This window comes from Bactrocera neohumeralis, chromosome 5 (assembly GCF_024586455.1).
Source record: "Bactrocera neohumeralis isolate Rockhampton chromosome 5, APGP_CSIRO_Bneo_wtdbg2-racon-allhic-juicebox.fasta_v2, whole genome shotgun sequence".
NCBI lineage: Eukaryota > Metazoa > Arthropoda > Insecta > Diptera > Tephritidae > Bactrocera > Bactrocera neohumeralis.
The window spans coordinates 49997727-50286084 of record NC_065922.1 but is presented as its reverse complement, the minus strand read 5'-3'; the positions used below and the strand labels follow the sequence as shown (position 1 = coordinate 50286084).

General features: G+C 35.9%; 4 protein-coding genes, 2 long non-coding RNA genes and 2 other non-coding genes across 11 annotated transcripts in view; 5 read left to right on the top strand and 3 right to left on the bottom strand.

Annotated features, from left to right (window-relative positions):
* Nucleotides 1-1499, top strand: part of LOC126759599 (zwei Ig domain protein zig-8) — a 596656-nt gene extending 595157 nt beyond the window's left edge. For all 3 annotated transcript variants that reach the window (XM_050474475.1, XM_050474473.1, XM_050474474.1), the window contains 2 exons: nt 1-1067; nt 1104-1499. The exon at nt 1-1067 is cut by the window's left edge and continues 598 nt beyond it. The gene's annotated coding sequence lies outside the window, so the exon portion shown is untranslated. The remainder of the gene's footprint in view (nt 1068-1103) is intronic.
* Nucleotides 1500-65957: 64458 nt separating this feature from the next.
* On the top strand, nt 65958-66383 carry LOC126759601 (uncharacterized). Its single transcript, XM_050474478.1, has one exon. It carries the CDS (start codon nt 66030-66032, stop codon nt 66381-66383), a length of 354 nt encoding a protein of 117 aa, XP_050330435.1. The 5' UTR covers nt 65958-66029.
* Nucleotides 66384-72991: 6608 nt separating this feature from the next.
* Nucleotides 72992-213311, bottom strand: LOC126759605 (uncharacterized). The gene is made up of 3 exons (XR_007667030.1): nt 212456-213311; nt 149436-149477; nt 72992-73078 (listed from the first exon to the last, which is right to left on the bottom strand). It is a non-coding gene; the product is annotated as an uncharacterized LOC126759605 (long non-coding RNA).
* Nucleotides 90328-90399, bottom strand: Trnah-gug (transfer RNA histidin (anticodon GUG)). Its single transcript has one exon. It is a non-coding gene; the product is annotated as a tRNA-His (tRNA).
* Nucleotides 96520-97155, top strand: LOC126759600 (uncharacterized). Its single transcript, XM_050474477.1, has 3 exons — nt 96520-96628; nt 96702-96935; nt 97043-97155. Exons 1-3 carry the CDS (start codon nt 96520-96522, stop codon nt 97153-97155), a joined length of 456 nt encoding a protein of 151 aa, XP_050330434.1.
* On the top strand, nt 173918-209796 carry LOC126759597 (uncharacterized). Of its 2 annotated transcripts, XM_050474472.1 has the most exons (4): nt 173918-174438; nt 205989-207155; nt 207216-207926; nt 208098-209796. In XM_050474472.1, exons 1-4 carry the CDS (start codon nt 174436-174438, stop codon nt 209241-209243), a joined length of 3027 nt encoding a protein of 1008 aa, XP_050330429.1. In that variant the 5' UTR covers nt 173918-174435; the 3' UTR covers nt 209244-209796. The 2 variants fall into 2 exon arrangements, with proteins under 2 accessions (XP_050330429.1, XP_050330428.1); XM_050474471.1 differs by having other exon boundaries at nt 207216-209796.
* A 34322-nt stretch (nt 213312-247633) lies between the features above and the next one.
* On the top strand, nt 247634-249142 carry LOC126759604 (uncharacterized). The gene is made up of 2 exons (XR_007667029.1): nt 247634-248644; nt 248683-249142. It is a non-coding gene; the product is annotated as an uncharacterized LOC126759604 (long non-coding RNA).
* A 180-nt stretch (nt 249143-249322) lies between these two features.
* Trnah-gug (transfer RNA histidin (anticodon GUG)) lies at nt 249323-249394 on the bottom strand. Its single transcript has one exon. It is a non-coding gene; the product is annotated as a tRNA-His (tRNA).
* Between the last annotated feature and the right edge of the window lie 38964 nt (nt 249395-288358).

Below are 288358 nucleotides of genomic sequence, written 5' to 3'. Positions count from 1 at the left end.
CTGTAAGAGCAACGGTGTGGCTGCGTTTATGAGCGTACTTGTTAGGATAAACCATGATTTAGAGTAAATACAGTTATTATCAATAGGAAGGTAAGGGATTACCATAAAATATAGATTAGCATGAAATTGACAATTACTTAGAGAGCAAGAGTGAAAGAACTTATAAATAGAGAGTATGGCAAAAACAGAGAGATTAACATGACAAATATTGTATGCAAGAACTTTTTTAAGGTTCTCGCAATAAATGACTGGTACGGTGAGAGTAAGTCTAAACAAACTACCAGCTCTATTAGTATGTTACAAGAATTTCACAAAACTCTGATTATATGTATGTAGATTAAAGTGTAAATTATGGTTGGCGGTGAAAAAACTTTTAGTAAAATCTAAAGATTATTTGTGGAATAAAATGCACACAGAAAATATCAAATATATATAGACTTTTTAAACTTAAAGTAGGCTTCTCAACACGAGAACAGCGTAAACATATTCATTCTTTTAGTATTTGGACAAGCAAAGAAGCATACTTTTAGGAACGGTACTCTTAACAAAAACTAACTGTCACAAACTATATCCAATTAGCCACAGCATTTCTAAATTTCATAAAAATTAACTTCGAAAATCTTAATTTGCCAACCACTAAGTACAACAACATTCTCTACACCCCACGCAATTTTCACATTTCAAAAAAGCTACGACTGTCTGTATGTATTTCACACGTCACCATTGAACGCATTTAATCAATATTTAATATATTTAATAAACGTATCGACATTAAGCGTAAAAGTTCACACAAAATTTAATGTAAACACTTTTGTATATGTAAATTAATTTAGATAGTGAAAGCGAAACAAAAACAAAAACTTTGTGTAACTATTCTCAATGTACACACGACTAAAACAGCATTTAAAAACAATAGTTAAATTAATTGTGGTAAGAATGTTGAAAAATAGATATAAAAGAGCAATTAAAATAAAAGAAATTAAAAATAATGGTAAAATAGAAGGCGAGTCTACAAACACATAATTATAATAAAAATAAATAAAAAAATCATAATAAAAAAAACTAGAGTAAAATAATAAAATATAATATAATTAAATCCGTAGCTTAAAACTATAAAATATGTCTAACAAAATAGTTACAATTAATTTGTATTTATAGTTTTAGTAAGGAATATTTTTTGTTATAAAATACTGTAAATAATTGATCATAGTTTTAAACAGCTGGAATGTATTGCTCTAAAATCCCATTTGTATAAGTTTGGTTTTGATAAAAACAGCAAACATTCGGTAGGTTAAAGCAATAAGAGGGCATTACAGCGGAAATATATAAAGAACTTACTTTAGAAGCAAATACAAAGAAAAAATAAAAAAAAAATACAAAAGAAAACAATAAAAAAATAAAAACGTTAGAGTATAATAAAATACAATTTAAACAATAAATGTTACTTTACGGTAACAACAAATTCATGCTAACTTAAAGAGGAAATGAAATCCAGAAACCGATTACTTAACCCAAACTCATTAATGTAATTTTCCTACAGCTTTCTTCGATTCGACAAGCAAGTTGTCAATTGAACGTGCGTTACAACTACGCTAGCTTGTTCTCTGATGCAAGCACAATTGTGCCACTATTTTTTTCTGTAAAATTTTGAAAAGTGTTGTTAAGTTTATTTTACAACAAAGGAGAGAGAGAGCGTTCAATGGACCGCCGATATCAATTTAAGCGATCGTCTCTCTGAGACACTTCGAAAAATTATTGATTTTTGCGATTCCTTTTTTTTGGTCTAAAACAAAAATTTCGAAAAGTTTATTAATGGTAGTTTTCAAAACGGTTTCCACTCTCAATGCAAGAGTTTTCAAGGTATCTAGTAAATTTGGAGAGAACATTTTTAATGACATCCGCTATCGCGTTATGAAAGCTGCTTTTTGTTTTTGTTTTTTTTTAGAAATTTGACAAAATGGCGAGGGTTTGAACAAAAATATCAAATTTGGTACTTTTTTTCAACAGTTTTTCGTAGAAAAAAATAGGAAGATTTCAAAAAAAAAAATAAAAGTTTCCATAGCGTGATAGCGGGCGACATTAAAAATGTTCTCTTCAAATTTACTTGATACCTTTGAGACCTTATTTCAAGAGTGGAAACCGTTTTGAAAAACACCATACTGAGAAAAACATGTTTAAATATTGGAGTTGCAGTGTTCGCTGCTCTGTTCCTTTCTACAAGAAATGTTGTAGCGAATGTAATATTTTGAATTTCGATTTTGATTTCAAAATTATTTAAAATGTTTATTATAGTGTATACTGTCCGATAATGCAATTAATCATCAAAAATCGATTATCGGTCTTTCTATGAACATTCCAGAAAAGCTTATCTTAAGACAGTCTATCTAACACAGTCTCAAAACAAGAAAAAACGTTAACTTCGGCTGCACCGAAGCTAATATACCCTTCACAGGTGCATTTCTTTTAGTAACTATGTGTTCAGTTTGTATGGAACCTATATGATATAGTAATCCGATCTGAACAATTTTTTCGGAGATTATATTATTACCTTAAACAGTAATCCATGTCAAATTTCGTGAAGATACCACTTCAAATGCGAAAGTTTTCCATACAAGCACTTGATTCCGATCGTTCCGTTTGTATGCCAGCTATTGTTATAGTAATCCGATCTGAACAATTTTTTCTGATATTACATTGTTGCTTTAAAAAATAATCTGTGCCAACTTTTGCGAAAATACATCGTGAAATGTGAAAGTTTTCCATACAAGAACTTGATTCCGATCGTTCAGTTTGTATGGCAGCTATATGTTATAGTTGTCCGATATCGGCAGTTCCGAGCTTCTTGAAGAGAAAATGGGGTTTGCAAAATTTCAAAACGATATCTTAAAAACTGAAGGACTAGTTCGTATATATACAGACAGACAGACAGACAGACGGACAGACGGACAGGGCTAAATCGACTCAGCTCAACATACTGATCATTTATTTATACACTTTGTAGGGTCTCCGCTTGCTCCTTCTGGGTGTTACAAACTTCGTAACAAACTTAATATACCCTGTTCAGGGTATAATTATACAAGTGATTGTAAAGAGTGTTATATTTTAACTATGAAGTACCTTAAAATATGACATATTATTATCCAATAACCTGAATAATAAATATTATGACTATGAGCAAAAAATAGGAAGTTTTGCTTCATAATTTATAATTCTTAATTTATTCTTTAAAGTCCCTCTCAAAATAATCCCCTTTGGATCAAAACACATGTGCTAACGTTTTTCCAATTTTCTTAAAAGTTCTTAACGTAAATTTCCGGAATAATCTTCAATGCACGATGAGGAGATCCATGTTTAATGTTTTCAATTGACTCAAAACGGTTTCCCGTAGCGGTCGTTTGAGTTTGCTGATAGCCAAAAGACAAACGGAGCCAAAAGAGTTATTTTGGTTGGATTGAGATTTAAGCATAGCTTCTGTAATCAGAGTAAGAGAATGACATGAGAGTTTTCATTTTAACTATTCAAAGATTTTCAAACTACCGTTTTTTATCTCTCAATATTTCTTAGTTGTCGCATCTCCCAATTTTTACTACATTAAAGTTGAATTACGCGTTAAGTTTTATATTTTTTTAACCCCACACAGATCGTCTTAAAACATAACTACAACCCAATTATTCATAACAGCAACTACTTGTAAATAAACCGAAAATCTATGAAAATTGATAAACTACAAAACATGAATTAAATGTTAAGAAAAATTTGAAAAAATCTCAAATGCAAATCTCACCAATTCTAGTCCTAAGCTTCATGAACACATATGAAGCGAAGTCAATGTTAGTAAAATTAAATGAAAAAGTTATGGCAACACAAACGAAACAACAAATAAATTTGTATCACACTTAACTACATGCCTACATATTCCACGCAAAAGCATGTACAACAATAACATGTGTATCTTGTACACTTATGTGTGTATATTTATTTTTTTTAGTAAATTAGTTATATTTCGTTTATTAATTTCAAGCTTTTTTTATTTTCAAGAAGAGGAAATTTAGTTTTATAAATGAAATCAATAGCTAAAACAAGAGCAAAAAATATAACTTATTTTTTTTTACCCAAGCCATGTCATCAATTTAGTAATGCATCGCAATAGCTGTAAATTTTTTACGCAATTAATGTTAACACAAAAGAAAGTCAAACAACTAAAACAAAATCTAATAAAAACATTAAACACATGAATTGTTAGCAGAAATTGAATTCAAACCGAATATTTAATGAAACTCAATGCTGCTGGTCAAACTAACAACAACATAAATTTAATATAAACATAAGTGATTACATAACTAAGCTAAGCACCAATTTATTAATAATAATAATAATATCAGTAAAAGGTTGAGCCGAAAATTAGTGTGTACTAATTAATTAAATTATTAATTATTATTTTAATTAATGAAAGCAAATATGAGTGTAGCAAAAAATGTTTTGTAATAAAAAATAAGTTGAAAATACTAGTAAATTACATATTAATTAAATAAAAATTAAGTGAAAATAAATGAATGAACAATTGCCATGTTACAAATGGAGTTAAATTTAAAATATACAAATGTAATGAAATTAGAAATAAAATGCCAATGTATAAATGATTACGAAATTTTTGAGCTTCTTTCCTCAGTTGTGAGCGTAAGTATTGATATGTCAGCAGTTTATGAGACGCCAAGTGCTGGATAACAGCGAAACAAACTTTTTTTTTAAAGAAAGAGTACAGAAATTTCAAATTTAATGGGGAGTAATCATTATCGTTCGAAATAACATTATTTGGCTTTTTTTTTTTTGAAGATTATCTCTTTGAAATGTTGGTCGCGGCTGCGTCACAGATGCTCCATCCGTTGAGAACAAAAAAAGCAGCGAGGGCCAATGGATTGCCGACCGAGCTATTCAAACACGGCGGCGAAGAACTGATAAGAAGCATGTATCAGCTTCTTTGTAAAATATGGTCGGACGAAAACATATCCGAAGATTGGAATTTAAGTGTGCTATGCCCAATCCATAAAAAGGAGACCCCACAATCTGCGCCAACTACCGTGGGATTAGCCTCCCCAACATCGCGTATAAGGTTCTATCGAGCGTATTATGTGAAAGATCAAGACCCACCGTCAGCAAACTGATTGGATCTTATCAGTGTGGATTTAGGCGCGGAAAATCAACAACTGACCAGATGTTCACCATGCGCCAAATCTTGGAAAAGATCCGTGAAAAGAGGATCGAGACACACCACCTTTTCGTCGATTTCAAAGCTGCTTTCGACGGCACGAAAAGGTGCTGCCTTTATGCCGCGATGTCTGAATTTGGTATCCCCGCAAAACTAATACGGCTGTGTAAACTGACGTTGAGTAACACCAAAAGCTCCGTCAGGATCGGCAGGAACCTCTCCCAGCCGTTCGATACCAAACGAGGTTTCAGGCAAGGAGACTTCCTATCGTGCGACTGCCTCAATCAACTGCTGGAGAAAATAATTCGAGCTGCAGAACTTAATCGAGCAGGTACAATCTTTTATAAAAGTGTATAGCTGCTGGCGTATGCGTATGCCGATGATATGATTCTCACGTCACTGTTGATAGCCATATCTTCGAAGTTGGAAATAATTTCGTTTATTTTGGAACCAGTGTAAACACCACCAACAATATCAGCCTGGAAATCCAACGCAGAATAACTCTTGCCAATAGGTGCTACCTCGGACTGAGTAGGCAATTGAAAAGTAAAGTCCTCTCTCGACGAACAAAAGCCAAACTCTATAAGTCGCTCATAATTCCCGTCCTGCTATATGGTGCAGAGGCATGGTCGATGACAAGATCTGATGTGTCGACGTTACGAGTTTTCGAGAGAAAGGTTCTGCGAAAAATTTATGGTCATTTGCAGGTTGGCCACGGCGGATATCGCATTCGATGGAAGGATGAGTTGTATGAGGTATACGACGACATTGACATAGTTCAGCGAATTAAAAGACAGCGGCTACGCTGGCTATGTCGTGTTGTTCGAATGGACGAAAACACTCCAGCTCTGAAGGTATTCGACGCATTACCCGCCGGGGGAAGCAGAGAAGGAGGAAGACCTCCACATCGTTGGAATGACCAGGTGGAGAACGACCTGGCTTCGCTTGGAATCTCCAAATAACGCCACGTAGCGAAAGAAAAAACGACTGGGCGTTAAAAGTATATACATACGTCAGTCGATATCTTAGAAAACGCCAAGTCAAGCACTTAGACTAAGGAAATTTATCCTTTTTATCAACTGTAATAAAGGATATTCGAAAGCTTATAGAATTGAAATTAAATTCGATTCCCATTATTGCTCTCCCTTCCAAAGAAGAGTGGAGAAGAGGCGAGATGGATAGATGTACAGGAATCTTTACGGACGAGTCAAAAGTAGATAATTGAAACTAAAGTGATATTTTTTTTTAGCAAAATTAGATACCGGATTCGCCTTCCGACTACAATACCTCTAAAGAAATCACAAAAATTAAAGAAAACCTTCTTCTTCTGATAAAGAGTCTGCCCAAAGCAAGGAAAATACATATTCCAAATCACAAAATTTTTTCGATAAACAGTGTCGCGTTAACGTCTGTGTAGAAACGCTTCCCGACTAACAGGATGTCATGAAACGTATTATTATTGGCGATGAGTCTTGGTTCTATGTTTATGACCTGTGGCGAAGGTGAACCCAAGCCGAAAAAACCACGGCAAAGTCGAAAAACAAGGTTATGTTGACAGTTTTTTTTTTTTTGATCATCGAGGTATGGAGAACTCCAAATTCCTTCCAACCGTGAGTGTTATGCGTCGTGCGAAGCTATGCCTAAAAAGGAGGCTGAATTATGGGCAGACAAATCTTGGACTTTGCACCACGGTAATGCTTCCTCGCATACTGCGTTGATTCTTCATGAGTTTTTCGCCAAATTTTTAACTAATATCGTGCCGCAACCATCGCATTCGCCTGATTTATCACCGTATGACTTTTGGCTATTCAACAAACTCACACGATCGCTCCGTAGAAACCGTTTTGAGTCATTTGAAGACATTAAACGTGAATCGCTAGCAAGAGGACTAACAGATCACTGGCTAATTACCAGACAAGCCAGCAGACTATGAACACCATATAATAACTATTGCAGAAGCTGTCAAGAGGTGGAAGAAAAGGAAACTATAAAATATGTTCTAAGGGAATGCAAAAACTTTGCATAGGAAAGGAAATGCAACTATCAGACAAAGTTTTCTTGAATATGCTATGAATGTTGCACAGGTAAAACATTTTGCATTGATGAACTTCATCAGAAGCACGGGGTGGTTGAGATACCTGTAGGAGACAATAGAGTGAAGTGATTTTAGTCCCAGGGGTTTTACAATTGGCCTTGCGACGTCAGACATCCACTGTACCTACCTACCAAATCTTTTAGAAAATAATATACTCAATCTAACATCTATGAAACAATATTTCATGCAAAATTGCATGTTGTTCAAAACCAACAACAATAATGACGAATTAATTTTCAATTAATAATAACAGAACATCATCGGACTATACAGTTACAATTTACCTACAACCAAAATCATAATAATTAAACACAGTACAGTTTTGCGCCATATACCGTTATTCTAAAAACACAGCAATTGAAGGATTAACAGCCTGTTAAGTTTAGCTACTAAGCTCTTTTATTGGTTGACTACACGCCAAATGCATCGTAAATAAAATGGAATTTTCAAGTATTAATGAAAGTATAATCACTGTTCGTTAGAGCCGCAAATCCCCGTTTCCATATTTGCTCTCAATTGTTTATTGTTTTATTTGCGCAGCATGTAATTGTAATGGAATATTTGCGCGCTCACGTACACACACAGGTACACATCAACGCATATGAGGTGAGCCGGCGTCGCATAATATCGAGATCAGGCATTATTTGGCCAATTTATTGTTATCAAGTTTTTTTAAATGAGCACTGCGGCAGCTAAACAACAACACAATAAAGCTGCTATACAGCAAATTACAAAAACAACATTACAACAAAATATGTAGTGCGCACAGTAGTTTAATCACTTACTGCCAGACAAAACTATATGTAGATGTGTATGTAGGTATGTATACGTGTGTTGGCGCAGAACAATTGCGTTTATACCAAGTGACCGTTATATCGGCGTTTTATCGCAATTAGCAAAATACATGCCGTTATTGTTAGTATTCAGCACACACAAAGCGTGCCATAGGACACGTGTATGTGTGCCTTTGTACACACATAAACACACAAATGAAAGCGCTTGTTAGGACATGATTGCATTCGCACAGCCGTGAGCATTGCGACTTCACATTTTCGTGCATAAATTAAATTTCAAATTATTGCGAATTAGCGAGAGATGGGAAATCGAAAGTTGCGCAGCGGCATTGCGACTAGATTGGAACCAGTTTTTTGGATGTAAAATTGGAGTTTTTATTTTAAATGCCCAGCAGTGAAATCAATTAGTTATTAACTATCATGAAACTATTTTGTATTGCAAACCCAGCTGGTAATTCAGGTGACTCTCTTTAAATGGAATGAAATTGAAAAAAGAAAAGAAAAAACTCCTTCATACTAATTCAAAATAGATAACAAAAATTCAGATTTAGTTCAATGTTGGAAATCCAGAAATTTCGTGATTGAAGAAAACTGTATGAGATGCGTTAAACATAAATTAAAGTGAGTCAGCAGGATAGGGCATCAACGGGATAACCCAACCTCTGTTGCTCTATCAGACCATACGCTACAAAAGTAGAACGATAGGGACAGTAACCGACATCTCAAGAGTTGTCCATCTCTGTGACGTCGTTATGGCGAATTTTGCGAAAAGATATTGGCCTACATTCTTACAAGATCAAATTGACGCGAAAACTGAAGCCGCTTGACCACAAAAAATCTCGTCTGTTTACAAATTGGGCTGAGCAACAACTTGAAAATGATCCGGATTTTCATCGAAAAATCATCTTCAGCGATGAGACTCATTTCTGGCAGACTTGGACAATATGTGACTTCAACAGGACGTCCCCACAACGTACACAGCGAATGTCACAATCGATATACTTGTATGTACTTATTGAAAACCAAGTTTGGTGAAAGTGTTATCTCACGAAATGGCCAAGTCAATTGGCCCCTCGGTCATGCGATTTGACGCCGTTAGACTATTTTCTGTGGAACTATGTCATGTCTATGGTCTATGCCAACAAGCCAGCGACTTCGTGAAATTGCAACAATATTAGCCGATTTATTCTTGAAAACCATTGAATATTAGGTTTAGCGGCTGGACTTTTGCAAGCGTGCCCGTGGTGGCCATGCAAAAAAAATCGATCTACATATATAATGGTATGAAATGTACTTTCGCAGGAGTAAAGAATTTCATTGATATCTCAAACAGTTTTTGTTTTATTTAAAAAAACTTGTGTTGCGCTCTTATTGAAAAATCCGATAGTAATTTCTATGAGAAAAATATATATGAGGCATTTACCAAACAATGGAACATTAGATCTCAGATACATTGTGAAAATGGTAAAACACGGTCACTATCACCATCAATTTTGCTAAGATATCCTACATACATATTGAACGATACATACCGTATGAAGGCAACCAGAAGTTTGATACATAGTCTCATATTAGGTATATTGGAAATAAAAGTATTGTCGACCGAAGTTAATCTAGTTATTATTAACCGAAAAAGATGCTCTCTACCAAAATATTAGGATTAAATTCAGGTTGATCTTTGAAAGTCTTTATTTTCATCCTCTGTTATTAATTTTAGGCACCAAGATATACTCTTATGAGGAAAAGACGATATCTCTTTTTTATTAAGGTAACTCACATATTAACCGATATATTACGTAATACTCTTAAGGTTCAACCAAATGTTCGAAAAACATTATTTTAGGTATGTGGGACTAAAGAAAATATTTATCTGATTCCAACCAATTACGGCATACAGGCATAATAGTATCAAAAAAGAATTTTCTCCGAATATCTGTAATATATCTCCCAGATTGACCGATGTTTTCGGTAAAAAGTTAACCACATTCCATTTCTGGAGCCTTAAACCATTTTCGTCCGATTTTTTCAATCATAATTATTATACTTGAGATACGATTGCGATGCACTATTTTTTGCAAAGTTTTATCCCGATATACAAGGTCTGTCGCAAAAAAACAGAACTTTTTAAATATAACTGTTTCTGGTAGCGCCACCTATTGGTGGGTATATGAAATAAAAAGTTTGATCTCTTGTTGACATTTCGTAAAAATTTTAAGACAATTGGATAACTACAATCGATGTTATCGATCAAAAAGTGTCAGCAGCTTTTGGTCATCGGTCGTAAAATGCATTTTGAACAAAGACCAAATATAAAATTTTGTTTTAAACTCGGGAGAACGTTTACTGAAACATTTCAAATTATGAAAAAATTTTATAGTGATCAGTTCATATTCCGTAGTAATGTGCATGAGTGGTTTAAGCGATTCCAAGAAGGTCGTGAGGACCTCTGTGATGATCAGAAGTCGGGCCGGCCAAAATCAGTGATTACCCAAAACAATATTGAAAAAGTGCAGGAATTTTTTAAGAATGAGCCGATATCTTCTTTGTGTTACATGGAAATGGAGTTAAATATCACCAAAGACTCCATTCATCGCATTTTGATAGATAAATTGCGTCTACGGAAGGTGTGCTCCAAGTTAGTTCCGCACAAATTGACTGACGACCAAAAATTGCTCTTATCGATCGACGCTTGTTACTGATTTTTTGACAAAAAACTCCATATTAACCATTAATCACTCACCCTGCTCACCTGATCTGGCACCCTGTGATTTTTACCTATTTGGAAAACTTAATTTGCCCATGAAAGGACACTGGTTTCAGGACATTTCAGCTATCCAAAAGGCGACGACTGATATTCTCAAGAGCTTTCCGAAAAATGACCTTAAATACTCATGTGAAATGATAATTGACCGGGCTAAACGCTGTATCGAAGCACAAAGAAACTACTTTGAATAAAAAAATATCTATAACTTTTGAAAAATATTTATTTTTTTTAACAGTCCTGATTCTTTTGCGACAGACCTTGTATATTGCACATTCAGCAAATAATTTTGCTGCCTCTCTTTAAATGGAATGGAATTGCTCCCCTTCATACTAATTAAAAATAGATAACAAAAATTTAAATCTAATTTATGGACTAACTAAAAAAAAAAACAGGAAAAAACGTTAACTTCTGCTGCACTGAAGCTAATATACCCTTCACAGGTCGTGTCTTGAATAGTTTTTGGATGGCAGCGTTCTCAAGAGCGAACGCTCGGAGTTACAATCATTTATAAGTGAAACTTTAAACGCATTTTTATCGAAACGACATTTTTCAAAATTGCTGACTATGATAACTCAACGAGAAATTGACCGATCGACTTGAAATTAAAACTGAGAATTTTTGAATACATTTACGATACAATGAATTTTTGATATTTTTCAAAGATCGTAAGTCATTGTATAGAAAATATCCTTAAATTTAATAAACTTTTCAAAATTTTTTGTTTCAGCTACTCATTCGGCCGGAATCACGCCAGCAGTTGAGGCACTTTTTTTTTGGCACCTCCGAAGACAGCCCATAACTCCGTTACTTTTCAAGAGTTTTGTAAAAAACAAATCTGAAAATATAGCTGTAGGTATACCGTATTACATTCAAAGAAGCTCGAAATATTCAAGAGCGTACTTTCTCTAAAAAAAATTCACGAAAATCGTCTAATTTTTCATACGTCACACTTGTATAGCCCCTTAAGTACCAAGTTTGGACTTTATGGTGTACAACTCCAGCCATGTTTTGAGAGCTCAAGTCTATGTGTAAGAGCTAGCATTGCCGCGGTGTAGAGTGTTTCGTCATCGGCGGTTGATTTCTTGAAAGACAACAGGCAAAAATGTTTGTATACCCCTCAGAATTTACTGCTCAGCGTTGTTCCATTTGGTATGGCTACTACATATCCACTTTTTCAAAAAAAACAGGTAATTATTTGCTTGGAAACGCTTCGTGTGCAAACAACTTTTGTTTGATTTAGCTCATCTTGAAACACCCACCTAATATATAACCACGTTTCATGTCACGAATCTCAGTTAAGTTAGTTAGTTAATTTTTACCAGTGCACCAATACAGAAATTAAAATATCGTCGCTGGTATAGCACTAGGTAAGCGATACTTGGGAATCAGTTAGTGTTCGACCAACTTATCGGTATCGGCCAAGAAAATAGGAATCGGCATCGGCATAGGCTATTTTTGGCAGATCCTTAGTCGATCCTTTGTAATTTTTTCGGATGGCATTCCATGTTTTTTGATTATTTTTATAAGAGAGTCCATCCCATGTGATGGACTAAACGAGTATATTTTATTTTTTTTTCATCAATTTATTTCTTAAAATGTCTACAATAAGGTAGAGAAGCGACTTTTTTAAAATTCGAAGTCGTCTTAAAGCAGTAGATACAGAAGAACGCTGAGTAGCGGACTTGAAAACTTAAACGCTTTCTTCTCAAATTAACCCGATTCAAACCATGTTTGGCATGACGGTATAAAAATGGGATTTTCTCCAAATGTGTGTAATAAATGTCCTAGATTGACTGAGAGTATCGGCAAAAAGTTTGCGACAGGCACTAGGGTTCACATATTCGGTTTCTGGAGGCTTAAACCATTTTGGTCTGATTTTGCAATTAGCAATTTTTGGTCGTCAGTCAGTTTGTGTGGAACACACCTTTTGTAAGCCCAAATGTTCGGTCAAAATGCGATAAATCTATGTTTTGGAGATGTTCAATTTCATTTCCATGAATTTCAATGATGATTTCGGGATTTTTGAAGAATTCACGCACAGTTTCGATGGAATTTCCGGTGATCACGGATTTTGATTAGCCCGCATGTTGATCGTCATTTATGTCCTCACGATCACTTTGGAAACGTTGAAACCACTCGTGCACTATGCTACGGGATAGGCAAAGATCGCCATAAACTTGTTTCATCAATTGAAGCGTTTCGGTAAAAGTTTTACCAATTTTAAAACAAAATTGAATGTTGGCTCTTTGTTCGAAGCTCATTGTCGCACCGATAATACAAACATACTGACACTTAAAACGCAATAACTTCACTTCCAATACATGAAATGTCATGAAATTCTCACTGGACAATCGATAAGGATAGCAGATTCTAACGGCCTAGTCGACATAGTGATGGTAGCGCTAGATTCAAAAAGTCCTGTTTACTTTAGAATTCTCCTTGTAATTATTTGACTTGAGATTCATTATATCAAATATAACATTTGTATCTTAAAGTACAGTTTCGTTATGGATTTTTATAGGTTTTCGATTAACAGTTTTTGGCTTATCTGTAATCTGATTAAGTCATCATCATTATCATTCATATACACATAACTCCATATCTATCTCGATTAGTTATAGGTGATACTATCAACCGTTAGGAGATCCAAACTACTACATAGTATACTCTGTAGCAACATGTTGCGAGAGTATAAAAAACCAAAACAACCACATAGATTAGTTATATCATAATCCTAAAGAATTATATTCAATCCAAAGTTTCCGACGTGATGCAGTAAATTACATTAGGCTTGACTTACATTAGGGTCATTGCATACTTTTGTGTGTCTAATGCAAATATATTATACTTGTATGTCATTCAAGTGCTCCTCATGAGAACAAATAATGTGTTATAGTGCAGCACATTAATGGCAACAAAGTGCTACAAATGAACTGTTAACAAGTCAAGAGTGCCGGATATATGCAGAAACAGAAGTAAACTTCACAATTCAGGTTGGAAGAGTATCTCCCTCACAGAGTGGTCACTCATAAATGGTTTACATTTCAATTTACATAAGTGCAATAAGACAAAGAGTAGGAGATCACAGGTGGCAACAGCAATCGATAAGTGCCGGGTGGCAGCCACAAACCGAAAGAAAAAGCGAAATTGTAGTATAAAGCATGTGACGACGACATTAACAGAAAAGTGAAGCTAATACTAACGGTTTATACCAGTATAGTAACTTTATATATTCATTAAGGTGGCAAGTGAAATAGAGAAGCAGTTAGCATTTCTTTTAGCCATTCTATTACGAATTCAAAGCATATGTAGACAAGCACATGCAAAGATAAGAGAGAGGAACACTTCTGCATTCTTTACATATGTATGAGTGTGCGTATGTCAACGTGTGCGCGTAAACAACATTAGACAGCGCTCCATAGAGTAGCAGGGTTAGGTAATAACAATAATTTTAACAAGTTTTATTGCCAACTTACAGCCGAGGCACACCGTCTTGCCACAGCGCTTACATATGCGCCTCAGGCATCTAATGGCAGCATATTGCTTTGTTGTTACCCCTTCCCATTGCTTATAACGGCAGCTGTTGCTGGCATACACTTTCAACACTATTAGCTCAAGTGTCATTTGCAAGCCACTGAAGAGAGCACTCAAAGCACACACACACACTTGCAAGTACATATGTATGTATGGGAGTAGAGGCGCTTAAGAGGCTGAATGTCCCATTGCGGCACTTGTGCTTATGCGCACGACTGCACAAATACACAACCGTTAGGCGGCAAAGCTATACCCAAACACGTATGCACAAACATACACACGTATACATGCATAGCCAGCAAGCGCTAAGGCATAGACGTAGGCGCTGAGGCGCTTACCTAAGTGACGACAGAAGATTTATGCGCGACAGACTTGAAATTAGAGCGAGGCACATATACACACACTCGCTAACTAACTAAGTGGTATGCAACACGATGAACATGCCACTCTAGCTGATAACGGTTGACGGCGGCACTAAAATTTCAATCGTAAACAACAAAACAAAGGCACCTTTGGCGGCGCTGACTTATCGGCACATTTCCTCTAAGTCACGGCTGTCATTTGAATGAATAACTAGTTGAAGGTGACGCCGTGTGAGTGAAGTAGCCAACCAACCAGTTTTTGTGTCTCTTTATTGCGCTCACTTTCTTGTAACGGCATTGATAATGTGATACCCAGGTGTACACAGGTAACTCATACGTCATGTTGTACACGGTGTCATGTGTGGGTCAAAGAAGCGAATTTGAAAAAGTGCGAGAAATTGTGTAATCCGACCCAAATATTTGAAGAAAGCATTTTTTGTGGGAGGCCTTAAAATTGTAAAGGCATTTTTGGGAATTAAAAAATTCTGCATTGTTTTAAAATGTTAAGGAAAATGTATGCTTACTTTAAGAACACATATCAAAGTTTCTGAAGAAAAAACATAAATAATTCTCTTACAGAATTCAACATTCTTTGTTCAGCGAAACTTTAAACGAATTACAATCAAATTTTAGGTTAGTTTTTTTACAACTATCAGCGAAAAGTCGTCCTCATATAGACAGAGGAACGGAATTCATTATATTAGGGATATGAGAGTTGGTCCAAGGTCACTAACAAAAATTGGTATATGGTTTGTTAGAATAACCATTTTCGGCACTAAGCTATTGTTTATATATACATACCAATCCAATACTAATTTCATTATCTTAGATTTGCGATATAAAGTCAGACGAGCGTTTTGAATTCCTAATATTATTCATTTTATGCACAAAGCTAAGGAAAGTATTGATGTTTTATGCATACAGACTTACTATTATCAGGAAAAGATTCTCTCTGAATTTCAGATTTATATACATTGGCCGATATTTTCGGTAAAAAGTCAACGATAGGCACTAGGGTCCACTTATTCAGCATCTAGGGACTTCAACAATGTTGGTTCGATTTGGAAAATTTTTGGTTATATACTTTAAAGGGTCAATAATCAGATATTATGTTATATGAATTGTCTCTTGATTTGTATAATGGAAGTGAAATAATCAGATGGAATTTAAAATTGTGCTATACGGAAAGTATTGGTGGCTGTATTCGATTTTTGCTGAATGTAATGCACCAAACTTGATCGAAATCGGTCGGTGCCAAGCCCATTGTCCAGTTTTGTTCTCGACTGCTAGAAATCCATCTCATACCATGTCGAAGGTAAAATTTTACGTCTGTGGCGTCTTTACTTATTCATTAATCGAGCTTGTAGTAGTTTTGCCAGTACCATTTCCTATTATACTCCTATTTCATTCATTTTTGCAGGAAGAAATGTAATACGAATTAGAAAATCTATATCAAGTGAATTTATTTCAAATAAAAACAAACGTTAACTTCGGTTACAAATTCAAAAGATTGTTTACAAAAAATTAATTTTGATCGGTCATTATGTATAGCCGCTATATGCTGATCCCATCTGAATGCTTTCTCCAGAGATTTCACCATTACCTTCGACAACAACCTATGCCAAATGTGGTGAATATATGTGGTTAAATGAAAAAGTCAACCATACAAATACTTGATTCCGCTCGTTCAGTTTATATGACAACTATATGCTATAATGGTGCGATATCGGCCTCTCCGCCAAATGAACATCTTCTTGAAGAGAAAGGAAGGTATACAAATTTCCGATATCTCAAGAACTGAGGAACTAGTTCGCGTCTATACTGCTAAACTGACTCAACTCGTCACGCTGATTAATTATATATATACTTTATACTTGTAAGGTTCGGCGACTTTCCTTTTGGCTGTTACAAATATCTTTATCAACTGAACGTTATGCAAAGCTGAAGAAAACAACGAAAGAGTTTGTACATAATAGCTCTTAACGATTAAGGTTTATGGAAGAAATTATAAGAACAAATAAATTAAGCAAATATAAATAAAAACTATCATCCTAAGCAAATACAGAATAATAGAAAGCAGAGGCTGACCAAGACTAAAATAGATTTAAATATGGAGTGGATCAAGACGCTGATGGGCTTAAACTACAACGCTAGTGAAGTCAAGCAAGAGGCGAAATTAATTGCAGAACTAAATTTCAGCAAGTGAAGATCTACAGCGGGTTGTGAAGCTGATGATGTTAAATTATGGAAATATAACCCACTTACTTTGGGAGTAAGACCAATTAAATCGAATTTAATTTCTTTCAGGCTTTATTGAACGTGTGGCATATTTGAGTGTGCAAATAAATTTCATACAAAATGAGTAAATTTTTTATATAACCTCTTTCAAGAGTGACTTTATGAACGACTGTTATAGGTACTAAGAACTCACGTTCTTCGAGAAAAAGCAAAAAAAAACGTATTTTATTCTACGAAAGCCTTTGAGACAAAATTTGTATGCTTTTATCATTATGTACATACAGCGGCTTGGATAGAAACTTCGTGTACTATTCTACTAATCTAGTAAAATATACTTCAGAGTACTTAAGGTGTTATACATGTATGATAAAAATTTATTTTTTTACTTATAGATCGAATGTACACATATTCTTCGAAAATTTGAAATTGATTCCGTAAATAGTTTCGAACGTACTTGGAAGAGTTGTTTTATCTTAGTGAAAGCAGTTCCCAAAACTTCAAGAAACGAAACGAAACATCTGGATCAAATGCCTGCAACTTAATACACGGCTCCCTTTCACGCATATATAGTATGTACATATATGTCAAGAGTAAGACCTCTTATAATATTATTGCTTGTCTTAACCCTCTCTTTTTTCACCAAAAACGACTTTGTTTTGTGAAACTGCTATTTTGCCAAAGATCATAATTTTAACTACTATTCCGTGGATTCATTTATTTTAATAGCAAGCCTTTTTAATTTTTGATTTGCGATAAATATAAGCAGAAAAATCTTCTTCAACGCCAGAGGTTTCCTTTCGAAGATCGGCTACGGGATCAAAAGAATTCAAAGCTTTTCAAGATTACCGATTATTAAAATATATTGAATTCTTTAATGTACATTATTTTAATTTAGTTTGAAGATAAAATGCCTTTTCATAAAAAAAACTGGAAAAAAGTAAAAAATTCTCTTTCGACTTGCAAGTCTATATAACCACTTAATTAATTTACGCCGCTCGCAGTTTGCTGTTTTTAAAACTGAAGTCTAGTTTAAGCCGTTTATTGCCATTATTTTAGATGCAAGATATTCGAATTTTCCAATATTAAAATTTAGGTTTTTCACTTTTGCCCTTAAAGCTTTAGACGAGGACTATTACTTTCCTCTCTGCCCGGTTTTGTTGCGTTGAACGGTATTAAAGTCAGCTACACCACCAACCAATCGAACACTAACCAGCTGTTATACATATATACTAACACTACAAAAAGCAATAAAAACTAAATGTTCTCGTGTTCAATACTGCAAAGTGCCACTAAAGTAAATTGGAATTAAGAGTTACACATAACTTCAATTAGATGTTAACCCAACGGTGAAAATATGTGTGCTAATAATCTCAAACATTCGGTTATTGTTGTTTTTGCTATGTGTTTAAAAGCAAAACTGTGTTATTGTCCATTTATGGGAATGAAGTTAAAAATGCAACTGAAATGTTTTCAAATTATATCAATTAAAATTAAATTAGCTTGATTAGTGAGATTAATGTCAAAGTCCTGTGGTTAGCGGCATACGCCATTTTGCGGAATAATAGCATGCATATCGTAAGTACATAGTTAATTCGCACGCACATATGTAGGCATATATAATATACGTACAGTATTGTGTAAAATAAATGCAAGTGGTTTGGTTAGTGCTTATTAATATCATCGATGTGACTATGTTTGAAAATGTGACAGAAGGAGCCTAAAGCGCGTCAATATTTAACTAGATGGCGCTGTTACCAGACTTTGGCTACTAAAATATGGAGTAAAAAAGTTTTGTTTTTATAGCTCGAAATGCTGTTTCGTTAGAATGCTTTGAAAAAGCTTGACTATTGTTACCTTTTTCAAAACTGTCATAATTATTTTTAATTGCATGTGCTTTACCCAACACTGTAATTACGTAAAACAACGCATACGACCATAAAGTGAGCAATTTTAAATTATCCATTATTTATACATTTTTGCGCACAGCAATTAAATTAAGTGCAGTAAACTTAAATATATGCGTCTATTGCGGAAATATGTTATGAGTATTAATGAAATAGTAATTTACATTTCCGCAGCAATTAAAATGTGGCTGATGCGATTTGAATTAGATTTGAATTAAATCGGTAAAAAGATTTGTTAAAACAAAGCCGTATCGTAAACAAATATTATTAACAAATATATGTATATTAGTATACACTTAAGGAAACTTAGTGGGAAATTTCGAAAAAAATTTGTGTTTTCATTTTTTCAGATTTTGGTGGTCTATATTAAAGAAAATTTCAAATATCCTTTTAGTTACAACCTCTTACAATTTAGTTGTATCTCGAATACGAAGGATAGCCATAAGATTTTTGCGCTAGTTTATATAAGTATATTTCATTGCACCTTGACTCTCCAGCTTTTTAATTGTAAGTATAATTTTGTCGGACCAAAAATTATTTAATTTTTGAGCAAGATTCGACTTTTTAAATAGGTTACCATCATGCTAAATTGCAACGTTTTTTAACAATTGTAGATCATTGTAAACGATGGACGAGGTTGGACTCATGTGTGGCAAAAAAAATAAAAAGGAAACAACGGCCTCGAAAAAGTGACCCCCCCTTTGATGACGACCACTGCAAACGTATTAAGAATAACGAGTTAAGGGCATGTACTGGAATGCCCGCTCTCTTAATTGGGAAGGTTTCGCTGCCCAGCTGGTTGGTGTCCTTGTTAGAGTGAAGGCGGACAAGGACTGAGACGAGTAGATCCATGAGGCATTTACTACAGTGGTCATTTTAAGGAGCACAAGTTTGGTGTGGGATTCATGGTGGGAGAAAGACTCCATCGCCGTCGCCACATCAAAACGAAGTTCTTCAACGTATCGCTCATTAGCGCTCACGTCCCCACGGAAGAGAAGGCGGATGTGACCAAAAATGCCTTCTATGAGCGCTTGAAGTGCACCTATGACAGCTGACCTGCTGAGCTGCGACTAGGCTCGGACTGTTAACAGTCATAACTTTGAAGTCGTAGATAATTTCGTCTATATTGAAATCAAAATTAACAGCAACGACAACATCAACTTCGAAATCAAACGTGCCAACAGGGGATTTTTCAGACTGAGCAGGTAGTTGAAAAGTAAAGTCGTCTCTCGACGAGCAAAGTCCAAGCCCTATCATCCCAGTCCTGCTATATGGTCCAGAGTCATGGAAGATGACAATAGACGCTGCATCGGCATTAAAGGAATATAAGGCAGATTATAAAAATCTGAAATATCCTCTTCAATTTCGTCTGTTGTCGTAGTTATAGAAAATATTTCTAAAAATTCTGCGAATTCTGCCAAGGTGATACTTCTTGGCTGGACACTTTCCGATCAGATGGCGTCACTTGCTCTTACAAGTGTCCTTTTGGCTAAATCATTAAGTATGTTTTAAAAGCTCACCTGAATAGCTACGCTCATAAAAAGTCATATTAAATCAGTTGCCCAGCTTGACTGCTGAATAGGTCGGAGATTCTTAAACATCAAGCAAAATAATTTTCAACCCTGAATTGCATAAAAATTTTAGTAAATTTATTATTTTATTAAAAACAAAATGTTTGAGTTATTGAAATTAAACACTTCCTACCTTGTCGTAGTAAAAATCAAAGATCCAGCGAACAAATAGCTGCATATATGTATGTATACTTTCTTTTGTAAAGTAAAATATAATAGCTGTCCAATTTACCCACTAATATTCCAGTATTATGACATTTTCCTATAAACAATTGTTACGGACATGTCCAGCAATAAAATCAAGTGAGTGCGTTTGAAATTCAGATATACACACTTACACACATTCACGTATGAAAAGCAATCAAGTAAAGAGTCACATCAAAGAAAATAAATAGCAGAAAGCAAAACTAAGCTAACTACCATATGATTTCATGAATATGCATGTATCACTCCCAAACACTCACATGAACAAACACATGCAAAGCATTATAGTTATATATTCATATTACGTTTGCAAATATTGTTGCGTTTTGGACTTTTTCAGCTTTAAGTTTACAGCACATATCTGCATAAGCCACTGTCATGGACAGAAGATATGGTACTCAGACATGCAAGAGCGTTGGCAGCCCATCAACAATGACAAACATAAAACAACAACAAGCATGTATATTTCATAGAATAATAACAGAAGTGACAACAGCGACATAATTTGCCAATGTCTAGGGGAAAATGGCTGTAGATTAAAAGTTCTGCTTGCACATGTCCAAGTGTAGTGAAATGGAACTGTGTGGGAGCAGCTGAAGTGCTCGCCTGTTTATGCGTCTGTATGTGCACAACTATAAAATATTGCATGTCCATGCGCTAGAAATATAGAATTTTTTGTTGTTGGTGATGAGCACAATCGTAAATACATAGAGCTACTCACATAAATTGGAGTCTATTTTCATCTAAGCAAAACGTATCCATTAGTGCTTAATAAAATGGCCTGTCGACATGTGTTTTCATAAACAATATGTACATCATGTTGTTTATGTAACTAAATACTAACAGAGACTGATTAGAAACGGCTTACGCAATGAAAGAAGAGAAATGTATTGTTCCGAGTGTTTTGTCATTTCCAGTCTACTGCTTTGGAGTTGTCCATTATGCGTTTGTTCACGCTTACAAATACCAATTTATTAATGGCAGAGTGAAATTGTAAGAACGGGAAAGCGTGGGAAAAGCGTTCTGTTGGGAATAGTGTGATTAAATTACTTTATGCTTGCGTTTCTTCATATACTACAATGCTTCTTTTGCTCTGTTTGGTCGCATATTCCATAACTTTTATTTGACAAAATGTCCTAACTATGACATAAATCAGAATTATTTTCTAAGATTTTCGAAGAAATAAAATCCCCTTTCATATTAGAAAAAAATTAAACGAGCGTGCCCTTAATTTCGTTATGAGATAAAGTTAAAGAGGAATTATATAGCATCTGACAACAACAACAACCATTGACAGTGAACAACAACCACATACCTCTATGCGTCCTTTAAAAGGTTACATGGGTTTCTTCGCGTAAAAATTAGCCCTTTTTCTAAAATTTGTTTCTCTTATAAAAAATTGAATTCTTTATTACAATTTTTTATTGTTACAAACAAAATTCTGAAATTTTTGGAAAAAAAATATTTTAAGCTCGGGCACTGCGACGTCATTTCCGGCGGCCCTTCGGAAAAAACATGCGCCCGCGTTGGCAGGCTAACACCTTAGAGAATCAGCTAAACTGAAAAAACACGTGTTTTAGTTAACCCCTTAACTTGGAACTTAAACGAAAGAGAAAACTGAAAACTTCATTTTTGACAGACATTTTTACAAAAAAATGAAAATTTCGCGACATTATTTTTTTAAATAGTGGTAATCGAGAAAAAAATCCTTCAACCGAGTCTTTAAGAATTGTATCTGAAAGACCTGTGTAAAATTCATGAAGATCGATTGTGTAATTGTCGAGAAATCTTGTCAACCGACTTTAAAAACACAGTTTCAAGAAAAACGAGCTTAAAGGCGGCATACTTAGCTTAGCTAGCCTCGAGCACACAAGTTCTCAAGGCTGTATCTCCGAAACAATTACTCGCATCACCTTGAAAATTTAGGACAATATTCTAGAAATGTTGTAGAATTTAATAAGGCAATAAAAAAAATGATTTTTTGAAACCCGTAAACCCATGTAACCCCTTAACAACTTATTCACGCATAAAGCAAGCATTGAGATCAAAATTATATTAAAAAAAGCGAATACCCAGAGCACCCAGAGAGAAAAGGTTCGACAACACATCATTAAAAATTGCTTAACTCTAGAACTGATAATAGACTCAAAATCATCCAAATACATCGGTCTTTAGTAAAAAAATACATAAATTATCAGTTATAAAAGCAGTGAAATACTTAGTAAAGCTTCTTAGTTAGTCACTACGAAGAGTAAAACAAAGTAATTATTTTATTCAGCCAAACAACTATCCCGATATAACCATTGAAGGTTGTATACTTATATATTTCCACTTGGGCCTACTTTCTTACTCACAACAGCGCAAAATCGTTGAACCTACTGTACAGCCAACATTACAACCGCACTTATTTTTAGAAACACTAAAATATATTGCATAAAAACCCGACTAATAAATCTTATTTTCAGTTAAAAAATAATAAATTAACTCAGGTTAGTAAATAATGTATTAAAAAGACAATTAAATAATGTTTAAATAAAGTATTTTTTATAATTTTAGCCGTAAAAATTTTAACTAAAAAAATTTCTTATAGTTTGGATCAGACGGGAAAATTAAAAATTAAAACTTTCTAAAATCAAAATTTTTCAAAATAAAAATTTTAATTCTAAGTACCGTGAGACGTGATAAAAAGAAATTGAAGTTTATAATTAAATATTAAAAAATCGTGTTTCTGAATTTTAAGTTATTTCGCGCTTAAGTATTTCCTGTTCTATCATTTTGGTTATTTTTGTAAAAGGAAAGTCGGTCATATGTAATAAAACTTCAACATAACATAATTACTTTTAATTTTAATGTTTCAAATAGAAATATGTAAACCTCTCCTCTATTATCTCTTACTTAGCATTAAAAAATTACTAATTAGTTAAAATTTTAATATTTTAATTAAAAAATATATTATAATTTTTAATACGGATTATGTGGTTAAAATTTAAATATACAATTTTTAATTCCATTTTGTTAATTTATACTTTGAAATTAATTACTTAATTCTTACTTCGAGAAAATTTGCTAGTTAACCGTCATTAAATATTGCCAAATAATGAATTATTAAATGTTAAACAATTATTCAAATCCTCTTCTATTGGTTCCAAAGGGTTCTTAAATTTGCTTTTTCTTTACTTCCCTGCACTAAGAGAAATACAACCTTTTTCAGTAACCCGTTCACATCTCTATAGTATTCTCTAAATACGTCGCTTAAACATAACCGAAATATATGTATGTATGTAGACATACCTTAAAATTTCAAGTTCGTTGAAAAAATAACGAATTCCTTAATATTGCTAATTGGAAACATAGTAATTGAAATGTACATATGTACATAAAAATTGTTGGTCAAATAGTAATCAGAATTAAAAAACAAAATAAATTTAATTATGTTCACATAAACAGAATGAAATAAAAGTGAAAATTAAAATTAAATCATATTAATTTCATGTCATTCTACAAAAAATAGAATTTATTTGTTGTTTATATACATACATATCTACACATGTGCAGGCACCAAACTAAAAATTTTCAATTCTTTGCTCGCCAATAGACTAACATTTGTACATGTATTTATGTCTCCCTATAGTTATTCACTTACCTTATTAAAATTTACAAAAGCAAGTCCCTGTTTATTTGTAAGCATACAAAATTGCGTAAAGAGTTGTATTTTTTCATTCAATTAATCACCACTTTGCACTTTACACTTATTTTTTCACTTTACTTTTTTTCACAACTCACTTTTTATCACCTTTCACTTCTTCGCACTTTATTTTCTTTTATTTCGGAGCTTTATCAAACTTATATTTAAGATATTTCAATATTTTAACTATTTATTCAGCTTTAATTGCACATGCAGTCCAATATTGAGGCGTCGTTTGTCACAATAAAGTTTGCTTATGCAAACACAACACAAATAACGGCGCGCACTCAATGCAAAGCAAATGCATAACTCTCTGCTGAGAGTAGCTATCATACCCATACGTGCTTTGTTGTATAAAGGCAATTTCTTTTGTTTTTATTTTCGCTATTATTACAAGGAAAATACTGTATGATTTCGCTCTACTGAACACTACTGTTGTGCAAATAAAGAGTATTAATGTATCAAAGGGAAAGCAATTGCATACATTATTATTATTATAACATTTTTATTGTATATTAAATATAAAATAATTGCTGAGTAATTTGAAGTACCTGATTTCGAATTTCTATATTTTCTTTAATATTACATCTTGTTCGATAATGGTGTAGTTAAAAAAAATAAATAAATTATCATCTTTTTATTCTAACTAAATGGGTTAAAGACTAATTTGCAAGGATCAAATTTAACATTATTATGATAAGTATTATATGCATAGTTATTAAAAGTATATCAAAATTTAAACTAATTCTTAAGAAAAATTTAACAAACAGAGTTGAAGTAATTAAAATAATGCAATGAAAAATAATTGAGTGAAGACTTTTTTAAATTTTTAAATTTGCAATCCCGAAAATCTAACTTAAAAATAATAAAAATTGCTAATCTAAAGTTTATAATTATGAATTAAAAGTACGTGTTTTTGAATTACTAAGACCTTGCGTGCTTTCTGTTCTATCATTATGGTTATCTTTTGAGGAGGAAAGTTTATTATTAATAAAATATATTAATGTAGTTTCGCTCGTTTTACCTTACTTTTTATCTTTAATTTCTAATAAGTAATTCCTAATTATATAAGAATATAATTGCTTTTAACTTGGAAAATATTTTTTTTTTAATTTTAAAATTAAAAATATTTTCTAAATTTTTATTTAAAATATTTTCTAAATTTTTAATTTCAACCGTTTTGAAACTTAATTCAATTTTCATATTTGAATATTAATTTAAAAATATTATTTTCAATTTATAATCCCACAATCAGAATTAAATTGAAAATTTTATTTTAAACTCCTCGTGACTACTGAAAATTATTTTAATAAATTATAAGTGCGTATAAATTAATTAATTATTATTTCCATTTAAGCAATGCTTTACAGTCTTACTACAGTAACAGCTCGCTCTTTATGTCACTAAGAGGTTATTGAAATGATCTATTCCTATTCATTACTCTTCCTCTCAGTAACAGAGCAGCTCGATTACTTTGTATCATATTTTCTTTCTACTTTTGGCTTTACTGAGAGGAATGTTCATTTATTCCTTTTTCAAACTACGCTCTCCAGTTTTCATTTACCGCTTGAATAATTTCTCACAAGGTCAAATTCCTAAAATGTTATAGCCGCAGCAAAAGACAAAAACTAAATAGGGATTATTTCTCATAAAGTCAGCAGAAAGCAAACAAATACATAACAGACACATCAAACTCAGGCTGCTATCTTCTGTAGGCAATTTACTATACCACTTAATTCAAACCAAAAAATCAATGGATTTGTATGGTCAATGGGAGAAAGATTTAAAAATCAATTTCATCAAGCGAGTGTCTCATAAAAACTAAACTGTCTAACTTTACAAATTATATCCGTAATATTTAGTACTAATAGTAATTAAATTTTAATATACATATATAAATAAGCTGTATTGATAAATTGGATTTCTTACCTGCATTTCACTAAAAAGCTCGCTTTACTTTTAATTAAAACACTTAATTTTGCGCACTTTCATTTCTTCACTTTTTCTTAATTTATTTTTATTATTGCTTTTCGAGAACTCTTTCTTCCACTTCGCACTGCACTAAACATGCACATATACTAAGTGCGTAATAAATTTTACTCTTCCACCAATTTGATCAACTCTATGTTCATCACTTATTTTTCCACCACCTCGCACTTTATTTTCTTACAACGTGGGTTTTTCTTACACTTTTAATTAAGATTTTTTGCACTATTTTGAGTTTATATTCATCTCTAAAATACTTAATTGCTATTGCCGTCCAATATTGGAGTCTCGTTTTTCACAATGAAGCTGGTTAATGCGTGCACAGCGCAGGTAACGGCGCCCACTCAATGCAAGGCAAATACATAGCTCTCTGCTGAGAGTGCTACTTTTTGTTGCATTTTCAATAACGTTTTGTTTTTTATTTGTGCCTGTATATAAAAAAAGATGTTGTTTAATTTTACTTCACTGGCATTTGTTATGCAAATAAAGAGAAGGAGGATATCAAAGGAGCATAAATTGCATTTGTTATTTATGAAGTTATTACCATATTGTTATGGATATTACAACTTATATATTTGGGATAAATTAATTTCGCTGTTATTTTAATTATTATACACTGAACAGGATATACTTATTAAGTTTGGCACGAAGTTTGTAACACCCAGAAGGAAGGTTCGGAGACCATATAAACTGTATATAAATGATCAGTATGTCGAGCTGAGTCGATTTAGCTATGTCCGTCTGTCTGTATATATACGAACTAGTCCCTCAGTTTTTAAGATATCGTTTTGAAATTCTGCAAACGTCATTTTCTCGTCAAGAAGCTGCTCATTTGTCAGAACTGCCGATATCGGATCACTATAACATATAGCTGTCATACAAACTGAACGATCGGAATCAAGTTCTTGTATAGAAAACTCTCACATTTGACAAGATATATTCACGAAATTTGGCATATATATACTGCTTAAGGTAACAATACGTATTAGCTCCACAAAAATTGTTCAGAACGGATTAATATAGTATATAGCTTCCACACAAACTGAACACATAGTTACTAACAGAAATGCACCTGTGAAGGGTATTTAGCATGGGTGCAACCGAAGTTAACGTTTATTCTTGTTATAGTTATTATTTTTTTTTATTTAAATAAACCATATTTTAAGAAAACTGGTAATTTTATCAAGGAAAAACTAAATTAATATTTTAATAATAATTTATGTAAAAACAATAATACATAATATTAATAATTAAATTATTATTTATATAATAAAAAGTTCGATCTTTTCGAAAGTAACTTTATTAACTAACATCAATTTCAAATCCTTAAAGCTGAGCTGTTAACATATATGAGCTTAAAAGTAATGAGTGCAAATTTTTATTGCTGTTGTTATTATTATTTAAAATAAAGAGAGATTTTAGTATAAGGAAATATCAATTACTAAGTATGAATATTATGCAATGAGAAAAAAAGATATGAGAGGATAATTATAACAGGTCAAAAAGAATGCATAGAAAAGCATACATATATTGTTGGTAGTGGAAGTACTAGTACATAAGTATATAAATAATCATAAATTTTCATAGGAATTTTATTATACTTAAAACCATTAAATTAATATTTTTTGTTCGTGATCTTTTAATGGTAAATAGCAGTGACATTCATAACCACATATGTATACATATTCTATGGAATAATTCGAAATTCCTTGTATTTACTTCAATTGATTTCTAACGAAAACATTAATACGTATTTTTTTCCAAATCAATACCTTTGCAAGGAATTAATATTAAAACAAGTTTGAAAGGGCTAAGGTCAGGTGCAACCGAACATTTTATACTCTTTAAACTTGCAAGAACCAAAGCTAGGAAATACCTTAAGATGTAAAATGACCAGAGGAACGGAATCTAAACAATTTTATATATTTCTATATACGTCATACACTGACCGACAAATTCGGCACAAGCTTTGTTAGAAAAACGAATATCATTTATATGTAGTGTATGGGAGCTAGGGTAGATCAATTTTATCTATTAAGTATTATCATTCCACATACTAAAAAATGTTTCATGGGTTTCACTAAGGTACCGAATATACAATAACCAAACATATGGAGCAAAATCAGCTGAATGTTCCAAAATCCTGATATTAGTTATATGGGGAGTATGTCAGGCTTTCTCCCAATTGTATGTAGTTCAGGCAAAAAGACATACTGTTATGAGTAAAACACACTTCGTAATTGTCACTGAGATAACTCAAATATTGGGCGATATATACGGTATGTCGTCACCTGGAAGTTCGAAAATCTTTATATTAAGTGTGTGGGGGCTCAGGAAAGTATTGACTCAATTCAACCCATTTTTAATATACAGATTTTTCAATCTATCTAGAAATAAATAATTAATATCCCAAACCGTTTTCGTTTCATTTAAAAAAAAACTTTTGTAGCGCTCTTATTGAAAAACCCGTTATTATACTCTGTAGCAAAAGGATGCAAGATAATAACAATATAAGAGTTATATGAAGTCTAAGCAAAAGGCGATTCTTTGAGAATTTAAAGCACAAAACAAAATAGCTGCTGTTTTTAAATGTTACGGGTAAATTTACGCATATATATTTTAAGAATACACAGTAAAAGTTTTGCAGAAAAAAATTCGGGAGTCCATATAATTATGTAAAATGTAAAACAGAAAGTTCATGTTAAATAAGATGCTTTGACAACGTTATCAAGTATATATCCTCAACATGATTATGTAACCAATCCATCGGATGTTACCCGCATCAACACGGAGAGAAGAAACTTAATTTTAGGGAATTGCGACTTTAGATCACAAAGTCAATAGTGTTGAGAGCTCAACTCGCAATGTATCAAATGTTACGTATACGCACTGTTGCAATTTGACTTTAACTGCATTCAACGGCACTTGAACAAAGCCATCACCACATACTTGTCCACTTGTCAGAGAGAGTAAGAACAGTAAGTGGCCACATCACTCAGCGTTTGAGCACAACAGGTGGCAGATTTGCGTCAATTAAAGTTGATGTACATACATACATACATATATAACACATATACTTCGTTAGTATAGTACAAACATACAAAGTATACGCTGAAGTGGTCATAGAGATTTCTGCGCAATTTGGCATTGACGAAACCCCAGTTTTCCGCCAACTTGCATTCAACCATAATTGAAGCACTACTTCAGGATGCGCAACAAATGTTGCAACCACACAATTGAGCGGTGGATTTTTTTCGGCACCCCACCACGACGAAGCTTCAAGTGCATGCATGTTTGTGTGATATATGCGAGTACATATGTCTGAATTTGTGTATTTGTATACAACATGTTGCCAACTGACTGGCATGATCATTAATTTCGGTTGTTTCTTTGTAAAAGTGAGCAACATAGTAGCTGCAATGAAGTATTATGTACAAACTGTTCATCTGTTGCAGCTTATTTGTAATGGTTATTAGGATGGATCATTTTTTGAGGAAAATCTTAAAAAAAAAATATTTTAAAAAATTGTTTGTTAATAAAAGAAAGTTTTAAAATATTTTTATTCCAAGAGTTGTTGAAAAAACTATACCGAGAAGCTTTACCTAACAGTGTTGCCATCACAATCTAAAAAAAATTTAGAAAAATTTAAATATTCTTTCGAGGTGTTACAAACTTCGTGGCAAGCTTAATATACCCTATTAAGGGTATAGAACAAAAAATGGCTGAGACCTACGAGTGCTATAATTATTAACTCTATAAAGTATAAAATAAGTATTTCGAAATTAAAAAAAAAAAATAATAATGGCACCAAATATTACAAAAACAAAGATTTTAGAGAGTACAAGTCGTCTTCATTATTAAACCTAAAAATGGATTTTTTCCATTAAAAATTAAAACAATAAAATATTTCATTAAGCAATAAGATAATTCTACAGCAACTAATGGTAACAAAATGCACTACGCACTGTAATATCAATAAATAAATATGAAATATAAGAGCAAAATATTTCACAAATAAATAAGAAAGCAAATAAAAAGCTTCTCAAACTAAATTAATAATAATAACAATAATTCAATGAAGAACACATGAAATAAATGAAAAAACTAATGCATTTCAGAAAAATAAATGCCACATAATTTCCGAATAAATAATAATCTAATTTTATTCATAAGTTATATTATTTTCACGATCTGGTCATATACTACTTTCATAAACAACATCACCATCCACGAAACCATAAACTCAAAGTCAAAGCCAAAGTCATCAACATCAGTTAAGAATTGCAGGTTTTACGAATAGACACTGTTTTCTTTATTTTTTCCAATTTTCGAAAACTGCCTTCAAATATCTTTAATTTGACACCAAAATCATCAAAATCGGTTAAGATTTGCCGATTTTACGAAGAATCTCTATTTTATCCATTTTTTCAATTTTCCACAACTCCTTTTCAATCCCATCAATTTGATATCAAAATCGGTTAAGGTTTGCCGAAACTATGAAAAAAGTGCCATTTTTCTTCGTTTCTTTCAATTTTCCAAAACTCCTCTTAAGTCCTTTTAATTTGAGACCAAAATCATTAAAATCAGTTAAGAACGGCCGAAATTACGAAGAATCGCTTTTTCTTCATTTCATCCACTTTTCCAAAGCTCCTCTCAAATCCCTTTAGGTGTGAAAAACACCTATGATCAGCATATATATGTACATATATAAAACTGTTTATGCATTAAGGGGTTACATGGGTTTCCTGGGGTACCACAACAATCTTTTATCAACAATTTTTTCTCATTTTAAAAATTTCAATATTTTATTAGAATGTTTTTAAGAACGAAATTCTTAAAATTTTTGAAAAAAAATATATTAAACTCATCCATTGCATTATATAAATATATATTTATATTTAAAAATTACGGAAAGTTTAGGGTAAAACTTTAAAAAATATTGTAGGTATCCTAAGACAGCGTTAATATGAAGCTTTACTAAGAATTTAATTTTTATAGAGTTGTCACATTTTAATAATTAGATCATTATAGGATTTTTTAAATAAAAAATAAGTTTAAAAAAATATTATTAAAAATATTTATATAAAGTTGAAAAACATCATTTTTAAAGCTTCTTATTAAACTATAGACTTGCCATCGGATAAAAAAATACAATTATATTCCTACATAAAAAACTTTCAATATTTTTAAGATTTACACTAAATTCTATCAGCAGTAAAAAAGAAATTATGACAATATGTAAAAACAATAAAATTTTCAAGATTTTTTTTAACAATATTTGATAGTTTCAATTTTTTTAAGTTGTGTCGGTTTTCTGTAAAATTCTATTGGAATATCTGGAAATTGTCTCTCTTCTAAGAACGGCAAATGTTATTAGATATCTAAAACTATCATAAACTCATATAACCCACCCTTATACTGTAAGCACATTCATCACGCACTGATACTCCCTCTCTCAAACAATAGTTGTATAACCATATACCGTATACTCGTACACAGATTTCAGGCGCTTATGCGAGCGCAAACCCTGCGCTTAAACGCTACTCTACTTACGGCAATGATAAACGCCGCGTTTTGACCATTCGCTTGAACTCAAATGGCGATAGACGCACTTTTACAACAAGCACAGTGTACGTATACTAGCAATAACAACAGCAACAACAACTCAACTACGACACATTAAATGCGTGCTTAAGTGCCACATTAAGTGTGTAATTTACAGCTACAGTAGTCATCTCAGCCTATCAGCCGCAAGGAACTCACCATAACCACCAACGGCCCGGCCGCCGCTGTGGCACATGTGCAACGGCGCAGCATTTTATAACCTTCCGCCTATTAGTGGCGCGCGGCCAGCGTTTGCTGGCGTTAGCTGTAAAACTTTGGGGCGCGTATTTATGAGCGATAAATTAACGTCAGGTCGCCGAAATTGTCGTCGCGGTCTTTTGTAAACGCACAAACAAAGCGTGAGATATGAACAGCGCAGTTCGAAGGTCAGCCGCTGCCAAATTCCTTTTGATCGCCAGGCTTTTAATAATTTCCTCATCATTACCTGGCACAATTGCGCTTACCAGGCGTTAATTAGGTCGCTTTAAACATTTGTTATTGCATTGTTTTAATTGTTATTGTGGTCTTAAGCGTTGACAATACCTTAAACATACTTATGTTTCATTTAAGGTCGACAGCATTGTATTTGGTTGCTTTTATGCACAAATAATAAAAATGGTGCGATGTTTGTCGCTGAAAAGCACAACTGCTTAACTGCTCCTTTATAAATACTGAGAACACTCATTCCAACTAATTATTTCGATATATTGTGTTTGTCCGTTACTCCGCTCTTCTGAAGCCCAAGCAAAAATTCGGATTTTCATCCGAATTACTTGATCATTCCCTACAAATGCATTATATTGCGCAATAAGTGGAATTTACAGTAATGTGTGTTTGTAGCTTTAGTAACTCATTCCAAAAATGTTGTGACTGCGTCAGTATACTTCACACGTACTAATACTTAGATATATATATTTTTTTCAGTGTAATTTTGAATCATAAATAATGAAAATATTAAACTAATCAGTTATAAGAAAATACAAATTCGATTTTCCATCTCAACAATTCAACAAAAGGTTTGATTCATAGTAAACGTAACTGTCTTGATAGTTGGCCGTGCTGTCATTTAGTGGTAGGAAATTGAAAACCAACTCATGTTCAGTAGCGGAAATGTGAATATCTAGTCCCTACCATATTCACTCAAATTCCAAGGCAAGTTCTGGGTTTTAATATGTCGAAATTCAAATGAACGAAAATATAAATTGATACTTAAAATCTCCTAAAGTATGTGGAATAAGACCTAATAAGACCATATAATGGGTTGACAAAAAAGTCTTGCGGTATTTTTATTGAATTTTTTTTTTTTTTATTGAAATTGAAATGAATTTTTGATGACTCATGCCCAGCTCTTGACCGATGCTACGGCTGCTACTATGCCGGTCTCTTTCGACCAATTCAGCGATTTTATCGCAATTTTCGACGACAGGCCTTCCGGAGCGTGGCGTATCTTCGACCACCTCTAAACCAGAACGAAAACGTTGAAACCATCGTTGTGCGGTGGAAATGGAAACTGTATTGGGTCCAAAAACTGCACAAATTTTATTGGCGGCTTGAGATGCATTTTTACCTTTATCGTAGTAGTACTGTAAAATGTGCCGTATTTTCTCTTTATTTTGCTCCATGTTTGCGACGCTATGACTCACGAACGACTTAAAAAAAACCGACAATCAATCAAACAAATGTTAGCGCGTGAAATGAGCTTTCCAAAAAGGTATAGCATGACCCGATGCAACGAATAAAACTAGAACTACGCGCTTTCAGCGCCAACTAGCGAAAATACTGCAAGACTTTTTTGACAACCTATTATATGCAAGTTGTTGGCAAAAAAAAAGGATTTGTAAAAACAACGTCTCGTTTACGTCTTTGTCACAAAATGTATTTTTACTGGCGATAAGTCTTCGATCTATGCTTACGACCCATAAACAGACGATCAGTCGACCGAATATCGTGGCAAAAGTGAGCCGAAGCAGAAAAAACCACGTCGAAGCAATCAAAAATTCCAGGTTCTGTCGACAGTTTTCTTCGATTATCGAAGTGAGGTACACTTCAAATTCCTTCCGAGCGGCCAAACTGTCGACAAGGAATACGAGTGTTATGCGCCGTTTGTGCGAAGCTATTCGTAAAAAGAGGCCGAAATTATGGGCCGACAACTCTTGGTTTTTGCACCACGATAATGCACCGTCGCATACTGCATTGATTCTTCGTGAGTTTTTCGCCAAGTTTTCAACCAATATCGTGCCGCAACCACCATGTTCGCCTGATTTGGTTCCGTGTGACTTCTGACTATTCAGCTAACTCTATCGGTCGCTCCGGGGAAACGGTTTTGAGTCAATTGTAGACGTTAAACGTGAATCGCTACGCGCATTGAAGGCCGAAAATCGACCTAAACAACTTTAACAAATCTTTCGAGGATTGGAGAAATCATTGGCACAAGTGTATTGTGCCAAGGGGGATTACTTGGAGGGACCCGACATAGATTTTGAAGAATAAATTATAAGCAAGGTTTTACTATCTTTTGTATTAAGCGTTAAGTACAGATACAGTGAAAGTTATACATGATTTTATAAAAATTAAACTTAAAATCCCAATATGTTTTGGGATTTATTGGGTGGTCGAAGAAGTCGTATTTTGTCGACAGATGTCGTTGCAGTCGTATATCTCTAGTACTACCAGTCACTACATGTGTGATACCATACAGTGTTGGAAAGGCGAGATTTTAAGCTTCATTTAACCAAGAAAAATTAAATTCGGGGAAGTTGGAAAAAAGTTACAGCTGTTCAAAAATTAATGAAAATAATGAATGCCATTTTTTGAAATTTTTGTATAAAAAAAGGAAGAATGCCACGCAAGCTAACAATTAAATTTGCGAAGTTTACGGAGACAAGGCTGTATCAGTTCGTGTAGCACTACAATGTTTCGCTCGCTTCCGTTCTGGAAATTTCGAGAGTTCGATTTACACTGATGAAAACATTATACTGATGGAATAATGTCTCTGGCAAAAATGTGGCAAAAAGTGGTCTACCAAAATTATTCATATTTGTTTATTTATTTATTAGTATAAATATAAAAAAATAAGTTTAAATTTGATTAGAAATATGGAAAGAATTTTTCGACTACCCAAAATAATCCCAAATTCATATATCGGAAAGGAAACTAAATCTACATGACACACATAAAGCATTTTCCTTCAAAAACCGGACAAAAATGAAAATTACAAACTTCAGCGATGCTACTCAAAATTGATTTTTTTAGTACCTAAGTAATCGTTCTACAATGAACCGATTAAATGAACGACCTTCAGCCCGCTATATGGCCACACAAGTAGTCGGAACTTAGATTTCGTTCAGAACGCACGTGCTTATTCGCGAAACTCTCTAGTGTTCTCGAAATTGCAAGTGGTTTTTTGAGTTACGTGAAGTGAGTTCAGGAAAATATGTTTTATGGATTCTGGACATATTAATGATATAAAGATTAATTTAGTTGTTATTGTTATTATTTTGTTTTTTTCGGGAAAGCAATTAATCATTAAAAAAACTAAAATTGTTTTTTTTTTTTAATTTTTTAGAAATTAGTGTTTTCGTCATAGTGTCGGGCGAGATAGAGCTATGAATTATTTTTCTTAGTAAACTAGAGGATTTCTACTTAACATACAAGCTTAAACATTTTTCCCGTCTTTCCCCCCTTTAAAAAAAAGCGCGTTGAATTAGGTTGGTCACTTGCATAAAATCAGTACTGCTTTATATATTTTTTTTAATTAAATACTGAAATCCTGCTAAATTATTCTATACGGGTGGTATATAGATGGTATAAGGGGGCTCTATCGGGGCCGGTGTGAAAATTGGACAATGGGCGTGGCACCGCCCACTTTTGGTGAAATTCCATATCTCGGGACCGGACTGACCGATTTCGACAAAACTTGGAACGTAACATTCCTTTCATATTCCTATATTACTCTGTGAAAATTAGCGAAATCGGACTACAACCACGCCTACTTCCCATATAACACAATTTAAAATAGCATTTGATTCTTTCACTTTCCAGTACACAAATAATGAATTAATTTATATAACGGAGTGAAATTTTGCGGTAATAATTCCCTTAAAGTAAGCCATCTTTTGACCAATAATTGTCCAAGTCCTACCAAAACTGTTCACGCCCCTAGGAATATGTGGACCCGATAACAATAGTTGACTTGTTGACTTGCTCAATGTGTGATATATGAAATTAAAATTCACACAGAATCCTTTTCTGGCAATAGTATTTCATTGTATCAAAAATGGGTTGAATCAGGTCAATACTTTCCTGAGCCCCCATATACCTAATATAAAGATTTTAGAACTTCTAGGTCACTTTATGCTGGATATATCCGCCAATATTTGAGTCATCTCAATCAAAGTTGCAGAACATGTTTTATTCATAACACTGTATCTTTGCGTCTAAAATAGATACAATTTCGAGAAAAATGTACCCTTCCAACACAACCCCTCTGGTACTGAAACCGAGGGAAAATTTTTAAAGAAAAGGGCTATTTTTAGGGGTTTTACGGCAATTATTCGAAATTTTCTTGCCGTAAAAATCATCCTTGAACCTCCACGAACATTTAGAAAAGATAATTGGCCAAATTGGTCCTGGCGTTGTTAAGTTATACGCGTAGCAACACATTTTTTTTTTGTTTTTCTATTTTCTCGCTTTCCTGTTGAAATTTTTCCTGAATTTTCTTTGCTATAAACCTCACGGAGCTCGAGAGCTTTCTAACGAATGCAAAACCGTGGAAATCGGTTCATGCGTTCTGGAGTTATAGCGTCAGGAAGGAAAACCCGCCTTATTTTTATATATTAGAGTCAACTTTTATATGGGAAAATGGAATTGTCGTCTTACTCTATCTTACTCGCAGTTTTTCCTTATTTGCTCACCGTTTAGACCTACCCTGGACTACGAGAAACATTTTAAAACCAAAATCAGCTCAATCGGCCCAGCCGTTCTCGAATTTTAATCAGACTAACTAACAACAATTCATTTTTATTTATATAGATAAAATCTTCGGTTCCACCCGAACTTTGTCCTTCCTTACTTGTTTTAATTTATTATATTGCATTATTCATTTTCATTCATAAAATCACTTTAAATAATTTGACATGACTTTCGAGGACAAAAAAAAAATCACAAACCAGAGACGTTTCAGCGCTCTAAAACTGACCTTCTCAATATGGCAGATCATTTGCCAGTAAATTGTGGTATATATATATATACCTTGCGTTCGATGCACATCACTTGCGCAGCAAAAAACGTAAAAACGTGATATGTTCGGGCGGCAATACACCATTTTGTTTCGAAAGCTTTGCACCTTTTAACAAATTAAAGAAATGAACTTGTTATTACAATCAAGAAATAAATAAATATTACTGATAAATTCAACTAAAATGCCTTTCAGCTACTGATCTTCAGATTCTTCAAAATGACATTTAGACTTATTGGGATTAGATTTCATAACATAACTATAAGAATAATCTATTGCGTATGAAAACCCCGTTCTGAGTATTTTCAAAAGTTAAGCACACAGAGGAGAATTTAAGGGATCCCGGTGGTCTAGAATCGATTTTATTTTTTTGATAGTTCGAAAGTATAGTCCGTTCAGAATATACTGTAAAATTTTTGAAAGGATACTCATATTACTTTAGCTTCTACAGCCGTTTCAGCAGGTAGCGCGCAATCTCTAAAATATAGACACTCTAAACTTTAGACTTATTTATCTCAAAACTACTTTTTTCGGCGTGCCGTTGATGAAAAAAAAACTATCTATCCGAATCACTTGAAATTTTAATATGGTGTTTATAAGATCAATATCTATCGCTGGGACTACGCTCAAATTTTAATTTTAAGAACTTCGATTTTTTTCGATCTAAAACTGGTCCAAAAATAGCTGTTTTCAGAATCTGAACTTCAAAAGCGCGAAATTTTTTTAGTTTAAAATTTTTTTTGGTTGTAGTCCCAGCGATAGCTGCACTCCTACTGATTATTAATTTATTTGGTTTTTATGTTTCAGATGTTCAGAAGAGTCAAAATCAAAAACGGCACCGGGAGTCATCTTTTTTTGGACTCCATTTTTAATATTGTTAAAAATTTTTTTTATTTAACAAAAAAATATTTTTGAACTTTTCATAAGTGTATAAATAAACTGTAAAAATTTTAAATTGATTGCCCTTTTTTTAAACCTTAAAAAAATCCTGAAAACGCCCTTAATTTGAGGGTTCTAGACCACCGGGACCCCTTAACCATCCACAACATATACCCTGCTTATAATTCAAAATCGCTTAACACTTATTTCAACCTCTGCAAAACCATACATTTCTAGGCTTAATCGGCTACTCACAAAAAATTTTGTTTTTATGGTGGCTCAGAGTAGAATCACCTCTTAATATCTACCAGATAAATATTTCGTGTGAATCTTATACATACATACATATGTATATAAAAATTAATCGCTAAATGTGTTGCCAAGCGCATAACTCAACAACGCCGGGACCAATTTCAGGACCAATTATTTTTTTTAACGTTCGCTGAGGCTCAAAGATGGTTTTTACGGCGAATAAAATTTGAATAATTGCCGGAAAACCCCTAAAAACAGCCCCTTTTCTTTTTCCCATACAAACGAATGAGTGTTTGCTTGTTAGTAACGGCTCGAGAACGGCTTAACCAATCTTGATGACATTTTCAGAGGTTGTTCGCTGTGGGTCGCGGAAGGTTTAGAAATAAAAAAAAGTAACTGTTTTTCATACCAAATTTTTTTTTAAATTTTTTTGTTTTGGTTTTTAATTATTTGAATCGTCAAAATTTGCCGTTTGCTTTCTTTATTCCTGCTATTCAAAAAAAAAATTATTGAAAATTATTCAGTGAAAACTTTATTTGTGTGTCACACAAAGTGATCAATTACAGATTGAAATTTGTTACGATGCCACAAAGAGATCGCTCTAATATCGTTCGACGTTCTTTTTGGCATCAACGTATGGAAACCCAAGGCAAGGAAAGGCAAGAAGTATTCCCAAAATGCGATGACATAATTATAAAAGAATTATGGATCGCGGTCAATCAGCAAGCGATCGTCACGATGTCACAGCACGACTTTACAAACAACAGTTACGATCCAGAATTATACGAAGTGGCGAAAACCAATATGGTTCATGGACCTTGCGGACACCACAATCCCACTTAGGTTAGTATGTCTGACAATAAATGCACGAAACACTATCCATATGCTTTTCTTTCGGAAACACAAACTGAAAATGATGGATATCAACCCTATCGGCGTCGCTCACCAGACGACAATGGCAGAGCATTCAGCATTCAATTTAGAAGAGTGAATATTGAAGTTGACAACACATAGATCGTATCATATTCGCCATTATTGTGTAATTCACATTCAAAACTCATATCAATGTTGAGTATTGAAGTTTAGTGTAATCGATAAAATACGTTTGTAATTACGTCACCAAAGGAAGCAACATGGCGGCTATTGGTCTTGGTCGATACGTGAACTGCAATGAAGCGCTTTGTAGGTTATTTACTTTTGCAATTCGTGAACGTTTTCCGACTATTATGCGTCTCGCAGTTAATTTGAAGAATGCTCAAAGACTCTATTTCAACCCAGAGAATACAGTACAGCCAGGGGAAACACCGCCAGCAACAAAATTAACAAAATTTGCGAGACATTGCTCTATTCGGAAATGCCTTGATATTATACATGGAATGCATCGTCGAAAAATAGTTACGCAGAAAGCAAGGCCAACCAGTAGATGGACAACTAATGCATTAGGACGAATTTACACAATCCATCCGAAAAAACAACGTTTGTTTCTGCCTTCGATTGCTATTGATTAATGTACGCGGTTAAACTTTATTTGAGTCATTGCGTATTGTGAATGGTACGGTGTGTGCAAGTTTTGGAAAAGTAAGACAGCAATTACAATTACTGGAACATGATAATTACTGGCATCAAACGATAGATAATGCGATAGCTACTTCGAATGCAAATGAAGGTCGCACACTTTTCGTGATGATCATTTTGACATATCAGCCTTTAAACCCGACTCAATTAAGCAATACCAACAAAAATGGCATTGCCGAAAACATTTTATATCATATTCGCAAAGAATTGGAAATTGGTCTATACCGGTTGATACTTCCGGTGGTTTGATATCAATTCCATGTTCCGTTTATCAATTCACGAAAAATGAACTCAGCACGAATGTTCGGACATTGGACAAATTATCGTAACTACGATTCCTTAAAAAAATGCCGATGCTGTTGACTTAAACTGGAAGATTCAAAGTCAAATTCCAAAATCGAAATCGATCGATCGTCTTGACAATGACGCCGTGAATTATCCAGTGGAATTTCTAAATTCTTTGAAGAGGCTTGGTATGCCACCGCATCATTTGCGCCTCAAAGTTGGACCTGTCGTTATTATGTTTCGCAAACTTCATGCGCCGAAACTGTGTAATGGAACCCGACTGATTGTGACGCACCTATCAAATACAAAGGGGGCAGAATGCTTGATTCGACGAATTCCTTTGAGTTCTAACGATTTACCATTTCAGTTCCAACGTATTCCGTTTCCAGTGAAAATTGCATTTGAGATGACAATCAACAAGACACAAGGATAGTCGCATAGTGTGTGGCATAAATTTGGAAACGCTATGTGTTTCACATGGCCAGATATAGTACGTGCCGTGGTCACAAGTTGGAAAACCATCTTTTTTGTACACCGGAACAGAAACCAAAAAATGTTGTTTATCAAGCTGCGTTACATTGAAAAAAAGGAATGTTAAATTGAACTTTGTTTTCTTTTCAAAACACATAATTTCACGCAGGACAATGGCTGCGGGGTCAGCTAGTTTTTAATAAAAATAAAATCCTTGACTTCGGTTGCACAAAAATTATAAAACCAAAGAAATCAAGAAATTCGATCTGTTTTACCGTACTCCAATAAAAAAAAACCCCTAAATTAGTCCTTTTTAAGACCCTAGACTGGCCTAAACTTTGAAACTTTCACTTATTACCTAAGCTCACCTCGATAAAAGTGTGTTGCAATCCAATAATGAAAGACTGGTTTATGCTACTTTTTCAAGCGTTCTTAAATATTTTGACACTCCGTCACACTTGTTTATATAAAATACCACGTAGCACGGTTCCAACTCAATATTTCAAATCTTTTTCGCATTTATGACCGTGATTAATCAGCAACTCTGCATTTACTACATTCACTATATATTTTCGCATTTTTTTGCACGCCTGAATCGCGCCATCATTAACGCTGTCCATTACAGCCGCGGCAGCCACATTTGTTTTACGCGCCTTGCAACACTCTACGCCGCACTCGCACACTTTATAGCCACTCAGGCAGGTGTTTATTTATGGCAATTAACGGTTTTTTTCATTTACCCCCATTAAACGGACCTTTCTGCATTGTTGCTGCCATGGCGACCACGTTCACCCACACACCACACACTCACACAAGTACACTAATTTATGTTGTATTATGTGCATTACTATTTCACCTGCAACAATGTTCCACCGACATCCTTGACATAAAAGCACAATTATATACAAATAAAAAATAATTAAAAACAAAAAAACAACAACAAGATAAATAAAGAGAAAAAATGAGAAGCCATAAGGTAGTAAGCGTTTAACACTTTAGAAATATTTTATCTGATTTTCTTTTTGTTGCAATTAAATTCGCTGCTGTGGCAACATAAAAATGGTGAATGGCAATTGGTGGCGCCAAGGATTAGTGGGTGAAAAGTTGATGGCACTCAGGTGTTATTAAGTTCACCAACGGCTTGGCGGTTTGTTGGGCTTGCTGGTTAAATAGGTCGAGAAGACATGGAATTTAAGAGGCTTTTGTGATTATAAAGTCGCTTTGGCTGCTGCTGTTGGTTTTGTTATTGTTTTGGGTTATTCAAATGGGACTTTTTGTCTTCGCTGTTTCTCTTATAATTTGACATTTTAATTGGTAGGAGATAAGACAAGCTTTCGAGGTTTCTTAAAAATGCTTTGAGGATTTCCATAATTATAAAAATTCCAATTCAAATTATTTCGGCATAGGATGGAAACCCACGATGTACTCCACACATTATAATAGCTTCAAAAGTTATTATTTATTCAATACACCTTGCATTAGACGCAGTACGGTGTTTGGATGAACAAGCGCATGCATAGAGTGAATATGTCATTTATAGGAATGTTCTTCAGCATCTCGGTTGTGGCTGCTTGATTGGGTGAGATACATCATAAAATACTTCGTTCATATTGGTTTTCAATTTCGGATAAAAAAAATTGTCACATGGTGATGTATCGGGCAAATCCGGAGGTTTATTGATGAGTGAAATCCGCTTTTTCATCAAAACCGCCTTTACTTTTTTGGTACTCATTCAATTCATGTGGAGCAAAACAATATTTCCTTTACCCAAATCTTCAGTTAAAGTTCTTCAAATCATGTTTTCACTCGCATTTAACCCTCAGCCTACATTCTCATAGTAAAATCTGCATCTATAACAAAAATTTCATGTATTTTTCCCGCCAATTCCACGTTTATGGTACTAGCTTCTGACGATCGTTATTCAACCTTTACGACCATTTTTTAAATCATGTAAATCTGGTAAAAGTTAGGTTAGGTAAGTCGTTCATGGACCATGATAACTACTCTTTCTTCAGGATTAGACAACGCTCAAGTATGCCCACACCGCTTCTTGTATGTGAACACTCAAATGTTTGAATTGTTACCTTGTTACTTTTGCAGTTTTGCATCACGATAGATCATTCCATCGAATTTTAAACTTTCTTGTACAAATAGTTGTAAAAACAATGCATGGTTTTACCATCGCATGACGCCGTACACCACTATTGGCAATCTCTTACACTGTTTCAATGCCAGCGATGCTTTTGTGTCCGAGTACAGAGTAGAAGTGAAGTCTTTTGTTCCCGGCGGCACCCTCCACTACTGGCTTCGTCCTCAAGACTAAAAAATTATTGATTGATCTCTAAGACTATTCAACTTTAGACTTCAATTAGCTATTCGCCGATATTATCGCTTTCAAAAAGGCTCATGGCAGGGGTTAGATTATTCTCAGACCATTAAAAATACATTCTTTGAACAAATATAAATCGAATTTCCTTTCATTATTAAACCTGAGTGTATCAAAAATGTATATCGACATTTTGACACAAAATATACAAAGTGTTACATACAATTTTTGGAATCACATTTTTCAAGAGAGTCCTTAGACGCTCGACAGTGATTCTAGAAACTTGAACTATCCCAAACAGAATAAAATACAGATTGGATGGAAAACATCTTCTCTTATCTACCACTGAATATTTTTAGATCTCTAAAATTTACTTTCAGCAAACAAATCTTTTTTTTTAATCCTGGGCGTATTCCCTTATATCTAAGCTCCATTACAACTTCTTTCAATGAATGAGTTATAATAAATAATGATCTCATTAACTCTTATGATTCACAAACTCTAGTTTTTTTGATAGGGTATAGTTGAGATCCTTTTATACCGTACCAATAAGAACAAAGAACTCAAAATATACAAAAATTTCCCCGAATAACTTTCTCTGCATAAGTCTATATTCGGTTCGTAGGCGCTAGAACTGAGAGAGCTTGTTAAGAAGCTAATTTCTGTTTATACATTCGCAAGTTCTTGACAAACCTTTAGAAAAAGTCCAAAACATATCCAATTACTCTCACCATCACTCTGCACTTCAGTTAGATTATTTTCAGTTTACAGTGGTTTTTTGACTTACCTCAAATATTTGGTTCAAATTCGCATATGTTGATGTAAGTTAAGTAGTTTAGGTGAAATTATTTGAATACTTATGGTTCCATAGTTATCATAGAGACGTTACTATTCCCGGCATGCCCGGTCTTGTGAAGTATGTATAACTTCTAATAGCATTCGTCATGATGTTGAAAAACTTTCGAGAATATTTTCACCTTGGAAAGGTTTATCATAAAATATTCTAATAATTCCGAGTCGGCTTAACATTCTGATGAGTTGTAAGCGCTTCTAAAAAAACTTGCAGCTCTCTCCAGTCAAGGAAACATTATAAAAAAATACCAAGAAAATTATAAAAACTTCCAATCAGTCACATAACCGTTAAATGCTTTTACTGACCTACTGCCTGCGCATCAACATTAATTCACACTTCTTTATTTTGCTCAATTAGTTAATTGGCTTTTTGTTAATTTAGAGAGGTATTTTCTCCCTAGAATGTCAGTTGTTTATAAAGCTGCGACACTTGAGCAGATGTGGGTCATAAAGTGAAAGTAAAAGGTGAGCTAAAAAAGTTTAATGAAATTGAATTCAGGGCAGCCCTGTCATTTCACTTCGTCCAGCTACTTGTTCTGTATTGTTGTAAAACATTTGCAAAAATGCACCACCTGGGCCGACATGGATTCTTATAAAATACAAAAACCCTTTTCAGAGTTGGCAGAGAGAGCGAATAAGTGTAATCTTGTGAAAGGAATTAAAGGCAAATAATTAAGTGCGGCTGAGACCAGCTTGGGGTTGACCTTTTTAGTTGCAAATACTTATTTTTGGCCATAAACAAAGACAAATTATGAGCGGGATATTAAAAGACATTTGTAGTCTGTTCTTGTCTGAAAGTATTTGTACTTGAATTTATGTATATGCCAACCAGCTTTTCTACTTAATTATTAGTCCACTATAAGCTTTGGTCGAGATTTAGTTTGCATGTATGACTTCATCTTATTACAATTGCAATATATTCTACGACGATAGGGAGATTTTGCAATGTCTCCGAGCAACTAGGACTATTGTAGTCAGATGCCGATTTTATAAATACATATCTTAAATATTTTTTCGACCAGTTTATATGAATTTTCACAAAGTCAGTAGGAAAAACTAAGATAGAGAAAATTTGGACACTTTCGAAAGGTGAGTTGTTAGAATTAAAATGTGTTGCGAATTCGTTTATGTAAGCATTGTGCTATAGTTTAGAATAATTTAGTTTAGACTTAAGTAGATGGCAAAAATCATTACAATAAGTAAGTGGAATTTAACCTTGGGACCAATTGCATCTACTCCAAATAGTTACTGATATATTTAACCGGACAAACGAAAATCCTCATATTCGGTATTTATGTATGCGCAAAAGGATCACAATTGTAAGTACTGAAACTAGTTGATAGGCGCTATATAGAACTATTTGCTGGGAAAGAAAACTTTTTGGAAAGGAATTTTGAAAATGAACTATATACCATATAAATATATGATGATCGAAATGAAAATGGCATTTTAAGAGGAGTATGCCTAATTGTGAGCTGATATTGTCTATTTCTTAACTTATGCTATGAAGATGTATTGAAAAATTTTTTAACAGAAGCTGAGAAAAGAAACCGCGCCATTATTCTCTTAGTTTATTCAAACACATTCGTTTCAAGTGAACTGAACCGGAAGAGAACAATTCAAGTTATTCCAAATCTTGTCCCTAATTTATCCCTCGAACAGACAGTCATCTAAAAATCAATTGATCTCGCAATCTATTGTATGTTGTTATGTAAAACTCTATCTTGGTCACTTATGTAAGAGAAGAAAAATGCAACGCTTTACACAATATTTTACAGAAACTAAGAATGAAATTCGACAAGGTCCTGAACAAGGACCCAATAAAATTACAAACAAAACATTTTCCACGATTAAACCCTTGGTACAAGTGAACCCAAAATTTACTTATTTAACAACTGAACTTACTTTTTGCTTCTAATAAAAAAAATAATTCGAAAAAAAAAACATTTTTTTTATATTTCGATAGTTTATGCTTTCAAAAATGACATACTAAAATTTTAAATGAATTTTTGAACTCTTAAGTTAGAGCTACTAATAAACTAATAAGTATACCTCGTTTTCCTCAAACTATATTTTTTAAATTTGTTGGAACTTGAAGACAAATCTCTTTCTATTTAAGGGTTACATGGGTTTCTCGAGCAATACAAGGCATATTTCAATTTTTTTTTTTATATGGAATAATTAATATTTTATTCAAACTTTTTACTATTCAAAATTTACTTTTTTTACAAAGATTTCGCGAAGTTTTCAAAGGAAATATTCAATACTCGGCCACTACGACATACGTGTTTTAATTAACCACCATAAACTAGGTATTGGACGAATGAAAAAAGGGGAAAATTGCATTTTTGGTAGACGTTTTTATATTTTTGATGAACATTTTTCGATTTTTTGTTTATAGTTATTATTGAAAAACAAGATTCTAAATTGAAGACCGGAGCATACTCTTGTAGAACCGCCAAAGGTGATCTAGTGACCGATGCTCAGAGCATACTTAAATTATGGAGGGAACACTTCTTCAGCCGGCAAAATGGCAGTGAACGCACAACGCCAGGAGAAGGCGAACCCGATTCCCCAATCGATGACGATGGAGCAGACGTTCCATTGCCCGACCATGAAGAAGTTCGAATAGCAATCGCCCGCCTGAAGAAAAACAAAGCGGCAGGGGCCGAGAGATTGCCGGCCGAGCTATTCAAACACGGCGGCGAAGAACTGATAAGGAGCATGCATCAGCTTCTTTTTAAAATATGGTCGGACGAAAGTCGGAATTTACGTGTGCTATGCCCAATCCATAAAAAAGGAGACCCCACAATCTGCGCCAACTACCGTTGGATTAGCCTCCTCAACATCGCATATAAGGTTCTATCGAGCGTATTGTGTGAAAGATTAAAGCCCACCGTCAACAAAATGATTGGACCTTATCAGTGTGGCTTCAGACCTGGAAAATCAACAACCGACCAGATATTCACCATGCGCCAAATCTTGGAAAATAGCCGTGAAAGAAGAATCGACACACACCACCTCTTCGTCGATTTCTGAATTTGGTATCCCCGCAAAACTAATACGGCTGTGTAAACTGACGTTGAGTAACACCAAAAGCTCCGTCAGGATCGGGAAGGTCCTCTCCGAGCCGTTCGATACCAAACGAGGTTCCAGACAAGGCGACTCCCTATCGTGCGACTTCTTCAACCTGCTTCTGGAGGAAATAGTTCGAGCCGCAGAACTAAATAGCGAAGGTACCATCTTCTATAAGATTGTACAGCTGCTGGCGCATGCCTATGATATTGATATCAAGTTCGAATAGATATTGATATCATCGGCCTCAACACCCGCGCCGTTATTTCTGCTTTCTCCAGGCTGGACAAGGAAGCACAGAAAATGGGTCTAGCAGTGAACGAGGGCAAAACGGAATATCTCCTGTCATCAAACAAACAGTCGACTTGGCTCTCACGTCACTGTTGACAGTTATAACTTTGAAGTTGTAGATAATTTCGTCTATTTAGGAACAAGCATTAACATCACCAACAATGCCAGCCTGGAAATCCTACGCAGGATTGCTCTGGTGCTACTTCGGACTGAGTAGGCAATTGAAAAGTAAAGTCCTCTCGCGACGAACAAAAGCCAAACTCTATAAGTCGCTCATAATTCCCGTCCTGCTATATGGTGCAGAGGCTTGGGCGATGACAACAACCGATGAGTCGACGTTACGAGTTTTCGAGAGAAAAATTCTGTGAAAGATTTATGGTCCTTTGCGCATTGGCCACGGCGAATATCGCATTCGATGGAATGATGAGCTGTACGAGATATACGACGACATTGACATAGCTCAGCGAATTAAAAGACAGCGGCTACGCTGGGATAAAAACACTCCAGATCTGAAAGTATTCGACGCAGTATACGCCGAGGGAAGCAGAGGAAGAGGAAGGGCCAGGTGGAGAAGGACCTGGCTTCGCTTGGAATATCCAATTGGCGCCACGTAGCGAAAAGAAGAAACGACTGGCGCGCTGTTGTTAACTCGGCTATAATCGCGTAAGCGGTGTCTACGCCAATTAAGAAGAAGAAATTGAAGACCTGTGTAAAATTTTACTAAAATCAGTCAGTAGTTCACGATAAATCTTAACAACCTTTTATAAAAGCCCAGTTTCGAAAAAACATATTTAAATGACTATATAGGGGCAATCTTTCAAGGCTGTATCTCCAAAACTAATATTCAGATCACTTTGAGCATACAAGACAATAATTATGAAATACAAGTATTACAGAATTAAGACAGAATAAGACAACAAAAAATCGATATATTGAATCCGTAAAAATTTTGTCACTAACGCATATAGCTGTCGTACAAACTGACCGATCAAAATCAAGTTCTTATAAGGAATATTTCGTATTTCTGAAGGGTCTGAAGTCAACGGTTTTCCTTGGACGTTTTTATTTTTTTTTGTTGTTAACCAGGTGTGGGCCACAATCATTACAGTAATGGAGGATTTTCGAGTAACTTGGGAAATAGCGAATAACTCGCTAAATTTTCGTTTTTTTGTTGAAAATTTTAAAAAATATATTTAAAAATTATGTATAAATATATTTTCAAAAATTCAAAATATTTAATGAAGATTTTTCCAAAAAAAATCCAAACATCACCTTTACTTTAAGCGATCACAGTAGCTATGTCCTTAAAGAGTAAGTATGATTGATTTGCCTTTCTTTCAATGAAATCGCTCCAACATTTCGTAATACGGACAAATAAATATTTTCAAAAGGACACCTATAGATATTTGTGTACACGTACTTAAATAATCATCAGTGCGTGGGTACATATGGACGCACCAGTATAATATATACTCATGTGTACAGATCCTTTAAACAGAAGCGTACGCAAGCTGAATACCCATAAATTATGTGTGCCATCGGCCGCAATCTCGCACACAACCACATTCAAGCAAACAGACAGCGCAACACACATACACAAGCACTTGTATTTGCTCATGTCATTCAAAAACAATCACTTCATCTCAATGGTTGCCGGTTGCTGGATGCTGCGAGGGCGCCAATAAACCGACAGCGCCGCGCTCTCGGTTCAACACTTTAGCACCATAGTTACGAGCGAATTTGCAGCGTTTTCCCACATAATTTTAATATTATTCCGATTTTATTTATTCTTTTGCACTTTATTTAAATTGTTTGCGAAATTGTCGCTGCCGGCCCAACATGGACATACAACCACTTGCCATACGGCTGTGATGTGTGCGGGAAATCCACAATAAGTTAATAGCTCGCAAATAATAATGCGGAATAAATACTACACTTCTTGCGCATTAATTCTTTTAATCGACCTTTTCTCTTTTTTTTGTATTTGTTGAAATTATTTGTCTGCTTTTGTTGGTTGTGCTGATTTGTGGGAGCGCATGTAGATTTGTACAGGGTGTAGCGATCAGAAATTTAATTAAACACAAATTTTAATTACGGAATATTACAGAAATTTGATTTTAGTCTGGATGCTCTTCGAATTTTATTATTATACTCTCGCAACAAAGTTGCTAAAGAGAGTATTATAGTTTTGTTCACATAACGTTTGTTTGTAAGTCCTAAATCTAAAAGAGTCAGATATAGGGTTATATGTACCAAAGTGATCAGAGTGACGAGTAGAGTTGAAATCCGGATGTCTGTCTGTCCGTCCGTCCGTCCGTGCAAGCTGTAACTTGAGTAAAAATTGAGATATCATGATGAAACTTGCTACACGTATTTCTTAGCTCCATAAGAAGGTTAAATTCGTAGATGGGCAAAATCGGCCCACTGCCACGCCCACAAAATGGCGGAAACCGAAAACATATAAAGTGTCATAACTAAGCCATAAATAAAGAAATTAAAGTGAAATTTGGCACAAAGGATCGCATTAGGGAGGGGCATATTTGGACGTAATTTTTTTGGAAAAGTAGGCGTGGCCCCGCCTCCTTATACGTTTTTTGTACATATCTCGGAAACTACTATAGCTAAGTATGTCAATCAAACTCTATAGAGTCGTTTCCTTCAAGCACTTCCATATGCAAATCAAAAATGGAAGAAATCGGATAATAACCACGCCCACCTCCCATACAAAGGTTATGTTGAAAATCACTAAAAGTGCGTTAACCGACTAACAAAAAACGTCAGAAACACTAAATTTTACGGAAGAAGTGGCAGAAGGAAGTTGCACCCAGGCTTTTTTTAAAAATTGAAAATGGGAGTGGCGTCGCCCACTTATGGACCAAAAACCATATCTCAGGAACTACTCTACCGATTACAATGAAATTCGGTACATAATATTTCCTTAACACCCTGATGACATGTACGAAATATGGGTGAAATCGGTTCACAAGCACGCCTTCTTCCAATATAACGCTATTTTGAATTCCATCTGATGCCTTCTCTGTACATTAGGAAATGAAAATACAATTCAATACTCAAAGTACACAGATTGATCTAATCTAATTAATTTTACAGCAAAATAAAAAAATATGTAAATTATTATCACTTTATCATGCGAGAGTATAAAATGTTCAGTGACACCTGAACTTAGCCCATCCTTACTTGTTTTTATATATTTTTTTTTAACGAGTATGTTTCATATAGGAAGGAAATCTAGCGAACAATATTAAAAGCTGAGAATTACTCAGCAATTATCGGCTCTAATTAAGGTTTACAGCTCAACGATATACCAATCCACATTTTGACATCACAAAGACGAGGACGACCTCAAACCAACTTAGAACCTATCGCAAGAGGAACTTACTACCACCTGGTATGTCGTAGACGATTTCAGCCGAAGAGGCCTCGATATTTTGGATTGACCGCGTGTGGAAGACTCTTCTTTACTAGAAAACAAGGAACAGGCTCCAAGGAAGGCAAAAAGTATTCTGTCAGCATATTTTCCTTGTGTCACAAGTAATAATCTACATAAATTGATTGCTGTAAGAAGGGATAAAAGTATATAAGATTCTATTATGCTAAATTACTAAACAGAAAAAACGACCTCTTTTGGCAATGAAAGCTGTGCTATAGCAACGCGGCGAATCTCTCACGAGTGTGACGAGTTAGGGTAGAAACCGCAAATCCTATCACAGTATTCTTCAAATTTTGCCCTGCGTGACTCCATTTTGTTTCCAAATTTGAAAACTCACCCGCCTGGCAGATATTTCATTCGAGTGAGGTGGTAAACGAAAAGGCCTCCTTTGAGAACTTGTGAGTTAAAAAATTGATAATGAGAAATAAATTGTTAAAGTTATATAATTTTACTTTTGTAGAACTACCCTCTTATACGATGATGAGCAGAAAGGAATTAATTCCGCTAAGGAATGCAATACCAGATCTGAAATACATCTCAGTGTAGTTGAATAAATAGTCACGAAGAAAGTATTGAGATTATTCCACCTCGTAATCTTCCGACGGTTTACTTTTTTTTGTAAGAACAGAATGAGACATGAAGAAATTTAAATACATCTTAATGCTAAAGAACTATGCCATTAATTTTTTCACGAAAAAGTTCCTCTGGGATGAATCTTACGTATTTTGGTTAACGATGAAACTACAAGAAACAATTATGTGTCCGGACCAAGGAGAAAAAATTCTGTTAAAGTCGTAAGATCAACATGAAAACTTTGCATATATGGATGGTCCATTTGCCTCTTATGGAAAAAAATTTCGAAAAGTTTGACAAAAATGTTCTTAAAAATTAAAGGATTAGCATTAAAAATATAGCAAATGCTCTTAAAATCTCTTATGCAATGACTCACAATTTGTTTGAAGTTTGGGAAATATGTCCCAAAGAAAGAAGTCAAGTAAAGCTAACAAAATATGGCACATACTCTTCAAAGGACCATAAACACAAACCTTAGCGCAAATATCTTATATGCAAGATATGGCTCTCTTTGAGCTCTCAGTGACTGGTCCCATACTTGAAACTTAAAAAACAATTTGAAGAGAGCGGCATAAGTTTAAAGAGCGTACAAAAACGAAATCCTTATAAGAACTATACGCTTTCCCAAACGAAATTTATGACAAAAATAAGCTTTTTTGAACTCAGAGTCACATTCAAGTCAACAAAAATAGAAATATAACTTTAAATAAGAAAATATTTGCTAATAGTCTGACTAAAAAATATTAAAACTACCAGTCCGAACAATTTCGGACCAACAAATGGAGCAAGCGATTCACTGCTACGCACCAAGAACAACAACCAGATGTTCCACAAAATTTGATGTGACTATCCTAAGCTAATTTCTTTAAAAGACAACTTTTGTGACAGTCTAAAAAATAAATTTTTCACTTGTATACATATTTCTTTACATATAGCCCTCTTCGCTGAAAAGCGCGCAGCAAAATCAGCGGGACGACTACTGGCTGCAGTAGAATTTACAGATAGAACCTGAGTAATAGCGGTTGGGCTAACACCGACTTCATGATCCCACTTTTAAACTGGGAAAGAAGGTTCAAAGTAAACATAGGAAAAGATGGCTGGCGTAAAAGTATGTTAGCTACGCGTAACACTCTAAACATCTATACTGATGGCTTGAAACTAGCTACGCTCAACACACTAAACATCTATACTGATGGCTTGAAAATGGACGATTGAGTTGGTGCGGGAATATACTGTGCAGAAGGAGGCTTAAGACAACCTTCTAAGTTGCCGGACGACTGCAGTATATTTCAAGCTGAGGTCTTTGGAAAGAGGAACTAGCCTCTAATACACCTACACTCAATTCCAGAGTCAACATCTACGTAGACAGCTAAGCAGCAATCAAGGCAATACCTCGTATCACATATCAGCCAGAAGTGCCTTGGGAAGCACGGCAGTAGTGAAAAGTCTTGCCAAAAGTAAGAAAATTCACTTCTACTGGATGCCAGGCCACAAAGGCATAGAGGGCAATGAAATAGTGGACGAGATTGCCAAGAATGGTGTACGGCTAACATCTGAAAACGTGATAAACATTAGGAAACCCATGCATTGTCTATACGACGATCTCGACAGTAAAAGTAAAAGTAATGAGCAAAACGGTAGATCAGAATTACACTAAATTCCTTTGGCACTCGATAGAAGAGACTGTAGGAACATTATCGGAATACTAACTGCTTACTGCCTAGTGACGCCACAAGCTCGCAGAATTGGACCGACAAATCGAGAAGACCGTAGGAAATGCTTAGAACAGGCCATCAGGGAAACACTGGAGCATTTTTTGTGCACTTGTCCCGCATTGGGAAGACTACACTGTAAGCGTCTGGGCTCCACACGGTATGATACACTGGAGAAGGTATCGATAGTGAGGCCGCAGAGTCTGTTAAAATTCGCGTCAAGCGCAGGCATCCTAAAGGATGACTACTTCTCTTGGACCTAGGAACTGAACTCCATCTGGTATCGCAAAGGACCAAAACTGGTCTATGCTTGGCTTATTGGCCTACCACTTTAACCTTACCTAACCTTATACATATTTTAAGGACACACAATTTTTGAAAAAAAATTTAAATATTTTTCGTGTTTCGCGCGAACTTCAACACTGGTAAAAAAGGGACCTCTACTGCTGCAGTGACTCGGCCCTTTCACTTGGAAGAATAAAACTCAAAAGCGATTTTGTTTTTACCTCTTACTTATCTTACGTAACACCCTGTGTAGGTGCGTGTTTGCGAATCACTCACACGTCCCTTCTGACCTCAGGTCGTTTAATACCAGAAATTAAGGATTTATGAGTGGTCAGTGTGCCGATGTGTATATCTGCATATTAATTATGCACATACGCAATGCGCGCGCGGACGCCCGTCGTGCACCACCACCAACAAAAGCAATAATAACTACAGCATTTATAGAACTGCAATACAAAATGGTTAATGAATAACTACAAAATGAAATGGGAAAAAAGTAAAAACGAAAAAAGAAAAAATGAGATAAATCAGGGAAACGCGAGAAAAATTATTGTGTGCGAGATTGAAAGCAATAATAATTACAATTTCATTTTGCGGTTGCAACGTTTTACAGCGTAATTGAAAAGCACTTGTCCCACGGCAACGTGGCAGCAGCCACGCAAGTGCGCCACATCTGTGTGCCACAGCGAGTGCCAAACACTTGCAGCGACTTGTGCGCTGCCTTTGGCAACAAATAATGCCCGATTTGTATTGTCAGTAGTTTAAACAAATTACTGATAGCGTATTATCTTTAAATGTCTTTCACGTTTTTTTTTGTTTTTGTGATTTATTTATTATTACAATTTTTCCCCATCGCAAGTACACTCGAGCGCTTGTGCGATTTCTTTGCCGCTGTGTGTGTATTTGTTTGTTGGTATTGTTGTTATTTTCTGATAATACTATTTAAATGTCGCGTTTATGCTGTGGCAATTAATATGTCACATTCACTGATAAATTACCAGTAATTGCTTGATGGCTCACGGAGTTCTGAGTGAAAAGATTCTGTCGCCTCACACACACTCACTCGTGAGTTACTGTTCCATTTTTAATTTGCAAACGATTCATTGTGTAACTCACTCATAAATCAATTGTTATATAATGAGTTTATGATTTTTCCCCCCTTTATTTATGCCGATTTTGATTAAATGTTCGTTTAATGAATGGACACTTAAACAGCAGTTTGCGTAATTAATTTCTTTAATATAAACGAGTACCTATCAATCAGGGATGAAATTGTAATCAAATATGCGCTCTGTGACAATTCAGAATATGGTATGAAAGTAAGGCGAGGTGGCGCTGCTGTTAGAAGCACTAAACATTGGTTAATGAAAAATTTCTATTAAAATGTTAAGCGGTTATTAAAGAGGGTGGATTATTTCTGAATTTGATTAAGATTACTTACATCCAATAGACGCAGTAAAAATTCAATAAGAACATTTCCATTCCATTTCGAACATTTTCATATTTCTTATATGAGACCTAAGGAAAGTATTGAAACGAGTTTATTCAAGGGCATGCCGCCATCGCAAACATATTCTCCCTTAGTTTCAATACTAGACCTCACTGATTGACCGATATCTTCGGTGAAAAATTAGCCATATTTACTGTCTTGTGCATTTTTTTTCTGATAACTACTTTGATGTTTTAATTGCAATTGGTCGCGTAGTTTCTGAAGTGTAGGATTTAAAGATGGGCGGTGCCACGTCTCTTATTCAATTTTAACACCTGCTCCTATTTAGTGTTTCTCTACCATCGTGATTATGAAACTTAATGACATATGAAGAAGTACTAAAAGACTTCTTCCCAGCAAATTTGGTCGAGTTAAATTCAGCGGTTTGGAAGATACATATGTACTTTAAGCAATTTTGTAGTGCGATATCAAAGAAATTCTTAGATTTATATCTCCGATTCAAACGCCATAATCTCAGAAACTGGCCTCCTTATTCCATCCGGGACCTCAATGCTATTTGTGATTAGCTGTGTGAAGAAAACTTGTTAGCTTGACTCCTCTGAAACCCTAAGGGGCTACAAGGTCATCAAGTGCGCGGACCAGGCCACTTTAGATTTCCTAATAGGTAGCGTTGCTAAAATTAGCAACGCCTTTGTAGGCCTCCAACTGAGGCTTATACCCGCCAAGGATATCCCAAAGAGACCTCGTGCTAGCATTTAACTACCCCCTCTAGAGAGCCGGCAAAACAAAACTATACCTGGTATAGTTAAGTGGCAGCTGATTAAGGAGGAGAAACCTAACAAAGCAATTAGACCAATTCTGCTGGCCATTTGCGATGAGTCCATAGAGGCTCTTACGATGGCTGACTGCAAAATCAGCTTCGGCATTCGCAAGGCCAGGTTGAAAATCTTCCAAGGCGACACAGCGGCTGACGGAGACGTCCAGAACCACCGGCTAACGCAGCTGATTAACTAGCCCTCATAGTAGACAAAAGTAAGATCAAATACGCCATAAATTGTTTCTAACCATTTAAAGCGGCAGATCCAGAAGGAATTTTGCCCATAATGCTACAAAAGCTGGAAGAACCAATGATTCTAAGGCTTGAAAATATTTACAAAGCAAGCATTCAACTGTCTTACATCCTAAGAAGTTGGAAAAGAACTAAAGTGGTAACCCTACCAAAACCAGGCGGAAAAACACACGATAATGCCAAGAATTTTAGACCTACAAGCCTCACATCCTTTATGCTGAAGGTACTAGAATGGCTAATGGACTTACATACAAAAATAACCATGGCGTATAAGTTATCGAAGTCCCAACATGCATACAAGTATATAAAGGGCCGATCACCCGTAACTGGCCTTCACGATGTGATAAGTGTAATTAAGAAATGACTCCACTACAAACACTACATCATGGCGGCATTTCTTGATAAAGAGAGAGCCTTTAATAATATAGAAGTAAGCACTATCATTAATTCTCTGACACATGGCGGCTTAGACGACATGGTGTGCAGATGGATACAAGTGATGCTTAAGAATAGGAAGATTATAGTATAAAACAGCGCTGCAACACAAACAAGTCATGTGAGTAGAGGGGCTCCTCAAGGAGAGGTCCTCTCCCCACTTCTAAGGGTTGTAGCGCTGAACAAAATACTACTCCAAATAAACAGTGGAGGAGTGAAAGCAGTAGCATATGCACCCGACATAGTGTTGTGTTCCGTTCAACAATCAGTGAAATTATGGAAAGAGCACTACGCAGGTTAAACCTATGGTCTAAGAACATTGGACTAGGTGTTAATCCTAATAAACAGAAATAATGCTATTCACAAGCAGAACCAAAATCCCCCAGTTTCAACTTCCCGTACTAAACGGTACAACACTCTCTTTATCCGCTCAGCTAAATACTTGGGGGTGGAGATTCACACCAAACTTTACCGAAAAATAGAAAAAAGAATAAATAAAGCATATATGGCCTACCACACTTACAAGGGAATCGTCAGCAAGAGTTGGGGCCTTAAACCTAGTATAATCATATATATGTATACGGCTGTCATAAGACCTATACTTACATATGGAGCTCTGGTATGGGGGCCAGCGCTGAAGAAACAATACAACATTAGGAAATTAAATGGAATACAATGAGCGGCATGTGCAGGTGTTACTGGTGCAATCAAGTCATATCCGACTGACGGGCTCTTTATTCACAAAATAGCAGCATGCTCTGCGAAAAGAATAGAAGAATTGGGTGGTTGAAATCTGCAGAACTATGAACATAGTGATATTATGGCCAACATATGACAGTAAAAGAACTAACGACTTATTAAACAGGTCCAGAAAAAGAATCTATAGAGTAACTGCTACAATAAGAGGGCATTGGCCATTTGGAGAACATGTGTACAAAAAGGGTATGCCCTACAACAACATCTGCCGAGGCTGCGAAATAGTAGGGAACAAGGAAATAATTTTCCACTTTCTCTGTGAATGCTCAGTTCCATCACAGATCCGATACAGAACACTTGGAATCCATCAAGCACCAAACCTTGAATGGATGTCTGCAAAAAGCATATCGGACATTAGTAGCTTCATCAAAACCTCAAAATGGTTTGAAAGAGAATGTGAAACGTGATAGCATATATACAACGTCTAGTGCAACAAAATGGCACAGCCAGTGCTAATTGAGCCCGAAAGACAACAGGGTTGCACTCCTACCTACCAACCTAGCTTACATCATTATTAATTTTTCAAAATTCTGAGATCGTATTTTTTCTCTTTTGCTGCCCAATTCTCTTGGCAATATATTCGAATGAAGCGGTGAGATAAATAATGGCATGCTAAATATGTGGTGAGTCCATCATAAACAAAATCTTGCCCAAAGAAAGACTTGAAACTGTGAAAAAATATATCAGTCTTCTATTCGCAAAGCGTTGGTGAGTAGCGGATCAAACAAACTTTACGGCCGCAGTTTTTTAAAAGAGAGCAGCCTGAAAAGACAGCGAGCAAAGAAATAGCGAATCGGGAACATCTCATATCACTATTGCTCCGTTCAGTCGCTTTATAAAAGTATTCTAGTCAACAAAGAGTTTATTGAGGGAATTAAGAGATGATAGAAAATTTAAGACATTAGATTATGACATTTTGATAAATGAGTGACAGAGGATTCCAAAAGACTGATTCGATGTTATCGATTTAACATAAAAATCCACGGTGTTCACATAATGCATAGTGATTCTTTTCAGAAAGTTCTCTTAAAGTTTTCGATTTCGATTCAGCTGAATGCTAAGAAGCCTTTGAGATATTCTAAAAACATTCTCTCAACTGAGAGAACACGCAATGAATTCAGTAAAAAATCATTTCAACTATGAATAAAAAAATATATTTAGCTCTTTACCACCGAATAGCCTTCTAAACCATGTGCTTCGTTGAAAATTATTATTATTATTTATTTTTTTTTTCATATAACACAATATTGGAATTCATGCAGCATTACGAACATCAACTAACAAGTTGCATAGCTGCAACTTTCAACACGCTTACCACAATTCCCTCAAATACTTTTTATGAAAATGCCTCTAAACAACTATTCAAAACTTGAGACCGCTAAGCGATTGTGGCATCAAAAGCTCTTTTACCTAGGAAGTTGCGAAAGCGTAACGTGCAACAAGGCAGTTGTGAGCACGCGCCAGCCAAGTGACCACAAACGCCAAATACACACGTAAATACGAGGTAACAGCGGCCACACTACGCTCGTGGCTTCAAAGTTGCTGCACATAGCCACCAAGGTATGACTGCGGCAAGGATAGTGAATAGTTGGAAAGCAGAAGCAGAAGCATGGAGAATGCAGTAAGCGAGGAAAGAAGGGTACGGAATGCAGCGGTAATGAAATGACGGTAATACAAAGTGATTTTCAGCATTGTGGACTACGGCAAGTGCTGCATGCCACACTGGTATAACGTTTAATTCATATTTTATATATGACTATTAAGGTGGTCTTTAAAAATGTTAAATTTCAAAAGCTTTTCGGAGAGGACATATTTCTTGAACAGAGTATACCAATTTTGCCATGAAGTTCATAACACCCAGACGTCTAAGGCACACGTAAGGGACACTATAAAATATATACTTATGTAAATGATCTACAAGGCGAGCAGAGTTGATTTAACCAAATTCGTGTGTCCGTCTGCATATAAGTGAACTAATCGCTCAGTTTTTCAGTATCGATCTAAAATGTTGCCTATTTGCCGGAAATTCCGGTACTGGATTACTATAAGATATAGCTGCCATACAAATTGATCGATCAAAATTAAGTTCTGGCAGGGAAAACTTTTCCATTTGGCAAGATATCCTCATGAGTTTCGGCATGGGTTGTTGTCTAAGATAATGATGCTGTCTCCGAAGAAATTGTTCAGATCGAGTCATTCTAGTATATAGCTACCATACAAACTGACCGAGTCCAGTCAAGTAAAAATGTTTTTATAACCCTTTATGCAATTAGAAATATCTTCGATTATTCATCAACAGCAATTAAATCTAACTTCGATACCAAGGTACTCGTAATAATATCTGCTATAAAAAATTTATATATACCATATATTTAAGAACCACCCTAGTTTATGCATATATTGTACATAAAAGTCTGCTGCGTTGAAGCGGCTGTTTTTTCTTTGCTTTAGTTCTCAACTATCGACAGGAGAGCATTCATTTGAGCATTTGTTGGCACATAACCACACACATCTTATAAATATGTACATACATATATAGTATATATATGTATATCCATGCCTGTGTGTGTATGTATGTGCAATATACACAATATATAAATGACTTGTAAGCATGCACATTCACTCTGGCGTTATGTTGCCACTGATGTCCTGCACTTGTTCAAGTAGTTAGTTGCATGTTGCACGTGCATTGCAACAATAAATAGCCGCAGGGATATGCTTTATATTATGGTGGGTAATTTTTACTGCCACAGCATTCACATATAAACGATTTTATAGTAAAACTGTCAAATCGCTTCTAGTCACTGATGACCACCATGTGACTATCACATTAAATTGTCCCCGAAGAATGTGTGCAACGCAACAAAAGTGCAAAATGGTGATAATAAGGGTATTCTTTTATAATTTTCTTTACACGACACGGCGACTACACTAAGATAATTGAAGTTTAAAAAAAAAACTTAATGACACCCAAATACTTAAACAAAATGTTCATAATGACAGTACTGAATCAATAATAATGAAAATGTTTTAAAAAGAGATATTTTCTGCTAAAAAGTGATGGTTTGTAAGAGCGTCTTCGATTCGCCAGGCCTCTGCTAGCTATTTTTGAGCAAAAGCAGCAACAAAGTTGAATTTCTACAAGAGGGTATACAAATATCTCCCCATAACCTTTATCTTCAATGTTGTTAAGTTTTGCATTGCATATTTTCGACCAGATTTAATATTGTTAATAGCTCAAGTGACAAGATACTTCCAAACTGAAAGCTCAAAGATTTTTTGATGTTAAAAATTTTATCAATTATAATTGTTCATAGAAAGCAAAACAAAAGCATTACTAAAACGTTTTTTCACGCAAAAAGAAGAGTTCTTCAGTAAAGAAAGAAGAAGAAAGAATCACAACACAATTACACATGCATTAGAAGACATGTTTAAGCATCTGGTATAGTTCGATAATATAATTTAAAAGACAGCTAATCCATACGCATAAATATATGTTAGTATACGCATTTGTCATCACACCCAATTTGACCTAGGATGACAAAAAAAAATTCACGAATTTTGATACCTATCTACATATATTATCGCTTTCAAAAATCCTGAGCCGAAACAAGCTGCCAACGCTTCATACATATTTCCATAGAGCAGCCTCAGCGAACTTTCTCAATTTCAGTTTATTTTTCTATCGTCTTTCGCAAGAGAAGAGTTTCACCGCCATATTCAAAAACTCACAACTCTCTACCATTTTGAGGTGTCAGCTTCGCTGTCAAAAATTTCTTTTCTCGACGCCTTGTTTGCAATAGATTCAAGCCTTTCGGTAAGGGTATAGTATTGAAATTATTCATACCCAAAACATTAACCAAAAGGTATTAAGACAACCGATAAGTGATGTTAAGATCCTCTACTAACTTTCAAAGGCCAATATGATGATCTCCCATCACCTTTCTCTTTAACTTCTTTAATGTTACTCACTCCTATGATTTCAATTACTTACTTCACGATTTTCAGTGAATGTTTTGTAGCTCTCAAATTCTTGTATTCGTGGCAAAATGAGCTCCTGAAAACACTTCTGCAATATTTTCGAAGATGCTTTCGACGTGAATACTTAAAAAACTGCAGACAAGCCCACCAAATAATCGCCAGAAAAACCTTTCACGTCAAACAAGTGCCAAGCATACACTAAATGATATGTGGAGATCAAATTTCACACCAAGATAAAATAGCATAGGTTGTATCAATATAGAAAAAATATATTTTCGTTTCGGTTTGCGCACACAGTTTAAATGGAGCACTCTTACTCAAATTGGATCAGGTTTTAACCCATATACATATACTCTATATTCCCAAAAAATAAGGTGACATTGTATTAATTTTGAAAATTCTTTATTTATTCTTCCAAATCAATTTCATCCCCTTCAAAGTAATCCCCTTCCGATGCAATGCACTTATGCCAACGGATTTTCCAATCGTCGAAACACTGGTTGTAGTCACTTTCCGGGATGGCCTTCAGTTCCGTCTTCGCTGCGGCTTGAATCTCCTCTATCGTATAAAAACGGTGTCCCCGGAGCGGTCTTTTGAGCTTGGTGAACAGCCAGAAGTCGCACGGCGCCAGATCAGGTGAACACGATGGTTGCAGAACGATATGGGTTGAGTTTTTGGCGAAATGATAACGAATGGGATGGTGCATTATCGTGGTGTAAAAACCAAGAATTGTCTTTCCACAATTTCAGCCTTTTTAGGCGGATAGCGTTACGCAAATGACGCAAAAGGTTCAAATAATATTCCTTGTTGACTGTTTGACCGGTTGGAAGGAATTCATAATGCACAACACCACGGTAATCAAAGAAAACAGTCAACATGACCTTGATTTTTGAGCGACTTTGGCGCGATTTTTTTTTGGTCTCGGCTTTCTTTTGGCACGCCAGTTATAATGCGTTTCATGACACTCTGTTAGTCGGAAGTCATCGTTTCACACACTTCAACGCGACGCCTTTTTTCCAAAAAATTCAATGTTTTCGGTACCAGTCAAGATTTGAGGCCCAAAACATCCTTCAAAATGGTATTGGCTGAGCCTTTCGATATGCCAACTTCATCAGCAAGGTCTCTAATTGTTAATCGACAGTTTTTCAACACCAAATCTTTGATTTGTTGAACGCGAGCTTCGTCGGTTGAGGTTGATGGTCGCCCTGGACGCTCTTCGTCTTCGACACGTTCACGGCCGGCTTGGAACTCACTATACCACTTAGAAACATTTTTTTTAGACATAGCCTCATCACCAAAGGCTTTCTGCACCATTCTCAACGTATCCGCAGCAGAAAATTGATTCCGTAAACAAAATTTAATGCAAATTCTTTGCTCAACAAATTTCGACATCGCAAAAAACGAAAAACTCACTTTTAGCAGCTCACAAAACGACACGTATCTCAAACAATAATGAATATTTTGACACGAAATTTGACATAAATGTGACTGACAGTACTACCAACCTAAAAAAAAAATAAATCTCCAAATCCTTCGATGCGCGCAGTTTAAATTCAAATGTCACCTTATTTTTTGGGCACAGAGTATTATATGAACATAACATATGATACATAGTGGTTAGTGAACTCAAACTCCAACTGAAATTTTAAATTTTATTCTAATAATAAAGGAAAGCCTAAAGAACCTAAGCAAAGTCATATAGAACAGTTTAGCCGAATTTTTAACATTAACTGTATTAACAATGCTGTAGAGTTTCCTCTTTAATTTAATTAAGTCTACTGAATCATCCATGCTTTGGAAAATTTACTTTTTTTAGAAAAATAAATATATGGATTAGCTTTGTATTTATTTGCCACAAAGTATTTACGTCCTAACTATAATAGCGGAATCATCTATTTTGGCTTCACTTTACACGTTTTTTGGGTGATTTGAGCATATACGCCACGTTCGTACCAACAGACTCGATTTCTAGAAATGATGATCAAGGGGTGTAGAGGTCAAGCCATCATTATTTACTAATAAGACAAAAATAACAGTACGTGACAGAAAATTGGTAAAATCCATAATTAGGACACTTCAAATACCTAACAGACCCATTAGCAAATGTTTCCTTCAGATTTGTTGAGGAGTGCAATTTTTTAACAGTGCATTTAAATGAATGAGATAGTAGATTTTATACTATATACCATATATTTATTATATACTATATCCCATATATTTCATTAACATATTCTTAAACAAATAAACTCTATGTGGTTCTCTACTAAATACAATTTACGAGAATTACTTGCCGATCGTCCAAATCTGATCTGATCAATTTCGCAGTTGCTTAATGCAACGTTACAATAATTAACAACACAATTTCATTTTACCTGAGGCACCCTATTTTGTTTCGCTTCAAGTACAACCAGTAGGATACCCTAAAAGTATGCAACATCAATCTAAACGAATACAGTGATGGCGGGAAGGTGATCTCTTCGTTCATCAGATGATCAATCGCAAACAAATGAATGAGTGAAAAGAGAGTTCCACGCGTTGTCTAAGTTCGCAGAGGACTACATAAAAATGATTGAAAACGCCAAAATATTTGCAATCTTTTAGTTTGCCTTCACCTTTATTTTCTCTCCTTATACCAATATGTAAATATTACAAAAATAAAGGGATATTCAGCTTCAGATACACATATAGTACATATATATAAATATATATTTTCCTTTGGAAAAAATGTTATCCATCTTCTAAAGCTTACGGTGGCGCAGCCAATCGGTAATCACACGCAACTGTGTCTTTATCGACTCGTGTGTGTGGAAGTGATGACGGAATAGATGGGGATCGCAACCAGTGCTATAATCGAAGGCTAGATGTGATAACCAACCGTAGATTTGATTTTCGGTAAGCGGCACTAAACGATTCTCTCGAAAAGCTGTTTTCTGTCGATTAGCAATATTACTGGCGTATATTTCGTAAGCTATTGCGTATTTTTCGTCAAGCTTCAAATGATCGTGGCGCGCATAGAATTTTTCCGTGAGCGCTTTCTCGCGAAAATTCGGTCGAAATTTTGATTTAACTTGCGGTTTGCAACAAGTCATCGTACAAATATTTTTATGCTCTTTAAGCTTTATATTAAGTTTAATTCTCTTAACTGCTTTTTGTAGAAATATTTGTTGATATATGTATGTAAATATTTTTTCAATATTATTTTATGAGTTGTTTGAAGCAAAACTGAAAGTAATGTAAAATTCGTGATTTTCTTCAAGCTTTCTGTTCAGAAATCAATGGTAAAAGTTTCTTGCAACTTATTGTACGTATCATTTGTGCACTCTCCAACTGCATTAGACTGGACTAGGTATTATTCTTTATTGTACTAATTTCAAATTTATTTACTTTAACCGGTTACTGCATATCAAGATCTTGGAAACTCGATGACATAATTTTAGCAAAAAATATCGATGACCTTTAAGGAATGCTCGGCTGGTGGGAAATAGAAAGAAAAGTGATCAAATGAGAATTTTGTAAATTATGTTGTAAAGCTCTAAAGCTCTTACTAACTCCATACCTTTTTTGAATCCAAACTAAAAGCTTTCTCTCTCACTCTCACTCTTACTCTCACTATGGCTGCACCTAAGCTGGAATATGCTTCAAAAATAAAGGAACTTCCATACAAGAATTTAATTTTTATCGGTTAGTTTGAATGATAGCTATAAGCTATAATGGTCCGATCTCAATCAGATATTATTAAGCCAAATTTCGTGAAGATGTCTCGCCGAAAGGAACTTTTACATACAAGCACTTATCAAATCCGATCACAGATTCTTGGGGAGAAAAAAGAGGGTGCGAAATATCAGATCGATATCGCAAAAACTGAGGGACTAATGCGAATATATGTATGTGAACGGACGGACAATCGGACATGGCTGAATCGACTCAGCTCGCTATGCTGATCCTTTATATATACAAGGTGCGTTCCAAAGTAAACAGGACTTAAAAAAAAAACAGAAGAAATGGTTTTTTCGGCAAACTTATTTTATTTTATTCAAAATAGTATCCTTCTGTTGCCGAACGAGTGGTTTAGCTCGTTAGCCGATGTGGTTGCCAGTATGCCGGTGTAAGCCTTTTGAATGGCCTCTGCGTCTACGAGCACGTCGAACGTTCAGTCAAAATGTGATAAATCGATGTTTTGGAGATGTTCGATTCCATTTCTATGAATTTCAATGATGATTTCGCCTGATTTTTGATGAATTCTGGTGATCACGGATTTTGTTTGGCCTACATGTTGATCGTCATTTATGTCCTCACGACCACTTTGAAAACATTGAAACCATCGAGCACTATGCTACGGGATATGCAATCATCGCCATAAACTTATTTCATCAATTGAAGCATTTCGGTAAAAGTTTTACCAATTTTAAAACAAAATTTAATGTTGGCTCTTTGTTCGAAGCTCATTTTCGCATCGATAACACAAACTACTGACACTTAAAACGCAGTAACTTCACTTCCAATCGATGAAATGTCATGAAATCTCACTGTACAATCGATAAAGATAGCAGATTCTAACGCACCAGTCGACATATAGATGGTGCCACCAGGAGGCGCTAGATTCAAAAAGTCCTGTTTTCTTTGGAACGCACCTTGTATATGATACAAAAATAAAAACATAATCTTACCGTGCGTTTCTGTACTGTGATACAGTCTATAAATTAGAGATTTTAAGTTAAAGACAATTTTTGTGACTTGAGACGATTTTGCTTTCTGTAAGTGACAGTCACAAAATCTACTACATTTTTTTCACTACCCTTCCAATTGGAGAACCCTAAAGTGTACTTTATTCTATTGCTTTTTAGGTATTTACAAATATCCTCAATATATGAACATTACCAAATCACCTTAATCTCACCCCACAATCCAATTAATTTTCACCAAATATATTTTTTCGAACATGAATTTTTGAATTTTCGTGAAAGTAGTAAACAATTATTTATCTTTCGTTAACTGAAAAAATATTTATTTATCAATAAACATATGTATTTATTTTTTTTTTAAGCAGATCTACAAACGTAAAATAGAGAACATATTATTTTCTTTAGGAAAGGAAATAGGATTAGTATATACATAGTGAAAGTTTAAGATGACTTGTTGCGGGGAAGTTGATACTAGCAAGGGATTCAAACCGAGTTACAATGTGAAGGCTTTAACAGAGAAGTTCTATGCACGTCATGACACGCTCAATGAAGATCCAAAAATTGTGCTAAGTTACAAACATTACTGTGAGGAAATAGAAAAGCGGCAGAAGTACACGGCGCGCACCTTTTATCTCACGCCGCGGACAGAAAATCAAGTTTATGGTTGGTTACACCATTTGGCATTCAAATACGATCCCGGCTACGAACAGATGCTTTTTCATCGTGCACGACAATCGGATCCAGATATAAAAATACAAAATGCAATAAATTTAGCAGTTTTGCGTGGCCTGAGGCGTTAGTGATATATATATATATTATATAGCTACATATATATAAATATATATACATAAATGCAAATATACATGAAGTGTGTATGTATGTACGACTACATTTATAGAAGTGTAAAATACAATTTTATGTATACGTTTGATGTGTAAAGAATGGAAATCCGTTACGGATTGATACCAATTGGATTCAAAATTATGGATATAATAGACAGTAGTAATTAGACGTAATTAAACCGAAATCATGAATTAAGAATAATTTGTTTTTATTCCTTAATTAACCACAGGTTCCGTGTGCTTAGTGAAACCCGATTTCAGAATAATCAGAACAGAGTCTCTCTTCAACCTTTATACTTTCGTTGAATTTATCATTTGATTGAATTTGTAGTAAGAAACTCCTACTTTCAAATTCCTATAGATAGGTTTCTACTTAAAAATAATTATATTATTGCCCATTTGGGAAGCCCGAATAACATACTTTTTTTTATATAGTCGGGCAATTATCTCTCAGCAAAACTATTAGCTGACGAAAAATGTTTATGAATAGACGAAACTATTATTTGATATTTAAATAAAATGATTATGTCTTAAGAAGAATTTAAAAAAATCGGGCAATACTTGGGCGGTCGAACAATTTTTAAAAAGTTGTGGATTTATTTCACAACACAGTCTCCTTTAAACGCGGTACATTTGGCCCAACGATACTGAAACTCCATAAACAATCTGAAATATAAATATGTTCGAAAGGTCTCTAAAGGAAGGGGCCACACTTGGAGAGACAGCGGCAGCCCTAAGTCTAATGCGACCAATTTGGCAGTGCCGATGGCGAAGCTATGAGCACGAAAATGACGAAAAAGCACTTTTCGATCACCAAATATGGTTTTATTGCTGCAAATCGGCCTTAGATTGAACCAAAAGTTCGGAAAAGTATAGTCCTATGATCCATTAGCTATTCTCTGACTAATTGATGTAGATCACCTATTCCGAATACCAGGATTGAATTACTTTTCCAAAAGAAAAATCAGTTTTCGTCTTCTTTGGAAGAGGCTCGCCGTGGGATGACCAAAGTTTGGACTATTCCTTGACCCTCTGTGTTAACCTGTGGATACCAAATAATGCAGAAACTCCTTTGGAATGGGTTTAAAAAGTATTAGACATTGATGTGAAATCGTCTCATGGTTGCGCTTGTTGTCTGAAGTAAGCAAACATGGACCACATCTCTCTCTTCTCTAATATTTGATGCCGAATATGACCCACGTGATCTTTTGAGTTTTCTTCTCTCTTCGATATATTACGCAACTGCAGTCGGAGATCTATAAATGCGACAAACTGTTGCCGCATTATCTTCCGTGATATTCGTTTTCGGGACACCTGTGTTTCATCACAACAACGCCAGTCACGCTTATCAACAGTGACTTACCAGAAGCTTCGGTAGCTTGATTGGGAGCATCTTATACATCTATTTTCTTGCCATCATACGATTACTTTTTGGTCCTGTTTATGGCGAATAATATTTTGGAGAAAAAATAGATTGCGAGAATCGATGGTCATGATTGTTTGTTAATAGAGACGGGTGTTTCTATTAGAGTGGATTCATGAAAAGCCCTTCAAATAGTAATAAGTTACCAAACTTTATGGATCAAATTTGAGCTAAATCGGAACATTCTCGAAATATTTAAAATAAAAACATCAATTTGTGGGATTATAGGTGAGATGTTTAATGTGAAGGTGAGTTGTAGTTCGAGATTTGACAACACTAGTGTTGCAATCTGGCAACTCACACTGTTATCGTAAAGTTTGACATTTTGGATCGCGTGCGTACTCAGAACGTTTTGAGTATTTGTGTTTTTTACAGTAGCTTTAAATATTCTTTTCGACAAAAAAAAAGGAAATATATCGCGAACATTTTCGCGCTATTATATTTTAGAACTAATATTAACGATTGAATACGATAGTGATGTTTCGAAATACGTCTATGTGATCGTGACAAAAGGTAAATCATGGATTTACGCATATGAGCGCGAAAGTAAACAGCTGTCGACGTAGAACAGTAAATGGTACACAACCATTTCTTTGCCATTTGTCATTCAAGAAATCAACCGCCGAAGTCGGATCACTCCTCACCACTACAATGTTAGCTCTCACAAATTGACTGACACAACTGCATTTTTGGGCACTCAAAACATCGATTCGATAAGGCATGTTCCGTATAGTCCTAACTTGGCACTAAATGAATTCTTTTTAATCATATATGAATAAAAAAAACTAAGAAATCAACGTTTTGAAGACGAGGTGGTTGATTCTAAATAGGGTATATTAAGTTTGCTACAAAGTTTGTGACACCCAAAAGAAAACGTTGAATATCCTATAAAGTATATATGTCGGGAAATAACGACGTGATGCTAAAATGAAATATGGTACTCAAATTTGGTAAAAATGGGATCTGTTCTTTTTTAGTTATACAGATAATTTTATGCCATTATGTATGAACAAAATGTCGGCCAAATTTCCGCCCCGGCTCCGTTTGCATATATCCAAAAAATTGCGATGACCCACTGCCGAATTTCGGCCGGATAGGGACAATTTCGTATATTGCGAAACCATTAAGCCAGAAATGGGTCTCATCTGGGACGACAATATTTTGCACGAACATCTCTTACACTAGCCACCGAAGAAGGTGAATTTTAATACGAAGTTTGTTCAAAAAATATCGTGAATATTGTATTTCTTAATTGTTTATTTATTGATGAATATCTATTTTTCCCTACAAAGTAATCACCCCCAAATATTATGCATTTCTTCCATCGTTTTTTGCAATTCTCAACGCACTATAGAAAGTAATATTTTATGATTTTGTTTAGCTCCTCCTTCAATGCAGTTTTTATCTCCTCACTGGTAACGTAGCGTCCATTTATGGAGCTCTTCAGTTTTGGGAACAAAACAGTCACATGGGCAGGTCAAGGAAATACGCTGGCTGTGGTATCATTAATGTGTTGTTTTTGGCCAAATATTCGCGCATAAGCAGCGATACGTGAGCTGTGGCGATTTGAATTATTCTACAACTCCGGATGTTTCAGGCGAATTACCTTGCGCAAATTGCGCATAAGCTCCAGGTAATATTCTTTATTGACCGTATGATCTTTTGGCAAGAACTCATGATCCACGACGCCTCTGTAACCGAAAAAATTGTTAGAAAAACCTTTATATTCGACTTAGCGTGGCGGGCTGTTTTCGGTCATGGCTCAAACGGTAGCTAACATTGGGAGGATTGAGTTGTGGTTTCCACGTCATAACTACCATACAAACCCTTAATTCGTCACCCTCTGGAGTAGACTGAGTCCAGAATCACCCGAGATATGTCAAAGCGACGCGGTTTTTTGTCGAAAAAAAAAAACATTAACGTGTACAAGGAAAGCAGCTGTCAAAAACTAACTTAACATTCAAAATGGCCGACCTTGTCAGCATAAGTAAGGGCTATGAGTAATCAAAAATCAAATGCCCATAGCCCGCGAAAATTTAAAATTCACGAAATTTTTTGTATAAACCTCGTAACCTTGGATAATAACCAAGGTAAGATGAAATAGTGAAGCTTACTAAACACACTGAAAACACTCGTGCCATACTAACTGAACGATCAAAAGGCAGTTGATGTTTGGAAAACTCTTTATTTGTTATGGATATTCGTATTTTTTGTTTTTTTTTTCTGTATTATACACTTTTACTTAGAATCTTTCTTATTACTAAAATGACATCCATTGTTGACTATTATCTACCAGTTATCGGTGCAGGCACTTCTTATATTCACTAGACACGCTGTGGCTATAATGAAATGTTATATCAAACAACATAGTTCTATAAATTCATCTGTTAATGAATACTGGCCCAATATCGTGATTTTTTACCTCCTTTTATAGCCAAAAATCTCTTCCAATATACACCAGGTATATATGTACATAGGAGTGTACCCTTTTGAGCGAGATTGCGCTATATTAAACACATAAATATGAGAAATATTATTAAATGAAATGCCACTTGCAAGCCGAGTTGTACAAAGGATTGAAGGTCTGTTAAATTTTCATTACGCGCTGCAGTAAAAATACATTTATTTCACACATAAACTCGCGCAACTTTGTAGTAGCCATCGATGGCTATGACTTTACCCACACTTAAATTTTTTCTGAAATAATTCAATTTGTACAACCATAAGAGCAATGAATTATTGCCACTGTAGTGCATATTCGTCAATTTCATAATAAAACAACGGATTAATATTGGAAATTACTGAATATGCGAATACAAACTATACAAATATAAATACGCGTATTTTTAGAGTGTATACCCTGTAGGAAACGGAACCTTTAACTGTGGCGTATCAAATATTTAGCAAACACGTAGCTGATTCCTACTGGGTGTCTTCTAAATTACCTTCACAAACCTATATGTGCGCAAACTGTTTAAGCGAATGACTCAGACAAACAGTTATGTGCATACAAATGCACATATTAATAGCACAAAACAGTTTTTTCTCTCAATAATACTGTTTTGCTGCACTTTGATCCATTTTGCTGGCAGCATTCACCGCAATATCCGACATGGAACAATCAGGTAAATTTCATTATAACACAAAAATCGCTTTTCGTTACTGCTTTATTGGTTATTAATCCAACAATCAATGCTGTCTGTTGTTTTTGTTGTAACTGCTACTGTTTGTTGTTAGTGCAAGTGCCACTGACAGACGTGTTGCATTGAAATCGCTGAAATCTCGCTGCATTTGCATTGCGAGTCTTTTTCCTAGAATATTTCCCAGCAATTGTTGACTCGTATTTTTGCATTGGTATTGGTGTGTATTTATATGTATGTATTGTAGGTGCATGTGTCTGCGTGCTTTTAAATTAATTTGCATGAGTTGGTATTTTGGACTGCTGCGAATTCTGCTCACTGCTCAGTTTTTATTTTATTTTTTTTTACATTTTTCATTCGAAAACAGAAAACACGATAACTTCGACCACATCGAAATTATAATACCCTTCATCGGTGTAATTTTTATATTATTAAGGCTATAAAAACATCTATATCCTGATGATGATCGGTCCTTTTGTGTGGCAGTTATATGCTTTAATGGTCCGAACTGAACAATTTGGTCGGAAGTTATTCCGTTGTCTTGGATAATTTTGTTAAATTTTACAAGATGCGTTCCAAAGTAAACTTTTTGAATCTAGCGCCCCCTGGGCCGCCATCTATATGTCGGCTAGTGCGTCAGAATCTGCTATCTTTATCGATTGTCCAGTGAGAATTTCATGACATTTCATCGGAAGTGAAGTTATTGCGTTTTAAGAGTCAAGAAGCAGAATGAGACTATTTTGATTAAAATAAATTGATCTTGCTGGAAAAACCGTATGTTCAGGAATTAACAAAGTTTTCTTTGCAAGAACTAGATTCTGATCTGACAGTTTGTAAAGCAGCTATACCATACAGTGCGTTTCGACAAATGAGCAACTTCTTTCTTAGACGAAAACATGTTCAAAATTTCATAGCAATATCTCAAAAACTGAGGACGTTGGAATATCGAAAGAATCAGTGAAAACCAGTTTGAAAGATCATTTGGGCTTAAGGAAAGTTGATGCAGGATTTGTTCAAAAATCGGTTAACATCTGTGAAACTTCTTTCCGATTACCAGGATGTCATGAAATGTATTATTACTGGCGATGAGTCTTGGTTCTGTGGTTATGACCCGGAAACAGACGATCAGTTGGCCGAATATAGTGGCAAAGGTGAGCCAAAGCCGAAGAAACCACGTCAAAGCAGGTTATTTTTACGATTTTCGAGGTGTGGTGTACTACGAATTCCTTCCGACAGGCCAAACTGTCAACAAGGAATACTATTTGAGCATCGTGCGAAGCTATACGTAAAAAGAGGTCGGAATTATGGCCTGAAAACTCTTGGTTTTTGCGCCACGATAATGCACCGTCGCCTACTATATTGATTCTTCGTGGGTTTTTCGCCAAATTTTCAACCAATATCGTCCCGAAATTATTTGGTTCGCCTGACTTAGTTCCGTGTGACTTCTGGTTATTCAGCATACTCAAACGAACGCCCCCGGGAATCCGTTTTAAATCGATTGAAGTGGACTGTTCGAGGACTGGAAAAAACGTTGATACAAGTATATTCGGCCAAGGGGGATTACTTGGCTGGGGACGACATAGATTTGAAGAAAAATTAAGAATTTTAAAATGATAAGCAAAGTATTACAATTTTTTGCTGGAAGTATGTATACAGACGACAAGGTCAAATCGACTCAGCACGCCTCACTGATTATTTACATATATATCTATATACTTTATTGGGTATCCGATGTTTCCTTTAGAGTACTACAACCTTTGTGGCAAACTTTGTAAACCATGTTCACGGTATAAAAAGATGGCGGTATCAACCACAAAACGGTAGCCTACATAAGAACAGGCGCAAATATTACACATGACAGCTAGGAGGAATTGTGATTTTGAGGGCCTTCATGGAATTATTTTAGTGCTACAGTTAAATGTTATATAGTTTATAATAAAATATTTTTTTACATTTATTCATTTAATGTATTAGTAATGAATTGATAATTATTATTACACTCACATGGATTTATCTACCTCGTAACCGCGAAATTGAAACACAAGACTCCTGCCGTCACTTTGGGGTCATTTACAGCGACAGTTGGCAACCTGTAAAAAAATTAATATAGAGGACTGATTTCTATCAAAAAGTTATTTCATATATATATTGAAAAAAGTAAAATTTCATCTCGTATTTATATTAAGCGTAAATATATCATATTAATAAAATGCGGTAATGAACGTTTAATCGCGAGGTATTAATTATAGCTCTAATTAAAAGTACTTTAGTGATAATTAACTTGTAAATTTAAAAAAAATATTGAAAAGCAAATCACACCTAATCTTGTATTATATCGAGGGGCTCATGATGATGAGACGAACTGATTCCAGCCATGTTAGCGATTTCTCGCCAAAGCAAACTCGATAGCAATAGTTTCGTTTACTGCCTTAGTATATAGTGCTTTCCGAATTTTATTCGTAGTATGCGAAAATGAAAAAAAACGATACAACAAAAAATAATAAATAATAACACTAAATTTTAGAAACAAAGGAAGTTATACCAAAAATCCAATTTTAACCAATAATATGCCCGCTTGCTACAGTTTGGAAATGAACCTCTTCAATAAGGTTGCATACCTTCGATTCAAAATTCCTCTTAGCTGTGTTGTGCTAAATATACTTTGTTTTATTCTACCAATTAGTTATCGCCGCATTGGATAAAATAGGTGTATAAGTTTGCCTTACCCCATATTTCCAATACATAGATTTACGATCCTCAGATCGAATATTGAAATTAATACCAGCTTTTTCTATAATGGAATTATAGAAATTCTGGAGGCGTCCTTAAGGGGGTATTCTGGTCTAGAAACAAAAATAGATTTTTTTATATTTTCAAATTTCACCTATTCAGTGATATATCTATAAAAGGATTTTTCAAATTTTTAATTATTTTCACTTTTTTCGAAACTGCCTTTTTTAAAAAAAATAATACCCACGATTTCTAAGATTTTACTGACCGATTTACTTGAAATTTTAAGACAGTCTTCTCAATGTACTTGTCTATGTCTGGAACTAACCATATTCCCAAATTACAATTTTAACTATTTTTAAAACACCCCACTTCATCAGCTGCTAGTTTTCAAAAATTGTTAACAAATTACTATTAAAACCTGTATGGTAAAAAAAGAAAGGATGGACTAATTTCAGGTGTAACCGAACATTTCATTATCTTGTGTCTTGCAAAGATCAAAGTCAGTGAAGAACCTGATGGTTACAAGTTACATGGGGTCTAGGGCAAGTTTTACCAGAATTTATCCAGTTTAGGGACAAACATACACATTTATTAGAAAAACACGCTCCCTTAATTTTAATAAAATAACTCTCATTCGAAAATCTTTCAATTAGGTATAGGGGGACTAAAGAAATTATTGATCCTATTCAACCCATTTTTGACATACACGCATACTATTACAACATTTTTTTTTTTCATTTTTCTATAATATATCTCACAGATTTACCGACATTTTCAATAAAAAGTTCGCAATTGGAACTTTGATCCACATATGCGGTTTCTTGGGACGTAAATAGTTTTGGTTCGAATTGGAAAATTTTGGGTAATAATGTGGTCAAATTCAAACACACTACTCGAGAAAAGTTTTATCCCAATACATTCATTGCTGATTGAATTGCAATCTGGAAAGTGAAAGAAATAGATGGATTTTAAAATTTGGTTGTATGAGAAGTAGGAGTGGTTGTAGTCCGGTTTCGTTTATTTTAGCACTGGAAAATAGGAATGTCAGTCCAACATTATACACCAAAGATTGAGTAAGTTCTGATATGTCATGATGTCTTTTCATCGAAATGTGAAAAGTCACGCCTACCATCAATTTTTTACCCCGGCTCCTATAAAGTCCTTTTGTTTCATCCCAGGTGTAGTATGGAATTTAATACTTCCGTCATATTTATTTATTAATTTATCGCGTTTTAGTGGATTTAAACTGAACCGTTATATTGGGAGTGAACGTTTATATCACCAGATTTCATCCATTTTTACAGTGTCGGTTGGGGTATTTAAGTGATTTGTTGAGCGAATCTGGATATTGTACCTTAAGTTGTTTAGGAGATATGTATTTAAAACCTCTTAGAGGGACAGCCCACAGCCATTTTTTTACTTTTTAGCCTACATTTAGTTATAGAACTTGTAGATTTTCGTTTAAAGGCGTTTTTTCACCCATCTACGAACTTATCCTCACATGTATGCCAAGGATTAAGCGTACCAAGTTTCATTGATATCTTAATTTTTTATCAAGTTACAGCTAGCTCAGACGGACGGACGGACAGACGCACAAACAGACAGTCACTCGGATGTCAACTCATCTCGATCTCCCGATCATTTATATACACACAATCAAACAACCGTTGGAAGACCAAACTATTATACTCTTTAAGTAGCAACATGTGGCAAGATAATACAAAAAGTAAAAAATCACCTTTCTCATATTAGAGGATTGATCAGTCAAGTCATGCTGTCTCGAATTACCCGCAAATTATGACCAAGAGTAAAGGTAAGTGTACCAATATGTTCATAATGGTCTACTTTCAATAAGCAGGTCAATCAGATGTCTTACCTTTATATACTATATTCAATTTCATTCTTCTAGCTTTTACATATTTGTAGGCAATGTGGAACAAAAGGGTTTAGTTTTTTCCACACAGGTTTATAGGTTAGCTGTTTTTAATGGGTTAAATTAATGCCTTACATAATCTCCCTGAATTTCAGCCTGTGTTAAACATAAACAATTTCAGTCACGGTTGATACAAACACTGATGATAAAGCAGTTCAAAAGATGATCACACACCATTTGTGGGCAAATATGATTGAATGAATTCACATTATAACTTTATTACAAACACCGAGTGGACAATAAGCCATTCAAGCCAAAGTGAAGCGGCAAAAGCATTAATCAACTTGAATACAACAGAGCGCCAGCATGGATGTACGGGTATGATACCTGTATTAAATGATATTGCCAGCATACAAATTGCAAAATTAAAGTATCATCATCGCTAATCGTATTGTCATTATCACAATAGCCATCCGTTGCTTTTGTAATTACTGGCGCACTCAGTGCTGCCAACCATGCTAAAAGGCGTATATTTCACTTCTGGTCATTTTGTAATTTGCAATTGAAATGTTTGACTGGTCATTGATTATTTCACACTTACAAAATAGTTTGCCAAGCAGTGTGTGCCTAGAGGTGCGGTCGTTAAAATTTTACAATATTTGTCTGTATATTTTAAAGCAGCTAAGAGCTGGTAATCTTTTCAAAGAGATTTCCTTACACAAGTGTGAACATTTCCTGGTTCCGCTAGGTCATGCGTATTTTAAGTAAATGAACATTATCTACTTTAAAGAGTTATTGCTTACCTAGTGTGTTTACATGTCTGAGTACTTAACAGGTACTTTAATACAAATTATTATATAATCTGAGTTTTTAACATTCTTAGACATATACAAAAAACATTATTGAGCTCGGTTTCTTATTCTCTTAAAAAAATATGTTTCGGGGAATAGTTTTTCATTACTTAATACCAAAATGAAGGTCACACAGATAAGATGAGGTTTTGAAAAATGGGAGCTATCTAAGCAAAACTTTGTGAAAATATTAATGTATTTAAGTGGAAGTCGAAATTTAATATTGAATATAAAAATAGGACTATGGACGTGGCTCATCCACTTTTATCATGAAAATTTCTACCGAACACTCTTTTAAATTCCACCCATTTTAAAACGATATTAGAGGGTTTGACTAAGTTTATACCATTGAAGCATTGTAAATATATTTTTGGCACACGGTTATTTATTTTATTTTTTAAGAATAAAAACTTTTGAAGAAAATGTGCTTTCCACCCGAACTGAGACTAAATGACTTATGAATTTAAATTTTAGATAAAATAAATAAACATATTTAACGTTAATTCATATTATCTTGAACTAAACTCTTACAAAATAATCTTTTCTTATTAAATAATATCAGGTGAGAACTCCGCAAAAGAAGATATTTGTAACAAAGTAAATTCTTTACTTGGCGACTCTATTTGGAGGTTCTGAAAACTTTATTATTTTAACTTTTTTTAAAAAATTTCTAGTCAACATTTTTTATTATATCTATTTTTGTTTTTTTTTTTTTTTTTTGTTATAATACTCTCGTATCATGTTGCTACAGAGTATGTATATTAGCCTATCGGTTGTACGTAACACCTAAAACTAAGCGATATAGATATAGGGTTATTTATAGGTTGTCAAAAAAGTCTTGCGGTATTTTCGCTAGTTGGCGCTGAAAGCGCGTAGTTCTAGTTTTATCCGTATTCGTCGCATCGGGTCATGCTATACCATTTTGTAAAACTCATTTCACGCGCTAACACGTGTTTGATTGATTGTCGTTTCTTTTAAGTCATTCGTGAGTTATAGCGTCGCAAACATGGAGCAAAACAAAGAGAAAGTACGGCATATTTTACAGTACTACTATGATAAAGGCAAAAATGCATCTCAAGCCGCCAATAAAATTTGTGCAGTTTATGGACCCGATACAGTTTCCATTTCCACCGCACAACGATGGTTTCAACGTTTTCGTTCTGGTGTAGAGGTGGTCGAAGATGCGCCACATTATTTACTCTCCGAATATTTACACCCCTGTATCTATACTATGGAGGATGGAGTCATGTGTAGAAGTTCACGCAAGTGAGGAAAGTTGAGAGGGGGATGAGAGACCCCCATTTTGATGAAAGATTAAAGCCCACCGTCAACAAACTGATTGGACCTTATCAGTGTGGCTTTAGACCTGGCAAATCAACAACCGACCAGATATTCACCATGCGCCAAATCTTGGAAAAGACCCGTGAAAGGAGAATCGACACACACCACCTCTTCGTCGATTTCAAAGCTGCTTTCGACAGCACGAAAAGGAGCTGCCTTTATGCCGCGATGTCTGAATTTGGTATCCCCGCAAAACTAATACGGCTGTGTAAACTGACGTTGAGTAACACCAAAAGCTACGTCAGGATCGGGAAGGACCTCTCCGAGCCGTTCGATACCAAACGAGGTTTCAGACAAGGCGATTCCCTATCGTGCGACTTTTTCAACCTGCTTTTGGAGAAAATAGTTCGAGACGCAGAACTAAATAAGAAGGTACCATCTTCTATAAGAGTGTACAGCTGCTGGCGTATGCCGATGATATTGATATCATATTGAACCAGCGTAAACACCACCAACAATGTCAGCCTGAAATCCAACGCAGGATTGCTCTTGCCAACAGGTGCTACTTCGGACTGAGTAGGCAATTGAAAAGTAAAGTCCTCTCTCGACGAACAAAAGCTAAACTCTATAAGTCGCTCATAATTCCCGTCCTGCTGTATGGTGCAGAGTCTTGGACGATGTCAACAACGGATGAGTCGACGTTGCGAGTTTTCGAGAGAAAAGTTCTGCGAAAGATTTATGGTCCTTTGCGCGTTAGCCAGCGAATACCGCATTCGATGGAACGATGAGCTGTACGAGATATACGACGACATCGACATAGTTCAGCGACGGCTACGCTGGCTAGATCATGTTGTCCGAATGGACGAAAACACTCGAGCTGTGAAAGTATTCGACGCAGTAACCGTCTCCACTCCGTTGGAAGGACCAAGTGGAGAAGGACCTGGCTTCGCTTGGAATATCCAATTGGCGCCACGTAGCGAAAAGAAGAAACGACTAGCGCGCTGTTGTTAACTCGGCTATAATCGCTTAAGCGGTTTCTACGACAATTAAGAAGAAGATCTATACTATACTGAAATTAAAGGATAACCCTTCTATTATGAACTGAATGTCCCTTCCTTGTTTGTTTTTTTTTTATAATTTTTTTTGATTTCCTTTTACACCCGTGTTAAAGTATGATTTTTTCGGACGCCCTGTTGTAATATAATAATATACGTAGATTATACTTTATATTTCGCGATTTGGCAAACTTAGTGTTGCAATCTGACAAGTCACGACTATATCATAAAATTTGATATTTTCAGTGACCTGAAATATTCATCTCGCCCAAGAAATGGAAATTTTCCCGCAATTATTTCTTATAACTTCCGGCTCAGCAACAGTGTATCGATGATGTTTATTGGTGACATGGTGAATTCGATAAATTCTTAGATCACTCCAAGACGAACTTTGTGAAGGTAAATCAGTGTACGCAAAATGTTATTACAAGAATGTCAAGTGGCATATCCCAAGAGTTAGACAACCATAAAAATGAGTGGGACTAATAGCCTTGACAGACGGCAGCGTTAATCCGGATTAACTGCGCACTTAATCAGATCCAAATTTGTAGGTGACAGACGGCAGCTATGCGAGTTTGAAACTCTCATAAACAGCTCATTGTCCTTTTTATAATATTTTCAAAGAAAATTGATAGAAGATAAACATTACGGTTGTTAGCCGACCAATTTTTACCAAACCATTTTTTATTACAAAAACATATCAACACATTATTTTTAAAACTGCATCATAACATAGAAGTTTTATTGATATTATATTGAGAATTTGATAAACAGCTGTCAGGGTTGCTTGTATTTCATTCACAATAGATGAAAATTGGCCATTTTTAACAATGTTGCCAACGAAAATCTCATAAACTCCCTAAAATTTTGAGAGTTATTTTTGGATTCAGCAACGGAGTTAGCTGTGGTAACTCCTGAATTAATCCCGAAAAATGCAATTAATCTGGTTCAACGCAGCCGTCTGTCAATGCTATAACAAACATTAAATATTGCATGAACATTTGACTGTAAAATAATTGTTAACGTTGGATTCCAAACAAATTTGTCAATCGCTCGAAAACGGCTTGTATCTTTTGGTCGAAAGAAATATAAAAAATACGATAGCGGTAAATACGTATTTGACATTACGACAGGAAGCGTATGAAGCCGAAAGTAAACTTCAGTCAGCTCCGTGAGTGATGAGCCGAATCCAAGAAAACTTATTCGTACACGAAGCACTTTCAAGCAAATAGTATATTCTGAGGGGTATACAATCATTTGTTTGTCAGTTGTCATTCAAGAAATCAAAAAAACCGACGGCCGAAGACTGATCACTCTTCACTACGGCATCGATTTAATAAGTTATACACCGCATAGTCCTAACCTGGCACCTAATGACTACGTTTAAATTCCGTACATATAAAATAAACTAAGAGGTCAATGTTTTCGTGATCAGATTGTTGATTAATATTTATTTATGTTCTCCAATATAGAAATATAAAAGACTACCCTTGTATCAAATATACCTCTATTTAATTTTTCGTACACATTTTGTTTCAATAACTAAATTTTTCAAAAAAACTGTAGTGGTTACAAAACATCAAAATTATGGGATTCAGATAAGATTTTATTAAGTTATAGTTTGGTTATGCATTCTTCTTCTTAAAAATGAAAAAAATCCTGCAAGGGTTGAGAAAGCGAGTGGGAAAAGCTAAAATCATTTGAGCTATTGTGAAGTTCAACTAAGAAGTGAAATATGTGTTCTGTTGGAGAGTTCCCGCTTGCGTTTGTTTGAAACTTTTTTAGAGTATCACATTTTCATATATACATTTAAAGTCGCTTAATTTTTAACCAACCTCGCTGAAGTAGAAAAACGAAACGTTGCTATTAGGTCTACAACTTTGCTTCTGCCGTTTTTTTTTGTAAATTTTTTGGCTTCATTGTATAAAAACGGTACCCAAAAGTGTTTCCCTTATTCCCTCAAAAAGCAATGCTTAAGTAACACACGAAATGATTTTTTCTTGCTTCTCACTTAGAAGAATCTCATATGATGCAGTTAGAGTTCTCAAGGTCTCAATCTTACCCAAGTGTTATAATTCATATTAGTTCAACATTAGATGGAATAAATAACTCGATATCCTTTTCACTTTCATTAAAAATTATCATTCTCATAAATATGTGAGCGTGCATGTACTTTAATCTTCAGCGATTACTTTCTATAAAATCGTCCATAAGAGGATGATGCCTTTACCCTCTCTTCGTTAATATTAGCCAGTGGAAATATTTCAACGAATGCAAAATCCTAATTCTAAATATAAATGTGCCACGTAAGACGAAAATGAAATCACCGAATTCTGAAAATTTATTTTTAGCACGAAAAAAGAATTCAATTCTATTTTCACTGGAAATACCTTTTTAAAAATAAACTCATTGGATATGATAGCAAACACAACTTCTTATATACATATGTATAAGTGTATGTGAGCCAATTATTTATATCTCCAACAACAAATACTACGATTGATGAAAGCATCCCCAAATAAAGTATGTAATATCCAACTGTGTACTCTTCAACTGTGATGGCTGGCAAGGACAGCAACTTCTTATCATTTAGACATCCACAACTCAAGTGCAGGAAATAAATATTTATAAATGTATACATAAATTATTTTCAATCTGATATTCATTAGTGTTAAGTGAGTTTTATTTGCAGCAAAATTAATGCATGTATTCAGGCGCACACGCACCAACACATTCAATCATAAATACAAACCAGAGGAAGGAATGTTAGGAGGTTAGAAAAAGTCGGTTAGCAACAGCCTTGAATTTATATCGTGAAATATATGTAAACATATATATATAAGGAAATATGCATCTACAAATATAAAGATGTATAATGTTTGTATATAGTATAAGTATATCAGGCTCGTAAACGTGCTGACACACAATTACTTTCTTTCCTCGAAATTTTGCAAAACAAAAGTGAGTTGAAATTTGTTTGTTTGTGTACTGTAATCATGTCAGATGAGTAGACAAATGTGTGCGCTTAGGAGCTAAAACAAAAAAGTATACATATATTAAATCAAATATATGGGAAGTATAATCAAAAAGTTTACGTATTTAAATGATTTTATTGGTACGTACACGAGTGCATATTAATTTTATAACAACTCATCAGAATTACATGCGTTACACAGTGACTCAAAATACTGTATACGGAATATGAGGCGGTTTGTTGCTATGGAAAGGGATCAAAGTGGATCTTACTACTCTTACTTTTGAATCTTACTTTCGAAGCCAATATTTAGAAAACTATTCCCCACGTAAATTAAAAGAGAACGAATGTTAAATATACATGTTTGTCAGGTAATGATTGAAGTATTTAGGATTTTTGATATTAATTTCGAGTTTTTAAGCCACTGTGAAATAAAAATTTTCTCACAAAAACAACAATTTTGTTTTTGAGAGGGCACCACTTTGTTAAAAATATAAATTTTGACTAGTTCTGTATTGATTTATTGTTATAACAAATTGTTTCGGTTTAGGGACTTAGGATTGGACTTAGTTTTAAGCAGAAAAATTTTTTCTAGCTTGCATGTGGATATAAATGAAAAATAAATGTCGGAACCTCTTCCGTGAAGAAAAATTTATGCAACTCCAATATGGGTAGAAGAAAAGATCTCAAGTTCACTTAACCACATAATTATAGGTTCTATGTATTGCATATCGGCAGCAAAGTAGCACCAAGCTTGCAGGGAGGCTTATACTTATCTGCTTTCTTTATGTAGTATATTAGTATTAGTACTCAAGTAATAAGATATTGAAGCAAAAACTCACCGTCTATACACTTACTCACCTATAATAAAACAATAACAAAATCGATTGAATTTTTCGAACAATTCGACAACCACTTCATTTAGATATTAAAAGATAATTGAGAAGAAATAAAATTAATATCGATGTAAGAAATGCTTTATGATCAGGAAAGTCTTTTAACGAAACACTAACCCAGTTGTCTCAAAAGGCTATCTGTTAGACGTTAGACAATGCTGTTACTGAAGTTTTGTTACCATCGAAGAATTGACTTAATTTGCACGGAAAATATGGAATTAGTCTTTAAAGTCTTCGTTATTTCAAAGCAAAAACAAAAGTAGCGTGTATTACTATTATATTTGAGGAGTAATCTGATATCTATTCTATCATAAAGTTATTTTCTTACAAATTGTCGAAGAATCTTACCAGTTTCAGTATTTCAAAATTATTTTCGCCGCGAAAAAAACCACACACAAATAATTTAAATGTTGGAAGAAAAGCCCTTGTTAATTAACTAGTATAATTCCCTACGGTAAAATTTGATTAGACGAGCTGAGTTCTATCTTATTAGCTTCGGATTAAAACTAAAAATAGTCTCTATGATCTATGATAAGAGTAATGATGATGAAAATCTATGACTAATTGTCTTCCAGGAAAATAATTAGGAAAGTACGCCTTAAAATTTTATACGGGCTACAAGTCGAACTACGAAAACGACTAAAGCCTCGGTTTGGCAAGCAGTTGGTCAACTGAATCCATTGAATTCACAGGTACAGTACAAAATGTTCCTGTGCCAATGACACAAAGAAGTGCCCATGGTGTCGAGAATATTGCATCAATTGAGGAAGACCCAAATAAGTACATATCACGCGTCAGTCTCAAGCGTTGGGCATTTCTGGGACGTCGTTGTGGCGAATTTTTCTAAAAGATCTTGACTTACAAGATCAAATTGACGCAAGAACTGAAGCCGCTTGACCACCAAATAGTCGTATGTTCGTGAATTGGGCTGTGCAACACATCTGGCTGAATGGCTTCGTCAATAAGCAAACTATGCGTTGTTGGTCAGGCAGTAATCACACACGCACTCGGAAAAAATTACGGTTTAGTGCGGTTTATCGGTCGCCGACGTCATTGGACCATACTTCTTCCGTTATAATCAAGATCTGCACGTTATTATGTATGGGAATCGCTACCGCTCAATGATGTCCAAATATTTTTAGCCCCAATTGGATGATATGGACTTGGACAATATGTGGTTCTAAAAGGACGGCGCCACATGCCACACAGCCAATGTCACAATCGATTTATTGAAAATCAAGTTTGGTGAACGTGTTATATCACGATATGGCCCAGTCAATTGGCCATCTCGGTCGTGTGATTTGACTCCGTTAGACTATTTCCTGTGGGGCTACGTAAAGTCTATGGTCTATGCCAACAAGCCAACGACGATTAATAAACTTCGTACGAATATCGAACGTGAAATTGCAGCAGTATCGGCCGAATTATGCTTGAAAACCGTCGAAAATTGTGTTCAGCGTCTAGACTTCTGTAATCGTGCCCATGGTGGCCATGCAAGAGAAATCGAGTTCCATACATAATGTCATCGAATGCACTTTCACGGGAATAAAGAATTTCATTGATATTCTAAACCATTTTATTTAGAAACTTTTAACATTTGTTTTGTAGTGCTTTTATGGAAGACACGTTATAAGCATTTAGACATGACCTTCTGTATATACGCGAACGAGCCCTCAAATTCGTGTAAAAAAACAATCGCCGAAGAATCAAAATAAAAATCTTTTTATACCATTTTAATCTAAAAAAATGCACCTGAAAGGGTATTAGAAGGTATTTTTTATTTTGGTTTGGATTTTTGGTTTATTTGCGATAAAATATGAGACACACTGTACGCGGTGATGCTTATTCGAGTGTTCGCAATGGTATCAAAATTTTATTAATGTCGTACGAATAAACATGAGGAACAATAAAAAAATACAACAACAAGCGATCATTGCATACGGAAGCCAGTACTTGAGTAAGCCGGAAAAGGAAATGCTACTCACACCAACGAAAAAAGGAGACGATGGAGAGAGGAATAAAAGATAAAAAAAATAAAAATGAAATAAAAGAAACGCAAAGAATAAACAAAAGTTCGTTAACAATGGCAAACTGATAAGCATAACTTACGCTGCAGTGGCATGTGCAGAGTGATAACGGTATAACGCCTTCGGAAAAACTTCGCTATACAACAACCTCGATTAAGGTCACACTATATGTATGTACTTGCTATATATAGACTTGTAGGTAAGCAGGTGACTGCGCGCGTGGATGTGTGTATGTGTGGGTGTATTATTGGCAAAAGTTTAGCTTCGAAATGAGGCATACATTTGAGGCACGCAGACAGACACACAAGAAGTAGAATGTTTTCCGTATTTTTTGCACATATTTTTATAACTTCCTCTTGTTGGGAATTCTTTTGTTTTGCACATGAATTGAGTTATTCAATCAAAAAAGGAAAATTGCGCAAAATTCGTTTATAAAAACAAAAATAAAAACGAACTCATTTTGATCGGCCTTTGCAGGCAAATGTCAGTTTGAAACGCGTTTTTTTATTTTGCTTTGCTTTGCTTTATTTTTTACCATTAATACACACATACATGTGCACATATACTTAAGTGTATGATGGTAGATAATTTTGTAATAAATAAATGTAATAAAAACTTCTGTAATCAATTTCAATTTTAATGTTTTTCATTCGTCTCTTCTTCAATTTCTTTCATTGCGTGTGCGAATCCTTATAGTTTTTGTATTTCATGGTGTGATTAGAGCTTAAATTTAATGCCATAAGATGAATATATGTCGGCAATTTTTTAAAAGAGCATTTAATGCCATAGTTCTCATTTAACAGAGCGATTTATCAAACAAAGCTGAAGCCATACATTTTTACAAGCTACTGATTAACTTAAGTAATCTACTAACTGCAGAAGAATACAGATAATGGAGGAAAATTTTAAACATATTTTTGTTGAATAAAAAAAGAAATATCATTGACTTATTATGCGAGGTTCGGAGAAATCCCAGATAAACAAACTGGGATATTTATAGGCACATACTATTAGCCAAAAGAATTTGACCTTGCGTGTATAACTCGCATCCAGAGCTTGAAATGGGCGTAACTGTATTTACGAATGCCTACTACATAGGCCCAACGTTGCGACTCAAGCACTAAACGAAACAGCCTGGTGGAACAAGGCGCTTGGGTCTTGCAGACCCAAAGTACGGGAATGCTTCAACTGGGTCAAGCACAAAGCGAGGACTCTTGAAACGAATATAAAGATCTCCTAAGGGACAACAATAAGTTGAAGTCCAGGACAAAGCAAGAAATCTGGAAGAACTTTTGTAGTGGCGAGACTTAGAAAACCATTTCCCTAAAGCCTCACCTCGCCCGCTCTAATTCACAAACGTTGCGGAGGGTGGACAGAAAACGGCCGGTACTCATTAGAAGACCTAGTTAGTGTGCACTGTTCCGGCTTTAGGGACGCGGTAGGTCCTAGGTATGAAAGGAGTAGTGCGGTAAACTTTCCCGAACAGATCTTTTCGGAGAATAAAATAAAATGAGCAATCCGCTCACTCGCCGCATATATATCTCCTGGTACGGACGGAATCATTCCAGCTTAACTACATTTAATTAATGCTGAAAACGCTAGAAGAAATATGTCGAGCGTACACATTAGGGCCACAGCGTCTCCTAGAAACTTATCCAAGGCGCAGCATGCATATACAAAAGACAGATCAGTAGAGACTGCACTCCATGGATTGGTATTTAATATCGAAAGGGCTTTTGAATATAAGGAACGTTCAACAACGTCTATTCTGAATAGTATCCTGTCAATAGGTGTTGATCCCGCTATACAACACTGGACCAGAAGGAGAAAGGAGAATGTAACGACGCTAGAACGATCAAGGAAATCTGTAGAGGTACTCCGTAAGGTGAATTGCTATTTCCGTTTCTTTGGACAATAGTGGTTAATAAACTGCTAAGAGCTTGGATGGCTAAGACCCTATGATAGTGGCATATGTGGACGACATTGGAGTCTTAATAACGGATAAGTGTCTAAGGACAATTAGCAGTATTCTGACCACCACTCTCAATACAGTAAATGGGAAACAACTCTGTTACCTTCAAGATCACCTGCGAATATTTGGAATGTACTCAATCCTATTTTGCTTAATAACAATTACACTAGGCGTCAAATGAAAGTATAAATGTAGTATATACTGGCAACCTCAGATCATTAATTTACTTCCTACATTTTTGCTTAAGAATAAATTCATAAAGCATTTTATGTAGGAGCACCGTTATGTAAATAAACAGTTGGAGTAATATTTACACTTATTATTTAGACAAAAAAAATATTTACTGCATCGGGAGTGATTAGTCTTCGCTGGTGAGCCTATGAGTGCGCGTCAAATGAAAGTATAATTTTAGTTTTGGTTAATTTTTTTCAAGGTAAAACTGAATTATACTATATATTTAATACATTTGTATTTATTAAGGGAATTTATGTTATGGTGAAAAATTTTTTTTTCTGTTCTTAGTAAAAAATATAAAAAAATTGAAGAGAATCGGATCTTAATTGTAGAAGATGGGAAGAGGGGTGAAACGTATCAAAAAAATGTATGAAAAATATTCCATTTCGATCAGAGAGGGGAGAAAAAAAATTTTTGAATAATCCAAGAGAAGAAAGAAGAAGCAAGACTCAATACGGTGGAGGTCCAAAGTCCAAAATTTCTGTACACGCTGAGCGACTTGTACGAGAAAAGCTCCTGAAAACCCTGAAATTTTATCACGGGAGTTGATTAAAAGTTTTGGTTTGGATGTTTCCATTAGTACATTGAAAAGAAAATTACAAACATCTGGTTTTAAAAACTATGTCGCAAATAAACGAGCTATGTTTTCCATTTCGAGTAGGAAAAAAGGACTAGAGTTTGCAAAACAATATCCAAATATGCCAACCACATTTTGAGATAAAGTAATTTGGTCCGATTAATTCAAATTCGAGCTAAGGAGTTAAAAAACACGTAAGGGAGTGTGGTGTAAACCTTCAGATCGCTTAAAACCACAGTGCATACAATCATCAGTGAAGCATGGAGGTTGTTATCTCATGGTTTGGCGCTGTTTCTCAAAATTTGGTGTAGGTAGTGTACTTAAATTCGATGGACGAATGATGGTTGCTTCATATGTCGACATTCTTAGCGAAAATTTTAAAATAAATGCGGAAAAAGTTAACTTGGGGTCGTTTATCTTCCAATAAGATAAACGCACATCTCGCCTGACTACTCGCTTTTTTGAAGAAGGCTTAAAGAAAAACTGGCCTGGCCAACTCAGTCACCGGATTTAAATCCAATTAAGCATTGTGGTTAATTTTTGATTCAAAAATACCAAAAAGCAGCCGTACAAACTTGGAATAATTTTTCTTAGAGACGAAGCGTCAACTTGACATTATTCCAATGAAAATATTAGAAAATTTGTTTCGAGGCATGCCAAAACGTCTTCCTGCAGTAACTCAGAATAAAAAAGGCAATATTAATTACTAAATTTACTTTTAAACCAAACGTTTCGTATTTTTTTCAAAATTTATACTTTCATTTGACCACTTTTATTTAAGAGTCCCTTTTTTAAAGTGGAACAAAATTTTTTCCTTTCTATTCCGGAAAATTTTTTTTAATATATAATTTGTTACTTAAATACTTATGTACATAAATGTAATATTAATGTATGAATTATTAGTTTTTTATTTTAATAAAACTGCATTGAAATAACGTCTGTGAAATTTATACTTTCATTTGATGCCTAGTGTATATCAAATTCTTTGAATTAAAAAATCGATAGCTTCCATTTGTTGCAATGCTCCATTTAGAAAGGTATACTGCCGTGACCAGGATTCGGCCACAACGTAGGGTCCTAACCACTAGACGATCACGGCTGCTGGACACTTGTTATCGTAATCTAACTATTAAAAAGTAATTTAAATCATAACCAACAGAAATATGACTCAACACAAGATAACTATGTTACGAAAAAACTAACGAACAATCTACGAAAAATAGGAGAAAGACTAAAGAATAGAGTTAGCAACAAAGAAATATTAGTGATTGAAAAGTATAAAAAATTGTAAGATACTTGACCTAGAAAATTTACAAACTACTTGTCATTTTGAAGCCAAAATCTGCATTTCGTTGCAGAAGACAGACAAGTCAATGTAGTTATACATTCATTATCATAAGACTAAGGCCTAAAAAGAAGGCTTCATAACAAAAAATCATAACATTCAAATATCATAACAACAAGGAAGCTTTTGTAATACAAATTCGCTCAAATAATGGTCTTAAGGTAGGCCGTCTCTTACCCAAGAATTCGAGATTGAAATCGGGCCATAAATTTGCAAGCCTTCAGCTACCACCTATGTGAATCCTTGTGACTAACGTATGACTGACTTTTTACTCAATATGACGACCCATCTTTAGGGTCCAGTATTGAATATTTCTTATTATCTAAGATAATACTTTTATGATAGCATGGCCTTGCACTAAAATTTGGTAAACTCTGGACAGTACTTCATCCATAGAGCCAACGTACAAATTTTCGAGCAATCGATGGACTTTAAGTTATATATAACGGTCAGTATTGGGTAAATTTGACTCAAAGGGCATATTTTCCTGATAACAATGTACCGTACAACTACCTGTAATACAATAATTTCTGATTGGCTTTATACCGTACTTATCGGTCAATACTTAAGAACATATAATAACGTAAAATAAGGCCCAGGTCCTACATTATAAACATAACTAAATCGAAAATTTAATTGGAGTACTACGGGCCTACTAATGGCTTAAAGGCGGCCGTCCGCGCTTCGACGCTTCTGCCCTCGCTTTTTCAACCAATCAACCAAATCAAAAATGACAGTTCTCGCTTTTTATATCTAAACAATATTACTTGCAACACAATCACACTTAATCACCAATTTCCTGTGAAGAGTACAACAACCACATCGAATTCCATTAAAGCACTAATAGTTTAATGGCCATGTTAACAACTCTGACCAAGAGCAGCAAGCTTATAAATTCATTGCAACCCACAAGCGACTACTGATACAGAATTAAATATTCACAAACATTGTTAATCAAATTAATTACTCGTCGCTACCTCTTCAAACACTGTCATGCATATAAACACAAAAGCAAATTTCTTCGAGTAACTGCCAATTTTCCTTCTGTTAATGAATACGTGCTGGCAAACACGCCTGTCATATTTCATAAACGTTTTGAAAAGGACGAGCTTTAACCCCCGGTGACCAATTTTCGGATGCCTTTAATTAATTTCGGTTTTGATATTCCTTACAGGTGACTTTGTAGTGCTTCTTCATCAAATTTAGGTTGAGCAGTTAATGGATGAGATGAATTGCGTTGCTTTGAGTTGTGGCAAATCAAAGTGTAGGGTAGAGAAGCTGTGAGACCGTGAATGTGTATGTAGAAAGGTCACTCAAATGAAATGATATGAATTTAAACTTGCTATTAACTGTGAAGTTTGTAGTTATTAAGTCGAAAATTAACTAAAACAAAAAATTTTCAATTTACAAACACATAATTTCAATTAATGAAATATCTGATAATTGAAAAAAATAAATAACAAAATTCAAAATAACTGCACAGCTTCCATCAATTGAAATGTTCCTTTTGGAATGGTACATTGCCGTGACCAGGATTCGAACCTGGGTTACTACGGCCACAACGTAGGGTCCTAACCACTAGACGATCACGGCTGTTGGACGCTTATTTTCGTGCTCTATTCAAATGCAATTCAAAGCCAACAAAAATATAAATCAACGTAAGATAATTACTTTATTAAAAAGCTAACGAACAATGTACGAAAAATGGGCGAAACGGTAAGTAAAAAGCTGAAAATGGTGCAAGCAATAGAGTTAACAACAAAGCAAAATTAACCATTGAAAAATAGATCAAACTAAGTGAGATACAATCAGAAAAAGCTTATGAAATAATGATATGGCTATGGTGAGTATACAGGGGGCACTAACGTTAACGTTCGGCAAAAATTTAATAACGTTGACTTTTGCTATTTGATGTGCAATAAATTTCTCTTGGACGTATGATTTGAAAAACTGTGACATTATCTGCCAAACTCTTCGTGTCGAAATCGTCAAGTTTCCATCGAGATGCTTGAAAAAGGAAAGTCCAGTGAAAGCGACATTTTCATTTATGTTTTAATAAAAAAAATGGCCGAAATAAAATGGAAAGGGCCAATTTAAACAGATACACATATATGCAAAGGGTGATCCATTTCGAGAAAAACCACAGAAACTTCAAATTTAATGGCGAGAATTTATCATCATTCGTAAGAACATTCTTAGGCATTTATTTCTTGAATATTATCTCTTTCAAATGTCGGTTATCATGCCGCGATAACGGTCGCCATTGTCGATTACGTTCTCACCGGCATCAGTTTTGAAGAAATATGGATCGATGATTCCATCGGCTCAAAAACCACACCAAACCGTTATTTTTTGTGGATGAAATCGCAGCTCTTAAATCTCTTCAGGTAGTTCTTCGTCTGAAATGCGGCAATTTTATTTGTTTACGTACCCATTGAGTTAGAAATGGACCGCATCGCTGAACAAAATTTGGCTCGAAAACGTCGGATTTTCTAGAAACTTTTCAAGAGCCCATAGTGATGCGATATCGCTTAGGACGGTCGAGCGGCTTCAGTTGTTACACAAGCTGTATTCCACACGCCAGTCCACGTTGCTGCGAACGGCGCAAAATCGACTCTCAACAGAGACACCGTGACCAACAAGTTCGGTATATGCGACTGGATGAGGGGATATACAGAAATCGACCAACCTTGGCTGAGGGTTGTGACATGTCAATCACTTTGTTTCATTTAATATGATGGAATTCAAAATGTTATTATATGGAAAGTAGGCGTGATCGTCCGTTATCTGTTAGACAGTTACTACTGCATAGTTAATATTTTCGAATAGAGCTTTATATTGAGAGTCGGGGTGGTTATTATCCATTTTTTTCACATTTTCCCACCGTACGCTGAAATGGTAAAAGATATTTTGTGCGTTCGCACAAATGATGTACTTGCGAACGAGAGCTTTTCGAAATGCTTTGAGGACTTGAAAAACCGTTGACACAAATTCATTACGTGTATGAATATAAACTTATTTTGAAGTTGTCAAATTTACTCGATATTACTGATTTAATTTTTTTATCCAATTTTTTATTTTTTTTTTATCGTATTTGCATACCCCTTCACTTGTATAGCAAATAGTCTTCAGTGTTTACACTTTCGCTAATGTTAATGACAGCAAAATTTACTACAATTACGACATTTATGAGCGCAAAAACACAAGTGTCAAGCAAATAACTGCAGGCAATTTCAACTTGTTCAACTACTATTTGCCCTCATACATATGTATATCTATGGCCGATATTATTTATACAAATCTTTATGGACATGTACTTAAACTAAAAGTTCACAAAAGAAATGGGAACAACGGTAGCCCAGGGCTAATATTACTACTTTTACTTACGTAATAAATATTGTTGAGTTTTGTTTACTTCTATCGAGCAACTTCAGTGGCAGGGAAGTGGCTACATATTGCTTTCCCAGTTGATTTATAAATTATTTTTGTAATAATTGTGGGGATTTACACATTTGAAGGGAGATTAAATGGAAGCAAAATTTAATAATCCCATTTTGAATGATATCAGTTTATGACTCTCCAGTGAATAACGCAAATAGTTACAAAAATTTAGGAAAATAGTAAGTATTTAAAGTATAGTTCGTCGCTACTTAGATGTTTTATTTTATATATTTTTTTTGAGATTTGTGGTAACTTCTTGAATATTAAAATTAAATTTTTTTGATTCTAAAAACAATAATAAATATAATAACGAAAGAAATATGGAAATCCTAGGTTTTATTTTTTATAAATTTAACACTTTTTTGTTTGTGTTATAATATTGAAGTTTTAAAAATTACATGTCACGTTGTCTGTCCGTGATGGACTCTTGTACTACTGAACCGATTTTAGCAAAATTTAGCACACTATGTTCAGCTTAGAAGATGGGATAGTAAAAAAATAGATAAATAAAAAATACAGTCAAAGCTCTATTAAATGGAGGCTCTATTAAGCGGACATCTCCATTAACCATGCATATTGGCCGGTCACACAATTAGTTGATGTTTATTAAGTACAATCTATTAAGCGGACAACTCTATTAACTGAACAGAAAGGCTGTTTGATTGCAGATTGAGAAAAATTCGTCATTTTTTAATCAAATTTATTTGTACGAGCATATTCAAAATTAAATTTCAAGTACAATCCCTTGGATTTTTATACCGACAAAAACGTTTAAAATAGTTTATTATATGAAAAATAGTATAAAATATATACCACAGTAATGCGTGGTCGGATCCACTAGTACCATATACGTATCTTTAAATTATTTTAAGCAAGATTAATAGGTGTACTATCAAATCATGCTATAGAAATTCTAACTGATTTATAGAAAATAATGTAATTGGTCCACATTTCGAGTTTTCCATTGTGATAATGTTGGAAGAAATTATTCCTCTGATCAAATACATTTTAAAGTATACTGCTTTTGAATGGACTTCTAAGACACATCTAAAACTAAAAGCAATGAGTACTACAAATCGTCTTTTAAAAATAATTTGAATTTAGATTAAGAACATAAATCATTTACGTTTAGTCTGGTTACCAGAATAAAAAAAACTTTCAGCTGATCACAACCTACCTCATTCAACGAAACCTTAATTTTTAGAGCACTAAGATTTCTTTGTTGTAATTTAGAAATGAATATTAGCAGAAATTCGATTTATACAATATTATTGGATTAGATGAATTACTTTTAAGAGAAAAATTATTCAATTCAAATACTCTCTATTCTTTGAATTGTTGAAAATTCCGTGCCTTCATTTTCTTAACATAATGTTCAAGTTCCAATAAGATCAAAAACCGCTCGAAGTAATGAAAATATTGCTGCCGTTCAGACAACTCTTGCTGAAGACCGCAATTTCACGATTTCAATACGTTCTCAAGAGTTGGGATTGTCTCAAATCACAATCTGGCGGATTTTGAGGAAGGATTTTGGCTTGCTTTCGTATAGAATTGTTCTCATTCAAGAACTGAAGTCATTGGACCACCACAACCGTCGTGAATTTGCTGATTTTGCCTCAGTACAACTTGAAAACGATAATGATTTCAACTTCTCCGATGAGGCTCACTTTCAGCTAAGTGGTGTGGTAAATAAACCAAACTGTCGAATCTGGTGCAATGTAAATCCAAAAATTTTTCATATATAACCTTTATATTCACCTAAGCTGACAGTTTGGTTTGGATTTAGGTTTGGTGGAAGCATCGAACCGTACTTCCTACGAAATGAAGCTGGTGACACCGTTACTGTCAATGAGAGCAGTATAGGTTGATGATAACCAACTTTTTATGTCCGCAAATGGTAGAAGTTGAACTTGACAATATCTGCTTCCAACAAAATGAGGCTACGTGAAACACAGCACGTGCAACAACCGAATTATTGCGAGAAAAGTTTGAAGATTCGACAATAAGTTTTGATTTAACACCATCAGACTACTTTTTGTGGGGTTATTAGAAGTCTTTGGTCTTTAGCAATAAACCAAACTCTTTACAAACTTAAGAAGTCAATATTGAACGTGCTATTCATGACATACGACTTGATTTAGAAGAAAAAGTACGCGAAAATTGGGTTCACCGAGAAGAAGTCGTGGAGGCCATTTGATGGATGTTATATTCAGAACTTAATTTTATCGATTTTACTTCACATTACAATAACATTTAAATTTTTTCACAATGAGAGTGTTTTTTTTTTAATGAAATCATATAATTCTTATTGGAAACCCCTGCATTTTCCGCATAATGGCTTACGGTCCAAAAAAATTCATTAAGTGATAAAATGTCGACGTTTAAAATATGTTCAATTATACCCTAAATTTTGTTAATTTTTGGTCTGTCAAATGTCACAAAGTCTGTGTAATTCACAAATACAATATATTCCTAACAAAAACTTGATTCTGATCGTTCAGTGAAATGTGAACCGATCTGTATAATTTCTTCCAAGATTGCTGCATTGCCTTCGAAAATAAACAATGCCAGATTTCTTGAAGATATCTGATAGAATGATAAAGCTTTCCATACAAACACTTGATTCCAATCATTCAGTTTGTATGGCAGCTACTGTAGCATGTTGTGCGATATCGGTGGTTCCGACAAATAAGCAGTTCTGGGAGAGGAAAATAGGTATGCAAAAGAATATCTCTAAACCTGAAGGATTTTCGACGTTCCTTCTAGGTGTTACATACAAACTTCGTGGCATAATTAATGAAGGGAATATTTAGAGCAAAAACCGTGGTTGGTCATTCATTGTATAGAGAACTCGATATAGATCAGAAAAAATGTATAGTTATCGAATCATCAAAAAAAACGCGTTTAAAGATATAATGGTAGAACTGAATAAACTAAGCGCCCGCACTTTAGAAGCCTGTAAGTAAAAAAGTATTTGAAATATTAATTTAAAAATTTATTGTGTTCATTTCAAAAGTATGAACTAGCAAAAAATAAAACACATTTTCTTTTCAAAATTTCACACATTGTGTAAGTCGGTGGACGTCTAATCGTGATATGTATATGGAATCCACGAAAAAGCATATTCAGAAATCACTTACTACACAAAGAGAAAAATAAATATTTTTCCTTTTAAAAACTGTTCTTTCGACGATTTTACTATGAGCCAGAACCTGGAAGAGTAATTGTACATCCCTCGTATAGGTTCCAGAAAAGTATTTTTCTCCTTGTCTGTAATTACCAATGCGGCATATCGACTCTTTAATCACAGTGGAAAGCGGCAGCCGAAACATCAAATTATCCGAAAATAGAGAAGGAAACGCTACTGAATAATTAATGGTCTAATGACTAATAAAGCGAAATTTGTAAGCACTATTCGATCATGGAAAAGGTGAAAAGAAATAGCAAATAGACGCCTACGCGACATTTAAATAACAAGAAAAATTCCAAATTTCTACAGTGGCCACTTAAAGTCATAGACAAACCAAATGACAGGCACTCGAAAAAATGCTTGTTCATTTAAGTGGAAGTCGCTGTTAGCCGACAGACTCACTTTCGTTTTCAGCAAGAGGGAAAGATCGACGCATGAGAAAAAAATGTGAGTATGTGTATTCGTATTTACTTTGGCGCCCAAAGCCACGATGCTGTCATACAGTAAACGTCGCCAGTGCTGAAGAGTGAACGCGTGCGTGTGCGCATGCGTGCGCATAATAAAATGAAAATAACAAATAAATGTTGAACAGCAGACAAAGAAAGCGATCAATAAGCTAGGCAATAAACGTTGCCGAAAATAAATAATAAAAATGTGATAAAAATAAAAAAAGAAGATTAAAGTTGGAAAAAATCAGAAGCGCCAGCCGATGAAATAACCGCGCTGTCCGTAATGGACCAGTTTAGAAGGCGACGAAAACTGTGTGAAGCGCGGTTGGGCGCAGCCGGTTGGACGAGCCACACAACGAAATGAGAGCGCAAGTAAAAGTGTGAAGAAAGTTCCCAGATGCTTAAGTTTCGTAAGTTTTGGAATTTTTACAAACCGGCAATAAGTGTTGCGACAGACGTAATTTCGGCTTAGCGGAGCGCAGACATCAAAAACGCTACGCATACAGTATTCGAACCGGCTTAAACGACCAAAGCGGCAGCACACGCTAATCAGCAGTGGGAAAGAGGGAGAGGGTGTAGGCAGAAAAACGCAAATTATTTATTGACACACACACATATACGAAATTTGCTATAATGTTGCAAGTTGTGAAGGCAAATCAGCTGGCTGTGTTGTTGCTGCTACCGCTATTTTTAGCCAGCGACGCAATCGAGCTGCTGGAGCAAGACAACAATGAACTATTGGGTAGTACAAACAAATTTAAATATTTGTAACGCTTTTTGTTTAATTTTCTTCTTCTTTCCACCTTGAAATAAAGAACTAAAGGCAACAAATGCAACGACGACGACAAATCAAACCAAAGCCAAAGCCGCAAGCGATGCGCTGCCACGGCAATATCCACCACAGTTTGGCGGCCCCTCGGGCGCTGGCGGCGGCGTTGGTGCCGGTGGCGGTTTCAACAATTTCGCTGGCTGTCCACTCTGCGATGCTTCTGTTTACAGCTATTGTTCGCAAAAAATGCTGCACGACGACTGTTGCTGTGATTTTCCAGGTAAAAAATATTATTCACGTGATGTGTTTTTAAATTCTCAAATATTTAAAGAGCTCAGTATTTTTTACTAATCGGAGTCTTAAAATTTAAATATTCTTTATTTTCAGTGGTCCAGCTCCGCCCTCCACAATGTTTCTATACTGACTGCTCACTGTTGTATGCCAAATCCTGTTATGAACACTCGCTAATCAAGAACTGTTGCTGTAATAATCCATACTGAGTTAATGCCGAAATTTAGAAAATATTTCAGGCAAAACCGTGTTATTTCATAATTAAATTAAACTTATTAGTGCAATGGTCAATAAAATGAATTGTATTTATTAAATACCCTTAGCCTTTTCATTCGAAGTAGAATACGGTAGCTGAGCCATGACTCTCGTTTCATGTTTAACCAAAATGTCGGTCACAATCAGAACGTCAGGGTGCCTTCAATTTTTCAGGAAGGAGTTTAGCGCTGAAACTATTTATTCCAAAACATTACTATACATTTTGTTGAATGGATTCATAAATTGAGTTCCTTTACGACCTCTGCGATGCCAACACGACAAAAAACTTTAAACAAACTGATTAAATTTTTTTCATTGACAAAAATCAGACAAAATTTTCGCATCGTAAACAAACAGCTGTGAAATATACAAATATACACTACTAAATATACACTAACTGACATAGGGAGATCAAACTGCAGAAGAACATAAAGACAGATTATATCAACCTAGGAAAAAAATTATCAATTCGGTTGGCGCGGAATTTGATAAAAAAAATTGTTAATAACAAAAAATAAACTAAAGAAGATTTCTAAGCCGTCCAACGATGGCTAATAATATTAAAATAATTTGTTTAGGTCTTACTAAAATGATAAGGAAAATATCAAAATCAACTCCCATGGCTCTAAACATTACAACAGTTAAGAAATACATTATTTTAAAAGGCTAACATACAAGGTGCGTTCCAAAGTAAACAAGACTTAAACAAACGGAACAAATGGTTTTTCGGCAAAATCAATTTATTTTATTCAAAATAGTCTCCTTCTGCTTCAATACAGCTTTTTGCACGGTCCAAAAGCATGTCGAACGAGTGTTTTAGCTCGTTGGTCGGTATGGCCGCCAGTATGCCGGTGCAAGCCTTTTGAATAGCCTCTACGTCTGCATAACGCTTTCCTATCATGGGCAAATGCATTTTTCCGAAAAGGAAGAAGTCGCACGGTGCCATATCAGGTGAATACGGGGAGTGGTTAATGGTTAAAATGTGATTTTTGGTAAAATAATCGGTCACAATGATGTTTTCGAATGTTGGATTTTGAGCAATTTTTGGTCGTCAGTCAATTTGTGCGGAACAAACCGTGCACACACCTTTCGTAAGCCCAAATATTTGATCTAAGTGCAGTAAATCGATGTTTTGGAGATTCACGCACATTTCCGATGCAATTTCCGGTGATCATGAATTTGGATTGGTCCGCATGTTGATCGTCATTTATGTCCTCACGACCATTTTGAAAACGTTGAAATCACTCGTGCACTCTGCTACGGGAGAGGCAATCATCGCCATAAACTTGTTTCATCAATTGAAACGTTTCGGTAAAAGTTTTATCAATTTTAAACAAAATTTAATGTTAGCTCTTCGAAGCTCATTTTAGCACCGATAACATAAACATATTGACACTTAAAACGCAATAACTTCACTTAAAATCGATGAAATGAATGAAATCAATCCATAAAGACAGCAGATTCTAGCGCACCAGTCAACATATAGATGGCGCCACCAGGGAGCGCTAGATTCCTGTTTACTTTGGAACGCACCTAAAAATCCACTGATTTCAGGGTACCAGCGAATACGACTAAGCTTATAGAAAATCGAAAATAAAACAAGTAAGGAAGGGCTAAGTTCGGGTGTCACCGAACATTTTATACTCTCGCATGATAAAGTGATAGTCGAGATTTCATTATCCGTCATTTACATATTTTTTTATTTTGCTGTAAAATTAATTAGATTAGATCAATTTGTGTACTTTGAGTATTGAATTGTATTTTCATTTCCTAATTTATATATTATACAGAGAAGGCATCAGATGGAATTCAAAATAGCGTTATAATGGAAGAAGGCGTGGTTGTGAACCGATTTCACCCATATTTCGCACGTGTCATCAGGATGTTAAGAAAATATTATATACCGAATTTCATTGAAATCGGTCTAGTAGTTCCTGACATATGGTTTTTGGTCCATAAGTGGGAGACGCCACGCCCATTTTCAATTTAAAAAAAAGCCTGGGTGCAGCTTCGTTCTGCCATTTCTTCCGTAAAATTTAGTGTTTCTGACGTTTTTTTGTTAGTCGGTTAACGCACTTTTAGTGATTTTCAACATAACCTTTGTATGGAAGGTGGGCGTGGTTATTATCCGATTTCTTCCATTTTTGAACTGTATATAGAAATGCCTGAAGGAAACGACTCTATAGAGTTTGGTTGACATAGCTATAGTAGTTTCCGAGATGTGTACAAAAAACTTAGTAGGGGGCGTGGCCACGCCCACTTTCCCTAAAAAATAACGTCCAAATATGCCCCTCCCTAATGCGAATCCTTTGTGCAAATTTCACTTTAATATCTTTATTTATGGCTTAGTTATGACACTTTATAGATTTTCGGTTTTCGCCATTTTGTGGGCGTGGCAGTGGACCGATTTTGCCCATCTTCGAACTTAACCTTCTTATGGAGTCAAGAAATACGTGTACCAGGTTTCATCATGATATCTCAATTTTTACTCAAGTTACAGCTTGCACGGACGGACAGACGGACGGACGGACAGACAGACATCCGGATTTCAACTCTGCTCGTCACCCTGATCACTTTGGTATATATAACTCTATTTCTGACTCTTTTAGTTTGAGGACTTACAAACAACCGTGATGTGAACAAAACTATAATACTCTCCTTAGCAACTTTGTTGCGAGAGTATAATTATGGATTTTCATTGCGTTAGTACAACATAAAACATTCTGTCGCGGTTCTTGGTTGGATATGGACTTGAATTCTGGTCTATTTTGATATCTTTTAGTTTGACTGTCGTTGGGATAGATGGTTTATTATCTAAATCTTTACTATGTAGACACTATTTATATATTCGTTTTCTTGTCAGTAACCAGTGCTTAAGGAATCGTCTTCGGAGGGTCAAAGAAAAATTACTGTTAATTAAAATTAAATAATTACATTCATGACGAATACAAAATGATTTTTTAATGTTAATACAACCAACAATATAATAGTTGAATAAATTGTTGGAATTATACGTAAGAAAAGGTCATGTACGATGTCTACGCTTGCGGCCGCAATTTTGGTCTAAAACAATAACTTCAAAAAGATTTCTAATCTGTAGGAAAGTCCCTATCGTGCTATTGAGAGTTTTTTGTTTTTACTATTTTGGCGGTTTGAAAAAAATATCGAATTTGGCCTTTTTTTTCGACAGTTTTTCGTAGAAAAACATTGGAAGATTTCAAAAAAAAAACAATAAAAGCTTCCATAGCGCGATAGAGAATTACGTTAAAAATGTTCTCTTCAAATTGAAAATAGATATATTCAAAACTCTGACTTTGAGAGTGGATATATTGTCAAAAGTGTGTTCAATAATGTTCAAAAGGTTCGAAAAAAATTACTTAATCCATATTTAAGAAATAAATTCGCAAAAAAAGTAATATTTTTACCATGAAAACCTTACGCACCTTAATTACTAGGTGAGGCTTTCTTGGATTAATGATATCATCAAGAACTCACTCACTCTTCTCTATTTAGTCTTTTCATAAACCAAAAGTATGATCCTTCATTTCCTATATCCACTATTTTTTTGTAGGTTTTCATCGGATAGAATTCTTAAGATTAATTCGCCAAGACCTCGTATTTTCTGGCTGTTTATTTGTCATGATGTAAAGCGTTGTTATCTACTGGAAAACGTGTGGAATTCCACCGACGGGCTCATTCGCCAGTCAATATAAAAATATTCGAAGAACCGTATATTGTTGAGAAACCAATTCGCCTAATAACGCGAAGAACAGATTGGCTTAAGTAGAAGAAATATTTTATCAGCCTCATGCAAGATGAAACAGAAGTGATATGTGAAATGAATATTGAGGATAATATAAACTTATTTTGCTGTTTTCGAAGTAAGCCACTAACAACTAAAAGCTGCTGAGAAAACATGGATGAAATTTATTTATACTTTGAAGCCGAACTTTTCTCAAAGAAAATCACTATGGAAGTCCGAGAAAAACTATAAGCCACTTGTTCAATACTTTCAGCCAAATTACACTTCTATATCTTATTTTAATGCTTAGTTATGGCTATGGCTCTATAGGTTTTTCTTTAATGGCGTTTTGTGTTCGAACTTCAGTTTAGTTTTTTGCCAAGGAACATGTGCACCAAGTTTCATCAAGATATATCAATTTTAACTCAAGTTACAGCAACGAATGGAGAGACAGACACACAAACACGCGGATTTCAACTCATTTCGTCATCTTGATCATTCATAAGAATATAGCTAAACATCTATCTCGCTTAGTTTTAGGTATACAAAACCATTAGGTGAACAAAAAGTTGCAAAAGGTCAAAAATCTAATGTTAATGAGAAAACTCTGCACTGGATACAAAGTGGTGTCGACTGAGTTCGCATATTCTTTAAAAATCTTAGAGGCCTCAATAAATTATGTCAGGAAATTAGGTGAGACTGAAGACCAGCAAAGCAGTTCAATATGACTTCCAGTCTAAGTATATTATCCACGGATTCTGTTGAAGAGTCTGCGTTATCGATATGCTTCAGTTAACAGTATTATGAAAGTATTATATATGATACGATTCAATCACTATATCTGATTTCGGGTTATCAAATCAATCCATTCTATTTATCTATAGTGAAATATATACATATATGTTTTATCGAAATGATTCTTGAAATATAGGGTAATACTTTTGATAACACGTCTGAAATAAAGCCATATATATATCCGTAATACACATTCGAATGCAAATTCTTAACATGGGAACATAGTAGTAATAATATTTCTTCTTATTTAATCACAAAAATATAGAATTAAAATAAAATATACCAATTTAATTTAAAGCAAACGTCTTGTTCTCTTCTACTTTTTCATTCCTTTCAATTCTACTCTTTGTTTATTTAAAGCGGATATACGAAATGTGCCACAAGTAACCATAGAAAGTGGCATAAAATGAGCATTTTATGTAACGATGGCTATCAAAGTGCGTCAATATTTCCACAATGAGGCCCGCACTTCCTCCCACCGACGTGGAACATGTACACGAGTCCGCCAAGCACACTGAGCATCACAAAGTAATAAAGATAGCTGAAATGCGAAAGCGCAGCCAAATGCGAACGAGCGTCCAATTAATGCATTCAAAATAAATTCATTCAATTAAAAGGCATATTTATGTAAATTTTATTTATCATTACAATTAAACAAAACTCGGCAGCTGAGCAACTAGAAGATTGCCTGCCTGCTTAGCCACTTGGCTGCCTCGCTTCACTGTGGCGGCGGCGTTGTTAATGAGCTTTGCAATGAGTAGCGAGCGCGCGCCGCTGTCAATGTCCGCAAATTGAAAGGCAACTCATATATAATTATGGTTGTGTGGATAATTAAAGCCAAAATAGCGAGTCGGGCGAGACAAAGCGGAAAAGTAGCACCGAATAGAAGCTGCGCAAGTAAAAAGTGTTGCCAAAAACCAAAGCCAAGCTAAACCAAGCCACGTCAAATAAAGCAAAACTTAAGTGGTGCGTTGGTTGAATAAAATAACAATAATAACAACAACAAAAATAGCAACACAAATGGAGCGCATAAAGCTAATAAAGAATGAATGGAAGCGGTTGCAAACTTAGCAGAAATGCGAAAAAGTTATTTCGAGCTGGGAAATGCGTTAATTAATTTCTTTACATTGCAAATACGAGCCAAATAAGAGAAAGATGAAAACCAAATATAAGAAATAAACATGAATTAAATAAAAACAACAAAAAATGTTAATTTTACATCCTTCACATTTGATTATCTTATATCATAATGAGGCATACAAATCTTAGCTTTGATTTTGATCGGTCAGTTTGTATGGCAGATATATCATATAGTGCTCCGATTTGAACAATTTCTTTGAAGATTGTGGCCTTTTCTTGAACAATTATCTTTGTCAAATTGCGTGAAGATATCTTGTTAAATAAATAATTTTCCATACAAGAACTAAATTTTTATCTATCAGTTTGTAGATATATGCTATAGTATTCCGATCAGAACAGTTTGTTCGAGAATAGTAGCCCTGCCTTAGGCAGTTATCTATACCAAATTTCGTGTAGATACCCTTTCAACTAATAAAGCTTTCCGCCCAAGGACTCGATTTTAAGCGATCAATTTGTATGGCAGCAATATCCTATATGTCCGCATAAAATGCGGCAGGCCAACCAGGTAACAAATTGAAAGAGTGTACAAAGCCCTCTCATGTTGCGTTTGTGAAAAGGCTAAACACGAAAAAGTCGACCATCTCCCAGGTAAAATGTATGGTATATAGGAATTACCAAAACAATAATTAACTGCAACTTGACGCCAAGCGACGGTATACAAAAATACTAAGAAAAGCTGGACAATATTGAGGACACAACCAGGTCTACTGAAAGTCAACTAATTATCGCCGGTGACCCAAATTCGAAAGCCGTAGAGTGGGGTAAGGCAAAAACGGACGAGACAGGAAAGCGCATTCTACAAATGGCTGCGTGGCTTGGTCTAGCAGTGCTCAAAACGAGAAATGAAATATCGTTTAGAAGACCGGGATGCGAGAAAACCATGCCAAGTATTACCCTATCATAAGAACGCATGGCAGGCTTAATAAAAAAAGGAAAGTCCTGGTGGATTACACTGGAAGCGATCATCAGTCCGTATCTCTCACAAAAAACACCGGAACAAACGCTAGCCAGCACAGGAAAAATACTGGAACACAAAAGACTAAACATTTCGAAACTGAACAATTCGAAATTAATGTCCGCAATAGACAAACAGACCCCATCTCTCATCCCCCATAATTGCAAGAAAAATTGTCGAGGGCACTATGCTTAATATAACAAGAGTCTGTCAAAAATTATTTCCCAATGCTTTCCACAGCAAACATAAAGCAGTAGTTTACTGGTGAACTGAAAATATCGCCCAACTCAAACGCACATGCTAACGCCTTCGCAGATCGTTCACGAGATTCAGGCGGAGAGGAGCCGCAACCCGAGAAGCCGAGCAATACAAAGCAGCCAAAAAGGAAGCATGCCATCGATGATAGCAAAAATGGGAGGAACTACGCGAGGATATTAACAAAAACCCCTGAGAAAAATGGATCAGATAGTAAATGCTCTCTTTCCCACAGATCCAGAACAGATTCTAAGATTCCCGCAAATGCCCCAGTCTATCCTCGAAAAGTTACACCTAGCCACAGGCAAGATCAAGGCCAATATTCCCTGAACTCTGAAGAAAGCAACGGCTGGTGCTAATCAGTTAGGGAAAAGGAGATCACAACTGGCTATCAGCATACCGTACATGCTTGACATAGCTACTTAAACCGATACTCAAAGAGTCTATCAACGAAGCTGGAGTACTGTCCCCTAGACAATACGATTTAGACCCTGCAGATCAACTCTAGGAGCTATAAAATGCGCCATTGAAAGTGTAGAAGCCGCACAGCGTAGATGGCATAAATACAAAGGAATATTGTTGCTGTAGAATTTAGTTGTCTGAAACGCCTTCTACACCGCTAGATGGATGGATATGAACGACGTTCTCAAAAAAAGCTTTAAAATCCCCGACTTCCTCAGAGCTGTGGTGTCCAAGTTACTTTAGTAACTTACCAAACTAGAAAGGAATCACGACAGACAGCGGTCACGTCAGAGTACAAGAATTTATTCTAGTGACTTGCAAGTGGCAGATAAAAATATCCTATAGGTATGTATCCGTTAAAAGAAAAAGGCGAGTGTAAAATTTCAAGATCGAAATTGCCGAAACGAAATTATGAATACCAATTTTGACATTGGCTTTCCGTCAACATATCTTCTCAGTACACAACACATACTTTTTGCTTTGCTTGAACTGAATTTTTACTCTTTTTAAAGTAAAACAGTAAAATATGCCGACAAATAGTGTTCCTTTTTTCACTTTGGATAGGACACCAACAAAAAAATTTTCCAAAAATTTTACAGATTTGTTTACAAACAAGCTTTACTATATCAACTGATCAAATTGTATATAACAATGAAGCGGTTAAATGTGAAGAAATGCAATAAGATGAGCTGATGGCAGCGAACAAAATTACTGAGTGAAGGACTCAATACCACACAAGGTCTCCGAGCTTTCTTTCTGGGTGTTCCAAGCTTCGTGGCACGCTCAATAAAGATTTTTATACTCTCGCAACAAAGTTGCTAGGGAGAGTATTATAGTTTTGTTCACATAACGGTTCTTTGTAAGTCTTTAAACTAAAAGAGTCAGATATAGGGTTATATATACCAAAGTGATCAGGGCGACGAGTAGAGTTGAAATCCGGATGTCTGTCTGTCCGTCCGTCCGTCCGTGCAAGCTGTAACTTGAGTAAAAATTCAGATATCATGATGAAACTTGGGACACGTATTTCTTGGCTCCATAAAAAGGTTAGGTTCGAAGATGGACAAAATCGGCCAACTGCCACGCCCACAAAATGGCGGAAACCGAAAACCTATAAAGTGTCATAACTAAGCCATAAATAAAGATATTAAAGTGAAATTTCGCACAAAGGATCGCATTAGGGAGGGGCATATTTGGACGTAATTTTTTGGAAAAGTAGGCATAGCCCCGCCCCCTACTAAGTTTTTTGTACATATCTCGGAAACTATTATAGCTATGTCAACCAAACTTTCGTCGTTTCCTTCAGTCATTTCCGTATACAGTTCAAAAATGGAAGAAATCGGATAATAACCACGCCCACCTCCCATACAAAGGTTATGTTGAAAATCACTAAAAGTGAGTTAACCGACTAACAAAAAACGTCAGAAACACTAAATTTTACGGAAGAAATTGCAGAAGGAGCACCCAGGTTTTTTTTCAAAATTGAAAATGGGCGTGGCCTCGCCCACTTATGGACCAAAAAGCATATATCAGGAACTACTAATCTAATTAATTTTACAGCAAAATAAAAAATATGTAAATGACGGATAATGAAATCTCGATTATCACTTTATCATGCAAGAGTATAAAATGTTCGGTGACACCCGAACTTAGCCCTTCCTTACTTGTTAATTATATAATATATAACCCAAAAGCAAACATATTACGTTTTTAAGCTGTTTCACTGTTTTAATGCAAAAGCTTTCAGGTTGTTTTAAGTCAGGCTTCCTCCAACTACAATTATTCGATTTCTTAAAATTTAAGTTATTTCAACCAAATTTATTTTTAAATTGAAATTATTTAATTGATTGAAATTTTTTCGACAATAAACATGATGTGTGACGACTTGCAGCATGCACACCAGCGGCATGAACATAGTAATTATTTGAACACATGCGAAATAAAGCTTGATTCATCAGGAAGTGACGACTACCTCTTCAGGTGTTGCATGCTAAAGACAGCTGCAACTCTTGACATCTATGTACATCAGCTGACTGATTGACACACAAACACACATTGCAATGGTTTGGCCGACTGACAGTTAAATAGTAGCGATCAACAAGCCAGAGTTACACCTCACAGGTTAGTGTTTGGACAAACCGATTACTCTGCTGATGTGTGATGTGGGCAAATTCGAAGGCGGAAATGTGGAAATTTTGCTAAATTGCTGGAACGACAGGCGTGAACTCATTTATATGAAGCAACAACGGAAAGTTGCATAGTTATTGGAAATGAGGTCGAAACAAATTTTTAAATAAATAACAGTATTAAATTAAAAGTTTGGGAGAGAGCATGATTATTTTTTAGCCAAGGAAACTCGTTAGCTTTGGTTGCACTGAAGCGATAATACCCTTCACAGGTTCAAGTTTTCTTTACAGGAACCCATCAGTTTGTATACCAGCTATTAGCTATAGTGATCCGATACGAACAATTTCTTCGGAGATTACCCCATTGCCTTATACTACAATACATGCCAAATTTCTTGAAGATATCTAGTCAAATGAGCCAGTTACGCAAATTTAGTTTCTCTGGTGGCTACTGTAAAAGTTTTCCCGCAAAACACAGTCGGCTTAATGGTCCTTTTGAGCGCAACATTCGAAAATCATTAGGATCTGCGCGATAGTGAGCCACCTTGTCGTCAAAGAAGAGCTCATAGTGAAGGAAATATCGATGCGGTTCAGGCCAGTGTTGAAGCCAATCCGAATCAGTCGCTTCGCAGTTGAATCTCTCTACGACGAGGACAAGGTGAATTTTGCGAAAATATTTGCCTCTGGCAATAAATGGATATTTTAGGGATACAAAACTAAATGAATAATCTGTCCAGGTCAATAGCCTCAAATGAAAAAACAAAAAGAAATGGCTGTCGCGTTTAAAAAAATCAAGACATTATTCTAAACGTTATTTTGTTTCTTATTTATGATTTTCTCAAATGCCATCTCAGCATTTTATTTCTATGCACCTGTAAGTGTTTGTGTGATTGCAACAATATTTTAAAAATCTTACAATTTGGAGGAGCCGTCAGTTTCAGCTGGAAAAATTGAAAACATTTTAGCAAAAAAAAAAAAACACATATAACCGATGTCGATACATTTGTAGTCGTTTCAAATGTACGGAATGTGATGAGTTTACATACATTCATGCATTAATATGCAGGCCCTAGACGCATCAGTAGAAATTCAAACCCCATGCGGCGCTTTGAGAAAAACTGTTATTTTTCTAGTTACCAGTTTTTTCCTAGACGCCGTTTATTATAGTGAAATACTAGGGTGAACTAAATTTTGCAATTATTTTTCAAAAAATTATGAACAACTATAGTTTATAGTGCGACGTCTTCGTACAAGCCAATTCGGGAATGCAAAACTTGAAATATTGAGAGCTGTACTAAAAATATCTATGTGATAGATGTTGCTTTGAATTGCGAATGTTTTCAAAACACTTTATCCGATACATATACAATATAAGGATAAAAACACTGCAAAAAACTGCTAACGGCGAGAATCTTAAATTGAGGAATTTTGATTTTCTGATTTTAATAACTCAAAAAAATTACAAATATTTTCTTGAAACTAGTATCAACTATGCTGAGATTATACTCGTATCTGAGAATCAACTAAGGCTGCAAATTATTTCTTACAGCTATTAGATCCAAGGGATATATTGGTCAGTCGAAAAAGTCTTTTCGTATTTTGTCAATAGATGTCGTTGCAGTCGTATATCTCTAGTGCTGCCAATCACATTGTGTCAAACCATTTGGTGTTGGAGAGGTCAGGTTTTAAGCCTCACTTTAGGTCAGGTTTAAGCCTCAGAAGTTGAAAAAAGGTTGCAGCTTTTCAAAAAATGAAGAAATAATGAAGAAATTCGCTATATTTTGAAATTGTTGTGTAAAAAAGGGAAGAATGCCACACAAGCCACCAATGAAATTTGTGAAGTTTACGGAGACGATGCTGTATAAGTTCGTGTAGCACAACAATGGTTTGCTCGCTTCCGTTCTGCAAATTTTGAAATATCGATTTATACTGATGGAATAATGTCGCCAGCGGAAAAATGGCAAAAAGTGTTTGACCAAAATGATACATATTTGTTTATTTATTTATAATTATAAATATAAAAAAATAATAATTTGAAATTACGAAACAACATTTTTGACTACCTAATGTTTGTCCAACAACACTATCTTGTATTATTAGTTGCAAATTTATGACAGCGATATTTATAATTCATACAGAAAATTGAATATATTTTTGCAAACTGAGAAATCAAAAAGTAAACGAAAATTATAATCAAAAATGGGTTCCACCCTAATGCACTTATACCGAAGCGCGCATTCCCACTGCTGGCAACCGCGTTTGTTACTCACATGTCGCTGACAGCTAACGACTATTTGTCAAATTGATTGCTAGCATAACAGACAATACAGCTGCGACAGGAAACGAAGTGAGTGGTGAGTAAAAAATATTGGAAACTAAAAATTTCATTCGAAATAGAAATTGTATGACGCATTCGGAAAGGGATATGGCATCTTTTCGATAAAGTTGTTTTTATTTTTTTTTTGTAGCCAAAAATGTGGGCGTTATGAAATGTTATGGCAGCTGTTAGCTTAGCTAACATAAATCCACACATATGTGCATACATACATACAGACTTTGTGGCAGTGCCGGTTTATGGGCGCACGGAATTTCACACCTGCCATGCGCTACTGACAAGCCTTCAATCAGTCAACTTAAATCGTTTGATTTATTAATTTCAATATTTGACACTTGTCAAAGTCACTACTCTTTAATTTTTAATATAAAAATTTGGTATTTAAGTGGTAATTGGGCGTAACAGCTTGCCACTTTCTTGCATCCAGTTTATTAGCAAGTGTGATTTTATAAGGTTTGATACGTAGCTCAGCTGCCACTCCCTTCTCGAGCCTGTGGCAACTTCCGTTTTGTCATTTATAATTTTTGAATGAAATTTTCATTGGTGAAATTAGCGTGGAACATATTTTCTTGTTTTTTTCCATCCTCTCATTTGTTTACTTCACAAGCTCAGCTGCTTACTCTCCCCACTGTCAAAACATTCGGCTGTTCGACATCATCGATCTCGGCTTTCGCTGTCACACTTTCTTCTCTTCATTATTACATAAACGTGAGCATTTCTGAGTGGAATTATTTAATCTTTTTTTTGTATTTAATTGGGAACAACATTCCACCGTCACGTACAGCATCCGATGGTCCATGAATACACATTTACATATCTTAACGCCAGTCTATGCTCGTTTACGCCGGGCGCTGCTGCCAATATCAGGTTACATAAGACGGCACTAATTTCACGTTGATTATATTATTAACGATGATTTTATTAATTTATGTCGTACTCATGCACCTATACTTATACTAACATATGTATGTTTATACCAATATAAATGTAGGTATGCTATTTTCTTAATAATTAGTGTTGAATTTTTAATTGAAGGTTTGCTTTTTTTATGGGAGAAACCAATGATTATCGTTAATTGAATTTTTTATGTGTTTTTTTATTTGTTTTACCAATTTAGTGCGTATATTAGATAAAGCAATTACAAAATATAGGAAATGATGAAAAGTGTGGTACACGCTCGAGGTGGAATTATCATCGCATTACTAATGGTTTTGCTACTAAGCTAAAGTCAAGCGCACGTTTTAATTTATATTAGTAGGAGATGCTATTCGCAAGAGCAGCTCAAAATAATTTTTCAAGCACAATAAGAAGAATAAATAATATCTTTAAATGGTGATCCATCTCGAGGTTCCCTTCTTAAAAAAAAAAAACACAGAAACTTCAAATTTAATAGGGAATATTTATTATCATTATCCGTTGAGTTCAATATTGTATGACTCGTCCAAGGATTTCGACTGGTATCATTTTTGAAGAAATATGGACCGATCTGTCTGGTGATCTGTCAAAAAAACTACTACTTGGACCACCCGTTATTTTATTAAGGGTCATGGAGAGGGTATTTAAGCCATTTTCTCTCAATTCGACTGATAACTTGGACCACTGTGTAACGGAGCTTACTCCTGAGAGTGTGGGTGGAACGGATTTTCTGGAGAAAAAATGCAGTGAGCTTTTTCAACAGTGGTTCAAAGGTTAAAAAGAGAGTCTTCTGTCAGGAGTTTCAATTAACTCTTGTTTCAGACTGTCAGTGTCCTTCAAGCAGAAAGAATAGCCATCAAGGTAGTAGCAGATTTACTTCTCCGAAGTGTGACTTCTTTTAGATAGGTAGACTTTTACTCCGATAATAGACCTACTATGCAGGTTATGAGCTCGCTGACAGTGAGCTCAAAGCTAATCAAAGGAGTGTATGACCTCACTAACAGTAACATCAAGCCACTTCCATATTAAGCTTGTCTGAGGGCCAGACCATAACGGAGCCGTCGAGAAAATACTTAGATGCAAGGGCGCCGCGAGGCCGAGATAAGCATGCTTTGTTCAGCAACCAGAATGGACCTGTGTGGTTGCGAAAGCCTTCTGGTCCAGAGTGAAACGTAAAAAGTCCATTGAAGCTTTTGAAAGACACAACTTATCAAGAAGAAAGATGAGGTGGAAACATTTAGAGACTCACAAAACGACGCGTAAAATTTACCTTTCAATTTGAAACTCAAATCACAGTAATATATTGCCAAACACAGAGAATATTTTGTTTTCCTCATCAACATCGCAATCAAATTCAGAAATACGAATTCGCAAACAATAAGTGCATAACTTCTGGTAGATATTACCGTTATACAGTGAAGTTGACCTCAGACACTTCTATGAGAATATGAATATGTTCGGAGTATATGCGTTTATCCGATTTTTGATATCTATGGCTTTTACGGTGGTAATCGAGAAACCTGCCCCACGGCGACTTTAATCTACTTAAAGAGGACATTTTCTAAATAAAAGTTTAATACTCTCCAATAAAATACCATATCTACTTCTCTGGGACCCACAAAATCGTTTTTGTTTTCTTGAATTGTGATCTCTATTCAATTAGGCTATTTAACGGTTTCTTGTTTATATTGTTGCGTTTGATTTTACAGCTTGCAAACAAATCACTTTTGCAAGCTGTCGATCAGTAGGTAATTACTGTTATGATTTCCCTCCTTTTGTTTATTGGCGTACACGCCTTTGCTTTACAATTGCGTATTCACAAAATATTTGTGAGCAATTTTTGTTGGTGCTTCATGATTTTTTGCACTTTAACGCCTGTGGATTTTGTATGGGAGAAAGTTTCGCATCGTTCGAAGTTACAAAAATTCCAATACATACGCAAATACTTACAAAATCATTCAATGATTTCGATTTTCAAATTGCTTACCCATTAGGTGCGCTCAGCTTGAAAACTTCCGCCCGTATTTCTACACTATTTGTTGTTTGTATTGGTTTTGCTTAAAAAAATAAATATAAATTTGTCTGCTATCTGAATGTAGTTCAAGCAAACAGTTTTTATCACTTAGGTACTAATAGTCAGCTTTGAATTGCCTCCTACCATTTGAGCGGGAGAAGAGGCGCAGCGAGCTTTTTCACGGATGGATTGAAGCTAGCAGGGAAGGTCTGAGGCGGAGTTTTCTGAAAGGAGCTTTCCGTCAATCTTAGCCTTAGGATACCGGACCAAGGCAGTGTTTTTGAAACAAAAGTGGATTTTTTTTTGGTAGCAATGGACTAATTGCCATGAAGTCCAGCCTGTTTAAGGAAGGTGACCATTCACTCGACAGCAGAATGACGAAACTATCGTTGAACTCGTTAACTATGCGCTCAAACGACCTGCTCCTGTGCGACTCCAAGATCCTTTTAGCCTAGAGTGAAACGCAGTAGTTCTACTTAACAGGAGCGAAGGTTATTGCTCATTGATATAGCAAAACTCGTCTCAATGGATCTTAGCTCGCCTGCTGTTTTAGTTATGCTAGTTTTTTGTTCTATTCGCCACATTCTAATTCAAGAATTCAAAGATCTTCAGCACTACTGAGATCAAATTGAAAGGTGCTGCAATACTCTTATGCCAAAGAATTTTCCAGTTATCATAGCACTTCGAAAAATCCTCTGTCGTGATGGCCATTAGAGCCTTCTTCGATTCAGCTTTTATATCAACAATTGAGTCAAAACGATGTCCTCGAAGTGGTCATGGCAATTTGCCGAATAGCCAGGAGTTACACGAAGGTAAATCAGGCGAATAAGGTAGTTGCGGCACGATATCAGTTGAAGATATGGAGAAATGATAACGAAAAACCAATGCAGTATGAGATGGTGCATTATCACACTTCTTTGTTCAATAAATTCAGACATAGTAAAAATCGAAGAATTCACTTTTAGAGCCTCACAAAACGACGCCTACCTCAAATACTTATAAATATTTTGACGTGAAATTTAGCATAGGTGTCACTAACTGCCAACTTACCGAAAAAATTTAACGATTCGAAAAACACGCAAAGAGTAAATTACAAATTCACCTTTGAATTTGATCACAGTAGTATAAACAACAATTGATCCAAGTAGAGGTATATTTTTCAATAGCCTTGTCTTGACAGATCACGCAGGAGTCGTGTCAAGCTGTCATCTTATTTTTGTTATGCATTGTTTGGCATTTCATCATGAAAAGACTAATGCCTGGAAAACGAAAATTCCCGTTCTGTAATGAATGTGTTTTGCTCGCTTCTCTCAGCATACTTTTCGCAGCTTCATCACCCATCTCGAGATTCAGGGTTCATTATTGGATAATATTCGATCAAATAGACCACATCCAGCACGCAGTAAAGATAATATAGCAGCCGTAGCTTAGAGTGTATACAAAGACCGTGGAGAGTCGATTCGGCGCCGTCCGTAGCAACCCGGACTGACTTATAAAATGACTTGTCGCGTTTTACGTCAAGATCTTATATTTAAAATATCCATCCGCTCGACCTTTCCACGCGACATCGCTTTGCTCTGTAGGCTATTGAAAAGTTCCAAGAAGATCCGACGTTTTCGAGCCAAATTTTGATCTGCGATGAGGCCCATTTATGGCTTAATGGGTATGTAAACTAGCAAAATTGCTGCATTTGGGACAAAGGACAACCTGGAGGAATTCAAGAGCTGTCATTTCATCTAAAAAAACAACAGTTTGGTGTGAGTTGTAGGCCAGTGGAATCATCGGTCCAAATTTCTTCAAAAGTGCTGCCGGCGAGAACGTAACCGGCAATGGCGACCGTTCTCGCGATATAATAGTCGGATATTTGGTGCCTCAAATTTAAGCCCGTGATCACGGCGTCATTTGCTTTCAACAAGACGGCGCCACTTCCCACACATCGCATCAATCGAAGGATTTATTGAACAAACCTTCGGTGAGCAGATAATTTTACGTCTTGGACCGGTCGATTGGCCACCAAAATGGTGTGATATCACACCGTTAGACTTTTTCCTCTGGGGATATGTAAAGTCTAAAGTCTATGCAGACAGTTCCGCAGTCGAAATAATAAATGCGAAATAACATTATTTCGAATTATAATGAACATTCCCCATTAAATTTAAATTGTCTGTGTTTGTTATTTAAAATGATAAGGAACCTTGAAATGGATCCTCTTTTTATATGCTCGAACTAGTCCCTTAGTTTAGAAATATGAATTTAAAAAATTTGCACCACTCGATTTCTTACCAAGAAGTTGCTCACTTATCGGAATGGCCGATATCGGACCACTAGAGCATATATGTATGTAGATACCATACAAACTAAATGATCGGAATAAAGTACTTGAATGGAAATTGAGAAAAAGTTTTCACTAAATTTGGAATGTGTTATTGCCTAAGACAACGACGAAACGAAAATGTTCAGATCGGATCACTATAGCCTATAGCTGTGATATAAACCGATTGATGAAAATTAAGTCGCTGTTTCGAAAACTTGTTTCTTTAATAAGATAAATTTGGATTTGGTTATTGACCAAAACAATTTTACAATTTCGGAAGAAATTCTTGAGAGCAGATTATTGTAGTTTATTTCTGCCGTACAAACTGATCGATTGAAATTAACTTTAACGGTTTTATTTGTTTCTTTTTTAATTTTTTTGAAAAATGATATTTAAAAATTTGTTATTATGTATACCTATGTGTGTATGTACATATAAAAATTGTATAAAAAATAATTTTTGGAATCTTTAAAAATTGCGTACAATGCAATTATATACTAAGCCTCTTCAAGGGTCCGTTAAATAGCCAACGCAAAAAAGGCGGCGGAGAAGAATCATTAAAAAATATTTGCACTTAGCGCTCAACTGAAAACGAAAGTTTATTTACACCAACGGAATGCGCACAGACACAGACACACCTTCAATAACTGGCAACTGTTAATTTCGACCGAAAATGAGCTTCATCTTGCCATTTGCTCACATTTCTACGTGTGTATGTATGTTTAGCTCAAAAGCGTATACAAAAGAGCGCCAAAAAACTTCAGGCGTTGTATGGTTAACCACACAGTCGCTTCAAACCAAAGAAGAAATGGGTGATCCCAAAAATAATAACAATAATAACAAAACAGCGGCACACTCACACATGCATACATACATACTTTTGTACACATGAATTTACTTAGCGGCTACGTGCTTGGGCGGACACGCGGCCGATGCGATTTATCGTTAATACCTTCCACGGCAGAAATTCACTGGACTGTATGCACATACATACATGTGTGTACAAATATTTAACAGGTAACATCTTTCACTCACGCGCATGCGCTGTAATGTGCCTTCGTTATGCCGTTACACACACATGTCTGTATGTATTATGCGGATGAAAGTGCACATGACCGGCTGGTGATCGCGTAATTGTAATGCTGGACCATGCGCAACAAGTGTGCAAAGCGTTACGTAATGCTGCTGTAGTACATACTTGAAGTCTCGCTTGTGTGTGGCGCATTGCTGCGGGCAGATGTTCAATAAAATAAATGACGGCTTTTTGGAATGCGGTGTTGAATGAAAAAGACAAGCAAAAGACAAGATGTTTTACAAAAGGGTTTCGGAAAGTCGGAAATGGGCGGTGAGGGCGCTTGAGTAAAAAAGCGTTAGTTATTAAATATATTAATAGCCAGCATGTGCTTCGTAAATATGGGCGTTAATGAAGACGTTTGAATATTTGTTGAAAATAGTAATGCATATACTAAAAAATTATATGTTTTTCCACTTTACTAATTAATGGCTTTCAAGTGGCAAGCTTTCATACTGACAGTGAAATAAGTAATTAAGAAGTCTCATACATGCGAAGACATTACATATATACACAAGTACATATGCATGTATGAACATGCGTGTAAGTATATTGTATCAATATTTGTTTAATATATTTGAACAGTCTTGAATATTTTGCTGTATTTTGGTGCTTAAGGCGACCGGAACTTTATTGATAAAAGAATGGAAAATCTACGTTCTAAATTTACATTCCAAGCGCTATCTTTTATATTTTGGGATTAGAAAACAAATATTGATCATCGAAAACCGCTTTATTGATTTTAAAAATGTTCTCAATTAAGATTTATACACTTTTACATGCATGTAAACCAATTGCCGAAGCACATTTGCCACTCTGATTGGGGTATGTCTGAAATATGATTTCTGAATGCATCAACCGCATCTTCAGGTGACGAAAAACATGGACCTCTTAGTTTATTTCTTCATACGGGAACAAAAATCAATCATTCGGTGCAAAGCCAGGGTTTTACGAAGGATGACTCATCAACTCGATGTTTTTAGTACTCAAAAATGCAGTTGTTTCAGTTAAAGTGTGAGAGCTAGCATTGACATGGTGAATGGTGATCCGTCTTCGACGGTTGGTTTTCTTAGTTTCTTCAAAGACAATTGGCAAACAAATGATTCATCATCTGTCACGATTCCGTAGACGTGTTTCTAAGCACCGCTATCACATTATTTTAACATTTATCTCGACCAATCGGCACGAGCCTTTTTTTTTAATGATTGACAAAGTGTTTAGAATTCACGTGAACTATTTTTTACAGTCAAATATTCCAGCGGTATTGAACCAGAGAACATAAAACATAGAGAAGGTGCAAATTGAATTCTGTATGTTTTATGTTCTCTGATTGAACGACCAGCCCACGTCTGCCAATAGTTGTTTAAATCACACAAAAAAAGCATAAATAGTTTCCGGAACAACAACTGATTTTGGACGACCTTTCCGAAATTCGTCTTGGAGTAATCTACGATCTGCATTGACTTCACCATACCATCGTTGAACACCAGCCTTTGATGGGACTTCATCACCAAAAATTAAATTAAGTTCACTGTTACTGAGTTAATACACATCGAAAGTTGGCAAAAATATCCGCGCAAAAATGTTTACGATCTTATTCCATTTTGTGATCGAGATGAATATTTTAAGTAACTGTAAACAATACAAATACAGAGCACATACTAAAACCTTTTGAGTTCGTATAATATTAAAAATGTCAAACTTTACGATAAAGTTTTGAGTAGCCAGATTGCAAACCCAGGGTTGCCAAATTCCGAAATATAAAAGGCAACCTACGTACAGCACATAATGTGAAAATGTGAACTATGTCGATCAGAAATAAGTATCTTTCCATCTGACGTATTAAAAACTTATTAGAATGTTTATGAGCCTAACTAAGGGGAACTAGAAATTTAAATTTTTTTACCCTGAACAGTGTGTAGGGTTTGAAATACTCATAAATAGTCCGAAATATATATATAGTATATACATATATATAAATGATCAGCTTGACAAGCTGAGTCGTTTTATCCTTGTTCATCTATCTGCCCTTTTCTCTCTAAAAACTGTTCATTTGTTGGAACCGTCGATGTCAGACAATTTTCAGATTTCTTAAGTTATCTAAATTTTTTAAAATATATTGTGACAAAAAATACCCAGAAATTGTAAACAAAATCCGAAATATTTAATTACTCATCAATATTTATTTTGTCGCCTTCAATCTTACTTAATCCCCACAAGAAGTAATAGGCTTATGCCAACGATTTTTCCAGTCCTCGTAATACTTTTCATAAGTACGTTTTGGGCCTTCAGCTCCTTAACTCTTCGATCGAATGAAAACGGGTTCTGACCGTATTCATTGCCTTTTTGGCTTTAAATTCGGTCACAATCGTGGTTCGATGCGATGGTGCATTATCACTGTGTAAAATCCATGAATTTTGCTTCCACAATTCCATCCGTTTTCGAAGCAGGTTCTCACGTAAACGCCTAAATACTGCCAAATAAGACTCCTTATTGACCTCTGGTAAAAATTCATCATGTACCAAACCCCAAAACCACAGTTACCATATAATACTTTTCATGAATGTGGGATCGGAATTCGCACCATCAAGATCTGTTTACAGTATTCTTGTTGAAAATAACTCAGTTTTATCGGCACGAGTTGAGCAAGAAAGCGTTTCATACTCAAAAGGCCCACCAAAATGACTGGAACGGACTCGCGAGAGACGCGGTGCTCTCTTGCCATCTCTCGAACACTTTTTTAAATATTTTCATCTGTTGAAGAAGGTGAAGGTCGTCCAGAATAAGGCATGTCTTCAACAATCTCTCGACTTTGCACTACTCGTAGGCTAATATTTTTAATAAATGGAATCAGCGAAATTCAACGAAATTTGGTTAGAAATACAACATTTGAGACAAATATTTTTATCCATTGTAAAAATTTCAACGCATTGCTGAGGTCCACTGACTTAAGCAGCTGCTGTAAAGAAACTGGTTGACAGATCGCCGCACTTTCATTTGTCCTAATAATTAAGGATAGTCCTACCAACTTAACAAAATACATTTTTTTTTTAATATCGGTTACCCGGGAAATTTAAATTACAATTCGGTTACTGTTTTGTCTCAATATATACCTTTCAAAACTAAATCCTTGTATGAAAAACATTTTGACAAGATATTTTCACAAATTTTGCCATAGATTGTTGAGTAGGTGAACTTAAAAATCTCCGAATAAATTTTTGAGATCGGACCTTTATATGATATAACTGTCATGCAAACTGATCGATCAAAATCAAGATAAAGATCTTCATAAACGACCGCTTTACCTATATTGAGTTATTGAGTTGCCTTAATTCAATAAACTAAATAACTTAAAGGTTGTTTCCATAAAACCGCGCAGCTAGAAAAACTAGCAAAACGTTTTCCAATGAAATACCCCTGTAAAAGGTATTATAGCTTCGATGCTCCCAAAATTAACTATTGCAAATTGACTAATATGGGATGTGGGGTAAATGTTTGTCCAAATTGAATAGGAGTATTTAAATAAGAAAAAAAGTGTTATTGTGATTATTGTTATATGGTTTCTGAAAGTATAATTTTATATTTTAAATAGTGAGCTAACTATCCTAAGTACTATTAACCCAATCTTCTTACTTTCTCATATGAATTCAATTCATTTACATATATTACGTAAGAAAGCATTTCAACTTCATAACTAAACAACATTTTTCGGTGCTAAAATCAATAAGCTTTGACCTACAAAAACTCATTCGACATTCCAAAAACGTCTCCGAAGACTACAAATCTCATGCGACAACCTCTCCCATAAGCCAGCTGCTCTAAACGCATAAAAATATTTATGTCATCACTGATCTTCCCAAACCGCACGTTTAAATGTCTGAAATTTCATTCAAGCCACGTTTTTATTGTTTTTGCGCGTCACACAAACAGCAAATGTACTATTAGCCATAAGGCACGGAAAGTGTCGTGAGGCAGGTAGTTCATCTTTTATGTCTACGCACAAGCGCTGTTCAACACCGCGCACATAGCTCGACTCCATATACTTACATATGTACATATGGATGTATATGTACACATAAATACTCCACATGGGTGGCTTTCGTCGGTCAGTTCATTGCGCTTGCTTTTAATTTCTTCTCTGTTTTCGTTATTCGCTTGAATAACACACATTGTAGGAATTGTAAAGGGATGGCGGGGCATACACCTAAATGCTCATCTTGCTTTCGGTTTTTGATGTTTTGATTTCGTCTTAAAAGCCGTGATTAGATAATATTTGTGCACTTTAATGTGGTCAATGTCTCGAACCTCTTTCAAGTGGCAGGTGGCTTGAATGGTCTACGGATTTATTGCCTGTCGTATCTTTGTCTGCCATCGTCATTTTATTGCACACAGTATGCAGCTTGTAGTTATGTTGCACATATTTATCTTTACAATAGTACTCAAATATACCATATACATATATGTACATATGTACATGTATGTAGATATACGTATTTGTATGCTAATACTTGACCACATATTACTACACTTGATTGTATGCTGAGATTTGACAGACCGTTTTTGTTTATTGAAATTTGAGTGTTTTATATATATATATAACTACATATACATACATAACAAAATATTAATATATTTACATAAACGTTTGACCGTGTGAAATATTGAAAATATTTATTGAATTGGGTAGAGTCTAAAATTATTTAATTTTATGTCTTAACATTTTAGGAAGAAAAAGTCGAATATTAGACAATTTTTAATGACAGCAAATGAAAAGAAAGCAAGTAAGGAAGGGCTAAGTGCGAGCGTAATAAACATTTTATCCTCTTGCAGTAAATCAAGGCCAATTAATGTACATAATGTCAGCTAGAGGATGCGACATACGATATACTATTGACATGCCAAGTACCCTAGGTTTCATTAAGGGGTTATATACAGTTAGAATTTTCAAAAAAATCTATTTTTTTATTTTGATTCCTTAATGTACATATATTTAAAAATGCACACAGAAAATTGCATATCGTTCCGAAGAATATTTTGGAAGTTACACGCAAATTCGGAAATGCCCCTCAGAGTACTTGGAAGTGCGTTCCAAACTTTAAACGTGTTTTTCTCAAAATGGTGTTTTCAAAGTCGGTGACCAACATTACTCGAAAACGGTGAACTGATTAGTCTCAAATTTTATCAAGCGCTTCCTAAATATATGTTTTTGTAATTAAACGATCATTTTTTTTCACCGATAAATATTCTTTTGTTTATAAACAAGTTAAGGCCGAAATTTTCATCAGAAATCGATTTCTTTGCTTTTTTGAAAAATCATTTTGTCGAAATATTTGATTTGGTCTTATTCTTTCGATTAGTTAATAGATTAAAAATTACTTTAACTAAATCTTTTTAGGTTTTTAATTCGTTTTTGAGAGAAGCTCCCGAAGATCAGCTGTAGTTCCTTTCCAAATAAATATTTTTACAAATACTAAGTCTTAAAATACAACTAAAATATACGAGTGCTGCTATATATATTCTGGCCTAGGGCAACACTAAGTGTTGCCAGGTGCAATCTGACATTTCCATTGGAAGGTTTGACATTTTTTAGCATAACATCACTCAGAACGTTTTGTCATTTAATCGTGAATTGTTTTATTTACAGGGAATTAAAAAATTCATCTCGACCAAAAAATGGAACTAACTCGTGAACATTTTCGTGCGATCATTTTTCACAACTTTCGACGTGGATTATCACGACAAGAGTGCATCGATGAGCTAAAATCTTTGTATGGCTATGAAGCACCATCCTATAGCACTGTGAAAAACTGGTACAACGAATTCAATCGTGGCCGACGCTCGCTCAAAGATGAATTCCGTGAAGGTCGTCCAAAAACAACCATGGTGCCAAAAAACATCGATGCCGTACGTGAACTGATAATGCAAGACCGTCATGTAACATACCCTCAGATAGATGCATGCCTATGCATTTCTCCCACCAGCATACATTCGATATTGCATGAACACCTGGCCGTAAAAAAGGTTTGTTCTCGTTGGATCCCGCACAATTTGACAATCGCTCAAAAAAAGGCTCGTGTGGATTGGTGCAAAGAAATGCTGAAAAAATACGATCGCGGTGCTTCAAAAGACGTTTATAAGATCGTCACAGGTGACGAATCATGGATCTATGCGTATGAGCCCGAAGCAAAACAGCAATCGGCAAAAAAAAAAATAAAACAAAAAAAAAACAAAAAAAAACATTTTCGTTGATAAATATGCCTATTTACATTATTAGGCCAGAAATATATGTAGCAACCTACGTATTAGGTTGAAATCGGTCGGTCGGGTCCCGAGATACCTAAAAGTGAGGGTGCAACTCTCTACGTCAAAGTTTTAACCGGCCCCCCATAAAACCCGCATTTACCATCTCGGAGGTAAAATGTAATGTCTCTGGCAAATTTGGTTACTGATTTATCGCACTTTTAGTAGTATTTAACAGTACCGTTATGATATGGGGAGTGAACAGGAGCATCTTCGAATATCATCCAATTTTACGGTGTTGGTGGGAATGCTTACGGCATTTGTTCTTAGTGAATTTGGTTTTTGTATTATATGGCTTAAGAGATATGTACATTAAATCACCTTTTTTTAGCCGACAGGCGCCTCTTTCTACTGCGTTTCCTGGTGTCAAATTAAAGTTTCACATCTTCGTTTAGTGCTTAGGATCATGTTGAAAGAGTTTAAAAATTGATTTTTGAATATTGTAACTCGTTTCCTTATACTTTCAAAGCTTAGATCTAGCTGAATATATTAGCAGATATTTTTGCTAGGACAGGAGTTCATGGTATAACAAATATTTTCATACAAATCGCATGTCAAATTACATTGTCGTGGTTTAATTTTCCTAATTCCATTGCGACAGATTCATAATTTTTTTCACTGCATTACTGAATTAGAATGTAATAAGTAGATTCCACCTGTCTTACTACTTTCAGAGCATAAGATTCGAACGCGCTATTACTTTCTTGAATCCTTTCTCATAAAAAAACCCTATTATTTGTCTTATGAGTTAGTCACACATTCTTTTTTATTCCTCGTTCTTCACTCATGCCAATTCGATTAATGATAAAACGAATGTGGGATCCTTTGTTCTCGTTTTAGAAGCTTTCAACGAATAAATTCTGATAGCCTCTCACAATTAGATGATTTATTAAATGAAACCAGTTTTGCAATGTACTATGTATATATGATTTATATACTGAAAGGGACAAAGGGATATTCCTAACGTCAGCTATTAAAGATAAGTTTATACTAAGAGGAAGCGTTCACTACCAATACACAGAGTCGGAGCCTTATATCAGTTTCCAAATACATATCACAAAAGATCACACTGGGTCAAAAAATGGCAACTTCCAAACGTATAATTGGTATGCTTATCAAATGATGTAGTAAATCTAATACTTTTGATATGCATAACATTATAACATCTGAATTAAAATTTACCCGGACTGGTCCATTTCAACTGCGCGCCCACACCGATCAATATAATTTTTTTCTTATATTGCTATAACGTTTTGTTGGCGTAAAGTTTGGTCTCTATATATCAGTTCAATGAACTCAATATACATATGTTGGTTAATCTTTTGGGCATAAAGTGTGTCAATGTTAAACTCGTACGAAAAGACCTGAACCTTTTGTTAAAAACTACGTCGAGCAGATCGCACATCATTACTGATGACAAAATATGGGTTTAGGAATATGACGTCATAATTGTCCAATAATCTAGCTAAGTGTATGGTAAATCGGTTTAAGTGTTGGCAAGCATCTAATGGCTCAGAAGCCTGTTGTTTTGTCTAAGTCCGGGCCAAATTTGATCAGATGGTATGTATATGAGTAATTTTTAAATGCAACAAAATCTGTTATGTCAAAAAAATATAATATTTTATGCAACACACTGAGACAGTGAAATTGACATTACTAATTTTTCACAAAACGCATAATAGTGAAAAGATGACAACCGTTCCGTTTTTACCTAACTGTCATAACTGAATGTAAATATACAATTTATTGATATTAAGACTACAAAACTAACCACTATCCTACCCATATTTTTCCGCATTCATTGATATGTGCGAGCAAATAACTGTTTCATTATAGTTGAATGCATAAATTTCCAACACAACCCATCTCAATAGTCAATAGTTGTTGGCTCTTCGAAGATGTTGCATCAGCGCTTTTGTAATTTTCAATGTTAATCAGATATGTTTAATTTAAGCTTGATTAAATGCCAAACAAAATTATAATTACAAAGCAAGCAACACAACAACACACATTCACTTTAAGATTACTTAATTCCAATAAAAAAAGCGACGCACACATACTTGTGGTACATAAATATGTATGTGTGTTAATCAGGCGTTGTCGAGTTCCCTTTCTAATTACATAACTCAGCCGGCAATTCTGCGGAAAGAAATAAGCAATTTTTATCGGCGACTGCCACATTTGTATGCGCATAAATCAAAATACCTTACCGACCTTGCGCTCATCCGCTGATACCTCGATACCTCGCATATATGTATATATACATACTACAGACAGATATATGCATATGGGTAACTTTCACTACCTTCCGCCGACGATAAGGTATGTGTATTAGTAAAGCAAGATGAATGAGGAAATACGTTTTAAAAGCATAAGGTGCAGATTTGTGCTTGCATGTATGTAGGTATGTGTGCGAGGAAGATATTAACAAATCGCTGTGTCTGTAAACGCTTGAAGATGAAATGGACACAAGTGCAATTTCACGTTTCAGTCGATTAATTTCTTGCAAGCGAAGTTTCTTTTATTGGTTTCTCTCTTCTTGCAGCCACTCTTTCACTATTGTTAATCTATCGAATGAAAAAATCGACGATACAAAACTTTTAACAGTTTGATGATTTGCATTTTTCCCCCCAGTTGGTGCTGATTTTTATTTAAGTATTAATCATTGTAATGCTTTCCTTTATGACACGCTTCGCAACCTTTCAATAGTTAGACAAACGATGTGTGTTGAGCAGCAGTCAAACACAGCAGGTTATTTATTTTTGAAGATTTGTTGCTGCATTAGTGCCGCTAGGTGCGATTTGTCAGTTGGAAGCAATAGACGATTGACTAACTAGAAACAAAACAGTCAATGGTTTTTCGAAAATCATTTTGCTTTTCACCAATTTGTTAGTCTTTTGACTATTCTTCTTAACGAATTCTTATTGTCTGATACTTTTCGTTACTCCAACAATCAGACACAGGCTCAAAAGAGTTCTTACGTAAAGTGGTAGTGCTTGGAAGTCTGTTTGAAATACGAAACAAAATTAGCCATCATCAAGCAACAGTGAATTTTTTTTTGTTATGCCCTATTTGCTGTAGGATTCATATTTCTTCAAAAATTAAGCCAACCATAAAGTTACAATTACAGACAATGGGGAATGCTGTAGAGCCATGATTAATTACTCTTTTGTGCCTAAATTGGATGTTGATGTGAACGGTCTTTGGCTCCAACTCGATGGCGCTTTACACCATACCGCTAATGAAACTATTAATTTATTAATGAAAATGTTTGGTGTGTGCATTTTAACGCGTTGCTATTCCGATTTAACACCGCTGAACTATTTATGTGGTATTACGTGTAGTCGCTTGTCTACGCAGATAAGCCCAAGACGATTTGGAAAGGAATATTCAACGAGTTATTGCTTACATCTGGCGCCAATTGCTGCAAAACGTGGTCAAAAATTTGGCTTCTCAACTGGAACTTATCCTAGCAAACCACGGTAGACATATGCCCGAAATCTTTTTTAAAACATATTTCAAAGTTAATTTGTTGACCAAAACATTAAATTATATCCTTTTTATTTCTTCTTGAAAACCACATATCTAACAAGTAAGGAAGGACTAAATTACAGGAATCTTACAGGAACCAAAGCCAGGGAAATACCTTAGGGTGTAAAACGTCAACCAGAGAATCGGAATCCAAGCAATTTTATATACATATATAATATATATATGTATAACTCATACACTCACAGACACATACGGTTTGTTAGAAAAACCAGAATCATTGTATGTAGTATATGCGAGTTCAGGTAGTATCGACCCGATTTTATCTATTTTTCCTAATACGCTTACTCTTAACATGCTACATACTGAAAAACTATCACATAGAGTGAAGTCAGCCGAATGTTCAAAAATCCTTATATTAGTTATATGGGGCTTCGATCAAGTTTTTATATGTAGATACACTGTTATGAGTAAAACACGGTCATATTATGCAACCCTTTATATTTTTCGTATATACACATAACAACTACTGTCAGGAAAAGATTCTCTCTGAATTTCAATTGTATATTGGCCGATATACTATATTCTATCAAAAGTCAACTATAGACACTGGGGTTCACATTTTCGTTACAGAGGGGCTTGAACAGTTTTTTTTGGAATTGAAAAGCTTTCGGTCACAAGGTGGAATCTAAAGGCATTATAAGTGCAAAGTTGTATCCCGTTATACCAATTGCTTCCTTATTTTTGTACTGGAGAGCGAAAGAATCCAATGGAGTTTAAAATTATCGTATATGGCAAGTAGACGTGATTGTAATACGATTTAGCTCATTTTCGCACTGTCACATAGGAATGTGAGAGGTATCTCACCTACTAAGTTTAGTCGAAATCGGTCGGTCTCGTCCCGAGATATGTGATTTCACCAAAAAGAGGGCGATGCCAAGCCCACTGTCCAATTTTTTATACTCTCGCAACAAAGTTGCCAAAGAGAGTATTATAGTTTTGTTCACATAACGGTTGTTTGTAAGTCCTAAAACTAAAAGAGTCAGATATAGGGTTATGTAAACCAAAGTGATCAGGGTGACGAGTAGAGTTGAAATCCGGATGTCTGTCCGTCCGTCCGTCTGTCCGCCCGTCTGTCCCTCCGTCCGTGCAAGCTGTAACTTGAGTAAAAATTGAGATATCATGATGAAACTCGGTACACGTATTTCTTGGCTCCATAAGAAGATTAAGTTCGAAGATGGGCAAAATCGGCCCACTGCCACGCCCACAAAATGGCGGAAACCGAAAACCTATAAAGTGTCATAACTAAACCATAAATAAAGATATTAAAGTGAAATTTGGCACAAAGGATCGCATTAGGGAGGGGCATATTTGGACGTAATTTTTTTGGAAAAGTGGGCGTGGCCCCGCCCCCTACTAAGTTTTTTGTACATATCTCGGAAACTACTACAGCTATGTCAACCAAATTCTATGGAGTCGTTTCCTTCAGGCATTTCCATATACAGTTCAAAAATGGAAGAAATCGGATAATAACCTCGCCTACCTCCCATACAAAGGTTATGTTGAAAATCACTAAAAGTGCGTTAACCGACTAACAAAAAACGTCAGAAACACTAAATTTTACGGAAGAAATTGCAGAAGGAAGCTGCAAACAGGTTTTTTTTTTAAAATTGAAAATGGGCGTGGCGTCGCCCACTTATGAACCAAAAACCATACCTCAGGAACTACTAAACAGATTTCAATGAAATTCGGTATATAATATTTTCTTAACATCCTGATGACATTTAAGAAATATGGGTGAAATCGGTTCACAACTACGCCTTCTTCCAATATAACGCTATTTTGAATTCCATCTGATGCTTTCTCTGTATAATATATACATTAGGAACCAATGATGATAGCGGAATAAAACTTTACACAAATATGGTATTTGAGCTGAGGTAACCCTTGTGGAAAAATTGTCGTGATCGGACTATACTTTTCAAGGTCCCTGATATCGAACACGAAGAACTCAGTGCCTAACCTAACATAACCTAATTTTTCACCGAAAACATCGGTATATCTCTCAGAAATTTTCATGTAATTCAGAGGGCATCATTTTTATACTCTCGCAAAAAAGTTGCCTCGATTATCACTTTATAATGCGAGAGTATAAAATGTTCGGTGACACCAGAACTTAGCCCTTCCTTACTTGTTCTCTCATAAAGCTCTCTCATACCCTCCCGGAGGTAAAATTTATTATCTTTGATGTATTTAACAGTACCGTTACGTTGACTTCCGATTTTATCCATTTTCACACTGAAAGGAGTTTTTATAATACAAGGTGCGTTCCAAAGTAAACAGGAAGGTTAAAAAAAAACAGAAAAAATGGTTTTTCGGCAAAATCAATTTATTTTATTCAAAATAGTCTCCTTCTGCTTCAATGCAGCGTTTTGCACGTCCAAAAGCATGTCGAACGAGTGCTTTAGCTCATTGGCCGGTATGGCCGACAGTATGCCGGTCCAAGCCTTTTGAACGGCCTTACGTCTGTATAACGCTTTCCTTTCATGGGCAAATGCATTTTTTGAAAAGAAAGAGGACGCACGGTGCCATATCAGGTGAATACGAGTTTTGGTCAAATAATCGGTCAGAAGCGTAGATCGATGAGACGGCGCATTATAGTGCAACAATCGCCAACTTTCATCTTCGCGATACAAACCGTGCACACACCTTTCGTAAGCCCTAATATTCGGTCAAAATGCGATAAATCGATGTCCTGAAGATGTCGAATTCCATTTCCATGAATTTACGTGATGATTTCGGCTGAGTTTTGATAAATTCACGCACAGTTTCGATGGAATTTCCGGCGATCACGGATTTTGATTGGCCCACATGTTGGTCGTCATTTATGTCCTCACGATCACTTTGAAAACGTTGAAACCACTTGTGTACTCTGCTACAGGATAGGCAATCATCGCCATAAAGTTGTTTCATCAATTGAAACGTTTCGGTAAAAATTTTATTTTAAAACAAAATTTAATTTTGGCTGTTTGCTCGAAGCTCATTTTCGCACCGAGAACACAAACATACTGACACTTAAAACGCAATAACTTCACTTCCAATCAATGAAATGTCATGAAATTTTCACTGGACAATCGATAAGGACAGTAGATTCTAACCAGGGGGCGCTAAATTCAAAAAGTTTCTGTTTACTTTGGAACACACCTTGTATTTACGCTAGGTGTTATTGTAGTTTTATTGGTTTAGAAGATATGTGCATTAAGCTTTTTAGAAGTCGGGACCATTCCCACTTTTTCTAAATTTTTTGTCCACAGGTGCCCCTTGGTTTGTCAACAGGTGATCTCTTGTACCAAATAAGGGTTTTATATCTTAACTTGTTGCTTAGTTAGGACATTTTCTAAGTTTTCGGTTAATAAATATTTGTGGGCGTGTCAGTAGTTCGATTAAGTTCAACGAGTTATTGCTGACATTTGGCGCCAATTGCTGCAAAACGTGGTCAAAAATTTGGCTTCTCAACTGGAACTTATCCTAGCAAACCACGGTGGACATATGCCCGAAATCTTTTTTAAAACATATTTCAAAGTTAATTTGTTGACCAAAACATTAAATTATATCCTTTTTATTTCTTCTTGAAAACCATATGTCTAACAACTAAGGAAGGACTAAATTACAGGAATCTTACAGGAAATACCAACGGCAGGGAAATGCCTTAGGGTGTAAAACAGCAACCAGAGAATCGGAATCCAAGCAATTTTATATACATATATAATATATATATGTATAACTCATACACTCACAGACACATAGGGTTTGTTAGAAAAACCAGAATCATTATATGTAGTATATGCGAGTTCAGGTAGTATCGACCCGATTTTATCTATTTTTCCTATTTGCTTATGCCATTGTAAGTATTTATCTATGTATGTATATAATTTAAATGTATATATTTTTGTTCATTTTTGCGTTAAATTTTGCATTTGTTTTGGGTTTTCGTTTTTGATGATTTAAAAAGTCTTCAAGAAAATATGGTATCTGCTGTACTCTTAGCAAAAATTGTGAGAACGGGATTTGGTTATACATACATAAATAACTGTTTCACTTTGCTTATTTTAGTTATTAATTTTGTCTTACAATAATGTTGATTTCTTTTCTATTGCCACAATTAAAAATGTTTACTTTTTGGTTTTGTATTTTTCGGTTAAAAATTTTGTTTGCTGACATTTAGTCAACAACAACAGCTATACGCTTACTCTTAACATGCTACATACTGAAAAACTATCACATAGAGTGAAGTCAGCCGAATGTTCAAAAATCCTTATATTAGTTATATGGGGCTTCGATCAAGTTTTTGCCCATATGTAGATACACTGTTATGAGTAAAACACGGTCATATTATGCAATAAAAAGCCACCCGGAAGTACTTTATATTAGGTACATGGGGGCTCAGAGAAGTATTGACCCGATTCAACCCATTTTCGATACACATAACAACTACTGTCAGGAAAAGATTCTCTCTGAATTTCAATTGTATATTGGCCGATATACTTGACTTGAACAGTTTTTTTTGGAATTGAAAAGCTTTCGGTCACAAGGTGGAGTCTAAAGGCATTATTAGTGCAAAGTTGTATCCCGTTATTGTAGTTTTATTGTTTTAGAAGATATGTGCATTAAGCTTTTTAGAAGTCGGGACCATACCCACTTTTTCTAAATTTTTTGTCCACAGGTGCACCCTGGTTTGCCAACAGGTGATCTCCTGTACCAAATAAGGGTAACTTAGTGCTTAGTTAGGACATTTTCTAGGTTTTCGGTTAATAGATATTTGTGGGCGTGTCAGTAGTTCGATTAAGCACATCCACGAAGTGGTGCTTTTTTGTACAAAGGAACCCATATACGAAGTTTCTTCGAGATATCTTTACTCAAGTTACAACCTGCACAGACGGACAGACGGATAGACAGACAGTCAACCGGATCTAAACTTTTCTCGTCACACTGATACAGGTGATATGTATAACTGTTAGGGGTACAAAACTATTATACTCTGTAGCAACATCTTGCTGGAGTATAAAAACTAATCCTTTAGTATAATGTACTAAATGTGTGGCAAGTAAGCATGGCTACGGAAATTTATTTTAAAAGATTTTTTAAAACAATATTTTCAAGAAAAGGGGGTTGAGAACATCGATATAGAATGCAAGCAATATCCCTTAATGCAGTTTGAAAATTCAAAATACAATGAAGTTAAGTTATATTCCACACAAACTACCAGACATTGAAATTCATCGATTAGGGACTTGATGTCTTTAGAAAATGCCTTTTTCGAAAGTAGAAAAGGTTTCAAAATTTTATGGAATAATCTCGTGGTATTCGGCTTTAAGCTCCAACTGATACTGTTAAGTTCTAAGAGCTGTATTTAAGGCGTTTAGCCAGCCATATAGAGATCCATATCATTGTTGGATTTTTTTTTTGAAATTTCAAATAATTTTTTAAGGATCAACTATTTTATATTTTGCTTTCACATTTGCTTTAAAACCAAAACATTCGGAAAAAGCTACAAATACCCTTTAGTGGCAATAAATAAAAGCCAATATTAAATTAAAAATGTAGAAATAAGTAAAAAACACACACATCACTGAACATAGCACATACATATGTATATAAATATCAAGTAAATGTTTTCGTTGGAAAGATATTTGTCATTGCATTTAAAATACATTTTTCACCATTTCGTATAAATTTACACGAAAATTGAGCAAACAGAAAACGAAGTTATACAAAAAACGACAATGCAAATAGTGAAAACGCAATTATTTGCCGTGAATGTGGCTGATCCTTGAAGTACCGCACCGACAGCAATACAAATGCAAATACAAATACACTTCAACGCCCAACAAATGCAAAATACGCAATGCGTGCAACAAAATACTGCTGGTGTGCGTGTGTATAAAAATGATTTATATTGGTTTACATATTAGGGTGGGTCAAAAAAAATTCGATATTTATTATCAGTTTATGCTTTGAAAAATTTGTTGATAGAGACCGTAACTTGATCTGAACAAGTTCGTCGAAGATTGATTTCTTAGACAATTACACATTCCAAATTTCTTGAAAATATTTCCTCAAATGAAAAGACTTTTCATAGGATCGCTCGATTCCGATCGTTCATGGCAGCCAATATGATGTAGTGGTCCGATATCGGATCTTCTGATAAATGAAAAGCTTCTTGGAGATCGCAGATCGATATCTCAAGCGCAGAGGGACTAGATCGCATATATAAAGACGGACAGACAGATGGTTATGTCTAAATCGACTCTGCTCGTCATGCTGATTCTTTTGGGTGTTACAAACTTCGTAGCAAATTTAATATATCTTCTTCAATATATAAAACTGGGAAACTGAAGAGCGAATGATCTTCCCATTAATATTAAGAGGTCTTGTTTGGAGAGAGAAATGATTTTAGGTATTTACCAAGAGTCACAATTTTCCAGAGCATAAATTGAAAAAGTAATAGAAATTTCTCCAACCCTAATGCATATACAAACATATATATTGTAATACTTATATAGATATATATATGTATATGTACATATTCAAACACAAATATATGCATTTATGCAACGAGTCATTTTTGCAAACGCCAATAGCAAAGTATATACGCACATACATATAAACACACATGAATGCAACCATGCATATGTATGAACCACCATTCAGCCTCTCAGGATAGCCGCAGCCCGCCGACTGCCGGCCCCATTCACTTCCTGCTCGCGCAAACTCTAACAAAACACTTCGCCGCCATCAACTATTGATATGTCTATAATTGTTGTTGTTGTTTTCATATACATTTATGCATTTTGTTGCTGTCGTTTTAATGTCACATGCAAGGCACATACCACCAGTTAGTACTAGTTTAAACGCCTATGTAAGTGTGTTAGTAGATGTGTACGCGTTATGAATTACTATGAGCAGTGCGCCGGCGCAAAAGCCGCAAATCTAAAACAAGTCAAAGTGCTCGTTGCGCGTTGCTGTTTGCCGGTTTGCGAATCGCGCTGTTGCCGTTGCCAAGTGTCCATCATCATCAAATAGTCGTCATCATCATAGCCAAAAGCAACATCATCATCGCCAACAGCAACATCATCATCTTCAATCTCAATAGCAACATCAATTTGTCGTTGCTGTCATAATTTGCGTCGTTATTGTTGTTGTTGTTGTTGTTATTATTTTTGCGAAACTTTAAATGCTCATTTGTAGCAATTTATTGTGTCACTGGCACTCGTATTTGCATTGCAGGCCGCGCAAAACGCGAAAAACAAATTTTGACCCGCTTTCGGTTGAGCTTTACAACTTCCCCAATTTGATTTTCCAAACTACATTTTTACAATGGCTAACATTTGAATTTTGATTAGTGTTTACTTTGTCGGTTTGTGTTTTTTTATCTAGTTTATCGTCGTAATTGGATTTTGTTGTTTACTGGCTAACGGCACTGGGTCAAAAATTAAATTGTAAAGCTTTCTATAAAACGGTGCTAAATTAAAGATCACAATTTCTTCGAGAATTGGAGCTTAATAATTATTGTTACTGTTTCTAAATCTTGTTAGAACCAGATTCTTGATATTATGAGTTCTACTGCAATTTGTTCATTTCACCTTTTACCAGCATACCGAGTTATATTAATTTGGTGACCAATTATTATTATTGGTCAGGTTTTCGAGCCCGAAAACTAATGAGGCTGTTTAATCTGACGTTGAGCAATGCCAAAAGCTCCAATAGGATCGCGAAGGGCCACTCCGATCCGTTCGATACCAGACGAGGTTTCAGACAAGGCGGCTCTATATCGTGTGACTTCTTCAATCTACTGCTGGAGAAAACAATTTAAGTTGCAGAGCTGAAAAGAGAATTTACAATCCTCTGATATCAATATCTTTGACCATAACAACCGCGCAGTTAATTCTGCTTGCTCCAGGTTGGACAAAGATGTGAAGCAAATGTTCAAAGAGACAGTTGTCGCACTCGGGACTTGACTCCCACGTCAGTGTTTACATTCATAATATCGAAGTCGTAGATAATTTCGTTTATCATGGAACCAGTATTAACACCAGCAACAATATCAGCTTCAAAATCCAACGCAGAATAATTCTTGCCAAAAGGCATTTGCTACTTCGAACTGACTAGGCAATTGAGAAGTAAAGTGCTCTCTTGAAGTATAGAGACCAATTTCTAGAAGTCACTCATCATCCCCGTCCTGCTATATGGTGCAGTGGCATGGCCGACGATACGGAAGATTTACACTTAAAGCGCAGCTTCTATTAAACTACTTCTTTTCCAAATGACATTTGGAAATCGATCACTGCAAATGTCTTTTTTATTGTGATTTGAGAATATTCGACTGGAAGATTAGTCTCCTTTATTGAGGAAGTTGCTTTTATGCAACTGGTTAATATATTTGGAAATAATCAGTACAATATAATCACTACGTGAGAGATCGATTGACAAGCGGCTTCATATAACCCTACAAAAAATGGTACAGCGGTGTTTATAGCACCGGCTTATGTACATAGCATTCACTACTGACTATCATGGACGACCGGTTTCAATTCTTGAATGATTTGGTTCCACAAAATATTCCATTAAGTGGATGGGCACAGTTTTTGAGTGAGATGGTGAATTGACTCATTTGTGTCTTATTGGATACGTTAATTCACACCAGCACTGAACGGCGTCTCTGAGGATGCGCGTTATCTACTAGAGTAAAGGAGATGCGAGCTCTGGCGGTTCCTTCTCTGCCCATATACTGACAAGGGAATTGGAATGTTGGTGGAGGGGTTTACTATCATGAGCTCTCTATCAACTCTAGCTTTAGACTTCCTAACTATTGTGGTGTCTTCCAAGCCGAGATTGCAGCCATTAGGGCAGTAGATCTGCGGAATCGCAGGAAATTGCAAAGCTGATGAGCTAGTAAGGAAAAACATCTAGAACCTAGAGCGGGTCGGTGCTCCTCTTGTGTTCTACTACCAGATGGCTAGACCTCGCGGAAGCTTGGTAGATGAGGTGGAAACAACTCAACACTTCTTTCTTAACCGTCCCGCATTTGTTAAGTCAAGACTTAAGTAGTTGGGAGCGCATACCTTCAGACATCCCATCGAACTGGCGGAAGTGAAAAGTAAACGCTTGTGCAAATTTGTATTGGCAACTAAGTATTTTGCTAAATTTTAAGTCTGAACACAGTCTCTTCTTTCTATGGCTTCACAAATACCTACATATAGCAGTCCACATGCGATCTTCGATCAGCCATCTAACCTAATAGTTGCCAGAACATTTGACGAAGGAGTAAGTCTATTCATTACGAAATGCAAAAGCAAACTGAGTATAAATCAATTAACAGCCGTTAAGAACAGCAAATCCGATACAAGGTATTGGGACATTAAAAAGCAAATACATCCGTTATAAGGCGTTACCGCACTTACCGACCTAAAAAGGTGTGATCGCCTAAAAAACTAATTTGTCGATTTCGGTAACGTATAGTATGTTGGAACCGGTTGTGGTGAAATAGTTCTTTCGTTTACCTTCGCTTCATTGCGCCGAAGCTAAACAATGTACACGACTATAAGTTATTTCTAAAAACGCTTAAGAAATTGGTTTCCATCCTAATACCATTATCATATTTGATGATTTCAATCTTGACATGGCGAAAACAAGACTTAGTTCACCACTGTTGGAAATCTCTCATAGACGTCGGGTAATTTCATTAATTTCACTGGAGCCCGAAAAATGATTGATTTCAGCATCAAATGGCGGGATAAACAAAGTAAATACTCGAAGCAAGCGTTATGACACATATTTAGAAAGCGTGCTCTTCGTCTTCTTGCTTTGAAATATAAACGCCTAAGCGAGTTTTGTCTTATTCACCTTCGTACTCCAGTTGCTCACTTCTCAGCAAGCTCTTCTCGAAACAGCAAGTAATGTACTTCCTCACTGGAGCTTTTCTTCGGTTATCAAAAACTGGTACCGCATTTAATATTTTGCGAAATGGATATTATTTTAATGATTACTTCAAAAGCTTTAGATGAATGAGTAACGAAAAAACTTATCGTATAAAAATGCTATAGCTTAAAAGCTTCTGATTAAATAAATAACTTTTTCAAGTACTATTAACCTTAAGGTAATTAGTGTATGTACGGATTTGCTTTGTGAATGAAACCTTATAGATGCGCTATTAGAACCAGTCAACTATAACGAATTTGTTCAGCTCACCCACTTTACATCACATTCTTACGCAGAATGTATAAACCGATTTTATATATAATATAAATATATAAAAAATGAGATAGTAATACAATAATACCTTCAGAAAATAACTTCTACAAATTCCTACTAACACGCTATTTGACAACCCCAGCAAAACTTGGTAAATCTGCCAATAATCCCCACCAGTATAATCCTTAAACTTTTCTACTAGGACACAGCTTCAACAGCCATTCCTCATATCCAGCACAGCAGCACCCGACACTTGCTCTTCCTTCTCTGCTGTTTTTTCTTAATATTCTCACCGTTCAACGTTCCGCAGTTGCATTTAAATTACATATTGAATTGATTTGCTACAGCGGCCGGTCCATGTAACGAGTGCGTTCAGCAGCTATAGCAACAACATCATTAAATCAACGAAATTGAAATTGACTGACAAATTTGTTGGTCAACACATTTTCGTTGATTGAAACAAAGGGTTATAGTGAACAAGGAGTCAATATAAAACAGATACAAAAGCAAAACCAACAACAATCACTATGGTTTTGTTTGGAATAATATAAAATGGGAAAAAGCTAGAGGGAAAATTTACCCCGTTACATTTTAATGTTTTTCTTGGTAAAATTTTTTCATGAAATAGGAGAATGCATATTCAATATATAAAAATTTTATAAAAATGCAATATGAGATCCATAAAATCATATAAATGACATGTGAATGGAAAGTCTAACAGCCATTATGGCTTAAGAGCTAAAATACGCTTCCGATTGAAAAAATATTTAATCTTCAAAAACAAATTTAGTGTAATCTAGATGTAAAGGGAGTGCTGTTTCTGATGGAAAAAATTTTTTTGAACCTGTACTGTCCAACCCTGACTGATGCGTGCTATCATTGATTTATAGCTTCATTCATAAAAATCTTGGTTAGCGAAAAATTGTTAGACCTAACTAATTTTCAATCGCCATATAAGCAACTAAGTTCATACCCACGACATAGGATCGAAACAATGTATTCAAAAACTTTGTTTATCAAGGAATAGCCAAAAATAAAAAAATAATAAATAATGAAGTAGGATTTGAAGAAGAATAAAAAAGGCACATAAAAGTTCCACAGAAAACACAAAACCCAGCATTCGTAACTTTCTAGCTCTTAATTATGCAAATATATAGTATATCCCAGCTAACATTTTATATAAAATCTTGTTTGATATTAAACCGATTTCTCCATTTTGGAAAAAAAATAGTGTAAGTTTTCCTAAGATCGAATAACAACCGCAATATGTTATTTCCAGAAATAGAATTAACATTTTCCATGATATTCAACAAAAATTTAAAATCACAGGTCACGCGGCGTAATTGCCTCGCACATAATTAATTTACCATTTCATGTTTTGAGGCGTTCCTGATTTCCCATTGTCTGTTTCAGATAAAGAAAACAGAATAGCAATTAAACCCATTTCATTTTGTTATTTTATGTAATTTTGAGAAATGCTGACAATAAGAAACATTTTGCACCAGCCATTCTGACGAAGCATGCTAAAAGTCAAAATGGCACTACTTAATAAAATAACAACAAAGTACTCAAATATGAGTACAATCTTGAAAATTTGAACTGACCATTATGGAGAAACTCGTAACGTAGATGACACACCAGAAAGAGGAAGGAGTCACGTGACATCCAAAAGTGAAGAAAAAACTATTGTTCTTCTTCTTGAAAGAAACCCAACCAGTCTAAGATAAACTTAAAAAATTTTATTTAATAAAAAAAATAATATTACAAATTTGTATATATGTATCTCCAAATACAATATAGGACAGCCTGTAGAGATCTGCTCACATTGAAAAAGGTGATTCGGTGAGGGAAAACATTAACTGTGATAAGAGCAATAGATTATTTAAATACTAATCAAATTATGCCTTGATCAATCCCATGCGACGTGTTTGGCCGAAGAAAGGAGGTTTTTCTCAATATAAAAGGTGTTAAGCACCCCCAAAAGGAGCACCTTTATGCTTCTCTATTCATGGATTTGGGGTTTTAAGATATTTTCTGTAAGAAATCGAGAGAGAACGTCGTTAGAAGGATAAAATTGTATAAAACGGGTTAACTGAAGTCGACTTAATTCCTATACGGCAAAAATAATGGAAATAATGGAAACATCAAGAAAACAATGTTGTTACTTCAAATTGGTCGTCACTGTCACCAGACGCCAATCCAATAGAAAGTGTATAAATATTTGGTTACTCCAACCTACCAGGATGTTACTTCCTGTGGAATATGCTGAAAATTTAGTTGTAAGTTGCCAACAAAGATTGCAGGTTATAATATTGAATAAACGCCAGCTTCAACAAAATAATGCATTGTATATAATTACAACGTTTTTACTAATAAAAGTTACCTACACTTTTGAAAACAAAAACGTTACTTTTTGAATATACTGTACAAGTTAGCACGCCATACATTTAAAAAGTATCATATGATGCATTCATATCATATGATTCAAAGCAATATAATATGACACCACTAAATCGCTGAGAGTGCGACACGTGTAGTGGCAACTCGTGGGAAGCGCAACGTCACCAAAGTGCCAACCTGTGGGAAGCGCAGCGTCAGCAAACTCCATACCCGTTGCAGCGGCAAACGTAGATTTAGAGTTAAGCGTAAATAATTGTAAAATTCAGTGCTTGCACAGAATTCAATAAAGGAGCATAGCTCCCAAATAAAGGGGCATTGCTCCCAAAAAAAGGAGCATAGCTCCCAGAAAACATTTTTTTTTAGTAAAAATAACGAAACGTTTTTTAACTTACATACTATATGTTAGCTCGAAGCAATCGTATCGGAACATACTTATGAGTAACACCGCATGTGTAACATGCAAGGATGGGCTAAATTTGGATGCAACCGAGCACTTCATACTCTCGAAACTTGCTAAGATTAAACACCGGGAAATTCTTTCAAGTACCGAAAAAACTTTATATTAAGTATCGACTTTACTATCCACCCGATTTTACCTAATTTGTCAATATCACTTGCTATTAACGTGCCACATACTAAAAAAATATTCCCTGCGTTTCATAAAGCACCTCACAAACAATCACCAATCATATGGAGTATAGTTATATGGGAGCTAGGTCAAGTTTGCGCCCAACTTTATCCAATTTAGGCGCAAAAATAGACTGTTATGGGTAAAACACGTTCTGTCATTTTCATCGAGATAACATACATATTGGCCGATATATGCGGTATAAAGTCACCTGGAAGTTCGAAAATTTTCATAGTAGGTATATGAAGGCTAAGAGAAATATTGACCCGATTCAACATATTTTTAGCACACAGGCTGCCATCTTCAGGAAAGAATTTTTTCCAAATTTTAATTATATATCTCACACATTGACCGATATTTGTGGTAAAAAGTCAACTATAGGTACTGGGATCCAAATATTTGGTACCTAGGGGCTTGAACAAAAAAGGAGAGAATCTGATGGAAATTAGAATTGTGTTATATGAGAAATGGGCGTGGTTTTAGTCCCCATTATCGCACTGTTACATTAGAATAGCAAAGTAATGTCATGCCATCCTGATCATTCATATATATTTAACAATATATCTATCTCGCTTAGTATTAGGTGATACGTACAACCGCTATGTGAACAAAACTATAATACTCTGTGACAACGTGTTGCAAGAATAGAAAAATTTTTTAATTTTTTTAATTTTGTAAGATTTCCACACTCAACAAAAGATATATAATATGTTTAAGAGAAGTTTTTGAAGTAGGAAAGATCTAGAAGAGTAAGTGGAAGGACTGACGGATTTTAAATAAATTTAGTAAACGGTTTGGAATAATGATTGAAATATAATTTCGCGATTTTTCGATTAATGTGATGTTGCAAACCACCACCAGATTTAGGAGTCCTGTTTTTTTTATTTTCATTGACTAACTAAGCCATTTTAGTGCCCTTCAAATAAAACAATAATCTATAACTAAATTACTTTCAAAAATGTTAAAACTATTGATTTTTAGCTAATGTATTTTAACAATTCAAATGCTAAACGCTAAACAGACAAAGCATGTTTTGACTATGTTAAAGAAATAGATTTGCAATTTCATATGTAAATCAGCGTCTGAGCAAAAGTACGCAATCATCTCTTTATGCCACAGCAAGCTATTTTATTGAAGATGGTGTCACGCTGTTTAAACGTTTGTGAAATTTGCATTGGTCAATTAAAATATTTCATTGTCCGGCGCGTTGGATTGCTCGCCATCTAAATGTGTTAGTAATTAACACGACGACATTCCTCATTGCCGTTTTTATTTGCTCGTTTAATTGTGTTTACTGCGCCAAATGGGCTTGTGGCTTAGCTAGGAGCAAGAGTGTTTATTAAATTAATTTGCAGGTGAGCTATAAAAATGCATATGTACATATGTATGTATGATTTGTCGTTGCATGTTTTTATTATTGTGATTACCGGCGGTCACATTAGCAACGGTAGATTAAATGTTAATGAAATTTTTCTGTTGCAACAAGCAGGCGCTGTTGTTAACCCAACTTTGCTGCACTTTTTACCTCTTTTTCACTTGCTTTGTTTACTTACTTTTTATTGTTTTTATTATAATTATTTACTGCTAAACTGCAAGAGGTGAAGGCCAAATGTCGCGAGTTTGCACATGTAATGTTGTGATAATGAGACTGAAATTGTTGTACGTTTTTTGTAAGCTCAGCTACATTTGCTTGAATTAAATGTATGCGCGGCTAAATGCGATGATTTTGTAATGCAATATAAATTGCAAAAAAATTATTCAATTCGCAAAATTTGAGTTTTCAGTGGTTAGTTCAGTTCAGTTAAATGATCAACAATTGTTAAATGACTTTGATTTTTAAATGTGTATGGCATATATGAGTATTAGCTCAGGTCTCATAGTCTTCAAGGCAAAGTTGGCAGAATGATCTGTAGAGCATTTCCCGCATTTTAAACTTAAAACTTTTTAAAACATCTTCTACGTACAAAACACAACAGTAAAGGTTCCAACATAATGTAGTATTTCATTATGTTGTAAAATTTTCCAACTTCACATTTTCAAACATTTGGAAGCCTTTTACATAAAATTATTAGTTTTTAATACAAATCTTTACTATCGCCTTAGAAAAAGGAAATTTTTGAGCATATCAATGCCTTATCCAAATTTCCTTAAACTTGTTATAAGCCTCGATGATCCTTCAATGCCTCTGGCGAATTTTACTTTATTCGATCACTCGTAGTGATGAATTTAATAAATGTAGGGTCCACACGAAGTCGTGTTTGCAAACGATTCTGGTATTTTGGCACGACTATTGTATTGAAACGCTTCATACCCAAAATATTAACGAAAATGTGCTGAGTCGATCGATGTGTGGTGTTGAGGTTCTATGCTATTTCTCAAATACTATTTCTTTAACTTTTTCGATGTTATCGTCATTAAGAGTGGTGGATGATCGCTACGCATGAGACAAGTTTACATTTACCTCAGCCTTTCGATTACTTCACCTTCAGTAGACAATTTATGTCATTTAAACACTTGTGTTCATGATAAAGCACACTCTCCAATACACTTTTACAATATTTCCAACGATTTCGTATCTATGATTTCCATTTCAAACAAACTCGTTGCTAAATTTTTTTCCTTTCTAAAATGCCCTAGTAAAATTTTCGCTTATTAAACAAAAAGCTGCCAAGCACACACTTATTGAGATATGAAAATCAAGTTTCACACGAAAAAAGGTTTTACGAACCTTTTTAATTGATTCAGTTTGTGTGTGTAGTTTAAATTGACCAGTGCGAGCCAAATTTGATCAGATGTTAATTCAATAACATTATTTAAACGTATGATAGAAAAAATGTATTAAAGATTTTCATTTTCAAAACTTTTTTTTAGTTTTCTTGCATGTAGTGAAGCAACTTGAATTCAATTATACGAGTACTGATCAATTTGTAGGAATATTATCGCGTATCGCATGCTGGCGCGGTCTGACGACTACTTCCTGTGCCGCTGCGAGGTCGTACTGGCCTAGAGCAGAACGCTTGAGATGTGCTGCACTATTTTCCTTGAGCAAAGTTCATCTCGCCGAAATTGTAAACGTTCCAACTGAGCACTATTCAATAGTCATTAATGCGGTCAGGCTTAAACTTTTTTTGACGCTTGTTGCCAAAGTTGTATGGAGGAGAGTGAGGTGGAAACATCCGGTCACCTTCTTCTCTACTGTTCAGCCTTTGCAAGACTGAGGCTGAAACATCTAGGTAATCTTACCTATTACTAGGAAGAAGAAGAAGAAAAAGCCGAATTTGTGATTCTGAAGCTGTCTAAGTGAAATCTTTCTCAGAACTGACCTTTTAACCTAACCTATAGCAGTACTTCTAAAAACCATTTACACTTGTAAGCTTCCTTGAACATAAATTTTCTAATTTAGCACTTTTAAATAGTTGGCAAACGTCTCCCTGCTAAGATTCTGTTTCAAGTTTATAAATGCTCTTTAGTTTAAGTAAAAGTCGATTATTATTGAATATTTGACACGTTTGTGTTTCCTGTCAAGCAACATGACAAAGCGAGAGTTCCTTACAACAGTAGTATTAGAATCGACGGATTTCGACAAAACGATATCGATCTATGTTTTTTGTAAAGTTTTAAGCTATCATCATTGGAACATATCAGATGGAATTCAAAATAGCGTTATATTGGAAGAACGTGGTTGTGCACCGATTTCACCCATATTTCGTACATGTCATCAGGGTGTTAAGAAAATATTATATACTGAATTTCATTGAAATGAGCAGTTCTGAGATATGGTTTTTTATGAGGCCACGCCCAAATTAAAGCTGGGTCTTTATTTCTTCCGTAAAATTTAGTGTTTCTGACTTTTTTGTTAGTCGGTTAACGCACTTTTAGTGATTTTCAACATAACCTTTGTATGGGAGGTGGGCGAGGTTATTATCCGATTTCTTTCATTTTTGAACTGTATATGGAAATGCCTGAAGGAAATGACTCCACATGACATAGCTATAGTAGTTTCCGAGATATGTACAAAAAACAGTAGGGGTTACGTCCAAATATGTCCCTCCATAATGCGATCCTTTGTGCCAAATTTCACTTTAAAATCTTTATTTATGGCTTAGTTATGACACTTTATAGGTTTTCGGTTTCCGCCATTTTGTGGGCGTGGCAGTGGGCCGATTTTGCCCATCTTCGAAGTTACCCTTCTTATGAAACCAAGGAATACGTGTACCAAGTTTCATCATTATATCTCAATTTTTACTCAAGTTACACAGCTTCTCTGCTCGTCACCCTGATCACTTTGGTATATATAACCCTATATCTGACTCTTTTAGTTTTAGAACTTACAAACAACCGTTATGTGAACAAAACTATAATCTCCTTAGCAACATTGTTGTGAGAGTATAAAAATGTCATGACAGCTTGTACGACTCACGCGAGATTTGTCAAACAAAATCTATTGAAGAAGTACTAATATCACCCGAATAGAACTTGAATCTTTGCCTAAAAATCTACAAAGACAGAAACTAGTCATGCTTACTTCCTGTACAAATCTACTTTAAACCAGTTCTAACTTCCCTTAATCTCCATTGTAATCTGTACAGGTTTCTATATCTTGGGTTGACCCGGTGCCTGCCACGTAGTAGTAATCTAAATTAGCCAAATCAGAACCAATTTCGCAAGGTTTGGTAACCAAGTTTACTAATAATTATAACCTATGTGTAATTTTCCCTGGTGTTTTAAAATTAAAAAGCCCTGAAGGAAACCTCTCAGACCCTATAAAGTATATATGTATATAAATCATCAGCGTGACAAGGTGAGTCGATTTAGCAATATCTGTCGGTGTGTCCGTATGTCTGTAGTATATATGTAAACATGCGCATCAGTTTTTGATATATTGTTCCGCAATTTGACCCAAGAAACTATTCGCTCATTTGTCGAAATCGCTAAAATCAGACGACTAGAATATAACTGACGTACAAACTGACTGATCAACATCGGATTCTTGACGGAGAGCTTTCTTATTTGACGAGACATCTTCAAGAATTATGGAATAGATCATTGTCTTGTTCAGATAGCTTCCATACAAATTAACCGATCTTTCACTTTATTCTTTTCGTCCTTATTAAATAACCTTAGTTCGACTTGAGGATTGTTTATATCAATCATAGCCACGTTTCCCGTTGGATACGAACCGTTGGTCGGATAGGTTTACAGATTTAATCAGACGTTTATAAGGGACTTATAACTTGTCATAACGCATTGTAAAATAAAAAACCAATTGTACACTTGTTTAAAAAAATGTTGTTGGATTACATAAAAAAATGAGTTTACGAGAAATTTCAAATCCCAACGCTATGTTATCGGTTCGTTATAACTACTACTTGAAACCCCTAAAAGCTAGCTGCGAGTTAACCAAAAGTCTCGGAATTTAAAGGTTGAGATATTAATTACTTCCTTATTTGTCTGATTTGCCAGGCAATCAACTTCAGTAGCATTGCTGTAAACTTTACTTTTCTGCATACGAAAATTACCGTTAAATTGGAAAACTAAGCTCAGCCTCACGAAATAGACAAACTAAAAGCCAATATGTATATAGGAAAGTAGGTATATCGCATTGCGTGCATGGCGGTACCTCATTATCGCAAAGCTTAAATACTAGAAACACTTGCGAATTCCCATTGCAACAGCTGGCAGTGATGCATGCAACCAAAAAACCCAAATTACACCGAAATTACAGCGCGCACCAGACGCTTAGACCCCGCCAAAATGGCGTTGACAATGGCATGCGCACTGCGAACAGCTTGTGGACGCTTTGGTGGCTGCACAAACACTGTTCCTGCGCTCCTAAGTGCGGACGTTTGCGAACGGGAGTGCGAAAATTCGCACAAGTACTTTGAAGCACTCACACATTTACATACCTGTATGTGTTCACATAGTAAATCACTTTGAAGTGTGTGGAATGACCACTTAATGACGGCAACGACGACACAATGTGTTGGGGAAGCGCTAAAGGTATGCCTTGCAATTACCGCCGGGGTCACAAGCAGCCAAGGGGGTACTAGTTTGGGGAGTGAGTTGCAATCCTTTTACGAGCGGAAAATGTTCATCCAACTATGATTAAAAGGTACCTTGACGCAGCACCGGCGCTCGCCACTGATTTTGCTGTTGTCGCTGCGCTCACACGTGACTCGGAAAAGCTGCAACAAATCTCTGAGCCAAAGCAAACATTTTTAGCTTCCTTTGTTGCATGTAATTAAAACTAGAATGTAGCAGGTGTGTGTAAGTGACACCTACCCAAAACTAAACATTCCATAACTGAAATACCCCACAACTCTTGTGTAGGCTCTCAGCGTGTTTTCACGCTTGCCGTGCGGAATTAGAGACCACTTTCTCATTGGGTAGAGAATACCAACCATGATTGCTGCAATAATGTGTGGCAAGTGGGAATTACACTATGGCTCCTCAGTTGCGCCACATTGTGAGACCTGCTGCCTGCTACTGAAGTGCTTTTCAATAATGAAAATTGCAATTTTAATGACATGTAGCAGCATGGCACAATGTTGTTGCATGCAACTGCGTATCATTGATCAGCAGTGAGGGCTTGTTGGTTAAGTATCACATTACGCATTTCAGTCACCAGGGCCACAACAAGCTGGGCAAGGTGCAGCTTGGTTGTTTTGCTTGAGCACTTTGACAGGCAGAACTGTCAGCTTGTCAGCTTAGAAGCTTGTGAAGCGTTGTTACTTCCTGTAGGAAGTCATTGGTTTTTAGAAAATATAACTTTTAACCGGAATTACAATATCTCCAAAGAAGGCCAGAAACAAAAAAGGCTACACAATCAAATTGAGCAATTATCATTCGAGCTATCCACACAGGGAAGTGATGAAGACCTACAAAGGATGTGGCACTAACAATTATTGTAAATCCCTAGTTTTAAAACTTGTAAAGATAAAAATTTCGATCAGCTTAGGCCAACGAAAACACTGCAACCACAGATAAATATTTATTTTCTCCGCCAAGATGCCTCAAAATGACTATTACTTAGAAAAATTTATCTTGGGCAAGCAAAAGCCCTGCAGCTGAAGATAAAATTCTATCCGCGCTCTTAGTTATCTATAAACCACTTAAACATAAAACGAACCCAACAGTTATCGTTTCTACTAATCCTCGCATCTAGTAAATAATTATAAAAAAAACCAAAGAATGAATGAAGAGCTCTATTTTTGACTCGACCAAACTCCTATCTAATTTTCAGTAATGATACGCCAATAAGCAAATCACATGCCATAACAGGCTGAATCATTATTGATCTTATCAATAAGTATTTTTTATAAAATTATGGTATATAGAGCGGCTCTATGTTTGTCGCTTCACTATAGTTTTTAATTTTTTCACTCTCTTTGTCCTAAAGGACTGTACCTAGTGGCTACAGACCAATTTTACAACGTCATTATTGTCGACTCTCTTTTCACTATTGTATAGTATATTTAATGTTAAAGGATCTGCAAATTTTTAATTTGATGAATTTAACCTCACTTTCTGTCACATAAGTTTGTTTTGTCCAAATTTTAGTAGTAAAGTTCGGATCGGAGAAAAATTATATCATATATCCGTTGTAAAGACCCTCCAAAAATAATATAGACTTTTTTGATAATATCAAATTTGCTCAGGTTTTAGATATACTAGTTCTGTTCAGACTAGGTAAAATTGTCAATGTTAAAACGAAGACTACAGCATCTTTGTACCTGTTAATGGTTATGGATTAGCAGTTCGTTTTCGTCGACGAATAAAAAAAATAGTATATATTTGTCATGTAAGTTTATCTCCGTGGATAAATATTGCTGGCAGGAGCATTGCTGCGGAGTGCGCTCTAAGGCTTAGAGTAGTAGAGCTTATCAAGGAAACCGAACAATTTACCCCTCTTTCAACTGCTGAGGGGCTACTCCCACATACCGACGATTGAGATTTGGACGAGAAGAAGACTGCAGGTCCTTTTGACGTTGAGTAAAACGAAATCTACTGAACTAATTGTCCTTAGCAGTGTTCATCTTGCCGCAATCGTATCGATTCTTAATGTGGACATTGTCCATTAAGGAGGTATTCTGGCTTAGAAGCCCGAATTTGACGCAATAAAAAAAAATCAAAAATTATTTTGACTATCCATTTTTATCCATGCTTTTTATTGATATTTTAAGAATACAAAACATAAATAATATAAGAAAAAAATTAAATTTAAAAAAATGCAGGTCGGCGAAGTAGAGACTGATGAAACAATGGTTTGTCCTGGTGTGCAGCATATAAATCCTTTCCGTGACCTAAAATGAAAATTTATGTGAAATCCGTGAAGATTAAAAGTGTAGTTATCGCACTACGAAATGTTTTGAAAAAAAACAATAATTTTTACAAAATGGTGGAGGTTTGAAAAAAATGTTTCGTATTTCCCCTGTGTTTTTGTGGTTCGGAATTAAAAAAAAAAAGTAATAAATTTTCGAAAGCTCTGCGTAGTGCGATACTATAATATAATGTATAAGAAAGCTCTGTGTAAAATTTCATGTGAATCGGTTGAGTAGAACTTGAGATATCATGCACACCGTTTCTAGAAAAGTAGTTATGAGAAAACGTTTAAAGTTTGAGAACGAGTCGCGCGCAGTCGGAGTCGGAGTCACAAAATCAGCTGTAACTCGGAAAATAATTTGAATTTCGAAAAATCCTCTTAGCGACAATTTCTTGAAGGGTTATACTATAAAAATATACAAAAAAAATCGATTTTTTTCGAATTTCTAAACCAGAATACCCCCTTAAGTATTCATGCGGTGAAGCTAAAAATCTTGTCCGACACAACTTGTCAAAGTTTGAAGGAAGGGAGTGAGGCGAGAACATCCAAGTACTTTCGTAGCAGAAGCCTACCGCTTTGTCGATTTGTAAAGGTCCTATTACATATCTATGTAGGTGTTTTAGGTAAAACAATGGTACAGCGATCTAGATTATTTAAGTGATATATATGTTATGATCGATCTCAAAACCTAACCTCTTTTGCTTTTTACCCCTTGAACATGGTATATTAAGTTTGTCACGAAGTTTGCACCCAGAAAGAAACGTCGGAGACATTATAAAATATATATGAAATGATCAGCGTGATGAGTTCAGTGGATTTAATCCTATTTGTCTGTCTGTCTGTATATAAGCGAAATAATCATTCAAATCTATAAAAAGCTGCTCATTTGTTGAAATCGCTGATATCAGACCACTTTAAAATACAATTGCCATACAAACTGAGCGATTAAAGTCAAGTTCGTGTATAGAAAACTTTTTTATTTGACAAAGAATCTTCACGAAATTTGAAATGACTGTTTATCCAAGGCAACGTTGTAATGACCGATCATTTTGATTCAGAATAGACCACTATAGCATATAGCTGCCATAAAAAATTAAATATGGAGCCTTTTTTTGCGAAAGGTATTATGGCTTTGGCGCTGCCATTTAGAAAACAAATCGCTTTCCAGTGCGAGGCGCGGTAGTTGTTCATTTCAAAGCCTAGCGTGTGATTAGAAATTATTGATAATAAGCACTTAGGACTATAAAATATTACTGAATTAAACTGATTGCCTTTTCCGTTTAATAATTATTTGGTTTTAGAAAGTATAATTTTTGAACATTTTCATATCTCTGTATTTCCGAAATTGAAGAGATACGCAATCAAATACAATAAGAAGCGAATTTAAGCGACTTCAATTTATAAATATCAAGCCTGCCTTCCCTAGAACTTTGAACAGATTTGCATACAAATTATTCACCGTTCTAATTTTCAGCTGATTTTTCACGTTTAAGCATAACAGTAAAATAAACATTGAATGATTTCCGCTACGACATATTAATATTATTTCAATACGGAATAACTGTAATTGAAAATATTCACCTGCGCCGACTGTGTAGTAAAGATAAGGTTTAAATCCCTAAGCAACAATGCAGCCACACCTCAAACTGAAGACACGCGCACACAACACAAAGCAGGCCATTATGCGGTTTTAGTAGCACGGCAGCGGTTTTGATTATGCCACTAATAGCTTACAAGTATAGTACAAGTAGCTGTGTAAGTTAGTGGCGCAGCTGCACGCTTTTTCCTCCTCCCTCACCCACCACTTCTGGTGTTGGCAAACCACTCGGCTAACTTCATTTCGTACGCTTAATTAGCATAATACAAGCATCATGACAGCAGTCGCTCAAGCGTTTGTCGATTGGGCTGCTTATCTGCTAATTCATGACCGAATGGAGGCTGCGGTTAAGATACCCTGCACACTTGCGCCCAAACTCATGGCATAGATAAGTAGTACTCAGCTGTACAACGACGGGTTTTAGGCAGATGATTGTTGCAACAAATGCGCCACCTTCTACGAAAGCGTGAAGGTATTTTAAGTATTACGTAGATGTGAAATTATATAACTTTAAGAGGTTGTATAGCACATAACTGAGTTGTAGGTAAACCTTAAGCTGTTTGAAATTACTACAATGTTACAATTTAGGCTTGAAATTTAAGGCACACTTTCTTATCTATGAAAATTTGTTGCAACAGTTTCATCAATGTTTATAGATTTTTTATGTTGCTCATTGTAAGTAAATGTTCTCAATACTTAGTGTGGATTACTATTATAGCTCTTATCAACATGACACCACTTCAGCGTGGAAATAAGGCGCACACTTTAACGATACGGTTACAATGTGTTCTTAAATGGAATACAATTAAGATTTTGCTGGCAAATTTATGACACTAAGAGGGCTTTGCAGTGGAATATAGTTACTGACAGTATTGTTGACAGCACTTTTGACAACATTTTTGGCGGTTAACAATGGAAACTCAATGCAAAACAGAAGAGAGCAGAGCAAACGAGAGAGGAAAGAGCACGTAGAGAGAACATTAATCAGAGTGATACACGGAAGGCTTTTACTTTTTTAAGTAATATTATATTTCAACCAGTTTATTAAAACTTAATATTCGAAAAATTACTTTTGAAAATGACAAATATAAAATAAGTAAGTAATAAAAAAACGACTCAACAACCGTTTCTCAGTTTTGTTCTCAAACGCAGAACGCATTGAAGTGCTGAAAAGAAAGGAAGTGATACTTAAATTATTGAAATAAATTATAGTTCCTTTTGAAAATGCATGAAATGTAAATATAAATGATCTGCTATATGCTAAATACTTCAAGTTCCTATAACAATCTGAAATACAAAATTTTAAGAATAAAAAGATTTTGTTTAAGAATTCACGCTTATCAATCTCTGACGTTTCCTTTTAGGTCTTACAAAATTAATGTACCCTATTCAGGGTATAATAATATGATATTGTATGTATTGTATTGAATAATTTTAAAGTTTTGCAGTTTCGCATATAACCGTTATATTTTTGGTGTACTATCTAGTATACTAGTAGTTTCTTTTAAAGTGAAATTATACATGGAAATAAAAGAAGGTTCAATAAATAATTAAAACATACATGTTAATACCTCTTTTATTTAAAATTACCCGTAGGAGCTCTAAAACGTATGTAAGTATTCAAATTTAAAATTACATAAGCCAAGTAAATACAATTCGTAAAAATTCTGTGAGCAAGATTTGTCTTTGTTTTAACTCAGTTTATGATTTTTTTTTCAATGGCAATTCCCACTCACAACATCTTAGCGTTTCTTAGAATAATTTCCTGCCTACCGACTTTAGGCTTTCTTAATCCTAATCCTTCAAAAAAAAGTAAGAAAAATCTTTTCAGTCAAAATCAAGGTTGTGTATATGTAAATCTGAATATTTACATATTAACGCGTTTATCAGCATCAAAAAATTTCACGAATTGAGCAGATTTTGCAATGCAGGAAAAAACGAGGTCAAATACAAATGTACATGTGTTATATATGACTAAATCACTGCCAATGACAGCACTGCCGACAATGTTGTCGGCGCGACAGGCCTCCGCCTAAGCGCGAAGACTTAATATCAACGCCGGAGAATGGGCAGACATACTTATATTCATATGTACATATGTATGTAGATTGAATCCACCTGACAGCAGAAGAAAAAAATCTCTATCTACACTAGCAAAAAATGTCTAGTGTATTTTGGCAACGCGGCTTTAATCCCCTACACTTTCAGCGTGACCTCCTACACTGGTGTATATTACACATGAATTTACATATAACCGCTCATATGTGTATGTATATGTATGCGCGGAATTATTGAATTTTTTTACATACCCACCCTAAATAGCTTGGGGTTCATCGAGGTGGGTGTTTAATTCATCGAAGCGTTAGAAATCGGCGGGGTTTCCAAGGTTCATCGAAGTGATGCGATTTCAATGCAACAAAGCATGAACTTTGTAAGGCAACAAAAGCAACAAAAAACTGAATGGAAAATATGCTGTCACATGCAGGAACGTTTTCATTCACGTTCGTTTTCAAATAAACTTTCGGTGCATAGAAATATTGTATAGTATGAAAGCTTTGATTATGTAAACGGTCCATACAGAAATACTGTCCTCGAAGTTTATTAAAGCATTTATTTTGCGTAACTTTATATACTGTATTAGGTAATGAAAATTGAATTTAAAGTGTAACAAGAAAAAACATTAACTTCAGTTGCACCGAAGCTAAATACCCTTCACAGGTGCATTTATGTTAGTAACTATGTGTTCAGTTTGTATGGAAGCTATATGCTAAAGTAATCCGTTCTGAAATTTTTTTTTGGATATTATATTGTTACCTTAAGAAGTAATCCATGCCAAATTTTTTGAAGATACCACGTCAAATGCGAAAGTTTTCCATACAAGCCCTTGATTCCGATCGTTCGGTTTGTATTGCAGCTATATGCTATAGTTAACCGATCTGAAAAATTTCTTCTGATATTACATTATTTCTATAAACAATAACTCATACCAAATTTCATGAAGACATATCGTCAAATGAGAAAGTTTTCCATACAAGAACTTGATTCCGATCGTTGAGTTTGTATGGCAGCTATATGTTATAGTGGTCCGATTCCAACAAATGAGCAGCTTCTTGAAGAGAAATGACGTTTGCATAATTTCAAAACGATATCATAAAAACTGAGGGACTAGTTCGTATATATATAGAAGAACCGACGGACGGACGGACGGACGGACATGATCCACTCAGTTCAACATACTGACCATTTATATACATATATACTTTATAGGGTCTCCGACGCTTCCTTCTGGGTGTTACAAACTTCGTGACAAACTTTGTTTCTTCTTTTGGCTGTTTGTTGCCAAGGCTGTTCGAGATACCAAGTGTAGCCAGGGTCCGTCTCCACTTGATCTGTCCGACAAGGTGGAGGTCTTCCTTTTCCTCTGTTTCCCACGGCGGGCACTGCGTCGAATACTTTCAGAGCTGGAGTGTTTTCGTCCATTCGGACAACATGACCCAGTCAGCGTAGCCGCTGTCTTTTAATTCGCCGAACTATGTCAATGTCGTCGTATATCTCATACAGCTCATCGTTCCATCGACTGCGATACTCGCAGTTGCCAATGCGCAAAAGACCTGCAAAACCTTCTCTCGAACACCACTAAGAACGACTCATCATACGATATCATTGTCCATTTGTCCGCTCCATTGAATAGGACAGGAATGATGAGGGACTTGTAGAGTTCGATCTTTGTTCATCGAGAGTGGACTTTACTTTTAAATTTCCTACTCAGTCCAAAGTAGCACCGTTTGAGAAAATGTGATTTTGCGTTGGATTTCAAGGCTGATATTGTTGTTGGAGTTGATGCTGGTTCCACGATAGATGGGGAGTGATGGGGTATAGTCATGCTTCTGGGTTACAGTCATAGGACTATTCCCAATTCCTTCTCCCGCCAACCCGTACTCTACTTGCAGCGTCTGTTTACCAGAGGTGCGGCTGCGAACGAGTGTCGGTCTTCAAACAAGTAGCTCACTATATGAATGTGTATTCAAGTTTATACTACTCGCCTAGCGGAGTTGAGTGTTGGGTTGGGGGCCCGCCACGTAGTATACGAAAAATATTTGTGGGCAGCTTGCCTTGACTTTTCAATGTGGCGACTTGTTATAATATAGGTATAGATAAATAGATAGATTGTGTAGTTGTATTAACTGTAGATCTTGAAATAGTTTGTTTTTTCGGTATCTTTAACTGCTTACCGATCTAAACAAAGTTAAATCGCTTAATTTCGGTAACGTAGAACCGGCCGTTGGAGATTTTGATTGATTGCACAACTCTAAAAAATTCTTGCTGCCTTGGATATTTTAGCAAAACTTGATTTTTCAAGTGTCTTAAGTACGAATTTTTTTATGAATGTATTGAATTTCTGATTTTTGTATATCTCATATTTTGACTTGTTGCTAATAAAATTAATTTTTCTAAGTTATAAGTAGAGTTCTGTGCACCTTTTTCGCGCGAAGCAAACATCACGTGATAACCACACTATGCTCTTCTACGAAATTATGCGAATGGTTTTAATAAAAATCAAACGTGAATTACTCCCAGTAATCGGTCTTTATACCTGTGGAAAAGAATGAAACATCTACGCCAAAGTTATCTTCTCAAAACGTACTCAGTGATTAATTAAGTGATGAAGTTAGGAATGATAAAGCAATATTTCAAAGCGGTCGACGAGGAAGGGATTGTTTTAACCAAATTTATAAAAAAAACTCCGAAGCATATTATGGAAAATTTGAAACGTGGAATTGGTAGTACCTAATGAAATATACAGATTTAATCCCGCATATGACTGTTCCGGAAATTTTATTTTGAAAAGTTTGGTATTAAAAATTCTAAGATAAATATGCTGACAAGCTTTCAGACTCTAGGAACAAATATAAATATCAAGTTAGACTATACCAACATTCATCTAGAAAATGTTTCGCATAGTTTTGGAAATTTTAGTGGAAATTTTAGTTAAGAAGAGAAAAAGCTATTCAACTAGGCTGATAGAAGGAAGGAGAAGAAAGGAAGCTTAAAGGAATCGTCCCATCAAAGCAGATTATTGCTGGTCCCTAAAATAAATTTTAAATCGCATAATTAAACAGGAAAATCTCATTAAAAGTAGTTTTATTGAAGCTGGGCATATGTTTTCGACATTTTCTTATCAGTTTACTTGAACGTATCCTTGCTTTTCAAAACTTAAGTGGCATATATTTTTTTGGTTCATATTTTCTGGTTTTTAATGTACAACAGAAATAAAGATAAAATCATATAGTATGAAAGCATCGATATTTTCAGGATTTATGAGTCCAACTATATCCAAAGTAGATGCTATGTCTAGGGCAAAAAAATCACTGTAGACATTTGTATTGATTTGTATTTGAATCATTTGTAATTTTTAGGAGAAAACTTCTCTCAATAAAATTATAACTAAGAAGCCGATTATAACCTTTTGACGTTTTCTGTTCATTATTCGTTATTACTTTATTAATTCTTCGTCCTTTAAATTACGCCTATCAAATCCTATCAAACTTTAATAAATTTAACTCCTCATATAAAAATTCTTTACAGGAGTATTTTTGCGGGCTTTTTGTACATATTTGAAGGGGATCATGAAAAACTTATTATTTTAAAAGAAAAGTTAACCATACCAATTTTACAAAAAGAAAGATATCGCAGCTTTTCAGACATCATAAAATCAAGCTGCAGCCTCAATTGATCCAATTTTATTAAATTTTTTGACACATCTCATTTTCACATTGAGTATAATTTCTAGTTTGGAACATTTCTTAAAAATGGCAAGTATCCATATTGTTGAAGGTGTCGACGAAAGTCGTAAGAGACATACTGAGAATCAAATTTTTGCTACAGACAATGTAAGCATCAATATTCACCATTTGCAATCCAAAAGTCGAACAATTTTCCAAAATTGCATAAAAATAAATATTGCTATTAAATATGCAGTAGCAAAAAGTGTACGAAACCTCAGCTTTTCACAGAAATTCACCGATTTTCATTGTCTCGTTGCGCACGAAAAACACGGCCCAAAAGCAAACAATGGCTCAGACAGCAATAAAGAAAACGACAGATCAAAGGCACGTAATCGGGATGCAATAGTATTAAAATTGCATGCGCAGGATGTCAGCAATGACAACAATTGCTGTTGTAAAATACATAAACTGCAACAGCAACAACAACACAACAGCTGCTTAAGCAGCAGCAACAGCAACAGCAACAACAACGGCAACAGCCGCACTGACAGTCGTAACAATCCAAAGGTGCATGTTGCCAATCACAACAGCACGAACCGAACTGCAACAAAGATAGCGCCGTCGAGCAAAACAAACATGAAGACAATAAAGCGACATCAACAACAACAAAAATGGCGCAACGACCAGTTAAAACTGTAACGTTGACAATGGCGCGCACGCAATACACAATAAGCCACTTTAAACCGAAAGTTAAGCAGCGGCTGGCTCAGCCCGGCTCAGCTCAGTCACAGCCAAGGCTGGGCGTTTGCAAGCCAGCCCCACTGTGTGTGCGGTTGACGTCTTCACCGAACGGCAACAAAAACGAACAAACGATTACAACGCCCGCACCAACGAGTCTTCAAACGAGAATTAGAAGCAGTTGGAGAAGCAACAGAGGTGCCACGGCTAGCGAGTTTTAGGTTTGTTCGAGCGGAGAAATAAAAATGCCAATGATGTTGTTTCTATGACATTATATTTTATTCTCTGATGTTTCAAGTTATGTTCTGCTTATATAACTACTAAAGTGATTACAATTTTCTTAATCTATTTCTTTGTTTTGTTTATTTTCTTATGAAATACAATATTTGTAAAATGTAATCTTATTTTCTATTGAATGCAAACAAACATGACTGTGGGGTTTACCCGATAATGTTTGGGTTCTCATTATAGTCAAACATAAGGACCAAAACATGTTTGTATACATTTGCATTATGTTCTTTATCTCTACTTGTTATCTTATATTTTTTGTAATGTTTACTTGTTTTTCTTTAATCTTTTATTTTGTTGGATGATAGTGTACACAGGTAACTAGCGCAGAGCAAACGCAACGCCAAGCCAAGCCAAGGGGGATTGAGTGTCAAACGCAAAGAGGCTGTGTTGAGTGGGAGTGAGAGCTTTCAAGTGCGCATTCGGGTGGTGCTAAATGAAGGCCACAACAGCTTGCGTGCTGTGAAATTTATCATGAGGCACGTCGCCTGCCGCAACACTTTAGCACAGTGCACGAAGAAAAGAGTGGAAAAGAGTAGAGCAAACTCGAACAGTAGCCACAAAAATCGCTGGAAAATGGTGTAAGAAAAAATTAAGTTTTAGCCAAGCAGCTCAGGCGCAAGGGCGTTGAGGTGTGAACGCACGAAGTAAAAACAAACGGAAGAAACCAATAAGTGGCACAATGTGAACGACGTTGCACTATCGAACACCTCACGAGATTTGCTTGTGAGGCGCCTAGTGGCAGCAAGGGACAGAGATTGCGGCGAAATTGAGATGAAGCACGAAAAGCGCTTTATCACCAATTTCTCCGCACAATGTGCAATGGGCGAAATGAAAAGAAAATACGTAAAGATTGCAACTACTAAATGTGCATTTGCATTAACTGCGCATAAAATAAAATTCAGATTATTTTTAAACAAATTTCTATGGAACAAGTTGTAAAAGGTTACTCTTTAGCATATTATGTTACCCAGAAAGCGATTACATAAATAAGTTCAGGATTCGCAACCACTTTCATCACGTTTAAACGGATTCAATCGATCATAGGATAGTAAGAGTTTTCCACAAAACACAGTACTAATTTTAAGGCGAGTTAAAATTTATAGGAGCTTCCTTTTAATGACTGTCGTTTTAGCTGTAGAATTCTGCTGAGTTGATTGTCTTTGGCCGGATAAAAAATCCGAGTCCGTCCCGGTTACATAGACCCGACCGTCGTGGGAACGGTTTGCTTACCAGATCTTAAGAAACAGTGAGTATCAGTGATATTGTAGCGCCAAAGCATTCCCCATGAAATTTTCAGGCTGGCGAATAAACAGTTCTTGATCGCATATATACATTAATCCGGATGCTTACCGATTATGCTAAACCGACTGTAGTGAGAAAAGCGAGCTCAACTAATCTGACAACTGAGAGCTTTGAGATGCCGTCGTCTCTTAATGTTTATAGCATGACCGATAAAACTTCAAGTTAATTGGAAAAAGAGGTACAATCTTAGGTAAATATTCATGTCAATGAAATAGTACAGTTTTTTAAATTATTAGTATTCAGTTTCGATAACTTGCAACTCCATGAAATTTGTCCGAAGCCAATGATGCAATCTCCAAGAAAATTGTTCAGATCGGATAACTATATATACATAGGTTTCCTCGGGTGAAAAAACCCTATTTTCAACAATTTTTTTCTTATATAAAGAAATATTTTCGATGACCCCTCGGAAAAAAATGGCCCCCGTTGGCCTGATAATTCCTTCCAAGATCATCTAAAGTGAAAACATATGTATTTTAGTTGAAACCTTAACTTAGAACTTGGGCGAAGGAAAAAAACTGAAAATTGGAGTTTTTGCAGAGAGTTCCATAAAAAAATTCAAATTTCGCGTCATTTTTTTTTTCAAATAGTTGTAATTGAAAAAACAAATCCTTCGTCCAAGTCTTTGAGAATTGTATCTCAAAAACCTGTGTAAAATTTCATGAAGAACTGTTGAGTAGTTCTTGAGAAATCTTGTCAACCGACTTCAAAGACACAGTTTCGAGAAAAACGCGTTTAAAGACGGCGCACTTAGCCGGTGCACTTAACCACGAGCTCACAAGTTCTTAAGGCTGTATCTCCGAAACTATTACTTGGATCAACTTGAAAATTTAGGAAAATATTCTAGAACTGTTCTAGAATATAATAAGAATAAAAAAGTCGATTCTTTAAACTCATAAACTCATGTAACGAGGGCAAGACGAAATATCTCCTGTCATCAAACAAACAGTCGTCGCACTCGCGACTTGGCTCTCACGTCACTGTTGACAGTCATAACTTTGAAGTCGTAGATAATTTCGTCTATTTGGAACCAGCGTAAACACCACCAACAACGTCAGCCTAGAAATCCAACGCAGGATTGCTCTTGCCAACAGGTGCTACTTCGGACTGAGTAGGCAATTGAAAAAAAATCCTCTCTCTACGAACAAAAACCAAACTCCATAAGGCACTCATTATTCTCGTCCTGCTCTATGGTGCAGAGGGATGGACGATGACAACATCTGATGAGTCGGCGTTAAGAGTTTTCGAGAGAAAGGTTCTGCGATTATGATCCTTTGCGCATTTGCTACGGCGAATATCTCATTTGATGGAATAATGAGCTGTATGAGACATACGACGGCATTGGCATAATTCCCCGAATTAAAACAACAACACTGCAGCTCTGAAAGTATTCGACGCAGTACCCACCGGATGAAGCAGAGGAAGAGGATGCCCTCCACTTCGTTGGAAAGACCAGGTGGAGAAGGACCTGACTTCGCTTGGAATCTCCAATCGGCGCCACATTGAGAAAAGAGAAAACGACTGCCGCGCTGTTGTTAATTCGGTTATAACCGCGTAAGCGCTGTCTACGCCAGAAAAGAAGAACACCTATATAACCACGTAACAATTTGTATGGAAAACTTCTTCATTTCTAAAATTTTGCATGGATTATTATATATATATTTATATATGCTATCAAATATAGGTTTATATATATAAAGTACAGATATTAAATATAGATGTGTATAGTTTAAATAAATTATATTATATTTCCTGCCTTAATAACAGTGAAGTTTTGTCCTATAAGGTTTCATTAGTATTATAATAGAAATTAAGTACATATAATCTCAGCTATTCGAGGTTTGAGGACGGTGCAAATTAGTCAGCCAATGATACATCGTCTATCCGGCCAATTAAAAACAACACTTTACCCTAGAAGCCCCAGGATACGCCTGTTATAGTAAAATATGATCCAAGACCCTGTAAGTTGATGAACCGACCTTTGGAATGTTCGAGAGAGGACATTTTTTACAAATGTATACATATCGAGCGTTAAACATGTCTCATATCACAGGTCCAGTTTGGAAAATATTTAACTGCTGCCGGCATGACCGCGTTGGAAACTGTTAGGGTTTTTAGGTATTTTTTAGACTACAAGTATAATGTAAACACTGTTAGACAGTGTTTAGACAGTCTTTTAGAGCAGAAAATTAGATAGAAATAAGAACACAGAAGAACTCGGGCTAAGTCTAAACCATATAAATAGAAAACGTCGAGAAAAGAAATATTTTTGAAGGCCCATGATCATTTTTTATGCAATTAAAAAGGTAATTTACGGGTTAGTTATTACTAATTAAAAATTAAGCAAAATAAACTGTCTTCAATAAAAAGACTGACTTGGAATAGAAATTTGCAGTACACGCTATGTTCCGTGCAGGAAACATGCTAACAAGCTCCTTCATCTTCCAAAGCCATGTCAGCAACTGAGGAGCACAATCGAAGCAATGCAGCACTGGCACAGACATACAACTTCATGACTGATATTTGGAATGCAATTTCACTACTTGTAAAAATTTCCACACTCGCAACGACCAACTTGATAATTATTCTCTGTTTGCCTTTGCTGTATGAGCGGAATACGAGCACAAGCGCATAATTAAAGAGAAAAACAAAACAAACGAATATAGCAACACTATAAGAATTATATACAGATACATGTTTGTATATACATATGTATGCGGTGTGTGTTTTAATTGTATACACGAAGGTAAGCTCATTTGTAGGAATCTCTGCACTACACTTGCGAATGTGCCTTATCTCTTTGTGGGAAAACCTCGCCGCTTGAAATCTTCACCTTCATCGTCTCTTCCTCACCGCTTCGCACGCGTTTTCCAACTGAGCAGTAGTGTTCCGTTTTTTCGTGGTATAAATTTGTCATTCTCCTTGCTGCCGTCGTTCTTTCACGCCTTTACTAGTGCCTTTCTTTGCAACACCACCGATCTGTGGCAGCAGTGAAAAACCATTTGCTTATTGCATTTGCAACGTCTGCTTTAATTTCGACACTCCCTTAGCGTTTTTTGCCTTCTTCTTCTTCACCTGTGCTTTGCTGCGGCTTTTGCAACTCGTCAATCAGCTTTGGTACGTGCGTTTGCATCCGATTTGCAACAAAATGCGCTCCCTCAAATTGCCACCTACAATAAAAAGTCAAAAGTAGCTCGCCATATAACAACAAGAACAGCAGCTGCTTCAGCAGTTTCACTTTCATTTGGGCGCGATAAGTCTTCGACGTCTCTTCGCAAGGTGCCTATACATATGTAGACATAAAAGCATATATGTCAGTATGTATGTGTGCGCAAAGTGCAGGCTGCGGCTTTTGACTGCAGCTCATCTGCTCACTGTCGCAGCGCATAAAAATCGAAAGTTTCTCTCGCATGTTTTTGCCCTTTGCACCTTTTGTTGCAGCTTTCATTGCAACGGCGGGCGTGATTTTAACTTCTTTCGACACTGTGTCCTTCCAGCAACTTTTCCGGATCTTCATTACTTATATAATTTTTTCATACGCACATACACATATACTATATATACATATATTCTATATATAAATTTTGTTTGTTTGGCCTCCGCTCACAAATTGTAGTTTAAGTTTTTGTTGCAACTCATTTCAGAGTGAACGAGATTGCAACATCCGCAAATTGCACATAAGAACTTAGACATGTGTGCTATATATACATATATATTACTGACACAGAAGACGACAAAGGATAGATAATAAGTGTTATAAATATAGGGTGTTTTTTTGGATATATGCGTTTTATGCATATAATTTAATGTTATGGCCAAAAAAAGCTACATTAGCTTTACTATAAAGTTAAGGGTTTGCCGTTATGTTGGTTGCATGGCATGAAAGGCTGTCCACATCAACATGGCCGGCTTCATTTCTGTATATGGACCAATGATTCCCTCAGCAAATAGAACACGCCAAACAATGACTCCTTGAGGATTTTACGGCATCTGAACCGTGGCTTGTGGATTATTATCATTTTGTTTAATATTGAGTGTACAAAATTAAGTAAATTTTAATTAGTTCCAGATTGGGTGTTGCACCCCACGTTTATTAATACGAGGACTGATCACTTTACAGCAAATCAGCCCTCACTTTATACAAAGCTTTTGGATGTACTTTACGATTAAATAATTTTTATAACAATTGTCTTACGAAATATATATTGCTTGATTCACTAAAAAGAGGTGTTGATGATTGCACGTGGAATGATGTGGCCCGATTGATGTAATTCGCACGAAAAAAGAACAACTTATTTCCGTTTATAGCGTGGCTAGAGTGCTGCAACTGTATAACAGTGTGAGCAGAGTGTGGGCAATGCGTTGGCAATTTTATAACCGTGTGACTAGAGTGTGGGCAATGCATTGGCAATCCGTAACACATTTCAAACGCGACAAATTTATTTATTAACGTACCCATTCAACTAAAAATTAACTTCATCATAGTAAAGTTCCATTATTTACGAACGTTGCTCCCTAAGTAAGTAGGTTCATTACGAAATGGCAAACTGTACAGAGTTTAAATCGCATATAAATCAAGTAACAGCTGTTAAAAATACCAACTCGGAAAAAGTATTGCCTCATTGAAAACTTCACCTCTAAAAAACACCCTGTATGTAGGTGTAAAATATTACATGATAATGATAAGGTATTAAGGGAAGTTGTGCGATTCCTTAAGTTCAGAACCCGGTTAATATCTAATAAATAGTTTTCGTTTCTTGTTAGAATCTGTGACATATTTCACATCACGTCGCATTAAGTCACATCATACCATATCACATCGCGTCACCTCCCAATGTACAACGTCACATCACATCATATCAAAACAAATCAAGTCAACATTGTTAATATCTTGTTTCTCTTTAATACAAGAAACATTTATTCCATGACGTCACGTCATTTTGCATCACATTACATCATATAAGAACACATCAAATTCACACCATGTCATATGACGTTTTTTTAAATAAAAGGTGATCCATTTCGAGGTTCCCTACTTTTATTAAGAAAACTGCAAAAACCTCAAATTCGTTGGGGAATGTTTATTATCAATCGAAAGAACATTCTTTGGCATTTATTTTCTGAAAATTATTTCTTTAAAATTTTAGCGTCTCAGATAGTCCATCCGTTTCTACTTTTAGTGACAAATGACGAATGACACGCGTGATATTTTGCTCCAAGATCTGAATCGAAGCGATATTGTCCGCATAGACTTCAGATCTCAGATCAGATGATATCTGCTCACCGAAGAGTTCTCTCAATAAATCCTTTGATTGATGCGATGTGTGGGAAATGGCGATGTCTTGTTGAAACCAAATGTCACCATAATCACGAGTTTCAATTTCAGGCAGCAAATAGACGTTTATCATGGTGCAATACGATGATTCCACCGGTCCACAAACCATATAAAACCGTTGCATTTTATGGATGAAATGACAACTTTTGAATTTTTTCAGGTTGCTCTTTGTCTTAAATGCGGCAATATTGCTTACTTACATACCCATTGAAGCAGAATCGCTGAACAAAATTGAGCTCGAAAACGTGGGATCTTCTTGGAACTTTTCAAGAGCACATAGAAGCGATGTCTCGGTTTCAGTTCTTACACAGGCTATATTTTTCATGCTTTCAATTTAAGATCTCGACATAAAATGCGCCAAGTCGTTCCATATGTCAGTTCGGGCTGCTGCGAAAGGCGCCGAATCTACTCTCACGGTATTCGTACTCTCTCAGCTACGGCTGCTATATTTTTTTCACTGCGTGGTCTATTCGGTCGAATATTATTAAATAATGAACGCTGGGTCTCAAAATGGATGATGGTGTTGTTGGTGAGTACTCTCAATATGCCGATTATGTTGACCATAAGTTAAGCGAAGCTCGCGAAACACGTGAATTGTTTTGTAATATAGTTTTACGATTTGTAAACGTTGTTCAGGCCAAAGAATCCTGAACAAAAACAACATGAGAGCTTGACTACCAGTCACGTAGAACAAAAAACGGCTATTGAAAAACCCGTTGCCATTCTACCGATTCATATTCTAGCATACTTATCTAGCTGTTTGCAGTTACCTGCGATTAAGCCCGTTACAAGTCTTATAGGAAGCTCTCGCCGCCAGAGACAGTGACGCCAGACACTCTCCGAGCAACCCTCGCGTAAGGTCACATTACCATCAGTGTTTTTTAAGCTTTTAATTCCACTTCGAAATATCCGTAACGGAACGTAATCGTAAGATTTGGATAGTTTATACGGATAATAATTAATTAATACCTTAGCTTGTTCCGTAAATCTTTATTATAATAGATACTTAAGTCGCATGAAGTTATTTTGCCTTAGATTAATATTTTCACCTTTATTTCGAATTTGTTTCCTAGCTTGAGTTAATCTAAGAGAAGCTGATGAGTACACGGAAGTCCCACATTTAAATTTGGTTAAAATTTGTAAATTAGTTCACGTACTATGTAGAGTGGTGGAGCAAATGTCTAACACAAGGTGTCCGATTAACCTTATGTTTCGGGCGATATTTTCCTTCCTTTGAACGTAGTATAGGTAGGAGAAATATTATATTTGAATATACCTAATTTAACATTTTTATTTAACAGCAGATTCCATCTGGAACGGAACTTGAAACCACGATTGATTACAGACTGAATTCACATACAGAAAAATATGTAAATAATTTTGATACTTATTTGTAACAGAGAGTAAAATTTAAAGGCGTTTATCTATGGTTTGTCGATTTACCGAAAATATTCACCATTTGCCACAATTTCTCAAGTGTGTCCCATTATGACTCGTCAGAGCAATATGCATTCCAAGTAATGAACTCAGTTCGCAAGTTTATGCTGCTAAGTGCATAATAATGCAACATCCGCAAATTATTCAAATGACTAGCGATAAATGCCAAATTTGTCGAAAATAAAATCATTCGTGATTTCCTGTGAAATAGATGTGTGAATCATAACATAGGCTGCCTATACATATGTATGTATTAGGGCGGGTCGATTTAAAAATCGCCCATTGCTCTCTGAAAATCGTATTCTAGGGATCAAAATAAGATACTTTGGCGAAGGAACCATACCTCTAAAACGAATTTTGATGTCCCCCAATTTGGGTCGAACCTTTGGGTGAGCAAACTGCACGAAATTTAAGTGCTGCAAAGTCCAAATGTATGACCGACCCCACTAACTTTGGACCCCATCCGCCCACCAAACATACCCCCTGGAACTCCCCTGGGGTTAAACAATCATTTCAAATAATCCCCATTTTTGGTGAAATGAAAAAAAGCTAAATTGCTATGCATTTTCTTTATTTTTATTTATTTATTTATAATAATATATATTTTTTCTCTTAAGAATTTTATTTATTCAGAACATATGTATGTAAATGAAAAAAATTAAATGATCTTAAACTAACAATGAATCAATTCTAAATTGATTAGTTACGTAGGACTGGAACATGAAAAATACAAAACAACCAAATTAAATGGTTTTTCAACGATAAAAAATATATCACTGGATGAATGGAATATTTATGACGGTGAGCCAACAAAACTGGCCCACACGGTGGATTATACGACGATTCGAATCGCTGTTAAAAAGACCATTGCATTGGTTTGTTTGCCTTCTACACTTCAACGAACTTCCGTTTCGGCATTTGGTTGAAGCTTTGGATAAATCAACCAGCACTGGACCAAGATCGGCAACCGGAAAACTGAGCCGACAAATCGAAACTTGTGAAACTCTTCCGGTATGTTATTGCTATCACTCATTTATTATAATTATGAACCATTTTTAATTATCTTATTATTATATATTTTTAGGTGGTGGACGGCTTCCAGAAAATTGAGTTGCAAAATATGCCCCCTGCTCCAGAAAAAAAAAATTTTCCACCGATTCCAGAAGTACTTCAGAAATGGCCCATGCAATTTCTAGCGGCGTGGTTCCGGTGGATCTGGCTAACATCAAACCAGGGAAAATTGTACATTCTCGGTGACTCACCAAGGCCGCTGGATTATTGCGATTATATGTGACAACAGAAAATCCAGATGCAAATTTAAGAATTCTGGTTGAATTTATAATTAAATGTTATGTGCCAATGTACTTCAATAACAAGTATTACAGCTCTGTCGTGTACGGCAGTGCATTCTTTTTCAAGTTCATTGGTTGGTCACGATTTCTAGAACCTCGTTTACGCAAAATTGTCAATCAAGTAATTAAAGATAATTCATATTATGCGCATTCGGAAAATATCTTGTTATCAATGTTGTTTGATGATAGGGAAGAAAAGCGCGACTGTGCCATCAAGAAAATTCTACGCTATCGAACCGATGTTGACGACCCAATGGAACTTAGAGTTTATAAAAAACCAGATATAAACTTTAATTGCACAAGTTATACGGAAATGATCAATTTCAATGATATAAATATCGTATTTGAACCACCATTCACGCGAAGAGTTCCGTACGATACATTGAAAGAATATTTAAATCAAGATGATCCACCGTTTAATGATCCAAAAATTCCATCACACATACAAGGAACGGAACGACATGTTCAATTGCTAGCTAGCGTTTCCAAACGGGTTATACCGGAAAATGTAGAGGCTGTTATGGCGACGACATTAGAGAGCCGTGCGAAATTGCCCAGACATGAAAGAAAAAAGAAACCAAACAATAATTTTTTGAAATTTCTTTTCTATAACTCACTTAAATTAATTTTTTTCATTTACATATGTTCTGACTAAATAAATTTCTTAAAAAAAATAGATATTATTATAAATAAATAAATAAAAATAAAAAAAAAACCAATTTGCTGATTTTTTCTGTAAATCCAAAAATGGTGATTTTTTGAAATGATTGTATGGGGAACCCCCAGGGAGTTCAGGGTGTGCCACTGGCATGGGTGGAATCCAAAGTTAGTGGGGTCGGACTTTAACATTGCAGCACTCTAAATGGGTCAAAAAGTGGGATTTTTCAAAATTTGGCAAAGGTTCAAATTGGAGGACATCAAATTCGTTTTCATGGTTCCTTCAAAGTATCTTAATCCGAATGAATATGATTTTCAAAGCAATGGGCTATTTTTGCTTCCCCACAAATCGACCCTAAATATGGTGACCTAGTATGTATATGTGTTAAATTTGAAAACCTCTAACTCATGGTAAACTGAACTGCACGAAATATAAAAGCGCTACAAGCAACACTCATAAGAGCCCAACATCAGACGAAACATAAGGAAATTAATAAAACAACGAAATAGCTGGCCGCTGAAATAAAAAGTGCTCCTCTTTCCATGAATTTCTGATAGTAACAAAAACAGCAAAATTAAAACAAACATAAATAATAAAGTTTTACACAAATCAATGATAAACCCAAAACCAAAACTAAGAGGATGAATAATTTTATTTCAAATACATCATTCATTTTAGAGGAAGTAGAAGTATGAATGTATGTAGTAGTAGTATGTAGAAGTTCATGCAAGTGAGGAAAATTCTTCTGATTGCCATTCACTGGGCAGTGGCCAGAAACGATTCTTTTACATATGGCTCTACGCTTCCGGTCTTAGACCAAGTATTCTCTGAGTAGTCAAAGAACATCTGTTTGAAGGCGAGCCAAATTGAGAAGGCCAACCATCCCTCCCAAGGGTTGTGCACTTGGTTTGGAACCGCCACATAAAAAACGCCCCCAAACACATTAAGAATCACGATTTAAGGACATGCACCTGGAATGTCCGATCCCTTAATTGGGAAGGTGCCGCTGCCCAGCTGGTTGATGTCTTCGTTAAAATAAAAGCTGACATTACCGTCGTCCAAGAAGAACTATGGATGGAACAAGGACTAAGACGAGTAGGTCCAGTGGCCACATAAAGGAGCGGTGTGGGATTGGTGCTGGGAGAGAGACTCCGTCGCCTAGTCCTGTCGTTCACCCGTTGAATGAACGTCTAGCTAAAATCCGCATCAAAACAAAGTTTTTCAACATTTCGCTGATTTGCGAAACGTCCCGACGGAAAAGAAGGACGATGTGACCAAATATGTCTTCAGGATGGAACGAAAACGATGAAGCGACTTTATCTTTGGGAAAAGAAGGCATCTTTAGCGGTCGGTTCAGTCACAAATTCTACGAAAATACGAAAGTTTCAAGACCGGAGCATACTCTTGTAGAACCCTAAGAGGTGATCTAGTGACTGATGCCCAGAGCATACTAAAATTATGGACTTTTCCAGCCCGCTGAATGGCAGTGAAAGCATAATCGATGACGATGGAGCAGGCATTCCATTGCCCGACCATGAGAAGGTTCGAATAGCAATTACCCATCTGAAAAACAACAAAGCGATGGAGGCCGATGGATTGCCGGCCGAACTACTCAAATATAGCGGCCTAAGATAAGAAGCCAACATCAGCTGAATATGGTCTTTACTGGCGTAGACACCGCTTACGCGCTTATAACCGAGTTAACAATTAATATTCACCATGCGCCAAATTTTGGAAAAGATCCGTAAAAAGAGAATTAATTATTAAGAGAACTAAATAGAGAAAGTACCATCTTCCAAAAGAGTGTACAGCTGCAGGCGTACGCTGCTGACATTGAAATCATTAACCTCAATAACCACACCGTTATTTCTGCCTTTTCCAGAATGAATAAGCGATGCAAATGAGTCTGGAAGTGAACGAAGACAAGACGAAATATCTTCTGTCTTCAAACAAAGAGTCATCACACTCGCGACTAGGCTCCCATGTCACTGTTGACAGTCAAAACTTCGAAGTCGTAGATAGTTTCATCTATCTTGGAACCAGTATTAACAGTAACAACAATGTCAGCCACGAAATTCAACGCAGAATAAAGATTGCCAACAGGTGTTATTTCGGACTGAGTAGGCAATTAAGAAATAAAGTGCTCTTTTCGAACAAAAACCAAACTCAATAAGTCACTCATTATTCCCGCCCTGCTATATGGTTCAGAGGCATGGACGATGAAAACATCTGATGAGTCGACGTAACGAGGTCTCATCAGAAAGGTTCTGCGGAAGATTTGTGGTCATTTATTCATGCTTTATGAGATATATGACGATATTGACGTAGTTCAACGAATTAAAAGACAGCGGCCACGCTGACTAGGTCATGTCGTCCGAATGAACGAAAACCCCACAGCTCTGAAAGTATTTGACGCAGCACCCGGCGGGGGAAGCTGAGGAAAAGAAAGACGTCCACTCCGTTAGAAAGATCTGGAGAAAGACCTGACTTCTAGTAGCGAAAAGAAGAAACAACTGGCGCGCTGTTGCTAACTCGGCTATAACCGCGTATGCGGTTTCTACGCTAGTAAAGAAGAAGAAGACATGATTAAAAACTTTTGTTTGCAAATTTCTAAATTTCAATCCGGAAATGGTGTGCTGCAGAATTATAACGGTGCGTTTTCAGTTGAGGGGAAATATTTCATCCTAGTTCTAGTGGTTCCTAATACTTCTTCCATTGGCTTATGAGGTGTGAGATTCAATGTTTTTTCCATTCATACACCAAAAATTACTTGAAGAAAAGTGAGGAAAGACGAGATAGGAGTTCATTCAGTAAAAAACCGTTTTCAGCTAGTAAGGGATTTCCTCTCACTTAGTTCAAGTTATACGTTGAAATTGGCAGAATATAGCTTAACATACCTCTAATGAGACACTCTCAGGTGACAACAACGATAATGTTTCCAACCTGAAGCTAGTCTCGGCTTTGATCGGGGATCTTGGATCTGGCTGATTGGACTATTTTAAGTTCAAGCTTATATTTTCTTTGGTTACTCGCTACAAAATTATCTTAAGGAACTATTATAGCGAATTATTTTTCAGGAATAATTTCTGTCGACATTTTGGGATTCTATATAAAAATTATATGATAAAGAACCAGCTGGAGAACTTCACTGTAGTTCCGATTTTTTTAGCTGCTCACTAAATGGGTGCTGAGCGAAACTAACTACATAACGGTACTTAGCATAATAACGGTATTTATGAAGTTGGGTTTAAAGAATTTAAAAAATAGTCCTTTAATATGAATTTTACTCATATGGGTTTTGGTATTCCAAATATACGATTCCAAAAAAACTATTTTCCTTAAAAATTGATCAGCGATGACCTGTAATGACGTCAATATCATTTATTATTGCAAAATATATTTCTTGCAACGCACAAAGAACAGGTGACATAAAAATAAAGTTCAACGTTAAAAATAAACAAATGTGACGAATAAAAAATATACAAAGAAAGAAGAAGCGCATCTAAAGCAAATATTAAATCACCTGACCGCGAAAAGAAGAAGGAAGTAACTGGTGGCAATAGCACAGCCGGCACTATTTAGGCAATATAACAAGGTATTGCATAGCAAGGCGGTGTACCAACCAGTTTCTGGTGGCAAGTAGCTGTGTTGCAAGATGCCGCCCGGTACGATGGTTGCAACAAGGTGCACGAAACGTAGCACGTTGCCAGTGACTAAAAGCGCAACACCAACAACCGGTCAGCTGAGCTGAATAGTGACCACAAAATTTAATAACTTCCAGCGATGGTGGTTAACTTCATTTTCATTTCCAGTTCAAGTAACAGCACCTACAGCCACAACGCCACACCGCAATAACGTGCAACACAAAATCTACAGCGGCTACCGACTGCTGAAAGTGACCGCAACAAAAAAGTGACTACAACAAATTTTACCACAAACGTTTTGTGCAGCAACCGATAAGCCAGGCAACAGCCAACGGTTGGTGCAACTTGAAATTTTTGTAATGTCGCAAGCGAGAAATGCAATTACGAACGAAAATGAACAGACGATCGCACGAAGATGATTATATAACAAAAGAAATATGCTTGCCACATTGGCAAATGTCCCGTGCGGGGATGGGTAGTTGCAGCGGCAACTGGTTTAAGATACTCTTTCCAAAACTTTTTTTCCGCAAGAGAAAAGGACGAACCAAAACTTGGTGACTCAGAAATTAAAACGACAACAAAAAATATGCCATAACACATGAAGCTACACTTGCAACATCCGCTTGAACATTATTAAAAGTCAGTTAAATGCAGCCGCCGGCTACGGATCGAAAGGAAAAGTGATCCGGAATACAGTGCAAAGAGCAGACTTGAAATGATCACAGCTGCATACGTAGAATGATGCGCAAACCACAGAGGTAAGGTGGTAAGATGCTAAGGTGAGGTGCGACCACAAAAATAACAAGTTGCAGACCCTCGTGACAATTCAGCGTGTAAAAACCACAACACAGATGCTGCAAACCTGTTATCAACACTCTACCGTTACACTTGACAGCGAAAATGAGAGAAAGAGAGAGCGAGCAAGTGAGAGTATAAGTGTCTCCATGCAACTTGACTACGTCGAAACGCAAACGAAAGTGAAACTACTCACTGTGCGCCTATGAGAAACCCAAAAATTCAAAAAACAAAATCTATAAAAATCCCAGTAAACAATGCAAACTCGTTTCCCAACAAACCGTTACTCGGCGGTGACTTAACCACGCGCCAACAAAAGAAGGCCGACCAAAGCAACTTCAAAAACAAACGTCACCGTTTGCCGGTTTTCTCAACTACTCTCTCTCTCTCTTTCTATCTTGCTCATTTCGTGCGCTCACTTATCACTATTTTTTCCGCTCCCAACACAAACACATTTTAAGCTCGCTTATCTCACTTCCCGCATGCTGACTAACAATTTTGTGTTACAGCGCATGCGTGCGCACTGTCCGTCGGGGAGACATGTAAATTGCGAGAAATTTGCATGTTACGAGACCAGCAAGTCAACGAAGTGGAAAATGTTTCACCTTTTCAGAGAAAAAATGTTGCAAAACTGGTTGTGATTGTGCGCTTACTCATCTCCACTATGAGCTTGCTGCGGTCCAGCTAAAGCCAGCCAGCGCCACAGCCAACGCTATTAACATTGTTGGCATTACTTGCATTTATGTATTAGCGTTTTTGCGGTTTCGTTTATTCGCTTAGCGTACACACTATTTGGTTATGCTGGCTCACGTTTCATGTTGTGCTGCCGCCACTGCTATGCGGAACGCCACCTGTGGTGCACAGTGCAGCGAAAAGAGTGACTGAGCCAGAGAAAAAATACTTTTATTACACAATAAAATATCAAACAGACCTCTTCCAACTGTTTGATAAGTAAGAAAATAAGTTCTATAGAAAATGTTATTGACTTATTGTAAAAGAATGTATTTAAATATATATATACAATATATTCGACATGCGACAGATTTTATATGATTGATACGAACTTCAACTTCAAAAAGAGATATTTATTCGCCAACACTTATAAAACTAAGGCGTTTTTTAAATCATAAATGTCAACAATATTCAGTGATGAAGGTATATACTATACATATAATATAGATCAATAGGTCGGCGTTGGGCGGAAATCGATTGAAGAAACTACTAGTTAAATACGATGATGAACGACTCTTGTTGCGGGGCTGCATGCTTACTTAATCTCTCGCAAACTTTATGTACATAGATGAAACAATGAACAAAATTGTACAAGTCTATTTATCCATTCTAAGGAAGGTCCGATATAACCCTATTGAAAATCTATGGTCCTCCCTCATACAACCCAAATAAAATATTCGATAATTATTAAAATACAATGAGGTTTCAACTTTTTTAAGTTTTATTCAATTTCGAATTCTTGCGAAGATACGAATCTCAAAACGAAATGCTTTTGGCGACATCTGGGCTGTCGGGCGGCTACGGATGCCGGCCTTGGTTAGGAAGCTGTTCACAAGAAAGGCGGGCAGAGCCGGCGTGTTGTCCTGGTGTAACTTCCAATCGGCTGCGGCGTTTTGTTGGACCCGATTGATCCTTCGTTTAAGTGTCTTGAGGACTTCCACGTAAAACTTGCCGATGACGGTTTGTCCAGGAGGAAAAAAAACATGGTGGACGATGCCTTTGATGTCAAAAAAGACAATGAGCATTGTTTTCACTTTGGATTTGCTCCCTTTTTTAGGTGAGGAGAAGCCGGCCTGTGCGGTCTTCATCAGCGATCTCTTCCCGGCCCTCCCAAAAGGCCTGGTGCTACCAAAACACACCACTTCTTGCTAAAGCAACATCTGGGTAAGCCCTCTTGATCATATCAAACATCTTTGTCGCAGATTTACCGAGTTTCATACAGAAATTAATCGCGTACGATTTAAGGACAGCAAGATTAAACCGCTGTACAAGCTCAATACTCTAAGAACTCAGTACGCTCGATACTTCCTCAAAACCGGAGAACTAAATTAGTTTAAGATCAAGATGTTCTGAAGCTATTGAGTGAAAAGGCAAAAATGTCACGCAATCTACCTACAGTGATATCAGTGTCTCTAGGGTTGAATAGTAGCGCCATTCCTATGGTAAGACCTTATCTTGATATCACGTTAAATTGGCGAGTTCAAACCATTTGGCGCTCTCACTGAAACTACATATCATATATATAGACATTCAAGTTTTAGGGTTCAAAAATTCGATATCTGATTTGTGATAAAGCGGAGCGCTCAGAGAGCAAGTGAGTACCTACTTCTTTCGAGCTTGTAGCTACTGCACGTGCTATTGTAGGGTATTACCATTTTTAACGCATATTCTTCAAACGGCCAGTATTATGGTAGCTGTAGTAAGTCTATATATACTTTTCCTGAATCTACGTAATAAGTCCTTAGATTTTGTGTTGTCATAGTTTTGTCATATCTGTTTCGCCAGCTTTGCAGCCAGCCTTGCAAAATTGAGCGATATCTACAACCAACTCCTTCTTGGTTATTCCTAGCGGACACGGTATTGTCTCGTACTCGTTTAGAGGGACTCCTAACTTAGCCAACTCGTCTGCTTTTTCGTTGCCGAAAATATTCCTATAACCCGGAATTCAAATTATGGATAAGTCGTGTTAACCTGCCAGTGAATGTAAAGCCGTCTTTGCTTTGTTTAGTACACTGGAGTTGATCTTAGGCGACGACAAGACTGTAGTGCCGCCTAACTCTCTATGAAAATGGTTGCCTTCTGTCTCCCCTCGAAGTTCACAAACACTCGCTATGTCCAGTACTTCTGCTTGGAGCTGACTTAGATAGACGATAAGATAGAGATATACATTATTAAGCTCCTCAGAGAATACCTCCCATCGGTATAGATTGAGCAAGTATTCTCCTCCACGTGAACATTAGTGAATAGGTATGAAAATTAATGGCTGATGAGTCAGGAGTATGCTATGGAAAACTGGTTTGAACTTCAGAAACTTTATAGCAAACGCTTGTTGCAAATGTCAACAGAGAAACTAGTATTTAGGCCGCACATTATGGAAAATTATTTCACAGTAAATTTAAAAAAAAAAATTAAAATATCTAAGGCTATGATTTTCTGTTTGGACTTAAGTTCTGTAAAATAAACTCCTACCCTAATACATTTTGTGAAATACAAATAAGAATGGACCCTGACTTATAGCCACAAGCCTACTTGTGTAATTATAAGGCTCTTGGATGAACTTCAGGGTCCCTTCTTATTACTTAAGCTCGACTATCTTGAAATATATTATTCCGGTTCCGGATTAAAATTTTGTCCCACTGTTTTGCATTACAAGTCGTTTTATCACTGACCGCCTTTTACTTCTCGACTCGCATTCGACTGACGAATGTACGGAACAAATGTGGACAATAACAGTAACAACATCAACCGACAGTGGCTGCTGGTCAGCGATGGCGATGTCATTGTCATGAACGACGAATGAACGCCAACAGCAGCTTGCGACCACAAGCAGCACAAGCGCTCTACAGCTCTCTCACACAACACACACCAGCTCAGACATTTTTGAAGAGATAAGTTGGTCGTTAGCGCATCAAAAATGAGGAACCGCAACGTATATACATACGAGCAGCTGATGTTGTTGCTGTTAACTGAGTGACGAATGCGACTGAATGACGGTTTTTACCCCGCAACTGCGTGGTTAGCAGATTCGTAAGTGAAGCTTAGCAGAGACCGCGTCAGTCTTGCGGACTGTGTTTTGGTTGTGCGCTTTGCTTATTGATTTTGGTATTCAACGCAGCTTTCGTTACTTTTTTTGTTGATATTTGCTTTTTCTTTTCATTTGCTAACACTTTCAGTTTCTCTTGAGTTTCTTCTTCTTGTTTCTCATCCTCAGTTTTTTGGTTCAGCTCGAAGCGAGTTGTCAGAGGTCGAGGGCGGAATTTCGCAACCGCATTCGGTGCGCTGTGCTGAGAAGACGTCACCGATTTCGACGCTTGTGAGATGCACTTTGTAAGGCCAACGCATACAGTAAGCAACAACAACAACACTGGCGCAAATATTTCGAGATCTTCTGTAACTAGACGTTGCCGCCGCTCAGCGCATGCGATCTGCAGCTTTGATCGTCTCTGCCGTTGTTGTAGCCTTTGCTGCGTCTTTACCAGTCGCGGCCCGCTGCTGTTGACTTTGGCACTTTGGCACAGGCGACTCGCTTGGCTTCTCTGGCTTATATTAGTAACTGATATCATCGCCTCGGCAACATTTTTAATTTGAAAGTGAAAAGCGACGGTCGTAGGCGCCTGAAACACGCTCACACAACGAGCTGAACGACGACAAAAATCGTATAGTTCGCGCAGTAGGTCGCTGGTGACGCGCGCTTCCTGGAAGCAATTACAATATAAAAACGAAATAAACAGAAAATTATAATAAATTCGAAAACTGTGCCAAGTTTTGGTGAACTGAAATTAATTTCTCAAATCAAACGAAAATATTTCAAGCCTAACATCACAGGAAGCACAAGTGATTGAGCTCCGTTCGTGTTGCGCGTATCCGTTTCCGTTATCCGTTATCGTTTTTGTTGTTGCCGTTGACGCCGCTGTCAACGTGTGCCACTCTGTTAACTCCTGTTGACTAGTTTGCCACTCGCTCGCGTTCCGCACCGTAATCTAGCTTTAGACGGAAGTTGTTAGTCCTTTCATACATACGTAACATTGAAAAGGATACAACCACTACAGCGAAGCCAAAGACAACACAACTGAGGATTACATCGAAAATTCTACACGTGCTAAATTCACCACAAATGGTAGGCTCAAAAACATACAAGTTTATTATACTTCCTTCATCCTAAGGACATGCATGCATATATAATATTTAGACAAATAAAAAAGTTACCGCTAAAAAAAAATAAAATAAAAATTTAAAAAATCACGAAAATCTCAACAAAGCAGGAAGCGCAAACATTTCTGCTTGTCAAATTTTACGAAATGGCAAATATACTTGTTAGAAATGGAAATCCTTGAAGGGATATGCTCGCGTCAATCAAGTTATGGTGCACCACTTGCGCTTGTGCATGTTGAGTGTAAACGCCATATTTGCATTGTGTATGTGGTTATGTGCCATCGTTTGGATTTTGTGTCGCAAAAGAGAAATGTGGAAGAATTAACATTTTTTTGTTATACACAAATGCCTGGCATTTTTGTGTTAGTGATATTTATGCGCTGCAAGGTGGTGAAGAGGGAAATTAAAAACTGCATTATAGGCGGGAGGAAAAATTCAATATATGAAGAAAATAAATTTAAAAAATTATACTTCGTCTAAAATGTTCAAATTTAATTTGGAATTTAATAAATTAATTAACTCGTAAATTCGTAGGCATCGAAAAATATGTAATTTTTTAGTCATAGAGGCGATTGACCTAAAACAAACAAATCTCAGAAAAATCAAATGAGGTGAAATAAAATAAAATAATAAAAAGTGAAAAATAAAATAAAAATAACATATTAAAATAAAAATTAAATTAAATTCAATTAAATTAAATACATTGAAGTGAACTAAAATAGAATATAATCAATAAAACAAAAAAATAAATTATTAAATAAAAAAAATGAAAACAATATAATATAAATTCAAAAATTTAAATTAAATAAAAATAAATAAACAAACTAATATGAAAATAAAAAATTAAATAAACTAAAATAAAAAATAAAAAAAATATACTGAACTAAATTTAAAAATATATAACTAATCAAACAGCAACAAAATTAAATTTAAATTTAAAAAATTAAAATAATATAAAATGTAAAAAGTAAAATGAAATAAAAACTAATATAATGACTGGCGGGCTGGTGTCTATGCCAATAAAGCAGAAAAATAATATAACTATTAAACTAAAAATGTATACTTTGAATAAAAAAAAATTAAATAAAAAAATTAAATAATTAAATTAAGAAAATTAAAATGAACAAAATAAAAATAAATTAAACCTAAATAAAAAATAAAATACACTAAGGTAATATAAAATTAAAAATGATGTAAAATTAAAAATAATTAAAATAAAATAAAAAAATAAAAAAAGTAAAAAAAATTAAATGATAAAAATACAATAAAACAAATAAACATTAAGAAATAAATAAAATAAAATAATAATAAAAATTTAAACTTTTCATATTCATACTAAAATTTTGACAAACTGTTAAAAAGTGATATGCTCAAAGTTTCTTAGAAATTTATGTTGTTTTATATATAAATAATCTAAAAATTTTAAAAGTTTTTCACCAAGCTTTAAGAATGAAAATAAAATATTCACTTTATAAGTAAACGAAAGCTTAATTTCACTACGACAAAGAAAACAAAATAGATCAAGCTTTTGATTTCGAAAATACTAGTTTTGAATTAAGTTTTTAGTTGCTTACGGTGTCAAAATAACAGCCTAAGGGGGGAGCTTGCTTTAGAGGTTTAAAAAATCGATTTTTTTCTGAGTAAAACAGTTAATGGATTAAAGCAAGATATCTAGGGTTTGTAGCTATATATTTAAAAATCATTCACAAATTTTATGGATGCAAAATCTTTGATATTCTCGCATGTGCATTTGTCGAACGGCGGGCAGGATGCAGGTCACAATTTAAATCGGAAACAAAAAATTCAAAAAGTATCTTATTTTTTAATAATTTATCTTCTAGTTAAACTAAGAAAATTCTAAAAAAAAATGGTGTAAAATTTTTTAAAAATTGAAAAAAGATGGTTTTTGACCGAAAAAATTTTACTTTATGTTGTTTAAAAATATGTTCAAACTTGACTTTTCTTAGTTTTTTTAGTTTAAATAGAAGATAATTTAATGCCAAAGATAATAAACTTTGCCCCAATTCCATACGACGTTTAGTTTTTTTCTATCCTGCCCGCCAATTAAGAAAAATCGTAAAAATGAAAAACCGAGAAATCGCGCGTCAAAGTTACCGCTTTTTGCTAGACGCTCGGTCACAATTTCCCTTCTAGCTTGGACAATATTTCGAATTGCCAACTATAACTTTGGGCACATATTCTTAAATAATTTTTACAGAGATTTAAGCAACAAAAAAAAATCGATTTTTAGAAGCCCCTTAAAGCGAAAATATAGTTTTATACTGAATTTTTTACGAAGTTTCTTTGAAATATTAATCGACATCTTGTAGCTTACTTTCTTCTCTATCAGCAATTATAACAGTATTCAAAGAGTACTTAAGGGACTCACAACGTGTCACAACGCATGGTAAAATCATAAAAAACCAAAAATTTTTAAACTTGTTTAAAAAAACTGTTGTTATGTTACATACAACAATGAGTTTAGGAAATTACAATTCTCAACTATATTTTAGGTTTGTTATAATTTATAACTTCATGATACTAAATGAAACGTCTAACTATTTGTATTGGATCGTTTTTTCACAAACAATATTTAATAATTGCAAAATTCAGGAAAACCTTATACAAAATTTATACTCAAACTTATTTCAGAAATGAAATTTTCTAAAAAAAAACGTTTTGTAGTTAACTTCATCCATCTCCATTAGCTCCATCACTGCATCAAAACAGTGAATTGTGAGGGCAAAGCACATTTCTCCCTACATAACACTCAAGTAGAAGCTTTTTTTTACACACATAACAAGCCGAACACTAGAACATTGCTTCGAAACTAGAAAATCGCCAACAAAAACGCAGCAAGTGCAAAGGAATGTTACCAAATTGAAGTATGCCATATTTAATAGGGAACCATAGAAAAACCCAGCACAAAAAGGAACAGAAAAACACAACAATTTTGGGATAAACTCGCAATAGAAGCCACAAAAATGCAAAAGTGTTAAAGCATTACTGTAAAACACGAGCAGCAGGACGCCGAACTAGTAAAATTTTTGTGCAGGCAAAACTTATGCAGCTCTGACTGGGTGCTGCTCGCAGCAGATAAAATTTGTAAATTTGTGTAGTGGCGATTCGAAGGCAGTGGACAGGCAAGTGTGCTTGTATGTGCATGCGTATGTGTGCATTTAGTTATGCACGCACCCGGAACAAGGAATTTCAAGTATTCGAATTTCAGTCGAAATAACGGGAAAACAATTTTTAGATTTATTTGTTTCTTTTTTTTTCACTTTAATTTTTTGTTGCATTTGCGGCTTGCACGCGCTGCATTTGCTAAATTTAGTGGGGAATTTTAATTTTTTCGCACATCTTTCTATATGCGCGCACACACAGCGACGCATGTAAATCGCCATGTTGATTTGTTTTGCACCGCACTCTGCTCTATTAAGTCCGCAAACGCGGATTGTTTTCCCAAGCTTGCGGTGCAAAAGGAATGCGAAGCTGTGTTTGCGAGTATATATATTTTTTTGACGAGTTATTGTTCTTTGCATTTCAATTTTCTGCTTTATTTTTTAGCTTTTTCATTGTTTTGAGTTTCGGTATTTTGTTGGGCAAAAATTTTGCTGGAAGCGTGGCATTAAGCGAAATAGAAACGAGTGGAACAAGCATGAATTGTGTTAGTTGCGTGCAGGGCATTGCAATTGTTGCGGGATTTTTGATGTATGAATACAGAATATTTGTTTGGTTTTCAGTGTTGTTTTAGAGGTGTGTATTTTAATTGATTTGAAATGTAATCGTTGTTCAAAAGCAGCTTTGTTGCCACAATTTTGTTTGCTTACGGAAGTATTTATTTTTGGTTACTTATACGCCGTGCTGTACCAGTTTAATTGGAACACGGAATAAAGAGTATTTCAGTTAAAATATTTTATTTTGAATAGCTTGTAAGTAAAATTTGTGCTATATTTTTTTACTGTTCCCTCATAAAGTATGACTTTTATGGTTTTGTAGAGAAATCTTAAAGTCAGTAATTCGTGCCAAACGCTACTTTTATTTCAATACAGTGGATTTTAGTGATAAATAATATAATATTGTAATATTTAAACATAACATTTTTTCTAATAACTTTTTTTGAGAATATTTGTATACAATTAGTTAATAATTTGAAATATTTTTTTTTTTTTTTTTAATATTTATGTTTTGCGTGCCTGCTTTACTTTCTCTGCTGCTCTATACCTGCTTATACTTTTAAGTAAAACAAGAAGAAACCTTAATTTCGCTTGAACGGAAACTATTAATATAACGGGTGATCCAAGTAGAGGTACTTTTTTCAATAGCCTTTTTTTACAGATCACGCGTGAGTCGTATCAAGCTTGACATTTTTTGGCATTTCAAAAATAGTAAAGATTCTTTACAAGCACTTGAAGTAGACCGGTCTACAAGGCATCTATGGTGGCTCGTTCTACTCGATCTGAAAAATATCTTTGCAGCTTGTAATGTTGTCTTGCACAATATGTCACGCAAAACTTCGGTGAATCGTAGAAAAAATTTTCCATACAAAGACTTGACCAATCATTCAGTATGTAGGACAGCTATATTAGTCCGATTTCGGCTGTTTCGACGAATGAAGAGAAAAAGTACGTATGCAAATTTTCAGATCAATAACTCAACAATTAAGGGACTAGTTCGTGTATGTACAGACAAATGAATATGGCGGAATCGACATAAACTCGCTTCTTAAATAACCGACAGTTATTAAACAGTTTAGTTTAATACCAGGCGAACGGGTTTGAAAAAGGTTCCAAAATGACTACTAAAAGTCACAGAAGGCTATAAAAATTCAACACAGAAAAATTTCAAGTAGTATTTTGTAATACTTTAGTACACTACTACACTGTAAACAATTTTTTAATTTTTTTACATTGATTAAATTTTCGAAAAATTATCATTATCATTTTTGGCTAAATGAGATAAGCTTTCCCCTAAATCCACCACATCAACGCACGTCTACAGAAAGGCACAACACTGTCACACTTCAATACATCACACTAACAGAACCCACACACAAGAACACCACACACTCGTACCACATCAATATTACAAAAATTTTTTAAATTACTTTTCTGTTCGTATATAATTTTTTATTCTTCTTAAAAACGTAGATGATTCTTTAAATCAATACAGTGAACACAGTATGCGAATATTACAACCGACAGAATAAAATTTTTAGACATATGTATTCTTAACCTCAAAAGTAGTCATCAAATTAAACTTTGTATAATGAAAGCTTGAAAATTATCATCATGTTTCATTTCGAAGACATATCATTTTGTATTATGCAAACCTACAGCGACGGCTTTCAGAAATAACTTATTGCTGGAACCTTTGCTCTTCTGCTTAAAAAGATTGAATTTTTCGAATTCGAAATAAGATTTCATCATACCTTGAAATCATCAACAGCCCATCGACAGGTCTACTTGCGGCGATGACCACAATAAGAAATACTAAATACATATACAAAGATTTCCTTTGACCTTACAATTATTCCTTACAGGAATTTGAAACAGTTATGACAAATTATGAATCCAACGTAAGTTATAAAGCGTCTCAAAATAATAAAAGAGCAGATTTCAGGTATTATTCAGCATTATTCTGAATATCATTCAGCTAACAAAATTTTCTTATGAGAATCTTCTACGTTGAAACTTTTTCTTTTTTGCATTCCTGCTTATCTCGTTTATTATTGTAGTCATATAGAGCACACTCGTAATCATCTAGAGTACTTTCAATAAAAATATTTGCCAACTGTTCTCAGAATTGTTCTTTCCAATAGAACTCAAAAATGTCATTATTTGATCTAACAGCTACCAATAAATAAGACAGCTTTATTTTAAAAAGATTTTCGCCTCTAGCAAATAATCGCAACTGCGATGACTCTATCCATCCAAGCAAGTAAGAAACTGCAAGAAGACTTTCAAAATGCAAAGAAGCATTAATCGTACGAAATTAAAGGTCAAACGCAGAAACAGACAAACTCTTACCGAACACAAACAGGGGCGCAATAAAATAACAGACTAGTAAATGGGGAAGGGCAGTAGTTGATGCTAGCAAATCAGGACGCAGTAAAGTATTATTATATATTATATCAAAGTATGAATCACTGTATGCGCTGTACCACTGCAAATGCATAGCGATGCACAAACTACAGTTATACAGTTTCTACAGCTGTCATTCTTTCGAACGGAAGCGGAAACACCGCTAGATAGGCGAAAGCGCTAGTGCAGTGGCAGATGAGCTGCCGCAGCTGCCGAGGAGCACAGTGAAAATGTACCACTAAGAAAAATAGACTGCACTCCAGCACTCAATACAGTCATGAGCCGCACAGCTGAACAGCTTTATTATACGGTCAATATCTTAGTTTGCACAACACACAGATAGACACCCACTCACTAAGACTACTGTTAAAGGACTTTCATTTCCGGCCATTGCGCTAAGCATACTAAGCACACTAAAGTTGGCTGGCAAAGTAACGCAAAGTTCTCAGTTCCGTTCCAATGACGGCATTAATGACTGCAAGCGACAGCAGAGGTGTGTGAGTGAGGAGAGTGCGAGGCGGTGTTGCAAAACCTTTTTAATTGAAATTAATTTTCACAGTTATCAGTTTGTTTTGCGCGCGCGCGTACGCAACGCTGGCAGTTAATGACTGCAGGCAGCTTAAAAACAGTCAAGCACACACAACCGGACAGGCAGAAGAACCGGCCAAGAAAGCCAGCTTGCCGAAGAGCATTTGTGCGATTGCAATTAGCGAAGTAAATACAAGCGGGCGCGAGACGCGAAAGGTAGCAACTTTTAGAGCAACAGCCAAGTGCGACTGGCAGGCGACAAATGTAAATAAACAGTTAGCGGATGTGGATGTGGAAGAGTTTGCAAAATGGCAGCAGCAAATGCAGTTGACCAGTTGCGCGGGTGCGCCGTGTTAATGGCGCTGGTGATAGGTGGTGTTGTTGGCAGGGCAGAATGCCTGAAAGTATGCTTAGTGTGCGACTTTGAAAATTTATTTCTTTCGGTGGCGGTAAATTAGCATTGCTGTAAGGCATAGAAAAAACAGATGCTCGTAAAATTGAATAAATTGCTATTTTATTTAAGTACAGCATTTGTTTAATCACTCGAAATGTTTACGTACGCCAGCAGCAGTTCATTGAACCAAGCGAATGGCAAAGCCGATGCGGGAAATGGAAGTAGCAAAATAGGTGATAGAAGTTAAAGAGTCGAAACAACACTGAGAAAAGTGACGGTGTGCTTGAGATTAATGTACAGAAAGAAAATGCATAAGGAGTATAAAAGGAATACAAGAGAATTTAAAAAACAAGTAATTGAACTAATTTGCGAATTAGAAAGAATTTTTTTTATGGTGACCAAGAGTCTAAGAAACGTTCAATGTATGCTGACGTTGCCTGAAAGTTTCAACTTTTACAAATTTTGTATGGATTGAGCTGTTTGTATGGCAGCTATATGCTATAGTGATCCGATCTGAACAATTTCTTCGGAGATTGCACCCTAGTCTTGTTCAGTAACCCATGTCAGATTAGGTGAAAATATCACCTGAAATGAAAAAGTTTTCCATGCAAGCCTTAGCTTCCTATCGCTCGGTTTGTATGGCAGCCCTATGCTAAGTATCTCGAACTGATCAATTTCTTCAGAGTTTACATGATTATTTTAAAAAAATAGTATATGCCAAATTTCGTGAAGATATCTCATCAAATGAAAAAGTTTCCCATACAAGCACTAGCTTCCTATCGCTCAGTGTGTATGGCTATATGTATGCTATAGTGGTGCGATATCGGTCGTAATGTACGCTAATAATCGGCGAATAATTTAAAATAATTTAAAAAAAAATTTAATACCCTTGATTTCAAAGCCAGTCTCAAGGAGAATCTCCGAAATAAATGTCTGGCGCTGAGGAAGATGTTTCTGCTTAAAATTATCTCAAATCTAAATATCAATAAAATTATTAATACTATAGACGAAAGCAAGTAATGATTGAAGGACTTGTCAAAATTCTTAATTTAGATCAAATGGAGGCTTCCTAAGAAAACAAAAAATGATTGTGAAAAGCTTACAGCAGATTGGCTTAAAAAATCGAAATTATTTGCAAAAAATCGTATTCAAATCTATCGATATCTAATAAATATATCAGTGAAAACAGCGCTCCGAAAAAAAGGTTTAAAGTTTTGAGGGCCAATTTCACCAAATGATTATTCTCTTACAAATAGGCTCATATCTCCGAGAATACTTGTCGTATAAGCAACAAATTTTCGAAGAATACTCTCAAACATACATAAGTTCGATATACGTATGTGCAAAAAAACAACGATTTTCTTAAATGCACAAGTGAATGTAACCCTTAAAGCTCTAAAGCTATATTAATTCTAAGTATGTACTATAATTTATATCTGCCGAATTGCTTTACCACAGGTTTGTAGTGCGCTGACTTTATTCAAATCCATTTCCAACTAAAATTTACATATCAAAGTGTGCCTTTTCAGCTTCACTTCCTACGCATTGTGTTTCATTTTGAAGTTCCTTGTGGCACACTGTCGACCTTTTCATAGCCTTAAGCCTTTTTACGCTGTAGCTTTGGATACGTAGTTGAATCATATTTTCGTTGTTGCTTATTTTCATGTCAATTCTCAATTTCAGCGCACAAAATGCCTAATTAACAGCTCTAATTATGTTAAGCAATTTTAACATATCTACGAGTACCTATATACATATATATGTGTGCTTACATAACTTGCCTCTAGTTTTTGTATGCCGTCTTTGTGTTGGATTTTATTCAAGCATCTTTTGGTGAATACAGCAACAAAATGTATACAACTGGATGAGCATGCTTTTTAATCTTTTATTTTGTTCTATTCTTTTTGGTGGAAAGGCTGATTTTTTTGGTGTTACTCAATACGTTTTTCTAGCAATTTTTTGCTAAATAAATAACATTCCTATGAAGTCTTTTGTATTACATAAATGTGCTTTAGAATTAAACATTCCAACAAAAAAATAAATAAAGAACTATTAAGTTTTGGTGCTTCTTAATCATCAAAACATGGCCTTTAATTATAGAAAAGTTTGATATCCACGTATGACTTTTCTGTTGCTTCCAAATTATTATAGTAAACGAGATTTTAAGCTTTCCGTTATAAACGATTATCTATAGTGGAATTCGGCTACCCCTACCGCTTTAAAAATATCATATATATATAAGACATAGCTTTTCAAGGATGTGTTATAGAAAGGAAAAAACTTAATTCTATGCATGATTGAAGTTCTAGGTACTTTGCAGTTTATACCAAAATTATCTGCCTTTTCACGAACCTTTTATAAAAAATGCAAGACAAACACGACTACGGCAGCTAAGGCAAGGAATATAGTTATATCTCGTCACCTAAAATGCAAATAAAAAAAGATTGAATCGATTTCAGATATAGTATCCAATATATAACCATTTTATTACCGAAACTCAAATTTTATAAGAATATGAGTGTATGATAACCAATATATAACCACTTTATAACCAAAACTCAAATTTTGTTTCAACAGGAGTAGTCACTTTTATAATGTTTTTCCTTCGCCTGTAAACATATGAAAAGTGTTGTTACGTTATTTTGCATTTTAGGTGACGATCTACATATGTACAATATCTAACTATCTGAGAGCATTTTTGTAAAAAAAAGACATCAGTCATTTACAGATAGCTTTACATTTTATCAAAACATAAATATTTATACAAAATCAGTGCCTTTTAAAGCTCCAAAAACGATTTAAAATCAGCAAAGATGAAGAGACAATTAGAAAGTAGTGTGAAATTATTAAGACTATCAAGTAGATATAAGGAAAAATTAAGAGTTTATTATTTTTCGTCCAATTAGTCAAGTATAAATTCATTATAAATTATCAAAATCGTAAATTTTTGGATTTTATCACTAGATATAAGAAAGAAAATTTCATAAATATTTCTTAATTTACTTAAAATAAGAAAAAATATTAACTAAGTTGTTTGTATGACAGCTATATGTTATGGTGCGACCTAATCTGTTTTTCGGAGGATTACATCACTGAACATTTAGTCCGTACCGAATTTCTTGAAGATAGCTCGTCAAATGAAATAGCTTTCCTACCAAGCACTTGATTGCAACTGCTAAGTTTGTATGGAAGTTATACGCTACCAGGGTCTGATTTCGGCGGTTCCGACAAATGGACAGCTTTTTGGTGAGATAAGAACTTGTGCAAAATCTCAGATCGATATCTCAAAAACTGAGGTACTTATTCTTATATATACAGACATACTCGGACAGATACAGCTTGTCACGCTGTTCGTTTGTGTATATACTTTATAGGGTCTTTGACTTCGTCGCAAACTTAATATAATGTTTGGGGTATAAAAACATATCTCCTTTGAAATTATTTCATGAATACTGATGCTAACAAATAAATTTCCAACCATGAATATTTCCCAATTCAGAATAATCACAGTCATTTCAGTTATCAGTAAATAACAGCTGTTCTGTTGACGTAATTTTAGAAGGAGAGAATGTGATTGCTTAAGAGGTTGCTCTCTGTTAACTTCCGACGGATAAATAGTACTCTGAAAACGCATTTAACGAAGCGGACTGTATTGATTAATGATTATAGTATTGGAGGCTTTATAACAAAAGCGAAGATATCGTAGAGCTGTAATGTCAATTTTCTTAAAAAAATAGAAAAAACAAAGCATTTTTTAAAATAAAAAAAAAATGACATTAACTTTTTCGAAGTTTAGAACGAGCATACAGTGTGTATTAACTAATGATGCTTTGGTGATCCTTTTATTTTTCGAATTAAACATTTTTAAACAAGTTTTATGACAAGACGCCGAATTGCTTGTAAATAAATAAAAAACTAATCGAAAATTAATTCGTTGGTTAGAAAGAGTTTTAGCGTTACTTCTGACACTATGTAGTAAATATTAATATGTTATACACGAAAAATAATAATTAGCTTTAAGTGTCAATGAGCACTTAATCCTGCACATTCAAAAAGTAAGCATAAAAACAAAAGTTTATTTACACCTCTAGGCAAAAGTAATGGTACAGTACTTTGCATGCCCTGTAATGTAAATGCCTTAAACTATATAATACTTCCTACTTTTCACACATACACACGCGCACTTCACTCGCTTGTCCATGAACCATGAACGTGAAATGCATGAAAATTGCATGGCCAATGCATAAATGCCTAGGCAACTGTTGTCTGCCATACAGTGCCTGCAAATAAAAATAAACATAATGCAGTCACATGCTGTCAAGTGTTTGTTGTTGTTGCATATATGTTGTTTTTGTTGTTGTCATGTGTTTATTGTTGTACATGCAGTAAGTAAGACATTTCACTTACTTGTACCGGTTTCGGTTGCCACAAAATGTGGCGGTACTACCGACCATGGCTTGAACTGACCAACACAACGGCCAATAATAACAACAACAACAATGTAATAATAGCAATAATATTACATAAGACACCAAAGATGATATTGACACGGCTGCACAGCGTAAGATAATGGGAAAAGCGTTGAAATGCAAGTGGAGCCGAAAGCTCAAGATTCCGCTACGGACACTTGAGAAATACATAAGTACAGCTTATGTCACACGCTAAATGTGAGAAAAAAATGCTGCGTATTTCGCCGGAAAACAATTAGTGAAATATTTGATGAGCGGCAGGTGCTGCGAAGAACGGAGGAAAGGAAAAGATAAACACATGAAAAAGTTTCGAAAACACACACACACGCATATATGTATGTATGTATATTTGTGAACAGCCGACCGGCCAAAAGAAAACGCAGAAAAACTATTGAAAAAGAAATAAATTCACAAAAGACCAATACCGAGTTTACAGCGAGAAAAAAAATCTCAAAGAAAATAAGTTAAGATTTATATTCAATATCTCGAAGTGAAGATGCTCGTTTGTGGTGGGAGCGTGCAGCCCAGACCTGATGGCAGGCAAGCCACTGTGTTGTTGGCTTGCGCAAATAACTTTTTTCTGAGTATTTGTGTGTGCATCTGTGTGTGTGTTTGTAGAAAATATGCGCATGGCGAAGAGTAACTTTTACTTTCGGTATACAAAGTTGTGTGCAGATAAATACGTTTGAAAGTTTACACAATTACATATAGATATGCATATGTAAAGCATGTAAGAGGCTGTCACGTAGGTATTTTCACCCACACTATATACTATATATATGAAGCAGTTAAGAGCAACTTCTGACTTCTCTGAGGCACAGTGAAGTTTTAAATTAACATATCTCTCTGATTTGAATTTGTATTCTTATTAAATCGAAGTTTGTAATGTCTTTATATGTTAATATATTGCGTTTTGTATCTTTATTATGGCTGTATAGGCGCTTTCAATTGAGTAGTACTCATTTTATTTAAAGTAAATTGTTTATACTTAAAGAAAAATTACATAAATTCAAATTCAAAATTCAAATTTCTACTTATATTTAATTTGTATGGTATATACAGCAATAGTTAATTAGCTAATACCTTAACCGTTTAATGTATGGTTTGTGTCCCGATTGTTGTGAAATTAGTGGATATTTCAATTTTGAAGAAAATATTATATGATTTTAATTGCATGCATTTCTTAAAATTAATAATTAATTTCGCAATTTTCCATAAAAAAAATACTCGACGACCAATATTCGCTGAAGCTGTGATTAATACCCGTTAACAACCACAACACTCTATAGAATAAAGTTTAAACTAAATAATATCAAAATTATTCCCACTTTGCCGAAAACTTTCAGATAAAAAATATTATTATTAAAATTTTCACAATTTTTCCTAACCAAATTTCGACGCTTAACAATTCGCAAACTTTATTACAAAAGGATCATGAACAACCGCACATAAAATGAAATGGGATATAATAATAATCATTATCGGAGGGGTTTAAGACCGAACAATTTATTTTTTCAAAGCTTAAAATATATTTAAAAAGTGAAACACACAGATCGGCTGCAGCGAAAAATAACTGAAAACAAACTGAACTGAAAAGAAACAAGTAGTCACCGAACATTTTATACTCTCGCATGATAAAGTGATAATCGAGATTTCCTTATCCGTCATTTAAATATTTTTCAAATACCGTATTTTTGTAAAGTTTTATTCCGCTATCATCATTGGTTCCTAATCTATACGTAAATATTATACAGAAAAGGCATCAGAAAGCTTTATAAATATTTCAAAATGTCATCACGGTGTTAAGAAAATATTATATACCGAATTTCATTGAAATCGGTCTAGTAGTTCCTGAGATATGGTTTTTGGTCCATAAGGGGGCGGCGCCACGCCCATTTTCAGTTTTTAAAAAAAGCCTGGGTGCAGCTTCCTTCTGCCACTTCTTCCGTAAAATTTAGTGTTTCTGACGTTTTTTGTTAGTCGGTTACCGCACTTTTAGTGATTTTCAACATAACCTTTGTATGGGAGGTGGGCGTGGATTATTATCCGATTTCTTCCATTTTTGAACTGTGTATGGAAATGCTTGAAAAAAACGGCTCTGTTGAGTTTGGTTGACATAGCTATAGTAGTTTCCGAGATATGTACAAAAAACTTAGTAGGGGGCGGGGCCACGCCCACTTTTCCAAAAAAATATGCCCTTCCTAAATGTGATCCTTTGTGCCAAATTAAAATTAATATCTTCATTTATGGCTCCGTTTTGCCCATCTTCGAACTTAACCTTCTTATGGAGCCAAGGAATACGTGTACCAATCATGATATCTCAATTTTTACTCAAGTTACAGCTTGCACGGACGGACGGACAGACGGACGGACAGACGGACGGACGGACAGACAGACATCCGGATTTCGACTCTACTCGTCGCCCTGATCACTTTGGTATATATAACCCTATATCTGACTCTTTTAGTTTTAGGACTTACAAACAACCGTTATGTGAACAAAACTATAATACTCTCGTTAGCAACATTGTTGCGAGAGTATAAAAAAACGAAAAAACACTTATACAAAATGAGACCAGGTTCGATAGTTTTTAAAGAAACAAAATTAATTGGTGAAAACCTTTGGAAAAGGAAAATAAGATAACAAAAATTTAAAGAAAATCCAAGCAATCTGGGGCCGGGAAGAAAATGAGGATGGATTTGATTAAATTTTTTGGAGGTAAAACGAATTTTCTTGATTTCCGGAAACTGCAAGTCGTAGGGAAAAAGTTATATGGCAAAGTTGTAGGTAATAAAAAGAAATTTTTGTGTTAACACGTTTTTTCATAACCTCAAAACTTAAGAGAAGAAATAAAATAAAAAAATTTTGATTTTTTATTGTTATTTTTCAAACAAATTGCCTTTGTGGTAATCCTATATTTTAATGTCCTAAACACACTGCAATTTTTTTTATTTATTTTCACTTTACTTTGACTTAATATCTAAAATTTTCAATCAAAATTTCTCAACTCAAAATAAATGCTTTCTTAAAATCCTCGTCGAAATCTTAGTTGCCAGATGTTGTCAAAAATATAAACTTTTATGATAAGGTTTCAAAATAAGGCCCCACTTAAAGATTCAAAGCCTTTTTTTATTTCATCTACCTGGTTTGCATCCTACTTTGATCTGTTTCACTTTCTCCATATCAAATGCTTAAGCACTGGCCTATTGTGAAAAATAATTAGTTTATCATTTCAGCTCATTTAGCTCTTGTCATTTACGAGATATGTATATAAACGAAAATGCGAATTTTTATGGAAAAATCAGGTTTAGAGCCCCGTACTACCTCGCCGGTGTGAGTTACGACTTTGTTGCACTGGGCACTTTTGTAGAGTGAACAATTCTGAGAAATATGCGTCTAAAGTCAAAGCGATGCCATAAAACACCTCTGATCTGTAGGAATTTAAAGATAAAAAATCACGATTGAAGTGTATTTTTTATGGAAAATTTTTTACATGCCTTGGTCCAGTTCTTAATTTTAATATTAAGGGCTAAAATTTTCAGGGAATTTTTTTAGGGTATTTCCAAGGAAATTTCGTGACGGGATTGAAGACAATTATAGTTCAAAAACAGAAAAAAACAACCTAGTATGTATAGTATACTAGAGCTCTGGGTATTCTACTACAGATTAAAAATCCTATACTGTCCTATCCGGTTAGTCGTTTACTAGAATACCGAATATATTCGTGAAAAGTTGACTAAATACAAAATTTTAGAAAATGCCATTTAAATTTAACTTAATTTAATAAAAAATTTTTTACCACTAATTTACTTCAGTGTCAGAATTTCTTTGTAGTTGCAAAATATGTTTGTTCTATATTTGTGTAATTTGCACTTTCCACCTAAATCTGTCGAGGCATAGTTCTAATAAATTATTTCATATTAAAAATTAATAACAGTGAAACTGGAGTTTTAGAAATAAAATTTAAATATTCAAAATAAAATATTACTTTAATTAATTAAATTAGTATAGATTTATTCAATTTTATATCAAATATGAGCCACAAGGTAAATAAATTTCCTAATTTATCTTTCGAAATAAAATTAGCAACTCGCTTTTGTATATTGACGGCTGCCCATTCACTTTCTAATTGTTTTGGAAAACTAAATTTCGCACGCAAAATTGCAACTTTCTTTTAAATTCTCAGCAATTAAATTTGAAGATTGTAGACAAGGCCATTATGTGTTTGATATATTTCATTTGCAAGTCATTGACACGAATGAAAGTAAACCGAAGAGTGTTCTAAATTTAGGTTTTTGTGGCTTAGATGCAAATCAAAGACTTTAATTGGCTCACACGTACGTAAAGTCTATGTGTATGTTGGTAGAATACGAAAGAAATTTTTACTCAAAATATACATGCTATAAAAGTCAAATAAACGCAGAAAAAAAATATTTATATATTAAAATAAATATAAAATACACATCTATGGAAAAGCGAATAAATTCATAAGAAAATATAATAAATATAAATTTTATTTTATTTCATTAGCTGTCATGCTAACCAGCAAATAATATTTACCAATATTTTGAATCACACTTATATGTATGCTTCCAAGAAATTTATTTTATGCCTTCAATTTCATTAAAATTATATGCAGCTAACATTAACAGACTTTTTCCTGCCACGTCTTCGAAGAATTCTCATGTTTAAATCAATCTTTTAATTCTATTTTTATTACTTTCATAAAATGAAATATGTTCGGCTAATGCAGAAAAGTCACTTGGCGACAGTTTGTAGTCGCAAAGTAAACCGTTAATTAATTGAAGCGATTGATAAGGGTTTGATGAGGGTTGAGAAAGGACCAGCAAACGTTAGAGGATAAAAAATTTTGCCAAAAATAATTAACACAAAACTTTTAAGGCAATTAAAGAGAATTAAAGAAGCGATACGGAAAAAACTTTTTGACGTAGAATAAAAGAAAAATTTGCTTAATTTTTTTCAAATTTTGTTGATCACTGTTCATTTAAAGCGAAATTACAATTAGCTGATGGCATAGGATAGCGCGAAGATTTTAATAGTTATCTATGTATGTATCTAAGTAGAAAGGAATGCATACGTCAATGGAAATGAAGAAAATCAAACATTTGGAAGAAACAGATTTTTGAGGAACCCAAACATTATACAGGGTTTTCCAATAAGAGTGATTAAAAAACACACTAAGTGTTAAAGAAATACAAATATTTTTTAATTAATATGAAGTACAATCGAAACAACTAAGTTCTGAATATAACATCATTCAAATGGCCTGCATGACATCTTTTGCAGGAAAGAATTCGGTGAACACAATTTTCTAGTACTTTAGTACTTTTTCCACTAAATCTAGTCGTCCGTCATGCATCGGGTGTTCAATATTAACTTCTTTAACTTTAAGAGAGTTTGGTTTATTGCTAAAGACTAAAGACTTCAAATAACCCCTCAAGAAGTAGTCTAATAGCATTGAATCACTTCATCAACTTCTTGAAGGCCAATCAATGTCACAATTTCTTGAAATAATCGAATATCCAAACTTTTGTCGCGATAATTCAGTTGTTGCACGTAGCCCCATCTTGTTGGAACCAGATATTGTCAAGATCAACTTCCTCCAATTGCGGACATTGACAGTGTCGATCTCACCAGCTTCATTTCGAAAGCAGTATGTCTAAAGATTCCATCAGACCAAAAACCACACCAAGTTGTCAATTTAGGTGAATGTAATGGTTGCTCATGAATAATTTTTGGACTTTCTTTGCACCAAAATCGAAGATTTTGTTTATTTAACGCACCACTCAGATGAAAGTAAGCCTCATCGGAGAAGACGATTTTCTTAAAAAATCGCTATCGGTTTTAAGTTGCTTCAAAGCAAAAACAACATATTCACGAAATTCAGTTCTTGATTGAGAACAATTCTATACGAATGCAAGACCAAATCCTTTTTCAAAATCCGCCAGGTTGTGTTTTGAGACAGTCCAAATTCTTGAGAACGTCTTGAAATCGACAAATTGCAGTAGCAGCACTTGCCTGAACGGCAGCAATATTTTCATTTTTACTTCGAGCGGTTGTTTATCCTATTGGCACTTGAAAATTACATAAAACAAATGTTCGCTCGAAACATTCAACATTGCAGTGAATAGCGAACAAAGGTGGACGATTATTATGACCATAAAATGGCAAAAGGGCAAGAAAAGTTGCTATTGAAAAACCATTACTTTGATAAGAAAATTGAATAATTTGTAAACGTTGTTCTTTAGTATATCTTTCCATAATAAAGTTGTAAGCATTTCTGAATGCAATAAAAAAATTACAAATCACATGTCATTTCAAAAATGGCCGAAACGACATTTAAAATCATAAAATCCCTATTGGAAAGCCTGATATTAGCTTATTTTATATTTTTCGTATAATAATTACGTTTGTTAAAATAAGCGGAGAACACTATAGTATAGTATAGCTCAACTCCTTAATATTCGTGAAAAAATAATTTGACAATATATATATCTATAACAATATGTGTATCTATATATCATTTTGGTCAAAAATATTTGAAAACTTACCTTTTCAAGTCAATTCCAAAAGCCCACATAACATCAGAAAATTGCAAACGAAGACATGAAACGATAGAAAGAAAATAGTTTTGAAATACTGGTAAAAAAAGGATTGAAAATATTTATAAGAGTTAAAAAAAAGTTTAAGTAGTAAACATTATGAAATAACGATTAAGTGTTAAATAGAAGGTTTATATGCATTTTTTAAGTTCCTGAAATTATAAAAACATTAAAAATAGAAATCAAAAACAAACTTTAGAAGAAAAAATATCTTATTTTTACACAAATACCGAATATTCCTTGGGCAACTATAATAAGCGATAGTAAAGCGACACTCAAAGCGATCTCTTCGTGCGAGACCATATCGCTATTGGTGCAGAAGTGTATACAACAACTGAATAGCCTATCAGATCGTAACCAAGTGCACCTTATTTGGGTGCCAGGTCACAAATACGAGTATATATGGCTGATGAGCTTGTCCGCGCCGCAACCACCACACCATAAAGGAGCTGTTCCGCAAGAATGAAGCAGTGGGTAGGAGGAAGCCGTAGCAACAAATCCGAGGGATGTGCCACGTAAAGTTGCTAATGGGTGTTTACAACCTTAAAATGCTTAAATATGTAATCAACCACCCAAGGGAAAAACTCAGGCTACTTTTCCTTCTATACTGGCCATTGTAAGCTCAAGAAGCACTTGTATAACATGGACCTAGCTTCTTGTGCGAAATGCCGGTTCTGCGACTTGGAGTCTGAAACTCCAGAACACCTGTTAATTGACTGCACAGCAGTCTGTAGGCGCAGAATAAATGCCTTTCGATTCATGTTTTCAAATGGGAGTCAAATCGCAGTAGAACCTAACAGTACATATATTGGAATTCATCAATGGGCTGGGGCTAAGTGAGTCGTTGTGACTTAGAAGAGAGCAAAACAGACCTTAGGTCGCGGTGTATTCCTCATTTACTTATCTATAAATGAAATTAAATTGTTCTGAAAATTACAAAAACAAAAATTTAAACAACTAAAAAAAAAAAACAGTTTAGAAAAAGGAAAATTTTTTCACAAGAATAAGTTTAAAAATATAAATAATGATTTTAATAAATGAAATAGAAAATGATGGAAGAAAAGTTAGTGCAGATTGCACGATCATAGATTTGAATTAAAGCGATTATTTAATATCAAAGCTTCAAGAAAATCATAGTTTCAAGAATGATATACAGAAAATCACAAGATTTTCTGCCGGTTTCATTACCAAATCATTCAAAAATTCGTGGCTTTTTTGGTTCGCAACATTTGAAGGTTAAATTTTTCAATTAATTTTAAACAAAAAAATATTTTTTTTAAATAATTTTTTAGATTTCATTAAGGCCAATGTTTAATTTTTTTTTTTAAATAATTTTTTAGACTTCATTAAAGCCAACGTTTGGAATAAATAGTTTTTGTGTATTTTCAACACTATTTTGCTTTTCATTACTCATATTTTATTTTTTTCTTTATAATACAAAATTGTAAAGTTAAAAACAAACAACTTCTCAAAACAATGAAAATTCAAAAATAGTTACTTACAACCAATACTTTAAAATTTAAAGTAAAAAATATTTTTTTTTTATTTTAAAACATTAGTAAACATTAGTGATTATTCACTCGAATACATATTGAAGCTAATTGCTTTTGTAAACATATTTTCGCAATACCAGAAACACCAAAGAGTCTAAAAACCTCTACGCACTGCGGGAATTAAAAAAAATGTAAAAAAAAGCAAAACAAAAATATGAAAAAAAAACACATTTAAGGCGCCAAAGCAACATAGCAATTGTGTAAGAAAATGATGAGCCAACGAGCACAACTAACAAACTATGCAAAACAATTCAATAACAAAACAACAATAGCGAACATGTAAACACAACATAAACAGCAAATAGCTAATAAGAAACGAAAATAATTTCTATAGCGTTTTTTATTTGCATTTTTTATTTGCCACTTGCAAAGAGAGTGAAAGTTTCTCGGTTTACTCAATTAATGACTGAGTGCCGTCTTGACGAATGGATCAATAGAAGTGTTGATGCGTTGGCTAATATTTGGTTTTATGATGCGACTAAATAGGTATGTGCAAGAAAAATCGATTATTTTTTTTTTACGAGTGAAGTAAGAGGTTAGTGGAATCGCAAGAAATGAGCCTATGAGTAAGCGGTGGCGGCTTGAGGGGTTAATAGATAGTTAAATTTCACAATATTAAAAAAAATTATACAAAATGATTTAATATTATTGACTGTCTAAAATTTTGATCAACAAGTTACGTCCGAATTAATAAAACACCGAAGGAAAATAATTTTCTTTTTTAGCGTTTCTTAAATTCTTTACATAATTAATCTTCACAATCATGACATCTTTAGCAGAGAGAGGCTTTTAGCAAGCATTACAACTTGAAAGTAACAGATCAATTGAAAAGTCCCCGGCCTAAGCATACTCATGAACAAACCTGAAGCCCTAGGCCTCCATTCATCTAATTGAGTAAATTCTTTCAGCCTCATACAAATAAATTACCTATTATACTACTTAAATTAACACAGTATCTAAAAATACCCCAAATAAGCGGATTCCATACACCACTTTACAAGCATATTAAATAATTAACTGCACCGCATTGAATTTGCCTTTTATAGCAAGACGCATGCGCTAACTTATCAAACAACTTAACATCGCACATACGAACACGCATGTTTCCACCTTTGGTGTCGATCGTGCGAATAAGTACCGTTTAATTAACCGCACATTCCTCATCGCGTACTCCAGTTCACACATAAGTAGATAACTGTTTGGAGTTTGAATGTTTGTCATGCCCCTTGAGCTCCAGCTGTCATACGTGTTGCGGCTTTGTATTGGCCCCCAGTTTCTTTTAATGTAACTGGGCATGCGCACAAGCTCAGCATGTACCATAAGCTGCGGCTGGAAATAAGTGTACAACTAGACGGCTTTATTTCAACAAGTGTCTTCATTTAATGCGCTTTAACGCTTTTCTGCGATCGGCAATTACGCGCTCCGTTGAGGATAGCGATGTGAGGCGTAAAATACGATAAGTAACCCGGTTCGCTGGAGGCGAAATAATTTTGTTTTGCTAATTTACATGTGCAGTGGATTAATTAAGTGGGTTCAGCAAACAATTTAAAGAAAAAGTATAAATAAAATGCCAGAGAATTTTGATGAATTGTTTTTGGATGAAGTAGAGAGATACTCGTATGATACAAATTTTGACTACCTATGCTATAAAACAATGTTTTCCTCTTAAAAGTCAATTTAAATTTTGAAATAGAAATTGTGAAGTAATTTTTTTTTAATAGTTTTATATTTAAAAAAAGTTAATGATTCCAAGTGAGTCTCATTCAGCTTCTTGATCGGTACAATAAATGCATATAAAATCTTCATTAAAGAAATTAAAAAGAAAAATGAAGATTACTGGCTTTTAAACAAAGCTGTAAAAGAGAACTGAGCTACAGATTTTTCCATTTTTCCGTTGTAGACATTATTCCATCAGTGTAAAACTTTTCTGGTTTCTCAGCGAAAAACTGTATTTTTTACAAACTACTCTTGAGGCCAACTTTACTCCATTAGGGGAGTTCTGCATTGACCAAAACAAATAGTAGTCCCATGGTGCAAGCTCAAGGCTACATGGTGGATGCATCAAAACTTCCCAGCCAAGTTCTTCCAGTTTTTGCCGAGTCATCAAAAATTCGATTGCTTGCTTCAATCTCATCAGTTGTTGACAGTAAAATGTAGAATCAATCGGTCGACCAGGCTGGAGCAGCTCATAGTGGATGATTACTTTACAATCCCAACAAACACTCAGCATAACCTTTCGTGGTGTCAATCTTGGCTTTGCGACCATCTGCCAATTGCACCACGCTTGGACGCATTATTCACATTACTTCACTTTATTGTCGTATTTGATCTACTTTTCGCCTCCTGTTACCATTCGCTTCAGAAATGGTTCGATTTCATTTCGTTTCAACAAAGAATAACAGATGTAAATTCGGTCCATTAAATCTTTTACAGACAATTCATGTGGTACCCAAACATCCAGCTTCTTTTTGTAGACAGCTTTTTTTAAATGGTTCAAAACCGTTTGGTGATGAACTTTAAGTTCCTTAGCGATATCATGGCTGCTGATGTGATGGTTCTGGTCAATCTTTTCCATAATTTCATTGACTTTTTCAACGATAGGTCGACCAGAGCGAGATGCATCTTTCACATCGAAATTTCCGGAACGGAAGCGAGCGAACCTTTGTTGTGCAGCACGAACTGATAGATCATCATATCCGCAAACTTCGCAAATTTCATTGGTGACTTGCGTGGCATTCTTCCCTTTTTTAAAGAAAAATTTCAATATTCAGCAAATATCTTCATTATTTTACTCATTTTTTAACAGCTGTAACTTTTTCTCAACTTCACCTTTCACCACTTCACCTTTCCACCACTATATGGTATGACAAAATGTGATTGGTAGCACATATATTGACGTAATACGAAAAGACTACATAATATTAAGTTTTTCACGAAGTTCGTACACCCAGAAGAAAGTCGGAGACTAGTATATACTTGTACATATGTATATGTATAAATGACCAGAGTGATGAGCTGATGGATTGAGCATGTCCGTCCGCCCATATATGCACAACCTAGCTGCACAGTTTTTGATATGAACTCAAAATTTTCACATGTTCTTTTCTTTTCAAGAAGCTGCTCAATTTTCGAAACCGCCAAATTCGGATTACTATAGGATATAGCTGTCATACAAATTGATTAATCAAAATCAAGTTTTTCTGTAGTAAACTTTTTAGTTAACAATATAATATATCCTTCGTTATAGCTGTCATACAAATTGATTAATCAAAATCAAATTCAAATTATATAGTATACTATATAACCATATTAAATTGTTCAGATCGGACCACTATAGCATTCAAACTGGATGTCCAAACTCAAGATAAACATATTTTTCTCCTTACTAAATATATTTAATTCATTTTGAATATTTCTTATATCAAACAAAGTCGACAGAAATTACTATCAAAACGTTTCTAGATCTTTAATCGTCGAATTTGTAATGTAAAACTATTTAATTTTCACAACCCCGTTAAGCTAGGTTAACTTGGTTTGATTAACACCTAAGTCTATCCCTAAGTGTAGTAAAGGTTCGATATTCCATCGTTTGATTTTCTATATCCCCAAGTTTATTTTGTGGCGATATGCCAAAATAGCTTAAGTCTACATAAGCAAAGATATGGATTTTAAGTTTCAAAAGAATATATTTAGATATACTATATTTCTTGTTATCATAATTGTGAACTAAAAGCTCAAAAAATGATCTTCGATGAAATAAGGCATGCAGTATTGTTGTAGTGGTTTCGGTTAATTAAACATACAGGTGCTTTTTTTTAAATCGAATTAAGCCATTTTATACATAATATGTACATATGTATTACATATAGAAGTCCACATAGAGAGACAGCGGAATAGATCATGTTCTATTTACTATTTGATTAAAAAATATCTATATGCAATATGTATTCTAAAAAGTGTTGAGCTTATTATTTGAGTCTAACAACTTTAAGTTCTTCAGTCCTATGATCTGTTTGTATGATTTGCTACTTTAATGACTTCAACCCATAAACAACCGAAATAAGTCTCCTCCGTTTGCATAAAAATTATTGTATCAATGCCATTTGCGAGTTAATACGAAAATAATTTGCTTCAAGAACTATTAACTTCCATAACAACCCAAAGAAACGCTAATCAGTCACAGCAGAAAATGTAATTTTGCAAAATTAGCTAACAATAAAAAAATTGTATTCAACAAATATTACATCACGTCAGAGCAATTGGAGATACGCAATGCAAAAAGAAGAAGAAATAAATCAAAGAACAGCAATAAAGCGGAAGCATGAAGCAAACATAAAATTGGACACAGCGCAGACAAAATGTACACAACTAGGGCCTAAGCCGTCGCATAAAGGCAGCAATTACTGCTCATTAAGATTGTCGCCAAGTAATGCTGCGGCTGCGGCTGTTGTGGAGGCGACTACAAATTTGAGGCATTCAGCAACGACCAATTGTGCAAACCGAGTAACTATAGTCCATTTTGTTCAATTCGAAGCGGAATCGAAGCAGCAGAGGGATGGAGAGGGAAGGAGAGCAATTTCTATAAAGACGCTAAATATAAAATATCAAACAAACACGATTGCGTAAGCAACAATAACACCAAAACCGCACGCATTGAAACGAAAGTGATTGGCGGCACAGCGAAAGGTGTGGGACGCCTGCGCGCCGCATCGCTCGAACAAAAGCCTTTTAATAGATATTTTTCATTTGCGAATATTTGCGCGCGGTCGCAACTCTCATCGCATGTAAATAGCAGTAACTCAAATAAAGTATGTTCATTAGGCGGCACAGCCACCAGCGCCAGCGTGCACGTCACGCTTAACAATGGCGGCAGCGCGACGTGACTGTCAAAGTCAATGAAGGCTACGTCATAATCGAAGTACACAAACTTTCACCATAAAAACAACAACCACGACGGCGAAGAATTTGCTATTTTTATGAATGCTTGTACAAATGTGTGCGCATGTGTGTGTGTGTGTGTTGGTTGGCTTGTATGCAAAGCTGTTCGAAAGCAACAATAAAGCAGCGATGATAAAAATGTAAATGCGCCATAAAATGTGCCACGAAAATGAGTGGCACCCACAAAGTGACATAAAATGCAGATGCAGTAACAATTGCAGGAATTTCTGTCACATTGTTGTTGTTGTTGTTGTTATAGCTGTTAATACACGAAATAACGACTGACTGTTGCTCTGTTGTCTAAATGTTATGGTTGTGTTGTATTACTGTTCCAGCTGTTGCTGTTTCTGATTGCTTTTGTTGTTGTTGTTGCTGTTACTGCTCTTCTAGTCACGAAGCAATAGTAGCCATGTGGAAAGTCAAGGCAGATGCATTGCCAGTGTTAATGCTATATCTGCAAGAAGTGTTATGGTGAAGGGCGAAGAGATAAATTTTACGGTATATAATAAACTTGGATGAAAAAGTATGGTACAACTACATATGTACATATACATATAGTTGTGAGATACACTTTAAATACTGAAGTTCAAAATACCAAAAAAATTCAAATTTTCAGCTAAATCAAAATATCGATAAACCAAAATGCTAAATTTCGAGATTTGATATTTTGATTGTCGGCATTATGTAATACACCATTACAATGCACATACCAGATTTTACGCAAACAGTTCTATTTATTATACCAGTATAGAGCCTGAATAACAAACAAACCATAAAGTCATAAAAGTTTGGAAGTTGAAATAATTTAAAAAAAAAAATATAATTTTTTTTTGTTATTTTGGAAAATTTTTCAATGATTCCTACTCTTTTATTTTATCATTTTTAATAATTTTTTCGGTGACTTTTTCACATTTAAATTATGTCATATTTTACGTGAAAAATATCATTCTGATTAAAACTTAAAGAAGTGGAATGAATTTCATAGAACTATTTTTATAACAGTAGAATTATTTTTTAACTTTGAAATTATTATTTTCAAATGACTTTTCCTTACCTTTGATAATATCATTAACATATCGTCCTAAAGGCAAAACAACATATCGTCAAAAAAAAGGGAATCGAAATTGAGTTTTTTATTGCTTACGATTCAATACATCGTATTACATATAAATAAAATTTTCAGCTTCCACTGTCAGATATAACCAAAATATAACCGAAATATAACCATTTTATAATCAAAACCCTAATTTGTTTTTAATATGAGTGGTTCCCATTATATCGTTTTTTCAATCGCCTGTAAACTTATAAAAAATAATGTTAGTTATTTTGCATTTTATGTGACGACATATTGCGTTAGTTTCTGATTAAAATACATTAGTTGCTGATTTCAAAATATTGTATTCGAAAATAAAATAAATATATAATTGGTGTCATATCTACACATATAACTATGTACAGCATTAGGCGCAGCATTTTTTAGAGAGACCGAGTCCTAAGTAAAAATGGTATTTTTTCGTTTTTCGAAGTTAAAAAATTAAGAATATGTTCGTAATCTAACCTTTTCTTTCACTTATCCTCTTTTCTGTTAAGTTTACATGATAGATGCTATAAGAGGTCAAAGCCGGATCTTCAAAAAAAAAAAAATAAAAAATTTATATTTCAAAATTATCGGCTCGACTTTGACACCATAAAATATCTGTAATATAACCGAAATATTATACAATCTTGAATTTTTTAAAAATTTCTTATCTTTGTTTTTCGGCTGAACCCTGATGATCTTGTTGAAATTTCGAATCTATGTTAGTACTAAAATGAACTTTCTGAATATGTGATGGTTATTTTTGAGAAACGAAAATTAGTTGGTGAAATTTTCCTATGTAAAATGTATGGGAACCTAAAACAAAAATAACGACCCCTTAGAGTTAGGCTACAGCGCCTGGCTTGAGGGAGGATATTTTGTTTGTCAATCACTAACATTTGAGGGGGAAAGAGTTGAAAAAAAAATTCAAAATTTTTTTTTGAAGCACCCTACTAACTATACACACCTATTATTAGTCGCAGTACGTATATATTTTCAATTTCAAGTTTCCCTACTTTTTTAAAGAAAACGCACTGAAACTTCAAGTTTAATGGGAAATATTTAACATCATTCGAAAGAATATTTTTTGGCATTTTTTTAATTATCTCTTTCATATGTTGGCTTCGGCTACGTCTTAGATGGTCCATCCGTTGAGTCCACTTTTTCATGACTCGTTCAATTTCGAAGCCAATTTCCTAAAATCTACTATAGCACAAGGTCAAATTGTCATATTATTGTTATAGAAACACAAAATTCAGAAATATGATTTAATATTTTTAAGAAATGCTCTTGAAGTAACAGGCAAGTAACAGCAAGACTCTAAGGCAATGGAATTGATTGTCACTGTTATCGGTTCTGACTACAAGTGTCAATTCTAAATTGTTTAACCCGACCAAGTGTGCCCACCTCAGTATTTGCAACTGTAGTAAAAACCTAGCTGCAGTTCTTAACAATATTTTGTATTTGTTTTCTTTTCATCTGAATTGTTTGAGAATGCTTAAGAATTTCGTAGGGGACAATTGTGTTGAAAATGTTAAAAATGCCAAAGTTATGCGATTTTAGCATAATCCATTTTAGTTCTTTCATAGAATTCATTGACTGTTTTGGAACAAGTCTACAAATTGAACATTTCGCTAAATAGGTCCATATTAAATATATTGCAGTACTCTTATTTAGCATAATTCTTGTTCAATTTCGAGGGTGATAGCAAATAACGTTCCGAGACCCTGCATCATAAACTCAACCATATGTTGTTTCTTACTTGACGTTACAATCTATCTTTTAACTAATGAAAGGCAATGGTCATAGCCAATATTAAAATAAATTTTTGATAAAAAAAATTAAATGTTAATCGAGTTACATGCGATCTCTGAAAACGCTAAAAAGACTGCTGCAGTGATTCCAGCCTCCTCTTCGTGGATGACATCTAAAATAACGAATGTTGTCTGTAGAGTGACCTACAGTCGAAAAAACTCTCTAGAAGATACGGTCGAAAAAATAGAAGAAATAAAAATCAGAAATCGTCAAGTCAACTATTTAAAAAAAAGTCGATTTTCACTAAAAATTTTTGTTAAATTTTGACACACCTAATTTTGATTTTTGATCAGATCAAATAAGTCATTATATGGAGAACTTATACAGAACATGCAGAATGATAGTAACCAATCAGAACATTTGTCGCTGAGTAATCACTGAAGCATATTCGGAAAATGTTTTTTGAGAAAAACGCATCTAACGATCAGATTAGATCAGATTGATTAAGGTCAGCGAATACACTTTAGAAGACTGTAACTTAAAAAATTTCTTAAAATCGATTTAAAATTGTATGTATGTTATTTTTAAAGGTCAAGCTAACAAAATATAAAAAAAAAACATTATTTTATAAAAAAAAAACATTATTTTCAAATTTAACGCTACGTGTGCTCCTCAAATTATTTTGAAAATTTTATTAACGGCAATAATTACGTCGGATATGCTAGTACAACTATGTACACTAAAAATAAAATATTTTAAACTAATTAGAAATATTGAAATATAAATAAGTTCAAGCTTTGCCAGTTAATAAATACATATATAGTATATTTATGGCGATGATAGTGGCTCCGTTTTTCTTGAAAATTTAGTAATTAAAACATAAAATACACAAACAGACATGCATATTTAGGTTTATGGACTAATCAAATGTATGGCAGTTGTGGGAAATAAACACGGGCTCATATGCATTTATAAATAAACATGAGACAACGCGCGGCACCTGTCAAATACGTTGGCAGCAACCAGCGCTGATGGGCGGCAACACAAGCCGGCACACAGGTGCGGCATAAATACCCACACGCACGCGATCACATAAAACCAGAGCGCCGGTGGTTCCTCGCGAATGTAAGCATGGCAGTAGGGCTTTTGGCGAGCTACACTACCTCATACATATATGTATGGATATGCAAGTGTAAAGCGGTTGTGCGCCAATAGTTGTCACGGCAAACTGGCATATCACCGACAAAAACAAAAATAGCAACATCAACAACAACAGGAACGACAGCACAGAAAGCTGTTGAAAATTTAATAAAATCAATGGGCCACAACAGCGAGCCAACCGCCAGCCGACAGTCGCCGCATTAAATGCCAAAAGCCAGCCGCAAAATGTGTGGTTGACAATAAATAAAAGGTGCCACAAAGCGAATGACAGCCAAACGGAAAATGGTCTGTCGTTTGACAAACGACACGGGCGGTCCCGAAAATTCAGCGAAACAAGTTTAATGCGTTGGTGAATCGATATGCAGGCATAAATACACAAGTGCTTGGCAGAGTCGGAGAGTGTGTGTGTGTCTTTGTGGGCGTGTGTGCGTTTGCGTGCAAAATTTTCAATTTGAAATGTGCGCATCCGCATATTGGCAGCGATGCACAAAGTCAATGTGACCAATCGACCTACTATCGTGTCGACAACAACAACAAAAGTAGCCAAACTTTTTTGCTGGGTCCTCCTGATTGCTCAGTCAGCCGCCCGCCACATTAGTTTGTTAGCTGCCATCGTCCCTTTGACATGAGGCTGTGCGGTATTGCGACGCAATTGAATCCATGCTCAAATATGCACACATTTAGGCCCACCGTATTTTTTTATTTTTTTCCCCCTTGACATGACGCTGTGCGGTATTGCGACGCAATTGAACAGATACCCAAATATAGACAAATAGATACACATTAGGGTGGGACAAAAAAAATCATTATTTTCCTTAGATACTGCAACAATATGGTTCGAGATTACCCAATATACCCAGAATACCCAAATATACATATATAAGACACATATTAGGGTGGTCCAAAAAAATTTTTTGTCCTTAACACCGCAAAAATATCTTCCAAAATTACAAAAACAAATAATTTTGAAGAATTTTTTTGAAAAAGTACATAAAAATTGTTTAAAAATTATTTTCTACGATTTAAGATTGAACTTTGAGCTCAAATAACTTTTAAACGAGTTAAGTTAGAAAAAAATCATATTAGGTTCTTTTTTGTAAGGAAAAAGAAAATAACTTTTTTCATTATACATAATTTTTTTGGAATGCAGAAATCATCCAATCTTATGATGTGTTATTTCAATCGATAACCTACCACACGCCATAAACGCGTAAGCGGTGTATACGCCAATAAAGAAGAATCAAACACCTAGTAACATAAATTCTAAGACCTCAAGCTTTACCAGAGTTTTTAACGTTAACACTTGCTAATGAAAAATATTTTTTTTTGACCCACCCTAATCCACATATGAATATATACACCCTTAATAAATATGTGCAGCCGCCAGGCCAACCCACAGTCAACTAATTCTGCGCATAAGCACCTGTATTTCGTATTTTGCTATCATTTTTGTGTTGTTGTTATTGCTTTTGTTGCTATTTTTGTTTTCTACTAATTTCAGTTTCATAATTAAATTCCATTTCAAATTCAGTTTGATGCGTCATGACCCCGGCTGGGGGCTATACATCTAGGTATGTGGGCACCAAATAACGGACCACCAGCAGCATTGTGCCACAATACCTAAATAGCGTGCAACATGCCAACACAGAGCGTTGGGTGAAAGTGCGATGCCACTCCACAACTATTTTTTTGTTTTTGTAATTTGCAATGCGCGACAGATAAAAAGCAAATGCGCACTCACAACCTGCCTGCACACATACATACATATGTACATGCATAAATCGTTTTGATGATTTGCTAGGTGTGTGCGTTTGTGGCTGCCGAAATTTCAATGAAATTGTCTACTGAAATTAATTTGATTGTAATTAATCTGCGATATCATTAACCAACTCAATTTGGTTCAACATGGCTGAGAGGCAGGCAGTCTAGCGCAGCTGCTCACTCAACTGCGTGGGTAATAACTGTATGGTTGAGTTGAGCGGCAATGTGATTAAATTAGAAGTAAGCAGTTTTGAGATTATAGAATTTGGTTATGAAATACACAAAAATTAAATACAATATTTTTATATTCACTCAAAAGTAAAGTTTACGGTAGCGGCCTACCTAAATCCTAGCCAGAATAATTGAAGACAGATTGAGATTAATTTTAAAACAACATCTTTGAAGCAACATTACGAGGAGAAAAGAATTATATCTAGTAGTGGATTCTTTATAGAAAGTACCACACTCTTATCGGAGGACGTATCTGAATACTTTATAAGAAGAAAGTTCCATGAATCCATAAAAAGTTCTTTTGAAACAAGATGCGTGATTCATCACAATTTCCAGTACTAGGACTTTCGGATCGGATGACATAGAGAGAGGGTAGTATTTTGACCGCTTAGCTTAATTAGCTTGATTAAAAGATGTTTCTTTCTAAAAGTACTTCCTAAATACTACCAATATTTATTACAAAGCGATATATTTAGGCCATACCTCTTTGCAAAAGACGTATAAAAGTTTACCATTACTGCTGGCTAAAACTTGAGCGATAAACAAGAAAGCTCTTCTTAAATGCTGCACAGTGCTTAAGGTAGAATTTTTTTCTCCAAAAGTTGCTTCGATATGGTAATAAAAAAGCTTACTGAGGCAAAATCACCACAAGTGTATAGGAAGCAAGGAAGGTCTAGCACTTAAAACTCAGTTCACGGTGAGAGCAAATTTTCTTCGCTTACGACTTCTAAACTAGTCGAAATGCTAATATAGCGAAATTTCATAGAAGACTGCATTTAAACTAAGTTTGACAAAAATGTTCACCTAAAACGATATATACTTATGGGAGAGTTCAATTCCAAAACGTTTTACTCTCTTGTGATAAATTACCTAAAAATATTTTTTTTAACTTAAAATTTGGATAAACTAACAAAAAACCTCATTTTACTTCTTACTTGCAGATGATTTTGCGGATAACAGCAGTAACGTTCCTGCTAGCGGCCAGTTGCAGTGATGCCGTTGTTGTGAAGCCGCGGCCACAATATGGCCCACCACCACCACAACGACAGCCACATCGTGAGTATGGCGTACCACAGCAGATACCGTTCCGTGAATATGGCCCACCAGCACTAAAGTATGGACCACCCAAATTCATTAGCGGCGGCAATGGTGGCAGCTTCTCTTCAAGTAGTAGCAGCAGCAGCAGCAATAGCTTTAACAGTGGCTTCAACGAACAAATCAAATCGCATTTCGGTGTGCCAAAGCCATTCTATGGTCCACCACATATTCAACATAAGCCCGCGCCCAATTATGGACCACCACAGGCACAGTATGGCCCACCACCACGTCCTGCGCCACAATACGGACCACCACCACCAAGGCCATCACCACAATATGGCCCACCACCTCGTCCCAGCTATGGACCACCACCACAGTCGCTGCCTTCGCCATTACCCGCGCCTCTGTTCAAACCTGAACATTCACCAGCCAGTTCTTATGGTCCACCACCCTCAGGGCCGCTAAATTTGCCACCCAAACCTGTGTATGGACCACCTAAGCCTTCGTATGGTCCACCGCCATTAGCTTTAGGACTTACTGGCCCCGGTCCAGCGCCTGCCAACTTCAACAAAGTGCCTGAAACAACGATTATACTGGCAAGCGGTGGCGGTAATGGCGGCTCCTCCGGTGGCCATCATCATGGTAATGGCGGCGGCCCAGTAAAACAAGTGCAAATCCAAATAGATGCCTCAGGACATACGCACAGTGTAAGCGGCTCACAAGCACCATTTCACACAGCTTGCGACGGTTGGAAACCGATACCAGCACCTGTAGGCTCCTATGTAGAGGGCAACAACATTGAGACTCAATCTGGTTATAGTCACGTCGCACAAGGTAGCTTCGGCACACAGTACAGCGGGGGTGCAAGTATTTCCGGCGGCAGTCATGGTGGTGCAACTGGCAGTGGTGGTAGCATTATTGCCGGATTGAGCGATGCACAACTTGTTGCGGTTGCGTTACAATCAGGTGGGTTCGATGGGTCCAACCATGGTCCACAATTGCCACCCACGGGACCAACGGGTGATTTCAAGCAACAAAATATTAACTCGATCGAAACTGATGTTTTACAGGTGAGTGGCAAAACGTTAAGATAACACAAGAAGCAATATATTGATTGTTTATTCCTACAGGTTGCTCTTGGCGGTGGCGATGATTCGTATAGCAAACCACCGGCAGACTCTTATGCGCCCGGCTCGATTCACGCGCATAAACACAATAACATTAATGGCGGATTAATTCCACCCAGCGGTAACTATGGACCACCCCCGCCGCCACCACCAGTGGATAGTTATGGCCCACCACCGAGTGGTAACTACCTTCCACCACCAAGTGGCAATTATGGACCACCACCATCTCAATTGCCTCCACCAAGTGGCAATTACGGACCACCACCACCACCATTGCCACCAAACGACAATTATGGACCTCCTCCACCACCACCTTCCAGTGCCGCGCTATTCGTGGAAAATCACCACTCCTCGTCTGCATCCTCCTCCTCATCCTCTCAAGCTGGCTTACATTATGGCTCGCAATCCGGCAATGTTCTGAATGTTCCTACGCATGGTGCTTCGCAACCTAGTCGTCCGGTATCGTTCCGGCCACCAGTCCCTCAAGGTCTGCTAGAGTCTATTGGTGCTGCCGTGCAACATTTGGATCAATTTGGTGTTAAACCACCAACTCAGTCGCCCACTTACATACCACCTGCAGCAAATGAAATCGCCGATAATGGGATTGGTTCGGAATACGGTCCACCTCCACCACCGCCTGCGCAAATCAATGTGCCCATTGGCGTTATTGAGCAGCAGTTGCCACAAGTACAGCCGCCTCAGGTCTTCACACAGGTAAATCAGCAACACGAACACCACAATCATCAACAAAACACACAAAACTTTCAACATCAACAACAACAAATACAACAACAACAATTCCAACAGCATGGTTCATTCCAAGAATTCCCACCATTGTCTCCACCTCCTCCACAACCCCAATTTCAAATTTTACCCCCATTACAGGAGCATCGTGGCAACGCACAAAACCAATATGGTCCACCTTTGCCACCACCACCACCGCAACAGCAGTATCTACCCCCACCACCACCACCACCACAACATGGTCGCCCCTTCCCACAACCTCCACCACCACCATCTCAACAATATCTGCCACCGACACAACAAACTGGTCCAGTAACCTTCCAGCAGCAAAGTAGCGCATCCTCGAGCTCCAGCTTCGAAAACTCATACTCTTCCTCGCAGCACAATGAGCAATTCATACACGCGCAAGCCTTGCCTCTGCAACAGGAACCGCGCTTCACGCAGGTTCATGATTGTGGTCAAGGACCGAACCTAGTCAGTGCAGGCTATCAATTGCAGCAACAGAATCAGTATCAACAACAAAACCAGTATCAGCAACAACAGCAACATCAGTTCCAACAGCAACACTCGCAACAATACTCCGCCTCAAACTCGGTTTCGAGCACCTCAGCTAACGCCTACAACGCCATCTCGCAAAGCATACCTGTGGCTGAGACACACACACAGTTTGTTGAGCAAGAACCAGCCGACAGCTACGGACTACCGTCAGCCGGTAATCACCTCGATCATGACTATGACGGCTATGCTTCACAGAAGTCCTCTGTAGCGGCGCTGCCAGATGGCACTAATCCTCAAGAACTGCCCGGTCTCGATGGTCTTAATGTGATTTCTGCGCAGAAATCTCAATCCATACAGCTGTCGCCTGAACAGGTCAGTGGCGCGGCGCATTCTCAATATGAACCTACATTCCAACTGGACATTGCCGGTAATGGCGCAAAATCGGTACAAACCGAACAGTCCGCTAACCATGAAGAGATACTGTCGGAAGGCTTACTGCAATCGATATTAACCGCCATTGAGCAACCCCAACAAAAGGGTGTGCAGCATCAGCACACCGTACAGGTGATCACAAATCAAAATAACGACATCTACGGTCATGGCGCACAAAGCCGCTCCGACACAGACATACAGGAAGATGCCACGCCCGACGATGAACACGAGCCCGAAGTGGCCGAATCCGACAAAGTTGAGGTGCAAGTAAACGCCGATGGCGAAGAAGTGGCGACAGTGCGGGAAATTAAGCCGATTGTAGCGGCCGAAATCGATGACGATGAAGCGAAGCATTAGCGACCTAGATATAAATAACGGTAGATGTGGTATTTTTAGAAATGCAAGTCACTGCTGTGGCGCATGCGCTGTCCGTTATGTGATGGCTGTGGCGCCAAGGTGATAATACATATGACCGAAGCTAGTTATCATCACGAAACTAATTTATTTTAACGATAACGAAATGTTCTCTTGGCGGAACAAATAAAGTACTTAATATCATTACAAAAAAATCAAATAAATATAATTTTCGCTCAACCTCGTTAAGGTTGCCATTAGTGTTTAAGCTCAATTACATTTACATTTATTAATTATAAAAAACATTCACTATCATTTTCCATTAAAGTTGCCATATCTTATTGTGCATGGCTTTGCCTTTGTCCTGCAAAAATGTAAACCAGCAATATTTACATTTTTTGCCTTTATTGTGTATAAGGACACTCGGCAAAGCGCAGGGAGCATCTTTTCATTAAATGTTTAAAACATAATGTTTATTAATTAAAACCATGTAAAATTACATATGTATAAATAATTGCGATAATTTATTTAAAATAAAAATTACACAAAAATTAAATGACATTGTTTCATTTACTCAAAAACTATAGAAGCAAACAGCAAAGAAATAAATTTTCTTTTCTTTTAAGCGAACAAGGAAACGAAATCCTTATTAAACAACAACATAAACTCTATTAAGTTTATCGAGTTCAGAGCATAAACACAAATCACACTTAATAGCCTCTTAAAAAGACTGGAAATATTTTAGAGATACTCAAGCTACCCCTACCAAATTCATCAAAACGTTTCAGATGAACTGAAGCTTGCAAGCTGAGAGGCAATGTTCTTTAGCCATCTATTATAAGCACATTTAGTTAATTAGTTAATTAGCAAAGAATTATCATAACATCGCATTTTGATTTTATTTTTAATCTCCTCTTAACAAGTGTTGTTCTATAACTTTAGGTGAAACTTTATTCTATTTGCTCATTTTTTTCGTACTTTTTTTTTAAATTTTGTGTATTCCCAACTAAGAGCTTAAAGACTAAACTCAAATCTTAGAAGCATTAATATAATTAAAATTACTAGCCTTTGTTCTTTCTGTTATTGTTCCGACTAAAATAATCGGGTATATAAAACTCTTTAATGGGTTCAAAGTCACATTTAGGAAGATGAAGAATTTTCAGATGGCGAGACTTTTTTAGGAGATCGACACCAAATTGGGGAAATAAAAATCAAGTATTATGTAACAGTTAAAAGTTAGTTGAACTGAGAAATATGAAAATTCATAGTTCGCTTTAGTATGAATATGCTTAATGACATCATTAAAATCTGAACACTATCCACTTAATGAGTTAGAATAGGATAGGTTATAGTGGACGGCTGTCACGCCATACATTGATCTACTGATCATTAATAATACCGGAAGTTCAGTTTAATTTGACCTAAAATATTCGTTAGACAAAACGTTACCGCTTTTTGCAAATTTTAAGAGCAACTTGATATCGAATTTTCATACTTCAGCTAGTCTCTTAACCTGCAAAGCTCTTAGATTCTATATAAGGCTGAACAGAAACAAAGAAGGTGTTCCAGCATCTGTCTCATGCCGTCAATTAGGGTTGTTACTTATGTCCATCTTGCACGGTGGTGATGCCAGTAGGCTGTTACCTATCTATTTTGACTTCGCACAGACTTTGGCTGTTGGAAAAGGCGTGTAATGATTGTTGGTAAGTAGAATTTAAAACTTGAAGTTACCTTGACTAGAATCGCAAATAATTTTTGGGTGGAATAGTTCTTCACCAACATTTGATTTACTTAAATTGGTTTCAGTTAAATAAGTGATTAAAATTCTGCTGGTTTAGTGGTTATAGACAATTAGTCGGCAGAAGAGTTTTTCTAAATATACTCCGAATAAAACAAAAGACTTTTTATCGGCGATAAATAGACACATATTTTTAGAAAGCCACAGCTTTGGATTAATTGTTTCTAAATGCAAAATTCTCTCAAACCTCAGACAAAATGAATGTTTAGCTTACATATCGAAAAATTCAAGGTGGGAACTTTGGAATTCTTTAATAAAAATAACTGTTAATGTTTAATTATATGACAGTACAGAACCGATAAAAATTAAATTATACCAATGACGATCATTCCATTTACCCGAAAGAAATAAAAACCCTCCTAAACAGGAATAAGAAGTTACGACGGAGATGGAAACAAACACGTTCACTACTTGCCAAAACTAACCTTAATTAAAACGAGAAATGAATACGCAAATCTTTATCTCAACTATCGGTGAAGTATCAAATAATATACATATTAAACATCCCACATGCCACGGTGCAACATAAAAACTTGACAGTAATATGTGGGCTAGAAGTGATGGTGATAAAATAAACAAATTATAAACTCAGATTTAATATTGGTTTGTTTTAATTCGGCATTTCTAATTAAAATATTTTATTGCCATATTTTTAATCCGATTTTTGGCGGTTGAAAATTTGTAAATTCTCTTTAGCCAAAATTTTAGGGATAACAAAAAAATAATAATGTAATAATAATTCAATTTTCAAATGCCTTTTAATACATTATTTTCAACCCTGCACTTACACAAGAGTTTCAGTTAGCGGAGTCAATTGGACATTAGAAAACTCATAGAAGCATTAAGAAAAATTTCGGCTGGCGCTTTTATGTAAATAACCAGGTACTTAACCGATAGTTTCCTTTAACTGAATGAATCCAAGTTAGGACTTTGCTAAATTGTGTAATATGCGCCTAAATGAAGGTTAACTAAATCTATCAAAAATCTGAATTTGATTGGTTACTAAAAATATACAAATTGTTTCTCAAATTTTTTTTTTTTTTTATATCGGTCTAGAACTCTCTAAATCGGTACAGAAAATTGTGTTTTCACCATGAATTAATTAGTTTCTGTTTATAAAATTTTTAGAACTACATAAATAATCTTTATATGTGTGTTATACATTTTTGTTAATTATTTGTGAAAGTACAACATTATGCGTATAGTAACGACCCTACCTGTAGTAAAAGGCAACAGAGTTATAGTATTAAATTTTTCTTTTGTTTGGTTTCTTAAATGTCAATATTTTGTGCTATAGAGACCAAAAGCACAAATAAATTACAATGCTACTATTTTCTACTACTCCTGCCTACTTGCGTAGATTCCCTAGAATTTCTAATTAGGAATATTTTGCAAGAGCTAAACATCCTTGACTCACCTTACATTTGTTGTTTCTTATTGTCAACATCATTTTCCAGGTAATCCTTTCTGGTATGAATTCCTTGCACTATTACTATTTTCACATCACAACACATTTCTTAATTCGCACACAAACAAAATGCTCATGGAACTTTTAATAATAAATATAATTTTCTTACCACTTTTACACACTTTACACTTTCTTATCGTTATTTCAAACGAAATTTAAAACATGCTGCTTTTCACATTTTTACAAACTTTTACTGCAACTCATACTACACTCACACTAATTATTTGCCCTATTTTTCACCTTTTATTCCCACTAAAATTGGTTATTTCTTCAAGTTATTAATTAATTTACAATTTTGTCCAATTCTGATACGCACATTTTTCTTCACTATGAAACTTGTTTTTGCCGGCACAACACAAATAACGGCGCGCACTCAGTGCATTTGCATGCATTGCCTACGGTTGCGCTGAGAATCATTCTCCTGCTCTCATTTATTTTATTGCAATTGATTTTGAACAGTTGTAAGTTTTGATTTTTCTTTTGCTTGCTTGTGCCAAAGGAAAGAAAGGAAGGTGCCGAAATTTACTTCACTTTGTTGTTTAAACAAAGAGTTTATTTGCTTAAAGAGTAAGCAAACATATTTTATTTCTTCGTTGTTTATTAATTTAACGTTATACTGAAGAGATGACAGTGTTTGCTAATTCCGTTAGTATGTGTGTTTGTACATACTTATGTATATATTTTGAGGTTGCCAAAATAATTGAAATTTAATGTACTCATGCAGTTGTGATGTGTGAAAAGCATACATATGTATGTATGTATGTGCTAAACATTATTTTTCATTAATGTACATATGTACATGTTGCATGAAACGTAAATAAAACATATCATAAGCAATTATTGCATGCAAGTTAAGAAAGCAAAAATGATAGAATACTGAATTTTCCTAAAATAACAATATCAATTAACTGACAATCATTTCGTTAGAACATACTTCTGAATGTGCATTGCACAAGAAAACATAACGAAATTAAATTATGTAATGCGTTGCAAAATCAAATATATTTTTCATTTGACTACATTGAAATTGAGTAATGTGTATTTTGCACAAAATTCTATATTAAATACATACATAACTAGTAATCAATCGGTAGATATTTTAGTCAAAACTAAGTTTATAGCATAAAACATATTATTTATTTCCTATTGATTCTCAATCCCACTTTTCAGCTAGTATTCCCGAAATGTCATAAACAGTGTTTGGAAATAGGAAAATAAAATAAGTAAGGAAGCGCTAAGTTCGGATGCAACCGAACATTTTACACTTTTGCAACATCCAAGAAATAAAGCGAGAGAGATACCTCAAGATATAAAATGTCCTCCAAATTATCGGAACCTAAACAATTGTATATATACTACATATTGTCTATATACATAATTCATACACTGACCGACGAGTTAGGCATAATATTTATTAAAAAAACGAAAATGGCTAAACGTAATATATGAGAATTGGGGTAGTATAGACCCGATTTTATCTATTAAGTATTAACACGTCACATACGAAAAAAATTTTCTCTGGGTTTCATTTAGGTACCTCACATATAATCACCAAGAACATGTAGTAAAGTCAGCCGAAGGTTCGAAAATCCTCACATTAGTTATATGGGGTTAAGTTTTCAACCAATTGTATCTATTTTAGCCGCAAAGATACAGTGTTCTAAAATTTTCTTCGAGATGACTCAAATATTGACGGATATATCCAGCATAAAGAGACCTAGAGTTCGAAAATCTTTATATTAGGTATATGGGAGCTCAGGCAAGACCCGATTCAACCCATTTTTGATAAAAAGAAACACTATTGTCAAGAAAGGATTTTGTGTGAATTTCAATTTCATATCTCACACATTGAACGTTATTGTCGGTCAAAAGTCAATTATAAATACCTTGGTCCACATATTCGGTACCTAGGGGCTTTAACAGTTTTGGTTGGATTTGGACAATTTTTGTACACAGGAAAATGAAAGAATCAAATGAAGTTCAAAATTGTGTTATATAGGAAGTAGGCGTGGTTGTAGTCCGATTTTTTTCATTTTCACACTTACATAGAAATATAAAAAGAATGCTACATAAATTTAGACGAAATCGGTTTGTTGGGTTCCGATATATGTGATTTCATTAAAAAGTGGGCGGTGCCACGCCGGTCGTCCAACTTTTACCCAAGCTCCAATAAAGCCTTCTCATGCCATCTAGGAGGAAAATTTAACGTCTCTGGCGTATTTAGTTATTGACTCATCCCGTTTTTAGCCGTTTTTAACCGTACCGTTATATGGGGAGTGAGCGGGGTTATTTTCCAATTTCATCCATTTTCACACTGTCTATATCAAAATTATTAGTGGGCACTTTTTCAAAAATTTTTGCCGACAGGTACCCCTTGCTACTGCGATCCCCTGCGCCAAATTAGAGTTTTATATCCTAACTTATTACTTAACTATGGCATTTTATAGGTGTTCGGTTAATTGTGAGCGTGGCAGTGGTGCGATTGCGCCCATCTTCTAAATCTTTTTTTTTTGTACTAAGTACATCCCGTCATCGTGATAATTTATAAATGTATGTATAACTCTATATCTAACTTGCTTAGTTTTTGGTGATACATACAACCGTTAGTTGAACAAAACTGCTATACTCTGTAACAACAGGTTGCAAGAGTATAAAAATAATAATATTCGACTCAATTTGCGCCTAAAGCGTCATAGAAATTACTTTGAGTGCACCATTGAGGACAGCCCTTATGAGCAAAAAAAAAACATTTATCTACTAAAAATGCCACAAATATGCACACAATCGACTCGTCGTTGAAAAAAAAAAAATCGGAAATTGAATTTCAATCCAGTTGAATTGATGTCGTCAATTGGCGTTGTGTGCTCACGGATTTAAGAGCAAATTATTCTTTGTTTTTGAGAGTGATGTATTTTTTGCCTGCACTCTTTCTTTTTTCGCGAGTTGTTTGAGTGTTCGGTTTGTTTACCTTGCCGTGTTTGTCTGTTGTTATTTGAGAAAATAAACAAATATCTGAATGTGATATTGCTGCTTTTGTTTCCTACAAACAAAAACAAAAAACAAAAACAAAAATGAAGTAAATGAAATGAAGTAAAAATTGTGGAATTACGAAAAAACACGTGCATGGAAATGTTGAAGGGAAAATATGCGCGTGTGTGTAACCAGAATAAATATGAAACCTGTAAAATTGGACAGAATTGTGAGAGAAATACAAACCTACTACAGCAACAACGACGCTGCGTTGATCACAGCGCAACGAAATAAGCGGTAAATGAAAAAAACAGAAAATAATGCAAGCACAAAGCTGTACGTTTACGCAAACAAATAAATAAATAATAACTGGAAAAATGCTACGGAAGAAAAAATGTACACAAAAGAGAGAAGGATTTGCAAATCTACGAGTGTGAGTTGCAATAAAAACAGGCTAGTGGCAACAAAGTTGCCAGCAGCCGGCAAAAGCTACTACCAACGCGTTGTGTGAGCGATGTTGCCGTTGATTTCGATTTTATTATTTTGTTGTTGATATTGCCATTTTGACAGTCATTTACACAAATGCAGCTGCCAGGCGCCAACATAGCACTACAAATGGCTGCAATGTTTTAAAGAATAAAGATGTAGCACAACAAATTGAATAAAGATTACCTACATTAGGGTGGGTAAAACGAATAATTAATGGTTGGAAGGAAGATATGAAATTTTCTATCAAATCATAAAACAAAAAGATAGAAAACTCTAAGGCAGGGGATAATTCCGTTATAACTAAGGGCTCGCAATTGAAGATATTTTCATAGAATTTATTTTTCAGAATACCAAGCGAAAACAATATTAGTTTTTTTACCCACCCTACTACTGGCGCTACTAGAAATAGATCCAAATACTTTTTATTTAGCCCTAACTTTAAAAACAGCGCGTGTATATCGTCATATCGATGGTGACGTCTAGCGCAGGGATACTATCCTAGAATGTCAGGCTAGGTATAGCTATCCGGTGAGGCGATGTCGAACTCGAAATACTTAATATGTATGTACATCCCCCCAGTTACATGTAGCCTTACAGGATATCACCCGAACATAGGTGCGCAATTTCATGGTGAAAACCGATTACTATTAGGCGACTTTACCACGCTCCATGAACATTGGCATACCTGCCTTGCGGAACAGATAGACGATTCGACATTCTGCACAATGAATGATGAAACCCCCACCAGAATCTTGGGCACCTGCAATAGGTTGCCCGATATTACCAATGCTAGTGGTGGTCGGGTAAATAGCATAACCTGCCGCCTATGCTAATTCTCGCAGCAGAGGACCTGCTCATAATTATCTCAATCGAGAAACTTCCCGACTTTATTTTTGTGGGCAACTGCACCTCCGTTAACTTTAGCAAAGCTAACTGGGTCGGCTTCACAGAATTTACCGAGAACGCCTTCACTGCTTTATCCATTCCTACGGACGTAATCGTTGGTGTGCGTTAGTTCCTCAAGGTGATCGCAGCGGCTACCGCTCATTTCTTTCCGGCTGGAAGAATCGCGGAACTCCGCCTTAATTTCCCGCCGAAGCAGCAGTTTTAACTAATAATCGCGATACTTTACACCATGCCGATACCTGTGATACCCGAATAAGGGATCTCAATTTGGAAATTCGGCAAATGGTAATCCAACATAAGCGAAAAAAGTGGAAAGAGTACCTGAAGTTCTGCAACCTCTCCACCGGTGTGAGTAAGCTGTGGACTACTGTCAAGACTTATTCTAATCCGAAGCGACATTATGACCGAGTTGAAATTCACTTCAATGGTCATGACTCTTCGGACCCGAAAAAGTGCGCGAGTGATTTTAGCCGGGAATTTACACTGCACCCGATGTGTGAAAAATCGGAAGAGCGGTCCCGCTATAGAAACCTGGGAAACCCGCCAACAAAGGCGGGTCCGAAAACTCTCCTCTACCTAGTAGGCCTTGCAACTACCGACCTTCATTCACCACCTAAGCCTACCAAACCTCCAGCATGACTTCCATTCATGGTCGTAACCAAGAACCACAATGCGAGAGAACGGTCCTCACAGCGTTGGACTTGTCAAAACTCTTTGAAGCAGTCAATGACACAAGACTACTTGAGGATATCGAAAATTCTACGCTCCCTCCAGGACAGAAGAGGTCGTCAATCATCCGTACTATTTCGAAGTAAAAGCTCCAAACTGAGAAGAATTAAACAAGGGGTTCCGCATAGTGGTGTCTTCTCTCCTATATTGTTTAACTTCTTGAGACTCCCGAAACCACTAGAGTGAATTTCAAGCAACTCGTACGCTGATGACTGCACGATAATGACGACGGGAAATGGAATCGATGGCATGTGCATGTGCTTCCCCGCTTCCTCGGAACTTAAGACTCTCCCCCACTAAATCCACAGCGCTCATATTATCGAACTGGACGAAGGAGTACAGACCTGACCTTAATATTGCAATCGATAGAGTTAGTATTCCGACTTTCAGTAACCCTAAGATTTTAGGTGTGACTTTCGACAGCCATTATTGACATAGTACAAAGCCTCAACAAAATTCGCAAGTCGCTAGCCAGCAGCAGATGGTTAAAGATAAAGAAACGTTGTTGGCAACATACAAGTCATTTCACTGGCCAGTCCTTGACTACGCCGCACATATATGGTCGCCTGGAAGCAGTGAAAAGCAGACGAGGAAGCTGCAAACTTGTCAGAACACTATTCTCCGGACTACGATAGGATGCCTCTTGATGTCTCCCATCTGAATAATAAGGCCCGCATGCTCCCTGTTAAGGAGCATAATGAACTTCTCTCCAAGCAGTTCTTGCTGGGGTGCTTTCGCAGAAATTATACACACACCCCCCTCCCTCTGGTCCGACCCGTCGAAAAAGCACTTTTCCTGGACCTACCGCTAGATAACGTGGATGACAACTACTCTAATCCTTACCATTCTAATGGGGATTAAGTACCCGTTACAACAACAACAAAAACTGCAAAGGTGGGACTAAAAACTAATGTCGCCAATTTACCCAGAATGTGAAGAATGCTTTCAACTCAGTTAAATGGCGAAATATAATTAAAGTGCAATAAGAAATACGCTTAGCCTAATATCTTATAAATATCATAATGAGCTAATTTGAAAACAGACGATTGATATTCATCAAGGCGCGAGCTACTCTTGATGCTTCGAGTGGACTAACACAAGGCTTGGTTTTAGATCCTCTTTTATGACGAGAGTATCAAGAACAACTCAATTTCGAGTGGACCACCTCTGGGCTTGGTTTTAGATCCTCTTTTATGGAACTTGATATATGATGGGACCAAAGAACCTGAGAAATTAGTGGCTTACACTAATTACCTTATTATGGTAGCAGTAAGCACCAGCCCCACAGCTTCCGCAAAAACTTTCTGCGCCAATGGTTCCCCTGCGCTCCATTCCGTCACAGGACAAAAGTTTTGCTCATAAGCACTAGGAAAGTGTGAGACTATTTTGCAACTGAAGTATTTGGAAGTAATATTAGACTAAATGCTTAAATTTAAGGAGCACTTGGAGTACAAGGCACGTAAAGCAATTAAAATCATATATGGTTTTTCGAGAAAGATGGAACGCTGCGTGCGTTCCAGTCGGCGATTTCTTCACGCATAAATTTAGATAGATTATATTGCATGTGGCTACAATAAATCAAACGTTAGGCGAATAAATGCATTACATACAATTTCGGCAAACAGAGAATCCGTACTTTCCGAACTATATCCAGTAAGCCAGTAAGCCTTTCAAAGAGAAGAACTTGAGCTGTTAAATTAGTCATCAGCGACATCAATACAGACCAAAGGGAGAAATATCATTACTAAAATGTGAGAAAAGCGCTGACAAACTTATACCGAACATCCAATCGTGGATGGCTGAAAGGGCTATTAGCTGAAAATTGTTCAATATTGAAGGCATATCTGTGCTTCCCGACCATAACTATACAATTGTCAGTTATTTCAAGGAAAGAATTTTGAGTTACTATATAAGCCATAAGGAATATAAAGTCAGTGGAGGTGTACCACGGAGATCTGTAGATCTGTACTCGGACCGATACTTTGGAACATAATGGACGGCGAAGTACTGCCACAAAAAGTACCCAAAATGTTCAGATCATAGGATTAGCAGGTGAGGGAATATTCTTACGATAACCAGTGCAACAAAGTCGTTAAAAAGGATTTGGAATAAAAGTATGGGCTTACTCTTTCAGAGAGCAAAACTGAAGTCGTGCTTACTACTAGCAGAAAACCCCGTGAAACTGATAAATTCAGCATTAAAGGTGTTAGTATAACAACCAGCCCTTAAATATTTGGGAACAGTTTTTAATGCACGAATGTTCTTCGAAGAACTCTTGTCTTACACATGCGAAAAAATTCAAAAAAACTATGCAGCACTTTAAACCGGCTACACAAAATATTGCAGGCTGGAGTTTTCAAGTCAGTCGCTCTCTGATGCTGAAGTATGGTACGCGAAAAATTACGTGAAATAAAATCTTACCGACGTTGCTTTCTTTCCATTTACGTAATTTGTACACTCAGAGTGTCATGGGTGTTTCATACAGTTATGGAAGAAGCTGCTTTGTAATAGCAGACTTACAGCGTGAGTGATGACATATGTGAAATTTGCGGAGGGCATTGTGAATTGAGAAAGTAGAGCATAAATTGGGAAATAGCCTCCAAAATCATGAAAACCCAAAGAGGCCGAAAACCGCAGCGGAGAAGAGAACTCTAAAATTAAATGGACCACTAAGACGCGAACCAAAATGACCAGAGCTTATGCCGCTGCGAGTGAACGCCAGCAAAATCGAAAATGAAATGTTATGTTGCGTTCCGCCACTTAAAAAGGAAGGCAAACAATTTTTTTTAATGAAAAATGCGCAAGTATTAATAAAAAAATATAAAAATAGCAGAAATGTAGCGAAAAAAATTCGTAAACAACAGCTTAAAAATAAAAACAACAGACGACCACCAAATGTAAATGTAATTTATCCTAAGGACCCGAGTTAAAACAAACACATTGCATACTTTCCGGCGTTGCGCCACTCAATGCGCACAAACACATTGCGTTGGAACGGCTACAATTCGCACCGCCAGCCGCTGGCTATTGCTGAAATGTATGCTTCTATGAGTGTTGCTGCATATTTTTGGTGGTGTTGTTGCTGTTGATTGCGGTGGTAAACCAGTGGAAACACAGCGCAACCGGCAGTGGATTGAGGAAATGTTCACTCTTCTGCTGAAAGTCTGAAATGCAGAATCGTAAGAGCAGTGGAACCAAGCACTTTTTAGTATGCTTTTCTGTTTCTTTATTTATTTACAATGTTTATTTAATATATGTATAGGCTTTAATTTCGGTAACGTATATATTGGGTAGCCGAAAAAGTCTTTTCGTATTTTGTCAATAGATATTACAGCTGTTCAAAATTGAGTGAAAATAATGAAGAAATTCGCTATATTTTGAAATTTTTGTATAAAACGGGAAGAGTGCCACGCAAGCCATCAATGAAATATGTGAAGTTTACGGAGACGATGCTGTATCAGAACGCGTAGCACGACAATGATTCGCTCGCTTCCATTCTGAAAATTTCGATTTACACTGATGAAAGTTTTACACTGATGGAATAATGTCTCAAGCGGAAAAATGGCAAAAAGTTGTCGACCAAAATGGTTCATACTTGTTTATTTATTTGTTAATATAAATATAAAAAAGTAGTTTAAATTTGATCAGAAATACAAAAAGATTTTTTCAACTACCCAATTTTTAGGATCTTAAATATTAACCTTTAATTTTTTTGCTGCATAATACTAGGCACAGTAGTCTCTTTTAAAGTTTTCATATTAGACTTACTTATGTATATGTATGTATATGCAGGGTTGTGATTTCTTTCATTAAAAAATTAATATATTCCAAATTTGGAATTAAAAATTTAGTGGACCTTTTATTTGAGACCAACTTTGCGTCACATATAAATTGATTGAGTTACGTCGTCGCTTGCTCACTTGTTGCCAAGGGCCCGGCATATAAATAATTATTATAGCGATTGCAGACACAGGCTGCGCCTCTTTGATATGTGTGGCGCTTAAACTCTGCTTAAATTTGAGTCTGCAATACCAGCTAACTCTCAGGTAGGTGAGATTAGGGTTCGACTTTATGATTTGCTAACTAATACATGTTACTATGGTATCAACTCTCTTACGCCCACTCATCGTACCACTAATATTTCGTGCGTCGCTGATTCCAAGCCGGCGGTCTTGAGCCGGTTTATGATATTCATCAGTTGTCCTCCGCTTCCTCTAGGGTAAGCAATTGATGGTAAATGGTTATAGTACAAGTTTCCTACCGATTTTTTTAATCGCCTGGATTTAGCTCTACAGGTACAGGTACTATTACAGTACGAATGACTGAAAAGTTAATATCGGGAGCCTGTTCCGCAGGAAAAGATTGAACCAATCTGCTATCCTCGGCAGATGCACTAAAAAGAACTTTCTCTTGGTTATTAAATTCGGAAATCTAGTTCTCTTTAATGCTTATATTGTACTGACAATGCAGAGGAGTATCGAAAATTAATAATAACACCTTTATGCAAACTCTGACCTTGGTACCCAAAAGGACGCATGGTCATAAATGGTAATTTTTAGGCGTTCTTTAATTGGCCTTAAGCCTTTCAAAGAATCTAGTATTAGTGCTGAATTTTCAACTTCCGTTACCAGAAGGAAATCTTTGCATTAAAAGAAGGCTGATGCAGCATTCGGGTAACCTTAGGCAATAGTTTCGAAAGATTAAAATACGTATGTAGGTCCCTTTTTTATATTTTGAAATTAAATGAATATGAAATCTGTTACATTTCCACTATGAACAATTTACTACAACCATATATATTTTATATATATACTTTCTCTCATTAATCTAATACTTTGCGAATGCCTTTCGTTTTTAGTTTGCCTGTTTAGTAGGCAAACGTAGACAAATCTGACTTTGTCAACGACGTCCCTGATTCAATATTTCTTCCCTCGCCCTCCTCCTGATAAGTTGTCGGCAACGCGTTTCTCTTTGACTCCTGTCTTCTTATTTCTAAAAATCGTCTTGCTTGTTCTCTTTGTATTTGATCATCCATGCACTCTAAATTTCTAAACTCAGGATTACTATCTTAATTTTTTTTTAATATCTTTTAACCACTCACTGCTCTTCAGAGCAAATTTGAGAATTTTCCATGCGCTCTAAATTCCTAAACTCAGGATTACTTTCTCAATTTGTTTTTAATGTCTTTTAGCCACTCACTACTGCTCTTCAGAGCAAATTTGAGAATTTTCCATGCGCTCTAAATTCCTAAACTCAGGATTACTTTCTCAATTTTTTTTTAATATCTTTTAGCCACTCACTACTGCTCTTCAGAGCAAATTTGAGAATTTTCCATGCGCTCTAAATTCCTAAACTCAGGATTACTATCTCAATTTTTTTTTAATATCCTTTAGCCATTCCCTACTGCTCTTCAGAGCAAATTTGAGAATTTTCCATGCGCTCTAAATTCCTAAACTCAGGATTACTATCTCAATTTTTTTTAATATCTTTTAGCCACTCACTACTGCTCTTCAGAGCAAATTTGAGAATTTTTTCGCCTAACCCTATGCTGAACAGTATTAAAACTTTGTTCAACTGCCCTTACCTAGGTATTTTATATGCTATTAATGCTTCGCTCGGCCGGGCCTACCTCAGGATCTAATCTGCGATTAGCACGGCTTTAAGTATTTTTTGATTACTTTTTAACTGTGCATAATGAGTTTGCCCGGAGAGTTTGCATGTGTCTTTGATTTTTAAAACGACTTAGTGCAATCTTTTACTTAATCTAGTAGGGGAATGTTGGGCCACGTTTTGATTTCGGTTAAAAAGTCAGATAAAAGTTATTTTTTGTGAAAATTCCAAAGCATGGATTTGTAGTGCGAGTCGTAACCTTACTTTTGATAACATTGGTTTGATAAAATTCTACAAAAATTTAAAAGTTATAGCCATTGGCGCAAAACACCTGATTTTGCGATTTTGAAAAATTTTTGGGAATGTCGGGCCAGTCTGTAAATCGATTAAAACATGATTGTTACCGATGAAAAACGTTTATTTATTAATGGAAATGAGAGAGAGATTCATAAATAATAAGAAAAATAGGAATTGGCGAAAAAAATTATTCCGACTCGCAGTGGATGCAGGTGTAAGTGTTCGGGTTCGGTCCGGCACATTTCAAGTGAACCCCTCGATCACAAACGATGCAATGGGCCGTGTTTTGACGATTCTCGTGCTTCGGCATCTTTTTCTTGCAAATCGTGCAAAAATCGAAGTCCTCTTCGATGTCGGTTTCGGTCGGAGACGGGCTTCTCTTCCGTGGCGTCTTCGATTTGCCACGGCCTTTTTGTTTCTTGGCTGCTGGTTCATCGGCTGCCTTCGTCAATTTTTGCCGCTTTTTTTCGGCCTTGTCACGCAGATCTGCGACAACCTCAGGCGATGTCAAAATCGTTGACTCCATTGTCTTGCGGCCACGTTTTGATTTCGGCGCAGGTGTGCCCAATTTCAACGGGCAACCGAGATTCCCCAAACGCTCATATTTGCAAAATGGCGGTGGATAATGAACACAATGTAAATTCGTGCAAAATTTCTTTTGTGTGTCGAAGGCTAAAGGCTCAACTAATATTATAAACATATTTACCTGGATGAATGTATTGGAAAATGTGAAAAAAATCAACTGTACACAGAGTTGAAAAAAAACTTTCGGAGTGTCGAATTTCTTTTTGTTGTCGCAGAGAGGTTATAACACGTGTTCACAGCTCGAGTGCTATATAGAAACTGAGCTTAGTATGAGACGAGCCGATGACAGTTGGTTGCAGCTGTCAACCTATACTAGAGAAAAAAATATCGCGCTGGCCCGGGATTCCCCACCTTCCCCTACTATTAAGTATTAACAAATTGCTTACCAAAACAGTTAAAATAATTATTTTCATATTTTCGATTTTTTGAGTCCATCCCTCCGGGTGTTAAAAGTACAGACCTACATCCCGGTCTGCTTTAGAGGTATTTTAATCCTGGTTATCGTTCTGATACCGCTCAGCTGTTAGAGTTTTTGAACCCTTTTTGATATATTTAATGAGATATGTTAAAACAGTTTGAATATACTTATATGCTTCTTCACTGCTTACGATGTCTAGATCTTTAACTAAAAGTTTGAAAACAGTGTACTCTTAACGGGGTTTTCAACAAGAGCGTTTTTTTTTTTAAATAAAACAAAAACGGTTTAGGGTATTAAAGAAATTATTTATTCTTGTGAAAGTACATTCGATGCCATTATGTATGAAACTCGATTTATTTTGCATGACCACCGCCGGAGCGCTTGCAAAAGTCCAGAAGTCCAGACGCTAGACCAAAGATTTGCCCCACAGGAAATAGTCTAACAGTGGCAAATCGCACGACCAAGGCGGCCAACTGACTGGGCCATTTCGTGGGATAACACGTTTACCAAACTTGGTTTTCAATAAATCGATTGTGATATTGATCACTTCCATTCACAGTAACGTGCCGGTCTATCATCATCATCATGGAAGAAGTACGGCACAATGACGCCGCTGGCCCATAAACCGCACCAATCCGTAATTTTTCGGGATGCAATGGTGACTCATGGAGTACGTGTGGCTTGCCGCCTGACCAATAATGCATATTTTGCTTACTGACGAAGCCTTTCAGCCAAAAATGAGCCTCATCGCTGAAGATGATTTCTCGATGAAACCCTGATCATTTTTAAGTTGTTGCTAAGCCCAATTCACGAACATACGACGATTCTGGTGGTCAAGCGGCTTTCGTTTTTGCCTCAATTTGATCTTGTGAAGATGTTTTCGCAAAAGTCGCCACTATGACGTCACAGAGATGCCCCATGCTTGAAAACGAGTGTGCGAGACAAATTTGGGTCGCCGATAATAATAACGGGCGACTTCAACGCATGGTCTACTACTTAGGGCAGCAGAATTTCAAACCATTGTGGGCATCTTGTCTTAGAATTATAGAGCTAAACGAAGCTCACGCTAATAAATAGTAGCACGAAAAATATATACCAAAAAAGGAAATAAAGGTTCTTTGATAGATTTATTGTTTGATATTGACACACTGGACAGACGCATTAAATGGGAAATACTTATCAAAACTGAAGCTAGAGGCAAAAAGAGTTCGATGCTGACATGTTTGCGAAATTCTAGAGTGCGGCAAAGGCACCAAGCGCAGAAACCGCTCACATGGTATCCGCAGTACGAAAAGAATTGCGGCGCAGCTATGCGGAGCACAACAACCTTAATAACCTTTAACCAGTGTATTGGTGGGACGACGAAATAGCAACGCTCAGAAAACTCTGTCACTCAGGCAGACGTCGACTGCAGTGTAACCAGATAAGCGAAGACCCAGCAGCCTAATAGAGCATAATTTATGTGAAGAGTAGTCGGCCCATTATTTTCGATACAACACCCTAACTCATACACTAAGCTACGAAACGTGGATGCCGAACCACCTTTGTTGGTCACTGTTGATTAAATATTAATTATAGCTAAAAAAATTAAAAACCACTGGCGTCTGGAATAGATGGTGTACTCAACAGAGCCCTAAAGGGAGCCACGACTATAAAAGCCTGTTTAAAAATTGTAAAAATGTACAAAGCGTGTATAATAGAAGAAGTGTTCCCTTACCCGTAAAGGTGCGGCGTTTTGTTCTACTTCCAAAACTTAAAAGTCTACCGGCAGAACCTTCATATCGACCTTTGCAAATGCTTGACACAATTAGAAAAGTTTAGGAAAGCATACAAAGAGCCCACTTGGAGTGAGCAACCCAAAAAGGCGACGGATTGTCAGAGGATCAATATGGTTTTATTAAAATTCTCATCCAAAAGTCGATGGACAGACTGATCCCAGACATTCATTCGTGGATAGACAATTGACATGGAGGCCTGAATTACCACCTAACCCAAATTTAGAGTGGCCATTGAAGCTTTAGAATGTATCTGTTCCAAACTCATTGTTATAACTCAATAAAGATTTTGTCAAACCTTACCACTAGTGGGGGGAAATGAAAAGTCTTTTCTTGAGTAAGAAATCTTTCATTCTGATTTTATTTTGATATTTTCATTGTTTATATAGTATTTTAGAAAACTATCTTAAATAACTAAATATATAGTATGTGTATGTGTATATGTTTATATGTATTGCAGCATATTATTTATGCTGCATGATATGGGGTGTAAGTTCTCAGGTAAATGAAGAGCTGTCAGCTAAAACCAAGAAACTTACAATAGTTTAGGAGTCACTCATATCGTACAATAGAAGAGACTTAAATAAAATGTCTTGTCTTGAAGTAATACCTAATCCGGTGATTCCGTGGGAGAGACATGAATCGGGAGTAGGTTAGGTTTAGCGGATTAAAGTTGAACACCTCGGATTTTGAATGCTTCCCTATACTATAAAAATAAAAAAGCACAAATGTAATAAGCTGATTTATTACGTTTCCAGTGGGTTCACCTGTATGACCAAAGATATAAAGCTTACAAAATAGGAGAAAGTCAAAAAGGTTCCACACAAGATTCTCAAGTCTTAGTACATGACCTCATATTAGACAACGTCGTTAAGAACTCTTACAAAAAGGAAGTATTTTTCGAAAATTTGAGGTAATCCGGCGAACAGTTTCGGGTATTTTTTCATGTTTTTAACTTAGTGTAATCAGCTCCCTAAAAACTAATTTGTGCTTCGCAATAACACAAATTCAAAAATAAAAATTTTTACTAATACTCAATTCATTACTTGAATTCATTTATAGTAATAATAAAATTATTTAGTTTTTGGATTTGAGTTAAATTTAAGCAAACAAATCTTTTTCATCGCCAGAGACCTCTTTTTGGTGGGCATTCTGGAGATTGGCTACGAGATCAAGGGAATTCAAAATTTTGCAGACTCTTAAAAAATGAGAAAACTTACATATAGTTACGTACATACACTGAACCTTGACTATTGTAATTCTTAGATTAAAAATTGCACGAGAGCTACCTTGTAATCTCGAAAGCAATTGATTGACGCGTTATCATGTTTCATAAATCTTGGAATAAATAAATCATGTTCCAAATATACAAAATCAGAATCTGAAGTTAAAAATGTGATATATTTTCATAAAGAAACTCCCACTTTTTAATTAGTGAAATTTAAAAAAAAATTCGATTGATTACAAATACTGGTAATAGTAGTATTTTTCTTGATATTTAGAGACATCTGGTAAAACGTTGTGTGTATGGAAATTATAAGTATATTTCACAGGCAAATAAACCTACATGTATGTACATACATACCCGATAAAGAGAAACTTCATCTCATTTTCCTACCGAATATTGTTCGAAAGTTTTCAAATTTGCTCTTGCAAAAAGTTTAGCCGGAACTTTGGCGATTTAACTGATAATTCTGTTGTTGAACCTGCGTTTGTTGTGTCAATTGTCTTTCCTGATACTGTTGATAATTTTGGTATTATAGAGACCAGGAACCACCTGTGTGATAAAAGCGAAGAACAAAGCTCTTGGAAAAGTTTTATTTTGCCTTTTGTTGAAATATTTTTTCTTTTCAAAAATTTTAGTTTACTTAAATGGTGGTATTGTTTCTTATTTTCTAGGTTCTTCTAACTTTTCGTTTGATTTCCACTATTTTTCTTTTGTATATGAAATGCAAAAAGATCACAATGCAAAATTTTCGATATCGATTTATTATTTATTCAAGTTAAATAAAAAAGTTACGCCGTAATTTTTTTGCTAGCATCAATTTTTTCAACTTAGAAAGTGCTGCTATGCTTAGTTTTGCAAATTTCGTCATTAATTTTAAAATTTTGATTAAAATGTTTGAAATTGAATCTGTTGAGTATATTCACATAACAATTTTATTATTCATTCAAGATCATAAAATATTAATATACAAAAAACACAATGTTCCATTAAGGCAAACCTTATCGCCCTAAAATTCTTCTCTTCATAATAGTGAAGACTCCCGATCTTCACACACCGTTTGAGCTTGGCAGACCACCAACTTGATTTCCGAGAAGTGCACAGCTCCCCACAGGATTTATCGTCATAAACGGACCAACCGAGTAGTGTTGGACTTCTCAAAAGCTTTTGGCACAGCCAATCAAGAACACAATAGATTATAACTGAGCGATAATGTCACTCATTGACCTTTCGTGCTTTTTCACTATAAGGAGCTTAAAAATCTCCCCTTCTAATTCGAGAGCAACAATATGTACCAACTGGATAAAGGAATACAGACTAGACCTCAAAATTTTTGAGGATTACATTAAAACACCGACAATGAACAAGCCCAAAATTTTGGGTGTCACGTTTGAGGACCTGTACTGCCGTACAGAGACGAAAGAAAACAGACTAGACCTCAACATTTTGGTCGATAAAATCAATCCCAAAATATTGGGTGGCACGTTTGAGAATCTAAGATAAGATAAGAATATTATTGAGGTTATGCACCGCGACCTTGGGTCTATTGTGCCCTCTCCTGTATCACATGACCTCCCAAAGCCCCAGCAGTCTGAAAAATTCCAGTAGTTTGCCGGGCGCTAGTGAGGTGATGTGATCCCTGCTGATAAAGATGGAATCCAGGGCCTTAAGCCTTTTTTTCCACAGATTGCTGTGCAATCTAGGATAAGGTGTGCTGGTGTTTCCTGTTCCAGGTCGCAGAACCGGCAGTTAGCACAGGAGACCATGCCCATGTTGGACAGGTGCTTCCTGAGCTTGCAGTGCCCTGTGTAGACTGCGACGAAGATTCGGAATTTCTCACGGGGGAGGTTAATTAATTCCTTAAACCTGGAGAGGTTATATCCTCCTAGGAGCAGCTTGGCGTGGCGCATACTTGCTGCTTGCCGCCAGTGCCGCTCTCTCTCCTCTCTCTCCTCCGTGCGGAGCAGCTCCTTAAGAATGTGGGGTCCTGCTGCTACGAACGGCTCTGGTCCCCACATCTTGGACGCTGCCGCCGTGCGGGCCAGCTCGTCAGCCTTCTCGTTCCCTTCTACTCCCTTATGCCCTGGTACCCAAATTAGGTGCAGTTCCCGGTTGCACAGGGACAGGCGGTTTAGCCTTCCTATGCATTCTTCTACTAAAAGCGATTTGGTCTCGTACGATGAGATCGCTTTTAGTGCCGCTTGACTATCGCTGAGAATAGCTATGCGCTGGTTACGATAGTTGCGGCTGAGGTTGATTTCAGCGCACTGACTGATGGCAAGAACTTCAGCCTGGAAGATGCTTGGGAAGCAGCCCATAGGTATGGATAGCTTGGTTCGCGGACCCGCAATACCTGCCCCAATGCCTTCCGGTGTTTTCGAGCCATCTGTGTACCACTGAATGGTACTGTCTTCCAGCAGTCTTTCCAGCGTGGAATCGTTCCACTCCTTCTTACTGCCTAGAGTTACTTTGAAATGCTTTTTGAAGTTTATTTTCCTTGTTGTGCCGTCTCTTGGGAGGAGGGCCAGCGGTGTGCTCTCCGCTAGAGCGTCCATCTGTCTGGAGGACATTATCTTCCCTCTCCCGCAGCCTTCTGCTGACATTAGCAGCATGGTGTGCTTTGCTGCTAGCTTGATCACCTTATGCAGCGGTGTGAGCTCTAATAAGACTTCCAGTGCCACTGTGGGGCATGTACGCATTGCCCCCGAAGCACAGACACATGCAATCTGTGCCTCCAATTGTTAGGGTCCTCAGGCCCGGAAGAGATCTCCGCCTAGTGAATGGGATCACGGTGGTTTTTGCTGGGTTGATGTTTAACCCTACCGTGTTACACCATTCCTTCGCCAAGTTTAAGCCCCTTTGAACAATGTCACAGAGAGTGTTCTCAAATCTTCCTCTCGCCATTATGACAATGTCGTCCGCGTACCCTTGACAGTGGATTCCATTGCTGGTGAGCAACTCGAGTAGTTCGTCTACTATCAGGCTCCAAAGCAGAGGGGACAGTACTCCACCCTGTGGGCAGCCCCTCGTGGTGCCAAGACGAATTTTACTTCCTCCCACTGTTGTTTCTGCAACCCTAGTGCGCAGAAGGGCTTCTATACATCTGCGTATCGAGGGGTTCACGTTCCTTCTCTCGAGTGCTTTGATGACGCTGGTGTGAGACGCATTATCAAAGGCCCCCTCGATATCAAGGAAGGCGCAGATCGCAACCTCGCCATTATCCAGCGAATCCTGCAGCTCAGACGCGAGTTGGTACAGAGCGGTGTTTGTAGATCTACCTGCCCTGTACGCGTGTTGCCTGGCATGTAGGGGTGCAATCTTTAGCGCTTCCGATCTAATATGGTTGTCGTCCTGGAGGGCTGTAAGTTGCTCAGGCCCTAGGGCCTCCGCCGGGTAATTACGGGGCACCACTGCCATTCGAATGCTACTTACAGCCTCTGAGTATTTACGGCTCGCGGTACTTATTGGCTGCTGGTTGGGGTTGGAGCGCTTACCACTGGCCTCCTGTGGTTTATCTTCCCGTATTCTCTTGGGCTTTGGTGGCACCTGAGGCGTTATTTGGCCACCCTTCCTTTTCTCTGATGGACTAGGTGCCTCTTGGGTCGCCGACCCTGCTGCGCTCTGTTCCTCCAACGAGGCTGCTTTAGCACGACGACGCCTTCGGTTCCTGCGTTTTGTCGCGGCCGATCCACCGTTGGTACCTGCGCGTCGTACATTGTTAGGAGAGGGGTCTTTCCCACTGCTCCTACCCAGAGCCCGCCTTTCGGCTGACTCCGGGGTCATGCCGTCCTCAAGGAATCTTAGGTACCACTTAAGAGTGGCTCCACTCATTCCCGCTCTACGTGGGTCGTCATAACCTCCTGGCCGTCCTGGCTCCGGGGTACAAGGAATGTTCCCTCGTTGCCGTCTTCTTTTACGTTCACCCCTTGATACTACTTTCGTGAAACCACCCTCCTCTCCGCAGTCGATCCTGCTCGAGGGGGTTGTGGGGGTAGCGTTTGCGCGAATTGCTGTTGACGCGCTGCGCTGAGTGCCGCTGCAAGAGGGCACATCGTCGTCGTCGTCGCACGCGTGCTCTTCAAAGAGTGCACGGTCTTCCGGCGACAGGGCGTCCAGGAAGCTAAACTTTCGCTTAGCCCCTGGGCCACTCTTGCTTGCGGTACTATTGCTGCTGCTGTCCGTGTCCGCCGTTTTGATTGTCGTTGCTTTGGTCGTTGCCGTTGTTGTTGTTGTTTGTTGTTGTTGTTTTTGTGGATGTTGTTGTTGTTGTTGATCCATGTTGTTCTTACGACCGTTCGGCTCGTGTTGTAAGCCTTCCGGTCTAGTCTTAAAGAAGGGGAGTCTAAAAGTCCGCTGCGCCAGAGCCCCTTGACGCAGTAAGGCCACCGTTACTTCCCAAGGCGGCCCGGTGTTGGGAAGGCTCCGTGTGAATACAGCCGAATTTACCTCCTGGCTGCAAATCATCCAATGGGCACGGGTCGCATAACACCCTGGATTAGGAGGTGGTAGCTCTTGGTCACCGTGCACATGCAGCCTCCGTCAGCCACCGGGGGCGATGCTCTGCCGCATCATCTTCGATGGCTGAGAGATGCTGTGCTGTGCTGCGGTTTAAGCCCCTGCACCACGACAAGGTGCCTACCATTCGCAGAGTGAGAATCTATATTAACCTGCATAGCCGCAACAAGATCCTCAAGTTGCTAGCCGGCAACAACTAGGGTAAGGGCAAAGAAACGTTGCTGACCACAAGCTAATAAATCGGCTGCTAATTAATTACGCATTGCCGCTATGGTGGCCTGAATGGAGAAGAATGCCGATGAAGAAGAGTCAGACAAGACAAAGCACTTCGCACTGCGACTTCGACAAACACCAACAATGTGACGCAAGATTACAGGAATGCTTTAAAAGGAAGCGAAACGTCTCAAAAAAACCATAAAGAGGAGAAAGAGCTGCTGCTTTATCGTCTAAAAGAAACCGAAACAATTACTTCACCAGTCACTGACAAAGAGGTTGTGGAAGCAGCAGAACGATGCGCCAACAACAAGGCATCAGGGCTGAACGGTATACCTAACAAGGCCCTAAAGATCCCAATGAAATACAACACGGATCCGCTGACAAAACTATTCGCAAAGTGTATACAAGAGGGCATATTCCCGAAAACCTGGAAGATGCAACGTTTCGTTCTAATACAAAAGCCAAACAAACCACCTAGAGAACCAAACTCGTACCGACCACTGTGCATGGTAGACACAGCAGGCGAAATACTGGAGCGAATAATAAGCGAATTTCGAATAAGAGTTGCAGGAACTGGCTGATAATCAATATAGATTCCGCAGGCACAGGTCAACAATTGACGCAATTAAGAAACTTACTGATGCCACAAGTAAAGCAATAGAAGGAACTAATTGGCTTCAAAGAATACTATGCGGTAGTCAGATTCGACGTCAAGAATGCCTTTAATTCGGCCTATTGGCCTCATATAATAAAAGCTCTTCAACTTAAAAAAACACCGTTCTGTTTTCAGAAGATCATCGCCAACTACATGTCGGGCAGAGTACTACTATGTATATGACACAGACGAATGACAACAAAGCTATGTATATAGTGGCGGACGGAGTTCCACGAGGCTCAGTCTTGGGCCTGCTTTTGTGGAACATCTTCTATGATGCGACTCTCACTATCCAAGGAGGTACAAATAATTGGATACGCGGACGACCGTGGTAGCGAAAGAAATTAGTGAAATAGAGCGCGGCAATCAAAATCCTGGAATAGCTTACGGCGACAAAGTTTCAACTAGTTGATCAAAGGACAGAAACAGTATTAATTACAAGCAGGAAGCACACTCAACATTGGTGGATGCACCATTACGATGCAGCAGTCATTGAATTATCTTGGATGATGACTCGGGACTAAAGTATAAGACACATTCGGACAAAGCCTGCGGAGAAGCGTCAAGGGAGACGGCGGCGCTAACGAGGATAATGACTAACATAGATGGACCAAGCCAGAGTAGGCAAGAATAAATGAATGGTAACAACGATAGGATGCAGCTACCACGGAGAGATGAACTCACAGGCTAATCAAAAGTGTACAAGCATGGCTAGATAGAAAGCATGGAGAAACAGATTTCTACATTATGTAGTTTTTGTCCGGGCACGGATGTTTTAGAGAGTATCTCTACAAATATGGCCATGGCGACGGGACGAATTATTCCTTCTGCGACAGCAACGGAGAAAATTTTCTACACATCTTCTTTTCTGTCGGCGGTATGAAAAGGAGAGAGGAGCTCTTGAGAAATTGACAAAGGAACGAGTGACACCGGAGAACATAGTGCGGTTTATGACCGAATCGAAACTAGTGCGGGATAGCGTGAGAGCGTGGAGTGCTATAGTTCTAAAAGAGGTAAGAAGAAGAGAGTGTCCACGCAGCGAAATGAGAAGAATGAATGAGGAGTACGCTAGAATGACATGACTGACGAGCCGAATGGCTAAGCTTGGCTTCTATAATGTGTTAAAGAATGCTTTCCGTGACGCCTTCAATGCTTGGAAATCACGCTAGCAGCGCTGAATCGACGCAGTAGGCGCCTATTTTGAAAGTGTTTAAAGAATTATAATGACTGGTTCAATAAATTTTTTTAAATCGACTCAGCCCTATTATTTTCCAGACAAACTGTACTGCATGTCAAGAGTACCCGCATGACACCATATGTTACATGCCCCGCTAAACCCCCGCAAAGTCCTATAATTTCTGGAGTTCAGTTTTCACAGTGAGTGAACGTATTTATTTTTGCTGGGTAATTTAAATTCTATTTTGTTTTAAAGCCGTGTATTTGTGGTCCAAGAGTGGATCGTGGTCAGCATAAGGTTAGCTGTCACAAATTTGTTCATCTGTTCTGTGTCATTTTAAGTCTAAAAAGGTATTTTATTGCAAAGTTTGTGCTGTAGTTCGGAGAAATTCAATATGATCGTCCCCTGCGATACTTCTTAGTATTTTCTCATTAAATTTGCAACAACCAAAAGCTGTTCAGACACAAAAGGAACCGAATGTCTGCTGGCGAACCATTGTTGTAATAAGGTAAATGTGTGGGCTCCTGTGGCATTTCTTGTTTCCAAAAACTGCAGAGACCTAGGAAAGGACGACTACGATTGAGCAGATAAAAACTGCATAAAAGGAGGCGATAAACAAAGTGATATAAAATAACATTTTTAATTGCTTTGAAGATTGGATAAATAAACACTCACTTCATCATAAGACCTGTTTGGGTCTCTGTTCATAGCGTAATCGCTCTCAACTGCACAGTTGACGGGCTAGCCAGAGGAGGCAGCATTGTTCCGCTGACATTGGAATGAAACCGAGTTAGATTTTGCGTTCTAGTTGTTCAAATATATTGAATAGGCTTATCTTCGCCAATGCCGAGGCAATACAATATATACATAAATAAACACATATACATACATGAAGCACGTATGCATTTAAATGCAATACGCATGCACTCAAGATATGTATGTAATATAAACATATTTACTTAGGTTTGGGCAATTGATTACAAATGCACTTGTGCACTTGAAAACAGCCCAAACCATACAACATAAATTATATGACAACACACACACACATATATATTAAATTGTATACTGGAAACAACCCCATGTGGTGTGCTGTAACATACATATACATACATAGTATATTTAATTAGATAAGATAGTTTTAAAATTTGTATATAAGCAAGAAAAATACTAAATAAAAATCAGATTTGAAAGACAATCTCAACTGAAAAGATTCCTTTTATTTACATATTTTACTTCCCCGCACCAGTGGTAAGGGGTAAAAGAAAACTTAAAAGGAAATATTTCAAATAAAGGAGCCGTTAACTATCACTTATTGCCCCCCACCCGAGGTAAGAAATAAGTGACGCAGAACTGCAATCCTTTATTAATACTAGTACTAGACCTCGCGTGCACGCACTGATCGACTACCCGCTTCTGTGCGTTTGCCAGATCTTTTGATCCAAAATAGATCTCAAGAAAGCTTCTGAAATAATTGCCTTTAGAAAAAGTGGGGCTTCTTACTGAACATTGTGAAATAGGCATACATGCGGTAAGGCTAAATAAATCAATGATGTATGGAGCAGGGTGCGGTGGAAACATCCAGGTAATTTCTCCTCCATTTTGATGTCTTTTCAAGGCTCAGGCTGAAACATGTCAACAGTCTTACCTTCGACGAACGAGGACACATAGCCGAAATTGACATTGTGATAGGCTCAAAGTGCTTTGTTCTAAGGATTCTATGATCTACTAGCTGTTACCCTGTGCGCTTCGCTACATCTAAATCGATTAAAACTCTTAATTGTTTTTACTTTGTGTTTTATTTATTGTAGTAAAGCTGTTACTTATTTATAAAACATATTGGTATACAACATTTTTGGTTTTTCCAGCTGGCGCGTAAATGAATAAGGACCTTGGTTTTCCCACTCTCGAGCATGCGACGAACAATTGGCCGTGGGAGAAGCACGGTTCTTCCAAATTGACGCACACTTGAAACGTTTGCCCTTGCGATTTGTTGATGGTCATCGCAAATGCAAGACGTACTGGGAACTGCAAGCGCTTAAATTCAAACGGCATGTCCGTTGGAATCATGGGAATGCGTGGTAAGAGTACAACTTCACCTGCTGCTTTGCCATTTAGTATTGTTGCTTCAATCAAATTTGGCCACAATTTTTTGACTGAAAGTCTTGTACCATTACACAAAGTCGGTGGCTTCAGATTTCGTAGAAGTATAATGGGTGAACCCACTTTCAGGACCAAACGATGCGGTGGCAGACCGGGGGGATCCAAAGAATTCAAGAATTCAGTTGGATAATTGAATACTTCATCTTGATTCAAAACGCTATCAATCGATATATATGTTGTAGCTTCTCCTGGCAGTTTTTCTTGAATGACAAAATTGATTTCGTTGACGTGTACATTTTTCGGTGCCAATATTGCGCGTTCACTTAAATAGTCGTGGCGTTGATATTGTTGAACAATATTCGGAAATACACTTTCAATCAATTCTTCTTTCGATTGTAAAAGTGTACAAAAGTTGTTCGGCAATGTGATCAAACCGGTATCATCGATTGGTATTTTGCCTTCGCCAATGTCCAACAACTGCTTCGAAAACGCCGCTGCGGATCGATCATTTTGCAATTGGACTCGCATGTTGATGGTAAGAGTCAGCCTTTCAACATGTCTCCACAAAACTGACGATTTTAAACATACGTTTATTTCATCGGCAGGAGTTGATCGAGGAATGACTGACAAAGTTTGCCAAAAATCGCCGGATAATAAGACTAATGCTCCGCCAAAAAGTTGTTGCTTTTGTCGTAAATCTTGCATTGTTCTATTGAATGCTTCTAATGACTTTTTGTTAGCCATTGGGCACTCATCCCACAGAACTATTCCAGCTCTTCGCAAAACTTTTGCCATATCTGAATTCCTCGATATGTTGCACGTTGGTGTTTCAACGACTTGAATGTTCAATGGTAATTTCAACGCAGAATGTGCTCGCATCCAGAAAGTATAATCCTCCGGCGTTATTGTCAACCGCGCATAATCTTATCATAAGCATTTTTCTTCTGAATATTCAATTTGGTAATGTTAGCTTGTATGAAAGCACGCAATTCATTGCAATCGTATTGTTGTTCACGTTGAAGCTCATGGTCAATGACTGGGCGCAGTAATGCCAAGTTGCGCTAATGCCTTATTCGCAATTGTAAGGCACAGATCTTCAACCAATATCAAAACAGAATTATACATTTGTAAGGTATATAGCAAGTCTGCGTCCGATGCTCGATTACGCGCCAAAATTAATAAGTCCTCGGTCATGCAGTCTTTGTACTTATTCCACAGTCATTGCGGATTTGACGGAAGGCATGTAGATATTATTATGGCGAATAGTACGCGTATTTGTTTTGGATGAGATGTGAGTGATGCGTCATGAAGTGCGGTGTCCCAATGCATATCATCTTCTAACAAATGCAATCGCTGACATGCTTCACGATACGTCGCATACAACTGACCGTCAACAGTTTTCAAATCATCAAATGATCTTGGTCCGCGCACGTTGACTAATAGCAGACGCAAATAGAAACATTCTGCGTTGTTCGGATGGATGGTGTAAATGCGTCCTATGGCATCGGTTTTACGGACATTTGGATAACCGTCAACACGCTCCCCTTGCTTTCGTCGTTGAAATGTTTTCGATGATGGATTCCAAGTGAAATATTGTGTTATTTCGGAATATAGCAATGTTCTTGCAAATTCATCGTTTTCACACAACTCGAAAAAGGTAGTTAGTGTCGTCCCCGGTGGTCGTGCTAGAGTATGCATATTTGAAGTACATAAATAAAAATGGAAAAATTAACCTAAAACTACATCTTAAAATATGTATTTTACCCACACACGCATATGCAATAAGAACCACCAACAGCGTATTTGCAAACCGCATGTAAGCACTTACGAAACAATACCAATACTCACTCGCTTTATGTAGCAAATCGATTGAATTAAATCTGGAAAAAACACACAATGTTGAAACACTTTTTTTACACACACCGCGCATTTTCAAGCGACAATCGAACCGCATGGCATCACATATGAAACAACAACAATACTCACTTGCTTTGTATTGTACGCAGAATGTTAATCACGTTGAAATCTTAGAAAAATTCACACAATTTTGAAACATTTTTTTTGAACGAATGACAGGCAAAAACGATCAGCGTCAATGTTTTTTACTAATTGTAAACATCCGCAAGTTGATTCTGTTTATTAGTAAAAGGCATTTGACAGGACTGCCAATCTTGCGGCAAAACATTATTTCATGAGAATTTGTATAGGCGGGATGTATCAATTTTTGTTTTTTTTGCAATTTTTGCAAAACGTGCAATGATACACACATTAAATTTCTTATGTGCACCCTCCAAACAGACCCCAATCACTCCTGAAAATTTCATTGAAATCGGGCAATCCGTCTAGGAGGAGTATGCGAACAGGAAGTTTTGCCACTTAATTTTATATATATAGATTATATCGGAGTTTTAGATAACACAACCGACCGGCGGGGTAAGCTGTCCAAGTGAGATGAGATCATTTTTAGTATCCATCTCTTAACCGGGCCTTACCTAACAACATATAATTCCTCAACTGTTATGATAAGTAGCCGCCCAAAAGTATGCAACAGATGTTAGTAGCTTAATATTTAAGTCAAGCTTGCGGCTGATACAATGAAGCCATGACTGTTAGTAAAAGAACCATGCAAAATTTATAGACTCGAAACATCCCGCTCGCTCATTAAAATGCTAACCAAAGAAAATACAATAAACTTCGCACGTAAAGTTTTATAAAAAGACCAAAAAGTAATGTAAATGGCAACTTGCAACTTCAAGATTACAACTTCGAAAGTTACTGCGCGTGATCTGCCGCATGCCGCTGCTGTGCGTTGCTTCTAAATGATCAACTTGGCTTTGGTCAACAATTAACTGCAACATGACGCGTGACCAACCAACTATTTCGCTTGCTGGCAATAAAGTGTTGCAGCGGCGCAGAGTTGTTGTAAGGGTTGAAGTTCGCCGCCAACGTTTTTGATTCATAATCCCCACTGAACACATTTGCAAGAACAATAACAAAAAATGTATGTATGAATGAGTTGTAGTTTGGGTTGCTCCGAAGAAAATAAATTTAGACGTGCCTGCCAGCTTTTCGAATGATGAAGATTTGAACGCCAAGCATCTGCCAACAACAATACGGAAAAATGTGCTCTACCCCACAGTAGAGAGCGTGAAATTTGCGCGGGGTGGACAGGGTTAAGTAAAGCTTTTTTATTGAGCCGAGTTTTTCTCAGACATTTCTGCTTTCGGACTTGAGCCCCTCCTACTGGTTTATTTTTGTTTCGCTTGTTCATTAATTCTTAGAGAAGATCATTTGACTAAATTCCACAAGAAAACAGATGTCAAGGCCGCCAAAAAAAGACAAAAAACTAGCCGTTGTCAACATCACTTGGAATGACCCAAAAATATTAGCCCTGAGCCGTGTGAGCCAGTATCAACACGAACAACAATATTAGCCGTAAAATTCACAGGTGCTACTTTGGACTGAGTAAGCAATTGAAATGTCAAGTCCTCTCTCGACGAATAAAGACCAAACTCTATAAGTCCCCCATTATTCCCGCCCTGTTAAATGGTGCAGAAGCATGGACAATAACATCACGAGACGGCCTTACGACTGTTCGAGAGAAAGGTACTTCGGAAGATTTAAGGTCCTCTGTGCATTGGCAACAGCGAATATCGCATTCGATGGAACGATGAGCTGTAACATATGTAGTTCAGCGAGTCAAAAGACAGCGGCTACAGTGGCTAGATCATGTTGTCCCGATGGAAGAGAACACTCCAGCTTTGAAAGAAAAAGGAAGACCTCAACTCTGTCGGAGAGATCAGGTGGAGAAGGACCTGGCCACACCTGGAATATCCAAGTGACACCAAATAGCGAAATGAAGAAACGACTGGCGCGCTGTTGTTAACTCGTCTATAATCGCGTTAGCGGTGTCTACACCAGTAAAGAAGAAGAAGAATCGTATGGGATGGAAAAGACTTATGCTCCAGTGATGAGCAATTAAGAGCTCAACCACACAGGACAGATATGTGTGAGCTTTCGAATTAGTGCTCAAATCTGTTATACTGTTTCGAAAATATTTTTCCAAATAATTTTCGGATTTAGTTCAAAACATAGTGTTATTGATTTGAGGAGGGAAATGATAATAAATTGAAATAAAAGTTGCTAAATTTAGTTGCTAAAATAAGCATCGATAGACGTAGAAAATGCCATATTGCTCAGTTTGGATTAAGATTACCGAGAGTGTTGTCAACTTTTAGGAGTAAGTGTGGAGCGACTAGCCCTAGAACACACACCCAGAAAATACCACGTAAACACACACCCGGGATACGTTTGTACCCGGGACCTTATTTTGCGGTTTTTTTAATGCTTATTCAACCAATTTCTATGATTTTTTTTTTTGAAATGTATATTTTAATATATAACAAGTATTTTGTCTTTTGTTTTTTGTATTTTATATGCAGCTGCAAGGGTTGTTTTCAAACGAGGTGTTGTTATAAATGCTGCCTGTTGCTATTTTCATTATTGTTTTGGTGCTCAATAGTGTAAGAAGTGAAAATATAAGTGAAAATAAATATAACTGAAACTATAAATAACTGGATACGAAATGACTTCAAGAAGAAACGAATATTTATCAAGTGCAGCATATAGAAGGTAAAGTAAACTGAGGAACATACATATATACAATCTTTATTTGATGAAATTTGTGACGATGACGCTCCCTATGACTTTGGCTCAGAAGATGAAGAAGAAATTCAAATCAATGACATTGAAATTGCTGATGACGATGCTGAAGTTTCGCAAAGCGCCGCAGAAGTATTAACTGATTATGCGGACTATGAGGATGATGAAGAAGACGATGAAGAAGAAGAAGTAGAAGAAAATAATGAATTACCTGCTAGTGCCGAAAAATTTGTTGCACGTGATGGTACTGAGTGGATGAAAGAACCAAATGTAAGTCGTCAGGTACTCAGACTAAATATTATAAGAGAACGTTCTGGACCAGCTAGATGCACTGAAATGTTGTCAATAGAGCAAACATTCAAATGTTTCATGAACGTTGAAATGGCTGATATAATTATGCGCCACACAAATAAGTTAGCAAAAGAAACTTATATTGCTTACAACAATGCGCATCCAAACACAACTCCTAAGTCATGGACGCCTGTGTCAATAACAGAGCTGTATGCATTTTTTGGCATACTTATTATGACTGGTGCGAACCATAGCAATGGAGAACATGTTCGAGATTTATGGAGCGTCAAAAACTATCCTTTATATCGCGCCACAATGGGAGTCAACCGTTTCTGTTCGATATTGCGGTTCCTAAGATTTGACGATAAAAACACTCGTGCAACACGCTTACTAACTGATAAAGCAGCACCGATCAGTGAGTTGTGGACGATGATGAACAATAATCTTGCTGCACATTACAAGCCCAGCTCATGCTTGACGATTGATGAACAATTATTTCCTTACCGTGGACACACACGGTTTACGCAGTACATGCCGTCAAAACCTGCTAAATATGGTGTCAAGGTTTGGTGGATTTGCGATGCCACAAATGCATATCCACTGCATGGACAAATATATACTGGCCAAGGGAAACGAAAAAAGGCGAACGAGTGGTGAAAAGATTTGTCTGCCAAATACCAAAGGAAGTGGCCGAAACATTACAATGGACAATTTGTTTACGACCTTGCCAGTGCAGAACTTCTCACCTGGAAACTCACGATCGTTGGAACTTTGCGCAAAAACAAATCATATATTCCTCAAGAAATGAAGCAGAACAAAAACAGGACAATTGGTTCAACGACATTTGGCTTCAAAAATAATGTGACAATGTGCTCTTATGTTCCCAAAAAAATAAAGCAGTAATTTTGCTTTCGACCATGCATAATGATGCTGAAATAGCTGACAGTGGGAAACCTGAAATAATTGAATATTATAATCGTACCAAAGGTGGTGTTGATCGAATGGACCAAATGTTTGCGGAATATCCAACACAAAGACAAACAAAACGATGGCCACTAGCGATGTTCTTCAACATGTTGGACATTACAGCTCTTGCAGCCTACATTGTCTACGATTTGAATAACCCTATGTTGCCTTGGAGAACAAACAACAAGCGTAAGCAGATCCTGCGCAGCTTGGCTGAAGCATTGTGTATGCCCATTATTGAAGCCAGAGCCATAAATCTTCAAGTAACGCGAAATTTTTCGACTAAAATTGCTATTGAAGCATATTTCAACCGACCGGTGGAATCAATGGTGTCAACAGCAGCATCAACATCTGCCGCAGCGCGCACGCCAAAACCTGTGTCCGGATCTTGCTATTTATGTTACGCACAAGAGGAAAAACGCCGTAGAAAAACCAGAAAGCTGTGCGCCAAATGTAAGAAGCCAATGTGTCTTGAACATTCGGTCACATCAACAAATTGCTCTATTTGCCATGATTTTCCATAGATATAAAATGCATTTTTATAATTTTTATAATAAAAGTCAATAATATAATGTTTGAAATGAATATTTTTAATTTTTCAAATAAAAAAATAATATCAAAAATGTTTTTTTTTTGATTATTATGAGGAATTTTACTATTGGGGTACAAACGTATCCCGGGTGTGTGTTTACGTATATAATGTGTTTGGAAGGCTGTAGCTCCTGAACCAATGGTCCGATCTGGTTCAAATTTTGAATTTGAACTCAAACTAAATAGTCTTCCTAGATAGCGGTATAGAGGTATAGCGGTTCAAAAGTTACAACACTTCAAAGTTGAAAGTGGATACATTTGTACCCGGGTGTGTGTTCTAGGTTAAGATTACCGAGAGTGTTGTCAACTTTTAGGAGTAAGTGTGGAGCGACTAGAATATTTTTCTGTAAATTTTTGGGTATAAAAATGTGTATTTATAGCATGAGTCATTGTAAAAAAAAAATTTATCCTGACTCTGAATCAATTTGAAATGGTAATTATTTAGTTTATTAAATAAAATAAATTTAATTTACTGAAATTTTTTAAAATGTATGTTAGGAACCTACTAAGAGCTTTAATTTTTTTCTTTTGAGTTCTGGTTTCAGTTTTCACAGTGTGTGAAGGTGTTTATTTTTGCTCGGTAATTGAAATTATATTTTTTTTAACTCAGGGGTGTATTTGTGGTCTAAGAGTGGATCGTAGTCAACATAAGATTAGCTGTCACAAATTTTTTCATCTGCCATGTGTCAAGTTATCTCAGGCTGATGTTAATTTTTTGCTTAGATCTAAAATGGCATTTTATTGCAAAGTTTGGGCTGTATTTCGTAGAAATTCAATACGTTCGGCCTCCCCGACACTTCTTAGTGTTCCCTCATTAAATTTGCTGCAACATAAAGCTGATCAGGCACAAAAGAACCGAATTTTGAGTACCTGACTTGAAAATATCGCGGTCTAAATACAACTTAACATAATTACCTTTATAATACTGATTTATAGAAAATATTCAAGCTCATCAAAGTTGTTTCCAAATTTGAAGAACCATCTGCCGAAATTGCAGAGCTTGGCGGATTGGATAAGAATCAACGTCGAACAAAAATTTAGCTGGATTCATATACCACAATGTGTTGCGTGACTAGGTAAATGTATTGCTGAAGATAGAGATGTCGAAGCATTCTATACTTGGAACAATCACCTAAGAGAAATAAACTTGCGTCGATTCTAAAATTAAAGTACAGAAATTATTTCTCAGAAGCAGAAAATTTTTCAAAATAGGGAAGGTATATAAGGATATAGAAGAAGAAACATTGATATTAATATAATTGAAAGAAAAAGTGTATGAATTGTTGCTCAATGAATAGACAAAGATTATAGTGACATCAAAAAGTTCGCGCACGAAAGTCAAAGATTTACAAAGCCATAATGATTTTTTCAAAATAAAAAGGTATAAGCGAAGCAGACTGCGACGATATCGGAATGGAAGTGCTCATAATGAAGAGGATTTCAACTTTGGCAGTAACAGCGAAAAATGTAGGCCAAACAGTGGTATGGATGACATTGAAGATATTGTGTTCCAATTTCTAAGAAAGCAATGAAAAGTACAGCATCATAAGTCAAAGGAAAAATATTGATATCAAAAATATAGGGCTGATAAAAAGAAAGAAAGAAATTTGACAAAAATTACGGAATCGCAGGTTTGAACTTTTTCACATCGAAAATTCTACGTTTCCGCAAAGCCAAAAATACAATCATTGCTAATAATTGTGAGATAAATAATAAATCAGCAAAAGTATATTCAAACATTTCTGCAGAAAAAATATTAAATAAATTCAAATTCGACAAATTTATTCGGCCTTTATTGGCTTAACAACACAGTCTTGTGCGATGCTGTTTCATTACTGTCTCTACAACCACTAAGCTATAGAGCATGAAACTACATGAGATATAAAGCTGTAGAAATTATGCTATTGATTTTTCCTCGGAGAAAAATTGTGGTATTGCTTTTACTTGAGTTTGACGAACGGGTCGAACATAAGAATTGAATTTTTTATTTTTTTATAAATATACTAGAAGGAAGACAACGTAGAAACAAACACAAATCACAGCTTCTTAAGTGAAGTACAACTCTCCAATACTCAACTAAAGTTTTCAGAATATATGCTTTACCAGAAGCTTTTGACACAGTCAATCATAAAACGCTACCAGAAAATACTGAACAATCTACGTTTCCCTCAATATTCCACACTTCCATTTCTTCAACGCTTAGCAAAGTTATTAAGAATTATACAGGGCGTTGAGCAGGACTACTCTTTAATTTATAGCTCTCAAAAATACCCCAACTGACAGAATGGAATTGTAAACGAAAATATTTGTTTGAAAGTGAAGCTTATCTCTACTTCCATGACATTTTCGCTTTTTCAATACAAGGGGCGCAAGGAGCGAAAAACTCCCACCGTCGATGTCTACAAACCCTATTTAAGAACTGCATAATATACTACCGACTAGACCTCAATATTTTTATCATTGACTCTAAAATTCCAACAGCCAATAACTCAAAATTTGTGGATGGATCACTTGATACTTTTGACCCTCATACCACTTGGTTCTGGATATTGTAACAGATTAAACTCTTACTTATGGAGAATAGACCTTGCTAAACACGCATATGTTCTGCATCTAAGAAGGTTAATGCTTCTCCACTCACGACAAGAACGCGAATGCTTCTTAGCTGTGGAAAAAGCGGCTTTTAAGACAAATTCCTAAGGCAGGTAGTTCTTACGCTACTTAACTTAACTATAAATATTATATTATTGTATGCTAAGCTACAGGAACAGAAAATTTCAAAAGTTAAGACATTTGAATCAATATTTTACTAAATTATATACCGTACCTTATGTATATTTTTAAAAATTAAAGCTCAGTCAGGTAAAATAAAGGTGCCTGAACAAAATCAATACAGTAAGAGGCGGCATGGTTGTTTAAGATCATTTTAAAAGTAAGGATCTGCTATACACAGGGAGGTGGGACACTAAGGCTAACTTCAGACAAGAGAAATTAATTACAAACTGAACCATTAAGAACATTCACGAAAAAAAATGTGCCAAGCATTTTCCTACGATTAACTAACTTTTCTTGTGTATTTGGTAAGTATGGCTCGAAACCACATAAGAGCTAACATTCATTTGAGCAGCAGTCATTTGAATTAGCAAATGCTTTCGAAAATTATTTGCAAATGCAATTTGTTCTTTTGTTGGGACCGTAGGTGAAAGAAAGATTGGTAACAGAATTTGTTGCTGTAATGGCTGAGCGTAGTTATATCCATAATTTGATGGCATGACTACCGTTGGATAATTGCCAACGTTTCCTCCGAAAGGAGGGGTCTGAGATGAAGGAGTTATCGGTGCAGGTGCTGGCGGCTGTTCAATTTTTTTGTGTTTTGTTTGTGGGGAAATTGTTTCCCATGGTCTAAAGGGTTTAAATTTGCGTTGCACAGGTTTCACCATAGTATTTTTTTTTCAAAATCTCCGTTGATATTTGAAGGTAATTTACAGCACTTGATGTGTACTCTTGGATGACCGTCAAAGCAATGATTATTACTGGGCGCTCGCGTATATTTATATTCTCAAAATGAATGTATACAATAAAGACACAGATCTAAGTAGGCTCTCATTAAAAATAAAAATTTGCAAAACTTCTGTTAATGTTATTTATCCTCTAAAATATGAAAAAAGTTTATACAAACAATTATCCCGGACTCTATTGACTTTCAAAATAGGCCACCACCAGAATGCCACTGCTTAACCCAATTTTCCAGACTCTCGTTATAACCGCCGACTTTGTCGCGATTATTTCAACTACCGGTTAGAACGGCTATTCACAAAATTTTTCGATGTCGAATTCATAAAACCGACCTGTTTTCGAGGTCGTTTTTGTAAAAGGTTTCAAGACGTTTGGTTCAATTCTGGCGTTAACCCACCTTATACCCAAAATATTCACCTAAATGTGTTGACTAGATTCATACAACTAAGCTGGGATGAGATGGAGAAATACATATATCGTTTTGTTTAATTTTTCAAATAGTTTTTCTATTTTTCTACTCTTGCAACATGTTGCTACAGAATATAATAATTTTGTTCAACTGATGGTTGTATGTGTCAACTTAACCTAAAACTAATCGAGATGGATATAGGATATCGCACTGAAACTTCATTGAAGGGTACCCTGCGAAAAAAGAAAGGATGGGTTCAGATAGGCGTAATCGGATCTCTGTTACGCTGATCCCAATAAGTTTAATGTACATACATATATAACCATTATATCTACATCCCCCAAAAATTTACGCAGAGCAAATCTTTTCAACCCTTACGATAGTGCGAAAATAGGTGAAATCGAATGATACCCCCGCCACCTCTTTTGTAAAAAAACTACTAATTTTGTAATAAATCAATATTCAGAGACGTTATCTTTTGCATCCAGGATGGTACAAGAGGGTTTTATAAGAGCCGTTATCGAAATTGGAAAAACTGCGTGGCACCGTCCACTTTCAGGTGAAACCACTTATCACGGGACCTGCCCGACGGATTTCAACTAAATTCGATACATAACATGCTCCTAATATTTCAATGTTACAGTAGATTATATCGGCCTACAATCATGCCTATAACACAATTCTAAATTACAAAGAAACAAATAATGCAGCAATGAATATGTATGTATACCAAACTTTGCACAAATATCTCTCTCTGAAGTATTCCATTTCGTGTATAAAAATTGCTAAAATCGGACCATAAATGTTCAAGTCCCTAATACGGAATGTGTGGACCTCAGTGCGCATGGCTGACATTTTGCCGAAAAAATCGCTTTATCTTGCTGAAATTCGAGGAAAATGTTTCTGTAATAATAATAAAATATTGTGCCTTAATTGAATTGGATCGGGTTAATACTTCTCTTAGCCCCCAAATATGTATCTAATATAAAGATTTTCTAATTTTCGAGTGACTTTATACTGCATATATCGAGCAATATGTGAGTTTTCTAAATGAAAATGAGAAAGCTTATTTTACCTTACTTTACGGTGCATTACATGGATGAAATTGTGTAAAAACTTGTTCTAGAACCCAGATGACTAAAAATCTTATGAACCTGAAGGTATTTCCCCGGCTTTGATTTTAGCAAATTTCCAGAGTATGAAATTTTCAGTTACACCCAAACTTAGCCTTTCCTTATTTGTTTAATTTAGTCGTTCAGCAATGAAAAAAGCGCCAAATAAAATAAAACTGAAATATTAATAATGGTAAAACAAAAAAATCACCAACAAAAATCACCGAAATTATTTCTTTTTAATAAAAGTATATCCACATACAGAAACACAAGTTCACAGCTAAAATTATGCTTAAAAATAAATGTTATATAATTGAATCACAATGACAACCGAAATTATGTTAAAGAAATTTGTGTTAATGACGGCAGTTCTAAATAAAATTTGTTACTTTTATATTTTATACTGGCATTTGTAGAGTTTGTAGAGAAACGAAAATGGCTGTTAAAGTGAGGGCATTAATTCTAATACCTTAAAAAAGTGGTCAAGGCGTTGGCAGTTAAAAGCCTTTCAGATTTAGACAACGAAGTTTGCAAAATTTCTTATGAAAAACCCCCTACTCATGAACTATATGAGGAATGCTCTGGGAATCTGGTTTCTATAGCGGCACAACCTGTAACAAACAACATTAAACCAAACTGTACTAAAAACCGAAGCCAAAGTTAGCAGATTGGAAGCTTCTGGAATATCGTAGTATTGTGGGTGAGAAATTCAAATGGATTAGAGTCGATAAAAAGAGTATATATGCAGAGAAAACTAAATGCTGAGCTACAAAAACAAATTTGAAGAAATTTGTTTACAGAGTTCATCAAAATTATATATTCGGAAAAGCTTTCAAGTCTATCTAAATAATAATCTGAAACAGAAATTTAAAAGAAATTGCTCATTTTAAACTATACACATATTTTACGAACACTGACAAAGTCTCCAAACGCAAATGAAAATCTGCGGTCCGTTTTAGAACGAAAGATTTGAAAATTTAAGATCTGAACCCAAGTCAACTCGAAACAAGCCCAGCTAAGAGGCTACTATACGAAAAATTGGTGGAGTCCATGTCGAAACATCAAAAAATTTGTGGCTTAAAGCGCTTTGTATATTTGTAAGTATTTTGTGATCTATTATATAGGAGTTTTGGGTACCACAACAGTCCAGCGTTCTAAGTCCTCCAAGTGAGATCCCTGTTAAAATCGACACCTTAACCTAACCTAACTAATGAGAACTGTCAAGGACAGTTCAGAGCATCCCACAAAGTATTATTTAACCCAAAATTTTAATTATGTTAAAAAAAGCATAATTTTCGCTGTGAAGTCTATTTTAATAACGAACTTTATTTTTGTTGTTAATTAACAAATTAGCTATCACATCTGAGCTTTTGGAGCATAAATTGAAACAATAGAATGTTACGATAGACTTTTATCAAATATTATTAAAAAGTCCATATACTATGTACACTAGATAAAAAAAATGGTTGACATACTACACATTTAAGGTTATAAAATTGTAGCCGTTTCATAACTACGAAACTTTTTTCTAAAAACTCTTTTAGTAAAAAACACAACTTTCATCCGTGACAATGTACCACCCATTACTGAGTGCAACATTGCCGTGACCAGGATTCGAACCTGGGTTACTACGGCCACAACGTAGGGTCCTAACCACTAGACGATCACGGCTACTGGAAGCTTGCAGCTGCAACTATTTGTAACTGAATAAGCCAAAACAAAATTCAAAAATATTAAGGCCATTCTGTAGTAACACAACATATATACTATGTAGGCATGTTTGTGCGCTGGCCAAAGAGTTTGTAAGAATGAACCACACCCAAGGTGGTAGCAGTGGCCGATAGACGAAACAGTGAATGGCCAAAGGCAAGTAATTGGCACGAAAAAGCAATAGTAACAGTAGCCAATGTGGAATGTGAAAAGCTAATAATAATGGTAACACCAAATGGGTTGAAAAGAAAAGTAAAAAAATGCCGTTCGTTTAAAAAGCCATAAGTATAATGACTGCACAAAAATTAACTGAATTCGGCTAATGTATGTATGTATGAATACATATGTATGTACTACAAGCTATGAGAAGTCGATTGAACTCTTTTTAATTCTATTATAAACATTTTTTGAACTTATTTTCAACACCTACTGTGACATTTCGAAAAAAAAATATTTATAATAAAATTTTGAATATAGGCAAACACAAAAATTTAGTGTAAAATTGAACTTTTTAAAATACGCTGTCATTTAGAAGATTATCGCTGATTTTCGCCCACGATAATAAAACTATCTAAAGCAAGTGAGAAAGGGCTTGAATGGTGGCTTTTCGTTCAAAGGGTTAATTGGGTATTTAAAATGGTTATTGACTTGTATACTGGAAATTGAATGAATAATATGGAATTTAAAATTGCCTGATGTAGGAAGAAGGCGTGGGTCAATTTCTCATTTCACCTCTTTTCGCACCGTAATGAAGAAATGCCAGCATAATATTACCTACCGAATTTTGTGTCTTCTGACTCATTTATTTATAAATTTATCGCGCTTTTATATTTTTCAATAAAACCGTTATTGAATTCAGTTTTGACAGAGTAAGCAAAGCTCTTAAGGGATCGTCTCAGTGTGAGTTTTCGAAAAATCACTGATTTTCGCTATTTTTTTTAATGTTGAAATTAAATAATCAGTCCGATTTGCTTCATAAATAAATACATTCATGATAAAAATTAAATTAATTGTTGAAATGACACGTAAAAAAAGGTCCTGTACGATGTCCACGATTGCGGCCGCAATTTTGATCTAAACCAAAATTTTCAAAAGATTATTATTCTGGAGGAAAGTCGCTATCGCGCTATGAAATCTTTTTTGTGTTTTTGGAAATTTGACAAAATGGCGGCGGTTTGAACAAAAATACCGATTTTGGCTGGTTTTTCGTAGAAAATATAGGAAGATTTAAAAAAAAAAAGAAAAGCTTCCATAGCGCGATAGCGAATGACGTTAAAACTATTTTCTTCGAATTGGAACTAGATATCTTCAAAACTCTTCCTTTGAGAGTGGAAACCGTTTTGAAAAGCACCATTCTGAGAAAAACGCGTTTAAAGATTGGAGTCGCTCCGTTCCCCACTCTGTTCAATTTCTACAAGAAACGCTTTTAGCGACCGTAATAATTTGAATTTCGATTTCAAAATTTTGTTTAATATTTATTATGGTATATACTATCCGATAATGCAACAAAACATCGATTTCACGAAAATTTCACACTGAGACGATCCCTAAATCGATTACACTGGTATACAGTGGTTTGTAGCTCTTGATATAAGAACGGTTATGGATACATTTATGCATCCACTTCATGAAACTATCAATGGTTTTGTAAGATTGTTTCTGAGTAGTCCATGCAAATTATTTTTGAAACGAATACAAGATTTTCGTTGAGTATAACAAAACATTCTGTAGACCGCAATTCTAGTTATTTCCACGTTTAGATTTTAGTAAAACTTGAAAACATTCCGCCTAACATTTTTGCATATTTTCAGCCTGGAAGCTGAGAATAAGGATCACGTGGCAACCCTTATCAAACGCATTTTCAAATATAAAATTTCTTAAACCTTTTTAGTTTGATAAATTTATAATAAATCAATAAACTTAAAAAAAAAATTGAATATGTCTAAGATAATAGCCTAAGATATTTTTATATATTTATTTTATTTTTTAAATCGACGGATATGTTGTATTTCATACTCTTATGGAAAATCTTGCAGAAAAAAAATTTTAAATTTTGTACCTTCAATCTTGTTTTGCTTAACACTGAATGGATATTACAGCAAATACTTAAAATGACAGTTAGATAAAATAAAAATTTGTAGGCATCAGAGAATGTTATAATCGATATTATCTATGGTTGTAATATTTTGCTATTTAAAGGCAGTCTCTTAATGGTAGATATTTCGAAAAGAAAAATCTAATCGGAAAAGCGCATACTTTGAGTATTGTTTCTTAACTTCTGTAACAAAAACCGGAAAATAGCAGACTAAATGTATTGACTTATCGAATACTGTGAGAGAAAGCTTTTAAAAAGCTGTTCACGCCAAACCTAGAACTTCGAGATAAGAAATACATATATGTAATTTCTAATGTGTTCGAAAAAATTTCAATTGTAAATAGCTTAAATGCACCTAGAGGAGAGCTTTAAGCTTCCACCCAGACTGTGCAAGCGCCCGTTGTTGCATATCGCAAACAAAACGGTGAATCATCGGTGACACAATCAATGAAGTATGCACTACATATGTATGTACAACAATTACAACAACAATTTCGAAACGCTTGTTTGCTTGCCGCCACGAACACCAACATGTGCACCTGTATACATATGCTATTTACATGGCCGACAGGTATTTACACAACTACACACATACATACACATACACGTGGCTAATGCGCCCGAAGGTAGGCGGCAAACAGCGTTTGCGGCAAGCAGCGGTGACAATTTATTTGCCACATTGCTGCCGAAGCGATTTGAAGCGTCTCATGTGGCGCAACCACAAAATGTTGCAAGTGTTGCAGTCAACAGCCGTTGCGCACAAAGCTCAAGGCTATGCGTGTTGTTGGTGTCGTTGTTGTTGCGCAAAAGGACAACGTGTGGGATGTTCGCCGACGGAGCGTGTGCCATCAGCTACCTTGAGGGCATTACAGCTTACATACATTAGCAGTGTTGCTGTCATTTTTGTTGCTATTATTGCAAGTGATGCTGTTGCTGTTGTTGTTGCTACTGTTGCTGTTTGTCCCCTTTTGTGGCAAGTTAAAGCATTCAAAGTATGCGCAATAAAACTGTCACGGTAGCAAGTAAGTATTTGTTGTTGCAAGCTAATATGTTGCAAGCGTAAATGAGAACAGCCAGCCAAAGAAAATACAAAGATTTATTATCTAGCAGAAGTAGCCAACAAATGGCGAACTAAGCACAACAATGGCAGCCACCCAAACACAGACACACACACATACATACTTCGATATATATATACACCGATGTACTCGAAAATATATAAATCACAAGCAAACATACTCACACATACAAACAAAAGTGTATGTGTAGTTGTGAGGCGTTGTCGCCAATATTGAAGCACCAGCACTTAAAACATTTTCAAGCTAACGGTAAGTGTGGGTGTTAGGCGTTGCCGTGGTTAAGCAGCGCTAAGCACAGCTTGCTGCATTGCCCATACGCTTGCAACATTTCAACGCTGCCAATGAAGATGCATTACTATGCGCATTTAAATGCTGCAGCAAGTGGTGCATTGAGCCAGTGTTGCTAACCTCGAGGCGAGTGGCCGAACGGCTGGCTGGTTGGCTGGCTGGCGCAGCAATCAAACAAAGTGCAAAATGCAGTGTGTCTTGCCGCGTTCCACATGCACAAGGTTGGCAACTTAACGTTTTCTTTGTTGCCACAACTTTAATTTAAGAACTCAAATTACATTTCCGCTCACTTCGACAAGAGAAACTGCTACCGAGCACTTCTGATGATGGTACACAGTGGCAGATATGTACGCGTTTAACAACGGAGGGGTGGCGTGGCATGCCATGAAACTTCATGTGGACCAACAAAAGCAGCGACTTGTGTTACAAGTTTCGCATTGCCAATTCATTTGACGCATGGCGACAATTTTTTTTATGTAGACGAGGAAACCGAAATACAACAAAGGTTGAGGTTATAAAATATATACACAAAAAATAAAAACAAGCAAGGAAGTGTGAGTTCAGGTGTAACCGAACATAATACATACTCTTAAAACTTGCCAGAAATACAGGCGGCTAAATAAAATGGAGGATGGAGTCATGTATAGAAGTTCACGCAAGTGAGGAAAGTTCTCTGATCGCCATTCACTTGGGAGTGGCCAGAAACGATTCTTTTACACATGGCTCAAACAGCTCACTACTTCCGGTCTTTGACCAAGTATCCTCTGGGTAGCCTAAGAACATCCGTTCGAAGGCGAGCTAATGTGAGAAGGCGAAACATCCCCTACATAGGGTTGTGCGCTGTGTTTGGGACCCACCACGTAAAAAAACTATACCAATGAAAAGTAAGCGACAGCCTCGGATGAGAGACCCCCCTTTTGATGACGACCATGGCAAACGAAAAAAAAATACCTTCAATGTTGGTAATATTGGAAAATATAGTGAAAGAGTTAACCCTCTTTGTCCGATGAAATCGTGAATGGATAAAAATTGAGCTATCTTGATGAAACGTGGTATGTGGGTTCCTTAGTACAGAAAAATTACGAGTTCGTAGATGGACGTAATCGGACCACTTCTACGTCCACAAAACGCCATTAACCGAAAAATGTCATAACTAAGCACTAAATTAAGATATGAAACTTTAGTTTGGCGCAATTGATCGCAATACTACCAAACCAAATTTACCGAGCTCTAATATTATAGGAATATGGATCGATATTAAGAGCATAATAAATCAATACCTAATTTTTCTTCCAAGATGGTATGACGGTTTTATAGGAGCCGGTGTGAAAATGGGCAGCGCTCCCTGTTTGGTGAAATTTCCTATCTCGGAGCCCGAATGACCGATTTCGACAAAATTTAGCATGTGGCAATATATTTATTTTCATTCTTATGTCACATTGTGAAAATGGACGAAATCGGACAACAACCACGCCTACTTTCTATATAGCCTGACAATAGTATTTCTGTGCATCAAAAATGCCTCGAATCGGGTCTAGGCTTCCCTGAGCCTCCATATACCTAATGGTATAAAGTTTTTCGAACTTCCAAGTGACTTTATGCTGGATATATCGATCAATATTTGAGTTATCTGAACGAAAATTACAGATCTTATTTTAATCATTTGTGCCTAAAATATATACAATTGAACGAAAACTTGACCTGCCTCACATATAACTATGACCAGGATTTTCGAATATCGGACTGACTTTGACCAGAAAAAATTTTTTAGTATATTAATACATAAATTTGGGTCGATACTGCCCCATTTTTCTGAAAAATCGTATGCCGAGTTAGATGGTCAGTGCATGAGTTATGTATATGTATGTATATTAGGGGTGTTCTTATTTTCAAACATCGGTTTTCTATATATTCCCGGCCAGAAATCGGTTCCTGTATGTATTTAGATAAAACGGTAAAAGTTTGGGGTCAATGCAATAACATTTAGTGGACCCGGAAGCCAGCTGAAAAATTCAATAGGTCAGTATGGGCAAATATCAATGTTCATACATTCGCCTTATATTAGACGCAGTTATTATAGTATATTTTACAAAACATATATGTTTACAAAAATAATTATTCCATTTTTGTATTCTTATTCGGTAATAGCATTTAAAATAATTGTGATAATTTTGCGTATTTTAAAAAAAAAAGGCATGCAACACCAGCTTGATATTTTGCAAATTTACCGAAATTTGTTTCTACATTTTGAGCGCGCTGTTTGTAGGCAAGCAAATTTCCTGAGAAAAAGTGAACTGTGTGGCGACAATAAGTCGTTCAGAAAATAAAATAGTAACTGCTCATAACGGGACATTTCTGCTGTGAAATATTTTCAAAAGCATGCAAGAGGTTCTTGTGCATATTGTGATTTTAATAAGTAAATATAATTGTAAGCGTTCAGAAGCAAGAAATAACAATTATTTTGAAGATTTTTGGTTTAATAAATACTTTGAAATTGTTTGAATTTCGGTGGGCGGTTGTGTTTTAAGTGTAAAAAGTGAAGTATATAAAATAAACTAATATGTCTAGTTTAGCAACACGAATGTCAGTTGCCAAATTAAAAAAAGTTAGTTTGATTGGATACACAATGCATCAAATAACAGGTGCAAAACTTCCATCTAATCGGCAGGTTTTAGAAGTTTTGTTTTACAATATGAGATTTGTAGATCTTTCAAGCAAAGGAAAGCGCAAAACTTGCTATCAAGCACACAAATATTTTATATAAGCACGAATACCGATAAGAAAAGAAGATAAATGTGTTGAGAAGTTATTGAAACTGTACGAAACTTGGAAAAAAATCCTGAAAACAGTTCCAGAAAAGAGATCCAATTCACAGGAAGAAGTCGTTGATATGTTTGTTGGAAGTTTGGATGATTTATTTGACATGGCCACCGCTAATGCGCTTGAAAAAATGAAGTTAGTAGAAGATAAGAAATTTCTTGAAATGCAACGTCAAAAGGGCGGCCAGGTTGCATGATGGGTGTTGATAAGGTTTTGTACGATCGTGAAGTGCGTGCACAAGAAAGATAGGAGAAAGCAGCATTACGAAAAAGGCGGTATGAAGAACAAAATTCTGAATGTTCTAATATAATCGAGGAAAGCAATGAAAATGATATAGTACTTGTGGAAGCTGGAAATGAAAATGTAGTAATTCCGTTGGGAAAAAATTGTTTGCAAACTGGGTGTAAAAAGCGACGAGGCACTAAAACTATCATAACACCACGATTGTTAGCAGCATTAGACAATGCCAAAGTGTCAGATGGTATGGCCGTACATATATATAGTAGCCGCTGCTGAAGCATTGGGTCATTGTGTGGAAGAACTTGTTATTAATCGATCAACAATTCATCGTATGCGTCAACAAAATCGGTCTGCAGAATTCAAAGATATTTCTACTGAATTTAAAGAAAAGGTGAGTTCCCTATAGTTGACAATGCACTTTTATTAATGTTAATTTATTCAAACACTTAACAAGGCCAATGCAAATGGAGCACTAGTTGTTCATTTTGATGGGAAGTTCATGACAGATATAAAAGGTCGTAGTAAAGTGGAAAGAATTGCTGTTTTAATTAGCTACGATGGAACATCGAAATTTCTTGGAGCACCAAAGATACAGTCGCCGACTGGTGCAAATATTGCTGAAACTGTTTATCAGAGATTAGTCGATTGGAACATTGTTGAACTTGTTAAAGGCATATCTTATGATACAACTGCTGTCAATACTGGTGTTAAAAATGGAGCCGCAGTCCTTTTGGAAAAAAAACTGCAACGCAATCTCATGCACCTACCATGCCGTCATCATATGTACGAAATAATTTTGCGCAACGTTTTTGAATCAAAGATGATGTCAAACTCAGCTCCAGAAATACTTTTGTTTGATTGATTTGTGAAGGCCTGGCCAAACCTTAAGAAAACCTTGATTAAAACTAGTGTTGATGATAAATTTGTGGCTTCAAAAATAAGTCAAGTGGAACGGGACGCTCTTGTAAGCTTCTTGCAGGACCAATTAAAAAAATCGCGTAGCCGCGATGACTACAAAGAAATGCTACAACTTGCTTAAACTTTCCTTGGTGCAGATTGCTTTAATTTATGTGCTCCAGGTGCAACCAGCAACGCACGGTGGATGGCAAAAGCAATCTATTGTCTCAAAATATATTTATTACGTGATCAGTTTAGACTTAAAATTGTTATGTTGTTTCATTGTTAAAATGTACATCAAAAGTTGGTTCGGAAGTACAAATGCGAATTCAGCACCTAATCAAGATCTTTTATTTATTAAAGACGCTATAAATTATACAGATACAGATTCAACAATTTCAGAAGCTATTATTAAAAAAATGTCTAACCACTTATGGTACATCGCCGAAGAAACAGTAGCGTTATAATTTTTTGACTTATCAGTTACCCACGCAGAAAAACGTAAAATGATAAAACAATTAAAAAGCAAGGAACCAGTTGTTCATTTAAAAAATAGCCGAAGCCACTCAAAATTAACAGATTTTCGAAATTACGAACTTAGCGATTTTGTTTCAGAAAAGACAAATTTTTTTTTCAATAATTTTGGGTTATCTTCAGCCTTTTTGGGCGTGGATCCATCCCAATGGGAAAATAATTCAGATTTCGAAAATAATTGGACTTTTTGCCGCAACTTACAAGTTGTTAATGATCCCGCTGAAAGAGGAATTAAATTTTTGCAAGACTATAACAAAATTTTAACGAATGATGAAGAGGAGAAGCAGTTGGTACTCCAAATTGTTGAATCGTATCGGAAAAAATACAAATCATACAAAAAAATTGATTTAATGTAAAATATAAATTTAAATATGTAATATGTATGAAAAAAATAAAAATGTACAATATTTGCCCATACCGACCTATTAAATTTTTCAGGTGGCTCCCGGGCCCACTAAATGTTATCGTATTGACCCCAAATTTTAACTGTTTACTTTAAATACATAAAGTAACCAAATTCTGGCCGGGAAACTGTAATATAAACATTTTGAAATTTCCCCTTACAAATAAGGACAAGAAACTTACACCAAAAACCAATACAAACTACTCCCCCTTCTCGCAATAGTCGGTTCTATGCCACCGGATTTGAGTTGGATTCCTATCTGGCCAAGGACTTTCAAACCGACAGCATTACTCCAAATTATTTCATTAATATTTTCTGGCGGTACAACAACAACATTTACAAAAAACGACAACCTTTGAAAAGCTGTTAAAAATATTAGGAAACCAATTTTCCCAAATTCTTCTCTTAGAAAGCCCAACGGAGCCTAAGCAAAAAGGAGCGAGGAAAACGTGGTGCTTTCAGAGAAATCAACTAAAACATTTCTTTCACTCGCGTTTCGTGGTACATCACTGCAGATGGAAGCTTAGCAATAAGAAAGTGAAATTCAACCAACAACAAAGAAAGAAGTTGTAAATAATTGTCATTAAAACGAGATTAAAACCCAAAAAGGCTCCTTGCTTCGACAATAACTACCGATGTAGTTAAAATCTATCGCGCAAAGCACTAACAAAACTTTCAACGATAATAAACATTTGCCTAAATTTCAGATAAGTCCCAATGTCATGGAGGTATCCGAAATTATTATGATACAAAAACGTAGGAAAAGCGCGCGGACATGAAGTCTGCTCATTTATCCAATCTCCCCTGTTTTCTCTGACCTACATGAGACAATCCTTATCAAAAGACTTGAAAACACAGTTGAAGAAAAGTGTCTTAAAACTCAATTAATCAATTTGGGAACAATATATAAATTATTGAGCATATGAGGAAAAAGTAACTGGATGCGCTGATACCTATGTATTTAGAGAACTTGGTTAAAAAACAAGAAAAAACGCTAACTTCGGCTGAACCGAAGCTAATATACCCTTCACAGGTGTATTTCTTTTAGTAACTATGTGTCCAGTTTGTATGGAAGCTATATGCTATAGTAATCCGATCTGAACAATTTTTTTTGGAGATTATGTTATTACCTTAAGCAGTAACCCATGTCAAATTTCATGAAGATACCACGTCAAATGCAAAAGTTTTCCATACAAGAACTGGATTCCGATCGTTCAGTTTGTATGGCAGCTATATGCTCTAGTAAGCCGATCTGAACAATTTCTTTCGATATTACATTATTTCTACAAACAATAACTCATACCAAATTTCATGACGATACATCGTTAAATGAGGAAGTTTCCTATGCAAGCATTTGATTCCGATCATTCAGTTGGTATGGCAGCTATATGCTATAGTTAACCGATTTGAACAATTTCTTCGCAGATTACATTGTTGTTTTAGAAAATAATCCATACCAAATTTCGTGAATAGATCTTGTCAAATGCAAAAGTTTTCCAAACAAGAACTTGATTCCGATCGTTCAGTTTGTATGGCAGCTATATGTTATAGTGGTCCGATATTGGCCGTTCCGACAAATGAGCAGCTTCTTAAAGAGAAAATGACGTTTGCAAAATTTCAAAAATAATATCTTAAAAACTCAGTTCGTATATATACAGACAAACGGACGGACGCACAGTCAGACAGACGGACATGGCTTAATCGACTCAGCTCAACATACTGATCATTTAGTGTTACAAACTTCGTGACAAACTTAATATACCCTGTTCAGGGTATAAAAACCAGTTAAGGTCCACATATTCGGTTATTGAAATTATTGAGTGAGAGATTATATTATATGTAGTATATATACATCTTGAAAGCACAATTTTTGCAAACTTTATTCCACTGTCATCATCGAATGAGTCTTAAGCAATATTTTTGTATTGTTCGAAATTAAGCATTTTGGAAGTAAATTATTCTGACATTTATGTTAGACATGTCCGAAGCATCCGAAGAATTTTCACGGCAGCTACCAACTAAAATGCCAAACAAATCAATAACATATCTAAAGATATTATGCCGGTGCCCCAACATAAGCTTCTTTCATCATCTTTACTTTGCGTGCGACACTACGACTAAATACATCGAACTTCCTAAAAAATGTTTAACTAAAAAATGTCAAAAAAATAAATCTTTGACGGAGCTCGCATATTAAAAACTCCCAAAAATGTTTGCCTCATAAGCAAAAGAACCTGAACCGCTATTAAAAATTAAGTCAACAGTCAGTGACTTTCTAAAACATCTCGTTTATAAAAAAGTATGACGGAACACGTCATCCACCTGGACATTGCTTTGGACAAAAAAATAACGAAATTGAACCCACGTCTTACTGCACTCTGCTGATAGACTCCCTCTCCAATATACTGAATGTCTCATGGGAAGATAAGTGGATTGGAGTGGATGAATACCATACGCAGAGCAAAATATATGGTCGAGGGATTCAAGAGGGTCAACATTGCTACAAATGAAATTATAGACATGATAACAGGGAAACATCAACAGAAATAGTACCAAAACCTGATACTGATGGGATTAAGGTAACCTGCAGGAATCATGAGCTGAGTGTACATTTAGAAAATCTAGGGAAATTACCATCCAAAAAAAACTTATTGATAATAATATTTAAATATATCCAAAAACAGTCAAGTATTCATAACTTTAACATCATACTATTAATGTCAGCTGGAAAGACGGAGACGACCAGTTAATTGAAACTTCACAGAAGATGTAATGAAGATACGTTTTTGCAAGGACAATCTATGAAGTTATAACAAAAAATTTGTACAACAGACTTGCCTCGAGAGCAGCAAATAGCCGTGAAAAAGCAAGCGCAGAGACAACCACTTGGAAGTGCAAACACTTGTAGTCAGCGGAGCTTACGCCTTCCTTTTTGTTTTCTTTTAATAGATCGGCAAGTTTCGACATGTATCGCAAGTTTCAAATCAATTAAGTGGCATTGGGTTGGCAGTGCACTCAATCGAAGTGAGATAAGAGCAGAGCGAACAGTAGGAAGATTAGAAACTAGGCGAAACCGAGAAGAAAATGTCGAAAATTAAGCAAAGGGAAGTTAATTGAATGTGAGCTACAAGGAGGCTGCGTGTCATCTGAGCGAAGCAATCATGAGTAACTGCACTGCCATTGATTGATCGGCGAACGATGGCTTTCACGGCGTATGAGTAATCGCAATTCCCTTGTTCAATGTGTCTATTTTTACGTCGTACCGTACAGTACACCAGGTAATATGAGAGTAAGTGTGGGTGTGAGTGATGGAAACCACATTGTATTCTTTCCAAGTATAAAATTCTTTTTGTGAATCTTTTACTTTTCGCCGAAGCCACGACGAAGATATAGCAACTGAACAAATGGTAGCCGTAACTGTACAGTGGTAGTCATGAAAATTTGCACTCTTAGCGTCTTTTTATAACACTGGTTTCAAAGTAATGCGGGTCCAATACTCGAATAGGCTATCCAATAGATCTCGAAGATTACTTAAGCAATGTCGTCGATCAAGACCTTAAGCTTTATGGATGTAATTTTATAGTAGACCAAAACTTTATAAGGAAACATTTAAAATAAGAACAAAAGTTAGCTTACATGTTACATATCAGAAGAGGCTTATTAAAGAGTCAAGGAGATATTTAATGTAATGTTATGGAAAACAACTCGAGAGTACAACTATGAGTACTTCTGCTAAGAAAAACGAAGCCATCGGCATTGTTACCAGATTCTCAAGGTTGAATTTAAGAAGGGAGGCAAATGTGAAAGGTGAACGGGAACTATATAAAACAATCAGCCTACTTCAACAGTACCATATTTATACTTTCCACCATCTTTCCAGAAATTGAAAAGAGCAAGTTTTTCGTGACAATACTTGATCGAATACCATATATGCTCAAGAAGTAAGAGCTTTTAAACATCGCCTAAGATATGTTCTAATACCATATCCGGATACTTTTGTTTATAGTGAGGGGAAACATCGAAAGCCGGAGTGCGGAACTTTAGTCCGCTAAACTTAAACTGCTCCTAACTAATGTCTTTCTTAATGAACCACCGGAGTTACTTCATGAGAAAGAAAAAGACATTTAAATATCTTCCATTGTACGGACTGTCTGACTTCCAATCTGTTATATGGTAAGTTTCTTAGTTTTGTCATAATTAGAGCTGACAATTTACTGACAGCTTTCTATTTATCAGAGGACCTACACATATGGTTTGCCAAAATACAAGTTCAGAGTCTTTTATCCACACTGTACTCGTCGGACAATGTCATGATGAATTTGGAAGATATACATTTTAATGCATGCATTCACACTCAGTATTTGAGTTAGATGGAAATTCAGTTTCCCATGTCTTCTGTCTGTCCTCGTTCTATGGATAAGGTTTGCCCCCGTTAGGCCCATACTGTTAGGTTCTTGGATCTCTCCTTTTCTTCACCCTGTAGATAGATCTGATAGCCCTGGATGTCAGTAAGCTGTATGCTGGCTAATATTTCAGCAGCATCGCTTGATGTCGTGCGAAAAGCACTTATTACTCGCTTTGCAGAGAACATATGCATTGAGTTTATTGGGCTGCCATATAATTTTATGTCTAGCGTCTGCATCCATATTGGTGCTGCATACAATATCAGGGAGCTGATTGCTTTTGCGAACAAAAACCGGTACCTGCAACGCATGCAGATTCTATTGGCCTTCATTTTAGATAGAGCATTATATTTTGTTTGCTATACCGAAAGTGTAAGCCATGTGCTCCCTAAATTTTAATTTCAAGTCCAAAACTAATTCCTAATACTTCAGCTACAGTTGCGAGGTAATCTCGCACTCCTCTATGGTGAGTGATACCCTTTCTTCCACCTTCGTTTGACTTATGAGCAAGACTTCAGAGTTTTACTCAGCCAGCTCTAAGCTCATTGCTATAAACCATTGGCGCAGACCATTTATGCAATTATTGCACTTGAGCCGGAGTTCATCTGGATATTTAGTCAATGCTATCATTATGAGGTCACCCGCTTATGCGATTGTATTCATCATTTTTTGATTGATGTATTCTTAGCACTCCGGCGTACATCTAATTGTATAGTAGAAGGTCAAAGACTGAGGCTTGCGGTACTCCACTCGAGATTGCGGAGTGACTTCAGGAGCTTCGTACTCTTTTTTAACGTTTCTCTGAGCTCAATTTCGTTTGTGCTACTCTGATTACGCTATAGGCTCAGTTACAGAGTTTTCTGAGCGTAGCTATTTCCTCGTTCCTCCAATATACTGGCCTTTGTTTATTACGGTGTATTGTCCTACGCATAGTTGCGAAGCATACTGCAACCAGTTCTTACCGCACTGCGGATACCATATTGGCGGCCTCCTCATCTGGTGCCTTTGCCGCACTCCAGACTTTCGCAAACTCGTCAGCATTGAACTCTTTTTGCCTCCAGCTTTGCTTTTGAGAAGTATTTCTGTTGAGGGTATCCATTTCTCGGTGAAACCAAGCCTTAACCATTATAGCCATGTGATCGCTATTTGTGTATATGTCTGACATCTCCCACTTAATGCGTCTGATCAGTGCTGCATTAACAAACATTAGGTATATTACATAACCTTTATTTAATTTTTGATATGTATTTTTGGTGCCTCTATTTACTAGCGTGAGGTTCGTTTAACTCAAAAATTCTAAAATGAGATGCACACAATGGTGTGTACTTCTGCTGCCTCAAGTAGAAAACCATGCGTTGGAGTCGCAATTTAGCTCTAGTTTGTAGAGGCAGTTCCAGGAGGAAATCCGTAAAATCATTATTTGATGCGGTGCCGAATACTTAAGCTATGAAAGTGATAGAAAAGAGATAGCCCCTAAGAGCTGAAAGAGCTTTTAGACAGTGTTCTCTGAATGCATCCGGATTCTGAAGCTTTGAAAGTAAGTGCTTAATAATGCTGAGCTGAAAAGCTTCTTCAGAGAAATTATTTGTAAAATTATCATGGGTATTGAACTTGAAGATTCTTCATAGGATGCCAGTAGTTGGAAAAATTCTTGTTTAATCCCTGAATAGCTGCTTATTTGTCGAAACCGTCAATATCAACTACAGCATATAGCGGCCAATACAAACTTAAAAATCGAAACAAGTGCTAATAAAAAAAAAATTTCATTCGAGAGTCCTGTTTGTCTAAGGCAATCTTATCAAAATTGTTCGGATCGAATCTAAACTGAACGAAGAAAATAAAGTGTTTATAAGATGTTAACATTTTTTTCCAGTTTTCTAGGTCCATTTATAATGATCCACACTGTAGCAAGTGTGTATATGCAACTTTGAGCTTCCACAAATATTAAAAACTTTTGCTTCACATGGAGCTTTCCACATTTTCACACACTTGTTTGCATTGCAACGAACAAAGTTCATACTTTCCGCATTGATTAATAGCGCAATAACGTTGCAACAGTCTCGTTGAGGATACCGTAGCGTAATGTGACGCTAACAGAATCTTCATGTGTTTCCGACAAACGTCTGCAGCAGCCGCTATAATGGACGCCTCGGCTACCGTTGCACTGTAGTCATCAAATGTCCAGCGAAATTGACACAAATGGTAGGTACGTGCAACACGAACAGTTGCAGGCCTGCATGTTGCATGGAGGAACACAGCTAACGCGCCACGGATGTTGGGGCGGCACTATCAATGCGATATCCGATATCCATGTGCCACATGCCTGTACTCACACATACTTATATCAACCGGCAATTGCTACACTCTGCCAATCAAAACAAAATGGCAGAGAGAAGCAAAAAAAAAAATCTCGCTCTAAAAATATAAAATGTGTGGCACCAAATGGCTTTAGCCATCACCGCTGATTAATCGGCCGCATAACACAGGACCAACAAATGTAGCAGCAACAAATGGCGGCGGTGGCGGCGGCGGCGGCGGCAGCAATGTCGTTTTACGCATGAGTCTATCAAATAACCGGATATTAAAGTCGGTGACGTGAATCGCAGTTTCATGGCAACAATAAAATTCGCTGCGCTGAAAGGCGCTTAGAAACCCTTGCACACACACACACCCGCACAGAGGCACACACGCGGACATGCAACCCATACACGCGCTATCTGTACAAATAACGGCAGAAAAAGGAGGACATCGCTGCCATAAAAGCCAATCATCGGCGTTGCATGCAACCGCGTAACGCAGAACGGATTCATCATTGAATGCGCACGAATGCGTTTTCCGCAAAATTTAACTGGCAAAGCAGCAAAGGACAATGTCAACGACGCGTTGCAGGCGCACGAGTGTAGGGTATGCTGCCACGATATGTTGCACGTTGCGGAAGTGAGGAAATCTGAAATGCATCGCGCTGGTTGTGGCACCGGTGGGTGTACAGCCGGTGGGTTCATTTTGAACTTGGAAGAAACCGGCTTGTTGCCAAAATTTAATATTTAAATTCGTGGGATGCTTTTTTTAAAGCTATTAAGAACGGATGAGTCACCAGATTTTCAACCTATTTGAAAAAGCTCTATCCAAAAACTTTTATTGCCATATTTTGGAAAGAAAATGATTGTCCAAATAATTGCGAATTGATACTCGATAAAACCCCAAAACCGTGCAGATTATGTTGTTCTCCTGGATTATTGTTCCCCAAAATAAACGTAGGCAGAAATTTACGTTCTTGAAATTATTATTACTTCACAAAGCAATAATGGGATCCAACCTTATAACAGGTCAATTAAAAAGTCCCCGGCCTACCATACTAAAACACATTTTTTTGGAAAAATTCGCTTGTTTTATTCAAAGTAGTTATCTCTAAGGGTGACATACTTATTATAACGAACCGCGATGTCATCCTTCAAACGGTCCATTAACGCATATTCGCAGTTGATAGTCCTTTTTTTCTCAATATCGTCAAAAAAAAATTATTCCATGCGCATCCCAAATAACAGATGTCATGACCTGTTACATGTTTCTATTCTTTGCAGCGGGTTCGTCGTTTGCAGTTCAGCTGGATGACTGTCGAAGTCTGATCGAATGAAATGATGGAACTATGTTTTATCCATTGTCACATATTCAATCATCAACTCATCATTGGTTTTGGCCAAAGTGAGCAGGGCTTTCTTATACTCAAAAATTCGTGAATGATATGATATACACATTCAGTGGATATATTTAGAGTGTCTACTATCTCGAACAACCTCACTTTAGGGTCACGCAAATTATTTTGTAGACTTTTTTGACATTTTCGGTGGCAACAAACTTTTCTGGGCGTCCACAGCGTTACGCATTTCAGCGATACCAGCGCGATTTCCAAGCATTGAAGGCTTCACGGAGAGCATTGAAAGCCGAGGTGCATACTGCTTGCATCCCCTCAGTCGTCTCAAAATGCTTGCCATTCAACAGCTTTTTCAGATAAGGAAACAAAAAAAGTTCGGGAGGCACATCTGGGCTGTAGGGCGGGTACGGAAGCGTTGGCATGCCGGCCTTGGTTAGGTAGCTGTTCAGAAGAAAGGCGGTGTGAGCCGGGGCGTTGTCGTCGTGCTACTTCCAATCGGCTGTGATGTCTTGTCGGACCCGATTGACCCTTCGTTTGAGTCTCTTGAGAACTTCCACGTAAAACATGGCGTTGACGGTTTGTCCAGGAGGAACAAATTCATGATAGACGATGTCTTTGCTGTCAATAAAGACAATGAACAATGCATTTTCGGCTTGCAGCACTCACAGAAACACGTCGCGCGAAAATTCTCCAGGTGCTCGGAGACAACTGACCAGCCGCTCGTAAGTTAGCTAGGAATACCCTCTACCGAATCCAGATGGTGCGCACACGCTCCGAAGTACAGTCGCGGCTGAAGAAAATCAGTCCTCTTCCTTTCCGGACAAACTCTGTATTACGCATCTTTTGAAGGTTAGGGCTAACTAAAAATCATATGGATTTAATTCTAGTAGCGACATCTAAGTGTCAGGCCGGAACTTTTTAATTAGCCGGTTAGGTATCCTAAGATTGTAGCTGTTCATAATTTCGCAAATTATATCACTAGGCCTAAAACCATAGTTTTTCAAATTTAATTCTTATGAGGGAAGACTATGATTAAAGGTTTTTAGTACGTTTGATAAATCGACTAAATTTGCTTCTGGTTTAAAAAATTTCTATTGATTGGGTGAGTGATATTTCAAAGTTGGAATTTGAAAAATACCTTAGAGGCCGCTTAAAGCTATCATTATAATTATTATGGTTCCCAGTGCGTCTCATCTATAGATCAATGAACCGCTCAATGAAAAAATATAGTGAAAAAATCAGTCACTAGCAGTTAAAAACGTCTTCTTGTTGGAACTGTTACAGTTTTACTCATAAAAAATTTCTATCCAAGAATCACTCATTTCATAAAAGTGTTATCAAAAAATGTGTTTCCAATATTTGAAATCCATTTTCAAGACGAAAAATGTAAATTGCAAATTGTCAAGTTAGGACAAGAATTAGAATTTTAAGTGAAGGATAAGGTTTAGAGGGAAAAACCTCTTAATTCTAAAATCTGTCTCTTATTGTATGCTATACATAAGCTCAAGTTCGAAGAAAGGTTTGTTTTTATTGAAAACGACACGAAACGATGAAAAGTCTTCGTGTCACGATGAGGGAAAAACCTTTTAGTTCAAAAAATAAGATGACATTTAAAAACTGTCGCTGATTATATGCTATACACAAACTAAAAGTTTGAAAAAAATTTTTTTGCTAAAAACGTTTTTTGCGATCCACGAAACGATGCAAAAGTCTTCGAATCCTTTGCACGATGAGGGCAGAGCCTTTATTAAGCTATGTACTTGCTACAATTTTAAGTAGCCGTGAACGTGTCGAAGACGAAGACCTAACCTCAACCGACGAAGCTCACTTTTTCATCAAAGACAATTGAAAAATCGTCGATTAACAATTAGACAAATTTGATGATATTGCCAATACCATTTTATTAGTCAAACTTGTCGAAAAGATTGAATTTTTTGGAAAAAAGGTTGAAGTGTGTGAAACGATGCTTTCCGAAGGGTGTCATGAAACGCATTAAACCAGATCTATGTGAATTATATGCTGTATCAAATATTGCACAGCAAATATTGGTTTCAAACGTGAAAAAGTTACTTGCCGGAAGGAAATTTGATCAGTTGAATGTACTGTTTTCCACATCGCTTTTATACGATAGAGGAGATTTTGTATAATAAGTTTTTCAGAGGAAGAATTACTTTGAAGGGGATGAATTTGGCTGAATTTTCGAAATCACAATGTATTTTTTCTATGCTAGCCAGTTTCAGGAATACCACTTTTTCATTAAAACAGTTACCAAGGAGTATAAAGACACAAGTTTACGATTTTGTATTAGTAACTTGTCGATTAAGGTGAGAGATAGATTGAATCTCAAAAAACCAGGTGAATTATATGCTGTATCAAATATTGCACAGCATATATTGTTTTCAAACGTGAAAAAGTTACTCGCCGGAAGGAAATTTGAGTTGAATGGGATTGTTTTCGAAGACACACTGGTTTTCTTTGAAGATCTCAAATATAATAATTTTTCAGACGATTAAAGAAATTTAAGAATGGCTGTATCAAATGTATCTATGGCCACGGAAACCTCTTTTGACAATCTCCAGAAACCCTATTTTCCAGACGAGTTAAAGAAGCCCTCGCTTCATCTAACCAAGCTAAGTGGAGACTATGATGAGTTATAAACTGCAATTTGTAAAAAAGTTTTCTTTTTTCCTTTCAAGCTACCCTTGTAAATATGTATTCCAACCTTAATGACTCTTCTGAATATTTCACATTTAAACCGCTTATGCTAGTAAGAAGTACCAAGCCATTGTGAAATAGCCGTATCTTGACAAAACTAAATATAAACAAACCCAACAACAAATAGAGAAAACAGACATAATACGTCAAAGCTAAGCTTATTGGTCGCACCGTGGGGAAGAGGAGTATTGAAAGTATACATTGATGAAATCTACCGCAAATACACATCAAAGCAGATACAAGCCGAAGGAGTGCTGAATTTCACCAAACAATCACAAGCGGATGTGCGGCACAGAGAAGTGAGGAAGAATTGCTCGGCTTAAAAGAATGCTGGGCTTATATACGTATAGCTGGAAGTGTTGTTGAAATTTCGGCATGATTAGAATCACATCAACATGTCGGCAATAGTTGAAGTGGAGAGTCAATCGAGGGCAACAATTGATGAAGTTGGCTCTGCCCGGTGGGTTTTGCGGTGCGATGGTTAGTGAATTTAGTTGTAGGGATTGGGTTATATAAGTACCTAGTTTGTATGCCAAATTGTTGTTGTGTGTGCCGTTATGTTACGTATCACATGCTAAGCGGATTTACGATGACTTGATGAATATCACAGCACTGCGGCAATTTGTGAATTGTGGGCAATATTTTTTTTGTTGTCTTACATTCTCGGTGTTCTTTTTGTTATTGTCCAGGTGGGACATTTGATTGTGGTAAGTGCTTTGACATTATAATTTGTTAAGCTTTAAGGCTGGCTGTTAAGGGCTTTTCCATTTTATTCGTTTGCAGCTTCCTTTTAATTGAATGCAAGGCATTGTGGCAAATTAATTGCATGTGGAGAGCATTAGGGGGAGGGGAGTCTATTACACATTCCTCATGCAGTTAGTAGAGTAAGTAGAGATAATTGATAAGCACTTTTGATCAGAGTTATAAACAATTTACAAATACTTTGAAGAAGGCAGGTTGCCATAGGTTGAAAGGTGTTTGAGATAAGAGTGTCAAGCCAGAGTTGTATTAGCAAGTATGCATGTTTTTCGATGAAATGAGTAAGTTCGGAAAAGTAATTAACTTTCAGTTCTCAGGTATTTGGCATTAAAATAGTGATTTTGGAAAATGTAAGCCAATATTTCTCAACATTTTTTATGATTAGTAGAGGTGCTTAATAAACAAAAAAGTTTTACTTGAAAGGGACCATAGAAAACGTTCTGAAAGTATTGGAAAAATTTCGAATATTTCGTAGATTGGTACACTTTGCTATGCATTAGGTCCTCTGGGTCAACTCTGGAAACGAAACATACGAGGGTTGTACACAAGGTATCTCAAATTGTGAATTTACGCGGGCTAGCTGTATAACACCAGGAGATGGTCAACCCAATTCCCCGATCGCTGACGACGGAGCACACGTTCTTTTGTCCTACCATAAAGAAGATCGAATAGCAATTACCCGTCTAAAAACCAAAAAAGCGGCGGGGCCGATGGATTGCCGGCCGAGCTATTCAAATACGCCCCGAAGTACGTCAATAAACTGATGATAGATCTTATTAGTGTGACTTCAGGTCTAAAAGGTTGCAATAATAAAATTTGCAGTGCAGAATAAAGAAGATACTATCTTCTACAAGAGTTTACAACTGCTGGCGTACGCCGATGACATCGATATCATTGGCCATAACAAACGCGCCGTTAGTTCTGCTTTCTCCAAGATTTCGAGAGAAAATTTCTGCTAAAGATTTCTGGTTTTTTGCGCTTTGGCCACGGTGAAATCGCATTTGAAGAAGGACCTTCACTTGGAATCTCCGATTGGCGTCAAACACCGAAAAAGAACACCGAGAGGCACGCTGTTGTTATCTCGGCTATAACCGCATAAGCGGTGTCTACGCCAATAAAGAAAAAGAAGGTACATTCGATTTTCGATTGTTCCCTTAGTTTTGCTGACAAAGTCGGCTGTTTTGCTCGAAGGCGTTTGCTTAATCTTCGAATTTTGCTTATTCTTAAAATGGCTGAAGTATTTTGTATAAATTTTGTGTGAAAAACAAAATTAAGCTTTTATTTATCGGTGGTACAAAATATTCTCAAAAAGTCGGGAAAATGTGAACAACGGAGACCTTGCCGGACGCCCGAGCACGTCAAGAACAAACGTAAACATGAATGAAGTAAAAGAAAGAAAATTGTATCATCATTAGGGAAATTGCTGCGAAACTAAAAGTATCGATTTGCTCTTACCATTTAATGTTAACCAATGATTTGGGTATGAAACGATTAGCCGCGAAGTTTGTGCCAAAATTGCTCACCTTGAACTGAAAACTGTGTCGCGTTGACATTGCTCAGGAAATTTTGGACACAGTCGCAACGACCCATAACTGCTCCAGAGGGTCATATCTGGTGACGAATTATGGAATCCAAAGCTCGGAAGCTAACGGAAGCTATCGCATGAGCCAAGACCGAAAAAAGTGCCCTAAGTTAGGTCAATTGTTAAGAGTTTTGCTAACATCATGAGTTCTTGCCAAAAGGTCTTACGGTCAATAAAAAGTATTATGTTCAATTTTTGCGAAATTTTCATGAATTAATCCTCAAAAAATGCCCGGATTTGTGGAAGAACGAAAACTGGGTTTTTCTCCATGATAAAACCCCTGCCTGAAAAAAAATATATTACTGGTTTCGCATCTTCCGTATTCCCCAAACCTGGCCCTCCTGAGTCTTTTTTAAGTGCTTTTAATGCTTGCAGAAGTTCAATATATATCTGGGGCTGATTACATTGAAGGGGAAAAATAGATATTCATGATTAAAAGAACACTTTCTTAAGAAATTCAAAGTTCGTCGATACTTTTTGAACAAGCCTCGTACCACGAAAAGCACTGTCTTCGCGGGGCAAAGCTCTGAACTTAAATAACTTGGGCAAGGCGGCAGGTCGCAGTCTAGTTCAATCAATTTCAACGTAGGACCTTTTTTCTGCGCTAAATAGGACAGTTTATCTGCACTTCCGCTTGGTAGGTTCCCAATAATTCGGCATAATAGAGCCTCGTGAGCGGTTGCTTTTACTTTAAGTTGTTCGTAAAGTTCACATCTTGGGAATGATCGAAAAACAGTGACCATCACGATTGTCCTCTGGTCTGTGGAGCATAGCAATGGATTTGTGTTACGAAAAAAAAAAAAAGTCGACCGTTAACTTTGACTGATCAAAGGTAAAGTCTTTTGAATTAAAAAAATTTTCGTAAAGAACGGTTGATGTTTATCGTTCAGTTTGTATGGCAGGTAATGATACAGTGTCCGATTTCTTCAAATAATTTAGCGTTGGCTTGGAAAATAATCCATGCCAAATGTCGTCTTCTCAACTAAAAGTCTTTAATACAAATCGAACTTCTGGTGCCGAAATGTTCAGAATGTTGGAAAAGGCCTTTGGTGATAATTGTTTGCCGCGAGAAATTGTTTTTAATTGATATACCTGTCCAGGACGGCCATAATCATAAACTGATGATGAACAGAAGATAAGCGAAAGCTGAAAAAACCACGTCAGAGCAGGCCAAAATCAAGATTATGTTGAAAGTTTTCTTCGGTTATCGAAAGAGATTTTGAATTCCTTCCGGCCGATCAAACTGTTAACAAGGAATACTATTAGAGTATTATGCGTCGTTTGCGCGAAGCTATTCGTTTGATTGTCGTATACTGCATTGATTCTTCATGAGTTGTTCGCCAAATTTTGAACCAAGATAGTGCCGCAATCCCTGCATTCGCTTGACCGCTTCAGAGAAACCGTTTTGGGTCAATTGAAGGCATTAGAAGTTAATTGCTATGAGCATTGAGGGCTATTCTGGAAATTGAAACACTGCTTCGAGGATTGAAAAAAAACGTTGGCACAAACGTTTTCGGGTCAAGGAGGATTTTTGAGGGGGACAACATAGATTGCGAAGAATAAATTAAGAAAAATAAAATTATGAATAAAATCGTATTGTTTCTTGCTCTTAGTAATATATACATGATGATTTTCGAACTTTTGGTCGAGCTTATGACGTATGTCTACCATGTCTACCAATAAGAGAGGTTTTATAAAGAAATTATATGAAAACGTGTGATTGCAAATTCACATAAGCCCCATTCATATTGACTGAAATTCGATATATCTAAACAAGTATTGGCTTATCATGTATATTTTTTTTTTGAGAAGATCTCTCTAAAATACTACATTTTTTAAATTTATTAACTCGAATTAAATTTTTTTTACTTTTTCTTGTACTTCATAGATGTGTTTGAAATAATGGGTTCCCAAAAAAAATATATCAACACACTCAAACGGTACCTAACAACAAGTACCAAGAAATGTATATTTAAGTGCCATGTAATATTTGCCAAGTACTTGGTACACAAATACAATTAAAGACTACTCTAAGGGTCAACGTGACACACCAAATTCAACTCGTGACTTATCAAAGCCCACACATCTTACTTTTGATTGCATGTTGTAGCCAGTAAAGTTTAAGCTGAGTGCAAGAGCAGTTACGCATTGGTGTATGCCAATAACTGCAGCACTTGCCACAATTGCACACAAATGAGCATACTCTATGATTATGCCACACGCTATAGGTGCAGTGCAAAATTGGTAGAAAGCAGTATTGTTGCCTTACGACAATAAAGCAGGCAAAAAGCCCACAAAAGCCTTAGTCAAAAATCACAAAATGCAGTTGTTGTTTCTTCGAGTTGCCCAGTTTTAATTTTCGCAAAACTCTTCTCTAACGATGGTAGATTGTCTGCCCAGTGCAATTTGGTAGCCGCATGCAACACTCTTTAGACCAGGTGTTGCCATAGAGTTGCATCTGCAACAGGTTCACCCACACACACATACACAATTGCAGGTGAGGAATCAAAAATGGATTATTCCTATACATGAACTTTGTACTCTGAAACCAAATGAACAACTCAGTGCAAACAGACAAACAAAACCTTTGGTCTGAGCAACAAATTGCTACACCTCATGTTAGGTTCATAATCGCCTTCGAAACTCATTTTCAGTTTTGAAAGGCGCAAAGTATTAGCGCGCACTTTATTTTCAATTAAAATATTTGAAGTTTTGTATTTTCAAATAAAAATAAAAATATTAAAAATAAAATAAAATGAGGTAAGTAGCACGGACGCTTTCAGAAATTACTCTGAAAAGATTTTATCAATCTACCACAACACAAGTAAGGCCGTCGTAGTTGATATTCAAATGTAATATTTTGGATGATTCTGATACACAATATCTTCATCGGTAACCTTCAATGTACTATATTATTTCATCCATGATACTATGGTTTTAACCCTATATGTATCTATCACGAATATCTACAACCCTTAGTTGAACAAAACTATTAATCTCTGTAGCAAAACGTTGCTAATGTTTAAAGATGTCTTATTGTGTCACTTCACATTCCCTCACGAAATAAAATTAATTTTTTGCTCTTTTCGATCATCTGATATTTCCTATTAACATCCAGTGAATCGAGAACAGTAATACATTTGAAAACAAAAAAAAAATAATTGACCATATATAATAATATATAATTAAATAGGTAATTAAAATAACAAAGCAGATTACAACAAGGTGATAGCAAAACTGTATTAAAACATTTTTTTTAAATTTAATTGTTTATGTAAGTATATCCAAAATCTTTCTTTAAAAAAATATTGGAAAATTATAATTTCTCTCTACTTACCTGTACACTTACTCGGTGACCTTTTCCATGTATGTACATATGTACGTATTAATTCACAATATATTGATTTAAACACACCTCGATTTTTTCACTAAACCTTTTAAATTTTCACAAAAATTGATATACCATTCATTTTTTACCATTTAGTCGACAGCTTTTTCCACGCTAAATTTGTATTCATCAGCAACATTCACTCATGCAATTGAGTTTTTGCTTTTGGACACTTTTTAATGCCAACAAAAATTATGTAACTTCAATATTTAACACTATTTTCACACCAACTTTTACAAGATTTTACAGTTTCTATACACAGTAAAAATATTTTCAACAATATTAGTTAATACTTCAATTTATTCCGATGTTGATGCGTATTTTTCTTTACTATGAATCTTTTTTGTGCGTGCACAACACAAGTAACGGCGCCCACTCAATGCGTTTACATGCATTGCCTGTGGTTGTTAATGAGAGTTATTCTCCCTCTCTTGCGTTTTTGCTTGCATTTGCTTTGCAACAGTTGTGTTCCTTTGTTTTCATGATTTTGGACAATAAAAGTGCTAGTTGATTTAACTCCGTCTTTATGTAATATTCAAGCAAAGAGCACAATTCTATGAAGAGAGTACACAGTAATATTTTATTGCTGTTTTATTTATTGTAATATGACATAATGTTGTAAAATATGAGAGATCATAGTTATAAAATCGATACTCTTAGCCGCTATGTACTTTGTTTATGAGTTATATATACTCTATTATTAAAAACAAAAATAAATAATAATAAAATAATAAATAAAAAATATTTATAAAATATTTCAAACAAAATGCTGCTCCTGTTTTATAGAATAGTAAACTTCGTAGCAAACTAAACATACCCTCTCTAGGGTATAAAAAGACGTTTTCTAAAGATCAAGATAATTGGTTTTTATCGACAACAATATCCTATGGTGATCAGGTCTGAAAAATATGTTAGGAGACTTTAGCGTTGCCTTGGAGATCTTGTCAAATAAAAAAGTTTTCTATACAAAGACTTAATTTTGTTCGAGTAGTTTGTATGTCAGCTATACTTAGTCCTGCCATAAGTTCTCTTGCAAGTTCAGACCGTTATAAGAATGAAACTACATTACTAAAAAAACTATTTTTTTTTTCTAATGCATTATGAATTATGACCACCTTGAAGCCTTGGAGTAAAATTTTTTCCGCCTTTGGAAGTTTTTGCGTCGATTTGGTCGTTTTGCTTATTAAAAACCTTTTAAACCATAAACATGTTTTCATCTATAGAAAGGATACTTTCATGGTCGTTAGCCTAATTTGCTGCAATTGCGTTGTCAGCAGATGGCCAAAGCTTTCATGTAGAGATCAACACGCATGAGTTTTGACATTGATTTGATCGATATATTAAATTCCCTTGACATAATTTGCTGGGTAAGGAATTTCTGCTAATGAGTTTGCAAACAATTTTTTATTGGAGAACGACTACTAATTTTTAGTGCAATAATTTGCATATTTTTTGTCGTATACTTTATAAAATCAACCGGAAGTTCAAAAATCTATAGAGCCATTGTCATAAAAAATATGAGAAAGAGTTGTGTCTTCTTCTAGGCTTATGTAATGAAAAAGATTATTTCCGTTCTTCCGATTTACTCAAGACCATAATTATCAATCAATGTGGAAGATGCATAAGTGAAATGACCACACTTATACTGTGCCCAAAAAATAAGGTGACATTGTATTTATTTTGAAAATTCTTTATTTATTCTTCCAAATCAATTTTATCCCCTTCAAAGTAATCCCCTCCCGATGCAATGCACTTATGCCAACAGATTTTCCAATCTTCGAAACACTGGTTGTAGTCACTTTCCGGGATGGCCGTCAGTTCCGTCTTCCCCGGAGCGGTCCTTTGAGCTTGGTGAACAGTCAGAAGTCACACGGCGCCAAAACGGTGAATCGGTGGAGCGGTTTTTTGAGTTTTTGGCGGAATGATCACGAATTACGAGGGCAGTATGGGTTGGTGCATTATCGTGGTGTAAAAACAAAGAATTGCCTTTCCACAATTCCATCCTTTTTAGGCGGATAGCGTTACGGAGACGACGCATAAGGTTCAAATAATATTCCTTGTTGACTGTTTGACCGGTTGGAAGGAATTCATAATGCACAACACCAGGATAATCAAAGAAAACAGTCAACACGACCTTAATTTTTGGGCGACTTTGGCGCGATTTTTTTTGGTCTCGGCTCTCTTTTGGCACAATATCTCAAACACTAATGAATATTTTGACATGAAATTAGACATACATAAATGTGACTGACAGTACTACCATTAAAAAAAAAAATAATTCTCCAAATCCTTCGACGCGCGCAGTTTAAATTCAAATGTCACCTTATTTTTTGGGCACAGGTATATCCTATGTGGTATCAGGAAATAGATGATAACGAAACAGTTATTGGCAATAAGTGTGATAACTTATTGAAAGAATGGTTAAGCATTCTTCGACACATATTTACCGCTTCTTAAGGGGCTTTACCAGTGTGACACTTTCAAAAAAAATATTTTTTTTTGTCAGCTTTTTCTTTAGTTTACATTTAACATATAATTTCGTTATTTTTCAACATTTTAGTAAAAAATAAATCTAAAAATTTTGTTGAAAATATACCTTATTATGTCCAAAGAACTTCGAAACTTTCGATCTAGTACTTTCTTTTAAAACGAAAATAGCCTAATTTTTTGGGGGTATTTAATGTAATCCGTGAAAGTCAGATCACAGTCTAATGGACTACATGAGCTCTCTAAGCGATTTCAACTACATTGCTGGGCCCAATATAATGGTTGTCAAAAAAGTCTTGCGGTATTTTCGTTAGTTGGCGCTCGCAAGTTTTATTCGTCGCATCGGGTCATGCTATACCTTTTTTGGAAAGCTCATTTCACTATGTGCTAACACGTGTTTGATTGATTGTCGTTTCTTTTAAGTCGTTCGTGAGTTATAGCGTCGCAAACATGGAAAAATAAAGAGAAAATATTTTACATTTTATTTTATTTTACATATTTTACAGTACTACTACGATAAAGGCAAAAATGCCTCTCAAGCCGCCAATAAAATTTTTGTCAGTTTTTTCTTTAGTTTACATTTAACATATCAACGTTTTCGTTCTGGTTATTTTTCAACATTTTAGTGCGATAAAAAATAAATCTAAAATAATTTTGTTGAAAATATAATTTATTAAAAAATGTCAAAGAAATACCGCAAACTTTTTTTGACAACACATTATTTATATTTAAAAGAATATACCTATATTTTTTGGGGGTATTTAAATTAAATCAGCTGATAACGAAAAAAGGGTCAGATCTACAAAAAATGTCTGAATGGACTGGAAAAGGAGCTCTCTAAGCGTAAATTTCTTTGCAGATTGCACCTTTGCTTTGAGCAATAGCCCAATCAAATTTCTATAGATATGTAGTCAAATGAAAAAAGTTCTTTTATATATTCACTTGATTTCGATCATTAGTTGTATTGCAACTACATTAGCGTGAGTTCAAAAAAAAAATTTTTTTTGTCGCATCGGGAAAAATGTTCCTAGACACCTTTTTGAAAAAGCCTCTCCAAACATGAGTTTTTTTTACGAAGGTCCGCCTACATACAGTTTTCTATTTTTTCTTGATTTGATTGAAAAATGTATATTCTTTTAAGTCGTTCGTGAAAAATATCGCAAACATGGATTTTGTAGTAAATAAATGAAAATAAGGTCTATTATGATTTTTTCGTAGTACTACTACGATAAAGGCAAAAATGCAGTTAAAGTTTGATTATTTTTGGGAAAGTTTATGGACCCGATGAAGTTTTATTTCTCATGAACAACGATGGTTTCAACGTTTAGGTTCTGGTGTAGAGGTGGTCTAGGAACCTATTTTTGCGTACCACAAAAAAAATTTTTTTTTGATCCACCTGTCGTCGAATGTTTGACGATAAAATCGCTTAACTTAATCGAAAAATCATTTGAGACCATTTTTATAGAGCATAAATTTCCAAAAAAGCTATCGGTCATGTCAAATTTTTTTATTGAGTTATAAAATTCAAATGAAAAAAAAATGTGTCCCAAATATAACATATATTCACTGTTAATGTCTTTTAAACGTTTGTACGAAAAAATCATATTAGACCTTTTTTGTGGTCCAATATCGGCGCTTCTGACTAAGGAGCAGCTTCTTGTGGAGAAAGAGACATCTTTAAAACTATGGGATATACCGGGGCATACATGTGTGTACAGACAGACACCCATCGTCTCAACTTGTCATGTTAGTTACTAGTTTACTAGTAAATATATATGTAATTTATTAGGTCAACAAAATTTCATTCTGTGTCTTATTATTCGAGGCAACCGTACAACCCCTAAACAAATTGTTCAGATCTGATCACTGTAACCAACAGTTTTCATACTGACAGATCAAAATGAAGTTCTTGTATAAAAACTCTTTTATTATAGCTTCAGTGCAACGGATTTTTTTTTTTTTTTTTAATTACTAAGTACGCAAAAGTATCCTCAAATGTTAAAAGTTTTTTTCTTAAATATCTGGTTGACACTTATTATTGTCATCTGCTAAATATTGTATAACTGTGAACTATCATTTTTAAGCAACGCCCAAATTTAAAAATTTATCTGCCGGTCCCTTTTCTTGTTCCAATTATGACTGCTTACGCAGCTACCTTTGTAACTGCATGTTGCTGTCGTCTTATAGCTTGCCACATGCAACTGCAGATGTGCAAATGAAAGTTGCAATCTGAACACGGAAAAGACTCAAAATAAATCCGACGACAATGTGCGCGCGCAAAGTCAACAATTTTATTCATTTTCCAAATACACATTCGCTTTCGTTTGTCCACCGTTACATCTGGCACTCGCACATATCGCGCTAGTGTAGGAACTTCGAGTCCCTGTCTGTTGCAAATGGATGTGTGTCTTTCTTACTCTTCGAGTATTTTACAATCCACACTTTGGCCAACTTTTATTTGCACATCTTGCATACTTGTACCTACATGTGTCCATACATCTAGAGATGCCAAAGATGTGTGAGCGTATGTGCGTATGCTCCGCATATGGACATTGTCTGTAATTCGATTTTGCATCAGATTACAAAATTCAATTTCACATTCAATCGAATGAGTTTTCTTATTCTTCCTCAATGCGACGAGAAATGGTTGGATGTTCGGTTGATCGGTTGGTGGCTGGAGTCAATCAAACCGAGCGTCAATAACGGTGGTCTTTGATTACAATTTGCTTGTTTTCACCCAGTAACGTACTCCAATCCCCACGAGCGCTGGTATCACTTATTGGTGCATGGAATTTATATTTAAGGGAAATATGTGACACTCATGTGGTCGTTTGGAACTTACAGCGACGAAATGAAATTAAGATGCCAAGTTGGCCGTAAATATTCGATATTTCGATAAAGGAAAGTTCTGTTGCTGCACCACGACTTTCCGCAAAAACAAAAAAAAAACATTTCGAAGTGTTCGAGTGAACATTGAAACTTTTCAATATTCATTAGTTTCTATAGAAACCTATTTCATTCTTCTATTAGAGCCTTCAACTTGAAGATCTTAATAAATGTTATGCCTCGAAGGGTAAAGAAGAAATATCTTCCGAAATTGCTCTTTTCAAAATTTTCACTAACACGCTAACCTAGAAGCCTAGCAAATCCTGCTAACACTGCTAATAATCCCTACCAGTCACTTCTTCAAATAGTCTCCTGTGACACTGCATCAACAGCTATTCCCCACATCCACCACACAGAAGCACCGGACAATCGCTCTTCCTTCTCTGCCGTTTACTCTTATTATTCTCGCCGTAGAACGTTTTGCAGCTACATTTAAATTCCATATTGATTTGATTTGTTACAGTTGCCTGTCCATGTAACGGGTGCGTTCAGCAGCGATAGCAACAACATCATTGAATCAGTGAAATTGAAATTGACTAACAAATTTGTTGGTCAACACATTTTCGATGATTGAAACAAAGGATTATCGTGAACAAGGAATTAATATAAAACACATACAAAAGCAAAACCAACAGCAATCGCTATCGATTTATTTGGAATAGTATAAAATGGGAAAAGGCTAGAGGGGAAATTTACATATATTTTCTTGGTAAAATTGTGTCATAAACGAAGTCAATAAATACTGCGATTAATATTATTTGAATGCAATATGACAACCACAAAATCAAATAAATAATCAGTGAATGAAAACGAATTACGATTAAAGCGCAATAATGCACTGTCGATTGTTAACATATATAGATTGTGACACCGGAAACTGTAAATAATACACGAAATATTGGGTAGTCGAAAAAGTCTTTTTGTATTTTTAATCGAACTTTAACTTGTTTTTTTATATATTTATAATGAACTTTAATGAACCAAATATGAACCATTTTGGTCGACCACTTTTTGCCATTTTTTCACTAGAAACGTTATTCCATCAGTGTAAAACTTTTCTGGTTTCCCGGCGAAAAACTGCGACAAATAATTTTCACAGGCTTCTCTTGAAGCCAACTTTACTCCATTAAGAGAGTTCTGAATTGACCGAAACAAATGGTAGTTTGATGGTGCAAGGTCAGGGGTATATTGTTGATGCATCAAAATTCTCAGCCCAAAACTTCCTCTCACAGTTTTTGCCGAGCCATCAAAGATGTGTGTGGTCTAGCGTTTTCCTTATATTGAAGACGCAGCCCTTTTTGTTGATCAGTTCTGGCGGTTTTTTCGATGGCTTGCTTCAATCTCATCAGTTGTTGACATTAAAATGTAGAGTCAATCGTTCGACCAGGCTGGAGCAGCTCATAGTGGATAATTCCTTTTCAATCCCACCAAACACTCAGCATAACCTTTCGAGGCGTCAATCTAGGTTTTGCGACCATTTTTTGAGCTTCACCACGCTGGGATCATGATCTTTTTCGCACATTGTTATCGTATTTGATCCACTTTTCGTTTTCTGAATCATAGATTTGCTTCAGAAATGGTTCGATTACATTTCGTTTCAAAGATGACAGGTTCAATGCGGGATATTGAAGCAAGTATTGAATAAACGTGAGCTATAACAAACCAACTTCGTTTCTAAATTAAAGAAAGGGCAATTAAAGAAATTTCATTTAGAATTTTGGAGTTGATTTAAACTTCTTAAAACACATTTAAAATTTACTAGGATTAAAAGCCGTGTAAAGGTTTTGTGATAATAGAGAGTGATCCACGTGGAGGTACTTTTTTCAATAGCCTTTTTTTTTTGATAGATCACGGGAGAGTCGTATCAAGCTGTCATATTATTTTTGTTCAGTGTTGTTTGGCATTTCATCATGGAAAGACTTACACGTGAACAATATTCAACTTTATTACGAAAATTCACGTTCTCTAAAGAATGTGTTTCGCGCGCTTCGTTCAACTTATGGTCAATTTAATCGGCCTACTGGGCATACTACGCGCAACACCATCACCCATTTTGAGAACCAGGTGTTATTACCGGATAAAATTCAATTAGACCACGTCCAGCACCCAGTGAAGAAAATATAGCAGCGGTCGCTGAATACATCAAGACTATCGAGAATCGGCGCTGTTCGCAGTAACTCAGACTAATGTATGGAACGACTTGCATTTTACGTCGAGAACTGACACCGCTCAACGTTCCCAAGCAACTTAGCTCTATGGGCTAAGATGGATGGAAAAGTTCCAAAAAGATCCGACGCTTTCGAGCCAAATTTTGTTCTGCGATGAGGCCCATTTCTGATTCAATGGGTATATAAACAAGAAAAATTGCCGCATTTAGGACGAAGAGCAACCTGAAGAAATTCAAGAGCTGCCATTTCATCTAAAAAACAACGGTTTGGTGTGAGTTGTAGGCCGGTGGAATCATCGGTCCATATTTCTTCAAAACTGCTGGCGGCGAGAACGTAACCGTTAATGTCGACCGTTCTCGCGATATGATAGTCGAATATTTGGTGTCCGAAATTGAAGCCCGTGATCACGGCGACATTTGGTTTCAACAAGACGGCGCCACTTCCCACACATCGCATCAATCGAAGGATTTATTGAACAAACCTTCGGTGAGCAGATAATTTTACGTCTTGGACCCGTCGACTGGCCACCAAAATGGTGTGATATCAAACCGTTAGACTTTTTCCAGTAGGCATATGTAAAGTTTAAAGTTTATGCGGGCAATTCCGCTTCGATTCAGGCCTTGGACATATCGCTAAGTTACCAGTCGAAATGCTCGAACAAGTCACCGAAAATTTGACTCAACGGGTGGACCACCTGAGACGTAGCCGCAGCCAACATTTGAAAGAATAATCTTTAAAAGAATAAAAGTCAGAGAAATTTCCTTCGAATGATAGTAAACATTCCCCAGTAAATTTGAATATTCTGCGTTTCTTCTTTAAAAAAAAGACCCACGAAATAGATCACCCTTTTTGAGCAGTTTATGTTTGAAAACTTCTTTGTTTAAAGTAAAATCGACAACATTGACAAACTAGTCATTGCATTTCGAACTAAATCTTGCCTGAAGTTTAATACGAATTCTGTCCTTATTTCGTCTTTGACAGTCTCATTGATGTTGTAATTTGATCTGTAATGCTAATTGCAATTAAGAGTAACTGTAGTAAGTTCTCAAATTATGATTCCCCTTGTTTTGTAATATATTTGTACAGTTATGCAATACATTTAGTAAGTATGTAGTTACTCAAACAAAGCACAATCATTATTTCTAAAGACTATTTAATTAATTTATCTATCTCCTTGGCAGCATTTAGAGACAATGGAGACTCGCATATATTTCTGAGAGGACTCTTGGTGTCGTGTCCAATTGCTGACTATGTATATATACATATATATATATATTTATTTGTAGATAAATAACGGTGTACACAAATCAATAGGAGTGTGCAAGTATCTCCCCAGATACCCACTTATGGTACATATTTACTAACAGAGACAGAGTTTGCACACGTTTGAGCCCCATAGTTACATTCCTTGTTATTGAAGTCACAGTTTCATGCGTCTCACCTTAGCACAAAGTGATTAATTGATGGCCATCAATTGACAGCTTGGTCTACAGTAATTTGACACTAGACGAGCAATTTATTCTGGGTTATTATGTTGCTGTTATTGTAGCTCCTTACCGGTGTTACGGTATTTCTTACCGGGAATATGTAACGGTACCCACGAGACTTACAAAACCAGCTATCAATAAGTAAGGAAGGGCTAAGTTCGAGTGAAATCGCACACCTTCTACTCTTGCAACTTGCAGGACTCAAAATGGAATTGTAACATAGGCATGTGAGAAGCATGTCACGTACTAAATTTGATCGAAATCATTGTACCGGAGCACTTGAACATGCGCAAGGTGTGCGCGAAGATGGACCCAAAATTGCTTACTGACGACCAGAAATTACGGCGAGTAGAAGTGTGCCAAGAAAATTTGAACAAAGTGATCCCCAATTTTTGAAAAACCTAATCACAGGTGACGAGTCATGGATCTTTGAGAATGATCCTGAAAAGGCCGATGACGACGATGAGACGACAAAGGGGATCCAAGCAGCATGCACCTCGGCTCTCAAGGCTATTCCGGAGAATGCCTTCGGTAACGCCTTCAATGCTTGGAAACAGAAGGAGCCTATTTTTAAAGTTTTTAACGAATTGTATAGATTGGTTCAATAAATTTTCATAAATCGACTCAGTCCTATTACTTTTCGGACAAACCCTGTATATGTAACCCTATATCTATCTGGATTAATTTTAGATGGTACGTATAACAGGTAGGTAAGCAAAACTATTATACTGCGTAGCAACATGTTGCAAGGGTATAATTACACGACGCCCCACAAGCACGTACTATATAAATACATACAAACATACAAAGTTATATTAATTGTCTTTAGACTCGCATCCTCCTGGTTTTCTTAAAACTATCACATTGAAGTAACATATGCTGTGGCCCATCAGAGTTTATGCGTTGTCTCCAGGGATGCGTTTCACAACTTGATATCCAGAATTGCGGTAAACCTATCCAGAATTGCGGTATACCTAACGAATTAATGACTGAACAACAACTTTGGAGGAAATAGAGTGTAAAGTGACAGTCAAACGATTTGTAGATATGTATTATATATTTGGCTACGGTGGCAGTTCATGAAGTAGAAGTGGTATATCTAATTTAGTTCTAAAGAAGACCATAAAATCTAAAAAATTGTTGACGAAAATTAGTATATTAGTATCAAGCAGTGCACCAAAGAGACCCCTTTGGTACGTGGTAGCAGCAATACTAATGATAGAGATTAGTTGTTACTAAACTTTATCCTGATAAGTAATTTACTGCCTCGAAAATTGTTCTATATGCCATATAACACTACATACTACCACATGAATGCTGCACTACACTACACTGCTTTTCTGACCTATAAATAAAATTGAAAATATCTGAAATCCTAAGAGCACTAACAGGGATCTGTACAGGAACATTCTAACAGCGAATTTAACTAGACTCAAGACATGTGGTTCTACCTCTAAACTAGAGGAGGGTACCATCACAGCAGCACTGCTGGAAGGAATATAAAGATGTACTAAAGGAATATTAAAAAAAATTTGCAAAGCCAAAAGAGAGTCGTAGGAGAACTTCAGCGGGAAATTAGAAAGGACAACCGAAGTAGCTAGACTTTACTATTATCTACCCATCCGACTTTCCCTGGGCTAATACGCAAAAAATGTGAAACATTGAAGGAATTATTGAACAATAGTTATATACAATATTATTATACAATTATAGTACATAGTAGTTACGGGCCAGTTTCTAGATACAATTAGTAGCATGATATATAGCGCTCGAAAAGTCATACATCAACGGGCGCAATCGGCAAACTTAGAGATAAATGTTGGTAATATGGACATGGCACTCCTTATAAGGAAGTACAAGATCCCGTCATGGAAATTCCCCAGGTTCAATGGGGTGGAGTTAACCACTAAAAATCATACCATGTTATTGGGAGCAATTTAGGACAGTGAACTGACGTGGACCAGGAGCCGTAAAAACTACTCCAATGGGTGCACTTGAAAGATTACTAAATCTGCCATCAATCTCAGACAAACCCTCAAACTGACGAAATCCCGTAATATTTTCATCTAGAGGTCTTTGCTGTCAGAAAAGCTGCATAGTTAGCTAACAACGTTGGAATTAACTTAAAAAATATCAATGCATTGATGGTCAAGCGGCAATTACAGGAATAATCTCACATCGTATTGCGTAAGAACGTTTTGAGAAATGAAATAACTAATGAGATTGCCAAAAATTTCATCCGCTTGGCTACCGAACCAATTCAGGAAATACTCAAATTATTGAAAACGATACACAACGAAATTTCCAAAAAAGCTGGCAGAATCGCTAAGGTCGTGTGCAAGGGAGCGGAAGGAAAACTCGCCAGCTTTCGACTCACACGGCCTCGAAAAGGCTCCAGACGGTTATTGGTCTATTCATAGGTCATAGCTTACTGGCAGCACATGCGAGTCGTATCATTAACGATGACACATGTAGAAATTGCAGGGGAGTTGGTATGATGTCTGGTCTTATCTAGAACGGTGCGTGGGCTAGCCGAGATCTTTCCTGCCTAGAGTAGAACGTAAGAGATCTATCTGCTCTTTGCAAAGTTCAACTCGTCGCAATCGTAAGATTTCTTGCATTATGCTATAGACATCCATGCTGTATGGCTAAAATAAAGTCGAATGCAAAATGTCAAACTTTTTCTTCTGGGATGCCAAAATTTCATTAAAAATTTAAACTTTGACTATCCCTTCTATTATATTAGGCATTCATTTTTGATCAAGGGATTTTCTAATTTGCAAGTGGATATAACTCCTAAACTCGCTGCAACAAAAACTAAACCAGTTCAATATGCAGATCAGTACTCCCCCTAAATTGGAGTATAAAGAGGGTTTGAGATATCATAAAAATGTAGGTGAAGGTTTGTTATACGTAAAAACAGAGAATGTGACCAGCGACCTTCCTTCCATAAGAGAAAGAAATATAGAGCCACCGGTAAAGTATATCAAAGACGATGTAAACAAATATTCTTAATGTGCCACCCTAACGTAAATAATTGCTTTCTGGGTCACTTTCAATTGGTCATCACTTTTTCATCATTAGCATTGACTTAAACTAATGTCGGCACTAATTCATGAATAAGCACATACGTACATATATACGTATACATGTATACACCAGACACCTATATACATACACAATCTTTTCTCACAATTTCTTGTGTTTGTGCTCTTAATGTATTTACTTTGGCAGCATTGACTCGGCACCCCATATCGATTACGTGCCATTTATTTCGAAAATATTTGCGCTCTTCGAACTGTATCAACTGCGTGGCACAATTGCAAAACTTTCTGCTCTCACCGTGGCAGCTGACTGCCATTCATTGTTTCTAATTGATACTTTATGGCACTTCGCTTTCGAGTGCTTTTATCCATCGTTCATTTTCATTCCCATTTGATGGATAGCACATCTGAATGAGTGGAACCTTGATAAGTCATCTTTGTTTTATCTATTCTTATTTGCATCATTTCATATCGATTGACTGTTATTAATTACATTTGACTTGATGGCACACAATGAGATACCCATTGTTTGCTGACTTACATATATGTACCTATCATATCAGTAGGTATTTATGTATGCGGGTAAGTGTGCTATTCCAAGCATTTGTCAACAAGACCTTCTTTGGTATGTGCAATCGATTTGCCTGTTTCACAAGAAGAAGAATGACTTCAATGAACCTTGATTCTTAAGGCATTTAAAAAACGACGTTTGTATGCAAGTACTTAAGTACGTAATCCGGTGAGTACATATATGGATGAACGAATATGTGTAAGAAAATTGAGAATGTGACGCATACCACACTAGGAGACTTAATATTCTTAAATTTGTATAGAGTGCGATAAGAAAAATCGGAATTGTTTATCGCAATAAGGACTGCTGATAACCTATTACGAGTAGGTTCATATGGATTTATTAAAGGATTATTGAAAACCGTCGTCCGACAGCTAAAATCTCTAATCAACAGAATACATGAAGTTTAAAAAAAGTTTATTGTGAGTAAGAGGAAAGTTAAATAAAGCGATTGCAAACTAACAGGTGATCCAAGTAGAGGTAATGTTTTTCAATAGCCTTTTTTGGGAGATCACGTGTGAGTCGTGTCAAACTGTTATGTTAATTTGTTCAGTATTGCTTGGCATTTCATCATGTGAAGACTTACGCCTGAACAAAGTTTACAAATCGTTCAATTTTATTACGAAAATTCACGCGCTTCGCTCAACTTATGGTCAACAAATCGACCTACTGAGTGTACTATTCGAAACACCATCACCCATCATACCCATACCCAGACATCGTCTCACTCTATGGGCTCTTGAAAAGTTCCAAAAAGATCTGACGTTTTGGAGCCAAATTTTGTTCAGCGTGAGGCCCATTTCTCGCTCAATGTAAATACAATATATATATATAAAAAAAAAAAGCAAAATTGCTGCATTTGGGACGAAGAGCGACCTGAAGAGATTCAAAAGCTGCCATTGCTTGTAGGCCTACGGAATCATCGGTCCATATTTCTTCAAAAATTATTCCGGTGAGAACGTAATCGTCAATGGAGACCGTTATAGCCCCATGATAGCCGGCTATTTAATGCCTGAAATTGACGCTGGTGACATTTGGCTTCACAAAGACGGCGCCACTTCCCACACATCGCATAAATCCATGGGTTTATTGAGAGAACACTTCGGTGTATAGATAATTTCACGTTCTTTAAAAAAGTAAGAAACCTCGAAATAGATTCCCCTTTATAAACAAAAATACTTCTGGTGTAATGGAGAAAGATACTGTCCAAATAAACCTTATCTTAAGTTGATACCTGTTATTCGAGATAAATTCTATCAAGCCTAAACTAAAAGCATGCTTTCTTCGAACAGAGTAATATAAGCTTTAGATTCTTGAAAGAATTATATTACTCCACGCAGCAAAGCCGTTTAAGTTTCTTTTAAGGAAAGGTTGGAAGATTGGTAGTTTTTGAAAACTTTACTTCAACTTTGGTTTCAAAGTCAAGC

Coding starts and splice junctions, on each gene's coding strand:
- LOC126759601 (XM_050474478.1), top strand. CDS start 66,030: ATGACTTGTTGCGGGGAAGTTGATACTAGCAAGGGATTCAAACCGAGT.
- LOC126759600 (XM_050474477.1), top strand. CDS start 96,520: ATGTTGCAAGTTGTGAAGGCAAATCAGCTGGCTGTGTTGTTGCTGCTA. Junction 96,629..96,701: donor AGACAACAATGAACTATTGG/GTAGTACAAACA, acceptor CTTGAAATAAAG/AACTAAAGGCAACAAATGCA. Junction 96,936..97,042: donor CTGTTGCTGTGATTTTCCAG/GTAAAAAATATT, acceptor CTTTATTTTCAG/TGGTCCAGCTCCGCCCTCCA.
- LOC126759597 (XM_050474471.1), top strand. Junction 207,156..207,215: donor TCGAAACTGATGTTTTACAG/GTGAGTGGCAAA, acceptor TTATTCCTACAG/GTTGCTCTTGGCGGTGGCGA.